This window comes from Lissotriton helveticus, chromosome 6, assembly GCF_964261635.1.
Source record: "Lissotriton helveticus chromosome 6, aLisHel1.1, whole genome shotgun sequence".
Classification (NCBI taxonomy): domain Eukaryota; kingdom Metazoa; phylum Chordata; class Amphibia; order Caudata; family Salamandridae; genus Lissotriton; species Lissotriton helveticus.
The window spans coordinates 1,061,584,528-1,061,872,885 of NC_136067.1; the positions used below are offsets into that span (position 1 = coordinate 1,061,584,528).

The 288,358-nt window shown below is 45.6% G+C and overlaps 1 protein-coding gene across 5 annotated transcripts; it reads right to left on the reverse strand.

Annotated features, from left to right (window-relative positions):
• Nucleotides 1-18,217: 18,217 nt before the first annotated feature.
• On the reverse strand, nt 18,218-151,795 carry LOC144763260 (uncharacterized). 5 transcript variants are annotated; one of them, XM_078648708.1, is made up of 5 exons: nt 151,645-151,791; nt 93,315-93,410; nt 93,050-93,144; nt 92,540-92,650; nt 18,218-19,291 (listed from the first exon to the last, which is right to left on the reverse strand). In XM_078648708.1, exon 5 carries the CDS (start codon nt 19,280-19,282, stop codon nt 18,305-18,307), a length of 978 nt encoding a protein of 325 aa, XP_078504834.1. In that variant the 5' UTR covers nt 19,283-19,291; nt 92,540-92,650; nt 93,050-93,144; nt 93,315-93,410; nt 151,645-151,791; the 3' UTR covers nt 18,218-18,304. The 5 variants fall into 5 exon arrangements, 4 of the variants coding, with proteins under 4 accessions (XP_078504834.1, XP_078504835.1, XP_078504836.1 ...); XR_013596200.1 differs by lacking the exon at nt 18,218-19,291 and adding an exon at nt 77,794-77,925 and having other exon boundaries at nt 151,645-151,795; XM_078648709.1 differs by lacking the exon at nt 93,050-93,144.
• Between the last annotated feature and the right edge of the window lie 136,563 nt (nt 151,796-288,358).

Sequence of the window (288,358 nt, forward strand, 5' to 3'; positions counted from 1 at the left end):
GGGCGAGGAGGCTGTCCCGGACTGGGTGGCCTGGCTGGAACTCGGTGCGCTCTTTCAATCGTGAAGAAGGGTGAAAGCCTCTCCGGTGCCACTACTGTTCTCAGCCAGTCGGTCAGATATTCCACGATGTCAGGGCCCTCTTTTTGTTCCGGAAGGCCCACTAGGCGCACGTTGTTGCGCCTGCTGCGGTTTTCAGCATCCTCCGCCTGCCGTTCCAGGGACTGTATGCGGTCCAGCGCCTCTGTCAGCCAACCCTCCATGGATTTGTGTGCAGGCACCAGGTCCTTCAGAGCGATTTCTGTTGTCTTGACCCTGTCCGATAATTTCCCATGATCTGCTCGTAGCAGACCCAGACCCGTTGCCACCTGTGCTATGTCCTGGTGTAGAGCGTCTTTTGTGGCAGCAATAGCCTCCAGGATACGGTTCTGCATCTGCTGTAGTTCCGTCGAGGGCTGCGATGCTTCGTCAGGTACCTCCGAGCTAGGGCCTCCCTTGCCCTTCGGACCTCTGGGCTTCCCCATCATGCGTCACTGCGTCTGGTCCGGGCCTTTCCTGGTGCCGTGATAACAGACCCGTGCCTCCTCACACGTACCAGCGCTTCTCAGGCTCGCGGTTAGTTAGGCCAGGTTGGTCGGCCCCACTGGGATCACGTTCAGCCGCCCACTGAAAGATTCGGCTCCCAGGGAATCCCACTCGCCCAGGTCAGCGCTGTTCAGCACTCGTCGTGGGGTTGTGTCCAGCTCCTCCTTCTGTTATGCTCCCTACGCCTGGCAGGGATGTCTTTCCCACATTCCCGCTACCAGCACGTCCGCAAGTCGGCACCGACCTGGTGTTTGCGACAGCAGTCCAGAGCACAGGAGATTATTTCCAGGCCCGAATCTCCTGTAACTGCGGCGACCGATCAGCAGCCGGGGTGAACACAGGCCAAAGCTCCCGTCACCCCGTCAGCTCCGCGGGTCCCAGCTACCTCCACAGGTCGGGACTCACTCGGCAACACCTGGGGGGGAGGGCTCCGTCTAGCGTCTTTGACGGCCCTCCTGCGCTGCGTGCTTCGCGTTATTGCGGGCAGCCAGGACTCCCAGGGCTTCCCCAGTCACTAGCGGCGGAGGAGTGCTCCTCCCCCCAGATGGAGCGGGCGGCAGTAGACTTCACAGGAGGCCGGCGGGTCCAACGGGCCTCTCACTTCTCCAGGCCCCAGCTCTTGGATGTCCCCCCAATGGCTAGCGGAGGTAAGATGGCCGCTTCCAGGGTCGTCGTCTCGCAGTGGAGTCAGCCCAAGGGGGCGCCGGAGTCGCCGGGCACCACAGACCCCGCCGCCGGAGGCCCGTCACAGCAGCCCCAGCTCGGCAGGATCGCCGGAAAGGTCCCCGGAGCGCCCTTCAGCACTCCCAGCCGCAGTAGGCCTCGGGAAGCCGGGGGTCGATTTCTTGCCTCCCGGGTAGGGAGGAGCCTCGCCGGGATTGTCGGAGCGCGGAGTGTGGCCCCGGTTTCGCCGACAGTAGGAGTCGGAGGCCTCACCAGCCGGTCCCGCTCTCCTCAGGCCCCCCGGGCATCAATCGGTCCGCTGCAGTCGGGCGTCAGGGCCAGCGTCACAGCTTCCCCTCCGTCGTCGGCTTCGCGGGTGCCGCCATCTTGAGCTCCGGGCTCTCGTGTTTTCTCTGCCGGACTGTGTTCCTCTCGGTGCAGCCACCGACGCGCCGCACAAACCGGAGCAGGCACTGATGTATTGTCTGGGATCACCCGGAGTTTCGCGGGGATCCCAGGCCAGGTAAAGGATTAATTTCCGGATTACCGGGCGGAGGGGTCAGGAGCCTCGTTAGGCTGCGACCATCTTCGCCGGCTGCTAGCCACGCCCCCTAGGGAATTAATATATCATGCAAGTATGAGGGCCCCTTCCTTTGTATAATCCAGTGACTAACAAACAGGGCCTTAAACTGTAGTCTCTCCCTAATTGGAAGCCAATGTAGGGAGGCCAGAGCACTTTTAGCAGAGGCTTTCTTTGGAAGCATGAGAACCAATCTTGCTGCTACATTCTGGATACACTGCAGTCTCTGCATACATTTAGCAGTTGCACCCAGATACAAAAGGTTGCCATAAATCAGGCGTGAGGTCACTAAAGCATGCACCATGGTCTTCTTCGATGCAGTGGGTAAAGCATCTAAAGGTTTCGGTAGACCCTGTAAACTTCCAAAACAGGCGCCTGCCATCCGCCTGGTATGGTAGTCAGAAGAAAGCTTGTTATCCACCCAGACCCCAAGGTTCTTACCTTGTTCACAAGGCGTGAGGGTTGGACCCAAAGTCTGGGGCCACCATGCCGACGACCACACTGATGGAGCCCTCCCTATTACAAGCACTTCGGTCTTGCTGCCATTCAATTCCAGGCAATTATTTGCCATCCACAAAGCCAGTTCTTGAAGGCAGGACACAAAATTGAAGGCAGCTCTATCCTGTGCCTGGGTAAGGGAGACCCCCAGCTGAGTGTCGTCAGCATAAGACAGAGCTTTAATCCCAAATGTATCCATGATTTTTGCCAAGGGGGCGACATAAAGATTAAACAATGTCGGGCTCCGGGTAGAGCCCTGAGGCACCCCCTGAGTCAGCTTGATGTCTCTAGAGTAGTGAGCTCCCTGCACTACTTGAAAGCTGCGCTCAGACAAAAAGGATTCCATCCACTTCCAGGCACTGCCTGCTACACCTCCTTTCCTGAGACCTTGCAACAGGATATAGTGGGCAACAGTGTCGAAGGCGGCACTTAAATCTAAAAGAATTAAGGCCGCCGTCTGTCCTTCGTCCACATATTTCCAAATAGTCTCAATCAAAGACAGTAGAGCGGATTCGGTGGAATAGAGGGCCCGGAAACCTGACTGAGTAGGATGGAGATGGTTGTTTTTACAAATATGTGCCATGAGTTGGATGTTAGCTACCTTCTCCGCAACCTTTGCAAAATAAGGGAGCAAGGAGATAGGTCGCAAATTGTCAAGTTGATCTATACTAATGTGAGGTTTCTTTTGGAGTGGGAGAACAACTGCCTCCTTCCATTTTTTTGGAACCACTCCTGAACTAAAAGAAAGCTCTAAAAGATGTCTCATAAATGGCTCGAGTATCTCAATGCTCCCTCTAAGCACCTTAGGGGTAGTAGGATCCCTTGGTGAGCCTGATTTAATACTGATGGCTATCTCTTTAATAGTGTCTGATGGAGGTACGAGGAATTCGTCAAGACACTGTATTTCCAAACCATCAAGAGATTCCACCTCAACCCTGTAGCGCTCACGAGCGGAGGAGTACATTTTCTCCACCTTCTCCGCAAAGAAATCAGCAACTCGATTGCAAGATTCCTCAGAGCCTGCAATGGGTGCTGCAATGGTCGCAAGGGAGGATATCTCTTTATAAACTTTAAACAGCTCTTTAGTTGAATTCTCAGTTGTTTCAATCCTTTCCTTGTAATAGGCTGCCCTGACCTTTCTAATAAGCGAGCGATAGTTCTTGAGGCTACTTTTGTATTCATTTTTCAAGTGGACTGAGAAATCTTTCCTCCATCGCCTTTCTAGTCGTTTGCATGCTGACTTAGCAGTTCTTAGCTCCTCACCAAACCAGGGAGCCGATTTGTGTCTTTTACGAGACATTTTTTGGGACCAGGGTGCTGTGCAATCTAGTGCATCCATAATGTGTGTCTCTAGGGCTTCACAAGCCAAGTTCGTGTCCGAGCCACAGGGTGAACCTGCCATTAGGCGGGCCTGATTCAACTTTACCTGAGAGAATGCAGCCCACTTCCTATATTTTATGCCATACTTAGCTTTCTCATGTGCCTTTGTCAAGGGCAACTTTGCCATAAAAGGAATCAGGAAATGATCCGACCAAAAAACTAGAAGTGGGGGCTCCACTTCCAAAGCACCCCAGTTGGCAAAAATAGGGTCAAGTAAATGACCCATCTTATGCGTGGGAAGTTCTGATTTTAAAATTTATTGTAGTGCTGCCAATTCCTGGCTGATCTCTTGAGCCCCAGAGTTGAGTGCATCATCAAAATGCAGATTTAAATTCGCCCAACACCAGTAGCTTTTCATACCGTAGGGCAGGTTGAATGAGGTACTCAATCAGACTTGGTGAGAACCTTATATAGGGTCCCAGAGGTCTGTAGACCAGCAGCCCTTTGATGACACAGTTGGTGGCTATCTTAATCGTAAAGAAGCCTGCCTCACTGTCTGCTATCTCAGCTGGCTTGAGAGAGCATTGAATATCATGTTTATAAATGATTGCAATGCCCCCCTCCTCTCCTTGACAGTCAATCCGCTCTCATAATCCCATAGCCACTAGGAAGTGCCTCCAGAAGTTTTGGTGCTGAGTCCACATCCAACCAGGTCTCTGTGAGAAATAAAACATCTACTTGACCCTCTATCAGATGGTCACAGATCTCAATCCTGTGTTTCCTCAGTGATCTGCAATTGATTAAGAGAGCCTAAGTGAGGGGCCTACCTCTTTATCCTCTGCTTGTATATTCGCACTAAACAAGCAGTGGCTACATTGCCAGCTCTTACCTTCTGTCCGTATGCTGTGTTTACACTGTTCATTCATCATAGGACAGAGCGCATGAAGCATCTGAGCGCTGTAGTGGCGTCTGATTTCAAATCCACCAGCGGTTCTGGCCTCTAGCCCCGGTTGGCGCCTGCGGCGTGTCCACTGCGCGGCCGCAGATTAATGCGGAATGTAAAGAAATGCTACTACGGCAACTAGAGCGCAAACCATCCCGGCCTGAAGTACCTGGCTCTGTCTTCCCCGCCCTCCGCACGACGGTAGTAATACCGCGTCGGACTAAGGCGGGAGTACCAGCAATAAAGCTCAGGTCTCCACATACAGGTGAGAAAAGAGATTAGCAGGCACCCTAATGCTCCCCTTCAGTTAAAACAAGATACCCCCAGCAAAGTTTTAAAAATTAGCCCTGTGTCACAAGTTTAAAAAAATCTGTAGCTGCTTGTCTTTCCGTACAATAAAGAGGATTGAGGGACACTGCCACTGTCCGTCTCTCCACTGCGCGGCCGTAGAGGCATGTCGAATTTAAAGAAACGCTCCTCCGGCAACTAGAGCGCTACCCGTCCCGGCGGGAAGTACCTGGCTCTGTTTTCCCCGCCCTCCGCACAACGGTAGTAATACCGCGTTGGACCGAGGCGGGAAGACCAGCAATCAAGCTCACGTCTCCACAAACCGATGAGAAAAGAGATTAGCAGGCACCCTAATGCTCCCCTCCAGTTAAAACAAGATACCCCCAGCAAAGTTTTATAAATTAGCCCAGTGTCAAAAGTTTAAAAAAAGCTGTAGCTGCTTTGTCTTTCCGTACCATAAAGCAGATTAAGGGACACTGCCACTGTCCGTCACTCAATGTCTACATTCATTCTTTAGAACCCCGCACTATTCTTCGGACCATCAACTTGGGTTGTCACTGTCCCTGTCGTGCCTGTCCCCAAGGCTGTCCTCTTCTGATTGCCGCCCCGCCTGTCCCCCACTCATTGCCCATCTCTGACCCCCGCGCTCCCCCACTGTCCATTATTTTATTAAACACCAGGTCAGCCATTAAACATCACCAGGATTTATTTATACTTTTAGATACGGACAACCCCGATCTCCTACTTTTAACGGAGACATGGTTCTCTGAGACTTCTCTTCCGTCTCTATTGGCTGCCCTCCCCTCGACCTACTACTCTATTCGTGCCGACCGTCCGGGTGGGAAAACGGGTGGAGGCGTTGCCCTCATCCCCCGTACTGACTTTCAGTTTCAGATTCTCCCCTCACCCCCCCTGGGAGGTATTGACCACCTTGTGGTCCGCTCCACCTCTTTCTCCCCTCACCTAGCCATTGTGCTGGTCTATCGTCCACCCCAATCCACTCCGTCTTTTCTTCCCGCTTTTCAAGATCTACTTGGCACCCTGGCCGTCAATTATGCCTCGGTGCTGGTCCTCGGGGACTTCAACTACTGGCCTACGGACCCTAAGGAATGCCCCTCATCCAAAGAATTTTCTGATATCCTCCTGTCACTCAATTTTACTTCTCTTGTCCATACCCCCACACATATTCTCGGTCACACTCTAGACCAAGTTTGGTCTCTCAACTGCCCTATGTCTTCACTTACTGTTACCCCATGCACTTGGTCTGATCACTTTTTAATTTCCTTTACCCTTAGCCTTTGCCCAACCATGACACTCACCCATTCCAAAAACGTATGGGCCCGCAACTGGGGTAAGGCCAACCTGTCGGACCTCACCTCTTCACTTTTGGCCTCCTCTCCCACTTTGTCGGGCTTGGCGGCTGCAGCTCAAGCCAAGGCCATCGACTCTTGGCTCACGAATGGAAGCGATTGCTTGGCCCCTCTCCGGCGCACCTCGGTTAGGCGCCCTAAAGATGCCAATCGGTGGTTCAGCAAAGAACTGAAAGAGCAGAAGCTCACGGCTCGACAGGCAGAACGGAGATGGAGACGGGACTACTGCCCCATCTCCAAGTCCCACTATGTCCTTCTCCTTGGGACCTACAAAAAAAACATCATTGAGACCAAGAAAGCCTATTTCTCGGCTAAAATCCTGGCGGCTGAGAATCAGCCCAAGGAGATTTTTGCCATCACCCACGACTTGGCCTTCTCTGATAGGACCTCTTTAAAGCCCCCTCCCTCTCAGAAACTCTGCGACTCGCTCAACTCCTACTTCGTAGAAAAAATCGCCACGATCAAATCTAATATTCCCCCCCCTTCTCCTCTCTTCATGGACCCCCACTTACCCCCTGCCCCAGCTTCTCTCAACTCCTTTCCCCCTCTTTCAGAGGAAATTTTCCTCTCTCTTCTCCCCAAAATCAAATCTGGCTCCCCTGCAGATGTCTGCCCGGCACACATCTTACAGCAGATTTACTCTGTTTGTACCCTGCCTCCTCTCATTTTTCTCAACGACTCGCTGGCCCAAGGGGTTGTGACTTAGTCATTAAAAGCCGCCTCCATTATCCCTATTTTAAAAAAACCAGGAGCCGATCCTTCGGTGTTGGCTAACTATCGCCCCATCTCCCTGCTCCCCTTTCTAGGTAAGGTGCTTGAGCGGCATGTCACCTCTGCGCTCAGCTCCTTTGTCGAGGAGAAAGGGACGTTGGCCCCTTGCCAGGCTGGGTTCCGACCTAAGCACTCGACAGAGTCTGTGGTGGTGTCAGTGCTCGACACCCTCAGAGAAGGTATGGATGTAGGTCAATCTCAGGCGCTGGTCCTCCTTGACTTGTCCGCCGCTTTTGACACGGTGGACCATTCCATCCTACTCTCCCGTGTCAGGGCGGCGGGCATAGGTGGATCAGCCCTCATCTGGCTCTCCTCCTTCCTGAGGGACCGGACCCAGGCGGTTCATCTCGGGGAGTTTTCAGCTATCCCCTGCCAGGTCCAGTGCGGAGTACCCCAGGGCTCCTCTCTGTCACCTTTATTGTTTAATCTCTATATTTCCCCTCTCATCTTTGCCCTCCAGCAGCTGGAGGTCACGGTATTTAATTATGCCGATGACCTCCAGCTCATCTTCAATCTGTCCTCTTCTTCTGACTCTATTTCTAATTTTCAATCTACTCTATCTTTCATCAGGGACTGGATGAACTTCAACCACCTGAAGCTCAATCCCGATAAGACGGAACTTGTGGTTACGGGTGGTTGCTCCAGTCCCTGGAGCTCTCTATTTTGGCCCCCTTCCTTTGGTTCTCCCCCTACCCCAGCCCCTTCTGTTAAGACTCTAGGCATCAAACTAAATGACAAACTCACTCTTCACTCCCAGATTGGTTCTGTGGTCTCTTCTTGCTTTCTCACCCTCCGCACTATCCGCTCTATCTCACGTTTTTTTTCTTTCTCGGCACTCAAACTGATCATGTCCGCACTGGTCCTGTCCCGCCTGGACTACGGGAATGTCCTGTTCAATGGCATCCCTCAGTACAGCCTGCGCAAGTTACAACTGGTGCAGAACCAGGCGGCCCGCCTCGCCTTCGGTCTCCCCAAATTTCATCATACCTCTCCCCTCTTGAAGACACTTCACTGGCTCCCCGTCCGGGAACGCGCCTTGTTCAAACTTGGCTGCATGGCTTTCCAGGCCAGGATTGGCCTGGCCCCTATCTTTATATCTTCAGCCATCAAACCTTACGTCCCCGGCAGAGACCTTCGTTCCTCAGCCCAACATCTCTTGGTTGTCCCTCGCTACAGGAAAAAAAAACAGGGCGGCTCTAAATTTTCTACCCTCGCCCCTCTTTTTTGGAATTCCCTCCCCTTTCATCTTAGGTCCCTCACCCAGTATTCTATCTTTCGCAAATCCCTGAAAACATTTTTATTCACTCAGGCCTTTTTTTCCTAAACCTTTTTTCCTTCCCTCAGCCTATGTCGCAGCGATTGACCCCGCCTATCAGGTTGTTTGCTATCTCAGCGCCAAGAAACCGCACAGGTGTATGTAGCGCTCTATAAATATTTTAAACTTAAACTTAAACTTAAACCCTGGGACAGGAAAAGCCTTGTAACCATTCTTGAAGAAATTGAAACCATATTATGTTCATTTCCAAACTCCACGGTTGTGTTACCAAGTGACTTTAACCATAACTTAATCCATAAAAGGCAAAACATACTCTAGGGGGATTACATAGACCAACAACTTTTAATCCCTGTTCAGGTCCTCAAAAATAGGATGTTCACCAGCTTGGGCAAATTGGTTAGCTCCTCTCTCATGGACATAGGGCTGCACCATCTAAATGGTAGTGATCGGACTTATCAACCAGCTAGCAACAGCAGGCAGGTGAAAACCATTTAAGGAAATAGTGCTCGGAAGCTGTAACTAAAGTCTACCGAGTAACAACACATGTAAGAGGGTCAGTCCTTATGGGATGTAACAAGCTGAAACAAGGCGGTGCTAAGGAGAGACTACCACGCCTTTTGACCAATGAAAAGCCACAGTTTCCAAAGGACAATGATACAAGCCAAAGAAAAATATGGGCGGAGCTTCAAGTCCATACCTCAATACAGCATGACTCACAGAGCAGCACATGCACTGACCAGGCTCAACCTGAAAAAGAGGGGGGCTCAAGGCCGAGACTGCTTGCTGTAATTGCTGGAAAGGGGCGCCTAACTGCTATCAGAAGATAAGAAGAATAAAGTGCAAAGCCTCAGTACTATCCACAGCCAATTCAAATAAAAAGCCTCATAAGCACATATCAAAACAATCACCAAACCAGACAAGAGCCGAGACAAAGAAGGGGTGCCCACTGAACAGAGAAAACCGACAAACATATGAGAACACAGGATCAAATGTTATAATTAATTTATTTTGACATTATTTTCTATTCAGTCTTAGTTTTCTAGCCTGCCTCTGTTGTTTTCTATTGGACTATTTTGCAGTACCAGTGGTTGACTATGTGTGGTGTTTAACTTTCTACAAGGTTGGGATGCAGTACTTTTTTTTCGTACATATTTGAATTGATTTTTCTTCATTGACCAAAAGCATTACATTTCATTTCTTCGCAATGCAGGCAATTAGCTTGTGTTTTCTTTTGATCCTTAGGTGTAGGAGTCTTATTTGGTCCATAAGCATTTTCCCACTTCCTCCCTCTCATCTATTCTTCCCCTTTTAACCAGATGTAAGCCCTCAATGGGGTTGTATGACGGAACCCTGCACGCATTTACCAACTGGAGTCTACGCAACAGTAAGAGAAGGTGTTGCACTTAAAAATCCAACACCAATTTAACAACATGGCCCCTAAAGCAAGTAGTTGTAACGACTTATATGATAAAGTAGCACATTATAACTGTGTTGTAAAGGCAGGTCGTTGTGACTGTGTGGTAAAGAATGTTTCCCCTCAATGGACCGCATATTTTTGGGAATTTTCTTAGTCGTCTTCTTCTTTCATATGTTTTTGAGCTATGATGCAGCTATCCATCCTCTTTCCCGTTGCTTCAGCCTTGGTATTTTGGGATGCTCCAGTATCTCATAAGGTCTCTTGAAGCTACCAATTACCAATGCATAAGCATTGGGTATTGTTTAGGTGCTCCAGTCTCTCATGAGGTCTCTTTTAGCTACAATGAACACCAAAAATCTGAATATTGTTTTATATCTTGTTGGACTATCTTCTCTGGATTGCCTTATGGTGTGGTTGCACTGAAGTATGGTTGGGCGTGAGTTGTATTTCTACCCCAACTGCGTCAGACATCTCCTTTTGTATACTTTCCCAGAAATGGTGTATTGGCCTGCACTCCCACAAAGCTTGCCAGAGCGTACACTCTTCTGTTTTGCATTTGAGATAATTAATCTTGGGAGACAGACCGTCATATAGATCCGGCTCCTGTGACAATATGCTCTAGTTAGCATTTTTAGCTGGATTATCTGAAACTAGATCTGATCACGCCTTGTCTCAGTGCCTAAGTGCATTACCCTGTTAAAATGTAAAATCTGATTCTCTAATTTTTTGATTAAACTAAGCCTTATCCATTTTTCACCCTTGCCCTGCTTCCAGCCCGGCTCTATCTTTGACACCGCATCTGTAAAAACATGAGTAAATAATCTAGATTGGGGCATTGTAGGCTTTGTACACATGCAGAGTCAGGGCAAAAGAACAGCTGGCGTCTGCTCTAGGGTTTTCAGTCAATGGTTAATCCTGAAGTAAAGTTTACTCAGATAGCATATCTTGTTGTTCAGCCTAAGGACATAGCAATTGCACAAGACACCGAGGCTGTCGATTCTTGCCGTTACCTCATTTGTGTGGTTTTCCCAAAGCTCTATTTACCTCTGGGCGTCCCTTGTTTGTGATCTCTTGCTATAAAAACCCATGTAACACATCGTTCAGGGTGATTCTCCCAGAGTATCTGTAAGGTGCTTGTGGGATGGGCCCCCATTCATGAATGCCCCATGGTACTTCACTCCAGTGTTGAGTCCTTCTTACTTGTTAAGAACCCGTTACTAAAGATACTCCCTTTCCTCTACCATGGACATCTGAACGTCAAGAAGCATATCAGCAGCTTCGTGCATCCCTTTGTTCTGCTCCAGTGTTAGGCACTCCAGACTATGCTAAGCCTTTTATATTATATGTACACGAGAGAGAAGGATGTGCATTGTCAGTTTTAACACAACCATATGGTAGTAAACATGTTCCATGTGCTTATTTTTCTGCTGTATTGGACATGGTGGCCAGAGGACTTCCAGGCTGTCTTGGTGCGTTTGCTGCCACAGCCATTTCTATACGACAATCTGAAGGGATAGTGTTGAGTAACAAACCTATGGTTATGGTACCACATTCCGTAGATTCAATCCTTAATTAGACTAAGACGTAACACCTGACTAGTGCTAGAATTACAGGATACAAACTTACGCTCTTGGCACCTCATATCACACTCAAGAAATGTTTGACATTGAACCCAGCTACATTGTTACCTTTGCCAGCTGAAGAAACTCATGATTTGCACAACTGTATTTTTCTGACAGAAGAATAAACTAAGGGAAGAATAGATCTTAAAGATACACCTTTGTTAGATCCTGAGGGGGAATTATGGGTTGATGGTTCCTGCTTGAAAGTACCTGATGGCAGCACCTCTGCATCCTATGCCATAACCACATTACAAACTGTGGTAGAAACAGCCCCTATTCCGCAAACATCTGCCCAAGCATTGTTATATAGATTTGGGTGATTATGGCCTTTCCTAGTACATCTCAGAGTACCCTTCTTTCTAGAGGGGGCATGTCTTGGATTTTCATCTAGTCTTTCTGCACCCTGTCAGGGACATGCTTGAGTTGTAGATATCTATAGTACTGTGAAGGGTGGAGTTTGTGTTGATACTGAAGTTGGGTAAACATTTTTATTACTTCTGCCATTAGTAAATCTTCCATTTGGATATGTCTGTGTTGTCCAAATTTCAAATCTTCCACCCACCGCCCCCTTGGAAAGGATATCTAGTTCTTAGAAATTGCTGCAAATTCATAAAAAGGAATCAGAGAATGATCCTAGGTATTTGCACCAAATTGTTTTCCTAAATTCTGAAGTGTTCATGATCATCTTCTCCCCTGGGTTGACTTCAGGTGTCTAATTCCATTGGAATATTCAGATTTAGAACTAACTTGTTAGACCAGATAACACTTCAGCAGTCTATTCCCTGTTGGATAAATGTTCTAGACTGCATTTCTAGATATCTCCACGCCTTTCATGTGGGTAGCCCCTCCACATTAAGAAAATAATTAATTGAAACAATGCTGTCTGTTAGTTGTCTCTGTTATGGCTACCCAAAGATGTTTGATTCTCTAACGAAACATCATAGTGTCCTTAGGAGAATACACAAATCTGACTTGCATTGTCTGATATGTGCCGACAATGCACCTATAATTGGCTTACCCGAATTGGATTGCAATATAGAATTGAGGCATAAAAGCAATATGTCCATGGTCATTTATTCAATAACTCAGATTTAAATCTCCCTAGGAAAATCTCTCACCACCTAGAACTCAATCCCAAGAACACTTCAATTCCATCACCTTATAGCTCCAAGGTAAGTCTATAGATAATAATAATGCAAGTTACCTAGAAGCGTGCACTCAAATGGAAAGTGATGCTGGTCTTATCACAATACATTACTTCTCTAGCATGAAATCATTAGGTAACAGCTAATTTCTATTTGTTAACAGGTTTCTTGTTAACAAATAGAAATTTAAGAATCAACCTATGACCTTTGGTATCGCTGTAAAATTCTTAAAGGATCAACCCGAGAATTGAGGTAGAGAAACCGGCTGCTTGACTGAACATAAATCCAGCATTATAACCAATTTTAAATTTACCCAGAGACCTAGGACTGAAAAAAATAGTATCCAGAATGTGGCACGAGCTACCAACTGATTTTTCATCAGTTTTATAATAGAGTAAAAATGTGTATATAATCCACTGTTTGATTAACAGAAGCTTCCATCAAAAACATCAGGGAAAGCTGATAGATTAGTTTTAAAAAAACGTTTTGTGCACTCACTGGGATTCTAATTGGAAGATCTTTTCCCACACAATCTTTAAAGTTATCAAAAACAACCAGAGAATCAAATTTAATATCAGGGAGAGTGTATATATTAATAATTAAACTAAACTTAACTTGTTAGCTCCTGAGGCTTTTCCATCCCCAATGATGAGCCCTTTTTGTTCATGTTTGGGAAATTTTACACTTAGGATTCCACCAAGTCATTTCACAAAAAGAATCAAGGGTAAATATTAATATATCTTGGGGAATTCTAAAGGTACCCTGTGTTTTTGGATTCCCACGAAGGGAACCAAGTAAATGGCAAAAGTAAATCAAAATATAGTTTTTTTCTTCTTTGAAATTGCCAAAATACATTCATGACAAACTTGCCTTGGTCAAAACTCAGGGTACACCCGCTGAGGTGTGTCTAGGGAAATAAAGAACTCCCTCTGAAAACCAGTTCTTCAACAGGTTCCCTCGCCAATGGGATTGGTGTCACTCTGGCTATTGGAACAATGGCAGTGGCAGGCCGAGGTGTGAGGTACATCTGCCTGTGATAGGGATACCCATTTGCAGCTTGTGCAGCTGGTGGGCCATCCTATCAGTAGGAAGTCAAACGTCCTCCCAGCCAAGGCCCTTTTGCTTTTATTTCCCTCCCAGAAGGCCATTCCCACCTCTTTGCAGGGGGGCAGCAGGCTGCCAGGTGACAGGTGTAGATGAACATCTGAAAATGTTAGTAGAGGCTTTAGGCAGGAAAAGGTTGACTTCTTGACAGTGTCATTTTCAAAATAGTAATTTAAAATCTGACTTGAACATTAGATTGGATTTTAAATTACTATTAATTTGAGCCATTGAATCATAATTCTAACTATTGCCTAAATTAAGTTATGCATTATAATGTGCAATAACACAACTCAGTTTTTTTCTACGGGAGAGCTAGCCTTGCCACAGCGAAAAAAACAACCTTGGAGATTTTTCACTGTCTGGACATGTAAAACTTAAATACCATTGTCCTTTTTTTTAATTACCATCCACCCTACCTAAGGGAAATTTAGGGCCTACCTTATGAGTGATTTATACGTATTAAAAAGGAAAGTTTAGGCCTTGTAATTGTTTATTTTGCCAGGTCGAACATCCTGTTTTTAAAACTGGCCATTCAGGCGGTAGGGGCAGTCCTTAAGGCATGCTTTGCCATGTCACTTTAGAGGAGTCACAATAGCTGCTGCCGTCCCTTGGAAAAATATACTTATCAGGCGTTTACACTAGGGACTTTTAATCAAGTTGACTAGTTTTTATAGGTCAGAGCACATGCACTGGGGCCTGGTTTTCAGGGTCCAGTGTATAGACTCTCATAACCAACAGCATAAGTTTAAAAGAAATGGGGATGATCATGCAAAGGAGTGTCATTTCCTTAAACAACATAACATGTTTTATATCCTTCTGTGATTCCATTGTCATATTTCTAACCAATGCTCTGTAATGATATAATGAGCCTCTATCAAGTGCTTTCATCCACCAGGGATCATTCATTATGCATTTCTAGGATGCTGGTGGAAACCAATGTATACAGGAAGAGAGTTTGACAGTGAAGGATGGGTTTTGTAAATGTAGGAGCTCTGGGTGACTGAAAGGTTGCCAAATACCATTGTCTTTCTTTCATTACTGAAGTAAAGTTGATTCAACACTAATGTCTAATATATATAGGGACCATATGTATCAAGCTACCCATTTACGATTCCGTAGTTTAGAATCGCAAATTGGTATGTATGTACAAATTCACATTTTTTGGGCGAATTCTTAGTATTCCTTAATTGCGATTAGCAAATTGCGAATCGCAATTAAGGAATACTTTCCCATTCATTTCTATGGGCCAGGAGGCCCATAGGAATGAACGGGAAGGTATTCTCAATTTTGGGATTCGCAATTTGAAAATCGCAAATTGAGAATAATTTCAAGGGAGCAGGGGTGTCCAAAGGACACCCTGTTGCACCCCTGAAATAAGCATGGGTTCACATGTGGTGCACATACATACCCTAGGGGCATGTATGTGCGTCACATGGCACTTTGAAAAATGCGAAAATGGGCATTTTTCAAGGATTTCGCAAATTACCACCAACTTGAAGTTGGTGGTAATTTGCGATTCCTTAGGAACAATTTGCAATTTTTTTTGCTTCATACATTGCATTTAAGGAATCGCAAATTTTGCGATTCCTTAAATGCAATTGCAAAATAAGGAATCGCAAATTTTGAGATTCCCTATTTTGCACCAGATTTTCCTTTATACATACCATTTTGCAAAATTGTATTCGCAAACGCTGAAATTCGCAGAATTTCAGCGTTTGCGAATGCGAATTTGCTTCATACATATGGCCCTTTCTCCAGTGTTAGACCCCTAGCACTGCAAAGGTTCTCTCATCTGATCTTTCTTCCTTGAAACTTGGGTGGATTTGACTTGGTGTAGCTGTGAAATGCACAATTGATATACCACACAATGGAGATCGTACCAGAATGGGCCATATGTTTGTTTGCTGTAGGATCTCTTCAAGACCTCCCTTCAAATCGACATGAGGTATTTATTACACATGGGAAACTCCATTAAATGCAATGATAGTACACATGGCTTGATAAATACTCTCTTGAATTAGACTGTAGTTTTTACAGTGATATTAGAGATTGCATTCCCCTGATTGAATGATAAGGATGTCTAGCTCACTATTATGTATGGAGTTGAACTATATATTATACCCGGTCTTTTATGCAAAACAAGTCATTTCGGTTTCTTGGGGTATTTAGTTCTCATAATATGTGCAGCACTCACCAATTTTTAAGACCAAAATATAGATTTTGTCATGGAAAGTTGACTGGCGTTGCCATTTGCACTACTTTGCATTTCAAAACATTACTTATCAGTACACAAGCACCTGTGCTAAATAAATCTTCCAAATGGACTACTGGCTCCCCCAAAAGCATACTAAGCCACCTTTAGACGGTATACAACCTTTACAACGCAACTTTTACCACGACCTACCATTACCACGCATTTTTTACAACGCAGGATCCATTACAACACATACCATTACCACGCATGTATTTACAACGCAGGTACTTTTACAACGCATACCATTACAACGTAAGTATTGGTAAGTATATTATTTTATTAAAAATATTATTTGTTTTTTTTTGTAAAGGGGTATTTTTTGGGTTCAGGGTCAGTTTTGGGTTTTTGGGTAAAGGGGTATTTTTAGGGTTCAGGGTCAGTTTTCAGTTTTTGGGTAAAGGGGTATTTTTAGGGTTTAGGGTCAGTTTTCAGTTTTTGGGTAAAGGGGTATTTTTAGGGTTTAGGGTCAGTTTTCAGTTTTTGGGTAAAGGGGTATTTTTAGGGTTTAGGGTCAGTTTTCAGTTTTTGGGTAAAGGGGTATTTTTAGGGTTCAGGGTCAGTTTTCAGTTTTTGGGTAAAGGGGTATTTTTAGGGTTCAGGGTCAGTTTTCAGTTTTTGGGTAAAGGGGTATTTTTAGGGTTCAGGGTCAGTTTTCAGTTTTTGGGTAAAGGGGTATTTTTAGGGTTCAGGGTCAGTTTTCAGTTTTTGGGTAAAGGGGTATTTTTAGGGTTCAGGGTCAGTTTTCAGTTTTTGGGTAAAGGGTTATTTTTAGGGTTCAGGGTCAGTTTTTAGTTTTTGGGTAAAGGGGTATTTTTAGGGTTCAGGGTCAGTTTTGGGTTTTTGGGTAAATGGGTATTTTTAGGGTTCAGGGTCAGTTTGGGGTTTTTGGGTAAAGGGGTATTTTTAGGGTTCAGGGTCAGTTTTGGGTTTTGGGGTAAAAGGGTATTTTTAGGGTTCAGGGTCAGTTTCGGGTTTTTGGGTAAAAGGGGTATTTTTTGGGTTCAGGGTCAGTTTGGGGTTTTTGGGTAAAGGGGTATTTTTAGGGTTCAGGGTCAGTTTTGAGTTTTTGGGTAAAAGGGGTATTTTTTGGGTTCAGGGTCAGTTTTGGGTTTTTGGGTAAAAGGGTACAGTGTAAAAATTAAATATAATTAAATTTAAATTACATTAAATTAAATTGATTAAATTAAATTAAATTAATTAAATTAAATTACATTAAATTAAATTAAATTCATTTAATTAAATTAAATTAAATTACATTATATTAATTTTAATTAAATATTAAAAAATAATATATACTTACCAATACTTACGTTGTAATTGTATGCGTTGTAAAGGTATATGCGTTGTAAATACATGCGTGGTAATGGTATGCGTTGTCATGGATCCTGCGTTGTAAAAAATGCGTGGTAATGGTAGGCGTGGTAAAAGTATGCGTTGTAACGTCATACATCCCCTTTAGACACCTGACACAACGTGCATTCTACTTCCAGTGCCAGTACAAGCTTTGAAATCTTCCCACCAAGGTGTCTTACTGCTTTTGCTTTGCTATTTACAATTTAAATGCAAATTATTTTTTTTATTTTTAAACATCTTCATGTATAATAAAAGAACAATTGATGACTAAATAGCAGAATTAGGGCCTGATTTAGAGGTTATCACGGAGGGTATTCCATCGCAAAGGCAACAGAGTACCCTTTCTGCCAAATTGAAGGTCAAACCCGCCTGATATACAGATGAGCAGGCCTTCAGTCTGTAGACGACTGGCACTATTCCATCTACGCTGCCTTTGGCCATTCGTCCGCCCACATGATTTAGAGCGGCCACAAGTAGCGGTATGTAAAAACTTTTTAATGACCACCACACCATGGGAGAAAACTCCCATGATGATGGGGTCAGTGTTTTTTTTATTTAAAAAAAAAGACTAAATACCCCTTTGGGATTTTGTTTTTCGAAATAAAAAAAAGGAAAATTAAAGTGTGCGATGTGGTGGCATCATGCTCACCGAGCCACATGGCACACTTTCAATGCATTTACAGGAACAGCCATGACAGAGGTTTCCGTAAATGCAAGAGATGTCTACTGAGCCGGCAGACCTCTCTAAATTAAGTGGGCAGAGAACCCTCACCATGGTGGGAGCAAAGTTCTCAACCACGGCAATGGTACTAACACCAGCCGTCAAACTCAAAATTAGGCCCTTTATTTTCAAATTGTGAGCTTGCTGGAAATAGCCAATGAATGTAATCATAATTAGTATGTTTTCTGAAAATAAAGAGATTTTTTTAAGTGTTCAGTAGTGTCTGGGGCTATACTTTTAGAACTGAATCTGGATAAAAATCAGTTGTCATTGTAGCTATTTCCCAAAATAAACAGTCAAGAGGATGTGATTATAAGTTTACAACTTTTAATATCATTGACTATTCCACTGAAATTACTACTCCTCAAAAGACTGTGGTGATTTATTCCCACTCTCCTCAGCATCCTACTAATTTGGATTCAGATTGGTTGCAATAGTTTGTTTGCCAAAAATTCATCATGGCCTTTGCTAAAGCCATGCAAAATTTGGGACGCTCATTGTTTTCCCTTATCCACCGTGGCAGCTCAATCTGGATACCGTCCACCAGCCCTGACTTCTTAGAACCAAACCTTTCGGTGATATAACCACCTGGAAAATAGTTTCCACCACTGGGACCAGGGTTTTTGGGAGAAGGAACACAAATGTATTTGTTAATACCATTCTGCTCTTCAATAAAGTTCCCTAGGCTTCTTTCTCCCCTAAGAAGTGTTTCAAAAGGGATTTCCCTGTGCTCCTGTGAGAGTTGGTAAATGGATGACTGAGCTGCAGTAAATCTACCAGAATCAAGGCTTGCTTTGGACAAGGTGTATCCCAGCTCTATCCATTGTTCAGGATGGACCTGGCCATGAATATCCACCAGAAGCCCCCTTCCCATCTGGGATTTTGACTTATTTATGAAATCCATAAACTCCTTCCATGCTATCTCTGCCTGGAGTACCCCAAAAGTAGCCTCCTCCTTTTCCCTGTTGGCATCCAGCTTGGATCTTCCCAGGTGATTTATCACAATGTGAGGGCAGTATCCACCAGTGAGAGCGCAGATTTCCTTAGCGAGATTTAATGCCACGTTTAAGGTATACTTGTCTTGCAATGTCGAAACTTTACACTTCTCTGAGTCTTTCTGCGATCCAGCAGGGCAATTGTGAGTAAACTGGCAGGTGGCAGAATCTGAGTTCCAGCATCCTGCATCTCGGTTTGGTATTTCAGTTGGTAGCTTATCTCCACCATGTGGTACAGTGATAATCATGTTCATGTTACCAACTCTGTATTCGGTGTAGTTTTTCAGACCAAAGAACACATCCTGGCTTCTGGTATATTGAGGTGCCGTGTACAGAAGGCACACGAAATTCAGCCACACCCTGAGAAGCAGTTGAGCCATCTTGCATTCCTGAGAAGAAATAAACATTATTAAAACCTCTGGACAAAAGTGAACGATCAGATTTAATTTTGAAGCACTTCACTTAAAAATAATGCAAATTTTTTCTGCCCTTCCTTAGAGCTAGGAGATGACAAAATAGAAGTACTTTAAAAGGTTTGCATTTATTGTTTCTTTTTGTTTAAAGGTTTTTTAGCACTACCAATAATCCCTTTCTATGTATTGCAGCACATGTAGGGGCCTTTTCACAAAGTTTGGTTTACATGTGGAAATTTCCACACGTGCAGATTACACTTACACCTAGGTAGATATCTTATGGATGAAATGCACCATTTTCTTGCAGAGATCTCCACTTAGATTTGGACTTCCATGTCTCCACCCCTCAAATTAGGGTATGAAAACTCTTAGGGACAACTTTACAACTACAAAGGTTCTATTTGTAACTTTCTGTTTGCGGTGGGGTTCTTCTAACAATGGGGCAAGAATCTCTGCATAGAAAGCAAGAGGGAAAATAACATTACATTAAAAATAAATATTGTGTACTTTAAAAAAAGTATATATTAAAACACATTTTGCTAATTCCTGACTAACACAGTACCAGGGGTCAATGTACCTGTGCTAAAAGACAACATAATATCACATTTTATTTTATTTTATTTAAAAATTCTCGCACCTCACCCTTACTAAAACCGATGCAAATACAAATTGTGTAAATAATCTTATAGAGGAGAGTATACATCACAATACTCTTACCACTTTCACAGAAATGGTGAATTTAGCATAATTTATTGGTTTGATTACGTGGAGTTGTTTAGTTGAAATATTCCCGACTGCCTTGTTCTTCTATATGGTTATGGAGCTCCTCTGTGACTTGCAATATTCTTACAATGTACTGCAGGGGATATTAGATCTCATATACAATAGGTGCCATGTGACACACCCAGTCACCTATATATTTTTTTTAATTTCAACAAGTTTTATTGTTTTTACATACACATAAAACATGAAACATACATTCTTCATGGAAATCTCGTTACAGTGTCTCCAGCTAAGGATCACTGGTTATTGAGGCGCTACTTTACAGATTGTTCGTACTAGACTGACCCCCTTGTCCAATTGCTCCCCTAGAGGGTAGAAAGAGGTGTGGAAAGGAAAGAAGGAAGAAATAAGAAAGGAGATGAAAAGATACAAGAAGTTTGCTATTCTTGCGACTGACTAGGTCCCGTGGGGGGGGGGGTATGAGGTCAGGCTGAGTGTCTTGTGTTGGTATAGTTCATGGCGGGTCATATGCGTCCAGGTATTTATCTAGGGCCTCCCACATGCCCCTGCGTTGTTGTTTCCACGGTGATTGTTGGAGGGCAATTGTGTCCGCCCCCCTCAGGTATGTCACCCAGTTGACCCAGACCTTGAAGGTTGCCTTGGAGGTGTCATTCCAGATGGTGAGGACTATTTTTATCGCTGCTGTCATAAGCTGGTCATATAGGTCTCTATCTTGTTGTGAGTCTAGCTCTGTAGTTAGGAATGCAGTTGTGAGGGAGGCAAATTCTGGCTTGAGTGTACATCCTAGTGAATTGTTTATGAAGTTGACGATTTTATTCCAGAATTTGCTGACCTTGGGACATTGGTATATTAGGTGTGCCAGGTCGCCCTTCGCTTTGTCGCAGTTCCAGCAAAGGTCGTTCTCTCTGAGTCCTAAAGTCGCCAGATGAGCTGGTGTCCAATAGATCTTGTGTAATGTCCAGGATTTTGTCTGTGCTAGTGCTGGGGAGATTTTTTTTGTGTGGGGGAAGACCATAGAAGTTGTAGTTCTTTATCGCTAAGTGTGGCCCCCAGTTCTTTCTCCCAGTATGGGGTTACTTTTTTGTTTAGCTTTGTGGATCCGGGTCGTAGTAGGCAGTACAGATGTAACACCTGGCGTATTGTTCTGTTAATGTTATTCATGTACTGGATGATGGAGGGTTTGCGCTTACTGAGTTTCGCTTTAGACAGGGCGGTTCTAATCTTAAGTAAGTTATAAAATTCTTATTAAGGGATGTTAAAGGTGGCTGGGGTATCTTCCACATCTAGCTGGCTCGGGTAGGAGATGCCCATTCTCTTCCATGACTCTATAGATAGTTGTTTTCCCCTGTACTTTATCTTCCTGCTCCCCTATAATGATTCCCATCTCGTGTTTTTTATGCTGATGTCCATTTTTTGGTCTACTTTGAGCAGGGCATTACGTGTGTTTTTGAGTATTGGGTTAGTGGGGTGTGTGCATTTATTGGCTGTGAGGAGGGTTATGGGCTTAAGGTTATCTAGTAGGCTCCTATCGATGTTGAGCCAGACTGGCGCATAGTCTTGTTCAGGGAGAACCCAGTATGCCCCTTGTTTTGCGAGGAAAGCAGTTTGGAACATTTTGAAGTCTGCCAGGTTCAGCCCTCCTAGATTCTTATGTAGCCTTAGCTTCTTCAGGCTCATCCTCGCTCTCTTAGCCCTCCACAAAAATGTGTCGATCAGCTTGTCTATTTTTGGGTGGAAATCGTCTGTTAGTGTTAGGGGAAGCATGTTGGCTAAGTAATTGACCATTGGTGTGATCATCATTTTGATTGTCTCCATCCTCCCCAACCATGTTATGTATCTAGGTGACCATGCTTCGAGGAGCCCCCTTATGTTTGCAACTAACTGGCTCTCATTCTGATCTAGTGTGCTCCTGAGGTCCCTGCAGAATTGTATTCCCAGGTAATTAATGAACCCGGTCTGCCAGGCAAGGCCTGAATCCCCCAGTGTTTCTTTGGTGGTGTGTATGTTAAGGGGTTTACACTCCAATTTGTCTTTGTTTATCTTAAATCCAGAGTGGATGGAATACTTTCCTATGGTCTCCATTAGGACATTGATAGAAGATTGAGGTATTCCCATTATTATATGAATGTCATCCGCATATGCGGCTAGTTTAACTGTCACCTCATTGATGGTAAAACCCCTCATCTTGTCATTGGCACAGATATCTCTGAACAGTGGCTCTAGGGCCAGCAGAAATAGCAAGGGCGACAGAGGACAGCCCTGTCTTGTCCCCCGCTGGAGGTTGAAGGGTTCTGAGACCGCTCCGTTGATTACTATCCTTGCACTAGGGTTTTTATATAGGGCTATTACTTTGTTTGTGAATGCCTCCCCCAGGTTGAAAATCCGCAAGCACTGCTCTAGGAAGTGCCAGTATACCCTGTCAAACGCTTTCTCGGCGTCTAATGTTATGGCCACCGCAGGCTCATTAGTCTCCGCAGATCGCTCTAGTATGTGACACAGGAGTCTTTTGTTGTCATGCGACATGCGCGTCTTTAGGAATCCTACTTGTGCATTGCTTATTAACTTTGGCAATACCCTGTTCAGTCTTGAAGCCAGTATTTTCGCATAGATTTTGCAATCTACATTGATTAGTGAGATAGGTCTATAATTTTGGGGTAGTTGTGTGTTCTTGCCTTCTTTTGGGATTACTACTATGTTTGCTTCAGACATTGACTGAGTCACTGCTCCTGCCTTATCCTGGTGGTTGAAGACTTTCTTCATGGTAGGGGTAAAGAGGCCCAGGAATGTTTTGTAAAATGTGGTCGTGTAGCCATCCGGACCTGGGGCCTTGTTGTCTCTAAGAGACTTCACTGCCCCCTCAATTTCTGCTTCGCTTATCTCCTGTCCTAGGGTGCGTGCTTCCTCGTCTGTTATCTTTGGTAGGTTTAGTCTTCCTAGGTACCCTGTGCTTCCTTTCACATCCAAGGACTGGTCTTCCTTGCATAGATCCTGGTAAAATTTGCTGGAGGTTCTTAGTATCTGCTTCTGGCTTGTGTGTGTGTTGTTTTTCGAGTCAGTGATCGATGATATGGAGTGTTGCTTTTCTTAATGCTTTAGATAAGAGGCTAGACTCTTCCCTGCCTTGTTAGCTTCACAGAGGTAGATTGCCTGATGCTTGTTCACCCACAGTCCTGACCTTTCGCTCAGGATTTTATTGTATTTGTATTTCCTCTTTGTGAGCATTACTAATGTGGAACTGTTCTTTGGCTCTGAGATATGTGCTGCTTCTAGTCCTTTTATTTCTTCTTCCAGTTGCTCTAGTTGAGCTTTTGCCCTCTTTTTCATTTTTCCTTTAGTCTCTATTATTGTGCCCCTGATTGTTGCCTTAAGTGAGTCCCATACGGACCTAGGGTCCATGTCCGGTGTGTCATTAAGTCTTGCATATTCTTTAATGCCTTCTTCTATTTTATTTTTGTTGTTCTGTTCTGCCAGGACATCGCTGTTGAACCTCCATCTACGTGGTAGGTCCTCGTTATGTCGTCCGCACAGCAATAGGCTGAGGCACGAGTGGTCTGAGATAGTCCTAGCCACTATGTCTGAGTGGTCTATTAAGTGTGTGTGTGTACCTGAGATTAAAATGTAATCTATCCTGCTGTAGGAATTGTGTGGGTTGGAGTAGAATGTGTAGTCTCTGGTGACTGGGTATTGCAGACGCCATGGGTACTTGAGATTGTATTTGATGCAGATGTTCCTTAAAGTGCCTTGAGATTTAGGCGGTAGTGAGAGGCAGTGTGATTGTCTGTCTAGTGTATGGTCTAGTGCAATATTAAAATCACCTGCCACTACTAGTAATTCCTTTTGGGGGATTCCATCCAGTCCCCTCGATACTCCCTCCCAAAAATCTGGGTCATCTTTGTTCGGCCCGTATATGTTAGCAAGATGAATGGTCTCTTCTCCTCTTTTTAACTGTGTGATGAGTATCCTCCCTGTCTCATCATTCTGTTGGTCCACTATCTTAATTTTGGAGTTCCTAGATACCAGCGTGATCACCCCCTGCTTCTTACCAGATGCTGGGGAGCAGGCCATCTTACCAATACACCTCGCACTTAGGGCCCTATTATGATGGCGCCCAGGAAGAGGGACCGTCCGCATGGGCAGCGGCGGTCCCTCCATGGCAATTAGGATGTGACCGCCACCCTGGCGGTCACATCCCCTACCTTTAACATTGCGGCGGATGCTGCTTCAAGCAGCACCCGCCGCAAGGTTAAAAAATGCATGTTGACCTTTGCATGCACGAAGCAGCAGGCACCGCGTGGTGCCTGCTGCTTCGTGCACGCAAAGGCAGGGGGGTACCATAGGTACCCCCCATGTGCAACCCCCACCCCCCCTTTACCCCTGGGGGCCCGCAACGGGCCCCCAAACAAAAGACCGCATGCCTTTCCACTGCAGAAATGCCGCCGTGGAAAGGCATAGGACCGCAGACATCCTAATATGCCTGGCTGATAGACACCGCCAGACATGTTAGAGTCGGAAGGCGACCGTGGAGGAAAAGCTGCGGACTAAAAAAATATCCATCCTAATCTGACGGGGGGTATTTCTTCAGTCCGCAGCGGATAATCCGCATCCTCCCACCCGACGGCGGCTTCCGCCGGCACGGAGGATGCGAATTATCCGCAATCATAATGGGCCCCTATGTCTTTGTGAGTCTTCTAGTGAGAGTCTGATTTCCTGCAGTAGGAGAACGTCTCCTTTGGTCTTAGCTAGATAGTCCTTTTTAAAGGGTGGTTGAGACCTTTAACATTTAGAGACACTATTTTTAGATTTGAAGCTAGTGAGCTACTGTTGGGGTGTGTCACTGGTGATTGTGGCCGTTTTTTCTCGTGCGTTCTGAGAGTGGTTAGATCGTTTTTAGCACTTAATTTCCGTGTGTGTTGTCTGTGTTTTCTTGTGTAGGGCCCGACCCCCCCAAGGGTCTGGTTCCCTGTTCCTTCTTGTAAGTGTAGGAAAAGTTGATATCAAAGTGATAGAGTAGAGGACAATGGATATCGTATGTGTATATAGACGAAACAGACAGTACAAACAGCCCTCCCCCCTCCCTAAACCCTCCTCCCCTCCCTCCCTCCACCCCCCCTAGCAAAACATCGTACACTGGACGTGCGACAGCAATATCCCTGCTCCGTCCCCCCCCCCGGGAGATCATACTCTTGGATTCAGTTGCCTTCTCCCCCCCTTCCTCGTTTCATAGGGGACCAACCCATTGTCGGTGTGCATTGTGTTTTTTTCGAGAAGTTCCTCAGGTATCTCAAATTATGTGTCCTCCTCCCACGCCATTTGGCTAACCCTAGAGTCCCCCGGTTAGTAGAAGAGGTTTTAATGTACACCACAGCTTGACTGCTTAAGAGTCGTTGGGCGGGCAGCCAACTTGTGTCACTGACATTTGGGGTGATCTGTTGTTAGTTCTCTCCTATGTGTTGGGCTTTCCCCCCACTTCCTCCCACCCCCCTCCTCCCTCCATTAGGTTCCCTTTAGCGCTATTTCTATAGAGGAAAAGGATATATTGTTTGCTAAAGTTCTTGTCCTTAGATTCCTCTGATTGGTCAACAGTCTCATATCTTTGGCATCACGGCATCACATATGTTCTCGGGTGTTCCGTTGTGGTTGTTTTCTTGTGTTGTGTTTGTCAGGCTGAGATAGTTGGTTCGTTCCCCTTTTTTTTTTTTTCTGTCCGTATGAGGTAGATGCGTTGTTTCTTTATGGTCCAAGGTAGTCGCTTGTTGATTTTCTGAGGTAGATGCGGTTATCTTTTGCGCCTTTCGAAGCTTGTTTCATCTCTGCCGTTACTCCACTCTTAGTTCTGGTGACGCTCTTCTTTTACTTGTTCCCGCTTGTGCTGTTTCCATTACTTGCTGTAATGGTCCTTTCAGGTATCTGTTCAGCTCACCCGGTTCCTCAAAGAAGATCGTCTTTCCTTTGCCAATGATTTTGAATTTCGCATGCCCTGCGAAAGCGAATGTTATGTTCTCTTTCCTCAGTTTGTCCCTCAGCGCTAAAAAGCCTTTTGTCGTGTCTACCGTTGTCTTGGATTGGCCCTGCATGAGGATTATTCTGTGCCCATTCCATTGCATATTCTGTGTCTTCCTTGCCACCCCGAAAATAGCTTCAGTGTGCATTGAGTGTAATGGTTTGCAAATGATTGGGCGCGGACCTGCCCGGTTTGCCGATTTGACAGCTGGGACTCTGTATACCTTGTCAAGCTCAAGTGGTTGCCTGAATTTGATTCCCGTTATTTTTGGGATCAGCACCTCAATTAGGGCCATGCATGACCCTGTTTTGTCCTCCTCCCCCTCCGGCACACCTAGAATTCTTATGTTGCCTTTCCTGTGTTTGTCCTCCAACTCTGCGGTCTGACTTTGTAGCATTAGCGTGGTTTTGAATAGTGCATAGAGGGTTTTACTTGTTTGTTGGTCTTCATTCTCAATATTGCTAACTCGCTGCTCGACTACCATCAGCCTGTTATTTGCAGCATGGATGTCTGCTCTGACAGCTGCCAGTTCCAGCTGGATAGCGTCTGTGGTTTGTTTCGTTGTTTTGGCTAGATCATGGACCTCAGCCAGGATCATGTCGAGTGTGGAATTGATATCTTGCTTTTGTTTGATGGGGGAGTCTGTTTGTATGTCTCCCTTCTTTTCTTGCTGCTGGAATTTCCCCTCTGTCCTGGCCATGGTTGTCAGGCCTCTTCTGGTTAATTGGAGCTTGTATCTCTTGTCCTCCTTTTTGAGCTGTGATTAGTTGTCTCTGCAGTGGCAGGGGTACGATCGTGCTAAGGTTGTCTGTGGAGTTTCCTTGGGTTAAGACTCTTGTCTCTTGACTTCTCTTCTGCTCCTGGGTCCTCCGCGCAGCTTTTGTAGTAGCCACCTCCACTGTTTCTCCCCTAACCCTTATGCCTGGGGTGTCCTATTTTTCTTCTTTTGGATGCGATTCGTTGAGCACAGTTTTTCTTTCTTGGCCTCTAAGATTGTTGACCAGACTCCTCTAGCAGGTCTCAGCTGTGCTCTTAGTGCATATATCTGTGGCCCCCCCTTGTGTCGGACCCAAATGCTAGGTACTGTCTTCTGTTGTCCTTTTGATATACTCCCACTGGTAGACTTTCTCAGCGGGTTTAGCCCTCCTCACAGATAGTTTGTGTTTTGGCTCTTTCTGAACTCCAGCGGAGTGATGCAGCGCTGCCGGTGTTGCCAGCCCCCCCACCCCCGTCCCCGTCCCGGTCTCCGCTTGCTTGTGTTGGTCTGAAACTCTGGGGCTGTTCTCCTGTAAGGGGGCCCAGCTTTCCTGCTAGATTAGCAACCTTGCACGTTGGGGCTCGCAGCCTCTTTTAGCCTCAGTTACTGCTTGTTGTTAAGTTTTTTGGGGGGAGAGTGCCGATGGGCTTTTTTGTCTCTCTTGCCTGTAGGCCAGCCTGGTCCCGAGATGACCCTGCTCGCGGTTGCCGGCTCTTCTGAGGTATCTCAGCGTTTTTTTGTTTTGGGCATTTACAGGTGTGGATTCAGTTTCCCGACTCAAGTGCTTCTACCCCTCCTCTGTTGGGATGGTTGGGGTCTGTCTTACTAGAGCAATACTCTTCCTCCTTGCATTGTTTTATTTTTTTATTAGTGCAAAATGGTGGCCCCCCTAATACTTGCAGTTTCGTTTCCTTAATGCTCTCGACGGGCATAACAGTCAACTTCTCACCTCCGCTTCTTGCCGTCAGCCCTAGCACAGCCAGGAACCGTTGCCCCCCCCAGTGACTCCTTTTGCGACTCCTTTTACTCTGCCTGGGCACTTCGTACTCCTATTGAGCATCCGCTGTTGTCCGGTGTCTGGCTCTTCTCACAACCCCCTCAAAATGGCGGCTGCCTCTGTTCCTTGCAGTTTCGTTTCTCTCCGTCGGGTCCCGGCCATGAATCCGCTCCCTGCTAGATATCGAGTTCTCTTTGGGTGCAATCTGTGTAATCCTCGGACGTGTGCCTCTACGACTCCCTTTGCCCTTCTTTGCACCCCATGCTATTTTTGGGTCTCTAGCTGCCTCTGGTTCCACCAGTGCCTTGTGGTTACGCTGGCTCGCTGCTCCTTCTTCAGAATGGCGGCCCCCTCATGCGGTTGCGGTTTCGTTACTGCCCTCCGGTCTATGTACGCTGGATTTCTCACATGTTCATCTATGTGCACCTACCGGGTGAGTGAGTGGGAGAACACTGCTTTGTTTGCCTCCTCGCCCTCGAACTTGTACTGCCTCTCGTCTTTCATCTTCAGGGGTTGGGGGTCTCCCGGGGCTGGCTCTTACCAGATGCACGCCATCTTTGGATCTTTCCTGCCCTCTTGTGCTTGAGCTTCTTCCAGAGATTTCTCTTCTATGTCGCACCTCCAGCGCTCCAAAATCTGCCTCTACCAGCCACGCTATTCAGACGTCCTCCGTGATGTTTACTTCTCGTTTCAGTTCGGCATTTCTGGCATATGTCCTTAGTTTGCTCCCAGGGTATGACGGAGCACAGATCTTGGGTGAGTTTCACCATTGCAATCCAAGCCACGCCCCCTGTCACCTATTATAAACAAAGGCGTCAGACCTCAACTGTAATAACTTATTACTGTTGAGTTCTGAAGTCACAGTGCCTGCTGCCAGAACCAGCAGCAGAGAGGAAAGGCAGGTTATGTCACAGGGCATAATTAAAGCAGCGATTTAAGGAAAAAAACAAAATGTTACTTTTCTTTCTTCTGCTCTGTTTTACTTGCTGTAAAGTGCCAAGCAGAAAGGAGATATTTATGGCAACATGTTAATGTTTTGCACTTCTTAGGTAATTATAGAAACATAAGTGTCTTTCTGCATGTTTCTACACATTTTGAGCTAAGGTGCCTTCTAAAAAAAAACTGACTTGTATTAAACTGATTATAATATCTTTCTGCAAAAAATATCTAACATCTTTTTTGATGTTTGAACTAGAGATTCTGTTCTTATTCCTCATGTTTGCAAATATCCTCTCTTTTTCATATGAAAGACCTACGCACCAAGGATGCAAATGGTTTGTGGGGAAAGGTGATAGTATGACCATGTATTATAATGAATAAAGTACCTCTTGCTGTACATAGGGATATTTCAAGTCACCTCAGAGTTCCATCCCCTTATAAAGGAGCTTGGTCTTCAGCGTTGTTCCTCTAAATGGACATAGAAGTCCTCAGTGACTTGCAATACCCTTATAATGTATGGTAGGGCGGTTTTTCATGCCATATATTTGAAACCTTTATTGAACAATTTTTGAGAAAAGTTTGAGAGACTTTTCTCAATTTTCTATTAAGGAGGGAGTTCATAGTTTGCCATCCCCAAAACCCGCAACAAGCCACACTTTGAGAACAATTACAGCCAAGCTGATGAACTATGCAAAAAGAACTATTGATGGGCAGAATGCAGAACAATGTCATACATTCACCCCAGTACAGAGATCCGGGCCTAAATCCATTGTTTTTTTGCTCACCATGCCATTACAGTTTTGACGCTGCCATATGTAAATCAGTCTTGATCCTGCGCCAAATGGGAACAGTCCAGCCCAAACGACCTGGCCAGGTCCTCCCTGGACTGGAAACAAGCATCCTAGGACCAGTTTCGGGTTTACAGCCATCATCAGCCAGGATAGCTTGACTCTAGTGGCATGGAGAGCACAGGACCCACGTCTGGGCATACCCCTCCCACTCGGGTTGACAAATGCAAAAAGAACTATTGATGGACAGAATACAGAGCAATGTCATACATTCACCCCAGTACAGAGACCTGGGCCTAAATCCATCGTTTTTTTGCTCACCATGCCATTCCAGTTTTGACCCAGCCATATGCAAATCAGTCTTGACCCTGCACGCAATGGGAACAGTCCAGCCTGAACTGCCAGGTCAGGTCCTCCCTGGACTGGAAACAAGCATCCTAGGACTGGTTTCAGAAGGGTGACATACCCTGAAACCGGTCCCAGGATGCTTGTTTCCGGTCCAGGGAGGACCTGGCCTGGGCATTTGGTGTGGGCTGATCCCAAAGGGCACAGGGTCAAGACTGATTTGCAAATGGCTGGGTTCAAACTGGGTGGCGTAGAGGGCAAAAGAACGATGAATTTAACCCAGATCTTTTGACTGGGGGAGAATGTTTGCATTGTCAGCATTCTGTCCATCATCGTTTGCTGTAACACAAGCTGATGAACTATACAGATTGCAATCTTACCCTCAGCAAGGAGAAAGAGAATGAGATCTTACATATAAATGATTAAGAGTGTCTATCTTCCCTAACTTTACACAGCAGTTCAAAATGCCTTGAAAGCCTTTAATAGTGTTAAGAAAATACTTCGGGAATATAATGTTCAGTAGTCAATATTGTTCCCAGCTAAACTGCAAGTGATGCTTGATGTCAAGATTAATTTCATTACTTCATAGAAATCAGCCATGGAGCTGCTGGAAGATCAAACAGGGAAAAGCGCAGTCGCTTAAATGACCGAGAATTGGAGCTAGAGTACTTGGATGGAGAGAGCACTGTAAAACTGAGGTCCAGGATTACAATGTATGACTTGGCTAATGACTCCTGGGTAAACATTTTTGTATGTTAAAAATTGGGAAGATTTATAATTGATTAATCCACAACAAGTGCTGGGCACCTAGTAGTCAACGTGGTATTCAACGGTAGGATAAAGATTATGTGGGTATGCCAGTTACCTGATTTAAATGCCACAAGGTAGGTTGGGTAATATGTTTTAAATTCACTGACAGATTTCTGTTGCCGGTGTGTGTGTGGGGAGGCGGTTTATATTAGTTGGTGGTGGTTACAGTACTTGTTGTGTGTCCAAAATCCATTAGTACAACTAAAAAGATCCTTAAATACCTGATAGGGGGAAATGTCAGCATTTTAATGAAGCAGCACACACATCTACTGATACATACCCATGCAGGATTCATAATGCAACAGTGACATCACAGATACCCCTCATATAATATAACACAAGCTAGAATGGTACTCACCATGACACACTCCCAGATACATTTTAATTTAGTAAAAGCACTAATAGACAGTATTGGGCACCATGTAATATTACCTGGTATCACAGAAAGGCTAACTCTGACATTGTTTAACATTTATCCCGCCATTTTAGACATCCCTGGTTTGGGAAACAGCCATTACAAAGCAGCTGTTTCCCCGCATGTCACTACATCGCAAGTGTTACAACGCATGTGATGTAGCAACGCCTAGCCATTACTATGCATTGTTTTACATCGCATGTGCTTTTATAACGCATGGGATGTAATGGCGATCCACCTCGTTGTGAGGAAACTGAGGCTCTTCCGTTTCCTCACAAAGATGTGCACAGTGCAGTGCCCCTCAGACGACATGAGAGGAGGAGTGAGGAACCACAAGAGGTAAGGGGGAATTGGGCCTGGGGTGGCGGTGAATTTTGTAGGGTTTATGGTAGTGTTGTGGTGTGTGTGTAGTGCAGAGTAGGGTAGTGTTTTAGGGTTTAGGGTACTGTTGTAATGTGTATGTAGTGCAGGGTAGTGTTTTTGGGTTTAGGGTAGTGTTGTGGTGTGTGTGTAGTGTAGGGTAGTGTTTTAGGGTATAGGGTAGGGTAGTGTTTCAGAGTTTAGGGTAGTGTTGTTGTGTGTGTGTAGTTAGGGTAGTGTTTTAGGGTTTAGGGCAGGGGTGTGGTGTGTGTGTGTGTGTAGTGCAGGTTGTGTCTTAGGGTTTAGGTTGGTGTTCAGGTGTGTGTAGTGTGGGGTAGTGTTTTGGGGTTTAGGGTAGTGTCGGGGATTGGGCAGGGTAGTGTTAATGGAGGGAGAGAACTTGGGGTCAGGGTAGAGTCATGCAGGGGTACTACATTAGGGATTAGGGTAGGGCATGGTAGTGTCACTTACATTTCATACTTTTACCACATATATACCTTTACCATGCATGTCTTTGCATTGTAATGGCATGTGTGGTAAAGGTATATGCGTGGTAAAAATATGCGATGTAAGGGCATGTTGTTGTAATTTACAACCCGTAGTAATACCTGTGTTGTAATGGCAAGCGTGGTATAAGTACGCGTTGTAATGAGTCATATTCCCCTGGTTTTAACAAAGACACAATTAGACTAGGTGAGGAATTCCTGGATTCCCTGTGGATATAAGCTGGGGGTTTAGTGCTCGCATACAGGTCTTCCTAGACTGATCTAACTCTAAAGCAGTTGGTACATTTAGGAGCTGTAATACTTATAAGCTTATGGGAGCAACATAAACTGTTTGCCTTGTGGAGGCTTTTCCATGATGACTTGGCACAGTATATACATTTTTCAAACAAGCACGTTATATTCTCAAGAGCAGACCTCATGCTGATGTCTGGGTCCCTGAATATTTAGTTAGACAGTGTAGAGATTGGCCCACAAACACTTTTTGATCACTGCCCAGCAGTGACAACTATACAAATCTCTGGCTTGCAGTGCCCTGGGAACACAGGCAGATTCAAAGGGGATGGCATTACCCAAGGACGAGTGGAGGGGGTGGCTGATTAAAAAACAGCACCTCGGTCTTATCAGTGTTTAGCCTCAAGCAGTTGTCAGTCATCCAGGATGATATGTCAATCAGACACTGTTTGAAGTAGGTAAATGCTGCCTCAGAGTGATCTCTGAAGGAGAACACAAGCTGAGTATCATCAGCATATGAGACAAAACTTACACCATGCTGCTCTACTAGTGAGGCAGGGGGAGCGAAGTAGATATTAAAAAGAGTCAGGCTCAAGGCCCTCGAAAAAGGAGCAGAACCAGGCAAAAGTTGTCCCCATCACTCCCAACTGCCTGAGCCTGTCTAAAAGGATCTTATGAGACACTGTACCAAACGTTGCATACAAGTCCAGCAGCACCAGCATTACACAGCTACCTTTATCCATGGTCTCCCGTATTGTCTCTGCTACTTCCAGCAGAGCTGTCTCCATGCTGTATCCTGACATGAAGCCAGACTTGGAGTCATGAAGTAGTTTGTAAAACTCTAGGAATTCATATAGCTGTTTCTGTACTTCCTTCTCAAAGATTTTGGCTGGTGCTGGTAGGAGGGAAATGGGCCTAAAGTTTTTTAGTTCTGCAGGATCTGCTTCCTCTTTCTTGAGGATTGGCTGAACAAGTGCCAACTTCCAAATCGAAGGATAGATGCCAGTTCTCAGGGATGAGTTCCAAAGCAGATTTAGAGAGGGATTAAGTAGTGTGTTTTCAGAGACGTTTTGACACTATAGGTCACAACACTGCTCCCTAACAGCTAGAGCGGAGTCAGTTATAAGCTCCTAATTGCGGCACTGGATAGCCAGCAGAACAGCAGGTGCTGGCAGTGGCTGCTTTTGTTATAATATGAAGCACTGTGTTGTGATTCTCCCAGGAGCAACAGTATGCGTGACTAACGCATTTGGGGCCAGATGTAGGAAGGCTAATACCGGTCGGTAATGGTCGAAATTACCGAATTTCGGCCGTTACCGACCAATATTTGGCATTTGAGATGTAGGGGCCTAATTTAAGGATTCGGTAATTTACCGAATCCTTAATTTAAGGAATCGGTAAATTACCGAATTCTTAAATACCGGTTCGGTAAAGTACCGAATCCTTAATGTAGGAAGCACTCAAGTGAGTGCTTTTCACTTGTAAGGATTCGTTATTTACCACCAACTACAAGTTGGTGGTAAATAACGAAAACCTTTAAAAAATCAATTTTGTGCTTTTTTAACAGTGCCATGTGGCAGACATACATGCCCTTAGGGCATGTATGTGTGCCACCTGTGCACCCATGCACTATTCAGGGGTGCAACAGCGTGTCAATGTGACACCCTGCCACCCTTGTAGGTCTTCCCCCTCTTACCGATTCGGTATTTACCGATTCGGTATTCCCTATTCATTCCTATGGGCCTCCAGACCCAAAGGAATGAATGGGGAATACCGAACCGGTATTTACCGAATTTTACTGATTCGGTAAAAATTACCGAATGAATACCTTCATACCATTTACCCCTTCTAAAATACCGAATCGGTAACATTCTGTATTTTAGAATCGGTAAATGGTATTTACCTACATCTGGCCCTTAGTGCGGTGATGCGGACATCAATACTAAAATGTATTAGTCCATCCCTTGATGCGTGGTACTTGGCCGGACTGTAATATTGCCCCTGAAAAAGACCTGTGCTATGCATATCAAAGAACAATATTTTATGTGCAAGCTCACAGGCTTACTGCTTTTGTCACAGAGATTCTGTTGTTTGTGCAGTTCAAAGTTACATTCATAATCTAGCACACTGAGCTATGAACTACCATCTAAGACTGCATGGTACAGGTTGGAAAATTATGATTTTTCCCCAGTCTTTCTATCCCGATTGTGCTAAGAAATGTTTGCTTGGGTAGAAACAAATTCTTATTAAAGCCGACCCTGACCACTGTGTTCTGAATCCTGAGTTTGTCCTTCTCCAGAGCAAGCACTTTTTTAAAAAGTGCCTACGAATATGGGTGACATGTGAATCTTACACCATTTGTTCTCCATTGCCTGATGTAACATTTTGTATACACTGAATCACAAATGTATGATTCATTGTCTCTTTATGTGTGTGTGATTGATTTTGAAAATGTGGAAAGTTTTGCTTTAGGAGCAGTGATTAATGGAGTCACTTTTAAATGCGGACTGTAACGTCTGCATTTGCAAAGAAAGCATTTATGCCATTGGGCATTCTGCCTGTTAGATAAAGATGTTTGTGGCTGTAAAGGTATGTTTCACACAAGATTCCCTGTTAGGCATACTATGTTATACCGCGTTTAATTCTGATCTGCTTTTGAGGCATCATGTTTGTTGAAGAGATGTAGCTTGGTGGGACAGCACATGCAAAGAAGGTGGTACTGTGTCTGATAAAGGGTAGGGTGTTGAAAATGGATGGAGACAGTTTAATATAATACATATTGAAAGAATGCCTGATGATGCATAAAGCGCAATAATGTATGAGATGCATGAAACTCTAGAGGGGTGATGCTCAATGGACTAACTATGGAATGGGTATGGGGTAGTAAGTGCTATATAAATACAATTAAATTATCCCTACTACCCATTTATTTACACTCACTGTGTTTCCCCTCTGCCCCCGGCATTCACTGCCTCCCCCCTATGTGCCACAGAGAAGTGTGACTGACCCCTGCTTCATGAGACCCTTTGCATAGACGGGCATCCTGTTCCACATGTATGCACAGCTCTCACACCTGTCTGCCCCCTCATGCCCCCAACACTTCGTGCATCCTGACACCAGCGTCCTATGGAGGGGTGTGATCGACACCTAGAATACCATACGTGCTTTGAGGGATCTCGTGCACACAGCCCTGTACAATACATATGCATCCACCCAGGCTGCTGGCGCCTTTTGTCCTCCAGTGCACGCATTTCCAGACTGTGCAGCATTAGGGATGCAACGGTGTCTGTATCATTCTGCATTCATGCCCTCTGCACAGTCACATGTTGTCTGAGCACACAACTCTGCCAACCACTGACTTCTCTCTGTTTATACTATGTGTTCCCTGGTGCTGTCTGCACAGGTGACTGAGAACTGAGGCAGCATTGTTCTTCGCCTGTGCCATATGAGACCTTATAAACATCTACGAAGCCCATGCAGTATGCATGCAATGCTGCCCCCCTGCTGACCCCTGTCTGTTTACAGCAGGTGCACCTGTCACATCATGGGCAGGTGGGACTAAAAATAAGTGCAGTCGTAAGGGATGTAATGCACAGCCAGGCACACGTGTCATGTCCCACTGACCATTGTCTATTTCCACTTGTGTCCTCCAGGACAAACACTGTCAGTCAGTGCAGCATAGAGGGGTGGTCTGAGCCCACATCACATTCCGTCTGTGTGCAGAGCACTGTGCACAAAAGCATGCATTTTGTATGCTGAGGGCTCGTCATTACTGACCCTGCCTGTTTACATTGTGTGACCTCTGGTACTGAGTGTGCAGCTGGCACCGGGAACTGAGGAATGCACTGATGTATACCTGTGCCACACAAGATTTGATGCAGAGATAGATCATGTGATGCGTATGCAGAGCTCTCCCCTCGACTGACACCTGTCTGGGAACACTGAGCTGTGCTTCCGCCCAGTGGGATTGCATGCACACGTAGGAGCCCTGTGCATACAAGTGCCCTCGCCACCATTGCTGATCCTATTCTACTGGCACCTTTCTCCTACACCAGACATGGTCACACTGGGTAGCAGTGAAGGATGTCTCTGAGCCTCGCCCACAGGATCTTCCATACATAATAGATGGTACTTCTCCTGTGAGAGAACTCATGCAGAGGCGTACACCGTATGCTGTGCACACACACACACACAATACTCCTCAATGATGTCCCATTCTGTTTCCATCTTTTTTGTCTCAGGGCAGTAATAGTTAGGAATGTCTCTAAGCAGTGCCAATTGCATTATCCCATACGTACTAGATGGCATCTCTACCTTGACACTCTTTTATACGGGCATGCACCCTCCGCTGTATATACGCACACCACTCTCCAGTGCTGCTCCCATTCTGTCTGAACCTTCTTTATCCAAGGTTAGCAGCAGGCAGGGGTGTCTCAGAGCTTACTTAGCCAGTAGCATTCTTCCATACACACTAAATGATGCCCTTGCTTTGAGAGATCTCATGTAGAACATGCACCATAATTAGTATGCACACACAGTACTCCCTAGTGCCGGACCCATTCTGTTTGCCCCATCTTTCTCCCAGTAGCAGGCGGGGGTGTCCCTGAGCTAAGCCTTTAGTATTCTTCCACATATACTAAATGGAGAGATCTGATGTAAAACATGCACCATAAGCAGTATGCAACTCTATACTTCCCAGAGTTGCCCCCATTCTGTTTGCCCCATCTTCCTCCCAGTGGCAGGTAGGGGAGTCTCTGAGCTTAGCCTGTAGTATTCTTCCATATATACTATAACATACATATATCAGAGCATCACTTCCAGTGTGGTCACTTCCTGTGCTGCCCTGCGGTATGTCACGCGTTGTGACGTCACGTGCTTTGATAGCACGCTTTATGATATCACTTGCATACTGCCTGACTTGGTCAGTCCCCTCACTTCTTTTTTATGTCTCGGCCTGGCGAAAGCAGCGCATGGCATGCGCTGCTCTGCCATGCAGAGGCTTTTTGGAATCCTTAGGATTGCAGAAGCCTTGTCCCAGCTCCACCTTCAGTTTTGATTTGTGCACGTCGTTTTGCGTCACGAATTATGCCAAAGGCAGTGCAATGATTGCACCGAAGGCACGTCACTCGCTGATTGTTGCCACCCTGTCTCCTTTTATCCACTCCCTGCGGGATCGGATCTCTTACCCGAGGCACTACACAGGCTGATTTTATTGCTTGTAAAAAGTGCGCCAAGACGCGACCGCGTGTGTCTTTTGCAAAAAACACAGTTGTTGGACATAATGCAGAACAATGTCATACATTCACCCCAGTACAAGGATCTGGGCCTAAATCCATCGTTTTTTTTGCACTCCACACCACCCTGGGTTAGACACTGGCTATATGCAAATCAGCTCTGACCCTGTGCCTCCTGGGAACAGTCCAGTCCGAACTACCAAGCCATGTCTATCCCAGACCGGAATCAAGCATCCAGGGACCGGTTTCTGGCTATCAGCCTTCATCAGCCTGGATAGCTTGACTCCAGTGGTGTGGAGAGCCTGGGACTCACGTCTGAGCATACCCAGCCCACTCGGGGTGAAAATTGCAAAAAACACAGTTGATGGACAGAATGTAAAACAATGTCATACATTCACCCCAGTACAAGGATCTGGGCCTAAATGCATCGTTGTTTTGCACTCCACACCACCCTGGGTTAGACGCTGGCTATATGCAAATCAGCTCTGACCCTGTGCCTCATGGGAACAGTCCAGTCCGAACTACCAAGCCATGTCTTTCCCAGACCGGAATCAAGCATCCACGGACCGGTTTCTGGCTATCAGCCTTCATCAGCCTGGATAGCTTGACGCCAGTGGTGTGGAGAGCCTGGGACTCACGTCTGAGCATACCCAGCCCCCTCGGGGTGAAAATTGCAAAAAACACAGTTGATGGACAGAATGTAGAACAATGTCATACATTCACCCCAGTACAAGGATCTGGGCCTAAATCCATTGTTTTTTTGCACTCCACACCACCCCAGGTAAGACACTGGCTAAATGCAAATCAGCTCTGACCCTGTGCCTCATGGGAACAGTCCAGTCCGAACTACCAAGCCATGTCTGTCCCAGACCTGAATCAAGCATCCAAGGACCGGTTTCTGGCTATCAGCCTTCGTCAGCCTGGATAGCTTGACTCCAGTGGTGTGGAGAGCCTGGGACTCATGTCTGAGCATACCCAGCCCACTCGGGGTGAAAATTGCAAAAAACACAGTTGATGGACAGAAATTAGAACAATGTCATACATTCACCCCAGTACATGGATCTGGGCCTAAATCCATCGTTTTTTTGCACTCCACACCACCCTGGGTTAGACACTGGCTATATGCAAACCAGCTCTGACCCTGTGCCTCATGGGAACAGTCCAGTCCGAACTACCAAGCCATGTCTTTCCCAGACCGGAATCAAGCATCCAAGGACCGGTTTCTGGCTATCAGCCTTCATCAGCCTGGATAGCTTGACTCCAGTGGTGTGGAGAGCCTGGGACTCACGTCTGAGCATACCCAGCCCACTCGGGGTGAAAATTGCAAAAAACACAGTTGATGGAAATAATGTAGAACAATGTCATACATTCACCCCAGTACAAGGATCTGGGCCTAAATCCACCGTTTTTTTGCACTCCACACCACCCTGGGTTAGACACTGGCTATATGCAAATCAGCTCTGACCCTGTGCCTCATGGGAACTGTCCAGTCCGAACTAAAATGTAAATGATCTTGTTCTGAAAAATCATCACAGGTACAAGGCTTTAAGGACCCTAGTTTAGAAAAGCCCTTTGGAAACGTGAGACACCAGTGGATGCAATTTAACCTGAATCCTATTTAAAAAAAGCAATGGTGTAGATTATTAACATAAGACCAAAAAGGTTGTTCTAGGGGCCCAGAGATCAATATAATGTATTGTCTTATTGTCGGTTTTGTAAGTTTTATATTTTCCCTTTCCAACACCCTCCTTACTAGGAATTGATTTATAATAGCTTTCAACTCGCCAGGATACATCTTTCTTGGATGTGTAAAGAGATCAGGACACCCTAAGTTAGCTAATTGCCTAGAAATGTAAGCTAACCAAGGCACCTCGTGCTGAAATGCCAGAAACCGGTCCTCGGAAGCTTGTTTCCGGTCCAGGGAAGGCATGGCTTGGCAGTTCGGGCTGGACTGTTCCCATGAGGCACAGGGTCAGACTGATTTGCATATAGCCATGTCTGAACTGGGGTGGCAGAGTGGGCTAAAGAACGGTGATGGATCAAACCCAGATCTTTTGACTGGGTGTGAGTGTTTGATTGGTTCTGATGCTCCGTCCATCACCACCCCCTTTTGCATCACCACCCCCTTTTGTACCGCTGCAACCGCGTGTGTCCCCATCCAGGCTGATTTTTATTGCTTTTAAAAAGTGCGCCAAGACGCGACTGCGTGTGTCCCCCCTCTCGTCCGGCAAACAATTGTGTCTGAATAACATTAAAATTTGTTGCAGCGTTAGTTTGGAAATGGTCCGTATGGGTCCAGTGGAGACAAGCGCAATTTCACATGTTTGAAGCGATGTGCATACAGAAGGTAAAAAAAGACAGGCGAACGTCCATTTCTTGTCAGTTTATTTAACTTGGTGTGGCGCCTACACGCTCCCTTCTGTCCACTTCAGGGCGCTGTTGAGAATATGAGACACTCTTTGCCGCGAGTATGTTTCTGTAGGACACGTCTATAAATTATGAAATACTCAACATTGTGTCCCAGGAAATGTTTAAATGAAACTAGTTCTTCTGAAGACGGGCAGTGGTCTTGTGGGGGGAGGAGCAAAATGCAGCTCCCGTCACCACCTCCAGGATAAAGTTGACCTCAGTGAGGTTGTCAGAACCACAAACCCAATCAATCTCTTCCCTCAATTATCCGTCCCCTGACCCCCTTCTCACCAGAGGAGTGGCTGAAGGATTTGGTTTGTTCTGGCATTTTTTTTTTGTGTGTCTTTCTGTTCAAGAAATGTGACATTACTTGTTTGTGCGACAACGCCTGGAAAGGAGTCGACAGCGCTGAAAGGCTCTCGGACCGGCTTCTGTAAGCACCCTGGTGGAAAGTCGTCAGACTTTTAACAGAAAGACCGTCTTAGCACACTGCACCCCCTCTCGCCACCGCTCCCCTCAGTCCCCCCCCCCCGCGAGCGTCACCATAGTGAGCTCCAACGTAAAGTTCCTCGGGTGCCTTGATGAAGGAGTCCTTCATCGAGACACCCGAGGAACTTTACGTTGCCTAGTTCCTTCCGGGCAATAATACACTCTCTCACTTAACAACCCAGTGTAGTCTGGGAGTTGTAGTACTGCCTCTCCTCAATTGAATCCATTGGAATTTCTTTTTTTTTTTGTAGAAACGGAACGTGGTGCCCCAGGTGACACAGAGTCTTGCTGTAAACTTTCCCTGGTGGAACTTATTAATGGGCCAAGTGTGCTAAGTTCATATTTTAGTCGCTCACAGTTTGTAGTAACTACCGTTCTGCATTCAGGTGCTAGTAAGCCTTCACTAGTAAAGCAAAGTTGAAACTACAAGCTCCAGAATAGAAAGTGCCTGTAGTTTAAAAATATTAATAACTGTTCTGGCTAAAGTAGGAGTGGGTTGGAAAGATGTCCCAGCAACTGTAGCCTCACCAAGAGCAGTCACAAGTTCCATTCTCAGCAGGGCCACTGCTTCCTTTCATCCTTCTAGATCGGTGTCCGGAGTACTGTTTAATCGGTTAACTTTTTAAGTGGCAGCCCCTAGTCTGCCCCTAGTCTGCCACTTTTAGAACTGAGCTGAGAGGGTTCACTTGGGTTTCTTTGCACACTCTTTCCCGTGGGGGGTGTTTGTTTGTACTGACCCCAGAGGTGACACCATGCTCCATTGAATCCAGTTTCTGTTTTTTGAGTCCTGGCTTTTATATGACAGCCTCGCACCCAGTTATTTTCTGCTTGTTTCCATGGCTCGAGACTCGAGTTCAGCTGATTGTGCACCTGACCGGCCTGTTTAGTGACAGATTGCAGACATGGTGTCCCGACACACGCAGTTAAGTATCAACACTGCGAAACTTACTAGAAATGCACCCCAGATCTCTGAGAGGCAGACACTTCATATGGCATGGGAAAAGTGGGCTCTGGCCCAGGGCCCCAGCATTGCGCCTCAGGAGTGTGCCTCGAAAGCACTTACAAAACGTTTAGAAGGCTTTCTCTGGCCTGCACTGTTAGGTAAATAGTGACAAACCTTAAGTAAACTGAGCAGGCGCTGGATGCGTGCGATGCCCTGTGAACTCAGTGGGAGGGAGGGGGCACAAGCGAATGAATACCTGCTGCTTCAGAGCATCTGACTGCTTCCCCCGTGAGCTGACTGAATGAGGCATCTCAACGGTGACGCTTATTTACCCAGCAGGCTTGGGCAGGGTGCCTTAGGAGAGCCTGGAGGGACAGGCACCCCACCTGTCCTCTCCGGTGTGACTACTCACTCCTGTCCTGCACTGCGAGGCGGCTCCGACACGGATCATTAGAAAGAGCTGTGGCCACCTCGTCCCCGGGGCGCTGGCCATGGAGGGCATGATAGAGGGCCTGGGGGCTTACTTTGAGAATGGCAATGGAACTCGTGGAGACGAGCTGGAGTGCTTCCGGCAGGGACCACCAGGCTGTCAGTATGCACAGACACAGCCCATCGCGGGGGAGTGCCTCTGGGGGCAGCGTGCTTCAGAGGGGGCAGTGAGCAGGGACGCTATAAACTGCCAGCTAGAGCAGAGCTCTCGGGCTCCCACTACACGGCCTCAGGCTATGCCTCTGACCCTGGCACGCAGCGTTTGCACGGCAAGCTGTACCCCTGGATGCGGAAATACCTATCTGACATGCAGCCGCCACTTACCTCACTGTCACACAGCCACCACTCAACTATCTGACACACAGCCGCCACTTACCTCACTGTCACACAGCCACCACCAGGGGCGGTGGGTGAGATTTTAAAGTGGTGGGACGCAAAGTGATTTGCATACAGCACCGTAGCGAGCAAGCGCAGCGAGCGAGCCCGAACCCCAAAAGGGGCGTTTGGGGGGATTCCCCCCCCAAGAAAATTTTGGGAAAAAAGAAGAAAAATCGTGCATTTTCAAGCAAATTTGAGAAAGCAGGAAGGTTATAAAGCAATTGTGAAAGTGCAGTTATTACATTAATAGATGGCATAACATAGGTAGCTGCTTATTCAGTATAACCACAGAGCTTCATACATTCCATCCTATTATGCTCAGGTGCTGAATTCAGACTATAAGACTTTCATGGAAATCTCAGCTCTAAGAGTAGAAGAAGGCTGCCTCACACACACCTCTCAGTGCAGCAGAGTGGACAGAGGGGTGACTTTTTAACTGTCTGAGGCTTATACGGTCGGTAACACCCTCCTCCCTACCTCTTAACATGCTCCCGCTCTCCACTCCCTGCCATACTTCTTCCATGGTATGCTTCCTATCACCCCATCGCCGCTCTCAACCCTTCTTCCTCACATGCCCCCCTCCCTATCACGTTGTCCCATTCCATCACTACAGTAGTATCGCTGACTTCACCCTCCCCAACCTCTCTATCCCTTCACCTCCCATGCTATCTCCCACCATACTCTCGCGACCAGGGTCTCGCTGCCTCGTGCGCTCCTATCGCTCTCCCCGAGTCGCGTTGAACCTGTCCAAGCGCCGCGTCAATGTCCTCATATTACTAATCTAAGGCCCTGGAGATCGAAATAAAGTAATTATAAGAATAAGAAACCACATAACCAAATCTGCAGCACAACGAATAATACATGTTTTTTGTCTCCTACACGGCTCTTAAATTGCTAGATTGTTGGCATAACAGGGTAAATATGTCTTTATTTAACGAATTTCCATCTCATGAGCATGTGCCTTCTTTGTGGAAAGTGTTTAATTTGTTCCTCAACTTCCAAGAGACAATCTCAGCATCTTGGTCGCCTTTATTTGGAAGCACTTAAATCACGACCACACTCTCTGCCTGTCTCACCCCCATTAATGACACACTCAGTGTGTCTCCAGCTGTAGCACAATTAACAAGACATTAGTGAGAACAGAGATAAACGCAGCTATTTCTCAATCATTTCAAGTGCAGAGGGAGCACAGAGGTGCCAAACGAGAAGTGTCAGACTTGCTAAAGAGTTTTAAGTAACACACACATCACACAAAAAACCCTAGATCATGAAGTTACAACCCAATGCCCTCACGAAGCTGACACTACAGCGCCGGCGATGAGGGAAGTTCTTTCAGTCGACATAATTGTTGAACGACTGGAAGATGAAAATATTAGTAGTGTAGCTGCTTGTGTACCTTGACAGGTTATTGTTGTGTTATTATTATTTTTACTACTATCATCATCATTTTCATAGTTATTATTAGTCTTAATATTAGGGTTGTTCATGTAAGGGAATAATGATTTCCTTGCAATTGAATTATAAATGACACATAATTGGTCAAGGAAAACAAATGTTGTTTGCTGAACCCGACATATCCTGCACCCTGCGAAAAACTGTGCCTCCAGCTTTAACGGGTTCAGAAGGGCAGAGTAAGAAAACCCATGTCACAGGTGCAGCTAGTCAGGTCTGTGTTTTCTACCCCGGGGAACATTGAAGCTCGTGATGGTCTAATGGCGCTACGTGGTGTTATTAAGAAAATCAAAGGAAGAAAGTGTTTTTTCATGATTCCTACCACATGCGAACCTGCATCTCATAGATCAGAGACCAGAGACACAATCAGGCAGGTTGAGGTGAAGCAGCCATTTGCATGCGCTTTTGGAGCACAATTGTCGATTTCCCTGCCTTTTATTTTACAGACCTTTGTCTCTGTGTTTTGTTCGTCATACTGTGAAAAGTGCATTGATTTTGCTCTTTTAATATAGTAAAACGACTGCACCCCAGTCTAACACAGTAATGCACTTACATTAATTTCACTCCAACCACATGTTCCCTATTAACGTAACCTGACATTAAGCATAAATTGGAGGATGCCGGAGCAACAGTTTAGCTTTCACGAAGTGTATGTTACTGAAACACTATGCCACGCATGGTAAAGCATTACCTCAAAGCTTTTTGTGAAGCTCTGTTTAGTCACTGATGGTGAGTCTGGTAAACAAAACAAACAATAACCATGTGCACTCAAGCTTAAAGTGCTGCCTAAAATATGCCAATTCAATCAATGTCATGCTTGCGTTATCTGCACGTTCACGTCCACCAGATTCTGCCGGGATCACTTTGACTGTGGTATTGACAACAAAGAAAGTATGTAGAGAGAGCATCTACAGCTCATCTGTGGATGTAGCCTTACGGCTAAAGCTTCCGACTTTAGCGCTGGGCAACAGGGTTCGAGCCTAGGTGTGGCCTCACCGTTCTGGAATTTTGGGCAAATCACTTAATCTCCAGCGCCTACCAAAATAATGAATTCAGAATGTGTCCTTGTCACTGTGTAAGGTCCCTGGTGCTCATGTAAAGTGCTCTGATATCTTATTCTTTGGGTCGATCTCGCACTATATAATAAAGCTGCAATAAAAACAAATAGAAAGAATTTGCTCTGTATAAAATGCCCCTATACCAACCAAAGCCTCCTTGTACAAGCGATCCCCTTCTGTCTGCAAACAGGGATTCATTCTGCATGCCTGTGCACTGAAAGGTAAGGTCAGGTGGTGCAGTACAGAAGGAAATATGTCCTTACATTGACATATACCAGGATCTCAACTCTTCACACTGGTGATGGATGGTGAACTAACAAGCATGCACATTGTGATTTTTTTCCCACCCTGGTGTGCAATATTTTATTTGCCGTGATGGTTCTCACCATGTTGTCTCACTCCGGAGCAAAATTGTTGGCAGTGTGTGTGTGTGGGAGGGAAGTAGAATTTGCCAGCGCGTGGCACAGAACAACATAAGTAACAAGTCATTCAACAACGCCGTTTTGATCAGAAACGGAAATGAGCCGGCCTAGGCCTCTCTGGCTGCAGCACACAAGGCCCAGCGTGGCAGCGCCGTCGTTCTAAATTGTAAATTATCGACTGGAGATTAAAACAATTAGTCTACATATCAGAATTATATACTCACTAAAAAAAGAGACTACTAGTGCTGGAGAATTACTGAAGTTGAAGTAGTGGTGGTCACTCAGTACTTCACACACGACGGGTCGACGGACTCGAGAGCACACAGGCTGGCTGATGCACACACGAGGCAGCGAGAGTCACCACCACCCACCCAGAGAGAGAGAGAGTAGAGAACAGGATCGTGACGTCAGCAGCTGGCCAATCACTGCATGACTGAAGTCAGACACAGTGATTGGCCATTAGGCAGTGGTGCGGCATCCAATAATGGATGGCCCTGCCCTGTGCGCAGCGACTGGCCAATCCTGGCGCTTGGGGGGCACACTGCGTGCTCGCCCTGTCGCCCTTTCTATCGCCGGGGGCTGTCGCCTGGTTAAACCCAGCACCCCCCTGGCCACTCGCTAGCAGGAGAACAACTAATGCGCATGCTTGGGCTAGTTTCAGCCCTGAGCTTCACTTGCGCACTCGAGCCTCGGGACACCTCTGCTGCTGCAGCTGAGTGACGTGGACTGTCACTCAACTCAAGCTGCACAGTAGTCCAGCCCCCCTGCCGCAGAGCACTCCCCCGACTCCCGGATACGCCAGGTGCTGCCCAGATTCCTGACGGCCTGGACATGAGGATTAACAAAATGAAATATTTATAACTTTCTTGCACAGCCGCGGGTCCATGGGCTAGTGGGGCTACGCCCCTACGCCCCAATGGACGCACCGCGGCTGCTGAATACTAGAAGGCTAAACCTTGTTATAGATCTGCGTAGAGCATTGTGTGCATGGTTGGGACAGCTGAAAGACCTTGCTGTTTCTTTCATTCTACTCTCGTGTTTGTTCATTGCTCGCCTTCAACAAGTTATATTTTCAGGCATGTTTGCTCATTATGAAGGCTTTGATGGTGTGTGTGTGTGTGTCCATCTTTTGTAAAGTTTGTAAAGGCGATCTGCTTGTTAATATGCTTTAGAACTTAAAAAGTCACGTTGGAGCTCATGCTGGCATTGGCTTGTGTGGGTCCTGGGGCTTCATCACAGCTACTTTGGAACTACAATTAAGGAACATATTGATATTTGTCATTGACGCCTTCTTTCGTGGTCATGTCAGATATTTTGCGAGGCTGAGTCAAACTCTGCTGGGGCCCTTGAGAGCTTGATTCAAATCTAAAATAAAATGTCTTGCAGAGAAAAACAAAATAAGCAGATCCAGCATCCGATGCTCTCATTAGCTAGTAATTAACAAGGCAGGTTGCTTTACATTTTAAATAAAAGGTGGATCACGAGCCTAAACTCGTTAAACGTATAGGGGCCTGGGCAATAATAATGTCCTCTCGTTCCGCGCTTTGGCAGCCGTGCAAATGCATACGCTCCCACCTCTGCAGTCACTTTTAGACTATCCCTGCGCTCGAGCTTCCAAACCTCCAGTTTATTGTGCTTTCTAGTATACGCCTCAGTTAGAAGTATGTGCTGTAAAGGAGACATCTGTCTCCCCTAGTGGGAGCCTCTTTTGAATGATCGAGGGGTGCCAATGAGGAAGGGGGCGTTCTGTACGGGGGCCAAGTCTTATAAATAGAGCGTGCAGCTGTACGCTCATTAATATAGCTATCCAAACATACTTACGTTGGAAAGATCTTAGTAAACAAGCAGACAGCTGATAAAGAACATCTTTGGACACTTTGAGGGAACATTTGATCTGACAGTGCTTAACCACGAGCAGCCCTCGTCTTGCCTCCAAGCTTGGCGTGCTCCTGAGGCACAGGGCACACGTCTGCCAGACATGCATGAACACACTCGCTGGACTCGGGCATGATCATGTATGTGCCAATCTTGTTGCTCATGGGAGACAGATTTTAAACAGGCATGTTTTGCTAGTACTGGATATTGCTTGTGCAAATGGCCCTTTATTCTGCCTTCAGCTGTGCATGGACACACTGCTGACGTCAACTGGCTCTCTGCGGCTTGCTCCATTGGTAGAAGCCTTGTTCAAGTGCGTCCGGCTGTTCAGTGAGAACTTCTCCACTCAAACATGAAGGGAATGTGAGACTGGGGTCATTTTGGGTTTTCCACTTGATATGTTCCCATGCACGGCATGAATACGTGGGAACGTGTGTGCAGAGCGTAGGTTCTGGCGCGGCCTCGGCACGGCCAGTAGAGCCTCTGTCCAGTGACGCACTTGTCCTCCAACCTTTAATCTCGAGCTCAGATTGCCGCAAGCCAGTGGCATGGGGACTGCAGCTGCTGCCCACTCCCAACCCTCTAATTGCATTGAAACACAATTCCAACGGCGGGATTACAAATCCACTTTTGGGTGCAATCACCAATCAATCTCCAATTTGTGCCCAAAACGAGATTACAGTACAGACCCTGCACAATTTGCACTCCACGCTGGTGTTGCACATTGTGATTTTTTTTCCCACCCTGGTGTGCAATATTTTATTTGCTGTGACGGTTCTCACCATGTTGTCTCACTCCGGAGCAAAATTGTTGGCAGTGTGTGTGTGTGTGGGAGGGAGGTACAATTTGCCAGCGTGTGGCACATAACAACATAAGTAACACGTCATTCAACAACGCCGTTTTGATCAGAAACGGAAATGAGCCGGCCTAAGCCTCTCTGGCTGCAGCACACAAGACCCAGTGTGGCTGGCAACGCCGTCGTTCTAAATTGTAAATTATCGACTGGAGATTAAAACAATTAGTCTAAATATCAGAATTATATAATCACTAAAAAAAGAGACTACTAGTGCTGGAGAACTACTGAAGTTGAAGTAGTGGTGGTCACTCAGTACTTCACACACGACGGTTCGACGGAGTCGAGAGCACACAGGCTGGCTGATGCACACACGAGGCAGCGAGAGTCACCACCACCCACCCAGAGAGAGAGAGTAGAGAACACGATTGTGACGTCAGCAGCTGGCCAATCACTGCATGTTGGACCCGGCCCTTTGGGCAGGTTCACCCCGAGACTTTTTTTAGCTTTTTCCTAGCCTGTTCCTGGAACCTGGGTTGGTGATTTTAGGCCTCTGCGCACTTTTTCACTGTGGCACAGTGTAAAGTGCGTGTGCTCTCTGTGTATGTGTGGTGAGTGACCTGCCCTCCCATAGGAATGAATGGGGAATATGTATGCCCATGGTAGTTCCTGATGTGTGGGGAGTGCAGGGTCGAGTTTGATATGTGCGAAATCGGGAGAATGAATGCTGCAGAATAGTGTAAGCGGCATGGTTGTGTCTAGTCTAGAAGTGCCACTTTTAGAAGTGGGCATATTTGTGCAGTGAGACTGCTGGCACGTGATTGGCTGGTGAGCCTGGCCCAGGAGTGCCTGGGCCTGCTTATGGATTGACTGTCTGGTTTGAGTGTGACAGGGGCTGCAGAGCCCCCAGATGGTTGTCTGAGTCAGCCCATGGATGAAAGGCAGCATCTGCTGCCAGGGAAGTGGGAGGAGATTAGCACCTGGTAGTGAAGGGCGGTGCCTGCCTGCCACAATGCTGGCTCCACCCCCCCGCTGGGCGACTGTCACCTCTGTCCCTGATACTGAAGGGACTTCCCTCTAAACCAGTCTAGCTGGTTCTCACACTGAGACTTCAAAGACTTCAAAGACTTTTCTGTGTATAAGAAGGGGCTGTGTCCCCTTCCAAAATGTTCTTGTTTTCAACTTGAATCTGCCAGGGGCGTGCTGCTGCTGGGGCTCAGGGGAATCCCTGAGCCCTGCCCAGCCCCTGGACTCCTGATGGACTTTCCTTCTCTGGGAGCTGCTGTGCTCCACCTTATGTCCTGGATTACTGAAGTCCTGGACCCCTGAAGGACTTTGCTGGATTTATGAGCCTTTTCTGTGGCTCTAGCGCTGGGGAAGCGCTTTATCCTGCTTATAGCGCTGGGGGCACTGTAGATTGATTCCTAGCACTTTGTTCTTGGTCCTGGGCTTGAGGGCGCGTGTTCTTGCCCCTTTGGCGCTCTGGAGCGCTTTGTCTTTTCCCCCGCGCTTAGTAGCGCTTTTATTTTCATATTGAATGGAGGCCGGTGCCCACCCGGCATTGCCCCGTGTGGTTCACTGCCGCTGCCTGGGGCCCGGAATATCCCTAAAAGTTGCCGAAAGCGGAGGCTGCAGCGCCGAAAATCGGAGCCGCCGCGCTCTCATTGGTTGAGAGAGCCGAGCCCCCTCACCAACGCCGTGACGGGATAGGCCCGTGCGGCGCAGCATCATGGCCCTTGTCGTGCTGTGATTGGATGAAGAGAGGAGGCTCGTCATCGGTGCCGCAACGGGATTGGCTGATCGAGGCCGGCCCGGGGAAAGAGGAAGAGTGATGGCGGCTGGTCTGCAGGGCTCCCGTGAGCGGAGGGAGCCCTGCAGCGAGAGGAGCGGCCTGCAGAGACGAGCAGAGGGGGCGCGAAGCACATTGCCGGTGCCTGCCCCCACCGCGAGGCTCCCCAACTGGAGGGAGAGCCCAGAGGAGGAGAACCGCCGATCGTCTGACCGACCGGTGAGTGTGTGGCAGCAGAGAAAGGGGAGGGGCGCCGGGAAACGTTGTCGGTGTCCGCCCCCCCCTCCCCCGGTAGCGCGAGCTCGCGCCCGTGGTCGGTGTGAAGCCAAGAGGGCTTCAAGGGCGGCCCCGGTTGGCAGTGGGTCACCCCAACGTGCATAGAGCCCTGAGAGGCTCCCGGCCCCAGTTTGTGTTCAGAGCCACGGAGGCTCTAGGGGGCAATTTTTAATTTACGAGCCCTGAGACGCCCGAGGGCCAGTTCGCTTGTTTTCAGAGCCAGAGAGGCTCTGAGGGGGCATGTCTTGAGAGCCCACGAGGGGCTCAGGGCCCAGATTGTATTTAGAGCCACGGAGCCTCTAGGGGGCAGTTGGAATTACGAACCCAGCGAGGCTCGAGGGGGCATTGGCTGCAGAGCCTGTGTGGCTCCACCATTGGTGGCGCAATTCACCAGAGGGGCTGCTGAAGGCCCTGCCACAGTTTTTCATGATTCTCCAGCTGCCCAGCACTTAGTGGGCAGCTGCACCGTTTAGGCGCAATTTCAGGAGAGAGTCCCTGTGTGGGACAGAGAGGGCACAGTGGTGCCAGGCCTTCACAGCTGCGCAGCACTTAGTGCCAGCTGCTACGTTTAGGCTTTCTTTTCTTGAGACTGGTGCTGCATGGCAGCGCGCCCTGACATTGAGACTCAGGGCGTTCTAGCCCCAACAAGGCCAGTTGGCCTAGGGACTGCCACAGGTGGTGGCTTATGTAGGTTTTGCGCAATTGTATGGTTATTGCACCTCTGAATGTGATTTCTTACATCATGTGTTATTCCTGCACCTCTGAATGTTTTTAGACATCATGTGACTTTTGCGCTACTGCATTGTTCTGGTACCTCTGAATGTATTTTTATTGCATCATGTGCTTTATTCTTAACACCGCTGAATGTGTAGGTTTATGCATCATGTGTTTCCCTTTACTACTCCTCTAAATGTATATTTGTGCATCATGGGTAATGTATTCTTTCCTAGACCCCTAAATGCTGTGTGTTACTTAGGTGGTTGTTCTTTTTAGTACAGGTGGTCCTAGTGAGGTCCTGGTCCCCTGCGTGACATTCTCCTAAGGTGTTTAGGGTTACGTAGGTGGTACTTACCTGTCCCCAGTAGTTACTGGATGTGATTTACAACTGTTATATTTTTTGCTATACTTATTCTAAGTTCTATAAGTGCTATTTCTATTTCTAAAAGTGCTGATTATGACAGTGGCCCATGTGGCCCTGTCCTGTGTACATAATCCCTTATGAATGTTGCCCGTGCCAGTTGGCACAATGTACATGTGTGATTTTTATCTGATGTGTTTTGACAATACAAAAGTTATTTTAATATAACCTTGTGTGGAGTTCCTTTTGTGGTGTGCCTAGGATGTTGTTGCTGTTGTGTGCTGGCGCAAATGCTTTACACATCGCCTCCGAGTTTAGCCTCACTGCTCGTGCCAAGCTACCAAGGGGGTGAGCAGGGGTTATCTTGGCGTGTGACTTCCTTGCCCTGACTAGAATGGTGGTTTCTGCCTGGCTTTGGCGTCAGCCTTAGCCTACCAGAAATAGCCAGTTCTAACACTGCATGACTGAAGTCAGACACAGTGATTGATTGGCCATTAGGCAGTGGTGCGGCATCCAATAATGGATTGCCCTGCCCTGCGCGCGGTGACTGGCCAATCCTGGCGCTGGGGGGGCACACTGTGTGCTCGCCCTGTCGCCCTTTCTATCGCCGGGGTCTGTCGCCTGGTTAAACCCAGCATCCCCATGGCCACTCGCTAGCAGGAGAACAACTAATGCGCATGCTTGGGCTAGTTTCAGCCCTGAGCTTCACTTGCGCACTCGAGCCTCGGGACACCTCTGCTGCTGCAGCTGAGTGACGTGGACTGTCACTCAACTCAAGCTGCACAGCAGTCCAGCCCCCCTGCCGCAGAGCACTCCCCCGAGCACTCCCCCGACTCCCGGATACGCCGGGTGCTGCCCAGATTTCTGACGGCCTGGACATGAGGATTAATAAAATGAAATATTTATAACTTCCTTGCACAGCCACGGGTCCATGGGCTAGTGGGGCTATGCCCCTACGCCCCAATGGACGCACCGCGGCTGGCCACCACTCACCTCACTGTCACACAGCCACCACTCACCTCACTGTCACACAGCCACCACTCCCCTCACTGTCACACACCCGCCACTCACCTATCTGACACACAGCTGCCACTCACCTATCTGACACACAGCCACCATTCACCTCACTGTCACACAGCCACCACTCCCCTCACTGTCACACACCCGCCACTCACCTATCTGACACACAGCCGCCACTCACCTATCTGACACACAGCCGCCACTCATCTTACTGTCACACATCCGCCACTCACCTCACTGTCACACAGCCACCACTCCCCTCACTGTCACACAGCCGCCACTCACCTCACTGTCACACAGCCACCACTCACCTCACTGACACACATCTACCACTCACCTCACTGTCACACAGTCGCCACTCACCTCACTGTAACACAGCCACCACTCACCTCACTGTCACACAGCCGCCACTCACCTATCTCACACACCCACGACTCACCTATCTGTCACACAGCCGCCACTCACCTATCTGACACACAGCCGCCACTCACCTCACTGTCACACAGCCACCACTCACCTATCTGACACACAGCCGCCACCCACCTCACTGTCACACAGCCACCATTAACCTCACTGTCACAAAGCCGCTACTTACCTATGTGACTCACAGCCGCCAATCACCTCACTGTCACACAGCCGCCACTCACCTATCTGACACACAGCTGCCACTCACCTCGCTGTCACACAGCTGCCACTTGGCTATCTGAAACACAGCCACCACTCACCTATCTGACACACAGCCGCCTCTCACCTCACTGTCACACAGCCGCCACTCACCTCACTGTCACATAGCCGCCAATCATCTATCTGACACACAGCTACCACTCACCTATCTGACACACAGCCACCACTCACCTATCTGACACACAGCCGCCACTCACCTCACTATCACATAGCCACTACTCACCTCACTGTCACACAGCCGCCACTCACCTATCTGACACACAGCTGCCACTCACCTGTCTGACACACAGCCGCCACTTACCTCACTGACACACAGCAACCACTCACCTTAATGTCACACAGCCCCCATTCACCTCACTGACACACAGCCGCCACTTACCTCACTGACACACAGCAACCACTCACCTTAATGTCACACAGCCCCCATTCACCTCACTGACACACAGCCGCCACTTACCTCACTGACACACAGCAACCACTCACCTTAATGTCACACAGCCCCCATTCACCTATCTGACACACAGCCACCACTCACCTATCTGACTTTGAGAATGGCTATGGATCTCGTGGAGATGAGCTGGAGTGCTTCCGGCAGAGACCCCCAGACTGTCAGTATAATCAGACACAGTCCATCGCGGGGGAGTGCCTCTGGGGTCAGTGTGCTTCAGAGGGGGCAGTGGGTAGGGACGCTATAAGCTGCCAGCTAGAGCAGAGCTTGCGGCCTCCCACTACACGGCCTCAGGCTATGCCTCTGACCCTGGCACGCAGCGTTTGCACGGCAAGCTGTACCCCTGGATGCGGAATACCTATCTGACACACAGCCGTCACTTACCTCACTGACACACAGCCACCACTCCCCTCACTGTCACGCAGCCGCCACTCACCTCACTGTCACACAGCCGCCACTCACCTCACTGACACACATCCACCACTCACCTCACTGTCACACAGCCGCCACTCACCTCACTGTCACACAGCCGCCACTCACCTCACTGTCACACAGCCACCACTCACCTCACTGTCACACAGCCACCACTCACCTCACTGTCACACAGCTGCCACTCACCTATCTGACACACAGCCGCCACTCACCTATCTGACACACAGCCGCCACTCACCTGTCTGACACACAGCCGCCACTCACCTATCTGACACACAGCCCCCACTCACCTATCTGACACACAGGCGCCACTCACTCCACTGTCACACAGCCGCCACTCACCTATCTGACACACAGCTGCCACTCACCAGACACACGGCTATCAATCACCTCGCTGCTACGCGGCCACCACTCACCTGACCGCCCCCGCAGCACTCACCTCAAAGCCACGCAACCACCACTCACCTCACTGAAACACAACTATCATTCACCTATCTGACACACAGCCACCACTCACCCCACTACTCCCGGCGGAGCATTCCCCTCACAGCCACGCAATCACCAATCACCTCACTGACACACAGTCCTTATTCTCCTCACTGCCATGAAGCCACCGGTTACCGTACACCTCCGCTCACCATACTGAGGGTGTGACTTAATGGCTAGAGCAGTCGACTATGACCCTCGGAAACCAGGGGCCTCATTTATGAGGCCGTGCGTCACTTTTACGCCGCCGGTGCGTCACTTTTTGTGACGCACCAGCAGCGTAAAAAATGTGCCTTGTTGCACCTCGGAAACCAGGAAACCAGGGGCCTCATTTATGAGGCCGTGCGTCACTTTTACGCCGCCGGTGCGTCACTTTTTGTGACGCACCAGCAGCGTAAAAAATGTGCCTTGTTGCACCATATTTTCAAAGTGACGCATCTAGGTAGATGCGTCACTTTGTAAACCCCTGCGATACATTATACCTACGCCAGGTATAATGTATGCAGGGGGGGCGTTCTGACGTAAGAAAAGGTCATAGAAGTGACGCAGTGAAATCTATAAGATTTCATTACGCCACTGCTAGGACACAAATGCGTCAATTTCTTTCGCCTGCCTCACAGCAGGCGTAAGACTGACGCAGGCCCATTCACATCGGGCTTGCCCCATGTGAAAGGACACATTGCTGGAGTTACATCACTTTTGTGAGACAGTCCAGGAATGCGTCACTTTTGCGCCATACAGATACGTCAGAAATACTGACGTATCTGTAACTCCTTGCGCCATGATTCGTCATACTGTAAATATGATGCATCATTGGTGTCGCAAGGAGGGTGCAGTGAAAAGTGACGCATCGCTGTTTTCACGCAGCGATGCGTCACTTTTCATAAATGAGGCCCCAGGTTCTAGTCTGGCGGAGGCTCAAGCATCCTGTGATTCTGGGCAAATCACGTAATCTCAACTCGCCTTAAAAACATGTATGTCTGTAATACAACTGCTGTTCATGTAAAGCGCTGCGATGTCGAGTTAGTGCTATATAAAACAGAAACAACAAAAATCTGTCCCACAGCTATCGAAGCTCACTCCTTCTGAGCCACTCCTGGCATCCCTGCCATGCAGCCCTCACTCACCTCACCGCCCCAGTCTACTCATTTTACCACCACAGAGCCTTCACTCACCTTACCTGCACACATCCATCACTCATTTCACTGCAAGGGCACATGGAGCGCTTCTCGTGGGGGCTCAAGTACTCCTGCAGTTTTTCTGTACTACTTACTTCAAACCTGCAGCTTCCAAATGCTTGGCCGTTTGGTATCGCTCCTAGTCCGCATCAGCATACTCTCTGTGATTTCTGTTTCTGCCTCCTGTTAGCACCTCCAGCTCGCAACCTAGCTGCTGACCTTTGTGCTCTACGCAGTTCGAGCCGGCTTGCTCTCCCTGCGCAACTACTCCTGTTTTATGTTTGCACTGCTAATAGAGGTTTTAAGGTAACAAAGCCTCTTCCAAACAAAAACCTTTGCTGTTTTGATTTTGCACTGCTAATAGTGGTTTTAAGGTAAGAAAGCCTTAGTCAAACAAGACCGATCGCCCTTGTGACATGATCTGAGTCAGCGTTACTGGCGAGTTACAATGAACTCAAAATCCGCGCTCCTCAGACATAGTCGATTTAACATAAACAAAGTGAAGGGTAACATATAGGAAAGTGGGATTTTAACGCTTCTGCAGCAGCGACGAGTAGTGCAGCACCAAGTTAGTAATTGCTTTATCTTATTTGTGTGCTTTTGAAGGGTTCAAACGAAAAATGGCAGTTCCGATTGGGTTGAAGAAATTTGCAGATACATGCTGCAGGTGGTGTTTTGGAAAAGTACAAAAAAAATCATAGTTGGGGCGCAAATAGTGTTGTCCCATCCCATGTAGAAGACTCTCGCTCAGATGTGCTGCCCTTTATGCAAAAAAAGTACTGCGTGGAAAATGCAGCTCCGCGAAGGACGGAAAATAGTGCTGTTCGCGATTTAGAATTTGTAGTCACTTAATGGTATTTCATGGTGCTCGTGCTAATATGGCCTGGTACTACCTATACCCCCTCCTCCCTTGTCAAGATCCAGACAATATCAATAACAAGAGTTTATTTTCTTTGGAAAAGGGGGTCGTAGATAACCCCTTGGCCGTATTTATTAACATAATTAAAAAACAAACGTAATATTTACAATATTTACAAAATACGCAGAAAACATATAATTACATTGATTACATTGATAAGTACAGATGTCAGATGGCTATCCTTAACATACCTCTAATACAAGTTATTCCTATCCGAATCTAAACATATCATCATCAATAATCATAATAGTAGTTACTTTTCTGCGTATCCTTATTTGAGCCTACAGAAAGGTCAATAACTGGTGTCAGATCATTATCAAATTAACCACGCCCTCCCACCGGAGTGCGCATGCGCAGAGGGCCCGTTCACCGTGAGGGTACTCCCACCCCCGGTTACCCCGTACGCTCTGTATACTATCTCCATAAGGGGCCCTTGCAGTTCTGCGCCCTTTACTGGCGCCATTGTGCACGTGTGTGGTGGCCAACCAGCCTAGGGAAAGCGTAACTCCTACTCCCCCGCACCCATCCAGCCACTGGCTGTAACTGCCCCAGGAGTTCTAGGAGAGACCACTTGTCCCTCCCCCTTGGGCGACCACATTCAAGAATGGTGCTGCCCTCTAAGGACCTTAAATTTACTGCTCACCAATCATGACCTTATCGCCTGACCAAGAAATAGTACTAAATACGACGATAGATGACCTGTAAAAGGAAAACACTTCCTGGACATAAAAGAAGGAAACAGAAAAAGCATATACAACAATATTTTTGCTTTAGGGGACGGTGGGTGGGGAAAAATAATTACAGCCTCCTAGTGAGGCTGGGTCACAAGTTGAAGGCTCGGGGAGCAAAGAGGACAATTCCTCCGCTCAACCGCCTTTTAAGGGTTACTGTGGCCAGGCTTTTTCTAACCGGCCTGACTGAGTCCACACGCATGACCTGGAAGTGATTCGAATCACTTCCGGGTCATGCCCTGTACCCCTGACCCAATCCTGGTTGAGGCGCGCCTGTCGCGTCATGACTGCGAGCGACAGGCCCACCTCTAGGGTCGTCGGGCCGGCACAACCGCCATACTTTTAGGTGTCCTATGCCGGCCCCGCCTTTTCTCACCTGTCTGTTCTGTGGGATGCTGAGCCTTACTGTATGGCTCAAAGGCAAACCAGCAGTGAAAACCTGGAATTTGCATTCAGAGTGTGAGCTTCAGCAAGTTCTGTAACACGGCGTCCCCACTGACTGCAGGTAGCTGCCCAAAGGAAATATTTGCAGTTCATTTGTACAATACAAATAATTTAACACAGACACATACTCACTCCGGTGGCGGCACTGCACCCCTCTGTCTCGCTGCAGCTTCACTTGTTACAACTATTCTGCTCTGCGAGCAGGTTGATGCCGGGAGTGACCGTCTGCGCCCGCCTCCCACATCCTCAGTCAGTGAGTCCTCAAGTCGCCCAGGCCTGCCGTGTCCAATCCAGGGACAGTCGGTCACTCACTCCTTCTCTGCAACTAAATCCGTTGCAGTGCCGTCAGGGGTTCAAATTTACTGCAGCTGCTCAGAGACAGAGACAGGCCACGCGGCGGCCAGGGCCACGGACAGCAGGCAGCGCTGCCGCGCCGTGGTGATTTTGGCAAAGTAGTGCCTCCCACAAGTTAACTCCGGCAGTACTGCAGCACCTGACCTCTACTCCCCCCGGGGCTTAAGTCAGTGCCACACAAACTGTCAGAATGGGAGCCATCACCATTGACGTCACCAGTTAACACTTTCATGCAGCGCTAACACAGCTTCAGTGATAGTCAAGGTGCTATGCCTATCATGCGTGACAATGCATTTCAGTGTGTGATGTGGAGCACCACACTTAAATGCATTAGTCTAACGCCTGATGCGTGGTACTTGGCAGGACTGCTGGGGTCTCTAAATCTTCATGGCCTACCATATACTAGTGTCTTACAGGTAGGTTATCTTAGCCACTTTATAATAACATCAATTACTATCTGCCGTTTAAGGATAGGTCACTGGCCCTGGGCCTGGTTCGGGGAGTCCAGGGCACTTGCTGAGTCTGTAAACACCAATATCTGTCAAAACATGGGGGTGATCAGGGAAAGAATAATGGCTTTCCTACAGATAACCACTGGCAAATGGTCATGCTACCATGGATAAGGTGTGAGGGCAGCTGCAATGGAGCGTGAGTTAGGTACCGTGCCAAGTTGGTCCCAGTCAGAGTTACCTTGGGACTTTTGAAATTTCAGAAAAGGTAGAGTCTTCAGCAGGACAGGATATCAGGCTGGATCCAAAGATGGGAACAACAACGTTGGGTTGCCACTGATTAAAGTCCCAGTAAAGCCATTGAGAAAGGCAGGAAAAACTCTAAGTGGGAAAAGTCAGAATTTCGAGACCAGGAAGATGTCAATGTTCATCTGCTACCTCTTGGCGTTATGCTTTCAACCTTCAGACTTAAAAGCTTCTGAAGAAGTCGGATTCCACAAGCAGGGCCAGGCTGCAGGCTTTAGCTGCTGAATGTTGATCAGCATAAGGCTCGTCAAAACAGATTTGCTCCTATGGAGAAGAATGTAGCAGAAGCTACAGCAATGTCAGGCTCACCAGTGATGCACCCTCGACAGATTGGCTTGGCACCTTGGTCCTGGTCTTCTTACCAGGTTTTAGGGTCAAACAGAAGTAGTACACGTTGAAGATAGTCAAGAGTTCCAGTGTTGTGTATCCTGGGGCTCTGGTTCAGGTCTACAAGGTTTGGATTCCCAACCCATGGATGCAGAGACTGAGTTCAGTACTCTATAGCTGAAACAGGGAAGTCTAGCTTGCTGTTGCCCCACAGAACCTTCTGAGCATTCCTGCTGGTGTATCGTTTGTGCTTTCTGAGATGGTAACAGTCCCTAAAAGGTTCAGGGATGCATTGGTAAGCCAAACGATCTTTCATTGTTGAGTTACACACTCAATGATCACTAGAAATAGGATAGGCATTTCAACATATTTATTTTAAAATAGTTATTTTAAACTTCTTAAATCTAGTCCACACAATATTGTTTGGTAACATCACAAAGGATAAAAAAATTAAAAGCAGTTAAGCTGTTCATTAACTGTGAAATAAACAGCAAAATGTTAACATCACTATCCGAATTTGTAGCCTTTAACAACCTCACTGTGCTATCTTGAGGTGCAGTGCTAGTTGTAGCAGACCAATAAATAATAGGCCTATTTCTCTAGTTTAAGAGGTACTGTGCGTACCTGGGACAACAAGGTCTGTTCTCTGTCTGGAATAGCTTGCCAGCTGTTTTGAAGACAAAGACATGGTGCTCCTTCAGGGACAAACATTGCACTGGCACCAGTCAGTGCAACCTGAACCTCAGAGGAGTCTTGCTGCTTCCTTCTTCAGTTAAGATGAAATCTGGTAGCATGCCATCTGCATCTGCGCCTGAGGTGAAGTTTCTCTCTACTCAGTGGTCAGTTCTTGGGGGCTTATATAGGAATGACTACTGATATTCAACTTTCATTACAGAATCAAATGAATTGTAGTGCCTTGACTTGTGGTGCCATATAGCATACCAGTTTAGGCTAGAGGCTATTAGGCATGAAAAGGACTTTCACAGGTTCTGCGAAATATGAAAAGAATGCTGTCTGTGAACTAAAGTGCAGACAAGCTTACCAAAATGAAAACTGAAGGCGGTGTCAATTTCCCTCATTTCTCCAATTATTACAAAGCCTTTTAGTTACGACAACTATCAAAATGGGTCACTAACCAATCTGAGGATAAACCTCTCTGGGTGGATCTTGAGACCTCATTTTTAGCTCCCTTCTCAGTTCAGCAATATCTCTTCTTTACTCCTAAACCACAAAAGCTCTCTACTCCCATAATTAAGCAATCTTGTAAACTATTATCCACTGCATCCCATTTAGAGGCACATCATTTAGACACTTTTTTCAGTTCTACAATTTGGCATAATAAATAAATCCTTCTTAACAGGAAACCTATATACTGGAAGCTTTGGAGAAACAAAGGTCTACTCTGGGTTCATCAACTTTTAGATCAGGGCTCATTCATTCAATTTACGCAACTACAAACTCTTTATCATGTGCCTTCATCCTTTAAACCTACATTTTTGTTCTTGCAGAACGCAATATTTGATAGGTACGTTAAACTCAAATCTTCACCTTCCCCACCCTCCCAGCCCCTTTTCTCATGACATAAACTTTTGTATATAAACCCCAAAGCTTCCACCATTTATTCCAATTTATTGGCACCTCCTGAGATCAGGGACAAAACAAAGTCGAACTCTCATGGGAATCTGATCTGGGAATGAATTGGCCTATTTAGTTTTGGAACAAAATTTGGATGAAGCTCAGGAAATCATCCAGAGCGGCCAGCACAACACAATCACTCTTCTTTATTTACAATTGATTATTTCTTACCCCCACATACCTACATAAAATAGACAACACAAATCTCAACACCTGTTGGACATGTTCCCAGGTTGACGCTGATCTTCATCATATGCTATTCACCTGTCCACATAGTTTTATATTCTGGAAACACATCTGGCACCAAATCAACACTATCTTCCACACCACAATTCCCCCTATCTCTCACAAACATTTTCCTAGGTAGTTTAGCATCGGATTAGAAAACGAGTCAATCCCGGGTTACCACTTATTGATTTGTTAATAGCTGTAGCTTTTCAGCAAATATCAAAAAACTGGAAAGATCCTTCAAAATTATCCTATCCTATTTAGCTTGGTGGAATGCTGTATGTCATAATCACCGCCTCGATACAGCACGTGTTCATCCTATCTCTCTTGCTACTAAACAACTTCCCCTCTGGGCCCACTCACACAATTTCTAGATGATACCGTGAAGAAAACGTCTTTACCTGTTCCCTCACAACAAGAAATTACCAAGCCTCCTTGACCTCCTATTGTTTTGTTTATAATTATGCTTAATTTATCATTTCCTATAACACTCTTTAAAAGTGTGTATTTTTGACATGTACTGTTATTTACGATTTTTTGTGAACCTTTGATTATATTCGGTCGATAACTTTATTTCGGTCACAACGGACCATAAAAGTGCATAGTTAAGTACATACATACAATAGCAATAAAATTAATAAATAACATAGAACAATACAAAGACAATCATATACTTACATTATTGACAAGGTTAAAACTATACATTTAACCATCCCATCATAAAACCAGATTCAAAATTCAATATAGTTATTGACAATAATCGTTAATTTTGTACAGATATTCCAGCTGTCCAGTTGTATCAATAACTGGATACTTTCCTTTTAGCCGGAAAAGAAAGGAAAGAAAATTCTTTCAGCACAAGGAATGATTATTTTAAAAAACTTCTATGTTTATGCCACATCCAGTTTAAAAAACGGGAGACAGCAAAGACAATAGTGGGATGGGTATCATACTTTAGGATTCTAAAAGCTTGAAAGCAATGTCTAAAACCTAGGTTTCTACAGATCGGTATCACTCAACGTTTGCGTGCTGCATGATATGCAGGGCAGATAAAAAAGACATGAATTTCATTTTCTAGGTTGTGTTTACATGCTGGGCATTCAGTGTTTTTTAGCTGTCCCATTTGTAAGTAAACGGCATAAGAGGGTGACTGCCCATCCTAAATTGCATATATAATCTCCTCGCCGATGCTGGGTAGATCAAGTCTAAAAACTCTTCTTTTTTGTAATCCTCTTTTACTCTAAGGAACTCAAGTGTCAATCTTCCGGCTGTAAAACTCACATGAAGAGATGATAAATTATAGTGCCTGTAATGTCGAACCAGATCTGCCCTAGTTATTGCTGGGCATGCTACATCCGGAGTTTCCCAAAGCTCCGGCTGTCCTAACCTACTGCTGATTGCCTTAATATGTGTAAGCCACGGTGTTTTCTTGCTACTCATGGTTGCCCAAACTTCCCTAAATTAATTTCTATAGTAAGCTAATTCAGGGACTGTCCATAATCTTCTCCAATACATGAGTGGCCTTAGTGCCACTTCCTCCTCAATGGGAAGTAGCCCTAGATCCATACAGAGGGGGACTAGCGGAGTACTAGATGGAAGTCCCACCATATTCCTCATGAATGTGTGCTCTACCTTCATGAGGTTGGTAGGCCTATGGAGCCCCCAAAGGTGAGCCCCATACAGGGTAGCGGTCCTGGCCTGTACTTTATAGATTTCAATAACAGGGCAGCTGGCTTAAACTCAGACACTCTGTGCATTTTCAATATCCCCCCGCCACTTGGGGTAACTTTAGAGCTGCCTTTGATAATTGGGTGTCCCATTCCAGATGTTCTGATAGGGTAATGCCCAGATACTCAAAATTCTTCAATCTCTCAAGGGGAGTGCCGTCTAAAAGTGGATTTGGGCGGGTCAACCTAGGTGGGTTGAAGATCATAGATGTAGTTTTAGTTAGGTTGATCTCCAGACCTCTCATTGCACAAAAATCGGCGAAGCCGTCCAGGGTGCGTTGGATACCCGTTGATGTCTTGGACAACAACAAAGTGTCGTCCGCGAACATGAACGCGGGCACCCTCCCTGTTACTAACCTCGGGGCATCACTATCCTTGACTTCAAGTAGATGGTCTATAAGCCCATTGATGTATAGACAGAATAAGGTGGGGGCCAGGACGCACCCCTGGTGCACCCCCTGTTTCACCGGGAAGCGTGCTGACAATTCTTCATGCTTCCTGCACCTAACTTGTGCATAGGTCTCCTTATGCAGCCTCATCAGCACATCCAAAAGATATGGTGGGATGCCAAGATCAAACAATACCCTCCACAATTTTTCCCTAGGGACCAGATCAAAGGCAGACCTCAGGTAACCGAAGATGAGGTAGAGGCTGCCACCCTCCACACTCACCGTTTTCCAATACAGGACCTGAAGTCTGAATATCTGGTCGATAGTAGATGTGCTCATCCTGAAGCCAGCCTGGAAGGGACTCAAGATCTCTTTTTCCTCAATCCAATCCTGGACTCTATCTAGAATAACCCTTCCCATCAATTTTTGGGTAATATCTATCAGGCTGATAGGCCTGTAATTGGACGATAAAAGAGGGCAACCTTTGTTATGGATCGGGACTATCTCGGCGCCCCGCATAGTATCCGGCGGGTCCATACCCTTTAAAATAGTATTTAACAAAACACACAAGAATGGTGCCCAAATTTTTGGTTCTGACCGGAATAAATCCCCAGGGAGCTTATCTGGACCGGGCGCCTTGTTTGGTAGTAATTTGTCGATGGCGGATTCTACTTCGCGGGGAGTAATCTCCCAAACCCCTTCCAATCGATGCTCATGGAAGAGGCTTGTTAGGGAAGTAGAGATACCGTCATCGCTCGAGTTTGCATACAAGGCTCCAAAATGAGCTTCCCAGACTACTGGGGCTATATCGGGTTCTGCCGCTAGTCTGCCCTCCCTCCCCCTAAACTGACTATTGCCCTGAATGTTTTCAGATCCTTACCCTTGAGGGCGTTCCTGAGATCGTCCCATTTATCAGCTTCCCAATTTTTCTTTTCTGCTTGGATAACCCGCTTGTACTTAATCCTGCATAGATTAATCCTTGGCCTATACTTAGCCTTTACAGCGCTTAACAGTTCTGTTTTAGCTTAACGGCAGTTAGCATTGTACCAGGGGTGGACTGGGGCAGGTTTCGCCCTTTGACTTCCTACTGGGTAAAACACATCAAACAATTTGGAAGTCAGCTGTTTATGTATTTTTAAAGGCCTATCACCCATCCCTGTTTGCATGTCCATTGCCCCGGCCTCTCCCATTTCTCTTAGATATGGCAGAGCCTGCTGGTAAATGTTTGCTAGTTTATTTGGAGAACCCTGAATATAGGACCACTTTACTCTCCGCCTGTTATTGGATAGAGACAATAGATGTTGTGATGGATTGGGCACTGGTGCAGGGTTTGACAGACCCAAACTCCCCGGTTTGAGTGTCATAACTAAAGCATTATGATCGCTATCTTTCCTCGGGTGGATCTGAAAGTCCAATACCCTATCCCATGTTCTGGATTCAACTAAAATGCAATCTAGAATCAAATTTTGCCCTTCTCTATTGAAGGTGGATAGGCCTGGTCTATCTGATTTTGTCCTCCCATTACATGCCCTCAGGGAAGATGACAGGGTAAACGACTTTATTTGAAGCACCAGCGACGTCCACGCTCTAACTGATGGAATCTAAGGTTCTGGTATATGCCAGTGCTGATCCTCATTGTCTGGGCAGTCTAAGCTTGAATTGGTTAGGAGCTCAAACTGACAGTTAAAATCGCCCCCTATTATTAGGACAACTGTTCGGTCAAGAGTCGAAATAAACTGTCTCAGATGTTCAATTACTCCAGACTCCTGCCCATTCTGCGCTGGCCTTGAATAGATGTTAAGTAGGGCGATTTGTGTATTTGCTGGCAGTGTTAAGAGGACACATTGTACATCCTCAGAATTTGTTAGTATCTGCTCTGCTTTAGCACCCAGGTGCGTGCCCACCCAGATGCTTAAGCCCACCGATGGTCTTCCCCTGCCCTTCATTGTGGCCAATATATTGAAAGTGGCAAAGCCTCTCCTCTGGTAGTCTTCCAGAGCCCATGTCTCCTGCATTAGACAGACATCACAGTTGTCTACAAATAAACCCCAGTCTGGGCATGATAATTTGTTTTTAATCCCGGCCAAATTCCAGGAAAGAATATTGATATTGCCGTTGGCCTCCAAAACTTGTGTTTTCTTCTGTACCATAGTGAGACTGTCATCCCCAACTAATGGGCCATCAGAATGCATCCGCACCCAGCTAGAGTTTGGCCCCTTCTCCCTCAATTCTCTATCGAAGACCCCTCCAGCTGCAGGAGGAGATACAGCTCTAAATACACCCTCATGTGTTGATGAAAATGGAGCGCCAAGCAGTACACCAACATGCTCGCTCCTGCTACCCCCCCTTATGTTTCCCCTATTGTCATCCAGGGCACTTTCAACCCCCTGAGAGCTGAGTGGGGCGGTAGTCCAGTCATTTGCCAATGGTCCCTCCCTAACTTCCGGTGGACCCTGTTCATCAACATAGGGGGCTAAAAACTGACTACTCCTCAGATGTCAATCTACTTGATCAAGAACGCTGAATCTATTACTCTCAGGAAACAAAGCCAATGCAGGGATGTAGTTATTATCTCCATTCTGATTGCCGTAACCTGACCTGACACTGGGTCCCCGTCTATCCCAATCACCTCAGGTCTGACCTCTTCTCTTAGGGTTGGAGATGAAATTATTAGGAGTAGGGGGATAGAAGTAGGTTAGGGGAAGGGACTGTATTTGCGTTACTAAATATCGAATTGCCAGCTGACTATTTTCCCTCCTGAGGCGGAAAGCCGGGAGGTCTCTTGTCTTTCCCTTGCACTTTGCACTTTCCGCTTTTAGCGCTAGCATTTTAATCAGTTTAATACGATCGCACTTTACACGCTTGACTCAAGAAGCGTGGAGAGACTCCCTCTCGCTCTCCTTTGCTCCCTGTACCTCCCCCCCTCCCTCGGCCCCCGGACAGCTCTCGGCTGAGTGTAGACGCCGAGGGCTGGTTAGTAGAACTGTGGTGGCCATATTGGGTGAGGGCTGTTGAGTGACGCGCTCTAGCAGTGCGCATAAAGGTTGCAGAGAGGCAGTGTTCTGGTCAATTGCCAGCTGACTATTTTCATTCCTGAGGCGGAAAGCCGGGAGGTCTCTTGTCTTTCCCTTGCATTTTGCACTTTCCGCTTTTAGCGCTAGCATTTTAATCATTTTAATACGATCGCACTTTACACGCTTGACTCAAGAAGCGTGGAGAGACTCCCTCTCGCTCTCCCTTGCTCCCTGTACCTCCCCCTCCTCCCTCGGCCCCCGGACAGCTCTCGGCTGAGTGTAGACGCCGAGGGCTGGTTAGTAGAACTGTTGTGGCCATATTGGGTGAGGGCTGTTGAGTGACGCGCTCTAGCAGCGCGCATAAAGGTTGCAGAGAGGCAGTGTTCCGGTCAATTGCCAGCTGACTATTTTCCCTCCTGAGGCGGAAAGCCGGAAGGTCTCTTGTCTTTCCCTTGCACTTAGCACTTTCCGCTTTTAGCGCTAGCATTTTAATCATTTTAATACGATCGCACTTTACACGCTTGACTCAAGAAGCGTGGAGAGACTCCCTCTCGCTCTCCCTTGCTCCCTGTACCTCCCCCCCCTCCCTCGGCCCCCGGACAGCTCTCGGCTGAGTGTAGACGCCGAGGGCTGGTTAGTAGAACTGTGGTGGCCATATTGGGTGAGGGCTGTTGAGTGACGCGCTCTAGCAGCGCGCATAAAGGTTGCAGAGAGGCAGTGTTCCGGTCAATTGCCAGCTGACTATTTTCCCTCCTGAGGCGGAAAGTTGGGAGGTCTCTTGTCTTTCCCTTGCACTTTGCACTTTCCGCTTTTAGCGCTAGCATTTTAATCATTTTAATACGATCGCACTTTACACGCTTGACTCAAGAAGCGTGGAGACACTCCCTCTCGCTCTCCCTTGCTCCCTGTACCTCCCCCCCCCCTCCATCGGCCCCCGGACAGCTCTCGGCTGAGTGTAGACGCCGAGGGCTGGTTAGTAGAACTGTGGTGGCCATATTGGGTGAGAGCTGTTGAGTGACGCGCTCTAGCAGCGCGCATAAAGGTTGCGGAGAGGCAGTGTTCCGGTCAATTGCCAGCTGACTATTTTCCCTCCTGAGGCGGAAAGCCGGGAGGTCTCTTGTCTTTCCCTTGCACTTTGCACTTTCCGCTTTTAGCGCTAGCATTTTAATCATTTTAATACGATCGCATTTTACACGCTTGACTCAAGAAGCGTGGAGAGACTCCCTCTCGCTCTCCCTTGCTCCCTGTACCTCCCCCCCCTCCCTCGGCCCCCGGACAGCTCTCGGCTGAGTGTAGACGCCGAGGGCTGGTTAGTAGAACTGTGGTGGCCATATTGGGTGAGGGCTGTTGAGTGACGCGCTCTAGCAGCGCGCATAAAGGTTGCAGAGAGGCAGTGTTCCGGTCAATTGCCAGCTGACTATTTTCCCTCCTGAGGCGGAAAGTTGGGAGGTCTCTTGTCTTTCCCTTGCACTTTGCACTTTCCGCTTTTAGCGCTAGCATTTTAATCATTTTAATACGATCGCACTTTACACGCTTGACTCAAGAAGCGTGGAGACACTCCCTCTCGCTCTCCCTTGCTCCCTGTACCTCCCCCCCCTCCATCGGCCCCCGGACAGCTCTCGGCTGAGTGTAGACGCCGAGGGCTGGTTAGTAGAACTGTGGTGGCCATATTGGGTGAGGGCTGTTGAGTGACGCGCTCTAGCAGCGCGCATAAAGGTTGCAGAGAGGCAGTGTTCCGGTCAATTGCCAGCGGACTATTTTCCCTCCTGAGGCGGAAAGCCGGGAGGTCTCTTGTCTTTCCCTTGCACTTTGCACTTTCCGCTTTTAGCGCTAGCATTTTAATCATTTTAATACGATCGCACTTTACACGCTTGACTCAAGAAGGGTGGAGAGACTCCCTCTCGCTCTCCCTTGCTCCCTGTACCTACCCCCCCTCCCTCGGCCCCCGGACAGCTCTCGGCTGAGTGTAGACGCCGAGGGCTGGTTAGTAGAACTGTGGGGGCCATATTGGGTGAGGGCTGTTGAGTGACGCGCTCTAGCAGCGCGCATAAAGGTTGCAGAGAGGCAGTGTTCCGGTCAATTGCCAGCTGACTATTTTCCCTCCTGAGGCGGAAAGCCGGGAGGTCTCTTGTCTTTCCCTTGCACTTTGCACTTTCCGCTTTTAGCGCTAGCATTTTAATCATTTTAATACGATCGCACTTTACACGCTTGACTCAAGAAGCGTGGAGAGACTCCCTCTCACTCTCCCTTGCTCCCTGTACCTCCCCCCCCTCCCTCGGCCCCCGGACAGCTCTCGGCTGAGTGTAGACGCCGAGGGCTGGTTAGTAGAACTGTGGTGGCCATATTGGGTGAGGGCTGTTGAGTGGCGCGCTCTAGCAGCGCGCATAAAGGTTGCAGAGAGGCAGTGTTCCGGTCAATTGCCAGCGGACTATTTTCCCTCTTGAGGCGGAAAGCCGGGAGGTCTCTTGTCTTTTCCTTGCACTTTGCACTTTCCGCTTTTAGCGCTAGCATTTTAATCATTTTAATACGATCGCACTTTACACGCTTGACTCAAGAAGCGTGGAGAGACTCCCTCTCGCTCTCCCTTGCTCCCTGTACCTCCCCCCCTCCCTCGGCCCCCGGACAGCTCTCGGCTGAGTGTAGACGCCGAGGGCTGGTTAGTAGAACTGTGGGGGCCATATTGGGTGAGGGCTGTTGAGTGACGCGCTCTAGCAGCGCGCATAAAGGTTGCAGAGAGGCAGTGTTCCGGTCAATTGCCAGCTGACTATTTTCCCTCCTGAGGCGGAAAGCCGGGAGGTCTCTTGTCTTTCCCTTGCACTTTGCACTTTCCGCTTTTAGCGCTAGCATTTTAATCATTTTAATACGATCGCACTTTACACGCTTGACTCAAGAAGCGTGGAGAGACTCCCTCTCACTCTCCCTTGCTCCCTGTACCTCCCCCCCCTCCCTCGGCCCCCGGACAGCTCTCGGCTGAGTGTAGACGCCGAGGGCTGGTTAGTAGAACTGTGGTGGCCATATTGGGTGAGGGCTGTTGAGTGGCGCGCTCTAGCACCGCGCATTAAGGTTGCAGAGAGGCAGTGTTCCGATCAATTGCCAGCTGACTATTTTCCCTCCTGAGGCGGAAAGCCGGGAGGTCTCTTGTCTTTCCCTTGCACTTTGCACTTTCCGCTTTTAGCGCTAGCATTTTAATCATTTTAATACGATCGCACTTTACACGCTTGACTCAAGAAGCGTGGAGAGACTCCCTCTCGCTCTCCCTTGCTCCCTGTACCTCCCCCCCCCTCCCTCGGCCCCCGGACAGCTCTCGGCTGAGTGTAGACGCCGAGGGCTGGTTAGTAGAACTGTGGTGGCCATATTGGGTGAGGGCTGTTGAGTGACGTGCTCTAGCAGCGCGCATAAAGTACGGTCATGGCTCCGCGCAGCGGACGCGCATTGCGGACGCGCTGGACCTGCGCCGGAGTCGTGCCAGAGTCATGCCCGTTTGCGCCCGTCCAAGCCCAGCCGAGCCTAGGGCTAGTCACTCTGCCGATTTTAGCAAGCACCTCACGCACTTATTCCCGAGCTGCATTACTTCGCGCTCGTTCCGTGCCACCGTCATATTGTACTCTGTTTCAAACGAATCTTTCACCTTTTACTCACTGTACACTATGCCACCCCCCCAACCAGGTAGCGGTAAAAAACACACTACGTCTGGGTCTTTTGAATTGTAGATCTCTCCCCAGGCACTCGCTTGAGGTTAACCTCCTTATTTTAGAACAGGAGTTGGACATTTTGTTTCTAACAGAAACATGGCTTACGCAAGGTTCAGAAGCAGATATGGTGAACGCCCTTCCCCCTGGCTTTTTAATCCTTACCCAGGATAGACTACTGGGTCGGGGAGGAGGCGTCGCCATTCTGTACAAGAACTCACTGACCTGCAGAACCCAGAAAGGGGAGGTGGAAGACTGTGAGAGCTGCAAGTTCTCCTTTCAAATCTCCCCCACTGTTGCAATGTCGGGGCTGTTAGTTTATCGCCCCCCAGGAAATATTGGAAACTTCGCCAGCTCACTTATGGAAACGGTAATGGTCTGCGCCGCCTCTGCTACTAATTTCATTACCCTGGGAGACCTCAATCTCCATTTCGACGACCAGGAAGATTGGTCAGCGACTGCCCTCCTACATGACCTTAAAACCTGTGGGGTTGACCTTATAAATTTGGAGCCCACCCACAACAAGGGACATTTGTTAGATTCCATCTTTGCAAATATTTCCACCATGAAAGCAGCCCCCCGATCCCCCTGCCATGGACGGATCACTTTATGATCCCTTTTACCTGGGAAATTAAACTTGAGAACATCTCTCCCTCTAGTGTTGGTGCACCAGAAAGACCTTGGGCCAGGCTATCAGTGGAAAATTTCTCACGAAGCCTGGAAGCCTCACGCCCACTACTTCCGCAGGACCCTGTCCTAGCAGAAGCAGACCTTTGTAGGTGGATGTCGAACACACTAGACGCCGTCCTTCCTATGAGATCGGCAGGAAGAAAGGAGAAAAGACTACATACCGCCCCGTGGTACACACCCGAGCTGAGGGTTATGCAGAGGGCATGCAAAAAACTAGAGCGTGCCTGGAGAAAAAACTGGCAAGTAGCTAGTAAGACGGAATACCGAACGGCGATAAGGAGCTATAAGCTCTCTATCCGGCTAGCTAAAACTCAGTTCTTTGAGGAGAAAATTAGTAATGCCTCCAACTCCTCAAGAGAAACTTTCTTGGTGGTTAAAGAACTCTTGAGGGTTCCCACACCTTCTGCCCCCACGGAGAACTTGGAAAACAAATGCAATAATTTGGCAGAGTACTTCCACACAAAAAATGGAAAAATTCTGAGTTCCCTACCCCAATCCAAGATAGGACTTGAGCCTCTGAAGGATGAGAGCTTGCCTCAGAGGATCTTGGAATCCTTTGGCCCAATCACTAATGATGAATCCCTTAAAGTCCTCCTTTCCATTAAGAGTGGCTCCCCCCAGGATGTCGACCCCATGAGAATTCTTAAACTGATTGCCCCTTCCATTGTGGAGCCCATTACCGAAGTTATCAATGCCTCACTAGGCGCGGGTATTGTTCCACCCAATTGGAAGAGTGCAATAGTAAAAGCTCTCCTAAAAAAAAAACAGCCTAGACCCCCTAGATATGGCTAACTACAGGCCCATCTCGCTCCTTCCGGGACTCAGTAAAATCACGGAAAAATTGGTTAACTCTCAGTTATCCAATTTCCTTGAGTCCAACGGTGTGCTAAGAAGCTCCCAAACAGGTTTTCGCCCAGGCCAAGGCACTGACACCGCCTTGCTGGCAGTCACGGAGGAGGCACGCTGCATTTTGGATTCAGGAGGATCAGTGGCAGTGATCCTCCTGGACCTTAGTGCAGCATTTGACACTGTCAACCATCGAGTGTTACTCCAGCGACTGTCAGACGCCGGAGTGAGGGGGACCGCGCTGAACTGGCTCAGGTCATTTCTCAGTGAAAGATCCTTCCAGGTCTGGGAAGGAGGCGCACATTCGGTATCCACCCACCTCCATTGTGGTGTGCCTCAGGGCTCATCCCTGAGTCCCACACTATTTAACATGTACATGGCCCCCTTGGAGGATGTGGTGGCTCCTTTTAACATCAAGATCGTGAGCTACGTCGACGACACCCAACTGGTGTTCGCCCTCTCCCAATCCACGGACAACTCTCAGACACTTCATGCTTGCCTCTCAAAAGTCCATTCTTGGATGGGGGACTCAGCACTAAAACTGAATGGGTCTAAAACGGAGATAATGCTGATGGGACTAAAAACTCCCTCTCTCCCCTGCTCGGCCTGGCCCAGTTGCCTAGGATCCCCTCCCGAACCCAAGGCTGAGATCAAGAGCCTGGGCATTTGGTTGGAACAAGACCTTTCCTTTAAGACCCAGGCCTCTAAACTAGCTGGTGTCTGTTTTGGCCTCCTCCGATCGGTACGCAAAATATTGCCCCTGATTCCTTCTCTATCTCGGAAACTCTTAATCCAGGGTCTGATCATGTCCAGGTTAGACTTCAGAAATGCGATCTACCTCGGGGCCCCTGAGATCACTCTGAACAAACTTCAACAAGTTCAGAATGCGGCTGCACGAATGCTATATAACATCCCCATGTCTCGTTCGGCCAAACCCGCTCTGAGGGCGCTACACTGGTTGCCCATACGGGAAAGGGTGAAATTTAAATCCCTCTGCCTGGCGCACAAAATCTTGCAAGGCAAAGGCCCCCCAATCCTTCAAAAGTTGGTGGTCCCGTATAAAGCCAGCAGAACTTTACGCTCGGACCAGCAACATCTGATCGTTGTCCCCAGGGTAAAAAAGGCCCGATCAGGAGGAAGGAGATTCTCCGTTAATGTCGCTGCCCTTTGGAATGCTCTCCCCTTACGTTTTCGCGCGGAACCATGTCTTTTGCGTTTTCGAAAACAGTTGAAAACTCTCCTTTTCTGCTAATCTTCTTTACTTTCGCTCTGTTTGTAGTAATACTCTGTTTGGCAAAGCTCTGGGATGCTCCAGGGTAACCGTGCGCTGTACAAAACCGATTTAATAATATTAATGTGCTGGATCCCAGTTGCATATATGCTCGACAGCCCATCTGTTCCTAAAATTAATTACAATACAGTCACCCTCGGTATCTTTCTTCCGAGGTCCCACCCAGTCTACTCTACGAGCAAAAAGAATTTCGCTAGATACCTGAATGGGAAGTGGCCTGTTATGATTCAGCCAATAGATGCATTTATTTTTAAGCTCAGTATAAGCCTTCAATTTTCCCTGACTCAGAACTGGAACCCCTACAAGCACCACAACATATGGTATTGACTCAGGGGGGAGATCTATGCATGGTAGAACTTTCTCTGATACGTCATAAGTCGTAACACTTTTTTCTGGAACATGTTGTCTAGACAGTCCCTCTAAGTCTTCCATCAAGCCACCCTCCTCACACAGCCTTGCTTAGTGCATTTTCTCAATACCTCTACCCCCAGCGTTCTCCACCCTTCTACTCATTGTTATAATATTAATCACAGCATTATCGCTAGTTAGGAGTAGGAGTACGTTAGGCGGTAGAGTGGGGGGGGTAATTCAGCTACATTGTTGGGGACAGGCAGGACAGACGGGTTACAAACTGCGTTTGTTAGCCTAGACAGCCTCTCTAGATTTCCAGTACCCCCTTCGATCCCGCATAGCATCCTTGGCCTGGTTGGAAACAAACAATAATTCAAGGTGCGAAAGTCTATCTTCTATAGAATTTAGTCTATCATAAAGAGGAAGACATGTCTTGGTAAATATAGTTTCCATTTTGGATCAAAAGTCTGCTCCAGACTGGGTAAGATACTCATCGCCAGAACTTAATGTAGATGTGGTCACTTGTGCAGATGGCTGGCTTAATTCGGGACTAGTTTATGTTCCGATTGTTGAACTATCCCCCACGTTACTACATTTCGGGATTTTCGCTTTTCTATTTTTCAATTGGGCACCTCCACGCTTCCTTTTAGATATTGGATCCGGTTCAGAGTGTTTAGCCACCACTGTCGAAGTAGAGCTACATGCAGACCGTGTTTGCAATCTCGGTATTGGTGGTCCAGAATACTCATGGTTTTGTGAAGAAACATGCAGAGCAGCTGGTGTGGCATCCATGCAGGTAAAAGTACTAGGCAGACCTCCAGTAACTTGGGGTTGCTGGCTACCATCACCTGTATTGCCTGGGGAAGCAATATCTAAAGTTAGTTGTTGCTTTGGCGAGGGCGCATCAGCCAGCCTGCCCATGGACGACCGTTTATCAAAGGCGGGATCCAAAGATAGCCTCCGTTCGGTCATTTGTATTTCATGGGCCAATACGGAAGATGCCCTAGTTAGGAACTGGTCCAATGTGCTCACAATCGACCTACCAGGTATGGACTTCCTGCCCTTCCCCGCTCTGGAGGTTGTCATTGCTTGAAGGGGATGCAAAGTAGCTACTCCACTGATAAATTACAAATAAATAAAAAGTAGCAAAAGACAGACTGGTGGTCCAGCATACGAGTACTAACCTTCGTATGTAGGTCGCATTGATGATGTTAGGGGGGGCCCCGTCCTGTCCTCATCCATGCTCAAATGGGCCTGCCCTTGGCCCGGGCTTCGCCCGGCGCCAGTCCACGCGCATTCCGCGAAGCGGATAGTGTAGTTACTTAAATAGCCACTTCCGATGGGAGGAGCATGATCAGGGCAGCAGGCGTGGTCCCTCTGGCTTGTGGGACCTTGAGTCCCGATCCAAAACAAGAACAGCAGTCCGCCCCGCTACTGGCACTCTGAGCGATGCGTCTCCTGCGAAGCGGGAGGTGCGAGCAGTTCTTCTAGCTCCCAGCACAGGTGAGGGTGGTCAGGGCAGCAGGCGTGGCCCCTCGGGCTTATGGGACCTTGCGTCCCGATCCAAAACAAGAACAGCAGTCCGCCTGCTACTGGCACTCTGAGCGATCCGTCTCCCACGAAGCGGGAGGCGCGAGCAGTTTTTCTAGCTCCCAGCACAGGTGAGGGTGGTCAGGGCAGCAGGCGTGGCCCCTTGGGCTTGTGGGACCTTGAGTCCCGATCCAAAACAAGAACAGCAGTCCGCCCGCTACTGGCACTCTGAGCGATGCGTCTCCCACGAAGCGGGAGGCGCGAGCAGTTCTTCTAGCTCCCAGCACATGTGAGGGTGGTCAGGGCAGCAGGCGTGGCCCCTCGGGCTTGTGGGACCTTGAGTCCCGATCCAAAACAAGAACATCTGTCCGCCCCGCTAATGACACTCTGAGCGATTCATATAATCTTTTATATCATCCTTTTACTATGTTAATGGATATAATATATAAATCATTATTATTCTTTATTACATCTTCATGTATTTATGTAGGATGTACGTTAGTACAACGCGATCTTTTAGATCGCGGTACTTTACAACGCTGCCATTACAGCGCAAGTCATTACAACGACTTGCGTTAGTGTGCGTGGATTGTGGAATATTATAATTTTATATTCGAACATCAGCCCACGTAACAGTAGGGAAGGTGTTGGAATATAAAAGTACAATATTCCTTATACAACAGCGCCATCCAGCGCAAGTCGTAGTAACGACTTGTGTTGTAATGGCATCGTTGTAAAGGCAACGCGGTGTAAACACCACGTTGTAAACGATGTTTCCCATTTATGTATTAACAAATAACTGTGTATATGAAGTATTGTTTTTATGATCATATTAATCTTTTCAATAAACCTTTTCTTGAACTTAAAAATGAAAACTGTTGCTAAAATGTAATGTACGCTGCATGTGTTTTAGAACTTCAAACTTTATACTAAAACTATGATAAGGAAGGCTAAACGCAAGTGAATAAAAAATAAATAAAGTGTTTATAACATCCCTGGAATAACTTCTAAACAAAACCATCAATTTGCATAATCTTTCTTATCATAACTTCATGACACATTTACAGAACAGACAAATATACCAGAGACTATCATTTAATGGAATCATAGTACATATTTTGTTGCATGTACAGTAACACATGTTTCTCAAAAGGGTCTTGGCATTGGAAGACACAAGATTATGACACCAGTACCTCAGTAACAGGACATGGAGGCCAGGACTGACTTCAAGTCTGTTGAAGGTGCCAGGCAGGTCCAGTTTAAACTAGGCAGCTGTCCTCTTCCAGGAAAGTAAGCTTCTTGCTCCTTTTGTGTTCCTGTAGCTTAACTGAAGGTTAGCCAACTGACCTTTGGATTCCATTTCTTAGTCCTTTGTACAAGTGGCAGCAGGTTCTGTCCTTAATGTTTTTTCTCACATGTCTCAACAGCAGGTGCAGTCCTTCTGTCTTCCACAGGTCCAGTAGTGATCTGAAGAGGGTGTCCAGGAGTGTCACATGTATACCTTGTACTAGACTATGAGTGCAATGTAACTGGGGGCTGTGGCTGATACTTACCCCACCAGGACCCGCGCCAGCACCCTACCGCTCTCCCCCGCCGCCGCAGCTGTCCAAACGCGGCCGCTGAGAAGGGGGAGCGAGCGGGCAGGCAAACGGACTACATTTCCCGGCGTCCCTAGCTGGGAGGACGAGACGCCCACAGCTGCGCCAGTTTCCCGTGCCTGGAGGCGCATTTAAACACGGCGCCTCTGCTGAGGAGCGGGGGACCACTGTAACTGGGGGCTGTGGCTGATACTTACCCCACCAGGACCCGCGCCAGCACCCTACCGCTCTCCCCCGCCGCCGCAGCTGTCCAAACGTGGCCGCTGAGAAGGGGGAGCGAGCAGGCAAACGGACTACATTTCCCGGCGTCCCTAGCTGGGAGGACGAGACGCCCACAGCTGCGCCAGTTTCCCGCGCCCGGAGGCGCATTTAGACACGGCGCCCCTCCCGCATCGCGGGACGCGCGCGGGCGGCGTCGGGCTGAGCCCGGGCAGAGGGCAGGCCGTCTGAGGCCGCCAGGGGCTGGAGGAGGCTGGGCTGGGCCACTCCCCTTGGCTGTAATTTGGAGTAAGTGCCCCCACCATATTATTTACGTATGTAGGACAACGATAAGTTATCTGAGCATTGTGTGGCTAATTACCTTTTCAAGCACTATTGTTTCCTGCACTTGGGCCCTAGATCCTTACATAGCTGGCAACTATGGCTAAACAAACCTCTCTAATGGATAACTATTTGGTCAAAGTTGTTAGTAAGATCAACAGTGACAGAAGAAAATCCTTAGGTCAAGGCAATTTACCTGACCCACCACCGGATTTATCACCGGTTCCCACCTCTGAGGATAACACTTCCCCCATTCCTCCCACTGTGACACTCGAGCATAAGGACACCAGTTGTAACATCAGAAATACCCCCGTTGAGGTGTTAGATGACTCTATCCCTGTGGAAGACCAAACTGATAACCTTGATGGTACTCCACAACCCTGCACAAGGGCTACACGTTCAATGAGAGCATGCAGGAAATTAACTACCAAGCGGGGAGGCCTTATGACCAGGAGGAAAAGGGAATCTACACCCAAGAAAAATGTATGTGATAAAGGGACTTTAACAAAAGACAATTGTGTTACTATCAATGCTGACCAATTTGATTCGCTGGTGGGTTGTATGGATGGTAAACTGAATTCGATTGTTGAACTGCTACTTGCCAAAATCGTTGCCCTTTCAGCGGAAGTAGCTAGATGTGTATACAGCCAAGATAGTTAACATTGGGCCGGCTAGTAAGGATGCCCCCAGCTTTCAACCTGTCCCAAAGCCAGCTAAGGGGGGACCTTGCCCAACGAGCAATGCCTCATCTGGTCCCAGCAAAGTCAGTTTGCAGGTTCCACCTGCCTTGCCAAGTACGAGTATGCTACCAACATGCCTCCCAGAGGGGGTAGGGCTGGCACCACCTGCGACGGCTGCGGCCGCAGCTGTGGGGTCTGTAGTGGGACCTACTCGCAAAAATACTTTACCAACACCTAAGACAGGTGGGGCAATGCAATTACCAGCAGCTGCTGACTCTGTAGGGGCTTCTGCTGGTAATAATCGCTCGGTAGATCTCCCACCCGAGTGTGTACCATATGTAGTGGTTTTAACTAATGTTCCCCCCATAGCACCTAGCCAGGCCAGGCCTTATCTCCCCAAGAACCGCGGGACTCGTTAAAGAATAAAACGGTCTCCTGGCTACATAGTCATTGTGGGTTTCCAGTTAATTTTTCGGATCAAATTCTATCTACTAGAAGGGTTAACTGGATCGGCAATACTAGAAAGAACTGTAGGGGAGATTGTGTGATTGTCAATTTTAAATACCCCCAGCATGTTGCGACCGTCCTATTAAGAGCTGCTGCTATCACACAGTATGAGACCGATGTAACTGCACGTCCTCTGGGCTATTTTTATAACCATCTCAACACGATTCTATCTGTTACTTGCAGAGATAGGGCATCCGTCCCTAACTCGGTATCTAATAGTGAGAGACGTTTTCAACTTACCCCCAATTTTGTACCCAATAGTGAGAGATTTTCTCAACCAACTCCTAATTTTGTACCTAATGGCGATAGATTTTCCATTCCTACCCCTAACTTTATACCCACTGGTGATATATTTTTTGCATCTTACCCGAACTTTGTACCCATTGGTGACAGATTATTTCAACCTACCCATGGGATGGCCTTCAAAGTCCCGGTCCAGAACAGGTATCAACCCCTAAGCTCCCTGGACCAGAATGATTGACTTCACAAGGGACCTGGGCTCTGGAGGGAGGTCACCGGGGATGTTAATCCGAATAATCCTAGGGAAGATAAAGTGGTCGCTGAGAGCCAACATACTAGCGATGTCTTGAGAAATACGAGTAGTGGGTCATCGGTGACCTGTGTGACTGAGATCTACGAGGACCAAGAGAAGAAAGTAGGTAGTCACATGGGGAGGTTTGAGAATGAGCATAGTAGTAAAGGTAACTACTGTAAGAATGCACTTGGCATTCAAAATAGTGACTGTACCATGGGGATTACCATTGTTAGTTGGAATATCGCCTGTTGGGCTTCTAAAGTACATAAATTGGAGTGGGAGGGCATTGTTAGGTCTTATGACATCCTTTGCCTACAGGAGACATGGTGTGTTGTTAAACCTAGTTTTGAAGGGTACACATGGTATAGTCTTGAAGCAACCGAATCAAGGCATGGCAGAGCAAAGGGAGGACTACTTTTTCTAATTTCAGTAGATTTAAAGCTGATAATTATTAAACATCTGCTAGTCGAACCCCACTCACAAATTCTTTGGGTACGTGCACAGGACGGAACTAATGTCCTTTTAATAAATTTTCAGAACAATATTTTTAACAATCTACGGCACAAAGTAATTGAGGAGTTACACTGTGCCCTCATGAAGTTGACATTTGAGGCAAAATGCACTTTTACTTATATTTGGTTAGGGGATTTTAACTTAACTGTTTGTAGTTTGTCCTCCTCTAGGGCATGTGGGATTCAAACCAATAGTGGGGAGAGCATGTTGCATTTCCCTCATCATGCCTATGGGGAGGCTATTAACAACATTATGGCTTCCTATGATCTAGAGCTAGTGAGTACTGACCAGGGGGGTAGTGAGAGTTCAATTCCAACCTTTACTGGGCGGAATAGCGGATCTACTATCGACCATATTATGGTTTCATCTAGCTTGGTACCTCACTGTCTGACCAAGATAAAGGATGCCTCCGCCCTGAGCGATCACAATTATATTACAATGCATATTACTACGTGGAAGTGTAGAGTAGAACTGCCTATAAGAATTCTGAATGACATTGAGCCACATAGGGCTAATAGGACTAGGCTCAGGTGGAAAGGGGAAAAAGCAGCCATTGTGGAACCAATAATTGTAAATAAATGCCTGGTGGACATTGATATTATCCTGACTCCAGGATGTCCGCCTGATTCTGTCATGACTCACTTTCTTAACATTAACAACGTTATTAATAACATCTTCACAGGGACTAAATCGGGCAGAAGCGGAAAGGGGATCGGATGGTTTGAGCATACCTACACGACCCTTCTCTCGCAACTTAAACACGCTTTAGCCCTTGCCCCAAGAGATATGAATAGAGTTAGACTTCTACAAATTGAATATAAAAAGGCGCTATTTAAAAGGAAGAAGGAACTGCAGCAGGAAGCCTGGGATAACATATCCAAGGCAGTCGAAACCGCTGATAGTCGCCTGTTTTGGTCCACCGTTAACTCCCCTTTCCTACAAGATGATAAAAACCCACAGCTCTCCTCTAACGTTGGCAGCGAGGATTGGGTGAAGCCCTTTTCTGCAATTTTCCAGGATAATACCCAGGCATCCGTAGAGCCAAGGTTTTGGCCTGTGGTGCCTTTAGATATCGCCCTGAAGGAAGTGGAAAGTAGTATTGAAAGCAGTAAGGGTGGTAAGGTCCTGGGGCCTGATGGAGTACCAATTGATGTGTTTAGGGCTCAACCAAAGCTTTGGGGGACAATACTTACTTTGGCACTCAACGCGGCAGCAACCACCTTGATCCCACCTTCTTGGGGTGATTCCATCATTGTCCCCATTTACAAAAAGGGGGATAAGGCATCAGCCTGTAATTACCGACCGATTAGTCTGCTCGACTCCTCGGTTAAAATCATGAGTCGAGTATTGCTGCATAGATTGGAAGAGTGGGCGGATGAGAATGGGATTCTTGCCAATTCTCAATACGGATTCAGGAAGGGACGAGGAACCTTAGACCAGTGCCTGAATCTAGAATTATTGATTGGCAAGTACACTAGAGCTAAGCCCGGTAATATTTATCTTTGCTTTGCTGATCTTAGCAGTGCTTTTGACCTAGTAAACCATTCTCTCCTGTGGTCAGTTTTGCTTGATATGGGTGCCCCTAAAGAAATTATCTTTTTCCTGGCTAGATTGTATAGTAAGATGCAAACATGTGTCCGCTATGGGGTTAGAGGGGAGTGCACCCCTAATTTTAATATCAAACGTGGAATTAGGCAGGGGTGTGTTCTTGCCCCCCTGTTGTTCACTCTTTTTATTAATGAGGTTGAATCTGCCTTGAAAACTGTTAAAGCTGATGCTCCACAGGTTGCTGGGAATTGTGTTCCAGTTCTGCTCTATGCAGATGACGCGGTGCTCCTGTCCCGAACACCTGTCGGCCTGCAGCGCTTGATGGACAGGTTTACCGATTTTATCGGGAGTAGGAGACTGCTGATTAATAAAAACAAAACCCACACTATGACATGCGGTACAAAAACGGGGAACAATCGCGCCTTTTTTATAGAAGGGGTAAAAGTGCAGCATGTCAATAGTTTTTGCTACCTGGGGGTTACCTTTTCCAGTGATGGCAGTTGGGGGCAAGAATTAACCAATGTTAGGAGCAAAATGAGTAAAAGCGCCTATGGCATTTTCAAATTTGCCTCCAAGCTGGGGGATAGGCGAATCAAAGATATGACGGAGATCTATAAGGCACGTAGTGTATCTATTGCCCTATATGGGGCGGGTCTCTGGGGCAACTGCAATATTGAGTGTTTGCAGAGGGAGGAAAATAATTTCCTAAAGAAATTACTGTGCCTCCCCAAATCTGCTGCAACCGAGTTGATTCACAAAGAGGTAGGGCTTGCCTATTTGGGCGACCTTGCTTTACTTAGGCCTCTTCTACTCTATCGAGCAGTTTGGCTCAAGGAAGAGACCGAGTTTAATCAACTTGTAATTAGGGACTGCCTTGGTTTAGACAACTGTATGATGATACCATGGCTTAAATATGTTGTGGATTGCTATCAGAATATCTTTGATATTAACCTGTTTCTAGATCATTGTCCTCCCAGAGGTCTTACCAAGCAGGTCATAAAAAATTATTTTAAGTCATATAGAGTTCAAAAACGCCCAGGTATGATCAATTCTCTCGCTACTGTCAATCTTTATAATAAGTCTATTGTTACTGAGGGTTTCCAGATCTACCTGAGCGTGATAACTAGGCCTGCGCACAGATTTGTATTGTCTAGATTAAGGGCTGGAATTGCTCATGCATTGGTGGCCTTCCCACATCAAAAAAAGCACCCGGTTGGTCCTTGTCCCTGTGACGGGCACTCTAAACAAAGCACCTTGCACTTTATGCTCATTTGTTCGTTGTTCCAGAATGTAAGGATCACTTATCTAAAACCAATATTTCTTAAGTATGGTATTCTTACTGTGGAGGATGCAATGTGTTTACTATATAATATGGACTGCCCCTATATATGTTTTTATACTGCCAGTTTTATTTGTAAATCTATGGCTTTTAGGAAAAGTATGACTTTTTAGATATTATGATTAATTAACTGTATTTTAACTTGATGCATTTTGCTATGTGCTTTTATGGTCATTTACTGTTATGAACCGAATAAAGCTTCATGAAATGAAAAAAATGAGTGCAATGACTCTTGCCCCCTACCTACCCGAGCCAATAGGGAAAAAATTCCTAGGAGTATTCCTACCCACTTTTACAAGAGTTGTTATGTGCCCTATTGCAAACAATCCCATAGTACCACTCTCTACATAAAACCAAGATGGCAGAACCTTTCCTCTCTTGTGAAGAGCTCCTGTGCCTACCCTAGAGGTGTGTCCAGGGAAATGAGCAAACCCTCCTCTGGGGTCACTCGGAATCAGTTCCTGGGGCAGTTCCTCTCCACTGGGATTGGTGCCAGGCAGCTTAACACGGCAAAAGAGAGGAGGAAGGCACAGATATTAGAAACATTTTCATGTGGTAGGGTAGGCTTCTTTGAAGATAATTAGGTTCCTGGGCACTGCCCAGGTGGTCATTCTGTCAGAGGACAGAACATCTCCCCACACCCAAGGACTTTGTTTCTGCTCTAGAAGCAAGTTCACACTTCTTCGAGGAGCTATTCAGCTCCTGGGAGACAGTTGGGAGCTCATGGATATTTGCTTCTTTAGACTTATGGTAGGCAAAACGTAACTTTTTATAGTACCCTTTGTTAAATATTTAGTACAAATCCGACTTTACCAATGAATTGGATTTGTGATAAATATTTGAAAAAGCCCAATATTTAACTTTTCAGCTGGTTCCTACTCAGAGATAGCATAGTTTAATTTTAATATTAATTCAACAGCGAAAATAACTCTTGCAGTATTGTCACTGTAAGGATTTTTTACATGGAACTTCAACACTTCCTCCTTTTACATTTCATGCACTTTACATTATTGGACATAAAGGCTTACTTAGTGGTGACTAGGTAATATTTATGAGGAGTGTTTAGGCCTTTCAAATGGGGGGGGGGCAAGTTGACTTTGCAGTGTAAACATACACAGCTAGCTTACTGGTGGCAGGCCTGCAGCCATGTTTTGCATTGTCACCTCACTGGTGTCACAATATGTGCTGCAGTCCACTAGTATATAGCAAGAAACAATGGTATATGTGGGCAAAACATGGAAAGCTTATTAGCAGTTAATAATCATGGGAAAAGGTGTGCCGAAAGAGAAGTATCATAGAGCCCAAAAAATACAATACAATACTGTTAATGTCAAAATGGATGCAAAATCAAGAAAAAAAGTGCTTGGTGTCCCAAGACAACTTAGAACCTACATATCACAGTGACAAGTTGTGATATACAATAAGGTTTCAAAATTAACAAAAACGACCATTTGGTAGATATACAATAATTGTTCACAGCTTTCTTAAACAATGGTGAAGGCTGGGTAAAATGGCTAGTTTTATTTGTGTGTCAAAGGCGTTTCGACCCCACAATCAATACGGGTTCTCAGCAGGACCTAAGAATGAGGGATACCTGAAACTATAACAATATACTGTCAGAGTGGTAAAGTTTACACCAATACAGGAAGTGACTCAAAAGGGGGTATTGGATGGGGTTCATTACTGAAATGGGGCCCAGCTGGGCACCCTGTAAGTAAGAAGGGGTCTGGCAGTCTTTCTGGTGCGTATGGGTTACACACTTCCATATTTAGTGATAAAAAATGATCCGAAAATCAATTTTGTCACGTTTTTTTTTCCAAGATGAAGGATGACTTGTGTCGTTTTCATCCAAGGAAATGGGCTGCTGTAGTCAGCCATGCAGCGTGCTGTTAAGCATGCCGCGTTGCAGAGGACCCCACCAGTCTTCCTCCATCTGTCCAATGACATCAAAGAACGCTGTCCACTAGTGACATTTAACTTAGAGGCACTGAGTACCTTTTGTGCCATATACTAGGTATTTATAGGGAAGTAAAAACTTCAAAGTAGGAGTATAGCGAACTATGACATGTTTTGTGGGCCAGAGCACATGCACTAGAGCCTGGCTGGCAGAGTCCCAGTGCAAAATAGCCCCATCAGTCCAAAACAATGGAGGTGATCATGCAAAAAGAGGCACTTTCCCACACTGTTGCAGAGGCTTCATGGTCACCAATTCTGTTCCAACATCCCTTTTAACAATAGGCCTGAATACAGCAGCAACAGGCATAGTTATTTAGCTTAGACTGTACTCCAGGGTATGTGCAACAGGAGGCACTTTGATGGTGCACATAAGTATTGTGCATGTGTGTCATAGTCCTTAAAAACAGTTAAAAAGGTATGTTTGTCTATTTTCTTTAGTTCATATTGTTGCTTTTGATGCCAAACACTGAGTTTAATGCACTGAACAATCTGTGGTCACTAATTCTTTGATTAGTAAAATCACAGGCACGTGACCACAAAAACACATGCTGTAATGTACCAAAGGCACATGGTAAGTTGGAATGTCTTTCCAAATTGCAATGTACACTTTATGACAGGCTGCAGCTGGGAAGGAGAAGGGTCATAAAAAGGGTATCTGCCCATCTGTACCAATCAGATTGACATGCATGTGTATTTTGTGGCAGCAACTGCTGTAGTGAACCATTGATTGGTTTAATTAAATACTTTGACCAGAAGTACAGCTTACAGAAATGGGTCTGAGGACTGTCTCAAAGTACAATTTATCTGAGCAATTTTTATACAGTTTTGGCTGCCATAAAACATCAGGTGATCCTTGTTTGGTAAAATAATGCGGGCCTTGTCTGTGGAGTCATAAATAAACAATCTCTGCTACCAAATGCAGGTGGGACTCGACCTTGCGTGGGTACAATGTGGGTCAGTGGGTAATGTGTCCAGATGTCCGGCATGAGGGGCGCGTGATCACTGCATGTATTGTGTCAAAATTGGCTGCAATTCCCTAACTACATGTGGCATCTGATTTTATGGTGTTTTCAGTAATGTGTCCACCCCTTTGGCCTTGTGTGCTTTATTGGGACCAATTTCCTTGGAGCATTGTGGTGTTGCTGCTCTTATCTGGGGGATGGACCTGAGTTTTCTGTGTGCGTGTATGTTTTCCAGCTACGTTCCAGCATACTTGTAACCTGTCAATCAGTTACCACGGGCCTAGGTTGCACAGCTTACCTGATCACATATTTCTGAGTCAGGGTTGATAGAGAGTTTATGACTGGCAAATTTAATAATAGTGATGCCATTTCATTCGTGTATGCGAGTGTCCCATTAAAGGCATTGGCATCCTTTTTTTATCAATATCAACATTCTCCCCTCTATTTGACTTTTCAACTACATTATCTAACCCATACTTCTTGACAGTCACATTATTGGGGACATCCCGTTCTTCAGTTTTGACTAATACTATTTTCCTAGTTACTTGCATTCTACCTAATTTGAGGACTGTGTGTTTACAGTAGGAAACCTCCAATTGTGGAAAACACACAAAAACAATACAAATATCAAAACTGGGCAAGAGCGGCTTGCACAGTTCCGTCAGACACCGAGGGAGCCAGGCAAACCAGTTTAAATACCATGCCTGTTCAAGAACTATGGACAGATAAGGGGAAGGGGGAGAGGAAACTTCAACCCACAAAAACAGTTCCAACATCGTCCCTACATGAATACAAGGAGCCAGAAGAAGTAGGATTAGATGACAAGGCCCCAATTACAAATCTCTCACGTAGAATTCTATCACAGGATGAGGTCAATGTTTTAGAAAAGGGTTAGGATACGCCATTGCCTCTCCTGTGGATAGGTACAATCTAGAGAGAGATTTACAAAGTTTCTTTAAAAAAAATTAGATGAAATGCCTTCTTTGAAGGGAAAGAAAGATTACCGACAGATAAACAATCAGGCTTAAAACCTAAATCAACATGGACACCCCAAATAAACATTGTTAGTAAAGATAGAGGTTTTTGAACATGTGGTGGAAAAAAGCATAGATGATTTACTCAATAAGAAAATATGTCTCAATGCCCGCGAACGTTAGGCCCTTAAGACCTTAGAACAATGTCATAATCTTACAATTGAACCAGCCGATAAAGGTGGTAGCATTATTTTGATGGAGACTGAAGATTACAATAGAAGAATGCACATGCTCTTGAATAACAACAAACATTACCAAAGATCGAGCAGAGAAGAGTGGAATTCTCTGACTCGGAACATTAACAATTTATTACGTTTTGCCAAAGAGGATGGCATATTTGCAATGATGAATTTTACTTTTTGTGCAATACCAATCCCATTTTTCCTGCATTGTATTGTCTCCCAAAAGTGCATAAAATCATAGAGGATCACCCCATGAGACCCATTGTCTCTAGCATTTACTCCCGGACTGAGAATCTAAGTAAGTACGTTGATATTTATTTACAGCCTCTGGTAGTACAACAAAAAGAGTACATAAAAGACACCACTGCTATAATCCAGAAGACTGAACATTTGGATTAGAATCCCGAGATACAGTGCCTCGTGACCTTAGACATTGAGGCACTGTACACTAATATCCCTCAGGACAATACCATACGTATGATTGAGAACCTCCTTAACATCAAGGATGAAGATCTGTCCCCACATGCAACCTATATTGTTGAATGTGTGACTATTATATTAAAAAGTAATATCTTCCTATTTGAAAAAGATTTTAATAGACAGATCAAGGGGACCGGTATGGGAGCAACTTGTGCTCCCAGCCTGGCCCGTCTGTACGTGGCTCAGTTTGAGGAGAGACACATCTTCAATGTATCAGGGCCATTTTTTGAGGACATTTCCCACTGGTGCCGATACACTGCCAATGTGTTTTTATATGGACAGGCACTGGATAATCTCTGGCAGAGTTTATACAATAGATAAATCTTGGAGATGTCAATCTCAAATTCACTTCTAATGTGAACAAAGATGATTGTGAATTATTGGACATCAAAATTAAACATGTGGATGGGCTATTAAATGTAGACCTTTTCACAAAACCCACTGACCGGAACACCATTCTCCACTATAATAGTAATCATCCCATTTGTCAAAAGGACAACATTTTGTTTGGGCAATTTCTGCGTTTAAAACGCACTTGTACAAACATTAAAGATTGTGACAAACTGAAAAACTGATGAAAAAGTTTTTGAATAGAGGTTAACCTAAGAAGTTAGTTAAGCATGCATATAAAAGAGCCAAATATTTTAACAGGCACTCTTTTTTCAAGAGTAAGCCCAAGACAATGACCCTGGAAAATCCACCTTTAATTTTTGTTACTAACCACAGCACCATTAGTAACAAAATTAAAAACATTGTAAATAGAAATTGGCATCTGATCACTAACCAAAAGCAAGAGATCTTACCTAAACCTATGTTCTCTGTTAGACGCAACCGCACCATCAGGAATTGCCTGATGCATACCTACAGAGACACTAATGAGAATAAACAACCCTGTATACCTAATGCTCCCCGACCAACGGGGACATTTGCATGCAGTGGGTGCAATAATTGCAACAACATTATGAAAGGACCATCAATGGTCCACAACAGTGTCACCCACAAATTCAACAACTTCATGAATTGTCGTACTAAAAATTTGATATACTTTATCATGTGCCCATGTCTCCTAGGGTATGTTGGTGAGACCTCAAGAGAAATCAGGATAAGGATTAACCGCATGCGTGCGGGCGGAATTCCGCCCGTACGCTGGGTTTTTCGTAATCGCACTTTACGTGACGAGCTGGGCTCGTCATGAGCGTGCGAGGAGGCTACGCCATGACGAGCCCAGCTCGTCATGAGCGTCGAAGGGGTTAACAAGCATAAGTCAGCAAAAAGAGCAAATAAAAAAACTGCCCCATTAGTAGAACACTGGCTTAAAGAACAGCATAAAATTGAAGATCTGAAATGGTGTGGAATAGAAACTATTCACATGAACATTAGGGAAGGGGATCCAACCTTGAAAAGAAAGAAGCATGAACAATTCTATATGTCCCGTTTTAACACCCTTAGAAAAGGACTAAACAGCAAAGAAGACTGGGAGAGGCTTATTTAATTACTGTCTCCCTGCCAGTATTATGAGTGTAGTCTTTGTAGGAATTATGTTGTTTGAGCTCCATATTTATGCCCATTGCATGTATCTCTTACGCATGAAATGTGGCATCCATTGACAAGAAAGCTGGTATGGTTACTAGGGATTGTTCTGAATGGACAGGATCCCTTCTAATGTAGCCAACTCATCTATTGTTATCTGCCTTGAATACTGCAAAAGGATGGCGTTCTTGTCCATGATATTATAAACATCATGTTTGAAGGACCCGGTTTGTAAAAATGTAAACTAACCGCTTTATTACGATTACCCTATGGGACATGACATTGTTTTGATACATATATTTATTCTTTCTGATTCATAAGCCCTTTGAAGGAAACATAAATGCTTCGTTTTTCCGAATATACTTTTTCAATATACTTGGGAACAGACAAGGGCAACTCATTTTAAGAGGGCATTATGTATCCCTTTCCAAAATGGCCGCCATATTTACGGTCCGCCTTTGTGGATACCTATAGAGTCTATTAAAACGCGTGTTTTTGAATTCTCTTGAATATTTGAATTTTTTTTCCAAATATCACAAACTTATTGTGGATATGAGTTATAAGTTTTAAGGAAGTTGAAACATTTTATCACAATACTGGCGTTTTATCGATGTAATACACGCCACGTGACTTTCGGAAATTACGTATAAAAAGGAGTTCCGGGTCAAACACATATGTATATCCTGACCCAGAAACTGATCGTTGATTGCAAGGAGGCCATATCGATTTTACCAGGTGAGCATAAGGCCATGGCAGTCATGTTGCGATTTAGATAAAAGATTACATAGGTAGTGGCATTAAGATAACAGCAAGGATTTCTGCCAGTTTGATCGCATAAGAGAATAGCGATATTGTAGCCTACCCCTATATGTGGCTAATACGAATATCTGCTGCTATGTATTTAAGGCATATTAGCAGCATTCTCTCTTTTTGGTTTTAATCCCTGTTTGGGTTTAAACAAAACGTGTAGCTTATAAAAATCAGCTGAAAGATTGAGACTATAAGTAACAATCAGGTGTGAGATACTGAGAGCCACATGATAAAATCTAAATATATACACACAAAAGACGGGGCACTTAAAGGAAATACGGAATATCTAGCACATATATGCACACAGTTCTCTTGATTATTAAGGGGATCGCACGTTCAGGGTGACGTATGCCTCTCTGTTCTGACATGGCAATAGGGTAGACTAAGCCATAATAATAACTATAAAATATAGACTGTATAGGTCTGGTAGACACCTTATAATAAGATGACGTTTTGCCTTATGGGTTTTACACCATCGGTTGCATAATTGCCACAGCAACTATAACAGGTAATAACTTTAATGATAATAATTTTCAAAGATACAGAATATTTTTTAATCCTAGTAATCTGAAGTGACTTTATCTCACCTTTTTACTGTCTCATCCTGATAATAGCCTACTCGACTTACATTTTCAAAATAACGGTGAAGACCCCGATTTTACGGTCTGTGCTTCCAATCACGGCTCATCAGCTGGTTATATTTATGTACCAGTATGTTTTTAATTCCTGGCAAGCCTACCTATGACGTTAATTACATTTGGTCATATTGTCTAATAATAAATATTTTTGGGTAATGCCCTCTGTTAATTTTCCATATAGAGTTTATGCATCATTAGTGAACAAGAATAGAATGGTGGCACCAACGAACAATACCAATATCATTGGGTTTTTAACATGAAGGTATGCTGAAATATGTTTAGTATATTTTACAAGATATATGGTTTGGAGCTACCGTTGAAAACACATTTTCTGTGTTCTTTTCCAAACCTAAGGTTTTTTAATGAGCGGAACATTCTCAATCCCTCATTCTTAAGCATTTTGCTTCGTCAAAAAAACTTAGAAACTCAACACTAGCAACGTCCTAATTTTTATGTATGTTTTTTAACAAAATGTTGCTTCTCATTGAAATTAAGAAAGATGATGGGTAGAGCTTAAATTGTTATGTGAAGTTAAGATTTAAAACATTTTTAATGAAGTGTTATGGTAGCTTGAGTGATGACAAAGTGAAAGTCAATTGTAAATAAAAGTTTGTAGTCATTTTAGTTTGTTATATATGATGTCAGTAACACAACATTGATAATAATATAATGTTTTTGTTGTTTATGAAACTGTCCTGAAGAAGATGTACAATTATCTACTTACCGAAATGCAGCATCTACTATTCTGTTTTCTTGTGATATTGTTATTGTATTTTAAATATGAAAAGTTTTTAACCTTGATTGTATATCTTTTAGAAATACATTTTATACGTTTCATTTTAGTTTGTTATTAGTTTTCTGTGTTGCACTGACTTATTAGTATTGAATATTATATGATTGTATGTATTTTTGATTTCACTTTTAGCACCAGCACTGTGTAGAACCTTAGAAGCAAATTAATGTTGAGTAGGGGCCCTTTGTGTTTCCTGTTCAGGGGCACCTCCCTCCTCATGCATGTCTCTTCTTAAACTGTGCAATGCTTGGCTGGCAAGAGTCAGAGTTCTGTGATCCAGGTCGTTACCTAGGATAAACGTGCAGCCGGACGCACATACCACTCATTTGCGGTCATTAAGTCCAACACATATTGATGTTGCATAACAATGAAGCGGATGTGTCTGAGTTCTTCCTTGATCTCATTAATCCCGAGTTCAGTGCTGTTCATTTTTTAGCATATCCCACCTGGTTATCATAAATCAGTGGGCATTCACTTTCATTTGCACTGTGAAGAAGGGTGTGTTCCCCACCCTGAGTTGATTTGTGTGTTAGACAACAGCCTGAATTCATCCGATATGTCCTTGCACTGAGCCCAACCAAACTATTCTGCAGTTTTTTTCTCTCTAGCGTGATGCAACAGAGTTGTGTTCTTCCTTAGCAGGAGCTGGTGCAACTCTGACAGATCTTCTCCAGAAATGACCAGGGTTGGGTTGTGCGGGTGGTGACGAGGGAGCAGAGGCCACGCCATCAGGGGATGAGCTGAGGGTAATCAAACTCGCCCCACTGCCAGTAGGTGTCCATCAGCATTGAGGTGCCCCATTGCATGTCTTCAATATGCAGCACTGTACCACAGTTCTCATTTGTTCCCATTGGGATGGTTCCTTTCCTCTGAAACAATCGGAATACAGTGTAAGTTTCCATACAATTAAGGATGGTCTTTTCCCTTCTAACCACGTATATTTATTCCCCTCAGTATCCCAGATTTCCTGACATGGGGAATCTATGCTATTTTTAGCCCTCCTCTACTAGACTTGTTTCCCTTTGTATAATTGAGATGGATGGCCCTACCCTGTAGCTCCATGTCTTGAGTACATTTATTATTAAAGAAGACAGCCCAGAAATGCTATGGGCCACCCTGGGACCACAGATGGAGGCAGGAGCAGATGTGTTTGTACACTGGTGTGGCAGTTTAGCTACCTCCAAGAACCTTCTTTCTGGAAAGTCTCAGGCCAAACAGTATCGTACCCTATGGTGTCACTCTTCGCTTCCTATTTAGCTCTGTTTAAATGTTGCTAGGCTCAGGAAAAGGTATAGTGCTGTAGGATTGGTCTTGTGTCAGGTCAGGTTCCCTACTACTCTATGTGATTCTACTCTGTTTTGTTGTATCTTGACCCTAATCCTACATAGATTTAGTTTGAGAAGGCTTTTTGCTTTTCCAGGGGCCACCTCTTGAGATACGTAAAGCCTGTCTGTGCCTAGTGCATGCAACTTGAGGGAACAAATGTAACCTGACCTGGCTGTTGTGTTAATGCCCACAGTGGTCGTTTGCTGATACCACGTGTTATGTAAGAGGGCGCTATGTATTGCGTGTGGAATGCTAGTTTTGGATTTGATGTAATTATAAATGATGAGGGAGAGGTCCATACGTGAGAGAGGTGATAGTGTCAAGGTAAACTCCATCAGACTAGGTAGTGCTTTGATGATGAATGGATACGGAAACGCCGATAGCAAACAAAGAGTACATAGAAGTGCAACAATACATAACATAGGGAACATTGCAGGTCTTGGGACATGATCCAGAGGAGGTGATGGTGATCATCCAGCAATTGGGAGTGTGTTTAGTCAAAACTTTTGAGGCAAAAGTTCACTGTACTGTTCAAAGTTCAAGATTTGCACGCTGTAGATCATGTTGGGTTGCTGATGAGGCAGCTGAAAAGGTGGTGTACTTAGACGTTCGATTGCAAACCTGTCGAATAAGAGCTATTATTGTTTTGTTGGTTCAAAAACAGTGCGTTATTGAATGCACCTTAATTTTCCTTCAGGGGTCCTGTGCTTTTTCTTTTGAGGGTTGTGCCTTTTTCCCATTTACTCGCACCATTTTTAGTGAGGCACCAAAAGGTGGCCCCATCGGGGTATCTAATTTTGCAAAGTGTGTTATTGTTCATGGGATGCATTCTTTCTTGGGGTTGTTGTTGGAGCAACGGCGGACAACTTGTTCCACACCTCACGCCAGTTCAAATAGGTAAGTTTGCCGTGCAACTAACCCCAACGCCAGCCATTGCGTTACATCACTTTGCTCCAGATCAACAAAAGGCTTTTTTATCAACTGGGGCAGCTCATAATGTCAAATAGACAGATATTGATGTAAAAATAACTTCTTTATTCCAAATTTGTAAAAATCATCAGACATAGATACTCCAGCCAACGCGTTTCATTCCCTCACTGGGAAGTTCATCAGGGCTGAAAAGAGTGACAAACAACATAAATATTACATTCAAATAATGTGACACAGAACTTGAACTGAAACACATATCAATAAAACACAAAACACAAATATACACATCAATAAATAGCACAGACATATATATACATTCCTGTTTGAGGACAAATCAAAATTCAGACAATAACAAAGGACTTAACATAAAACATATCTCTAAAATACAAATGTATATGACATTCAAAACATCCTAGAGATCCGATTGGACATTATTCTTGGTGCAGGCTTTTAAGACTTCAATTATTAATCACAGATTTCACAACCAACCCCATAGTTCCAACACTTATAACTTATAGCACTTAGAGCAATGCTGGATAGAACATCGAAAGGAGAGAGGTACCAGAGCATATCTTACCAATGAGATGTAACGGCTTGAATATGCCTTCACACTTTGGTCATTGTTCGCATTCCGTAATGTCAAGTTCGATAGACTCTTCCCAAAGTGAGCTTGTGTTCATATGTATGCCTAAAGGGTGAAATGTAAGATTTTAAAACAATAAGGGGCAAGTAAATACCCGTCACGATGTCTATGAGGGCTAGACAGCAATAAGGAAAAGGCAAAAGAAGAGAAAACGTATAGAGAACATAGCTGATCATGACATCACATAACCACTCAAAAATGGTGTATCAACAAGTTGCAAATTGGACCAAAGAGATGCTACATCCCTATGGCCCAACAGTCCATAAGTACTAAGCGGAAAGGATCTATACGAAAAGACCCATGCTAATAAAAGGGTATTAATAGATTAGTAAAGCCAGCAGTCAAATAGAGATATATATATATATATCATACAACATACCTATTAGGGTATAAATATATCAATTGACCTTGAAGTCAAGTTGAAAAATATTAGGTAAAACACACCTATTATGCCTTTTATATATGTGATAGTTCCGTAAGCGTCGGTTCCGTGTGATGTAATGTAGCCAAACGACGAAGAACAAGTGTGTAAATAATATCTGTAAGAAAAAGAATATAAAGAGAGGTTACATGCACTGATATACGAGCTGCCAAGTAGTCTCAAAAGTCATGTGATATCCCTTGAGTTCATCATGGAAGCATGTGCCCAGCCCCACCATCCTATAATTATTAGTCCGTAGTGGAAGAAAAGTATCACAATATATCGTACCTCTATACCCGATGTGTTCTACTGGCAGTTTCCTATTTCTCACAGTCCTGTGTATTGCACTGGGGCCAAGCACAATGGTGGCAAGTATGATAAATCCTGTCAAAACAAGAACTGTGGATGAATGAATGAATGAATGAATTGTGTCTTATACCGCGCTAACTTAGCCCAATGGGCGTCAAGGCGCCTACATCCAATAAAGGAACAATCGAGGTCAGACAGTGATATCTCATTGGTAGGCTCTGATGAAGTACCAAGTTTTAAGGGCCTTTTTAAACAGGTCGATGGAGGGAAGGGTTTTGATCTCCAACGGAAGGGAGTTCCATAGCTGGGGAGCGGCAACAGAAAAAGCTCTCGCTCCCCATCTGGTCAGCCTAGCGCGGGGCACTACCAATTGGTGTAGGCCGGCCGATCGTAGGCATCTCGTGGGTACATAGCGGGTAAGCAGGGTACCAAGTGCGTCTGCAGGGCCAGCCGCAAGTGCTCTATATGTGAGACATAGGAGCTTAAAGGAGATTCTAAACTGGACGGGGAGCCAGTGAAGATCTCTCCTAGCAGTGGTGGCAGATGATGCTATGGGAAGGGCCAGGACGAAGCGCGCTGCGGCGTTCTGTACAGTTTGCAGTCGATGGATAAGGCCCTTGTTAGACTCCACATAGAGAGAGTTACAATAATCAAGCCTGGAGCCAAGAAGAGCAATCGCAATCTGTTTGCGTGCCTGGAAGGAGAGATAGTGGAGAATTCTTTTTAAGATCTTGATGACACTCCAGCAAGTGGCCACTGTCCTATTCGCTTGGAGCATCATGGAGAGTGAAGTGTCAAAGATGACACCGAGGTTTCTGGCCGATTGGGAGGGAGTGGGGCAGGTGCCGAGAGATGAAGGCCACCACTCGCTCGACCACACGTGTTGGTCTTTACCGAAGACCAAGACCTCTGTCTTGTCGCCATTCAGGTTTAGGGAGTAAAGGATCATCCACTCCGCCACACGCTGCATGCATGACCTAAAGCTGAATGCGGATGTACTGACAGAGTGGGCCAGCGACACCATGATCTGGGTGTCGTCGGCGTAAGACACCACCTCCATCCCCTGCGATCTTACTAGTCTAGCAAGGGGGGCCACATAGATGTTAAATAGGGTCGGGCTAAGGGCCGACCCCTGTGGCACCCCACATTGCAATGACTTGGCAGGGGAGAGGAAATCTCCAAGCATGACTCTCTGTTCTCTGTCATGGAGAAAGGAGTTAAGAAGACTCAGGGCCGGTCCAGTAACCCCTGCCTCCCTAAGCCGAGATCTTAAAATGACGGGAGACAGGGTATCGAACGCAGCCGTGAGGTCTAATAGGACCAGCACTGTGGTTTGGCCAAGGTCAACTTTGCGGCGAATATTATCCACCACAACAGTGAGAGCGGATTCGGTGCTGTGATGTTTTCTGAATCCGTGCTGAGAGCCATCAAGATACTCACTAGACTCAAGGAAGGTGGAAAGATGTGTATTAAGGTGCGCTTCTAACATCTTTGCCGGGGCTGGGAGTAAAGAGATCGGCCTAAAATTTTTAAGGAGGCCAGGGTCTAGGGACGGTTTTTTAAGGAGAGGCTTCACTATAGCCTTCTTCCACACCGGCGGAAATACACCCTGGACAATAGCCCCGTTCATGATTTCCAGCAGAGGCGGAAGGATGCTGTTTCTGCACTCCTTTAGCTTTTTTAGCGGTACAGGATCCATTGGGGAAGAGGATTTGGTCCTGTCTAGCAGGAGATTAAGTCCTTCCAGTGAGAGTGCTGGAAATTGGGTGAGGGATTCGGAGGGGCCTTCAACTAAAGTATCAAGGTTGGCTATAGTGAGAGGAACATCATCGTCCAGGGAGTGGCGTTGAGCTTCTAAAGAAGTGTGGATATCCGCGATTTTACTATAAAAGAAATCCGAGATGTTATTACACAGATCTTGTGAGCTCACCACTGGATCTGGAAGTTGGAGAGAGCACAGCGAATCAGCAATTTTGAAGAGTTCTCTAGATGAGGTTAGAGAACTTGTAAGATTGGAGAAATACTCCTGCTTTTCCATGATCACTCTCTGTTTGTATTCCCGCAAAGCGGACTTGTGTTCCTCCCGGTCCTTCATATTCCAAGATTTCCTCCAGCTTCTCTCCTTACTCTTACAGCTCTGCCTCAGAAGTCTCAGAGAACCAGGGAGCAGTGGGCTTCTGTCTCGCCACATAGCGGAGAGAGGCGGGGGCAAGCTTCTCAACTGCAGTAATGATGGAGTCCTCGAGTTCTTGAGCTGCCTCACCAGCCTCTCTTGAGGTGGAGGGCTCTATGGCCCGAACGCAAGGCGCAAGAGCTTCGTCGGTGATGTTTCTATAATTTCCCCTGAGAGCATATGTGGTGGCGACCTGGTTAGCCGTGGCCGAGGCAGGAGAGCAAGTTCTAGCGGCACTGCCAGATGGTCTGACCAGACCAGCGACAAAGGGGGGCCAGTAGATAATCTTGAGTCACTGGAAAATACCCCGTCCAGAATATGGCCAGCCTTGTGTGTTGGGCTGTTCACCATCTGAACGAGGTCACAAGCTTCAAGTGACTCAATTAGTGTGGAGGTGTCCTTTGAACCAACTTCATCAAGGTGGAAATTGAAGTCGCCCAAAATAGAGAGACGAGATTTTCCAAAATAGGGTTCAAGGATTCTAAGTAGATCTACACAGAAACTAGCTCTAGGACCAGGCGGTCTGTATATAAGTATCCCGGTGAATGAGACAGATGGGGCACACAAAATGCAGAAGTATAATGCTTCAAAACGGTCTTGGGGCATCGATAGGGGTTTGATGGTACAAGAAAGGGAGGATTTATAGAGGATGGCAAGTCCTCCACCTCTACGGCGCAATCTGTCCTGCCTGTGGAGAGAATAGCCATCAGGAATGGCCAGAAGTAAGTCATGACCGGAGGAGTCCGAGGCCCAGGTTTCCGTCACAAAAACCCAATCTGGCTGTCTCTCTTCAACGAACTCGTGGAAGGCAACATTATTTTTAATGAGCGAGCGCGCATTTATTAGGAAACCTGTTCTGGAAAAGATGGTAGGACGTTTTCCAAGGCGCAAATAGGGTCTTGTAGGAGCGGGAGCGGGAAAGCGAAGGGGAGCTCTGCATGTAAGACAAAAATGGGAATGTAATATCCCCTCTGGAGTGAAGCAGTAATAGCATGAATGTGCTGACGGTTTAAGAGCCAACAGCTCAAAGATAGAATATTGCCTAAGTACCTCAAAAGATGGAGGAGGAGTGTAAGCCGAGTCCAGCCCATCCTGCAGCGCGTCCTCAAAGCGGACGGGCGCAGACGGGCTGAACTCAGGCGTAACTCCGGCGGATATCCGACGATCCCGCTGCGCGATACTGCTGCGCGTCGGCATGGCTATTTATGTAGGTCCAGCCTCCTAGTGTGAACTAGACCGCTGGAAGCCTCAACCCTCCCTCAAGATAGCCGCCAACGAAACGGGGCGAGGGACCCGCAAAGTGCGGTGTTCTTCCAATTATAGTGCAGGTGAGCGGGTCAGAGGTGCAGGTTAAGCGTGGCCGGCAATTTAAAACCAAGGGATAAGTGATACAGAGTAAAAGTAACCAAGAAGACAAAACGGGGAGATTTAAAATTCACAAGCCAGAAATGGATGAAAAAAAAGTTACACGTAACAGGAGTCAACTCGGCGACTGTTTTCGGCAACAGCTGTGATTCCAATGTATGGTGTTTTATATAGATTTCTGTAGAATGGATACTGAAATATAACTGGTTAACGTTCCTGAAGTGTCTCAAAATCGAGGGTTGCTGACTGGCGAAGCTCGTATGCTGCTGAAGCTAAAGCAAACCAAACCCCTGCTTAGCTTCCCTGTTGCCACGGGAGGCTGATAGAGGCAGCCACCAAGTGGCCGCTGAAAAGATGCGTGTACCTATCTGTAGCGGCGGGAGCCGTAGGAGCCCTTCAGCCGCGATAGGAGCCCCGGAAGCCGCAAGAGGTGGCTGGATACCGAAAGTGCCTCACAAACAGACATGTTGTGCACGTTCAAAAGACATCAGCCAAAGGATATCTGATTTGATAGCCACACAAACTCAATGTCATGGGTCTAAAAAAATGCCTTCATGCATGAAAAACCCTGTGCAAATCATCCCCGTATTGAGCAATAACATAAGTAATATAGCCTGGCAAAACCTTCAGAGTATAAACACCGAAAGATCCTGTAAGCGGTTGCACAACCCCGTCAAAGCGCTTTGAGACCTGGCGGTGATATTGCGCTATATAAAAACCCATCCATCCATCCATCCATCCATCCATCTATAAACTCACGACTGCCAGCACCCACCAGGCATACTGACAGCCGGCATGTCAGCTACGTTAATATTGATCGCAAGCCCCACTAATTGTAGAGAGTTAAAAGTCACTGCCCAAACGGTAGTCCAAAGAACCCCAAAATGCTACCTAGTCGTAATCCTCTTACCTGGACGCCGAGCCAGTGTTTCTCTCTCCTCGTGTGCAAACACCGCTATCCCAAATGCAACCATGCCGCAGTTGGGAAAATCTGTACATGGTACATCTGCCTTATTTGTTAAACCAGAGCACCTACAAAAGCAAGAACTGTCCCATTGGTGGGACGGGGTAACCCTCCAACAATACATTGACAACAAGAAAGCATCTAGAGGGTTACGTATTTTAATTTTTCCCACCTTTGAAGATCTTAGCGATGAGCTCCTTAAGGAATCGGAGGTGAATCTAGAGGGCGCCTTAATGATGTAAATATTAATAAGGCACGCGATAGAGAAAGGGGCTAAGTTCTTATCAGAGATAGAGGCAATAGAAAAAGAGATTTAGGCCTGTGATAATAAGGATTTAGTGGATAAGAACTACAATAGCCTAAAGAAAGTGATTATGGGGCACCAAAACTACATGAAGGAGAAGAAGCTGCACAAGATCAAGCGCGATGAGAGGGCCAACAGGGAGGGACACATTTATACATTTGCCAAAAGATTTAACACCATCATTGGCAATGAAAATAGGAAGAGGATGAGAGAGGAAAGCGAGGAAGTAAGAACAGCAAGCAGCACATCGTTATCCTCTGTAGGTAGTGCATCCTCTAGTAATATCACAGTTGAACACCCTTTAGGGGAGAGAACAACAGCGTTGGTCTTATGGGCACTTCCCTAGAACTTGGGGGATTTGGCTTTCCCATTTTATTAGGAGAGAATGGAGGTGATGGGAAAGCTGACCTGTGGCCTTTTTGTATTTATGATATTTCAGTGTCTGAGATTGGACTTACTGTCTCCTTCAGTTGGTGTGTCTAAGTCCTAGTGTGTTGTCTGACTGCTGGGCCTAATAATGGGGCGAGCATGTTCTCGAGCTCTAATCTCGTATAGAGCTGTGATTAATCTTTTGGGACTGTTTCCCTCCCCCTCAACACCCCTCTCTCCCTTGGACCATTCTTTTCCCGGGTAGTTGGACCTGCGGTCCCCAGCTGTGGCTAGGGACCCCTTAACTGGCAACACACTGATTTGTTATTCTGTAGGGGCATGACCCAGTGAGCAGGATTTTGAATGCTTATGAACATTTTGAGGGAGAAGGTAGGAGAAACCATTGCTGCATGGATAACTTTGATTCTAAGGTAAAAAAAACATCAAAATTCATCCAATGAAGGAGATGGACTGGGATGGTTGGCTGTTCAGGCAGGGTCCTCTCCCAAATGACTCAGCGCCACACGGTGCCTCGCAACTTGTCGGATCCTATGCGGTGGAGGTGATTGGGTCTTCACCATCCCGAACATATGGGAACCAACACTGGAAGACATTTTCGTTTTGGAGGTTAAAGGGGTCCTTTGTTGGCTGGAGGTGGGGGCAAGGTTGGACAGAGAATGGGGTCCTTTTGATTTAGGGATCCCGTTCTAATCGACTTATAGGTGCAGGGACCTGGGTGCCTGCTTTTAAAGACTTGATGGAACCAGGACAACCCCCCTCGTCAGACTACCCTCCCCCTGGGGTCTGGTCAGCCAGCCCTGTCCTTCAGGATCAGCAGTAGAGTAGGCCCTAGGCTCCAGTGGACACTGGGAATGGCGGACATAGAACCAAACAGAACTCGGAGTGAAGTGGTAACTTCCATGCACGGGGGCAAGATGGCCGCTGACAGACCGAAAAGGAGCAGTCGCTATCCTCCTAGGCTCCTGCTCAATGGTGATAGCAACGGGAAAATGCCGATGATCGCTGACTGCATAAAGATAGTATGCAGTACTCTGTAAAACTTGTAAAACGGCTGTTTTACTGGATAGTGAAAAGCGGATTGAATCTATCAAGTGTGCTTTGCTGGTTTGGATCATAGGGTAAACCTCCAATTGCTTCACGACAGGCCCTGATGCAAAGTATGGCCCCACGTGGGCCAAGACCGCAGAAAGATACTCAGAGAGAAAAAGAAAAGGACAACGCTGCTTTAAGTGATCCCGGCATAGTTCCAAGCTCTAATCTTCGGTCGATGACACAGACCCGAACCCGAAGAAATATGTTGAGAGACAATGTGGACATTACAGACTAAGCAATACAAAAGGGGATGATGGACGGAGCGTTTGAACAAATCAAACACTCACCCCCAGTCAACTGATCTGGGTTTAATCCATCACCATTCTTTAGCCCACTCAGCCACCCCATTTCAGACATGGCTATATGCAAATCAGTCTGACCCTGTGCCTCATGGGAACAGTCCAGCCCAAACTGCGAAGCCATGTCTTCCATGGACCGGAAACAAGCATCCTGGGACCGGTTTCGGATTCATAATCCTCATCAGCCAGGCTATCTTGAATCAAGTGGCCAAGTGAGCAAGGGACTCACGTCTGAGCATACCCTGCCACACTTAGGGCGAACAAAGCGATACAAAAGGGAATGATAGACGGAGCGTTTGAACAAATCAAACACTCACCGCCAGTCAACTGATCTGGGTTTAATCCATCACCATTCTTTAGCCCACTCAGCCACCCCATTTCAGACATGGCTATATGCAAATCAGTCTGACCCTGTGCCTCATGGGAACAGTCCAGCCCGAACTGCCAAGCCATGTCTTCCATGGACCGGAAACAAGCATCCTGGGACCGGTTTCGGATTCATAATCCTCATCAGCCAGGCTATCTTGAATCCAGTGGCCAAGTGAGCAAGGGACTCACGTCTGAGCATACCCTGCCACACTTAGGGCGAATAAAGCGATACAAAAGGGGATGATGGACGGAGCTTTTTAGCAAATCAAACACTCACCCCCAGTCAACTGATCTGGGATTAATCCATCACCATTCTTTAGCCCACTCAGCCACCCCATTTCAGACATGGCTATATGCAAATCAGTCTGACCCTGTGCCTCATGGGAACAGTCCAGACCGAACTGCCAAGCCATGTCTTCCATGGACTGGAAACAAGCATCCTGGGACCGGTTTTGGATTCATAATCCTCATCAGCCAGGCTATCTTGAATCCAGTGGCCAAGTGAGCAAGGGACTCACGTCTGAGCATACCCTGCCACACTTAGGGCGAACAAAGCGATACAAAAGGGGATGATGGACGGAGCGTTTGAACAAATCAAACACTCACCCCCAGTCAACTGATCTGGGTTTAATCCATCACCATTCTTTAGCCCACTCAGCCACCCCATTTCAGACATGGCTATATGCAAATCAGTCTGACCCTGTGCCTCATGGGAACAGTCAAGCCCGAACTGCCAAGCCATGTCTTCCATGGACCGGAAACAAGCATCCTGGGACCGGTTTCGGATTCATAATCCTCATCAGCCAGGCTATCTTGAATCCAGTGGCCAAGTGAGCAAGGGACTCACGTCTGAGCATACCCTGCCACACTTAGGGCGAATAAAGCGATACAAAAGGGGATGATGGACGGAGCTTTTGAACAAATCAAACACTCACCCCCAGTCAACTGATCTGGAATTAATCCATCACCATTCTTTAGCCCACTCAGCCACCCCATTTCAGACATGGCTATATGCAAATCAGTCTGACCCTGTGCCTCATGGGAACAGTCCAGCCCGAACTGCCAAGCCATGTCTTCCATGGACTGGAAACAAGCATCCTGGGACCGGTTTTGGATTCATAATCCTCATCAGCCAGGCTATCTTGAATCCAGTGGCCAAGTGAGCAAGGGACTCACGTCTGAGCATACCCTGCCACACTTAGGGCGAACAAAGCGATACCAAAGGGGATGATGGACGGAGCGTTTGAACAAATCAAACACTCACCCCCAGTCAACTGATCTGGGTTTAATCCATCACCATTCTTTAGCCCACTCAGCCACCCCATTTCAGACATGGCTATATGCAAATCAGTCTGACCCTGTGCCTCATGGGAACAGTCCAGCCCGAACTGCCAAGCCATGTCTTCCATGGACTGGAAACAAGCATCCTGGGACCGGGATCGGATTCATAATCCTCATCAGCCAGGCTATCTTGAATCCAGTGGCCAAGTGAGCAAGGGACTCACATCTGAGCATACCCTGCCACACTTAGGGCGAACAAAGCGATACAAAAGGGGAAGATGGACGGAGCGTTTGAACAAATCAAACACTCACCCCCAGTCAACTGATCTGGGTTTAATCCATCACCATTCTTTAGCCCACTCAGCCACCCCATTTCAGACATGGCTATATGCAAATCAGTCTGACCCTGTGCCTCATGGGAACAGTCCAGCCCAAACTGCGAAGCCATGTCTTCCATGGACCGGAAACAAGCATCCTGGGACCGGTTTCGGATTCATAATCCTCATCAGCCAGGCTATCTTGAATCAAGTGGCCAAGTGAGCAAGGGACTCACGTCTGAGCATACCCTGCCACACTTAGGGCGAACAAAGCGATACAAAAGGGAATGATAGACGGAGCGTTTGAACAAATCAAACACTCACCGCCAGTCAACTGATCTGGGTTTAATCCATCACCATTCTTTAGCCCACTCAGCCACCCCATTTCAGACATGGCTATATGCAAATCAGTCTGACCCTGTGCCTCATGGGAACAGTCCAGCCCGAACTGCCAAGCCATGTCTTCCATGGACCGGAAACAAGCATCCTGGGACCGGTTTCGGATTCATAATCCTCATCAGCCAGGCTATCTTGAATCCAGTGGCCAAGTGAGCAAGGGACTCACGTCTGAGCATACCCTGCCACACTTAGGGCGAATAAAGCGATACAAAAGGGGATGATGGACGGAGCTTTTTAGCAAATCAAACACTCACCCCCAGTCAACTGATCTGGGATTAATCCATCACCATTCTTTAGCCCACTCAGCCACCCCATTTCAGACATGGCTATATGCAAATCAGTCTGACCCTGTGCCTCATGGGAACAGTCCAGACCGAACTGCCAAGCCATGTCTTCCATGGACTGGAAACAAGCATCCTGGGACCGGTTTTGGATTCATAATCCTCATCAGCCAGGCTATCTTGAATCCAGTGGCCAAGTGAGCAAGGGACTCACGTCTGAGCATACCCTGCCACACTTAGGGCGAACAAAGCGATACAAAAGGGGATGATGGACGGAGCGTTTGAACAAATCAAACACTCACCCCCAGTCAACTGATCTGGGTTTAATCCATCACCATTCTTTAGCCCACTCAGCCACCCCATTTCAGACATGGCTATATGCAAATCAGTCTGACCCTGTGCCTCATGGGAACAGTCAAGCCCGAACTGCCAAGCCATGTCTTCCATGGACCGGAAACAAGCATCCTGGGACCGGTTTCGGATTCATAATCCTCATCAGCCAGGCTATCTTGAATCCAGTGGCCAAGTGAGCAAGGGACTCACGTCTGAGCATACCCTGCCACACTTAGGGCGAATAAAGCGATACAAAAGGGGATGATGGACGGAGCTTTTGAACAAATCAAACACTCACCCCCAGTCAACTGATCTGGAATTAATCCATCACCATTCTTTAGCCCACTCAGCCACCCCATTTCAGACATGGCTATATGCAAATCAGTCTGACCCTGTGCCTCATGGGAACAGTCCAGCCCGAACTGCCAAGCCATGTCTTCCATGGACTGGAAACAAGCATCCTGGGACCGGTTTTGGATTCATAATCCTCATCAGCCAGGCTATCTTGAATCCAGTGGCCAAGTGAGCAAGGGACTCACGTCTGAGCATACCCTGCCACACTTAGGGCGAACAAAGCGATACCAAAGGGGATGATGGACGGAGCGTTTGAACAAATCAAACACTCACCCCCAGTCAACTGATCTGGGTTTAATCCATCACCATTCTTTAGCCCACTCAGCCACCCCATTTCAGACATGGCTATATGCAAATCAGTCTGACCCTGTGCCTCATGGGAACAGTCCAGCCCGAACTGCCAAGCCATGTCTTCCATGGACTGGAAACAAGCATCCTGGGACCGGGATCGGATTCATAATCCTCATCAGCCAGGCTATCTTGAATCCAGTGGCCAAGTGAGCAAGGGACTCACATCTGAGCATACCCTGCCACACTTAGGGCGAACAAAGCGATACAAAAGGGGAAGATGGACGGAGCGTTTGAACAAATCAAACACTCACCACCAGTCAACTGATCTGGGTTTAATCCATCACCATTCTATAGCCCACTCAGCCACCCCATTTCAGACATGGCTATATGCCAGTGGCCAAGTGAGCAAGGGACCTGGATTCAAGATAGCCTGGCTGATGAGGATTATGAATCCGAAACCGGTCCCAGGATGCTTGTTTCCGGTCCAGGGAAGACATGGCTTGGCAGTTCAGGCTGGACTTTTCCCATGAGGCAAAGGGTCAGACTGATTTGCATATAGCCATGTCTGAAATGGGGTGGCTGAGTGGGCTAAAGAATGGTGATGGATTGAACCCAGATCAGTTGACTGGGGGTGAGTGTTTGATTTGCTCAAACGCTCCGTCCATCATCCCCTTTTGTATCGCTTTGTTCGTCCTAAGTGTGGCAGGGTATGCTCAGACGTGAGTCTCTTGCTCATTTGGCCACTGGATTCAAGATAGCCTGGCTGATGAGGATTATGAATCCGAAACCGGTCCCAGGATGCTTGTTTCCGGTCCATGCAAGACATGGCTTGGCAGTTCGGGCTGGACTTTTCCCATGAGGCAAAGGGTCCGACTGATTTGCATATAGCCATGTCTGAAATGGGGTGGCTGAGTGGGCTAAAGAATGGTGATGGATTAAACCCAGATCAGTTGACTGGGGGTGAGTGTTTGATTTGCTCAAACGCTCCGTCCATCATCCCCTTTGGTATCGCTTTGTTCGCCCTAAGTGTGGCAGGGTATGCTCAGACGTGAGTCCCTTGCTCACTTGGCCACTGAATTCAAGATAGCCTGGCTGATGAGGATTATGAATCCGAAACCGGTCCCAGGATGCTTGTTTCCGGTCCATGGAAGACATGGCTTGGCAGTTCGGGCTGGACTTTTCCCATGAGGCAAAGGGTCAGACTGATTTGCATATAGCCATGTCTGAAATGGGGTGGCTGAGTGGGCTAAAGAATGGTGATGGATTAAACCCAGATCAGTTGACTGGGGGTGAGTGTTTGATTTGCTCAAACGCTCCGTCCATCATCCCCTTTTGTATCGCTTTGTTCGCCCTAAGTGTGGCAGGGTATGCTCAGACGTGAGTCCCTTGCTCACTTGGCCACTGGATTCAAGATAGCCTGGCTGATGAGGATTATGAATCCGAAACCGGTCCCAGGATGCTTGTTTCCGGTCCATGGAAGACATGGCTTGGCAGTTCGGGCTGGACTTTTCCCATGAGGCAAAGGGTCAGACTGATTTGCATATAGCCATGTCTGAAATGGGGTGGCTGAGTGGGCTAAAGAATGGTGATGGATTAAACCCAGATCAGTTGACTGGGGGTGAGTGTTTGATTTGCTCAAACGCTCCGTCCATCATCCCCTTTTGTATCGCTTTGTTCGTCCTAAGTGTGGCAGGGTATGCTCAGACGTGAGTCCCTTGCTCATTTGGCCACTGGATTCAAGATAGCCTGGCTGATGAGGATTATGAATCCGAAACCGGTCCCAGGATGCTTGTTTCCGGTCCATGCAAGACATGGCTTGGCAGTTCGGGCTGGACTTTTCCCATGAGGCAAAGGGTCCGACTGATTTGCATATAGCCATGTCTGAAATGGGGTGGCTGAGTGGGCTAAAGAATGGTGATGGATTAAACCCAGATCAGTTGACTGGGGGTGAGTGTTTGATTTGCTCAAACGCTCCGTCCATCATCCCCTTTTGTATCGCTTTGTTCGCCCTAAGTGTGGCAGGGTATGCTCAGACGTGAGTCCCTTGCTCACTTGGCCACTGAATTCAAGATAGCCTGGCTGATGAGGATTATGAATCCGAAACCGGTCCCAGGATGCTTGTTTCCGGTCCATGGAAGACATGGCTTGGCAGTTCGGGCTGGACTTTTCCCATGAGGCAAAGGGTCAGACTGATTTGCATATAGCCATGTCTGAAATGGGGTGGCTGAGTGGGCTAAAGAATGGTGATGGATTAAACCCAGATCAGTTGACTGGGGGTGAGTGTTTGATTTGCTCAAACGCTCCGTCCATCATCCCCTTTTGTATCGCTTTGTTCGCCCTAAGTGTGGCAGGGTATGCTCAGACGTGAGTCCCTTGCTCACTTGGCCACTGGATTCAAGATAGCCTGGCTGATGAGGATTATGAATCCGAAACCGGTCCCAGGATGCTTGTTTCCGGTCCATGGAAGACATGGCTTGGCAGTTCGGGCTGGACTTTTCCCATGAGGCAAAGGGTCAGACTGATTTGCATATAGCCATGTCTGAAATGGGGTGGCTGAGTGGGCTAAAGAATGGTGATGGATTAAACCCAGATCAGTTGACTGGGGGTGAGTGTTTGATTTGCTCAAACGCTCCGTCCATCATCCCCTTTTGTATCGCTTTGTTCGTCCTAAGTGTGGCAGGGTATGCTCAGACGTGAGTCCCTTGCTCATTTGGCCACTGGATTCAAGATAGCCTGGCTGATGAGGATTATGAATCCGAAACCGGTCCCAGGATGCTTGTTTCCGGTCCATGCAAGACATGGCTTGGCAGTTCGGGCTGGACTTTTCCCATGAGGCAAAGGGTCCGACTGATTTGCATATAGCCATGTCTGAAATGGGGTGGCTGAGTGGGCTAAAGAATGGTGATGGATTAAACCCAGATCAGTTGACTGGGGGTGAGTGTTTGATTTGCTCAAACGCTCCGTCCATCATCCCCTTTTGTATCGCTTTGTTCGCCCTAAGTGTGGCAGGGTATGCTCAGACGTGAGTCCCTTGCTCACTTGGCCACTGGATTCAAGATAGCCTGGCTGATGAGGATTATGAATCCGAAACCGGTCCCAGGATGCTTGTTTCCGGTCCATGGAAGACATGGCTTGGCAGTTCGGGCTGGACTTTTCCCATGAGGCAAAGGGTCAGACTGATTTGCATATAGCCATGTCTGAAATGGGGTGGCTGAGTGGGCTAAAGAATGGTGATGGATTAAACCCAGATCAGTTGACTGGGGGTCAGTGTTTGATTTGCTCAAACGCTCCGTCCATCGTCCCCTTTTGTATCGACATTACAGACTACGCAGAGGAGGATGAGAATATAGAAAAAGTGCAAAAAAAGAATTAATCAAAATCAAAGGAGAAATCGAAGGAGAAAAAGGAGAAACCTCAACTAAATAGAAAAGGAATAAAGCGCCAGAACAACGAAGAGGGAAGTATGCGCCGACCTACCCTCGGCGAATCCTTTGCAGCGCCTGCTTTGATCCAATCTTCAGCTATAGCGGCCGCGGCAGGATCGGAAGTGGTAACCGCCTTACTACAGACAGACCCGAGGACTGGCGGAGCTGGCGGAGCAGTGCATGGTCTGGCAGAATCGAGCGCGGAGCCCCGAGAGGCTCGGATAGAGAGCGCAGGTGAAACTGATGCACGGTCAGCAGAGGGAGCCTCACGATCGACGAACACACAGCAGACTATCCTGGGGACTGGGAGGACGCCGCAGCGCGACCAACACGAGCAATGTGAACAGCCTCAGGATGGGAAAAGGCAGGTTCCCGCTGTGCCTGAAGATCGAAATCCCATAGAAGGCTTGGATAGGAAACAGCACCCTATGATTCAAGCTGTATTCGCTGGTAAGGAGGGCAGTGAGGGCGGCGAGGGTATTTACAATGTGACTACTAGCAGTGACAAAACACAGCCACAGCCGATAGAACTTGTGGATGGTGTAGAGAAAACTGAGTTCATACAAAATATAATTGATACAGTGGAATTAACCCCAGATAGGGTAAATGATGCACTGTCTGTTCCCCTTGCTACTGGTTCTAACAGATCCCTCTCTGACCACGTTGAAGAGCGTACTGGAGCCCTACTCACAGAGGAGGGGGGTATCGCTCAACAAGGAGACCAAAATGGTGGAGACCAGGGCTCGGGGGCAATCATGAAAGAAGGCAGACCGTTATTTACTATACAAGCCCCAGTTGGCTCCATTATGAACCCGGGATCCCCAGGCGACGAATGCTTTTATTCGGTCAATGACGAGGATGAAAGTGAGGACTCAATCTCTGAAAGTGATATGGGGGTTTCGGAGACAGAATCAGAGCTCGAATCTGAAGCTATAACCTCGGATAGTGGGGAAACTCACAAACTGACTACTAAAAGAGGGGGAAAAAGCTTGATAAACAGATATCGCACTAAGTCAAAAACCAATATGAGTCCCTCACATATAGAAGTCTCCAAAAGGTTAGACTGGGATTATTCAGCAACCTCACAGATTTATCAGGAGGGGGCTGCAGCTGTGCCTGACTCTCAACCCAACTCATCTGCACAAGTGACAACGATGGATATGCTGTATACAACATTAAAACAAATGCAGGGGGAGGCTAGAACTGAGTCCTGGAGGGCAAAGCACGCTAACCAAAAAATACGAGGATCTTTACGAAAAGTGAATAAATTATATTTAGATATGGCATCAAGGGTTACTGAAGTAGAAACAAGAACTGCGAAATTGGAGGAAGAAGTTGGGAACTGGAATGAATTTCGGAGGGAGCAGGAAAAGATGGCAACTGATGTGCATTGGAAACTCAAGGACTATGAGAACCGCCAACGGCGTAACAATATAAGATTATTGGGGGTGGCGGCAGGAAGGGAAGGGCAGGATGTGCGGGCATTTGTTATTGAGTTGCTTAAGGGGGCCTTTCCTGAATTAACGGGCTGGGCATGGGAAAGGGAGATACAAAGAGCGCACAGGTTCCCTATGGTTCAAAAAAGGGCCTCACCTACTGATAAACCAAGGGCTATTTTGATATTCGTAGGGAATTTCCTTCTAAGACAGGAGATCATGGACAAAGCTAAGCCTGAAGCTAGACGATCATATAATGGTACAACTTTATTTGCCCGTCCCGATTTCTGTCACGCCACAGTGGAAAGGAGGTGGCGGATGAGGCAAATGATAACCCCTTTCCAAAACATGGGCTGTGAAGCATACTTGATGTTTCCATCTCGTCTTAAGGTGATCGATAAGGGTCAGACCAAGATCTTTTTTTCTGAGATTAAAGCACAGGCGTACCTAGATGAAATCAAACAAAGAAAAGGGGGCACAAAAAATATGGTGGTTGCACTAATCCAGTCAAAACAAAAGGTTTAACAATAATGTGGATAACCTGAAAGGAAAGACCTAAAACGTGTGCCAAAACAAAATAGTATTGGCATTTTGGCATAAAGAAATAGAGGGTAACAAGAGCAGGGGAGGGAGGAGCGGCTGGCACTTGGGGTTACAGCTGTCAGGCATAGGTCAGGACTGACCTATTTGCCTGTAAGGGGGGGTGGGGGAGTGAGGAGGGGGGTTGGGGTACAGGGCACCTGGATGTTTTTTGTTTAAATATTTATGTACAGGGAAGATTTCATGAAATATGTAAAACTCAGAGGGTGGATAGATCACTTCAAGGAGGAGATGATAGTACATTGTTTGCTACTGATGTTAATTTGCTGTGACAGATAACTGATGTACATTAATGGGTACTCGCATAAGCACTGTAAATGTTTGCAGATTAAATGATCGAACCAAGAGACAGCGGGTGGCAATGTGGCTAAGATCGTTAAATGTGGACTTGGTGGGGGGGCGTGGCTAGCGGCCAACGATGGCGGCCGCAGCTTAGGGAGGCTCCCGGGACGAGGCGGCTTCCCACTGCAATCCGTAACATTTATCCTTTATTCATTGGTGGGCCGAGGGGCGGACCGGACCCGGAGTCCTTGTGGCATCCAGCGCAGCAACTTTGGAGGCGGCGGCGGCCTGCCTGCACTCCGAGAAGCCGAGCGGTGTCCGGGGAGAAAAGGGGCCTGTCGTATGCCTGGCAGCAGCGGAGTGGTGTGCAGACTGAGGCCGGCCGGAAGTAGCCTCATACCGGCGGTGAGCGGCAGGAAGTGCCGGCCCCCTGGACGTGACGCCCGAAAATCCACGGAGCGTCCTCCGGCCACCCAACAACACAAGCGGAGCCCCGAAAACTCCAGCGGATGCTGCCGCAGCCTTGGGATCCAGCCCAGGGGTGAGGAGAATGCCTCGGACCAACGACGCGTAGCCCCATCTTTCGCGCCTGACGCGCGTCTCACCCTGAGTCCCAGCGGCTGCCACCCTTACTGAGCGGAACCTCGCGCAGCCTCCAGGGTACGAGCGCAGAGGTCCGCCCTCACTGCGGATCCGCTTTTATGGTCATCGGCGGGCGGTCGCTTGGCAATCGCCTGCATTGGGGACGGTGAGTTGGACCCCCCCCCCTCCTAGCAAGATACTGGGAAGAGGTTCTGAGACACTGGCAGCAAGCCTACTGGGGGGCAATAAGGCTCAGTGGAACACACAGTCACAACCCACTGCTGGCAACAACCCCACTACACGTCAGCAGGCCTACTAATGACCACACTACAAACACATTGGCTCGACGAACCGACGGTGCTGCGGCATTAGTGAGAGGGGTGCCGCATTGACCTTCCCTGAAACGACTAACATCCTGCCCGGCCTCACGTTTGTGTAGGGGAGAAACTCGGCTGACGAAAGGCCTACGAGGGGACGAGGCTCTCCCTTACGATAGCTGTCACTGCATTGCCGTCCCAAGGACGACCACTGAGGACCGAGCCCTCCTTGACCCGAGTACCGACACCCAGCGGCAAGTTGCGACGCCGGTAGACACTACGCCATGTCTAACAGAGGCCCTAAACACGGCACTACCCAGGCCAGGCTAGAAAAATTCGCCTATGAGAAGCAGACTCCTCCCCAGGAACAGCGGAAAAACGCGGGGAAAACAACGGAGGCCGAGGGAGCGAAAAAGGCCACAATCGAGGATGTACTGGCAGCACTGGCTCAGGTGCAAGCGACGGTGGGTGCGACAGCCACGGAGGTCACATTGATACGGGCGGACCTCCAGAAAATTAATGAAAGGGTCAAACAGGTGGAGGTGATCACCAAATCCTTGGTCGAAGACGTGTCCGACCTACAAACGGCGGTGGAGCGTCTAAAAACGGACAATAAATTGCTCAGAGACAAACTGGATGATCAAGAAGGACGCTCCCGGCGTAACAACGTCCGAATTTTAGGTGTGCCAGAATCAGAAGACACGGGGGCGATGGACCTCTATGTATAAGACATGATCAAAAACAGACTCCAGCCTAAGGGACTCTCAACCTTCTTTTCAGTGGAAAGAGCCCACAGAGTACCGGGGGGGAAGCCTAAAACTGGGGGCCCGCCTCGGCCAATACTGGCAAGGCTGTTCAACTTCAGAGACCGCGACGCCATCCTACAAGCCACGAGAGTGGCGCCACCCATTCAGATCCAGAACTCGAAGATAGCCTTTTTCCCGGACTATACGGCTGAGGTATCCAGGAGGAGGAGGACGTTTCTGGAGGTTAAAAAAACGTTGAGGGAGAAGGAACTGCCATATTCAATGCTGTTTCCGGCCCGACTGCGAGTGGTAGCAGACAAGAAGGTGTGGTTCTATGATTCCCCGGACGCTGCCCGGGACTGGCTTGAGGGATGGCACACTGTTGACCGGCAGCGCGGATCCCACAGGTCAAATCACGATCGCAGAGGAGACCGCAGGAATGGCTCACAAACGTCGGGTCGAGAAGAAGGAGCGGAGGGCTCTCCCTCCCATGGATTCGCAGGAGCCGATGGAGAGGAATGACCCACACTCCAGGACTTGGATTAATGGCAACCGCTGACCATTGACACACAATTTCAGATGCTGCAGACGGACTCTGGCATGGACACTCCGGGACCACGCAGGGATGCCGCCTGCTCGGGGAGACGCTCTCCCCTCTACACGCAAGTACACTGGGTGTGGGAGGGGTTAAGCACTCTGCTCAGTTGGGGGAGCGGGCAGTTGAAGGTCCGTTAGGCAGGGGTGCAGGGAGGGGGGATTGGGGACAGGGATGTTCTTTTGCAGTTAGGAATACACATATATGGTCAACTACACAGCCTAGGCTTACACATGACTCAATCCCGAGAGGGGTGAGAGAGCGAGGATCGGCAGCCTCCATGCGGTCCCTCAGCAACTTCCTACATGACCACACAAGCAGCACTCATATCACACTTGGCCTCTGATATGCCATGGAACCCATTGCACAGGCTGAGTTGAGGACAATCGTCAGGTACGAGAGCGACTTACATATGCTTGGACATTCATGCAATGGTTCTTACTCCGCTGCGGGGACCCCAAGCACTATGTCCTATAACTTTACAGATAGCTGTGGGGCTAGGTACCTGGACGGTCGTGCTATCATTGTCATACCTATGAATGGCGGAAGACGTTTCACTCTCTGACCTGAGCCAGCGTGACCTATACCTAAAACTTCTGACGTGGAATGTGCGGGGGTTGGGCGATAAGGTCAAGAGGGGGCTGGTGCTCAACGAGCTAAAAAGACTGAAACCTGCAATAGCACTACTGCAGGAAACACACTTAACTGGGGGGCTTCCAAAGCACTGGATAGGAAAGGGTACAACATGGCAGTACACTCCGAATTCACGTCAGGATCCAGGGGAACGGGTATACTTATTCACAAGTCCTCCAAGTTCATTCCCTTGCAAACCAAGACAGATGATCTGGGGTGTTTCGCAGCATTGCAGGGACAATGGGAGGGTCGGCTCCTCAACTTGGTTTCTGTGTATATCCACCCTGCGCTCCACTCCGTACACCTGCCAAAACTAGCGGACTTTTTACTGACCCTTCCCGAGGGGGATGTTATTCTAGGGGGAGACTTTAATGCCACCATAGACACTCAATTAGATAGGTTCCCGGCTACACCTCCTGCAGGGGGGCCATCCCGCTTCCAGCGCTTTCTGACGGCTATTGGCCTGATCGATATATGGAGACACACCCACCCTCAGACTAAACAATACACCTTTCACTCTGCAGTGCACGGTAGCATGACCAGAATTGACTACCTCCTGGCGTTGGGAAATGGCATCCAACATGTAGATACCGTAGACATTCACCCACGGGGCATCTCAGACCACTCGCCAATCACGCTGACAATATCCACACGAGAAAAGGCACGTAAACGGGTCTACCCCATACACGCTTCCTACCTCAAAATTCCCCAAGTCCGTAAGGCGCTCAAACGCACGACGACACTATACTTCACTGAAAACACGGGCTCAGTGGGCTCCTCAGAAATTTTATGGGAGGCTTACAAGACAGTATTAAGGGGCCAAGCCGTGAACTCGATCACGGGCTACAAACGGGCCCAAACCCAAGAACTGACTACCTTGGAATTAAAACTACGTGACCTGACGACGGCACACAAATTGAACCCCTCTCCGACCTCGTTACACACACTACACCTCCAACAACAGCTCTACACAGACCACTTGCGGACCCAGGTCCAGGGACACATAACCGACACCCAGAATAGGATATACGAGGTTGGGGACAAGGCGGGCAAGCTACTGGCATGGCTCGATAAGAAAGGGGGCAGCTCTAGAGGGATCCAACAATTGAAGGAAAGCGGGGGAGTGCTACACACGAACCCGGAACGCATTGTTGAAGCGCTTGCGACCCATTATAAGGGAGTCTACACTCCTGAACGCGTGATAACTCCGGAGACTGCCAGAACAGCTTTAGAACGTATCGAGGTCCAGACCCTCTCCTCAGAGGCAGCTACAGACTTAGACACAGACATTACTGTGGATGAGATCCAAAGGGCTATACATGACTTGAATCCGGGCAAAGCGCTCGGACCGAACGGCTTACCCATCGAATGGTATCAATTGGCATCGGAGAGCTTAAGTACACATTTGCTAGCAATGTTCACGGAATGTTTGGTGAAAGGGGCACTTCCACCAGATCAGAGATTGGCCACGATCGTTGCTATCCCCAAACCAGGGAAACCCCCTGAGGAATGCTCCTCATATCGACCCATTTCGCTGCTTCATGCAGAAACCAAAATCCTTGCCAAGCTTTTAGCGAACAGGATCCTGCCTCATCTGCCGGACATCACACATCCGGATCAATCCGGCTTTATGCCACGCAGAAACACAGCGCTGAATCTGCGCAGACTACATGGGGCTCTAGCCAGGGCGGACATGTTATCAACGCAAGCGGTTATCTTGAGCCTAGACGCCAAGATGACCTTTGACCTCGTGGAGTGGAACTACTTATTCGAAGTTCTGTCTCGTTTGGGATTCGGCCCCAAATTCATCGCCTGGATTAAGCTGCTCTATGCTGACCCGGTAGCGCAGGTGGCGGCAAACGGCCATATCTCCAGCTCCTTCCCTCTAGGGAGAGGTCCTCGTCAGGGTTGCCCCCTCTCACCATTACTCTTTGCGATTTCCCTGGAACCCTTGGCCACCTTAATACGGACATCCCCGCTGCTGAGGGGGATACGTTGGGAGGAGGGCTGGGAAGACCGGCTCTCCCTATATGCTGATGACATGCTGGTCTACCTAACTAACCCCAAACAGGGTATACCAGCGCTCTTACAACCCTGTGATGAACACGGCGCAGTGTCGGGTTACACAGTAAATTGGAACAAGTCTGAGATGTGTGTCCTGAAGGGTCCGAGTCCAACGCTATCATTGAACTGCCCCCTAAAAACGGCTGGATCCTCCTTTAAATATTTAGGTATACATGTTACGAGGGACCCGGCAGAATTTATGGATACAAATTTGGGACCTCCTCTGTCGCGACTCAAACAAGATGTCCAATTCTGGGCGGGACTGCCCCTGACGATACTGGGAAGGGCCGCACTGTATAAAATGAAGTCCCTCCCCAGATTTCTATATATACTTGAAAATACCCCTTACCCGGTGACTCCGAGACTCTTTCAAAAGATCGCAGCATTGGTTTCGACCCTGCTATGGGGTAACCTTCCGGCGCGCATTGCACAGACCAAGCTCCATAGGGGCTGGTATGAGGGCGGAATTGCACTGCCTAATTTGAAATTGTATTATTGGGCGGCACAACTAAAACCCATCAACCAATGGCTACACACTCCACAAACTGAACCGGCGTACCGAGCAGACAGGGCGCAATTGGGCACGGTTAGTCTATTGGCTCCGTTATACGACAGGAATAAATTGCGCAAATTGATGGGACCCACTAAACTGTCAGCGACGCTATGGCATCTGGCAACGGCTGCGCTCGGATGGAAGGGGAAACTGACCAAACTGACCCCACTGTGGGACTCTCGGGCCCTAGGTAACATGAGAAACAGCAAGGGATTCTCCCACTGGGATACTATAGGAATTTCCACGGTTGGGGATCTCTGGGACAGGGGAGCAGTGATGCCTTTTGATAGATTAAGGGACCTATACGATATGGGAGAGAGAGAATTGTACAGGTACATACAGATACAGCATGCATTACTCGCAGTCCTACCCCCTGGCACCGAGCTGCCGGAATCCTCCCCGCTCGAGGACCGCCTTCTCACGGAATTTATGACAGACCGCGCGACTTCCCTCATATACCGTAAACTACTTAACAACCTACCAGACCCCCTGGCCCTATTAAAAGAGAAATGGGAGGGTGACACTTATGACATGGACGAACAGGAATGGAACGAAGCGCTGGCGTCGCCCAAGGAGGTGGGGATCTCCGCGCGGCTGAGGCTAGTGCAGCTGAAAGTGTTACATAGGACATACTACACTCGGACAATGTTACACCGTATTGCTAGAGCACAACACCCTTACTGCCTACGTGGGTGCGGGGAGGAGGGTACATTTTTCCACACTATATGGGACTGCACTCATATCCTAGAGTTTTGGAGGCAAATAATGCGCACGATGTCACAGGCGTTGGAGATCTCACTGCTGCCCGAACCACGTAGATGCCTATTGAACGTATGGGAGCCTACGGACTTATCCAGACATGATCGTCTTTGGGTCACGGTGGGCCTGATTGTAGCGAAGCGAGACATAGCGCAGAAGTGGGGCGCGGCAGACACACCTACGAAATCACAGTGGTGCCTTAACATGGACAGAGTCATGGTGACAGAAAGAGCGGTGTACTCTGGTAGAGCGTGTCCGGGGAAGTGGAACAAAATCTGGACTAAGTGGAACGAGTACAGGGGTGAAATTTGTGATCCCCTGCCGATAGACGACCAAGACTTATCGGATGCAGAAGGGGAAGAGGAGTAGAGCATTTCCTAGACACAGTGATGGGGGGCCATGGACATTAGATACGCCAAGGCCTAAGGAGAGATGTCTGGGGATTAGTGGATAAGGGACCTGTGAACAGCGTCCGAGCACACCCGATTAATCACACATAGACAGTTCAAGGGGGGGCTCATGAGACCAAGGGCGGAGACTAAGGGGAGGTGCCTATATACATGTAGTAGTTGCGACCTTTTACAAGATTTGCTTGACCATGATGTTATTCCTCGAATTGTTTCTGTTGTTTGCTGTTTTACCAATAGAAAACCAAAAACCGGACCTAACGGATGACTCATTAATGGTACTGTACCTTTTGATTGTGGCAATGGCATCTACTTTCTGAACCGACTAGCCGATTCCAGTCTGCTTTTACTGCATTTTGGTCACAGGTGATGTGATGGCGGCCGGCCCCATGGGTTGTAGGCCAACAGCTGTGTGAACTTGAAGGTGCAATAAAGGTTTTTGGAACAAAAAAAAAAACCAAAATAAAAATGTGGACTTGGTGTGCCTTCAGGAAACTCATATAGTGGGAGAGCAGGGTCATTTGTTAGATCAGTTGGGATATCAAGTACTAGCATATACTAAGCAGGGTGCTAAAAATAGAGGAGTGGCAATTATGTCAAAACAAAGGGATCTTACAATAAGGAGAAAACTTGAAGATCGATGGGGGAGATGGGTCCTTATAGAGTATAAAATGAATGAGGAATGGATTACTTTAGGGTGTGTATTGTGCTCAACGGAAGATGATCCTGATATCTTCGATTTTTTGGATTTGGAACTGCCCATATGGTCACCAACTATTATTCTAACCGGAGATTTTAATATTAATGGAGCAGGTGGGCTTGGACTGGTTTCTAATAGGGGGTATCAGGGTAGAAAAAAGGCGAGTTTGGGGTTCACTATGTAATCTTGCAAGGAATAATGCCCTGATGGATGTCTGGGGGACATTTTATCCCGATAAACAGGGGTTCACTTACTATTCAGCACCTCATAGGGTATGTGCTAGGTTAGACTACTTTTTTGTTTCAAACTCTCTTCAATCAAAAGTAAAAATTGAAAAGCTCCCACGTATAATCTCTGACCATAACCCTCTTATTTTAACAGTAAGCCTCAGCAGTAAAAGGCCAGACCGTATCTGGACATTCGAGAGGGGGCTGCTAAAGGATGAGGCATATATTACCCATATGAAAGAATGGGTTACTGGTTTTTTAAATATCAATAGAGGCAGTACGGAAGCTGGGAATGTCTGGGATACATTTAAGGCAGCTATTCGAGGGGAGACAATAAGCTACAGTGTAGCTGGTCGGAGGAGGGAAAGGCAAAAAGATGAAGACCTCATTAAAGTGGTGATAGAAGCAGAGGATGAATTAACTAACAACGTTATAAGGGGAGCATCTCTAGACCAAGTATTAATAAAAATAGCTAAGGCAAAGATGGAGGCGCAGGAGATCATAGCTAACAAGGCTGCTAAAACATATTTAGCAAACAGAGAGAGATGCTACGAGTTTAATGAATCTGTGAGTCGAACTCTTGCTATACGAACGAGGCAGAAATCTCTACCAGCCAAGTGTGCGGGGTCCAGGATGAAGCAGGAATAATAGTCTCAGATACAGAGGGAATAAGAAAAGTATTTAGAACATTTTATACCTCACTATATGACCAAGAGAATCCAACTGATGCCTCTAAGATAGATGATTACCTCCGAGATATTCCAGTAACAACGCTGTTGGAGGATGAGGCAAAGGAATTGGAAGATCCTTTTAGTTCTGATGAGATTTTGATTGCCCTGACTAGTCTACCCTCTGGGAAGGCTGCAGGACCTGATCAGATCCCAGTAGAATTTTTTTAAATGTTTTGGGACATAATTAAACAGGATCTGACAACTACAATGCAGCAGGCGCAGGGAGGGATATCGATCCCAAAAAGCTGGGCAGGGGCAGATATTGTTATAATTTTGAAAAAGGACAAACCCCCTAACCAACCTGGATCGTACAGACCCATCACGTTGATGAATGCGGATACAAAAATATATTTGAAGGCATTGGCGCTTAGAGTTGCCAAGGTAATCAATAGACTTGTGAGTACTAACCAACACAGGTTTATACCGGGGAGAGACACCACCCATCACATACGAAAAGTTATTACCCTTCTTGATGCTGCAGAGGTAGCAGGAGGCCCGATGGCGATCATGTTATTGGACGCAGAAAAACCTTTCGATCGGGTCTCCTGGGACTTTCTATGGTTTATATTGAGGAGGCTGGGCTTTGGAGGGGGATTGATGAGAGCTCTGCAGGTATTATATGAGGCCCCAACTGCACGTATTCGAGTAAATGCTGGATACACGCTCCCATTTAAGATCAAAAGGGGAACGCGACAGGGGTGCCCCTGCTCCCCACGCCTGTTCGCTCTTTATATGGACCCGTATATACGACGCATAGAATTAAATAATAATATCTGCCCAGTAGACACTTTAGGTGCTCAATGCAAAATCCTGGCCTACGCCGATGACGTAGCGATTGTGACTCCTAAACCCATGGAAGCCATGGCATTGGTTGAGATGGAAGCCCAGCAGTTTGGAGAAGTGTCTGGTTACGCTCTCAACACTACTAAAACACAGATTATTAAAAACAGTAAAACATACTGCTTAGATAATCGGGTGGTGGAAAGTGGAGTATATCTGGGGGTAGCAATCACAGCGGATTTAGACAAACTAGTGGAGGCGAACATAGCACCTATAATAAGTAAAGCCAAGAAGGATCTGGATAGGTTATATAATATCCATTTTTCAATAGTGGGACGAACTAATATAATTAAAATGATCTTTTGACCAAAATCTATTCAGGGCTATACCTTTATTATTTGAGGCGAAATGGTTCAAAACTTTGGAGCATATGATAAACCGGTTTGTCTGGTCGCATGGAAAGACGCGAAGGGCATTGAGATTTATGGCACTACCTAGGGAGCGTGGTGGATGGGCCCTGCCAGATTTAAAGCTATATTACTGCGCGGCATCCCTTCAATACATGGCAGGACTATTAGGAGGGAGAGAAAGCGAAGGACAAGATCAGTTAGGAACCCTAGCAATCTATACATTGGCCTTAGGAGATCACGCTGAGAATCTTTTCTTGAAAATTACTGACCATAGTTATTTTAAAAGGACCAAATTTAAAACAGTCAAGGCAGCACATAGGATTTGGATTTCATTTGCGAAAAAGTTTGGTCTTGGTAGATATAACGCTTACACCAGGTTAAAAAATAATCCTAATCTCCCTGATATATTCTCAGGGGTGGTTTTCAATGATTAGGTAAGACGTGGGATTACGAAGATGGGTGATATGATGGGAGTACAGGGGGTAATGCAGTTTAGTGCTTTGCAGGCAATATATGGTTTGGATTCAACTCATTTTTTTAAGTATTTGCAAATAAGGAGTTTTATGACGACCAAAACTGGAGGGTTGGCAGGATTTAACTCGAACCCCATCTTGGATATTATAGAGAAAGGCACGGAGGGTACAATAAAAAGATTTTACTCTGAATTGATAGAGCATCAAATAGATGATTTGGAAAGGTTTGAGAATAAATGGGCACAGAAATTAGGAGTTGAGAAGAAATGTTTTCATAAATCATTGGAATTAGGTCAAACTCCTGTGCTCAGCACCACTTCAGGCACAACATTATAAGACTCTCTATTTATTATATCACACACCAGCCAGGATAGCGCAATGGGGCGGTACAGCTGGAACTACGTGCCCAAGATGTGATAGTGATGAAGCTGATCTAGTCCATATGCTTGCGACGTGTACCCATTTAAAAACCACCTGTGATGAGATTGAATTATTTCTTAAAAACTCATTAAGGATAGAGTTCACACTTACTCCGGCAGTGGTGATGTTAGGAATAAAGCACAATGCTACCCAGGTATCTCATGAATATTTTGTATTTTTGGCTATGGCTGTTCTGAGACTATGTATTGCCACAGCCTGGCTGGATCGTATACCACCCACATTCCATCAATGGTTAATGAAGTTATTAGCCACGTATAATCTTGAAAAAGCAATCTGTGCTAGGAAAGGCGCAAATGGTAAGAAAATAGGAAAGGAAATTTGGGAACCCATTCAAAGGTGAAGAGACATAGATCCAGGGTAGGAGGTCTTAAAAGTAATGCTTCAAGGACTTAATTTATTTGTTTGATCTGTGATTCTATATGTTTTGATTATGAAGATATATTAGGAATGTAATGTGATTGTTTAAGCCTCCTTATGCTGCATTGCTCAAGATATACTGAAGGATTATATGATTTGGATTAACTTTTTATGTAGTATTACCTTATGTGTTAAGTTCTATTACCCTATATGTATATGTGTGCCCTGTACAAACATAAAATGGGGGGGGGGGAAATCTGAATATAAATAATTTTTAAAAAAGGGAATGGCGGACTCTAGGCGAGGATACCTGATCGACAAACCATATCCAGCAGACCTGGATTTCCCAACCGCAAGTGAAGGCTTTGATTCCTAGCATTGTCTCTTTGGTCCTTTTTTTGCATTTTGGTACATTGAATTGTGAGGTGCACATGCAATGAATGGTTCATTACTGGGGGTTTTGACTTACTGACTATTTGAGTTCTGTGTTTGTGCTAAGACATTGTATCCCCAGACATTACCCCTTCCTGCTGTGGTTGTGGCCTCAGCCCCTGCTGGGCTAGGTTCCCTCTTTGTTGTTGCTGTTGACATGCATTTGCCACAATACCTTATCCCTGTTGTGGTAGTTGGCTGACTTCCATGAGATTGTGTGTATGGTTGGTTCGGGTCCCACTGTGTTGGTTTTGTGGATGGGGGCTTTGGGATGACTGACCCATGTCTATTGACTTCTGTGTGTGATATGCTTTTAGTCGGCATCGAGCAGATGTGTGGCTCATCCTGTAGTAATACTGACATTCTCTGGGCCTTGGTTGTTGCTAGCCCCCCTTTTGACTGTTATAGTTATGTTGAAATCCCTTGGTGTTTTGTGGTGAAACCTTCCTAGTGGGTCGCTGAGTGGGTGGTGCGTGCGACTGCCAACCCATCTTGCGTTCAGCTTCCCTCCCTGTGTGGTAGGCAGGGACACCTCCTTGTTGTGGTTTTCTATTTGCCTTTTGTGCCGTATTTCCTATGGTGGCTACGTCTTTGGGTACCCTATCTGACAGTGGAAAGTGAGTTTCAGACACAAGGAGCGCACCACATAGTGCCAGGCAGCCAGTCTGTGCCAGGTCCCAGCACGCTGAGCTGGTGACAGATGCTGATTTTGGAGGTTCTAGAAGCACGCATGTTCCAGTGGTTGCCACTATTTCCCCTGTGGGCCTAGCCCTGCTTCCCACCTTGCCTTGGGGACCCAGTAGTCATGTGCGTGTTGCAGTTCTGACTTTCTTCCTCCTTTCGTATCCTATTGGCTATTGAGGCACTTGTCTTGGTATCTGCCTGGGCTAAGAGGTAGTGCATGTGGCATGCCTATTGCTGAGCATGTTTGCACAATCAAGAAAGATTATGTGTGTATTCTAGGACTGCCTCAGCTAGGAGGTCTGGTTGATGGCCATTGTCCTCACCTGTGCATGCATAGTGTGTGAGCGTTTTAAGAGAAGGGGACTCTAGGGAAGAGCAGGCCATAGTTTGGTCATCTGCTAACTGGACATTTTGAGCTTGGTCATTAGGTCTCACTTTAGTATCGTAGCTGAGTATGAGGTAAAGTATAATAATTGTTCTCTCACACTATTTCCCCCTAACTCTAATTTGCGAGGCTCTGTGAAGTAGATGCCTGTCACCGTGCCCAAGAACCCTTGAACAACTGCAGTATTTCTTCATAAGGAGGCTATCCCTTGTATCAGGCATGTCCTATTTACCCTATGTCTTTTAGGAAACTGTAAGGTGTGTTGTTCACAAGTACAGTGACTGCTGGATCCTCCTCTGATCAGTCTAGATTGGACGTAGGATGTGTCTGTTTTTGGATGCCGGTGCTACTTTGAGTATTATTTTCCAGGGGGCTGGGACCCTTCGCCTCGCTCTCTTCAGGAGGAGGGCGCGTTACTCTGCGTTCTGACTGAACTTTTATAGCACAGGCTTGCTCTCTCTCTTTCCTTAGTTCACACCTTTCCTTTAATTCCCACCTAAATTGCCTCCTTCATAAAGAGCTATGAGTGTTTTTTATTATTGGAACTTGCCTGGAATAGCCGTTGTTTCTGCAGCTAGTTAAGCAAGCCCTCTGGCTCCCACCTTGTCGTCAGATCCCAGAGGTCTTGGAAAGCGTTCCTCACCCCCACTAGTCATATGTTGTCCAGAACTGCTATGAATCTCCCTGTTACCCAAGTGTGTTCACTTGACCCAGTGGGAGTGCACATTCTTTTCCCCGTCTGGGGCTTGATGACCCAAACGTGATGGACGGAAGGTCGAGCTTCGGGGAGCCCTTGCACTGGACTGGGGTGGTGCCTGGGCCTGCCAGAATGCTAGGCTCTTGTGCCTAGACCTAACAGTCTATTGTTTGATAGGGGATCCTCTGGCATCGGGGAAAGCACCTACATCCCTGCGTATGGCGGAGAGGTGCAGGTGCTTTGTTTATTGTCTGTGGGAAAGGATTGTCGGCCTGGGCCTCCTCAAAGATGGCTCAAAGTTCTAATAGTGCATAGCTCCTGTCCTGCTTCCGTCTTGCATATTTAGTCTGTATGTGCGTCCTCATGTGTTTGATCATGTTAGTGTTGAAGGTTCCGTCTTCAGGCCAGGGAAATGCCTGTGCCATAGTGTGTGTGTGCCATTTGTGGCAATACTTGTTGAGCGTTTTTGCCTGTGTGGGGATCCTGGTTTGTATGTGTTTTAGTGGAGACTTCATTGTAGATGTGGGTACTTTTTAAGGGAACGACACTCCCTAGTTTGGGAATTTTTAAGTTCAACTCTGGTCGTGGGAAAAATATTATACATGGGAACTAGTAATCCTAAGTACTTATTATGAGCTCAACGCTATGTACAGATGCATCAATATGTACATTTCACAAACACAAAATAGCAATGCATATGAAGGGTCACAACCTGGACGAAATTGTGATTGTTAAAGAATAATGAAATTGGCAGCAAATAGCAGACTTTACTGTGATATGAAATAAAGATAGTGGAAATAGCAACACCTTCCTATAGCACATTGAGATATCAACAAAACAAAATATTCAGACAAAATACACATGCATTAAATTATCAGCACCACATTATCAAATCATTACAACACCAAACATCTTGCACCAACTTAAAAAGTACAATAAGAAAAAAACTGTGAAAAATACCTTAGCCCACTCCTAGTGCATGCTATCCTGTGACCAGGGGAAGCCCAGTGTTGTACATGGGACTAAGTGAACCCGATAGTCTGTCAATATCGGCTCTGGGACAAAATAACAGCAATTTTTTCACAGGGAAAAGGAATAACTTGAAAAACCACAGGCCCCTCTTGTCCAAACAGAAGCTACACAAGATCTCCCAGGAGCTTAGCATATCATCTGTGTAATGCCAAGAGGTCCAAACGAGCAACATCTCGCACTTCTTTCAGATACGATTGGGTTTAAGAGACTGGTAGTGCTGAGAAAAGCATTTTAGACAAAAAAATAAGATTGTGGTGTCTCCACTATATCACACCCAGGGCACACGTGTACCATATGTCACATGCCCAGTGGTCCAAGCAGTGAGGACTCAACCCTGTATCACACCCAGGGACAAGCGTACCATCTGTGTCACGCCCATTGGTCAAAGCAACAACCAATTCACCCTTCATAGTGTGCTGACTATCGAAAAATGGTGACCTCTGAGGCCGTCTTGTGAGAACTCAGTTCAGGCACATAAAATAGGTAACATGTCTGTGGCAGGGCACTTAAGTTGAATTTGTGTGCTTCCTTCTAGTTTGCCATACGCCAAATGCTGGGGACTAAGGATCAGATGTGGTCTCTTACCCTCAGACGGCAGCTTCAGTACAGACCTCGGCCTCACGGATTTAGCAAAACTTCCAATCAATTGCAGCGTTTGCTCACCTCCCTTGCTGCACAGATGTGAATCTGGCTGGGCTGGGTCCCTCTCCTTTGGCTGCAGTTGAGCTCAAGGTAGCAATCTCTCCTGGCTGGCACGCCAAAATATTGCTTGAATTTTAATTTACTTTAAAAAACAAAGGTCAAGAGGCATTTGGCAAATCGTGAACAGTTGGTTTAATTAAACACTTAGGTCAGGAGTACACATCACAGAAACAGGTCTGAGGATTGTTTCAAAGTACAAACAATCCGGGCAATTTTTATACAGTGTTGGGTGTCTTAAAAGTACGTCCGGCGATCCTTGGTTGGTAAAAGAATGCAGGCCTTGTCTATGGAGTTGTAAATAAAAGGTCCCTCATAACAAATCCAGGTGGACCTCGACCTTGCGTGGTCACAATTTGGGCCAGTGGGTAATGTGTCCAGATGTCCAGCATGAAGGGTGCGTGATCACTGTGTGCACTATGTGTGCTATGTCCTGATTAGCTTTGTGTTTCTAACTCCTTGTGGCATCTGACTTTATGGTGTTTTGGGGAATGAGTGGTTCCCTTCTGCCCACATGTGCTTTATAGGGGCCAATTTCCCTGGATGATTATGGTGTCGATGCGCTTATCTGTGGGATGGACCTGAATTTCCCGTTCACGCATTTGGCTGCAGGCTACGTGTCACACCATCTGTGACTTGTTACTTACAATGGGCCAAGGTTGCAGAGCCTGCTTGATCACGTATTTCTGAGTCGGTGTTGATGGAGTGTTCATTGCAGGTGAATTTGATAATAGTGATTTGATTATGTGTGTGTATGTGAGTGTACCATTATAAGCATTGGCATTGTTTTTATCAATATCAACACTTGGTATACGGCTAGTGCAGTGGAAGTTGTCAATCAGGGATAATGTTCACTTTGCGAATGTGAGATTTGGCACTCAGTGGAGCATAACCTATCCCAGAGGAGACCTCTGCATGCTCCCCCAATGTCTTCCAGGAATGTCTATTTTATTTCTATTCCAGCCCAGGTTCCTGTTAGTGATGGGAGCTACAATGTAAAAAGTAGGCATCATGCAACTGCAAATACTTGAATGGAGTTCTGCAGTCCCATGCAGGCAACCCTTCCAATGTTTGCAACAGGTCGCAAAGAGGCACAAGTGATTTTTTTCTAGTAATATTAGATTTACAAATGATTGTGCCCCATCCCTTTCTGGTAAGGTGTTCCAAGGATTATGTATGTCCAAGGGAAATGCTGTCACAGTACAATGGAGACATCACCATCATTGTTGGAGTTGCAGAGAGTGGGAGTGGCATGTGGTAAGCAGTTAGCTAATCCCACCAGGAGGTAAAGTTGTGCCAGCCTTACAGACTTGGCCCAGTGCCCCCCAAAGGACAAAGTGGACAACTTGACTATTCTTAGGGGGAGAGCAGTTAGGAAGATTGGCTGTGTTGTGGTGATTGACGCCACTGTGAAAGCTGCTGATACCGCTGATGCCACTGAGTGATGTAATCAAAAATAGGAGGACTTTGAAAAGTTCCCCCAAAACAAGTGAAGCTTTGTGGCATCAAGAGCAGTGAGAGAGGCATTGTAGGGTCTAAGTAGCTGTAGGAAGTGGAAAGAACGGAAGGAAGGTGATGAATGGCAAACAGACTTTGCTAGCAATCTAGCCACCATAACTGCTGTGGCTGTTTGCCAAGGTTGTTCAGTCTAGGTTACCACTGATCCCCCCCACCCGCCCTTTTAAATTTTGGTGTATTAAAAGAAGCATATAGTGTCATAGATGAGTATCTTGCCCACATTGTTACACTATATTTTTACATCGCTGCACTATTATAACTAGAAACGCAATCAGTCGCAAGGAGTTACAACTAGTCTCCGCTACAACCCGCTGGACCCTCCTGGATTCCTAATTCCACAAGCCTAATAGACGCTATAAATGTCATCTTCTGCCCATGCTTTATTTCGTGTCTTAAGCTTTGCACCCTGTTAAAAGACACATAGACGTATATGGAATAAACTCTGGCTTTGCTACTTTTGCCATTGCCATTTATCAGTAATACGAGACTAAATGGATGTGCCTTTATCACCCTTGTTCTAGAATCTATGACCAATAGAACAAATGGAGAAGAAGATTTGGAAAGTAATTCTTGCCAGTGTGGTCCCCATACGGTGGAAGCAGACAGTAGTGTTTGTGCCCTGCAACCTTAATATTTGTCATAGTGTCATACCACCCATATCCCCCGGACTACCCCTTGGTGATCAGCCCCAGTCTGTAATTAAGGTTCTTGGTGGGTGCTGTGTGGCTTAGCATGGTGGGACGTGGCAGAGAGGACAAGGGAGGCCTTGCTGCTAATGAAAAGGGTTGCATGAATGTGACTTGTGGATTAAAATAAGGGACAATAATAGACACATCAATAGAGCAGCTAATCCCCTTAGCATTAAACAGCCTTTTGATTTTTCCACCCCTTCTTAAGATACTTCTCTAAGGAGTATCTAAGGAATTTTTCAGCACTATCTGGAGCCTTAAGATCTGATCGTGTTAGGACGGAGTATGTGTTGCCCTCGATACCTCTTATGGAAAACGATGGCAAGGAAATTATGATTATGGGGAAAAAACAAAATTCCATTGTATGTGCAACAAATCCTTCAACTTGGGTGACCTAAAGGGTTCAACATCTATTCCGGCTTATTTCTTAAAAGTTGAGGAAAAGAGCTCAATAATTTCACCAGTAAATCCATCAGTATTGGTAGAAAAAGTATTAATATTAGGTTGCAAGGAGTCCAGTGAAATTAGTACTGTACAGAAAACTAAGGACAAAAACCTTATTTCATCATCAGCTGTAGTAGCTGTTATGATCAGTTCCCTAACATTCAGATTGCTTCTAATGTTTATTGTCCAATCCATCACACATTTCACCCTAAGAGTGTTAAAAAATAGCTGGGCATTTGTTCAATAGTACACCCAGCTTGAATCTGCATCAATTTTTGATCTGAATGCAAGACTGGGAAAGGAACTTCAGGTTTCAGGTACAGTGTAGGAGCAATAAAAACCGAGTAAGAAAAATTTAATTTGCTATATTGCTGGAGAATATTACTTCTCAATTAATAGAGTCAGGCAGTGACTCATCATTTTACTTCAACCATTTGAAAATCCAATCATGGGTAATGAGCATATTAATGTTGCAAGTCAACAGGATACCAATGAGTACCTTACAGATGATGGACTTACTCCTACAAATACTGAGGACACTATATTGAGGCCAGGCTGTGACCTTAACCCTTATGTAAAAACTTTTATCTTTGTTCTGTCCTTATTCCATCTGAGCCATTAAAACACCCTTCTTTATTCAGAGAAGAAAATAAGCAAAATTCCTTCTATATTACACTTTCTTATTCTCTTTGACAAAACACTGTCTTTTGAATAAAATTATCTGTCTGAAATTAATGCGCTAAAATGGTGAGAAGAATTGATGCTCGCAAGGTTTTCATGCCACAATTCTATCACTGTAAACAATGAAAAGTGACTTTTCACTCGAAAGTAATTTGTGGACGGCTTTCTTAGCAGAGATATTGATGTTCCTTTTTTTCTACTATGAAAGACACATGTTCACGTTTTGACTCATATAAAGATTTAGAAAATTGATTATAAAATGTTTCAAGCAGATCTTCTAAAAAGTGCAAAAGCCACAGTAGTCTTGTTAGTGGTGGGTGGAAAATCTGTTTCTATCTTAAAATAAAAGAAAGTGCCCTATATCTCACCTTAAAAGGAAGATATGTCACGATGGGGTTGGCTAGCTGGCACACTTAACCATAAGTCTGACCTGGGCCATATGTAACATCCACAAATGTAACCGTAAGTTGAAAGTCATGTCTTGGAGTATGACTGTCTGCTGGAAATTGGGTTATTAGTTGTGTTGACATCAAAAATAATAGGTCCACATTTAACTTCACTGAGAACCAAACACCCTATTGCAGCGTTTGACTTTCACAGGGTAGCGAAGCGGAGCAGTCTAAAGCAGTCCAAGGCCTACTCGACGGAGGTGGTGTGGGCTATTAATCACCAATCACGACCACGCAATAATAACACTCAATGAATGATTGTTCAGTCAGTACTTTTTCTTTAGACAAAGGAGATGGACAGTTATTACGCACACACTACTAAATACTATGCAATCATTTTTAAATGTATACATTGGCAGAAGGAACATACCATAGATGACATTGTGTAATTACTTTTGACCCCCTAGAGGGGTCACCCAAACATATGTGGTGAGTTTCAGCAGATGTGATGTAATAACTATATTACTTTGGCATGAATCATTGTCATAAATGCGATAAAGATGAATCAATAAAATATATGCACTCATCATGAACCCCCCAAAAATTCATTTATCAGCAATAAACTTTGTATTTTTGCATCCTTTCTATACTTGGCAGTAAACTGTAAAGGTCAGAACAAGCCCTAGAGAGCATCACAGTCAAACAGTATGGTGAAAAACCATTGCAGAGTAACCATACAATCAGCATCAAGAGAGTGCGCCCACGTGAAAAATGCATGACACTTTTCTAGGCCTTCCAGGCCCTCAGAAATGTTATTATAGAACAAGCTAATCCCGGCTGTAGGGCAAAAGTTCCAAAATGCAGGTGATCAGAAAAGAAAAAAACTTCGGGAGTACTTAAGGGGCAGAACCCAGTGCAACACTGTTTTTTCATGGATACTCAAAATGTTATCTTTTTTAGAAAGCTTAAAACAGATATTAGCTGCATTTAAGAAACATGGTCGACAAGAGATATTGAACTGGATAATCATCATGTGCTCAACTGCCCTACCAAAGTATACCGGCAGGGGCATGCAAGGGGGAAAACTGCAACTTTATTAAGTACAAATTAAATTTGATATTATCAATACTTACTCCATTCCTCAAACCTAGTAAAATGTATAAAAATATAAGGAGGATTCTAGTTAAGTCAGATAGCTGTTTAGTGCTCCTGAATAATGTTTATTTCCCATGTAAAGAACTATTCTCTGGTAAATTGATATTGTCATTTATATCACGTCATAGAGTCAGAGAAATTTTATTTAATAATAATCTTTGGACACTTCAGTGCCAAAGTTTCGGATCAAGCAATTGGGGTCTAATAGATTCATCAAAGTGCCATTCTGCGATTCTCAAATTGCGAAAAATAGCGAATCGCAATTTGAAAATCGCAGAATGGCATTCATGAAGAAAAGCGATAGAAAAATGCGAATTCCAATCGGCCGCAATTACCAATTGCGATTTTGCCACAATCGCGTAAAATTCGCAGAATCGCCCGTTTCCCATGTTGAAATTGCGTTCTCGCAATTAGCGAAATCGCAATTTGGGATCTCGCTAAGTGCGAGATCGCAAAAACGGGAAGTCGCATTTTGAGCCCATTGATGACATCACAACCAGGAAGTAGGCTTTTCCCTCCCACAAACAGATCACTGAGCCAGCCAGTGGAAGCAGCATTGTGAAGAGCTGAACTACAGTGATTTTGCAGCACCCCAGCAGGACACATACCACCAACATGTCCCAGGAAGCTGCAGGGAGCAGTGTCCAAGGCAGGAAGAGAAAAATTAAGTTCTCAGAACAAGAACTTGAGCACCTCATAGAGGGGGTCTGCAATGACCATGTACGCCTCTTCGGCAAGGACTCCCGGAGGGTGCTAGAGGCAGACAAGCGCCGGATCTGGCTGCGCATCCGCGCAAAACTGAATGCAGTCGGGGTGACTCAGCGGTCAATCGACGACTTAAAGAAGCGCTGGTATGACCTGAGAGGTCGGGCAAACGAGCGCATTGTGGAGAGGCTTGGGGAGCAAGTTGCCACCGGCGGAGGGGATCCAATTGCCACACCCAACACTCCATTGGAGGACCGTGTCGAGGACACCCTCACACCAGAAGCCTGCGTCGGTGTAACTCAGTTGGACATGTCCCGACCCAGCAAACAATCACAAGGTAAGTGCCATGCGACTGTGACCCCCTCCCCTAGCAATGGCCATGACTCCTGTGCTAGCAATATGACATCCCCGGTAATGCAGGCCATGCACACCTGAAATGCCCCAATGCATTGTGGTAGTTGTAGTGTAATCATAATTCCCCAGATATCCCAACACAGCCAGACCTGTCAAATCAAAGTCATTCCAAAAGCCAGTCAGGGAAAGCAAGCCTGCATGCATGTAGCAACATCTCATGTGCAAGATACATATCATTAATCATGCACCCTTTCACATCACAGGTGCTGCCGACCAACCCAGCACTGACAGCGAGGCCCTGCATATCGAGGAGTTACCGGAGGACACTGAGGGTGAGGGCCAATCTGACCAACAACCAGGTCCATCCCAGCCACCTGCAGGGATTCCACCACCACCACCACCCTGTGTGGACAGGGCCACCCTTGCAGCCACAGGTGTCCAGCCACCGCCCCAACAGACACCCACGGCAGTTGTACAGGCCACACCACCAACGGCTAGGAGGCAGACGAGGCGCACCGCCGGAGCAAGATCCCAGTCCAGCGGACTGAGGCGCCAGCAGCGTCAAGCCTCAACAGGCACGGGCAGGGCACTCCATCTACCTGATCCTGGCCTGGCCATTGAACGCCGCATGCTGGCGGTACACCAAACCCAGGCGCGTCACCTGGCAGCGATAAATCTTCAGCTGCAGAAGACTGCCAACAATGTCGGACAGATGACCGCAGCTGTCCGTGAAAATAGTCAGCTGCTGGTAGCCCAGCAGGACATGACCCGCCGCCGCCACCGTGAACTACTGACCCGCCTGTAGGCCTACACCAGGTCAAACCACATAGTAGGCAATGCTACCTCACAACTATCCCGCAGATCACTTGCCATGCAGGGGCAAATGGTACAGTGGTGCCTGGATGTGGCTAGGTCACTGTACCAGCTGACAGCAGCAGTGCTCAGCATGCAGCCCACTGCCCATGGTGAACCAGGGGGGGCTGACGATGTCAGCGAGGTTGCGTCCACAAACAGCAGCATGTCCTTGCCGGCGGTGGCCGAACGCCGCCGCAGCAGCAGGCCCACAGCAGGATCACGGGCCAACACCGTCCCTCAGTACCCTGAGAGACGACTCGGTGCGTCTGTACGTAGGCGCTAGTGACATTCTGAACACTGTGTGTAGGGCCATGCTGTACACCTAAGCAAGCCCTCCACCCCTGCATGGGGAGGTATGAAGCAATACTGTCCTCATGTGACAACAAGGAAATCAAAGGCCACATTATTGTGCATTAACAATAAAAATGTATGGTCTCACTTTACTCCAACTCATGTCATTATTACATTTGTCATGCATGAGTGCAGTGTTGTGTGAGGGGAATGGGTGCACTAGAAACAGTTAATAGTGATGTGGTTGCGGCGCCTGTGTCCTTCAGCAGGATTTTCCTGATCTGCATGACGCACATGTGGAGGTGGGCGGTTGTCCCCTTCCGACTCACTGCCAGATATCTCCACTGGTATCCTGCGCTTGGTAGCAATGTTGTGGAGTATTGCACACACGGCCACGATGCGGCAGCAGACCTCAGGCGTGTATTTGATGGCCCCACCAGTCTTGTGAAGTATGCGGAAACGGCTCTTCAAAAGGCCAAATGTCCTCTCAATGCAATTTCTTGTGCGTATGTGTGCAGCATTGTAACGCCGTTGCTGTGGTGTTGCAGGGTTGAGGTATGGGGTGAGGAGGTACTCACGGAGACCGTAGGCGCTGTCACCTGAAGGAAAGGAGCACAGGATGAGTGCCTGTTCTGCGCAGATACATGATCACAGTGTAGTATTTGGGGGCATGTGTACTTACCTAGTAGGTGTCCTTCGCCAAAATCTCCCCTGGCCAGTCGTGTGTGCATGCTGCTGTGCCGGAATATGAAGGAGTCATGTGTGCTCCCCGGATATTGTGCCACTATGTCCGTGATGATTGTCTTGGCATTGCACACCATCTGGATATTGAGGGAGTGGTATGACTTGCGGTTGCAGTTCATGTATTCCGTTTGTGCTGGTGGGCAGATGCGGATGTGGGTACAGTCAATGCATCCTATTACATGTGGGAATTGCGCGATGTTGTAGAACTGTAGCTTGGTGTCATTCAAGTCCTGTTGGGTGGTCGGGAATGAGATGTAGTGGTGTAGCCGGCTCAGCATTGCCTCCAGGAAACTCTTTAGGCAGCGGGACATGGTGGGCTGGGATATCCCCCCTGCAACAGCGACTACCCCCTGGAAGCTTCCGGAGGCCAGTAGGTGCAGGCTGCACAAGACCTGGACATGGGTGGGCACGGCATTCGTCCTCCTTGTTGTGTGCTGCATCAGGGGGTCTAGGTCCCGGATCAGCTTGATGATCATTGCCCCATTCAGGCGGTACTTAGAGTAAATTTGCTCATCAGTTTGGCCCAGAAGGGTGACCCGCTGGCGGAATATTCGCTCCTGGATCCTGCGTCTGTTTCCTGCTGCTCGCTGTAGCCTTCGCCGCCTGACCACCATGTAGAGTCCTGGCATTGTGAGAGTCCTCATGCTCCAGCTGGGTATCCTTAAGTGTGTTTGGTCAGGCCTGCACCTGTTGGTAATTTGTTAAAGTTTTTTTTTTTTTCTTTTTTTTCCTTAATGGTTACCACCTGGTTTGGGTTCTCCTTAAACTGCACGGCGATAATAGCGATTTTCGGGTTTTTCGCAATTTGCGATTTTTCTTGAATAGCGATAGCGATTATTTTGCGATTTCGCAAATCAATTCGCAGAATCCATGGTTTCTCGCTATTTCCAAATCGCTAATGGCCTTCTTCCTGGATTCTGTGAATTACTTTGCGAAATCGCAATTTTTATTTTGCGATATCGCAATTTGTGAGTTTTCACTGTCATGAATTTCTTTTCTTCAATTTGCGATCGCAAATGCTGATTTTCAGCGATTGCGATCGCAATTTGGCTTCATGAATCTGGCTGTATAAAGACATAAAAAGAGAGGAAACCCTAAATATTCCATCCCCCATATTCTCTCCTAGTGATAAAGCTGATAAATGTGGGTTGTTGATTTTAAAATGTTTGTGGGAACATGATTGATTGTCAATGGAAAATTAGAAAAGGATGTTCCAGCTATCAATACTCACATTTGAGCTAGGGGTCCTCCGTAACAGGTTACGTTCTTGGCTCATACTCTGGCTTCTGGTTGTTATCTGATATTAACATTGCAAATAATTGCCACTGCGATCATCAAATATTATGTTTTAGAATTTATTTTATATTGGAAGTACTAATACCCTGGAATATTAAAGGAAAGAAGGTCAACTTCATTCAATCTAATCGACGCATTCATTGGAATAAGAGAAGAGTAGTAAACTTCTGTGAAGTATTAAAAACAGCTATTTATGACAGTTGTGGGTCTGATCATAAGCGACTTGTTAAGTATGAATTTTATATACAATTGTTGTTGGGGAAAAGCTGTCAACACAACAAGCTTTTGGAAATAATATAGCTAAAATGGAGGATCCCATTGAACAAAATCCTACTAGGGAAATTAATAGGTGCATCCCAGATGGCAGGTTTTAACCTCCTAAAAAGGAGGACAGCTAGACAATGCATGATGACCAAATAGCTTTGTGCCAACTGAAACTGGGTGGAATTGCATGAGGCAGCAATTACGAAAAAAACAAAAAGATTCTGTAAGGTAAGGGTAATAAGGGTTATTGACTCAAATTCAAATAGTAGCGAGGAATGGATTAAATATTTGATACAACTATATACCTCTGATCCTTCCGATTTAAATATTATCTCTCTGTCTTAATGCAAGCCCTTTGAAGTTGTGACTGAATATTGTCTCCTCACTAAGAGCAGATTAAATCATTTATCATCAAAGCTGGATCCTCATGTGCTATTAGTCCAGATAAAATTCCAATTACAGAAATAAAAGTAGAGGCAACCTTATGGCCTATCTCTTCTTAGCTGCTTTTTAAATATATTTGTTATACATGAGGAGAGATAGATTATGCATTCTGGACTGGTAGCATCATTGTCCGGATTCTCTCGGTCTCCCAAACAGTTACAGACAAATAGCCCTATTAGACTAGCTAGAAATAGTTGTTGCAAGGAGTATTTTGGAGCATCTTCAAAGTTGGATAACTGACAATGCAATAATAACAATAGAACAAGTGGAGTTCAAGTCAAATTGTTCTTTTTTAGATAATTTTGCCATTCTCCAATCAGTAATTGAAAAATATGTGATCACTATAGGTCAGTGTGTCTACTCAGCATTTATAGGTTTTTATTGGTTTTAATTGAGTAGACAGGCCAACTCTCTACAAAAATAAACATTGAATAGGAGTCCCTGACAATCTACTCCCATTAATAATAGCTCTACATAATTTGACTTGGTGTTCTGTTTTATTGGGTGGAGATCAGGGTTTATCATCTACAATATAAACAAAAAATGGTTCCTGCGAATGCAATCACAGTTCCTGTACAATCACTCCACAGAAGTTCTGAATCCTAAGGAAAGCCACTCTAAACACACAGACACACAAACACACACACATATACACACACACACATTTCAACTCTTTGACATCACATTCCTCGCCCGAAACCTTACCTTCTCCCCAACTCAAGTCAGTTCCTATGGAATGATATGATGGGAACTTCAAGATTTCTTACCCGGTTTCTGCCCCTGCCCAACCCCAGCTACGCACCCTCTTGACACCTCATCATCCATGGTGATTACAGAATTCAATAAAATTACTTAAACAAATAAAGTGCATTACTTTTCTCCCCAAACTAGTTTCTGTTATGAACACAGCAAGCTCACAGGATATTGCATGGTGTCTGAATATTTCAGTTTGTATTTACATCTAATTTGAAAGGTGGCAAGAGACAGAATTGACCCAAAACTAGGGGCCGATTAGGATTGCGGTGTTTCCGCATCCTCCGGGCCGGCGGAAGTGTCCGCCGGCCCAGAGGATGCGGAAAAACTGCAGCGGAGCCTTCAAAGACCCCTCGCCAGATTAGGATGGCTGGGGGGTCAGGAAGACCGTCCGCCGTTTTTCCGCCGCGGTCACCTTCCGACCGCGGCAGAAAAGCTCTAACATGTCTGGCGGTGTCTATCAGACACCGCCAGGCATATTAGGATGTATGTACTTCTATGCTTTTCCGCGGCGGCTTTTCCGCCGTGGAAAAGCATACGGACCTTCACTTCGGGGGCCCTTTGCGGGCCCCCTGGGTGAAAGGGGGGTGAGGCGTGCACATGGGGGGTACCTATGGTACCCCCCTGCATTTGCGTGCACAAAGCAGCAGGCACTGCGCGGTGCCTGCCGCTTTGTGCACGCAAATGCAGGGGGGTACCTATGGTACCCCCCTGCATTTGCGTGCACAAAGCAGCAGGCACTGCGCGGTGCCTGCCGCTTTGTGCATGCAAATGCGATGCATGCATTTTTAACCTTGCGGCGGGTGCAGCTTGAAGCTGCACCCGCCGCAATGTTAAAGATAGAGGATGTGACCGCCACCCTGGCGGTCACATCCTAATCTGCTAGGAGGGAATGCCGCAGCCCCTGCGGACGTTCCCTCCTCCTCAGGGGTCGCGGACGGACTCAAGTCCGTCCGCGATCATAATCGGCCCCCTAGTTAGGCGAATTTTCTACCTTTACATGCTATGACAAATAACACAAATATAAAACTAAGCATAAGCTACCTTGTACACAATTTCTATTGAATTATTGCAAACAACCAATTTCGAAACGTGAGAGAAGTAAACATGTTCATGAAAGTTTTGGAACAGTTGTTTGTTGGAAACTTGGAATTAGCACTAATCACGTGGCATCAAGGATGGTAAAGAAAGTTGAAAGATTTTGTAAGCTGGGCGGAGATAACATATTCATTTTGAACCCAGAGAAATAAAGAAAAACAGAGTCCAGAAAGAATCTGAATAGGAGGAGAAAGAAAGAGAATTACCGCTATATGTATCAACAAACCATTTTGCATTTCCTAAATAGCGAATTTTAAGGAATCGCTATTTAGGAAATGCAAAACGGTATGTATGTACAAAATCGCTTTCCAATAGCGATTCCTTAGCATTCCTAATTTGAGATTAGCAAATTGTCATTCGCAAATTACCCCTTCATTTCCATGGGCCAGGAGGCCCATAGGAATGAAAGTGCAATTTGCAATTAGCAATTTGCTGATCGCAAATTAGGGATTTTTCCAAGGGTGCAGGGGTGTCTCAAGAACACCCTGCTGCACCCCTGAAAAAGACATTTGGGGGCATATGGCGCACATACATGCCCTAAGGGCATGTATGGGCGTCATATGGCACCTTTGGTTTTTTTCAAAAAAGCTTTTTGATAAGAATTCGCAAATTACCACCAACTAGAAGTTGGTGGTAATTTGCTAATCCTTAATGGCATTTTTTCCATAATATTTGTTTGATACATTGCATTTAAGGAATCGCAAAATTTGCAATTCCTTAAGTGCAATCGCAAAATAAGGATTAGCAAATTTTGCTAATCCTTATTTTGCATCAAACTTGTTTGATACATTCCATTTGTCTATTTAGCATTCGCAAAGGCCGAAATTCGCAGAATTTCGGCCTTTGCGAATGCTAAATAGCTTGATACATATAGCGGTAAATGTAGAAAACACAGGAACAACAGAATAACAGGAAATATGTATTGGAGAAGAGGTTGCACATCTTGATTTGAAACAAACAGCAGTTCATTTTACATAAAGGTGGTGCAGGGAATACACTATCTACATGAGAAAATTGACAGATGTGCGCAATAGTTTTGTATAGCCAATCCTAGCATTTAACTCAGAATTGATTCTTGGAAACTGTGCCATTAGTCAAAACGCTGTAACTTAAAACAGCAAACTCTCTCACATTCTTTTTCCATCTAAATATTATGTTTTTAAACTTGATTTCAGTTTTCACTACTGTAAAGTCTACGGATATAAATGTGTATCATTGGTGTGAATCTGGGTTGGGCTATGTAATTAATTGGTGTGAATCTGGGGTGGGGAATGTGTTTCATTGGTGTGAGTCAGGGGTGGGGAATGTAATTAATTGGTGGGGAATATGTTCATTTGTGTGAATCTGGGGTGGGGAATGAAATTAATTGGTGTGAATCTGGGGTGGGGAATATGTTCATTTGTGTGAATCTGGGGTGGGGAATGTAATTAAATGGTGTGCATCTGCAGTGAGGAATGTGTTTCATTGGTATGAATCTGGAGTGGGGAATGTAATTAATTAGTGTGAATCTGGAGTGGGGAATGTGTTTCATTGGTGTCATTGCCAGAAAAGCCTGGGGCGCCTACTGGGCTATATTGGTGAAAGCAAGGTGCCAATAAACACCTCCGAAAAGAGTATGTGTGCCTCTTTCAATGTAAAAGATGTTGTCAATTATTATAACACTGCTGTTGCAATGTGCATGCAGAAAGTGACTAATCTATTTCTTATCATTTCATTATGTATATGGATTTTATCTATGAAGAAAAGCATTGGCAGAGCATTTTTTTTAGCCCAGGCATCATAAGCCTATAGAGCCATAACCTTAATTGCCAAACTGTATCTCTCAGGTATCTTCAGTGGCCATTCTAGATTGGACTACAAAATATGCCACAGGGATTGCAAAGAATATAGGTTAGTCCATATCTCAGAAATCCAGACTGAATCCTGCCTTTTCCAGCTTCTGATGCTTTGCAGTTTGTCTTCCATTGAGACAGCCGAGGAAGAGTCTTTGGTGAAATATGTCAATGTTCAGGGGGTGGATAACGAATTGAAAAATTTGAGAGAGCATTTGAGCTTCCCACAGTTTGGAGACACTGTAAAGGAAAGCACAGGTTTCTTTCTTCTCTATCCACTTAAACCTCTGATTCCCTACTATTGACATCAGCAATTAAGTGGTTAATCATAAGGTAATTGTTGGAGATCAATAAGATGGTATTTCCACAGCTTATCGACAAACACTAGTGTTTGCATGGTTACCTGAAGGAATTTTCACTAGGATAGAAGTTAATCTAGCAGGCCCCGCTTCTACGTCAACAGAAGGGATGTTTCCTATTGATTTAGTGGGCAGATGGATTGATGCCCATCTAATGGTTGGTGGGCTACAGCTTTTTTCACACTAATGTTGAATAATGTTCAGCATATTGTGTGCAACCTCTGTAAAAGAACTTCACATAGCCAGTAGAGACTAGAATGGGAAGGTGCCCACCTCCTCCATAGAGCTGGATACAAAGTAGGTTTGTGTTATCTGTGTCTTATCACAATCAACGGCCCACATACCTGGGCTGAAGCAGAGGAGCTTCAATAGTAGCCATGTCATAGTAAAAGACCCTATCATATGTGGGTTTTTTTTGGATTAAGGTAGTTTGAAGAAATGCTAGATTACTTTTTGAAGAAGTCTCTTTACAGTTGGAGCTGTTCTTTCAATTTCATTTGAAGAATAAGCCCTTGAGTGTAAAGCATTGAGAGGACCAATCATCTTTCTGTATGGTTCTCATACATTCCTGTTGAGGGAGAGTCTAGGAATGGTGGCACAGCTGGTTCCTTCAAGCAACCCTGCTGGCTGCTCTCCCTTCCACAAAGATCTGACCATGTGAAAATTCAGCAATATGTCCAGTTTTCCAGCTGAGCAAATTTACCATTTCTCCATCTCAAATGTCTGCTCCTGCACCAGTTGTTTTCACATATCTCAGGTACTGTCAACCCTCCAGAAGACCTGGGTTTGTCTTCTACAGGGAACTATGCACTAAAACCTCATGTGCTCTTTGCCAATCTTGCATGTGTTAATTGCATCGTTGCCTCAGTCTGAATTAATTACACAACAAGATAGCGTTCACTGCCATCTAGTCCTAGTTTCCCTTCCAAATACGTTTGTTTTCTTAAGAATTTCCCGCCTTACTATAATTATCTTAACAGGCAGGCATCCAATCAAAATCGTAGAGGATTTATTTAAACAAATACTTCAACATCATTCAGTTCTAGCTGCCATCTGGTTAGCTAATGATGTAGCACCATTAGATAAAAAAAACCGTTATACTGATTATAATAACAGTGAGATTCGGCATGCTGTGACAAACTGAATCAAAATTTTTGCCTCTATAAAAATAGAAATTCTGTTGCGGTGTATTATGCAGCATAACACATTGGTGAAGCATAGCACACTGATCAACTTTTCGGAAAATTGATTCTGAACAGCAAAAATGAAAAAGTTTTTCTCGCTTTCTAAAAGCACAAATATTTTTTAGGTAAAGGATTGCGCTGTTCATTCTCATCAAACAAACAAAAGTCTACGCACATCTAAAATATAAAGAAACAGACATAAAAGCAGGAAAGTAGAGCTGACTACACTTCATCAGTTAAGGCATTAGGGCAAAAAAGCTATTAAAAACTGGAAGTAGAGGGATTTAAAAAAAAAACTTATTAATTACTGTTCCACTGACCTACACAGACTCAGGGTGGCATGGGGCGGGGACGTTGGGGAGCTGGAGGAGGAGGACTGGGCTGAGGCCCTGGCTAGCCCAAGGGGAGCGGCCATATCCACGCGCTTGCGACTGATTCAATTCGAATACTTGCACCGCACATACTTCACCCGGATGCGCCTCTGGAGGGCGGGCATGATTAGTTCTCCCGAGTGCCTCCGATGTGGGGTGGGGAAGGGCACGCTTCTCCATACAGTATGGGAGTGTTCGGCTCTGCAAAGATTCTGGAATGGAGTGTTCATTTGTTTGTCCGAGGTTCTGGCATGGGTGCTCCCGCGCACGCCGAAATTGGGCCTTTTGCACGTGATAGAGGGGATAGGGGGCAATAGATATAAGTGACACTTGTTGGTACTTGGCACAACGCTGGCGAAGAGAGACATTGCTAAGGCGGGGAAGGCACCCCAGGCCCCGCCGCTGTCTGCTTGGAAGAGTGGGATGGACTTCTGTATGGGACTTGAGCAGCCTGTATTTGTGGCCAGGGGATGCCCCCGTAAGCATTTTAAGATATGGAAGTGATGGGCGGACTATCGTGGTCTAGACCTGGACCCGCCGCCTGAGCGGACTGACCTACCAGATGTTTGACAAAGTGGCTCCTAGATGGAGAGCAGGGAATGTTTCGATAGGCTTGGCATGCAACGTACAGAATAAATGTAACTGGGTGGCAGCATTGGCATATATGGAGAGTGGGGGAGGGGGGGTGGTGTTGGTTGTTTTGATAAAAAAAATTCTAGGATTGTACTGTTGAGATATTGATGTGTGCAGACTCTCCGGGCTTCGCAGCCCTGCATTATATGTGACCCCTGACAAATAAAATCTGTTTTAAAAAAAAAAAACTTATGAATTGATTTCAATCAACCTGGTAGTGAAGCAGCCACCACTGTGAGGTATACCACTTCGAGTACAGGTGCATTAATGGCAGGACCACCGTTTAATACCTCATGGAGTTAACCATCAGACCTACGGATATTTGTGGCTAAACAACACCACCCGCATCTTATTAAAGCTCCCCGGTGCATCCCCCTCCCCTCCGAGGGCTTCCACTTATGCCACCCATTAAAAGTCAACCTTGTCAGCGCTCTTCCATGGACTCCATATTCTCTCGAATTTTCTTTCGAAGGCAACCCCTTGCCTGGTACACTATGCCGGTGAGCACCAAATTGACTATATTGGGGAATCTTGTCACCCATCTGTGTATGCCAATTCCCATCATTATTTTACACGTCTTATGTATATTATTTATAAAAGTCCTTTTTTGTCCTGCCTCAGATATCATATCATATTAATATGTCAGCTATACCCTTCCTTCCCATTCGAAAGATGTTTCTGATGAATCATGTGCACTCTCACTGCTCAGACCAGCCTGTGCTTTGGCTGCTGTGCCCTTTCCTGCTGAGCCTGGCCTCAGGCTGCTGAGGGACTTCTCACCAATGAAGTCTATTTGCAGCCATCGGCAAATAATGAACTATCTCATGCAGCTGATCACTTGTCAGTCATCTTCCTCCTGTCATGTCGAGCCCTACTGCATAGCCCATTGGTCAACATGCAAGTCCTTCCTCCTGGAGCAGCAGCAGGCCATGTAAGAGTAACGGGTCTGGGGCTGACTGATGATCTAGGGCCATGGTTTCCTGACAAATGCAAAGTTGTCAACCATTGGTTAGTGTGTTACCAGCAGATCCTACAATGTGTGCTCTGCAGTTCCAATGTCATGCTAGGCCTTGTACAGTGATGAGGAGGCGGATTGTTAATTAGATGCATTAATGGGATATTGGGTGCCAGCGGTAGAAAACACTTTAAGGAAACAAAGTGCCTCACGCTCTTTCACTCTGAAAAATTTACTTTTCGTGACTGTTATTCCACTTAAAATAGAAAACGTTGAAATGATCCCATATAAGGCAGCTTTTATTGAACTAAAGCTGTCATCTGGGCTTGACCTAGTTACATTTGCTGAACATGTTCTGGTCTAATTTACCAGCACTGGGACAAAGTCAAGGGCTCCTGTACTCTGTCTGCTTTGCGGTCAGAACAACAACCTGCAGAGGGTGATGGAGGTTTCTTATTTTCACCTCAAGCTGGGCCAAACAAAAATGGTTCTCTTAAAGGGCAATCAACCCTCATATTGTTCATCCAGGCTGGGGCCTAGCCTGAGCTATTATCTTGATGCCGATGTTACAATGCCATGAAAAGGAAGCAAAGACACATAGGGCCAGATGTAGGGAGGCTTTTACCGGTTGGTAACGGCCGAATTCGGCCATTACCAACCGGTAAAAGCCTTTTGAGATGTAGGAGGCATTTTATCGATTCGGTAATGACCGAATCGGTATTTACCGATTCTGTAATTACCGAATCATCATTTACCGATTCGGTATTTACCGAATCGGTAAATGATATGTAGGAAGCACTGTAAACAGTGCTTCAGGGCTTTAAGGATTCGTTATTTACCACCAACTATTAGTTGGTGGTAAATACCGAATTCCTATGTAAATGCATAAATGTGCATTTACACCTGTGCCATGTGACAGACATACATGCCCTTAGGGCATGTATGTATGCCACATGTGCACACATGCACTATTCAGGCGTGCAGCAGGGTGTCAAAGTTACACCCTGCCACCCTTGACTATTTTACAATTTTACCGAATCGGTATTTACCGATTCGGTAATTGACATTCATTCCTATGGGCCTCAAGGCCCAAAGGAATCAATGGCTAATACCGAATCGGTAATTACCGATTTGGTAAATACCGAATCTTACCGATTCGGTATTTTTTACCGAATTTTTTCCTACATACCATTTACCGATTCTGAAATACCGAATCGGAAAAATCGGTATTTAAGAATCGGTAAATGGAACTTACCTACATCTGGCCCTTAGCTTATTGTCACTTCACAAGTGTCTAAGAGACCAACTGTGATTTAAAGGCAAGTTTTTTACTTATCCAACCCCCTGTGAAAGACATATGTGTGCTATAAGAAAGTCAGATGTATCTGCCTGAGTTCTTACACTAATAACCATGAATAATTTACTGATTTACTTTACATTCTTTCATATTTTTTTTTTAGTGCTACTCATCCCTGTATATAGGTTCGGAGCAATTTACATCACTCAGATATCACAATGAAGTAATGATTCACAGAAGGGTAACTCAACATATAGAAATGTTACAGATGATAATGAGGGTTGCAAGGTATAGGAATCACATATCATCCATACCGATAGACATTACATGTTCAAAATGCCTGTCTAAAGAAAAACAAATTTAGGATATAAAACATGTGGGAATGGCAGAACACAAAAATCCCTAAAATGCACCAGTTACGGTGCGCAATGCACAATGCACACCATAACTAGTGCCCTCTGCCATGTTCAGTACACTGCTAAGCTGATGGTATATACGAAAGAAAAGGGCTCCATACACTTAAAGCTGTCATTAGGGAGATGAGGAAGAAAAATGTTTGCCTTCTAGAAGCTCAACTTAGAAAAAGTGAAGCAACAGTAGAAATACCAGCCATATACTATTAGGTGGATAATCCTCTCAAAAGAAAATCCAATAATTTTGTCAAATAATTGCCTCTATTTATCTGAGGCTGAGAATGTCATACAGGTGGAAGAGTTCTTCTTTCAAGAAATTAAACTCCTTAAATTGACACAAGAGGGAAGAGAAATGTTGGAGGATGAAATAACGGAAGGTGAAATAGCATCAGGCAAAGACGGCTTCCCTTGCAAATTCTATAGACGGCCAAAAGAAGGTAAGTTAGAAATACTATATGAAGTGAAGTGTACAAGGAAGCAAAAACTTAAAGTTCTTTGACAACTTTATGGAATAAGGCTCTAATAGTGTTGTTCACCCAAACCTGGTAAGGATCCGCTTCATAATAGTAGTTTTCACTTCACTTTACTGCTTAATGCTGTTATTATAATACTAGCTAAAATCATTGTAAATATCAAAAAAAAGAGATCCTGTCACTTATTCGCCACACTCAAGTGGGATTCTTACCAAGCAGATCCTCCATGCACCATAGGTGCACTCAGTCAGTCAAACAAAACTTTATTTGATTTGTTAAAACCTTAAAGTACATTCCACATTCCATGATAAGAAAAAGGACAGCAGCAAAACATGACAATATTCAACAAAGAGAAAGAGCAGCAGCATAACATGATAATATTAAAATCACAATTACACCAAAAGATACATGTAGTTTAACTTCTCTTGTTCCTTTTAAAACGGAGTATTATAACATTTATTTGTTAAAATCACTAAAATTTTGCCTATACATAACTTCTTCAGAATGCAGTTTTTACTACTGTTATCCCTTGGTATCTCTACCTTTATTCAAAGGTAGGTGCTACACTACACATATTCTTCTGCGCATTTGAGGACCAACTTAACTTTATTCATATATTTCCCCAACGCACAGGCTATATCTAAATTCTCCATTTCCACCAAAAGAGTAGCAGCTTGCATTCTGTGAATAATCTTATATTTTTTAAAAATTGGATGTAAAAACTCCTTTCGAAAGTCTAAAAATCTCGTACAATCTAATAAAATATGTAAAATATCGCAGGTGGTTCCTAAAGTGCAAGTGCATTTCCCATTACATCCTATCATTAGGTTTCGAACCCCGTTATTCGCATAACCTGGGTTTATGCCAATTCGCATTTTCAAGACTTCTCACCTCAGATTATGGCTGGGTAGCCGATCCACGTAGGGGAAGTGTTGACTGCTCTCCCAAGCCACTTTCATGTGTGCTACCGAGGTCTTTTGAGCAAGGTATTCCCGATCATAACTACGGGACATATTGACCCCTTGAATCTTTAATTCTTTTTTCCCAAATATTATGGGGTCTTGCGGCAAGCATACCTTCAAATCTAACACCCCATAAGCCTTGCTTATTGAGGCTCTCACCTCTTTTGCCCAGGGAAGCTCACTAATGGTAGTTTCCTCCTTAGCCCATTGGGAGATTTTAGCGATTTCCCCTACTCCCAACCGCTGCCAGAAGCGTACAAGGCTCATACAAGCTGTTATTGCCCAGGAGGTTATTCCCAGCTCCAGTTGTGCTGCCTGCACCATAGAGGATTTTGGCAGAGCGAATAAGCTTTTTAATATATTTCCCTCCTCTCTATCCCAGGAGGTCTTGCCACTGAGATAAATAACCTTGTGCACTCACATCTGTTATGACTCAAACAAATGCTCAAACCGAGACTTTAGAACTGTCACTCAACACCAAAAAGGCATTTGACTGGATAGAATGGGACTCAATGTTCAGCGCATTGCACAGAGCAAGATTAGGCACACACTTTATTGCCCCTACATCACAAGTAAATGAAGAAGGTTGTTCATCATATCCCTTTCACTTCCACCCTGGAATGCACCTGGGCTGTCTTCTGCCATTAATGTTGTTCTTGTTAGCTCTAGAACACTTGCAGCTGCCATACATCAAATGGACCTAATGAAAGGAGTTGCTACTCCTGCAGGAGTCTGTAAAATAATATTTTATGTGGGAAGATATTCTACTCACTCTTACTAATTTAGAAACATCCATGCCATTCCTCAATGGAATAATAGCAGATTTTCCCCACATCTCATTATAAAAAGTAAATTTGGGAAAAGGTGAAGCTCTATCGATATCTAAGATCATCACACAAGCCTGATAGAGAGATACACTTTTAATGGGCAACAAACAAACTGCAATTTACAAACTACACTTCTAAGGTTACTACAGCTCAAAGGTCACAAAGCAGTAGTAAATGTACTACAGTCCAGCTTTGGAGTAAGTCTAGCACCACACATGGCCACCCACAGATAATGCAACTCACTTAATATAACACCCCACAGGAAATTATATTATATAATATTTTATATTAAGGGCCAGATTTATCAAAAGATTTGCGTCGGCCTTGCACCATGCCAGGGGGTGCAGGGTAATGCAAAATCTAGAAGGAGATTTACCAAGCCACGCAAAGACACCTTGCTTTGCCCTGCGTGGCTTGGTAAGCCAGTGCCTTGAGGTACTCTACCCTAGGAAGGCGTTCCATGGATAGGTGCTCCCATGCATTCACCCATGGATTTTGGCGAATTCCCAGATTTATCATGGGTGGTAGACCTGGGAATGTGTCAAAATGCGACACCTTCCCAGGGGAGTTATAACCAATGTTCCTTCTAACTTTTTTCCTCTGTAAGCGGCAGTGAAAGGTCTATGTGTGCTGCCACCCAAGCTATGTGTGCCAGTAACAAGGCCCGCGTGTCGGTGCAGTGCCAAATATCACTCCAAACTTTTGCATAAAAAAGTGAAAAGATGGTGCATTTCCTCACATGCAGATCCACGTGAACGGTGTTAAAGGCAGGTTTGAAACCATCCCACATAGCAATTTCAAACCTTAGCAGCTATGTTGCTATTCTTAATAGAGCTGGGCTGCGGGGTACATGTCTGCATTTGTTCAAGTTTTCATGTACATTTCAGCTCATGATGGTCGCTGCGATTAACTCTAACTTTAACAAATGCTCTCTTTGAGGAGGAAAAATAAAATTATAATAACAGTATTAAAATTGTACTTTTCACAGTTTCAGGGCTAGGTTAGGCTTTCGACTAACACATTTTAATGCTAGTGTCCGCATCATCACATTAAAATGCATTAGTCACGTATTCTAGCGCCCCTCTGACAATACTGCAATTGAGGCACACTGCCAATGAGGCAGCACCAGCACGCTAATATTGTCTAACATATGAGAGCATGCAACTGTGCCTTCAAATTTAAAATGCTATGCGTCAGAGATATACAATTCATGAACAGCGCTGAGCAGGAAGGCCAGAAATTAACATATCAATTAGCCGTGCCCCAACCAGTCTTCCTGTGAGTCTACTCTGGGGTTAACAGCCATCACGAGGGTGATCCATGGAGCGGGTCTTGCCTGCTGTTTTTCCACAATCACACCATCCTTTTGGTGACCAGAAGCACACACATGCTTCGAAGATTGGACACACCGGCTGGTGGTAGCTTTGTTTTTCCTTTTCGCACCCCCCCAGCTGAGAAGTCACATTACCCGAGCCTCTTGCGCAGGATGTAATCGTTTTACAGCCTGCTGGGTCCATTCCTTCCTAAGACCCCGCATCAGCCTGGACAGAGATTGTTGACAAAACAGTCAACTTCTCAACCCCTGCCGTGCCCTCTGAACATGTGTACTTACCTGAACTGGAGGCACAGTGTTGGTCTTGTCACTTGATCCCTGAACTTGATTGTCGACTGGGTGGCACACAAGTATTTAAGTGTGACCGGCAGAGGTAGGAGGCATTTTTAAAAACAAGCTTATAATCCATATTTTCAGACATTCTGTTTGTATGACCTGGGTTTAAAGCAATAATCGTTTATATACTTCAAAACACTTTGTTTTGAAAATAATCTGCTTTGCCACACTTTTCGAATCATCGTCGTTTAACTAGTCTCACCATCAATGAACCTTGCTTTACCTCTCAAAAAGAAAAAACAAATTTGGAAAATGGACTTCGGGAGATTCAGGTCATTACCCAACCCTTACCTCAGCTACCACCTTCTCCACAAGAATGGAGAGCCACAGTCATACTGCTTTGTCACACGGTAACTGCTGCTGAGGGTACATCATTTCAGGGGTCAAAAATGTGGTTTTCAGGGAAAGGGAATGGGATTGGTAATTCCAAGTGCGCATGATTCAGGACCCCAAGAGATAAAAGTAGAGCTTTCATTAGAATACTCTGCATGCTGCATGGAGAAGGGAATTAAACATCTTTCAGCAATAGATTGAAAATGCAGCTCTGCCGGGGGTTTTCACTCCTCACTGCCAAACAAACTATGTCCATCAGATTCCCTTTCTTTTTTTGGACTCCAAGCTCAAACATTTTTTGTAGTGACTTTGTCCAATCATGTTGTTTCACTGCATGCATTCTAGCTCAGCCATTCTAGTAGCAAGACAATGATTAACCCTCAAAGTAGTCTGCTTGCTTCCTAAAGTCCTTATAAATATTCAAAATAATTCATATTCTATTACAAGCGCCCTGATAAATAATTTTTAGAGGAATTATACCTCTGGCGCCGTTAGGACTTCCTTTGATGTGTATCACTTTGAGTTAAGAGTGGATACCGTTAGAATTGTTTATGTTTTTTTAGGGTATATATGTTTTGTGTATGTAGTGTATATATTGTAGATGTGATGTATATATTGGAGATGTGATGTATATATTTTGTATATTGTATTGTATATAGAGATGAATGCTAGCTAGGTTGTTTACATGGTTGTACAGTCCTTAGTTTATATGTAGCAATTGTTTATATTATTTAATTTTTCCTGTGCGCCACCTTGTCATTTGACACGTATATGTTTTTATAACTTGTGAACATTAATGATTTAAAAAAAATTCGTGACCAACAGGATAATTAATTATATCTTGTTTGCAATTAAATGTTGGATTGATCCCTCTGTACCAATTTCTTTTTCATTTACATCATTTGATGTCCCTTGCTCAGGTATGGGATGGTGACTTGGTCATAACCCCTATTTTTCCTAGTGCTTCCTAAAAGCACCACACCTACTTCTTTAATTTGAGAGATTCCGATCCCTGCTTTTTTATTTTGAACATGTGTCCCAGGTTGGCAGAAATAGCCATGGTCCACAGATACGGCTCGGCGTTCGTGGCAGGGGACGTAGAGTAGGAAAAGGACTCTGTCTCTTCCTTCTTGTCCAGAGAAGACAAGGAGAGTGTCCACTTCTGCTCTGCCGCTGGCAAAAGCACTCTCTGTTATCTAAATAATTAATGTAAAAGCGTCAAGGTAACCATGTTGTTCCTGCTTACATTTCACATGCTTTACTTAAACTTTCATTTCCTATGAGTGTTTGCTTTTTCCATTATTTTGTTACTTTTTTTTTAGGCAGCATATTACTCTTGTTTAATGCGTAATTTGAATTGTGTCGCATCCAGGAGTTTATAGCAGGCCACAATTGGGTTGTAGCTGAAGGCAATGCAAGTTTCTATCAATGGGGCAGTATGGTGTTCAGTGGAGGAGAGGATGTGGCACTATGGTCAGAGCTGCCGAATTTGGAACTGGGGAACCAGGTTCAGCCTTCAAGACCAGTCCAACAGACCTTTGTCTTATGTAACATTTCCTATAAAGAGATTTACAAACATATGATTAATATTGTCTCTGTGTAATGAGTGTGATGTAAAGTGCTCTGACACCCTACGCTGGAATCAGTGGTGCTGTAAATCAAGTTAAATTCATCTGAGCAAGAGTATTGTTATGGAGACTTGAGGGGCACTGTTAAAGGGTGGTAATGAGGGAATCAGTGGCGGTAGGAGTCATTGGGGGGCACCAAGAAACATTGCCGCACAGGGCTCCACCAGAGCTAAAGCTGGCCCTTCCCTTGAGGCCAGTCCACCTCACCCATTGGAACCCCCATTGGCCTTGTTTCATCAGTAGTAGCTGTAACTCATCAGGGGTCAGCAATGCAGGACTAGCAAGCACACCAAACTTAGGGGCCGATTATGATAGCGGTGAATCCGCATCCTCTGGGCCGGCGGAAGCCACTGCCGGCCTGGAGGATGCGGATTCACCGCTGGAAAGACCCCCCGCCAGATTAGGATGGCTGGGGGGTCATCGGTGGACGGGGAGACTGTCCGCCGCTTTTCCGCTGTGGTCGCCTTCAGACCGCGGCAGAAAAGCTCTAATATGGTGGCGTTGTATTTTAGACACCGCCAGTCATATTAGGATTTGCCTTTTGACATGCCTTTCCACGGCGGCAATGCCGCCACGAAAAGGCATACGGTCTTTTCTTTGGAGGTCCAATGCGGGCTCCCCAGGGTGAAGGGGGGGGGGTGCACCCCTGCATTTGCATGCACAAAGCGGCAGGCACCGCGCGGTGCCTGCCGCTTTGTGCATGCAAATGCACTGCATGCAGTTTTAACATTGCGGCGGGTGCTGCTTGAAGCAGCACCCGCTGCAATGTTAAAAATACAGGATGTGACCGCCAGGGTGGCGGTCACATCCTAATTCGCACGGAGGGACCGCCACTGCCCCTGCGGACGGTCCCTCCACCTCTGGGGTGGCGGACGGACGCAGGTCCATCCGCCATCCTAATAGGCCCCTAAGTTCACAAACTTCACGGTCTCTCTGCTTCATGCACAAACACTTTTAACATGTGCTGTCTGCTTTGGGGCCACTGGAATTATGAAGCAATGGAGGAAAAAATTATACCAAACTAAATTATACTGCAAAAGGAAGGCTGCAGCGTAATGCAGTATATTTTCTGATACTTTATTATTTTTACAGATGGTAACAGTCTCTGGAAAAATGTTGCCTTATTAGTACCAGTGTAACATACAAATCCAGCAGTGACAAAGGTGATCAGACAACCTTTGCAAAGGGCCGTCCACTTCGCAGAAACACTAGTCAAATTTTTAGTAACATTTGATCCGTTTGCGCTACAAACTATTTTTGGGTAAAAATCATCAAATTATGCTGCATATGATGCATTATGCGGTAAAAATTGCAGAACCAGAATTATTTAGAAAACGTTTGCAAACTAGGATATTTTGCCATTCATGCTTGAACTGCTCTTGTTGAAAAAATGGAGAAGTGCTGATGACAGAAACTGCATGGCTCAGAGACAAATGGTTTGTGCTTCCACTTTTAAGCTTATGTCACCTGGACAGAGACATTTTAAGGCATGGGCAAAGTGGGCTCTGGCCCTCTGATAGAGCCAGCTCTGTTCTGCAAGGCTTGCCCTGACGACCTTGAATAATTCATCGACGACCTTGAATAATTCAGCGACAGATTGTTTTAAGTACTGTTTCTCTTTCATTTAGTTGTGATGTGAGTGGTGCATGAAAGTCTATTACAAAGATTTTGCAGCAAAATGTTGTGTTTACATAGTGAATGGCGAGCGCTTTATACTCTCCCTTTATTGGTTCAACAAGCATGTAGCAAGAGCTGGATTTCATATTAGAATGTGAGGAACACTTTTCCCTTTGGCATACCTAGCGTGCAGGGAGAGCTGCTGGTTTCCCCCAACAGACAGCCGGGGTCCAGTGCTACTGATCACATAAGTTCGGGAAAATCCTCAAGTAGCGTGTGGTGAGCGCTATGGCCTCACAAAGCTCGGTGGTTGCAGTTGCGCTGGGTCAGCAACAGTTTCCGTCCACCCTCATGTTGGGAGTCGGTTCTAACATCCAAATGTGAACTTACTAACAGTGTGCATTATTGATCTGTAAAAGATTCCATTGTCTGACACCTTATAAAGGCAAACCAAAGGGCGTAATCAGAAATCATGTTTTCACTAATTCCACCGTTTGATCGTTTCTATGTGCTATATAGTACAGGTGTTACTACTGCCCCTTTCTTGGGATCAGTTTATCGATCACAGACAGATAAAAGAGCAATGTGGCCCGGCCGTGGCAGGTTAGGAGGTTAAATCAACCGGAATCACACAGAAGTGATCAGAAAGCGTTTGAACCACTGTCAACCAATGTGAGGGACGTTCAGATAAATTGTGAAAACAGATCCAACATTTGCATCTGGAAAACACAAAGCGGACGCCATGTTCTATTATGAAGAGTTTTAAATACCGGTCAAATGGCCACTTAATTCTCCGCAAAGATGTCTGCAAGGAACTGAACCCAAGTATTGAAGAAAATGGTGAACCAAGTTATCAGCCAACTGTTCGAATTCAGCTGTAAATATATTCTGCGAGCAAATCAGCCACAAAAATACATTGTAACATACGTAGGAAGGTTTTTTAGGTCGTGTAGCCTCCTGCAAGACATTTTTGTTACAGATTGTTTAAAATAATCCTAGAGTGGGTGTCGGCTACACCCAGATGTCTCTTCCGTTTGACTCTGGTGAAGCATTCTCTTTCGAGGAGGTGCTTTCATTGAAATGTATGAGGGACAATTTGCCTCTGAGAAGTACAGTCATACATGAAACTATTTCCCGCATTCAATTATCTTCTAATAGCATCTCGGTAAAAATGTGCTACTGTTTCCCCACCATTGACAAAGCCAGTAGGGCAGGCTGTAACGTGACAAACAACACTTATGCGTGCAACGCACTTAAACATCATTTGTGAACGCCTGTGTTTACATATGTTGGAACATTAAAATCTCACCTACTGTCTCTGCCAATCCTGGTTTCTCGTGCTTGCTCTTTCATTTCCCTAAACTGCATCACAAAGAAGTAAGCTACCTGCACTATTAAACAATACTTTCACACCTACCTTAATAACAAGTACGTCGAGGTCCTAGATGGGGGCTTGGTGTTTGCAGTTTGCTGTACTTATATCAGGTGTGAGGCCAGGTGCTGGTTTCTCACCATGTTGTGCAAGGCTCTGCAGTGCCCATGAGTGAATAATCCTTGACTTTGAACTCTGTTGTCCTACTGAGATAATAGTTAACCATTGCTAACTAATGGGATAATAGTGTACTAGCAGTACCCGAACATATTGATCGCTTCCATCCATATGGTAATACCAGTGGCGTAGCTATGGGGTGAGACTGTTTTTGGGGTCGGCGGACGTGCAAGTCGTGTCTGTCGACTACCACCATCCCCCCGCCCCGAGAACAAGTCGTCTGTCTGCCCCTCCCCCAAAAGCAAGTTGTCTGGCGGTGCCACCCCCACTCTTTCCTGTACCGGACGGCAAACTTAGGGTCCGCCCCCGGTAAGCAGTAGGTCTAGCTACGCCACTGGGTAATACGTGGCAGTTTTGTAGTAACCTGAATGACATCACATTATATGGAATTTTTATAGTAATGAGTGACTAGTCCAGGATCCTAGGCTGCATAGGGTCCCCCCTGACCCTTTCCCAAGGAGTGGACACCCACAATCATCCTTCCAAATTCTAATCACTTTCATGATTTTCTCTTCCATACACTTCTGGCTGTAGTCTTCTGCTTACTTTGCTAGTCCCGTTATCCTTTCACTGCCCCAGAAACTATCCTTCTTTAATCTTTCTTCTTCATAGATAGAAAGACGTTGGTATTCATCACAAAATAAACAGGTATATTATAGATCACCCGTGTATATAGTATTACAGTTTTTTGACTGCTGATTTTAATTAATATTCGTTGCCTTAAAGCGTTGACGAAATCCTGCCATATAAGGGACGAAAAGTAAGTTGTTTATCTAATTTTATTTGAAACCATAGGAAAGATTAAATAAAGAAATCGCTACAACATATGTACAGTGAATTGTGTTCATTATTTTGCACTAAATGCGTGCTCTGCCGTGGGTACCACCGATTCCGAATTAATCATTTTTGTTTTTTAGTTGCCTGTGAATCTGACTTGTTGCTTTTCTAGTGCCCTGTGTCCTCTTGGGCCATCATTCAATGGGGACATCTGTTGAATGATTTCACTATATTTCTCAAAACCCAATATGACATAATCAAAGGAAGATTCTGGAAAACCTGTTGTTAGTAATTGTTAGTGACGCACGATCGGATAAAGAGCACTGTCTTTTGTTCTTCACAGTGGATGCTCACTTTAAGCCAGCATCAAAGACAGCCGCCAGAACACACAGAGTCAAATATTATTTGCCAAAATGAGGCTGGGATTCCCCAAACAATTTACATATTTTCTCAAAAAATGGGGCACACATATTGGAAAACCAGGCATATAAGTACCCGTTTTGTGGCAGATGTTACAGTTGACTTTACCAAGTAGTAACTAGGGGTGGACAATCCTCTCAAGTCTAGGGCTCACTGACGTTGCTTCACCAAAACCCCTGCAGTTGCCGAAGTGACATCACATGCAATGTGACCCCGCCTGACGTCACTGGAAGTGATATCACACAAACTTCGACCTGGTGACATCACAGGAAGTGACATCACCTACCTTTTGCCCCACACCGATGATATCACACCAACTGCGACTCCTAAATGACCTACGTGGCTGGCACAGTGAGTGACTGCTTATGACTGCAGGGGGGACTTCTGGGACATCCTTGGGATCTAATTTTCCTTTCCTGAGGGATACCAGTCGGGTGCGTGGGCGCACAGACCTTCCACTTCTTTGTGGCACATGTACAGTGCACCTCCTGACCACCTCTTTTCCTCTACACCGACATCTATGATATGTTGTGTTCACATAGGAAAGCGACAACTACATATTCATATGTTCACATCCCCTTGAGATTTTGCCAGCACACAATATTGCATGTGCGATCTGAATTATTGAAGGGGCTACACAAGTGTCTGTGGTCACTTTCCGTCAGTAATGCCACAGTACACAGGGGCACATCAAGTAAGAGTACACTGTCCCTGGGGCTCTTTCTATAAAAAAAAAACAAGGATTCAAAATGCACAAATATGCCGGTTTCTCCCACCTTTAATTCAAGGTTTCATGCAGTACATGATAGTCACCATCTACATACTACCAAGGCCTCAACTAAACATATATTTCAGCTGTTTACTGATAGCAAACATAGCATTTGTACTGCCACATTGTGGGACTCAAAATGCCTCATATGCAAATGTTGCTGCCACATAGGAACGCGAGGGTTTGCCTTTCTCATTGTACCATTGCAGCAAGTCTGTTGGCTTTCAGATTAAATCTTATTTTTCCTTTTTGGATCATGTCACTAAGAATGCTACATCAGGCTAATGTCAGTATGGTCAGGGACTACCGACCATCCCCCTCCCCGTCTTGTGCACCTCCAAAATTATATAGAAATTGGACATGAGAGGAGTTTCTTTGGAAGGCGGAGGGTCTCACGTCCCCACGGCTGTATTTATTAAAACGTGCAAACAAATTAAAAATTTGAAATAAACAATATTTACACAATCATTTATGCAGAAAAACTACTGACATTAGATTACAATCCATGTAGACAGGTATCAAAAGGGCTAACCTTAACAAATTTATAATACAGAATGTTTCCTAACCGAATCTAATATTTTGGATCATAATCACACATTATTGATATTTTTCTGTATATCCTATTTTTGGGCCTACGGCAAGGTCGCTAACCGGTGTCAGGTCCTTATCAGCCAGCTACGCCCTCACGTATGAGTGCTCATGCGCAGAGGGCCCATTTACCGAGAGGGTACTTCCCCCCCCCTCCCGGTTACCCCCGTAGGCTCCATGAACTCCATTAACCAAAGGGGGCCCTTGCACTCTGCGCCGTTTAATGACGTCATAGTGCACCTCCCCCTCACCCATCCAACCAAGCGGATGTACATTCCCTGGAGTTCTAGGAGAGACAACTTGTCCCTCCCCCTGGGAGACCCCATTCAAGAATGGCGTCGCCCCCTAAGGACCTTAAATTGACTGCTCACCGATCATGACCTTACCGCCTGACCAAGGAATATCAATAAATACGACAATTGTGCGACCTGTAAACGGGGAAAAAAGGCCTAAAGAAAAAATTCACGCCAAAACACAGTTACTGTGAAAAAACGAGCATAATATTGATACAACAACCTTATCATACAAGCACCAGGATCTGATTCAGGGGATGGTGGGTGGGGAAAATTGTTTGGAGCCTCGCGGAGGCTGAGTGCAAGGGGCAAGCCTGGGGAACAAGAGGACGCCTCCCGTGCTCCCCCGGCCTTTGAACCCCTCCGGGGCAGACCAGTCGCAACTAGTCCGCCCCCTTGGCTCCCCCCCTTTGACCCGGAGGCAATTCTATTGCCTCCGGGTCAAGTGGGGAGCCAGCACCAATCAGAGGTGGGGCGCGCCCGCCGCTTCATCAAGACACGGCGGGGGCACGCCCCACCACCGATCGAGGTCAGGGGAAGGAGGGGGCCGGCGCCCCGCCATACGTGAAGGGGGCCGAGTGGCCCCCCTTTCCTTATGGTTAGGGACTACCGACGATCTCCCTCCCCGTCTTGTGCACACCACAAATATATAGAAATTGGACATGAGAGGAGTTTCTTTGGAAGGTGGGGGGTCTCACGGCCCCCCGGCCGTATTTATTAAAACATGAAAACAAATTAAAAATTTGAAATAAACAATATTTACACAATCATTTATGCAGAAAAACTACTGACATTAGATTACAATCCATGTAGACAGGTATCAAAAGGGCTAACCTTAACAAATTACTAATCCAGAATGTTTCCTAACCGAATCTAATATTTTGGATTATAATCACACATTATTCATATTTTTCTGCATATCCTATTTTTGGGCCTACGGCAAGGTCGCTAACCGGTGTCAGATCCTTATCAGCCAGCTAACCCCTCACATATGAGTGCGCATGTGCAGAGGGCCCGTTTACCAAGAGGGTACTTATCCCCCTCCTGGTTACCCCCGTACGCTCCATGAACGCCATTAACCAAAGGGGGCCCTTGCACTCTGCACCGTTTAATGACGTCATAGTGTACGCGCGGGTTGGCTAACAGCCCAAAGAAAGCGTGACTCCCCCCCCCGCACCCATCCAACCAAGCGGATGTACCGCCCCTGGAGTTCTAGAAGAGACCACTTCTCCCTCCCCCTGGGCGACCCCATTCAAGAATGATGCCGCCCCCTAAGGACCTTAGATTGACTGCTCACCGATCATGACCTTACCGCCACAGGCCAGCATAGTTGCCCGACTATCTGCCCCCCCTATCCTCCTCCTCTGAATGGTCATGCCTACCTAAAAACCACTAGCCATGCCAAGATGTTCTCCAGAAATAGTTTGTTGCCTGTCCTAGTCAGGTGGACCCCATCTTGTAAGAAGAACTGTTCCCCCCTGAAACACCCATGTGGTATGTTCTGCAATTGAGGTGACAGAAATAATTTCTCTATCTTGTTGTTGATCCTCTTTACCAAGTGATGCAGCGCCTTGACAGAGTTCCCCCCCTCCATCTGAGTCTAGGAATCATCTGGGACCAAACTATGGTGCAGCCTTGGCGTGTTTTAGGTAACCGGCTTACCTCTGAGATTATCTCTTCCATCAGGACCCTCCTGCCCAATTTTACCAGGTCGTTTCTGCCCAAATGTAAGACTGTGGGCGGCGGGTTGTGTCTGTCGAGCAACTCCGTAAAGAACCCCCTAAACTGACTGAGGCAGAGACCCCCCCTACCATGAAAGAAAACCCTGAAACCTCCCTGTTCCGCCCTCTGTCTATAGTTACCTGCAAAGAAAACAGATTTAACACGTTTCACAAAAGAGTCACCAACAACCCATACAACTTGTGTCTCCTGTATCCGCGCCTGGGTCCGCCGCAATGAAGATACTTGCTGTTGATGATCCGACAGCAGTTTCCGCCCTGTGTGACAGGCTCGAGAAACTGAAATACAAGCAAACAAACAAGACAGGCATCCGCGCAAATTATCCTGCCACCCTCACAACATGTGCAGCCGCACATAACGCTTGTAACAGTTGGAAGACCATCTCCCAATTTTTTTTTACACTGCTAGTGTGTAACCCTCTAGCAGTTGCTTCAGTGGCAGCCCCTATTTGGATTTAAACCAGCCCTGTCCATTGTCATAGACAATACCCTTTGGACTTGAAACTTGGTAAGTGGGGTACCATCTGCATGTATTAACAATGCTCCACCCACTGCGCCTGCTCTCTGTTTGATGAAGGGCTTTACGTGGAACACTGGGCAGCAAGGATTAGTCCGTGCCCGATAGAGTACCAGCCCATCCCCACGGGCTTCCTGATCAGTTTTTGATTTAGGTATGGTGATCAACAGCATATCACCTAGCATCCTTGTGTGTTCCAGCCGGAGTCCACCTAGCATGTCCTGCTTATTGCTAGCCACCAGTTCCCCTACCCGGAATGCCCCATAAAAGGCTAATGTAAAGGCGGCTCTGAACAGCGGTACCTCCCCTGATGAACTGCAGATGCCAGAAAAGGCATTCAATAATGATTCCAGCCGCTATAAACCTATTGGTTGTCTTGTGTCCGTGATGGTTGCTTGGAGGCACCGCCACCCCTTTAGTGCCTTCCTCACGATGAAACTATTTGTGGGATCTTTGGCCCCCCTGATCTGAGCAAAGAAAGAAACAGCTGCCACGTGCTGGCTAGCTGTCGCTGCGGAGCACCCTTCCTTATGTAATGCGTCTAGGTACTGAGTGAAATTCCCTGCCTGATCCCATCTTTCCACCCAATCCTGTCCCAAAAAAGAGCAATAAGACAAAAACTCCCCTTCGTAAGCGGTTCTGGTCCTAGGCGCTAGGCTAGCTGCTATGAGGTTCTATAGCTGGGGGCACCAATTTGCCAGAGTGTTGCTGGGAAGTGTGTAGGCGTCGCCTCTGCGGATGGTAGATGTTCCCTGAATACCTGCATTTTAAAGCAAGAGAGTGCGTCAACTGCATTATTTAACACCCCTGGAACATGTTTGGCCCTAAACTCTATGTTGAGTTTCATGCAAACCAGCACAATTTCTTTCAGTAGGCGAAGTATAAATTTACACCGTGCCGCCTGCTGGTTGATACATTCAACTACCGTCATGTTATCCGACCAGAAGATTACAGATTGATTACAGAACTGATCAGGCCAAACTGTTAATGCAACCAAGATTGGTAATAGCTCCAGGAAACCGATATTAGTTGTCGGGCCGCTCTCCTCCCACCAAATCGGCCACCATTGTGCCACCCACTTGTTTCCAAGTATGGCGCCAAATCCCACACTGCCCGTAGCGTCAGTCCATAAACCTAACTCTGCAGACATAGTGGGGGGTCCGGACCACACTACTCTGCAGTTGAAGCCCTCCAGAAATGCGATCCAAATCCGCATGTCCTGGCGGACCTCAGCCGGCAGTCTCGTGTGATGGTGTTTCTCCCGCAGACCCTTCATGCTCTGTGAGATTGAGCGGGAGAAAGGGCGTGCCATGGGTATCACACTCAGTGCGAAATTCAACTGGCCCACAGTCTGCTGTAGCTGCTGTAGTGTCACTTTGTCTTTTGTCAGATATTGCTGGAGAGCTGCTCTAAATTAAATAATTTTTTCTTTTGGTAACCTGAGACAACCCTCGACTGAGTCCAATTCTATGCCTAAGAATTCCAATGTGGTTGCTGGACCCACAGTTTTCCCAGGCGCCAGCGGGACCCCAAAGGCATGAGCATGCAAAATTCCTGCAATGCCCATGCACACTCCTGCGAGTCCGCCGACCCGAGAAAGAGAAAGTCATCCAGGTAATGCATGACATGGTGGTGTCCTGTCGTTTGCCTAAAACCCATTCCAAAAAGGAACTGAATTTCTCAAAGTAGGCGCAGGAAACAGAACCACCCATGGGCATACACTTATCCATATAGAATTTGCCTTGAAAAGAGAAGCCTAGCAGATGCTGATCTAGGGGATGAACCAGCAGTACCCGAAAAGCAGATTGAATGTCTGACTTTGCCAACAAGGCTCCAGGTCCCAGAGTCCCCAACATATCCACCGCCTGGTCTAAGGACTCATACCTAACGCTACAAATGTCTTCATTGATGGCGTTATTTAATGATGCGCCCCTAGGTGCTGACAGGTTATGAATGAGCCTGAACTCGCTCTCCTCCTTCTTTGGCACCACGCCGAGAAGTGAGCAAACAAAATTAGGCACAGGGATGTGATTAAAAGGACCTGCTATCCTGCCTAGGCGCAGCTCTTTAGCAATTTTTGTCGCTGCCACATCTGGGTTGTCCCTAACAGATACTTGCTTCCTACACTCTGCTGTTCCGGTGTATCCCACCGCTGGGATCCTAAAGCCCTGCAAAAAAACTTCTTGCAACATCCTCGCAGAGGCATGGTCTGGGTACCTGTTCAGCCAAGGAGTCATAGCCAGAAAGTCAGGGGGGAATGCGACACCAGCCGTCCTCCCTCCCTAGTCCTGTTTCTTTCTTTCTCTGTTTCCAGAGGCGTTACCTTTATTGCGGCAAGTTGTTTCTGGGTGGGAAGGTTGGTTACAAATGGAACATGCATGCCTGAACTTGCAAGTGCCTTGTGCCCTGGTGCATGAACGCTTATTAAAATCCCAGCACATCCCTTTTCTCCCCCCACTGCTCCCTGTCTTAGGGGCCGTGCCACCACCCTGTGCCGGCCGAAAGGGCTGTTGGGGATTATAGGGGTAGCTTCTGTTCCAACTTGGCCCCGCACTACCAGGTTGCCCTGCTGTAAACGGGCCATACCATGAAATGGAATCAACCCGATCCCAGGAAAGTGAGGGGTTAAACTCTTTAGCTTTCCTAAAACTTGTGTCATAGTCCTTCCACCCTTCCCCTCCATATTTATCACTGAAAGTTGTGATCCTACTCTGGTATCACGCCATCTCTGCCTGCAAATTACGGAAACGCTTGGCTGTAATCACCATAAACACAGAAAAGGCTCTAATCCAGTTGATCAATATCTCCTCCACCCTGAATCTTGCCATTTTTCCCCACCATTCACTAGGCAACATCCAATCTTTCTGCTTCCTAGCATACTCAATTTCCCTGTTATCCACAAGCAAAGAAAACATATTGACATACTTGCCCGCCCAAATTAAATTCTTCACTTCTTGTGTTACATGTTGAGCCAAATTTTCCCTCCTGGAGGGTATTGTACCTTCCCCTAGCACTGGTAATGCCACACCCTTACCACTTTCCCCGACTCGCGTTGATTCTACAATCTTGTCCTTTCCGGAGTCGCTGCCTGGACAGGTTGCTTGTGGAGTAATAGGCGCACTTGGCCCACCCCCGCTACCAGGGGCAGTCATGATCCTTGCCACCATTTTATGCGCCTCCGCCAAAGGATCCTCCCCCACCTCCTTTGCGCCTACCAAAGAAGGTAACATCCCCTCTATCCCTAGCCAAGGGAGTACTGCTGCTATCTGTGCTGCTAGCTCCGGAGGGACCTGACCAACCCCTGGAGGTGCTGAAACTGGGATGGGGATTCCGTGCTGGGCACCGGGATAGGTGCTGGGTTAAACGTGGGTACCACCGGGACTACCGCTGGGACCACCAGAGGCACTGTGCTTGGTGTTGGCACCGGTGCGGCAGGTGGCGGTGTTACAGGTACAGTTGCCGGTATTAGGGGAATAGGTATAGGGACCACCGGTGGTATAAGCCCCCCTTCAGGGACCCCCCCAGAAGGACCCCCCTCCCCCTGTTGCTTGGGGACCCGACCATTACCCTTCTTGGCCCTGGCCAGCTTGGGCAGAGGATCCAATTCCCCTCTGGGCTGCAGGGGCACTATTGTGCTCTTGGGCCTTCCAGATAGCCCTGTCTGATCATCAAACCTCCGCCTGAGCTCAGCCACGCTTTTTCCTATCTGGTCCACTTTCCCCACCTCCTGTCCATTGCTGACATACTACGCATCATACCCTGCAGCATATGTTCCATGCGGGAACGCTTAGCGCCACGTCTACTAGCCATACTCTTTTGCCTTGCAACAGGTAAACCACCTTTACTTGTGCCAACCCTACGAGCACAATGTATTCCTGCACCCACCAGGACCTAACCTGGCTTTTACCTGTATCCAGTTAGGGGTACACAGACTGGGTGTAAGCACCACGCAACTGTGACCGTGACACACCAGCTAGCCTGAGTGTTGGGCGAGCGCACTCTAGCCCGGCGACCCACCAGAAGCAGTGAAGTGCAGGCCTGCCTGTGTCCCCTGATTGCGTTGTCCACCGTGTCGCTCCCCCCAGTCCTGGTAAGCGTGCCGCCCTCACTGAAGTCCTACGATGAAAAGACGATTAGCAACAAAGCAAGTATGTCTTTGAAAACACTCGCTTACCCACAACCGTGTTTATTAAAACAATGTCCTTTGGTTGCCACACTCACTCTAAAATTGTCCCCCACGGAGCAAAATACGCAAAGCTGCCCTGTGTATCCTCGTCAAGTATGTAAAAAATTTCAAAGGCTGCTGATATTTCACATGTGGTCTCCTATCCAAGTACTAGCCAGGCCTGATCCTGCTTCGCTTTACTAATTAAGCGTTTCACATGTGGTCTCCCATCCAAGTACTAACCATGGCCGACCCTGCTTCACTTCCTAGATATCGCGTTTCACTTGCACAAATCACCACCCACTCGGGATTAACACAGCCGCCCCAATGCCTGCTGCACGCACACTCAAACACCCCGTGTCCTTTAAATAATCGCGTGCCCCCCACCACTCGGGATCAACACGAGGCCTGTCCCCCCCGATTCCAACGCCCCTTTGTGCGCTTTAAAGAAATGCCCTTTCACAGATGGAGCGCACTGTTCTTTTCGATGCGCGTTGCTATGGCAAGCCCCAAGTTCACACGCAGTGGCAGTTCAGGCTGAGCCTGGATCTGAACCCCCGCTGCGAACCTCAGCCCGTAAACACTGCCTGACAGAAATCCCAGTACCTTGCTAGTGATCAAACCCCTCGCAAACGCTGATCGCCGGTCTGCTCCCGCTCCTGACGTCTGCCGCGCCTGCAGAGTGATACAAAGAACAAAGGGGGAGCGGGGAATGATGACACCGTCAGTCTGTACAGATAGCCCCGCTGTACTTCCGCCGATGCCGGAGCTCCGCTTTTCTCGAGCAGCCGAAGAAGGTCTCCTGTTCACGCAGTCCACCTGGACCAAAAAATACAAAAGAATAAAATTGTTTGGAGCCTCGCGGAGGCTGAGGGCAAGGGGCAAGCCTGGGGAGTGTGAGAACTAGAGGACGCCTCCCGCGCTCCCCCGGCCTTTTAACTCCTCCAGGGCAGACCAGTCGCAACTGGTCCGCCCCTTGGCTCCCCCGTTTGACCCGGAAGCAGTTCTATTGCCTCCGGGTCAACTGGGGAGCCAGCACCAATCAGCGGTGGGGCGCGCCTGCCACGTCATCAAGACGCGGCGGGGGCACGCGCCACCACCGATCGAGGTCAGGGGAAGGAGGGGGCCGGCGCCCCGTCATACGTGCGGGGGGCAAGCGGCCCCCCTTTTCCTTTGTCGTCCTTGGGAAGGTAACACTTTTCCTCCAATAACTATCAATAGTGAAAGCCCTGATGTGTTGAGAATCAAAACCCCCTTATAATCTTTGAAAATGGTGGATGGTTCGGACAGTAACAGCAGAAGCACCCAGAGGATTTTTCACACATAGTCAGATATACTAAAATAGTATCAGACGGTATTGTGTAGATTCCTAACACCATATAAAACAAGGCTAAAACGAAATATTGCAACATAGTCCTGCAAGTAGCTTGAAAGGGCTACAAAATTATATATTCTATGTGGCTTAAACTTGGACAGTTATCTTTTCTTTGAAATTTGTCCTAGAGAGTGTACCTCGAGTACAAATCCTATGCATGGCATAGCTGGCTAATCTTTGCGCTGTAGCAAATCCTTCTGCATTGCATTAAATGCTTTTTTTGCTCTGTGGCAAATGAGAACATCATGGCTGTGCACAAATCCCCATTTGTGAAAATCATTGATGCCAATTTTCATATGAATATTATTTGATCTGAGCTACAGGCTACAGGCTGGATTCGACTGAAAGGAGGAGATGATTTTGATCAAATGGTAAATGTTGGACTTTGCCCTTTTGGCAGGTTCACCCCGAAACTTTTTGCATTTTCCTAGCCTGTTTCTGTAACCTGGTTTTGGTGATTCTAGGCCTCTGCGCACTTTTTGACTGTGGTCCAGTGTAAAGTGCGTGCGCTCTCTGTGTATGTGTGGTAAGAGTGGCCTGCCCTCCCATAGGAATGTATGGGGATATGTGTGTCCATGGTAGTTCCTGATGTGTGGGGAGTGCAGGGGCGGGTTTGGTATATGCGAACTCATGAGATTAAATGCTGCGCGACGGTGTGCGCAGATTTAATGTGTCTAGTGTAGAAGTGCCACTTTTAGAAGTTGGCATTTCTGTGTGCAATGAATGTGAATTGACTCTCTGACTTGTGAGTGACAGGGGCTGGCTGGTGTGCTTGGCTCCAGGAGCCAGGATGGGTCTGGTCGGTGGTGAAGAGGGAGAACTGCATGTAAATGGGAGGGAGGAGTTGCACCTGGGACCTGAATAGGGCTGTGCCTTCCCTCCACAATGCTGGCTCCACCCCCTGTGGTGCATCTGATGTCCCTAGCCTGGCCCGTGAAAGGGAGAGAGGGGCTGAGCAAAACAAAGTGCTCAGGAGTTCACCTGAACCAGTTGTAGCTGGTTCTACCATTGCCTGCACCCTGTTAAACAAAGGAAAAGTGTGTATAAAAAGGGGCTGTGACCCCATGAAAAAGGTTCTTGTTCTGATACTTCAATCTACCAGGGGCGTGTTGCTGCTGGGGCCCAGGGGAAGGCTTGCCTCCCTGGGCCCTGCCCAGCCCCTGGATGCCTTGGAGACCTTGTTTCTTTGGGACCCTGCTGCCCTCTTCATCTGGGAGGACCTGGAGGATGGGACCCTATTTTCTCTCACTTGCCCTTCCTGGGGGCTTTGTGGTTTCTGTGCCCCCAGCACCTCGTGAGCACTTTATTCTGTGCCTGGGGGCTGAGCAGTGCGACGCTGCAGCCCTTGCCGGGAGAATCCCCCCTCGTAGGGATTTCCCCCCCTCCTTGTGGGCTTATTGCGGGTGCCACCTCGCTTCTTTAATTATTTATATTAAGGGTGCCCACCCCGTTTTGCGGGCCAGTGGTAAAGCGGTGCCACCCCGCTGCGCATTTTTGAATTATAGAGGGAACCTTCCCCTCTTTGTGCCCCGAGATTCACCGCCGTAGCCGCGGGCAAACAGGAAGTCAGGCACCGTAGTGCCTGACGGCGGGCAGGACTTCCGGTTTGGAAGGGAAGTCCCGTGCCCGCCGCCGCGCTGGGATTGGTCGAAGCCCCGCGCGTGTGCAGAACCAAGGGGAAACCGGCCGAGTGATGGCCTCCCGTGGCCCGGGGTTCCCGTGAGCACTGGAGAGCCCCGGCCGCCAGCAGAAAGTGGCACGAGTGTTGCGGGGCTCCCATGCGCTGGAGGGAGCCCCGGAAGAGGAGGCAGCCTGGAGCCTCGCTGGCTCCGTACTGAAGCCCCGGTTGAAGAATGGCACCGAAGTGAGGCGGGGCTCCCGTAGGGAGGGAGAGCCCCGCAGCTTCCAGCAGTAGAGGAGAGACCGCCACCTACGATCAAGCCCGACCCGGTGAGTGTCATGGGAGCTCTGTGTGTGTACTGGGTGGCCCCGCCTGGCAGAGGGCCGCCCCAGCGAGGTTAAGGTGTGGAGGTTCCTTGTGGGGCCAGTGACGGCCCGTGGCAGTCAAGAGCAGCCCCGTATAACAGCGGGCCGCTCCAATATTTTGGCATCAGTAGTCAGAACCAGATGGCTCCAACGAATAGGTCATATCTTGTTGAAGGGACCCAGTGGGGGGTCTCAATGGCCAGTGGTGCCCATACTTCCCTAAAGAAGTGCCAGTGACTTGTGGGGGGCATGTTTTGTTTCTGAGCCCGCGGGCTTCAACAATGGGCACAGTGATTTCCCCTGATTTCCGAGGGGCCATGGTTTCCCCCGTGGTGGGGCACAGTGGTGCCCAGGTTTCGACAGTGATGAAGAGAGTCCCTGAGAGGGACCGAAGCGGCACAGTGGTGCCCTGTCTCATTTGGTTATTTACAGCTGCCCAGGAAGTAGTGGGCAGCTGCACCGTTTAGGCGCAATTCTTCAGAGAGTTCCTGAGAGGAACAGAAGTGGCACAGAGGTGCCAGGCCTTCCCCAGCTATGCAGCACTTAGTGGTAGCTGCAGTGTTTAGGCCCCATGTGATGATTCTCAGCTGCCCAGCAAGTAGTGGGCAGCTGCAATGTTTAGGTTTGCGCAGATGGCACACCAGTGACTGGCGCTGCCTAGGCAGCACGCCCTGACACTCTGGACATGGTGCATTTGAGCCCCTTTGGAGATGGCCAGTTGGCCAGGGGGACTGGTAGATGTATAGGGCGCAGAGCCCTAATGTGATTGATGTGCTCATGCAATGTGGTGCTAGGAAATGTAATGCATTTAGTATGTTTTATGCACCCTGTTTTGATGCCTCTACATATGGTTTATGATTATAAGGTTATTTTGCATTTCATGTGGTTATGCTAGTGAGATTATGTTTCACTGTGTGAGGTACGCCCCTAATGTGAGTTATACTTAGGAGGTAGGGTCTAATGTGTTTAGACTATTGAAGAGATTGCATAATTTGTTTATGCTGGTGAGGTTAGCGCAGAATGTAATTCACACCTGATGTGACTGTGCATAATGTAGTTTATGTTACAGGTTGAGGTGGAGTACAGTGATTACCCGTGGTTACTGGTTGTATGTTTATGATCTATTTTACTTTTATCAATTTCTGCTAAGTGCTGATTCTGACAGTGGCCCACGTGGCCCTGTCATGTGTACATAATCACTTGTGAATATTGCCCGTGCCAGTGTATATTGTGTGATTACTATCTGATGTGTTTTGAGAATACAAAGCCTATTTTTATATAACCTTGTGTGGAGTTCCTTTTGTAGTGTGCCTGGGATGTTGTTGCTGTTGTGTACGTGCGCAAATGCTTTACACATTGCCTCTGGAATAAGCCTGGCTGCTCATGCCAAGCTACCAAGGGGGTGAGCAGGGGTTATCTTTGGCATGTAACTCCCTTGACCTGACTAGAGTGGTGGTTTCTGCCTGGCTTTGGCGCAAGCCTTAGCCAACCAGAAATCCCATTTCTAACACTAAAGAAATATAAATGAGGTATAATGCGGCTTCTCAGTGTAGTAGACTTCTTTGATGAGTAAAAGCATTTGTATAACCCTGAGAAGGCTTTCCAACACACTAAAATATTTGGAACAAACACTGCGCGTCCTTTATTTTGTATATTTTCTTGTAAGCATATGTTACAATGTATTTAGAGTAAAAATTGATGAAGTTTGGAATGCTGGTGAGGTGGGTCCACTGCTTTGGCTCCACACAGAGTTTAGTAGCAGTAGTTTGTAATACCTCTTTGGTCTTTAAACAAACTGCTTTCAACCCCCGAAGTTGTGAATACTTTTTCAAGCAGTTTCGCTAGATGGTGATATTGAGGGGGGGGTGTTCACAATGTGAAAAACACAACACAGCAGAAGCTCAAAGTCTAAACCGCATTTAACGCATAAATATTAATCAGACAGCAAAAAATCAAGAGGCAATTGTCATTTCAACAGATCAGAGCTCTCAACCAAAAAGGTCAGTTGGAGCATGTAATGCTAAAATTAATGCATTTTTGAAAGATTTTAGATACATTTTTCTCTCAATATAAGTCTATAGAGCATAAACATGTGAGAGAAACTTGTTACTTCAGCAAAACGTATCTAATGAGCAGGTGGTAGGAAGTTCTCAAAAAGAAAATACGAGGCTTCCTTGAAACTAAGATATAAATGCATGAACACACTGTTAAATTCATTAATGTTCTAAAATCACGCTTCTGGCTGCTGACATTGAAAGCAAGGCTATGCTTTACTTTAGCATGCAGAAATAGTGCAATAACTACATGCCGCATCGTCATATTAAGTACAAAAGGCCATTTATTAGGATGGGGTTGCAGCATTCAATGTAACTTTTATTTACATTGACAATACCTCAAACTTATAAATATGACAATAAACATGGCAGTACTATTCCTCCCGCACCATTTGCAACTCACCTACTTTCAAATCCAAGCCCATGTCCTTTGTTACATTCTTCTACTTTCACTCACTGACTGTGTTCCATATACCCAGCCACATCTTCCATTGAAGATCTTTCCCCTGCTCATCGCATCCTGCTCACCGCCTTCAGTCACCTGTGCTCCCTTCCTCCCCCCCTCGAGGGGTGGATATGCCCACATGTGAATCACCATCCCCCAACATACCGCCAACCAGGAAAACACCGTAGGGCAGTTTTCTGCCTCACCCCCTATGTTGTGCACATTTCGCACATCAGTGATGTCTTCCTGCACCAAATTGGCTCATTCCACAAAGTGCTTAACACATCACACACCTCCATCATGTATTATGCATTTCTCAGGTGCAAAAGGTGCACCCAATCCTCCCTGAACAGACTCTGCTCCTCTTCCTCAATGCCCCCATGAGCAATCAGCTTAATGTAATTTGCCATGCAGAAAGTCCCCATTGCCCTGTTAAGCTTCCTCCAGGCCTTTTCGATCGCTGCTTGTTTCAATGCTCCCTTTCAGACCCTGCAAGGCATAAACTCAGTCCAGACCAAACAGGTCCCTGAAAAGCTCCTCTTGATTGCCTCCAAGTCCAACTGCATATGTTGAAGCAGTGTCAGATCCGACAACTTGACCAAGTTATTCTCACCCAGATGGATCAGGAGCATGACCAGACAGCCCCTCTGTGGGACCAGCTTGATCAACAATGGTAACAGATTACCCCACTGCATCCCTTCTTCACCCCACCATAGCACCTCATGTCAGCTGCTCTGTAGGCCCAGATTCTGTTCATACAACTGCTGGTCCGCATACTTCACCGCCCAGTGCATAAAAGATTGTCCAAAAAATCCAGGTCATCATCTTATTCCCTGGACCGCTCATGCACCCTGCAGCAGAAAAAGGCAATTAGCGCTCATAACTATTCCCATCCCCAACATAGCCTATAACTTCCAAACATAACGCTCGCAGTACCCTGACCTCCATCTGCCAATCTGACAAATCTGTCCCTATGTCACTCCCAACGTGCCTCTGCTGTCGCTGTGATAGAGCGCGCGAGGCCACCCGACCAACAATTTTCGCCGTTTCCGGTTTCAGGGCCCATATACTTTTCAAACCACAATATACATCGATCAGGTGACTTCACGAGCTCTATCAAGTTGGTGTGTGTGTGTTCCCTGCTACCAAATTTCGGTGCACCCGACTTACCATCCACCGATGCGGGTGCCTAATGACCACAATGAATCAGGGAGCTAGCTGTAAAGGAAAGGCAGCAAAATACCAACCCAACCAATAACATTCAAAATACTGTTTAAATGACCACGGACAACTGGAAGTTTTAAAATGTTTATCTAAATTCAATATTTTCTTGCATGAGGTACAGTAAAATAAGGCAATCAATAACCAAGATAACGTAAATCACATAGGCAGAAAGAAATAATGACAGAGTAATCATCAAGGTACTAAATAAAATGTAACGAGAAAATACTATATAAGTCAGTATTATCTAGACAGGGATAGACTAAGTGTGTGTGACTATAGAAGAGCTTATAATGAATAACACGCTTCACTTAAGGTGAAGGGGCCTTTGAACAATCTAGGCAACGAAGTTCTAGACCATATCAGAAAATGACACACTGCTATGCAAAATATAATTTCTAACAATTGAGAAGGCATAGGAATAACTTTGCAAAATTATAAATGACTGTTCAATAGTTGCGGAAAGGCATGGAAATATAACATATGCAATGTTGAACTTTATTTAAGCAAAAGTTAGAAATTCAGAAGGTGCAAGAATTTCAAGAGGTTCAGAGTAATATTTACCTAGAAAAGGTGTGGAAACCAAACCCTGGCCACGGGTCAGTTAAGGACAGGAAACCCTCAAGGAAGGATACCCTTCAAAGGACAGCAGGTGCAGAATGGACACCCAGGATAGGACAGGATACCCTCGGAATAGGAATCAGGACAGGACCCTCAGGACAGGACAGCAAACCCTCAGGACAGGACAGCAAACCCTCAGGACAGGACCCTCTTCAGGACAGGACCAGAACCCACAGTTCGGAAGCAACGCCTGCGCTCCACCCGCTCTGCAGCTATCGATCAAGACCCCGATTGGGTCAGCGAACTCCCAGCTAAGTGCCTTGCCAGCACTTTAAGGTTCAGTAGAACCTTAGTCTATGGTCAAATTCGGACAGAGTGCTCCGCAGCGCTCTGTATCTTCAGTCACCTATTGAGTGCGTTGGGTCAGTGACAGGTCAGCTAAACCAGACAAGTCGGACGGTTCACTAGGTGAACCCAGGGTAGATATACAGTTTGGGGACAGTGTACCACCCCCCAATGTTGCAAAGTGTCAGAATCCCTCAATTTCAATTGGTCCTAAGGTAGGGTTTGGGTAACACACCAATCACAATACGCGAATTGAAGCCTTCATTAACATATTTGGGTACCGCCTAGCAGATTTGGGGTTCCCATGAGCTAACAGTAGCGCAATATAACAATGTATCACATAAGGAGCCACATTCGCTGTTCTCGCAGGGCAGAGGTGACTTTCTCAGGAGCATCCCGCCCATCACTGCCAGCTGGCTATGTTCCATCAGCCAAGGTCCCTCGTGCTGCCGAATGTCGCACAGGCGCAGAAGGGACCTCCAATATGGCTCTCCTCTCACTCAGACCCCCATTTCCCGCGGTACATGAAAAGTAAGCGAAAACAAATTAATACATAATAATGTCATTAGGAAAACACATCACAGGGTTTGTACTTTTAACTCATCATCAAGAAATAAACTTAATTGCATTAAATGTTAGCTACATTGACACGGACACAAGAGCAGTGGCACGAGCAGTACCACATGATAAGCACAGCTATGAATTACGCATGCGCACAACTTTCCCTCCACTTCTGCAGACGCGTCAGGACACGTGAGTGTGGCTGACGCATGCGCAGTAACTAAAATACAAGCGACGGCCATTTAAAGGACACGGATTAATTTCATTAGAAATACACATAGGCAAGCGTCTTAAACTTTACTCAAACTTAATATAAATGTTAGTAAGACGTACATTTTTTACCTTGTTATACATAAACGAGGTTCTTGATTTCGGCAAGCCGCAAAATATGCGAAGCTTTGCTTCATCAATCCCCTCTTTGATGATATTTACTATCATCACAAATTATAATGGAACCAGATGCCAACTTTCTTTCACACTTTATAAAGTTCTATTTCTTCCAGCAACCGCTCTAACTTTTCTCTTTCAGTTTTAGCAGGGTGAGAAGTTTTCACCTTTTTGTATATCTGATCATTCACTTCCTCTAATTCAATCTCATCCACACTTCGTTTCACTCCTCTTGCATTTACTTCGTGCTTTTTGGTGCGCTTGCGGTATTTACAGCATAAGAAAATGGAAAGTATAATAAGACCTATAATACCAATTGGCATCAGAATTTTGAATAATAAGCTTTTACCTATGCTAGCAAGCCAATGACCTACATTTGAGAGACCATCTACCAGTCTCTTCCAGGCACTATCAACCTCGAGTGGTTTGAGTTCCTTTGCCAAATTAGTAATGTTTTTCACATATCTTTTGATCTGTACACTTTTATCCGGAATATAAGTGCAACAATGTTGCGCCTTCAACATCCGGCAGACTCCGCCCTCTTTCGCTAATAAGGTGTCAAGAGCAAGTCGATTTTGTAAAACCATTGATCTGATCGCAACCATTTCGGTATTGACCAGCAGAAATCCATGAGCTGTTTCAGTAGACAGCACATCTACTATAGTAGACAATTTGCAAATTCTGTGAGTGTTCAGAACCACTCCCACTCCAGGTATCAGTGCACTGAAAATACTACCCATAATTTCACCTATACTTTCTCTTTTACTACGCACTAAGCCATTAGTATCTTCATTGCTTCCAGCTTTTCCATTCACATGGTATATTTTTGGGAAAACAATGCCAAAGTAGCAGCTTCCATACCAGTGATCCGGCAATTTGAAATAAGCCTTGTCCCCACAAATATAATAAATTCCAGGAAACACAGGCTCTGACCCATTTTTGAAACCCCAACCTCCAATTACCTTGTAATTATGTTCGCATTCACTGGAACCAATGAAAACATTATTATAATAGCTAGTCTTCTCGCGGTGAAGACATAGCTTGCCTTTCTTTTCAAAATCCAGCAACAGAGCAGGACCCGCTCCACCAGATGAGGTGCCTTCCATGTTTTCTGCCCACTTTGGCCTTTTCTGACTTTCGTCATTAGCCTTCTTCTGAATTTTAATTCTCCTTTTCTCTGCCATGTTCAGGAACATCTTTTCCTGCTCACGCAAAGAACAAGTCAAGTTATCTCTGTGTGCGTCTGCTATGTCAATGTTCCCTATAGTCAGAAAGTAGTCTCCCATATATCTTATGGTGTCAGTTTTGGTATGTACAGGATTCAAGTTCCCACGTATAGGAAGTTCAGAAAAGATCACGTCATTGTTAGAGTAATAATACTGTAACGGTCCCCTTTTGTAAAATAAACTAGCTAAAATGCTACAGGAAATTCCATATGTTAATGGCAGATGATGGTATGTCACGCCTTCAGCCACCGAAGTAGGTAGCTTCATGCAGACATAGCAATCTTCAATTTCCATAGTCTCTACATAATGTATTAACAAGTTTGTGAAAACATTCAAATGTGTCCTGTTTTTCATTCCATGATAATGTAGTCCTTTCTCATCTGATGCTTCTAAGTCTCGTTTAGTTTGTCTCAATGCTCTCTCATGTCTTTCTACACTCTGTGTTGTCAGCTCCTCATTGTCAGTATTTACAACTTCAGTAGGGACAATGTTAGTATCTTTACTTACAGCAAAGGGAATGAAAATTGTTAATCCTATCCAAATAACTATCAGCACTACTACACTACATATACACACCTTGCAACACGTCTTAAAACGGCTGCAACTAGGCCTACCATTCATTGTTGAATCAGACATTTTAGCTCAGTAGGAGTGTTCTCACCCCTTTTTTTTTACTTTTTACACAACTAGCTTACTTTGTGCAAATTCACGGTGGCTCGTCTTCCTCTTCAGCTGAGTACTCTGGGACAGGTTCTCCGTCGCTCACGTCAGTTATATCAAGATCTTCAAGTTCCTCCAAAACCAGTGTCCATTCAGGAGATTTGTACTTTTTGTTTTGTCTTTTTATTCGCTCACTCCTTCTTTTGGAAGAATCTTCTTCTTGCTCTGCTATTCGAGCACTTCTTCTTGCTTCTGCACGTTTTTCTTCCACTGTCTTTATCCTTAGTCTCAGTCTTTTTACAAACCTAGGCTCAAGGTTGTTTCTTTCCTTTAGTCTCTTAGTCGGTACTTTGACTTCACTTTCTTTTCTTATTTTCTTATTCTCTTTATCTTGTGGTAATTCTTCTCCACTTTCTTCTCCTACTTCCCTTATCTGACTAGTTCCAGGGCTAGCATCAAATTCTTCTGCCTGGTTGCTAATCTGGCCTTGTTCAGGAATATTTTGTTTTTGGCTTTCGATTGTCTCTGTTTCTGTTTCTGTTTCCTGAACCCGTTCCTTTAACCCTATCTGATCCTGTTCAAGCACTTCGATCTCTTGATTTTCTTCTGCTCGAACTATTACTCTATGTCTAGTCTGTCCCTTATCCACATCAGGAGTTAATGGAGGAGTATCAAACACTTGTTCTGTATCTTGCACGTGTTCAGTATCGGGCACTTGTTCAGTCTTATTCACTTGTTCTGTATCAATCACGTGCTCTGTCCCTGTCTGACCTTCTCCTTCCTCAGTTTTGATGTGAATCTCAAGATTCTGAGGTTCTTCGCCTGTGCCTTGCTTTTCCTGACTAGTCCACTCTCTACCTTCACTAAGTCGTTCTCTTGTTCTGATAGGATCTTCGGTCAGATCAATCATCGGTATCCATTCTTCTGGCCATATGCTTGGCAGCTCGTCTTCAGCTACTCCTGGCTCAGTTTCCTGGACCTCTTCAGCAGGCTGGATTCTTGGCAGTTCGTAGTCAACTACTCCTGGGCCAACGTCTGCTGTTCCTGCAACCTGACTGGTGCTGGGCTGCTCGTTGTCAGTTGCTACTGGTCTGGCTCCTTCAGGGTCCTCTGCTGGTTGCCCTGGTTCTTCAAATCCTTTGTCTGGCAATACCTTCTGGGTGTGTCCAGCGTGGATCCACTGGGGAACACCTGCGACTTTTACTGCAGTGGTTGTCACCAGGATTACTTGGCGTTTCTTTCCCCACCTTGGTGCCAGACAGCTTGATCGAGTGTGCTTCTTTATTTTGACCCAGTCTCCTGGAACCAAGTTGTGGAGAGGAGTCGTTGGATTAAGGATGCCGTCGTCTCCAATCTGGCGAGAGATAGAACGCACTTGGTCACCCAATCTTCTGCAGTATTCAAGCACCAAATCATCAGTAATACTCAACAGTTTGCTTCCTGGCACCCATGCTTGTCTCATCACTCTTCCCATAATGATTTCATGGGGACTTAGGCCTGTCTTGCGGTCTGGAACACTTCTCAGTCCCATCAGGACCAGGGGCAGGGCCTTCACCCAGGTCATGCCAGTAGCATCTGTCAGCTTTGCTAGTCTGTTTTTGATAGTTCCATTTACTTGTTCCACTATTCCAGAAGCCTCTGGGTGGTATGCACAATGGAGTTTCTGCCTTATTCCAAAGGCCTTACAAAGTTCAGCCAGTATGTCATTCTGGAAATGTCCACCCTTATCTGATTCAATAATGCATGGTATTCCGAACCTAGGTATCAGTTCTTTTAGTAAACACTTCGCTACTGTCAGTGCGTCATTTTGAGGAGTGGGGTAAGCTTCTACCCATTTTGAAAATACGCAAACAATGACAAGGACATATCGTTTCCCTTCACAACGGGGCATGGTGATGAAATCAACCTGTATCTTTATAAAGGGACCCCCTGACCTCCCAATCTTGCTCAGTTCAACCATTGTCCTCTTGCCTGGGTTCATCTGTTGACATGACAGGCACCTCTGGCAGAGGGACTCTGCTACCTTCCTGAACTTTTTACTGTACCAAGTCTGTTGAAATACCAGAATCATGGCATCCCTACCAATGTGTGATCCTTCATGTATTAATCTTGCCATTGTGCCAAGCAAGTGTCGGGGTAACACAGGCATACCAGTTGGGCCCAAAATCACACCATCCACACGCCTCGGTCTACAGCCATCCTCCTTCCATTTCTCTCTTTCTTGCCAAGGAGCCGACTCCTGCCACTCTCTCACCTCATCCCATGTAGGCACTTCCTCAAACACCTGAAGCTGGCAGCTGGTTCCTGGCCCCCCTCGTTTTGGATTTACAATATACCGATCTTTGGCACACCATTGAGCCACTCGATCAGCATAATCGTTTCCCAGAGATACTCTGTCCATGCTCCTTTGATGAGCAGTACATTTTACCACTGCCAGTTCTTTGGGTAACTGGATGGCCTCTAAAAGGTCATGAACAACTTTTGCATTCCGAATGGGAGTACCTGAGGAAGTCATGAATTCCCTTTGTAGCCATAATTGGCCAAAGTCATGCACAACGCCATAACAGTACTGACTGTCAGTATACACTGTTATGCGTAAGTCCTTCCCAATTTTGCAAGCCATTATCATGGCTATCAATTCGGCTACTTGTGCAGACTTGATGTTATATAGGTAACCTGCTTGTTCAATTTTTGTGAAAGACACTACTGCATAAGCAGCACTCAAGCCTCCTAATTCATGTCTTAGGCAGGAACCATCCACAAATAGTTCTTTATCATGCTCAGGCAATGGTACTTCTTTTATGTCTGGGCGTGGCTTGGTACTGAACTCTGTCAGATCAATACAATCATGTTCATCATCATCCCCACCTTCCATTTCCAAGGGGTCGGGGAGTAAGGTGGCAGGGTTCAGAATACCGCACCTAACAATGCTCACATTTGCTGCACCCACAAGAATCCTCTCGTATTTAGTCAGCCGACTAGGGGTGAGATACTGTGTTTTAGTTCTGGTCAATAGAATTACCACTCCATGTGAAACATACACGGTCACAGGATGTCCCATGACAATGGACTCACTCTGCTCCAAACTTGCACAGGTAGCAGCTACTGCTTTCAGACAGCCTGGTAACCCAGCGGCTACTGGGTCCAGTGTGGCAGAGAAATAGGCCACAGGCCTCCTGGTCGTGCCATGTTCTTGAGTCAGGACTGACAATGCGCAATTATCGCGAGTGTCACAGAATAGGGCAAACTCTTTGGAATAATCTGGCATTCCCAACGCAGGGGCTGTACACAGACAGTTTTTCAATCTTGTGAAAGCCATTAGACTTTCATCGTCCCACTGTACAACATCTGGCATTCCTCTCGTGGTCATTTTTATCAAGGGCCTGGCTAAGGCTGCAAATCCCAGAATCCACTGCCTGCAGTACCCTAATACACCCAGGAACATTCTGACATCTTTTTGAGTACGGGGCAACTGCATTTTTTGAATTATTCTCACTCTTTCTGAAGTGACTTTTCTGACACCCTTTTCTATCTGGTGTCCTAGATATTTCACTGATTTTGCACAGAACTGTAGTTTGTCAGGGGCCACTTTATGCCCTTTCTCACACAGGTGATTTAGGAGGGCAATGGTGTCAACTACACAGTCCCTGTGACTTTTAGACGCCAGTAGAAGGTCGTCTATGTACTGCACTAACACAGAGTTCCCAGGTAAGATCAAAGTCTCTAGACATTTCTTCAAGATCTGATTAAAGATAGAGGGGCTCTCTGTATACCCCTGAGGGACCCGGTTCCAACAATACACGTGACCCTCGAAAGCAAATGAGAAAAGAAATTTGCTGTCGGGGTGCAGGGGTATCGAAAAGAATGCATGACACAAATCAATCACAGTGAACCACTCAGCATCCCAAGGAATCTGGTACAGAATTACTGCAGGGTTCGGGACAATAGGGCAGCAAGGAACTACAATTTTGTTAACCTTTCTCAGGTCCTGCACTACCCTATACTTGCCACTAGGCTTTTTGATGCCCATAATCGGTGAGTTGCATGGGCTGCTCATCACTTCCTGTATGATGTTTCCTTCCAATAATTTTTGTATTTCCAGAGTGACACCTGCTTTCACTTCAGCATTCATTCGGTAGGGCCTAGTGTTAGGATATACTGCATTGTCCTTGATGGCTATTTGTATGGGGTCCACATCTTTCATCAACCCCACATCCTTTCCAGTGAAATCCCACACCTCTGGCTTTACGGCTTCCTGTAGTTCTTGGGGCAAGTCCTGCAGGGTCAATCTTTTAATTTCTGAGTCAGGTCTAAGCAACAATAATTTATAAATGCCGTCTTCATCTGGGGTCTGTATTTCAACACCTTTTGGTGTGCAAAAGATAGTACAGTTCATTTTGCACAGCAAATCACGTCCCAGTAGATTCACTGGACTGGTGTCACAGACGACAAATCTATGCATCTGTTTAAAATTTCCAATTGAAATCTCCATTGGTTCGGTAACAGGAGTACTAATCAATTGATTAGATACACCTACTACTTGGATATTTTCTCCCGAGAGGGGTAGGTTTGGAACGTCCACTGTTCTTACAGTAGAACGGGTAGCGCCAGTGTCCAACAGAAAGGTGACATCATTTCCGTCAACTTTTCCTTCAATATATGGTCCAGACTGGTCTACCGGCAAGGAAGCGCCAAGTACGCACTCCTCGTCCTCCCCTCTCAGGCCCCGTCAGTCCTGATCATTACAAAGGAAGGTATCATTCAGCAGATACTGCGAAGTTGCTGTATTTCTGTTCTCCCCGCTTTCCCAAACCTCTATCTCTTCATTTTCTGCCTGTCTTCCCCTGTATACCTGCTTGGGTGCTCGAGGCACCTGAACGGTTTTTACCTGGGGTTGAGTCTTTCTTGGTCTTTCTTTCTGCGTCTGTGGAATTAAATCAGGAGTTTTCTCATTAACATCGACTAATTGGGGACACTCGTTTCGCCAGTGTCCAATTTCGCCGCACTGATGGCAGGGAAATTTTTTCATAGCCTCTTCCCTGCTAAATTTGGGCCGGGGCTTTCCTCCACCCCCTCCCCCAGGACTTTTGTTCTCAGCATTTTTAACCATGTTACTCAATTGTTTTTCCTGTTGTTCTGCGAGCTTCACCTGAGCCCACATAACCTTCTCCTTAAGGGCCTTTTTCTTTTCTGCCATCTCGTCCTCGCAGTACTTAGCGTACCGCAGGACCTCATCCATTTTCTTAGTATGCCAACAGATTTTATTGTCTTTTATCCACTGACAAATTTCAGGTCTTAAACCATTTACAAACCTGTAAATAAAGTGCGTCATATCCTTCAGGTCGATGTTGTCAATACCACTGTATGTTTTAAATACCTGCAATAACCTCTCATAGAAGGAGTGCACTGTCTCATCCCTTTCCTGTGTTGTTCTATCTATTTTTGTCCAATCAGTTTCCTTTGCGGGCACCTTTTCTTTCAAGTGCTGAATTACCTGCTCATATTTTCGCATGACATCCTTTGATGGCTCCCCTGTTTCCTTGTTTCTGGGATACTCTTCACTGGGCCAATCTATGGCTATTTTACACTGGGTCCATAAATCTACTGGAACCACAATGTCGAAAAACCCATCCAGGTCTTTCCACAGACATTTCTGTACCTTCACGAACCTCTCCACTTGCCGGTACCAGTCAACTGGTTTCTCTCGTAATTTTGGAAAATCGTTCGTGAAGGACACAATATCCTGCCTAGACCAGGGGACATGCACATATTTCCCTCCTGGAACTTCGCGCATGGGGCATAACTGCTCAGGTTTTTCTACCTCTCTTAAAGCAAACTCGGGAGTCACTTGTCGGGAGCGAACCTCTTCCCTCTTTTTCGCCCACCTGCTTCTCCATTTTTCCACATCTCCCCATTTCTGCAGTACCCCCATTAATTCTTTAATCTGCAACTTCTTCCCTGCCACATTCAGGTGTTCTATATCTTTGTCTGAGAAGTCTGCTCTGTACGGTTTCTGTAAGGGCTTGGATTTTGAGATATCTACCCCCATACTAACTGCTGTTTCGGTCAGTTTTTCATGGAGCACTCTGGTATTCCTTGTAAAGCTTTTACATATGAACGACAATTCTTCCTCAGAGTAGGTATTTAATCGATCCAACCCCACATTTCCTGCCATTAATTCTTCTATTTCGACCCTCAGCTTGTAGAGGTCTAAAGGTTTTGTTTGCGGAGTCTGTTTCTCTAATTCACGACTCCAACTCTCAATTTCATCCGGAGTTACCAGAGAGACATTCCTAGTACCGGTTGCTGTCTCTAATTTAATTTCTTTTGTATTAAAAGGGTTATACCTCTGCTGTGTTCCCTTTACAGTCTGTTTGTTTGGCAATTCCAAAAACGCAACTTCAGACTCGCATTCACTGGACTGATCATCTATGATGATTGGTTCCTGTCTCGGGGTTGCCATGACTGGGGTCATAACTGGAGTAATCGGATTTCCCTGACCATTTCCGTATAACGGAACCACCGGTCCAATAGTTACTGGAATAGTCAATGCCTCAGGACTGGTATTTATCTGAGAAATTTTCTGAATTATTTCTGTCCTTTGTCTAGCTAGAGCCTCTTGCTCCTTTTCCACTAGTACCCTTCTTAAAGTTGTGTCATGTAATATCTGTGGGGTCAATGGAGGAGTAAAACTCGGGGCAGTAGGATGCGTTTCACTTGGTCCTCCCCCATAATTTGGTTTCGGGAATAAAGTTCCAGTATTAAAGGACCTGCGCTCTTCCCCATATGGAGGTTGAACAAAAGGCAATCCCGAATTCGAGGGTTTCTCATCGCTTTCATACAAGGGTCTGGGGAAGAAAGTTTTCGTACGTGGATATTTTTCTTCCTGACTTGCGGGCACTTTGGGATATATCTCCCTTGTTTCCGCCAGTTCGGGTTTCTCAGGATAGGGTAATACTTGACCACCCCCTCCCAGTCCCAGGGACCTGTCTTCTTCCTTTAGGAAGTGGCGTCGGGGAACATCTCCTACACTGGAAGGTCGGGTTCCCTCATTGTAAGGTGGCGGACTTCTGGTACAGATGTCATCTATTAGTTCATCATCTGAATCCCCCAGGGCCCCCCAATGCTTACATTTTTCAGTGCTTTTCTCACCCGCTCCAATGTTATGACATGCCGGCATCATGGGAAACAGACCCTCAACAATCATGCTCTGCCTCCACTGTTTCATCCTTTTATCCCTGGATTCCTGTTTCTGCCTGGGGTACCACTTGGTCAAACCCTTGTCCATTCGGGGTCTTTCTCTTTCAAAAGCCTCAATCTCCCATTCCTCTAATGCCTCATACTGCGTTAGTCTCGGTCTGGGATGCAGTTCATTCATTCGGGTTCTTAAATTAAATAAGATCCTACCATTGAAAGTACCATCTAACGGAAAAGCCAATACTCCGTCATCCTTTGTATACTTCACCCAATTCTCCAGCCACACACAGGTATTGTACCCTCGGTCAAACATCATGAATGAGGCAGGAGTATTGGGTGCTGGGACAAGAACACCTTCCCTAGATTTAATCGGTTTGTCCGTTTTAAAATAATTTTTCACCTTATTTACAAGGGACATTTTTCTCTTGGTTCCGTACATAATATCGTATCTGTTAGCTTTCCACTGATCCCTTTCAAACCCTAGATGCCTTGGATCAGGTCGCGTCTCTGTAGTCCGCGAGTGCCACATACGACTTCTGCGCTAACTTTGTTTACAAACTACCTCCAATCAGAACACGTTTCAGAAAATTCGTGCAACCAATGGGTGCGCGACACAAAATAAGCTCCGCCAATGGGTGCGCGGCCCCTTCGTGAGACAGTTCCCACGCTCCGGCGCTCACCCCTCCTTTACAATTTCAGCTCCGCTACCCGCCCGCTGCTTCTACCAATCCCAGCGCGGCACAGAGTGACGTCAGAGGCGCTTCGCGACTGACTCCCTCCTTTCACAAGGTAACGGAAACTTTCTTACTTTTAAAGTGCTCAGTGCTTGGTTATTTTACAACAAATACACATTCGCCACAGTGCTCAAGTGTCTAGACAGAGAAAGAATTCTTTTACAGCAAGTAAACTACTTCCATTTACTTTTCACTCGCTGCGGGCAGATCTCTTCCGCCTACCCTTCACTCTAGCATCGGTGAACCTGTTATTCCCCTAAACTCATCCACTTCTTTCCGGGATATATTCCGAGTTTAAGGTTTCTCAGCGGACCCCTCTGCTTTCACGCTAGCTCCGAGGAACCTGCTACTCTTCCGATGTGACCCTTACTAGGTTACGCCACTATGGGAATTTTGCCAATGAACCCCGTTACTGTCATTTATTCACACATGTATTCAGAAAACCCTAGTTAGTGCTTCCCGGTTATCCTAACCTGCACCTAACTTTCCTCGAACCTGTGACCTCAGGACAATGGATTCTATTCACCACTTGCCCTTTCAATTCCCCGGGGAGTTCGGACAACACTTAACTAAACGATTGACAATTGCATGGATTAGTACATATAACAATATAAGAACAAGAATAATGGCAATACAGTAATTCATGAATTTCAGCAGCGTATTCACAAGAGATTGATCAGGTCTCTTAGAACAGCCACTCTTATAGCAGCATTAATATAATAGCAGCTTCCGACTTAACTAGTCCAACTAATCCTGCCTAACCTTTAGCTAGTCCCTAACCATCCTCTAGCTACCAGAAAACTGATAGAGCGCGCGAGGCCACCCGACCAACAATTTTCGCCGTTTCCGGTTTCAGGGCCCATATACTTTTCAAACCACAATATACATCGATCAGGTGACTTCACGAGCTCTATCAAGTTGGTGTGTGTGTGTTCCCTGCTACCAAATTTCGGTGCACCCGACTTACCATCCACCGATGCGGGTGCCTAATGACCACAATGAATCAGGGAGCTAGCTGTAAAGGAAAGGCAGCAAAATACCAACCCAACCAATAACATTCAAAATACTGTTTAAATGACCACGGACAACTGGAAGTTTTAAAATGTTTATCTAAATTCAATATTTTCTTGCATGAGGTACAGTAAAATAAGGCAATCAATAACCAAGATAACGTAAATCACATAGGCAGAAAGAAATAATGACAGAGTAATCATCAAGGTACTAAATAAAATGTAACGAGAAAATACTATATAAGTCAGTATTATCTAGACAGGGATAGACTAAGTGTGTGTGACTATAGAAGAGCTTATAATGAATAACACGCTTCACTTAAGGTGAAGGGGCCTTTGAACAATCTAGGCAACGAAGTTCTAGACCATATCAGAAAATGACACACTGCTATGCAAAATATAATTTCTAACAATTGAGAAGGCATAGGAATAACTTTGCAAAATTATAAATGACTGTTCAATAGTTGCGGAAAGGCATGGAAATATAACATATGCAATGTTGAACTTTATTTAAGCAAAAGTTAGAAATTCAGAAGGTGCAAGAATTTCAAGAGGTTCAGAGTAATATTTACCTAGAAAAGGTGTGGAAACCAAACCCTGGCCACGGGTCAGTTAAGGACAGGAAACCCTCAAGGAAGGATACCCTTCAAAGGACAGCAGGTGCAGAATGGACACCCAGGATAGGACAGGATACCCTCGGAATAGGAATCAGGACAGGACCCTCAGGACAGGACAGCAAACCCTCAGGACAGGACAGCAAACCCTCAGGACAGGACCCTCTTCAGGACAGGACCAGAACCCACAGTTCGGAAGCAACGCCTGCGCTCCACCCGCTCTGCAGCTATCGATCAAGACCCCGATTGGGTCAGCGAACTCCCAGCTAAGTGCCTTGCCAGCACTTTAAGGTTCAGTAGAACCTTAGTCTATGGTCAAATTCGGACAGAGTGCTCCGCAGCGCTCTGTATCTTCAGTCACCTATTGAGTGCGTTGGGTCAGTGACAGGTCAGCTAAACCAGACAAGTCGGACGGTTCACTAGGTGAACCCAGGGTAGATATACAGTTTGGGGACAGTGTACCACCCCCCAATGTTGCAAAGTGTCAGAATCCCTCAATTTCAATTGGTCCTAAGGTAGGGTTTGGGTAACACACCAATCACAATACGCGAATTGAAGCCTTCATTAACATATTTGGGTACCGCCTAGCAGATTTGGGGTTCCCATGAGCTAACAGTAGCGCAATATAACAATGTATCACATAAGGAGCCACATTCGCTGTTCTCGCAGGGCAGAGGTGACTTTCTCAGGAGCATCCCGCCCATCACTGCCAGCTGGCTATGTTCCATCAGCCAAGGTCCCTCGTGCTGCCGAATGTCGCACAGGCGCAGAAGGGACCTCCAATATGGCTCTCCTCTCACTCAGACCCCCATTTCCCGCGGTACATGAAAAGTAAGCGAAAACAAATTAATACATAATAATGTCATTAGGAAAACACATCACAGGGTTTGTACTTTTAACTCATCATCAAGAAATAAACTTAATTGCATTAAATGTTAGCTACATTGACACGGACACAAGAGCAGTGGCACGAGCAGTACCACATGATAAGCACAGCTATGAATTACGCATGCGCACAACTTTCCCTCCACTTCTGCAGACGCGTCAGGACACGTGAGTGTGGCTGACGCATGCGCAGTAACTAAAATACAAGCGACGGCCATTTAAAGGACACGGATTAATTTCATTAGAAATACACATAGGCAAGCGTCTTAAACTTTACTCAAACTTAATATAAATGTTAGTAAGACGTACATTTTTTACCTTGTTATACATAAACGAGGTTCTTGATTTCGGCAAGCCGCAAAATATGCGAAGCTTTGCTTCATCAGCTGTACCAATCTGGAAGGAATGCATGCCAAAACTGTTCAGGTCTATACTTAGTCTACGCAATGACAGAGCCAACTCCTCGCTGGTTGACACAATATGTATATATACATCTTGGAACCGGGGAGGCAGCTAGTAGCTGCGTTATGTATGGACCACATGTAATACTGCACCATTCCAGCACATGGCAATCACCAAAACTACCCCTTCACACAGCCATACCCATTTACCAATGCGAGTCTGGTCCGTCTTGGATTAACACAGCCAGTTGTCCATCTGTTCCTGCTCCAAGCGCACTTCCTCATGCAACACCCTGTGGCTCAAGCTGACCCCAAGTGCTCCGATACTTGAAAGATTCTAGAAAGCATCCAGATTATACATATGGGCTGAGTACAATGTTGTTAGGAAACTGTCCCGCACTAATCGGTTCTGGACTCGTTTCCAAATAAATCAGGTCCTATGAGCACATACTACCGATTACGATGCTTCCCAACATCATTCAGACAAACTCACATTGACTCTAATGGGAGCCTGTGTTCTGAACGCGAACACAGGCTCCCAGTGGTTGGGGAAAACCGTGCACCCTGTGGCAGGCACCCCATGGTGCCTGCCACATTGTGCATGGTTGGAAAGAAGGGTCCATTCGTTACCCCCACAGGCTACATTTGGATGCCTTCGGGTGAAGGGAGGTGCACTCTGGGCTCCCAAAGACTGATTTCGACAGCTGTTTTGTCTCAGGCAAATCGAATCGGAACGGCTGTCCGAATCGCTCATCGTATTCACTCATCCGGAAACCGTGCCCATAGAGTTGTACGATTCGGCTCCTGAAAGACTCGGACTGACCGAATGCCTTTCAGAACCGATTTGGACTGCCCGTATGGTTTCCAGACATCGTAATCAATCATTGGTAAATCTGTATGATATGGTCGGAAACAAGGGTAAGGAATCGGATTCTGAAATACCGAATCCCGTCCGAAGCCTTTCCTAACATCGCAATCGGCCCCAAAGTCAAAACATCAGAACTTCAAAATGATAATACCAACAAAGACGTAGAACACCCAACAAATCCTGTAAAAGATCAAATACAATTGCTTCCCACAATGCTGTACTCCCAGCACCTCTTTCTCTACTCCACTCTTTCAACATGCCGGCCCAGAGTCTCATCTTTGGCAGGGTCAAAACTCCAATACAGCTTGCCATTGAGTGATATTCAGGTAAACTTGCCCACAATCGTTGTGGGCGATAAACCTCTGCCAATACAGGACAAAACAAAAAACGCAACACTCCGTTTTCAGTTACCTTGTGATCGTGCATCATATCTTTTGATGAACGAACCGTAAACTCCCCAAACTCTCTCCATGCTAGCCAGTAGCTCCTCCTGGTGGGCTCAGCCAGCAAACTCTAGAACAGAACCACTACTGTCACTCCCCCAGGCCGAGATGTCACGAACAAAAGTGTCTTGGCCTCCTACACTCCTGGTGTCAACCGGCAAAAGGATGCCACTGCAAATGAGATAAAGAATCAGCTATGTCATTGTTGGCACCCGGAACATGTTTAGCCCTGAACACCACATTCAGCCGCAAGCACACCAGAATAAATCTTCTCAGCCACTGTTATACCCTCAGATACTTCGCTCTCTGTTGCTCACCAGGTCCACCACTGTCATGTTCTCCATATTAAACAATTCCATCCTGTTCATCAATTCGCTACCCCACACCACTAATGCCACCAACAACAGATAAAAACTCAAGGAAAGCGATTCTACGTCCCTGACTCAACTAGTTCACCAGCCTTTGCTCTGCACACCACTTCCCATTCCTGAAAATACCAACATCCAGTGAGTGTCCTTGCCCCATCAGAAAATATCTGGACCTGCCACACAGTATTTTATTGCAGAAAACCCAAAGAAGCACCATTGAAATTGTCCACGAATGTTTGCCAAATACAAAGGTCAACCCTGACTGCCAAAGAAATCTGCACCCTGTGGTGCGTCAGCACTGCCCCTAACATTACTATGCCGAGAAGTCTTCAAAACATCAGACCTGCTCTCAACACCCTGCACGCAAAATTCAGGAAACCAAGCAATTTCTACACTGCCCTAAACTCACTCTTCTGCTTCCCAATCACTTCCACCATAAAACTTTGTGCCTCCAAGACTTTTGCCTGTGGCAACCACGCAACCCATTGCGCCAAGTCCAACTCAATGCCCAGTAATGTCAAGACCTCACTAGGACCCTCCCTCGTCTCAGGAGCCAGAGGTACCCCAAAAAACTGCACCGAGGACTTCAAATCACCTGAGTGCCCTAAGGCAGTTCCCTGAAGTTTTCTCACCCACAAATAAGAAATCATCAAAAAGTAATATACTTCCCAGTGGCCATTCATTTTGGTGAAGACCATTGCAAAAAGATGCTTAACATCTAAACAAATGCACAGGAAATGGCACACCCTATAGGCAAAACCTTGTTCACATAAATGGTGCCCCAAATTGCATGCCTAGCAACGAAAAGTCAGCAGGGTGTATGGGCACAGGGAGCAACCTAAAAGCAGACATTATGTCGCACATTGCTAGTTCAGCCCCCTACCAAACTTCTGCACCAGGCGAATAGCATTGTCCACAGAGGCGTACAGCACCCTGGTATCTTCGACATGCCCTCGGCCAAGATAAGTGGTGGATCATCCTGAATTCCTCCATCCTTTTTCCTTCAGACCTACCCCCAGTGGAGAAATGATCAGATCAGCTAAGGGCCACTGAATGAAAGGGCCCGTCACTTTATCTTCAGCTACCTCTGTTTCAATTTTGCCGCTGGCACCTGAGGGAGTTCGCTGGCTGATTTCAAGATTTCTGCCCACATGCAACCCCTAGGTCCCTAGTATCCCACCTAAAACCCTTCCATAAAATTCTTTCCCAACGCAGTGCTGCCTCTCTGTCTGGATACACAGAGAGCCAAAGGACTGTGGCCTTTACCTTAATTGATGTAGGGGCCCTTAGATGAAGACTGACCTATTTGCATCGTTCTCTAGAGGCCTTAATTGTTCCGCAGGTTGGCCAGTATGAAACACTGTGTGAGTGGGTACCTTCCCCTGTACTTGAAGCATTCATGCTTGAATTTGCATGCGTTTCCGGAACAGGCCCTCTTATTGAAATTTCAACATGCACTAGTGCCGGGGATCGGGTTGGCTTCTAAGTATAACCTGCTCCCTGTGGAACAGGGTGGCACTGAAAAGTCCGCAAAGTAGCGGGTGGGCCACTCGCGGTATGCGTAAAGGCCGTGGATTGAGTGGACGGCATCCACAGTTCCGAATCAACCTCCCCCAAGTAATATGATGATTAAGTCTCAGCCTGGCCATGAATTCTTCATTGTAGCTAAGTCAGGCATAGCACCTTAAGTGCATTTGTGCCTTACGAATTATTAAAATTGAGTAATGCAATTGCGTGTCAGTGTGGGACTCACAGTAGATGCCTACATAAATCAAAAATGCAGATGTCCAATTTTCCATGTTTATAAGGACTCTGTGCCTCCTAGTCAATTCCCACTCCTCCTCTTCGGACCCTTCCTTGGCCTGAATTTCCTTTCGCAGTAGCTTGAAAACATCCATGTACTCGTGTTTCCAAACACTATTGTTAGTCTTGTCACACAGATGTAACATCAGGGGCATTGCCAAACCATATATGGTTATCTTGTCTTGTGTTTATCTTCCTTTGTCCCATCTGCCCCACCGACCGCACCTTGCCCACCAGTGCCATCCATCTGGACCCCTTTACCTTCAGCGTTCTTGCTGCCACCTGCCCATTTGGGTGTTGCTGGTATGATCAAAGCATCTTTCATAGAAATCCTTGCATCATCCACAATGCCACCCCCCCCATGCCCACCGACCAGCAAGTCTTACCCCCAGTTCTATAGTCCTCAGTATTGCACCATGCCCACTAATCAACTTTTCCTGTTGGCAAGGCACTGTCCTCCTTCTCTTTTTGATGTCCACTGCTGTTCTAAGCCTCTTTGTTCGTGGCACTCCCCTTGTCCGCACTTGACATCTGCGAAACACCAAACTCGCCTGGTGCCTGCTCCTTCCTTGTGGGCCTCCCCACTGGCATTCCCACATCGTCGTCATCACGCTGCTAACCCTCTTCCCACTCATCAGTGGCTTCATCTTAGTCAAAAATCAGCTCATCCTCACCTGCAGCAACCACACAGTCATCCCCATGCACCACTCCCTGTCATGACTGCACTGTTGTGGCACACTCATACATAGGTGATTCTGGCTGTTTTATGTGTGCGAAAGCCCTTGTCAGACACCAGGCCACTGTGGACACCCCTGCTGATTCTGGCCAGTTTCCAGGGGCTGTCTTGTGCCCCGCTAGCATCCCTGTCTATTGGCCTCAGTTGCTGGTCTTGAGGTCCTGTCCCCCACCAGATTGCACCAACCTGGTGGGTCCCTCGCAACACCGGACGGCCGAACCACACTGGCCGACCTACATCTAGCTCCTGGTTCTCTGGCACCCACAACCACCTCCCTCCCAGCCCAGGACCCACAGCCCCTTGGGCCTGGCCGCACTCACTCTCCAACTGTGGCCCCCGTGTCTGCAGGGCCAAAGCCAAAAGTATTGCCCCAGGCCTGACACATCTGTGCCCAGCGCTGCTCGGTCTCCTTGATAAGCAGGTGCTGTTCTCGCATGCATGCCTTAATTTCCACCCACAGCCATTTACTGGTCAGGGTGTCCCCATGCCCCAGGGGCCCTTAGCCCCCGAAATGCCCAGAATGGAGGCCGCAGCAACCATGGAGTGCCCCCTCCCCTATTGCCACCTCGTGTGTTGGCCCTGCCCCAACAAACTTGCAAATTTTTTAAAGGCTGAGCCCTCTGGCCCAGCCAACGTCGATTGAACACTCAAAGGGAGGGGCCTAGCAGACAGGTCCAAAGGCCAGGCCGTCCCTGAGAGCTCATGGCCTGTAGAAAGGCTTGACCTCTTCCTCTGACATGACAAGATCTCCCCTGCTGCTGAGGAAAGATGAGCCAGTAGGCTGCAACGCCTTCCCCTGTGCTTGCAGCTAGCAGGCGAGCGCTTCACGCTCCTGCCATGGCCCGCCGCACATTTTCCTGGCATCCTGCTCTGACAGGCAGATGGCCACCACAGCGGCAACCCCATCTGACACAAAGCCTTTCCAAAACCCATATGCTGACACAGGCCTAGTCAAGCACACCAGGCCTGAGGAGGTCAGCCCTACCTACTGCTCCTAAAGTGTGGAGTGCCGCCACCACATCGTGGTTGTCCATCAACCGCCATGGTGTTATTCCCAGGCCATCAAAAACGGCCAGATGATCACCAGGCCACGCCCCAGGTATCCTCCTCCTGTCCTGTCTTAACTTGTCCCTCCCGGTGGTGCTCGTTGTCAGGAAGAGGCCGGACACTCCCTTCCTGACACCTATATAGTCTTTAATTAACCCATCCCTTGACCCTGACTAACCTATCCCACCCTGTCCTGTGCCTGTCAGCACAAAGCACCCTGGGAGAAGGCTTAGACTGCGACAGTCACTCCCCCGGAGACCAACAATGTGCAAATGTACGACTGGCATTAAAATAACTTTTTGGCATTCTAGACTCATGAAACGTAGCCTGCATACTGAGATTAAAGGGCATTTCAGGTTAATACAAAAGCAACATCTACATTAGATACAATAGTTTGACGTATGGTTTATATCACACTTTCCTTTTGTCCACTGTATATATTCCTGTCTGCTCTACAGTAACTCCCTTAACCTTTTCCTTTCCTAGCATTCAAATTTCATATTTCTAATGCCACAGCCCTCACATGTTCCTGTTAAAATGACAATCCCTTCATTCATGTGACCATCACAATTCTAACTTACAAGGATTAACATAGGTCAGGACTACTAGTTCATAAATGGTGGTTCAGTATCATAGATAAGCACTTAGTGAGTCATTTATACTCATGTGGTTGGTACATCAGTAAAAGGGTGCCGCATGCAAGCCACGCTTTTCCTGGCCCGGGGCAAATCACCCAACATAGCTGAGTACTCTCCCACTCTGGTGGAGAGTTTTTACTGAAGGCTTTCCTCCTAACACTGCAGGAACACTTCTGGTGAAAATCCACTGCAGGGAAGGTGCTTTTTTCTTTACATAAACAAACCCCCAAAGTGGAAGTATGCTTCTGTAAAAAAGAATTAGAAATGTTGAAGACGTGATAGAAGTTTCCTTCCAACAATCAGGGGCATTTCTTAATTTGTTATATATCTGACCGCCATGCTTTACAAATCAGTCACAATCATTGAAAATATGTATTGGAAGCCTTTCCCCAAGCAGGATATCCTCCAATCTAGTGTTGCCAACAGCCCTGTGTGCATGGACTGGCGATTAAAGGGTTCCAACAGCAGAGCCTGCTGAAGTTCCACCATCGGAAACCAAGCCATCCTCCCACATCTAAATGAGGTGGTTAACCCTTAGGTGGCCCTAAAAGGTGGAAGAAGTCAAAACTATTTTTGGCAGACGTCCGCATCTACCAGTTCCTAAATACCCCCTTAGTTTTTATTTAAAACATTTATTTAATGCCCCAGTGTGTATGAGACAATTCTTCTTGCACATCACTGTGCTATTTTTTAAATGACCTGGAGGAAATGTTAATTCATCCCAGCTGTCATATTTTCTGCCACTGTGAATGGCCTTTCAGAAGCTGGATGAAACTACATTGACTTAAATCATATAAACGCACAATATTATTGCATGCCCCATATCATAATGGTAAATAATGATTCTTATTCTTATCTCAAACAGTAATTAGGTTGCCAAATACTAGATAAAGCGAGTTAGTGGGGGCAGACCCTATCAGCACAAAAGTACACATATAAAGAAAGTTAGAACACCTCTTTCATTCATTACATAACACATTAAATCCTCTCTTGTGGTAGTGAACAACCGAAGACATTTTGGAAGTTATAATTTGCATCGAAATTCAAAAATATGGTATCTATTTTGTGGCACAGTGTTTTTAAATGTTTTTTGCAGAGTTCTTCAAACTGTGGGGTCCGTCCCCCCTGGGGTGCTGTGGCTGCATTCCCAGGGGGGGGGGTGCAAATGGCTCTTGAAGCATTTGCAAGTGAGGAAGGCCTGGAAACGCACCTTTATTCATTTGGCGTGTCTGCAGGCAATCTTGTTTTACATACAGAAGCTGAAGGGCTTTAACACATAGGGGTCGATTGCGATGTTGTTCTGAAAGCATTCCGACTGAATCGTTTTTTTAATGCTTTCCAACAGACCCTGGTTCTGCGAGTCCGACCAACCGATTACGATGCTTCAAAGCATCATTCACTCTGACTTGCATTGACTTCAATGGGAGCCTCTGTTCCGACCGACTACACAGGCTCCTATTGAAAAAAGGGATGGATGTGGATAATCATGCACCTTGCTGAAGGCACCCAGTGGTGCCTGCAGACTGTGCATGGTGGGAAGGAGGGGTCCCATGGCTACCCCACGGGCCCCATTCGGAGGACCCCAGTTGAAGTGGGGCTGCTACGGGCTCCCGAAGTCAGATTCTGACAGTCGTTCCGTGACGGAACAACTAATTCGGAAAGGCTGTAAGAATTCTACATCTAATCAGTTGTTCAGAAACGCGGTACGTGGACCGCTACAATTCAGCTCCGAACGACTTGGTTACTCTGAATGCCGTTCAGAACACAGTTGGACAGCCCGAACGGTTTCAAAACATAAAAATCGGTCATTCGGAAATGTTTCAAACTCTGTCGAAAACAGGGCTTCCGAATCAGATTCAAACTAATCGAATCCCGTTTGGAGCCTTTCCGCATGACTTTGTAATTGACCCCATAGTATGAACTGTGATCCTGGATGCCCTGAGGTGGGGGGAGTCAGTGAGTGGGGTGGCAGGGTCAAGGATGTGGCTAAAAAGAGCAATATATACTGTAATTGGTTTGCTATTTTCCTAACCTTCAGATAACTGCGTACAAAAAAATGTGCGCATGTTAAATGGGAAATAATTGCAAGTTAAACAAATCAATTTTACTATAAAACCTCAGTTGCCTAATGCAATCAAGGCAGGTGTCTGTTTTTGGTCAGAAAGCAGCACCACTATAATTTTGAAGCAGGAAAGGACCCAAGTTATATATAATAATACTTTATTTAATTTGTAAAAATCATAAAAGGGTGGATCTTACCACCATGAGACCAAAGTTAAGCAGCAGGGTTATATAAATTGCATTGCAAAAAAATGCAAATAATACGCCTTATTGTGGCACATTTTATGATAGTATTTCATTATGTTTCCAATTGGACACATGTAAATGCTGTCTGGGCAAAGATTTATTTTGATTAGTACCAGTTTACTATTGAAATACACCAATCAGCAACTGAAAGGTGACTGATTCCCTTTTGTGAAGGGCTGTCCACTGTGTGCCAACACGTTGCTACATTTTTAATACATTTTAATCCATTTGAGTTAGAAACTTTTTTTGTTAAAATGTGCAGATTATGCAGCAGATGAATGATTAAGTGGCAAATCCATAATTATGTGGAAAATTCCACATAATTGCATAATTTCAGTGTTCCTGCCAGAAAATCACAAAACAGAATTTTAGTTGGCGCAGTGGTGCATAGTGGCATGTGTGTATATATAGTGCCACAGAGTCCGAGCCTGTGACAGAAAACAGGGTGAATATGTAAGTCATCATTTTTATCTATATATTTTACTAATAAGTGATCAGACTACACCTAGAAACATTTTGATGAGTGTTTATTGAGAAGAAGCACTCAGGAATTCAGCTGGTGACACCCTCAACTAACCTCTCAATAATGAAAAACTTTGTGGAGCTGCAAGTGGCTCCATTAGTTCAAGCCTTTACTAGCTCCTGATGTTGACTCAACGTCCCATAGGCAAATCACCATATCCATGTGCCTAAAACCAAAAACCAAAATTTTGACCCTGTGTAATGTAACTGGTGCTCATGTAAAGGAGCGCTCCAATGCCCTTGGGCCGAGTTTAGGCTGAATAGAACTCCCAAAAAGCAACAGATACAGAGCCTGTTTCAAGACTGTAGTGATTATCAGGCATTGGTGGGAGATGGGTAAAGGAGACAGAGAAGATATCCTTCTACTCAGGGCGCTGCTATCTATCACTAGTGCAACAGGCGTAATTGCATTGGCGCCAGGTGTGAAAGATGAACACAACACACCGATTATGGGGAGCAAAATTAGTTGGCCAATTTCTGTTTTTGTTTGATGAATTTGCTTTTTTTAGGTTTGAGATTTATTGAGGATTATGAGCGGCTGATAAAGTATCCATTAAATGATTTTATAATCCCAGACCCCCTGCGCTCAGCCCTGTCCCTCCGCTCCCCAGTCCTTGCATAGAGTTTTGAATAGGGGGCCCAACGTTAAAATATTTTGCTTACGGGCCCTCAGAGAAAAAAAGTTTAAACACCTTTGCTTTATTGTATAACAGGTTATAAACTGTTTTAATCCCCAAAACAGCATCATCAGCCGTGGCTTTGATAAATGTGCTGAATAGAGGTGACCATTGATTTATAAACTTGCTTTGGAAGGAGAACAGAAAATTGCAGAGACAGCAATTGGCCCTTTTGTCCCAGCTGTGGAGGGGAGAATTGAGAGACATCCTTGAAGAGTATTACCTCTGCTTCAGAAAGTAAAGTCTATAGACCCCACCTGCCAACCTCAACAACTACCTCAAGCAGTATGCTGTAATGTTGAAAGGTACATTTTGACTGCTACAAACGTAAAATAGTTATGACTATTGTTAGAAGGCCAAAATGAAGGGTGCCTGCATCCATTCTTGTTGAGGCAACTTTCCTGGCCTGGTACAACTCCATTCCCTAGCCACAGTTTTTCAACTCATATGTATTCGCTGCAAACAACCACAGCGCTGTCTCCAAAGAGACATGCTGAGCCCGTCCTTGCTGGCCGTATAGAGTGAGGAGACAGAATGTCTGCAAAAGCGAGAAGCTGTCACTGAAAACGACAAGCCACTATCAAGCATTGGCCGCTGGTAGACACTTTGTTAAATGATGACTTTTCAAAGAAGGATATCTTCTCCCTCACAGGGACCCGGCCGGCACGTGCAGCTGCTTAGATTCCTGATTGAGAGAAGCCATGTGAACAACGTGACTGGTGAAACGTTGGCTCCATAAAAGAGAATACGTTCAAAAGAAATATATTTCACTGGGAGATACCTACCATTTCTACCTGACCTTATCCCATTCAGCTCTGCCAAGCGTCACTAGTGGCGCAATTAATGATTGTCTTCATATTATTGCATTGTTGCCATGCAATTTTAAGCCACATATTCACTCATAGTGTGCCAGCATATGTGAAACCATTGTCGCATGAGCACGAGAAGACAGTCAGCATTTATCTGCTGCTAGTCAGCTCTGCTCCCAGGGTTGGATAGGTGGTTGCAGAGGGAAATGGATGGGCGGGGCTGACAGTGTGTGGTCATTTGGTTACCTAGTCCCACAGCCTTTCCCCTGCAGCATGATTAGGCTGGTGGATGCAGACTCATGATCAGTGGCTTTTAGTATGTTTTGTGACTCACTACCAGAGTCTAAGAGAACACTTGACACCAGTAGAGGCTGCTACCAAAACCACTTTTTTTGTAACTACATGCTGACCCAGGTCGGTGAACAAAGGGTTTACCCCGTTATCACCTACCACCAAAACCAAGTGGTGGGGAAACTCGGGTGAGGGGATGGGGGGATAATCTATAAAAAAAGGACTTACCTGGCCCTGCCATCGCCGGAGTCCAGCTTCTTACTCGTGCACCCTGCACAAAGCTCTGAGACTCCCACCCAATCTGGTGCTGCTCTCATGCTATATGTAGCATGAAAGCGGTGCCAGGATTGGTCTGAGCAGCCTGGTTTGCTGCTCAGACAGTGCCCGAGACCCTGTGGCATTTCTCCAACCCGGCTGTGCAATACAACTGGATCGGAGACACCCAAGACGGCTGGCCAAACCAACATGCGCACTGACATTGTGCAACTCTCCTCCTTCCTGCTCAGCCTTCTAATGTCAAAGACGATAGCCCGCCCCGCCCTAGACTCGACCCACTTGACAGTGCCAGAAAAAAATAAAATGATAATAGATAGTTTTATTATAATTTGTTTTTTTAATCCCCTGGCACTGACCAGTGGGGCGACGCGCTTCTTCTATAATGGAGATGCCACCCCTGCAGGACCTCCGGGCCAACAAGTCCTTGTCCAAGAACCAACTGTGACAGGCAGCACATGATCCTCCATGCCAAGTTAACCTTCTCCTGCGACGGCTGAGCTCCCTGCTTCATGCCTTTGTAGATCAGAACACACTAGGGGTCAGTGACCGTACGTCACAGTGAAGTTACTAAACAGTGCAGGGAGGAGGTTGAGGCTACTGTGTGGAGTGGATGAGGTGGTGATGGAAGTTGTCATACTATTGTGGTCCAGCTAAGGTAGGTGTTCTCTGTTTGGTTTCTCCGTCTGGGTGACTTGGACTCTGTTGTGCTGGGCAAGGCGAGCTGTGCTGGCTTGAGATTGGCTGCCCTCTGCTAGACTATTCATTTCCAAATATTACCTACAAAGATGAAAATACTCAGACCAGTAAGAAAGGGAATCAAGTGAAAGTGTAAAGAGAGTGGGGTGGCTGGGAAAAAGAGAAAGACAAAATGTAAACAAAGCAAGAAGAATGCTAATGTAAAACTGTTTACATTTGCTGTGTACATTTTGTGTGAGAAGTGCTTTGCATATCTGATACTCTTTGCAGCTCTCTTACTTCAGAGCCGGAATCAAATACGATACTTCCAAACAATTGAGGGAGAAGTCGTGTTTTAGCCAGGCTATTTAATGTTTTTTTTAATAACGTACAATCAATGTGGGTACTTGTTCCTATGTGAAAAGACCTAGAAAGTTAAGAAGAAGTAAATGGTTGGAATATATGGTTCTGCGTGACACTCGCTGAGCAGTGGTGCTTCCTAACTCAGCGCACACTACCCTAACTTAGTTTTTAATCTTCCCAAAGGAACTTTGAATAAAGTTTAATTTTAATTCTTTGAGTTAATTTTAGATCACAATCTCCCCTCCTAACATTGAGCACCAGCATACACCACCACGGCTGATACAAACAAGCATTTGCAATGCAATAGGTCTCGCACTTGTGAGAGTTTGAGCTATTGACATTGTAATTGGCAATGTCTTTTATTTACGTGTTGGTTTTTAAAACATAAATAAAAGGCATTGTCATTTACAATGCCAATAGCTTAAACTCTCGCAAATGCGAGACCTATTACATTGCAAATGCCAGGGCATTCCAAGCAACAGTCCGTCCCCCTGCAAATTACTAATTATAAGCAGACAATTGCTGGTGACTTTACTAAATACTGTATTTAATGCATTGTGTACAAAGAGCAGCGAAGCTTAATTTGATCCACCGGTTTCCGGTGCCCGGCACTGGCATATAATTGTAAGCACCGGCTCTAGAGACAGCCCAGCACATGGTGAGGCTGTCTTTTTTTTAATTCTGAGGTGAGCACATCATCTGTGTTTATTATGTGAACATACCCTGGACATGAATAATACCAGCCTCTCATGCCGTTATTATAGCTTTGGGAAGCTGACATCTCTGAATTGTTAAACTTGCAGGATGTTGCTGCTGAGGTGTTATGTTGGTTCTGTCAGTAGCAGTGCTGGCAGGCATGGGTGGTGCAGGCTGCAGTAGCCTTCTAAGAAGATCTCTGGCAGTTGTGTTTTTTTACAAATCAAGAGAATAGAATTTTTCTGATATTAAGTATTAAGGGGCACTGTGCTTGATTTCCCAGGTGGCACAATCCATCGCTGGGGAATGAAGCCAGACAGGAGCTGGATCTGAAATGGAGAAGCCTGGAGTGTCCGTGTTATTGAACCCTCTCATTAACCTTCTCCGGGTCGGACATATCCGCATGTATGAATGCTGCTGCTTCCGAACTGTGATTTGTAGGCCCCTGGCACATTTTGGTTGCAACCTACTTCGAAATAAGTACATTTTTGCCTGCTTACACCAAATAGCCTCTGGCTGTTATGCTCGCATGCCCCTGCATGAACACTGCGGGGTTTCTTAGCATGCGATACTTTGGGGGCAGATCTCAGAGAATCTTTTCCTGCTAAAAGCCTCAGTACAAACTCCACATTCGACGTAGGACGATCTCTCTACCTGATCCACGTAAAACAAGCCGAAAATATGCTCTTAACATAAAAGTAATGGCATGTCGAAAAGCTTTTTATTTTACAGAAGACACATGCAACTGTTAACTTTCACGGAACAAGCAACAAGAGCAGGGCATTAGCGGAGGGGGGCGTTAATGAGCAGCAACACAAAGGAGACAGGGTGGGAGTTGAAACCAGAGACATGAAAGGAGGAAGGGGGGACTGGTGGTGACTCAAGTAAATAAATAACCAGCGGAGGGGGGAGGTGGTGCTAGATCGGAGGGCCTGGGGAAAATGCGATTGTATATATAGTACATTGCCCATACCACCGCACACCTCAAGCAGACGCATGCACGCGCACACAACCAAAGCTTTCAGCCAGGATTTAACAGCAGCGCAGGAACTTCTGTGAAGTGCTCCTGTAAATAATAAGTGAGCATTGAAGTTCACGTGCTCCCAAAGCAGAGGCAGTTTCATTCCTTACAGGAAGTTTACTCTGACAGCAGTGCGCTTTAACTCCTTGCGTGATGGTGACAGAACCACTCCGTCACCAGTCACAGATGCGCTGTACTGGTGACGGAGTGGTTCCGTCATGGCCCGGCCGCCGCGCCTGCGCAGCATCAATTTTGCGCCTGCGCGGCGCGTTCTATTGAGCGGGTGGGGCAGTGACGGAACCACTCAGTCACAAGCACAGCCCGCCCGTGGCTAGTGACGGAGTGGTTCCGTCACGAGCATGGCGGTGCCGCGCGGCCCCCCTCCCCCCCAGCGCCGCGGCAGAATTACCGTCGCGGCCATGGGGTTAAAGACCCAGAAGCAATTCAAGGAAAGAGGCCACTCCAAAACTGCTGGTAAGACTTGGCCTCGATTTTTAATGCACACTAAATGTAAGGAGATAAGGCATGATTTAAAGGTGTCCTAGACACGACCTAAAAAAAACAAACAGGAAGCGTCAGTCCCGGGTAGAGAGCGGTGGAGCAAGGCATCGGGTGAGGGCAGAAAGCTGGCAGTTGTGCCAGCTGCAGCAGTGTGCAAACTTCCTCTGGGAATGCAAGCAGCAAAGAAAACAAGTAGTCCCTAAATGATTAGATAACAGCCAGCAGAGTAACTTAACTGTAGTTGGTCGGTGCTGCTTCCCCCAAAAACGGAAGTGACGTATGGGATCACCAGCCAACAGAAAGCGATATAAGAACAGCAATGCCAGAGTTAACCAATGGCAAGCGGCAGGAAAAATTACCCTCAATATTGTGTTTACTATAGGTCTTGCTGGACCTAAAAAGACCTCCAACAAAGAGCCCTCTTCTGGGGCCCATGGGGCATTGCAGCTCCAGACCCACAAGAAGCAAAAGGCCCGATGATGAAGCATTACACCCACAAGGAATATTCCTCCCAGAACCTCTTGGGAGAGTCTTGGAAATAGATCTGCTGTCTGAGCTCTCTCTCCAAGCCTCTAACTTAGGTAAGTATGCCTAATAAAAAATTGAGCAAACTATGGCCAAAACCACATTTATCATTGGTCCTCCAAATGAATTTTCTGCACACAGCTATCATATGCACACACAAGACCCATGCTCTACATGGTTGGGCAAAGGACACAGTTGAGGGGACCTTGTAAAAAATTAGATAAATGCAGGAGAGACTGGCAGATGACAAACAGATGCACTGAAAAAGAGCACCAAAGTGCCTGAAGTTTCTAAAAAAAAAGTGGAAGATGGAGTTGGCAGTCGCTGTAATCTCTAAGGTGATGTGAAAATCAATATGCTTTGGCATTGAGATAGCCAGGGAGATATTTTGCCCGTACCGAAAAATTATTGAGAAACTCCTGCTAGAACTATTTCACCAGGTTTGCCAAAATACAGGAGCAAGTGCCTCCCAGATGGTTGATGTACCTGGCCACAGTTAAGTTGTCCATCCTGAGAAGGACAGAGTACCATACGTGGTCATTTGTGAAACACTGGATGGCAAAGGAGCCTGCAAGTAGCTCTAAATAGCTGATATGCATTGAGGACTTCCCTGACCATGTGTCTCCAGTCAAGAACATATTCTGAAATAAAAGGGTCAAACCCAGTAATTCGGGGAACTGGGTACAACAATTTCTAACTACAAAGGTGGTCCCTAACGGGGAAAGTGTAGCCCTTGACTTCCACGGCAGTAGTCACACAAAACGCTCCCTACATGTAGGGTTTTATAATGCAATTTATACATTTTGTTTTTATTCAGACAAAGAAGGCTGCTTCAAAAACAATTCAAGATTCAAAGAACCTCTTAGCTTCAATTTTATGTCTTAGGTGCTCCTATTTACTGACGGTGCAGTGCAAATGAATAAAGTAAGCATAAAGGGCACGTGTTATTTACAAGGCAGTATGTACATATGACTGATAGGGATCATGTGCTTTTATAAACAAGACTTATAGTACAAGTGTCAGAAATCCACAATCAACTTAAAAACACAGTCCACATTCAGTTTTGTCGACTTTTCGGCCCATATTTCAAAATTAATTAGAAACGGGTCATCATCAGGACAGGATGTTTTATAGGAGGCACCTAGGAGGAAAGAATGATATAACAGTTCCTAAAAGTATATTGCATCATTGTAAAAATTGTAAAGAGGTTAGGATTGCAGGTCCTAGGACACAATAACAGCAAGATTCTCAACGTATGTGGGTTCTGACACTGTTTACATCAGTTAAAGACTTTTACTTAAATACACAGTGTCCCAAACGAAAACATTTGAATAATGTCAAGACGGTAAAGGCTTACCGAAATGATTTGGAGAAAAGCACTTAAAGGAAGAACTAGAATGCCTCAAAGGTTTCTTCTAGTTAATGTGAACTGCAACAGAAGGTAAACTGCTATACTTCTCGTCTCCTGATTTCTTGTGTATAACACTTTGATATTAAAAAGCCTAATATTTATGCTAAATATACTATGATCAACTGTTTATTTATGCTGGAGGCTGAGGAGTACCTAGTTATTGTTACCGTAATGTTGCAGGAGACTGGTAACATTACTTATTCCAGGCACTGGATGGAGGCATGGTAAGGAGGTAGAGCAGGGTGATTGGGGTTCAGAAGGGGTGGCGGGCCAATATAGTTCAAGTTCAAGTTCAAGTTCATGTTTATTTGTTTGATTAATTAAAATCTTACAAAAAGGCAGATAAAACTTCACCAATTTTTAAAATTATAAAACAATCGGATTTTCAATCAATTTTCAAGGAGTTAAATATATATCATACACATTAAATAGAATAGTAGGCTGTTCATTATTGTTTTTTACGAGATGCTGTATTGTATAAAGTCCGTATTCACATAGTCTGTTGTTTGGTCAAACAAAAACCTCCAATTTCTTCTGTACAGCACAAAGGAATTTAACAAGTGCAGAACTCATTGGCAAATCTTCTGGATTTAGACTTGCGATCTGGGCCTGTCTACATGTCCTTACACAACGCATGTTAAACATTCTTTTAAGCGTATTTTTTCTTTCAATTGCCAGATACGGGCAAAGACACAATAAGTGTAAGATATTTTCTTCTCCTAGCTCACAAAGCCTACATAAGTTATTTCCTTGTGATCTTTTCCATGGTGCTAAGTGACATGTGCATGAAAAGAAGCTAAATCTAGCATTAATAAAAATGTGTTTATTTTTCTTAGACCATGGTGTTTCCATTTAGGTTTGAACCTTTTTTTTCTTAAATCCAGAGACAATTGACCATGCGTGGCTTCGTTTGACCAGAGTATCTTTGTCCATAATCATGGAGAGGTAGTTAGTTAGTTTGTTTATTGTTTTTTTGAAGCTCTCCAACGTAATTGTGGTTTCCCAGATTGGTGTTATACCAAATTCTGCAATAGCGCTATTTAAGCAGGAGCTGACATTTGTGTTTGTTTTATTGTTCACTTCCTGCCACAATAAACGGGACATTTCGTTATCCTTGTCGTTTTTTATTCTGTTCCATACTTTTAGTATGTGCCCTTTCCTTGCGTAGAATTGATTGTTTAGCCCAAACTCAAGTCTCACCTGTGCTTGTGAGGCATTCTTCGGGAGAGAGAATAAGGATCTATACGTTTTAGCTACGGCTATATTAATAATCTCAGCATCTTTACCATTGAGTGCCTCACTACCATAGGTTAGGGCAGGCAATAATTTTGCGGCAATTATTTTTAATAAAGGGTGATAAGACAAATCTCCTGTTGATTTCTGAATGATTTTAAATGCCCCTACAAGGGAGTTTGCTTTCCTTGTAATATCCGTTTTTTGTGTCTGAAAGTTGCCTTTGTCATTAAAAGTACCTCCCAAGTATTTATAATCAGCTACTTGCTCCAATTTTTTTCCGTTCAAAGACCATTTATGTTTGGATTTGAGATGCACATTTTTTGAGATGACCATAACTTTGGTCTTAGCTTCATTTATTTTCATACCATTTTCCTGTGAATACCTAAAAACCCCATTGATTAATCGTTGCATGCCAACTTTGGTTTGGCTTAAAAGTACAACGTCGTCTGCATATAATAGGTTAGATATCAGTTTGTTTGCTAACCTTGGAGGATGTGCATTAATTTCATTTAGGTCTGTAGAAAGGTCAGCTAAAAATAAATTAAAAAGTAAGGGGGCCAGAACGCACCCTTGTTTCAAACCACTCGATGTAGGGATTTTATTGGTTAGTGTTTTTCCCTCACCTAACCTTACCCTTACCCAAGTTTCTGTGTGCAGGAGCCGGATCATTTTTAAGAGTTTATGCGGAATTCCTTGATTGTTAAGTTTTTCCCAAAGGAGTTCTCTGTCAACACAGTCAAAAGCAGACTTAAAGTCTACGAAACACAGGTATAGCGGTTCTTTAGATGTAATTGCTTTGTCTATTAATATTGATAGTATTAAAATATTCTTGGATGTACCAAGTCCCTTGATAAAGCCTGTTTGGTTCGAGGGCAGTACCTGTTTCTCCTTTGCCCATTCCGTTAAGTTCTTCAGTAGGATTCCAGCAAACAACTTTGCGTCGGTATCCTGCAATGTAATTAGGCGATAGTTTCCCAGTAGTTGCCAATTTCCTTTCTTTAGGATCGGTGTTATTAGCGATCCTTTCCATGATTTAGGGATTTGGCCGCTCTCGACTACTTCTCTAAAAACATCTGTAAGATAAATAGACCAGAAATCAGGTGCTTCCTTATATAGTGCAAATGGGATACCGTTGGGACCGGGGGCCTCAATCTTCTGTCTTTTAATTAGCCCGGCCACTTGAGTTTTGGTTATTAAGATATCACAGTCGCCTTCTTGGTCAGCTTTTATATGCATTGGATTGTTTGCAGGTTGTTTGTGTGCTGTGGATTCCGAATCTAGATGTTTTTAAGGAACGTCACCCATTCTTCTTCAGACAAACTAGATCCTATAGCAACTTTATTTGGTCTGGCTAGGCCGTTAATTAGTCTCCAGAATTCCCGCGAGTTTGTTAAAGTACTTGCATAAAAAAATTAACGGGCCAATATAACTTACAACCATGAGAGTCTGGTTGAGCCCGCATAGCAAGCGACTTCTAGTGACTTCTCAGTGGCAGGGGAGGGTGATGGCTTGTGCACCCAAACTTATAGAGGTTTTTTCGTGGTGGTGACGTATTCCATGTTTGAGCTTATGTGGGCCTAACGAGTCTCCTTAACGACGCCAAACATCCTGTGATTCTGGGCAAATCACTTAATCTCACCGTGCCTAACAAAAATGAATGTGTGTCCTCATTGTAGTGTAGTTCCTATAGTCCCAATAGGCTCTGCGCATTGGAATAATATCTTCAGTAGTGTAGACGTAGGACTGAGGTTAACTAGGTCTCTACTGACTATATTAGACTTACGTTTTTTGCCAGCTAGCTCAGAGTTCACTAGAAACTTTCTCGAATAAGCGAGGAGGAGTTTAACCTCCCTGGATAGACAAGAAGGGATTTAGTTTCTGACAACCATAAAACATGACAACTTTGCTCTCCCTGAATAAGAGTATATCTCTAGAGTCGTGTGAAAACAAAAGACAGTTATTTCACTCAGTCAAAGGTGCGTACTTAGTTTCACCAGATTGCAGAGAAAAAGAGAGACGGGCGTTTTCAATAAAAGGTGTTATTTATTGAGCAGTCTCTTTCCTCATACAAGAGAAATGAATTGCTACAATTGCAATACTTATAGTTAAGTAAAGTGCATACAGTAAAAGCAGGATTATAAAATAATACTGTAAAAGCATTGATATGGTTTCTTAGCGATATGATACTTTAAAATGGATAAAATAGATACATACATATATACATTGACTAATCGTACTCAACTGGTGCTTCTAACTACGCCTACCCCGGTGTACCTGACCTAAGCCTAATACATGGGAAGGAGTAAGTAAGTAGCAGTTTAAGTTAAGTTTGTTTTGCCAAGAATCTGGCTCAAGAATTCTCTGTAAGGCTTTAGTCAGTTCAGTACCTGGGTATTAGAAGGCAGGAGGGCTGGTATCTCTCTCTCAGGACTCGGTATCCCAGTCACCCGCAAGGGTAAGCTGGAAACGCCGGAGGCTGGATTTCTCGGCAGGAGAAAAGACAGCGTCTTTCTCAGCGCGTCAGAGGGGAGGGGCAGCGTCCGTGGGCTCTCGCATCAGCTGGGCTCTTCGGAAGTAGATAGCTGCTCTGCTCCAGGATTACCACCGTGTGTTTGCTTAAGGCAACGTTGGTATATTTATACCTGAAAGGTGCCGGGTTTGACGTAAGGCTGGACATAAGACGTCAATAAAGATGTCACTAAGAACTGGTCGTTCTTACAGTGCTTTACAGGAGTTCTCGGACGAAATCAAAACAAAGCAGCGGGGATTTCCCAGGTTGCTTGAGGCTTGGATTTGTTTAAGAACTCGGTGTGCTTTCTAGGGGGCTGGAGGAATAGGCTTGCTTAATGTGACAGCATGCGCTATGACTGAATTATGAAAAGGGTTTCTATGCCGTTGTAGGGATATTTATTGATTTATAACCGGACAAGGGCAAAGGATAGGAATATCGATTCAGGTACCTAGATAAACACACTACACCCACTCCACGAATTCATGTCCATAATTACTAAACTAAGCAATAGTAAACATATCTAACGGAGCATGTGTATACCAATCCCCCCCAAAATACATTATTTTGCATCTGAAATGGCATATGCGAAATACACGAAAAATGAGTATAGGTACTGTACACTTTCAAGCAGTGTAATCATTCATTAAAAAGGATGCATATGTATATCAGCATGAATGATTTGCGAAAATTACACATGAAATGGCTCTTAATACAGAAAAGAAAAGTGCGAGACCATTTCATCACATATAAATACAATTATTTGTAAATATGCTAGAGGCTGAGGTAATATAATGTCTCTAGAGTTCCTAAAAATAGAAGCTCTGTTCTCTAAGAATAGTTCTACTTTAAGCAGAGGATGTGTGCCAAAAAAAAAGTAAATATTTTGGAATCGGGAAAAAAAATAATTTCGCTTTCAGGGGAGAGAAAAAAAAAATATTGTTCCAAATATGTTCAGAAGCTTTTGTTTTTCAAAGCTGAAGGCCAAATTCAGAGTTCAGGGAACGCTGAGTGCTCGTTTGCTTAAAGGTTTATTCTTTTTGTTCAGGGGAAAACATCATTTCAGACAGACTTTCAAAAAAACAGTCTACCGCTTCAGGTGAAAGTTCGACCAAGTTGGAAAATGCCGCAACTGTGCATTCGTGAGAATGATTGCTATCATCGATGACAGGATCAGCAGTGCTCACAGAAGGTCATACCTGGTTGATGCTGCTCTCATCTTGCACTTCACTACCCTTTAATCGCAGTGGTGAAGTCTCAACGAATGCCGTCATCAGGATGGGTAACCGCTGGGGACAACACGATGCATGAGCCTTTACTGGACTTAGCAAAGTATCTGTATCCAAAGGTACTTCTGATTGTAGTGTGAGACAGACGTCTAACACGCATTCTTCTCCGCACAGCATACATCTTAACACAGGTAAGATACAGTTCTGCCATATGGGTCTGAATGAAAGAAACCAGGTCATATTCAGATCTCTTAGCCGGGCTAATCCAAGGTCTTTAGTTATGCGGTCCCGATATCGTATAGCTAGTATCGTTTCTTCCATTGTTGCTGGAGTCTTGTCTGTGACATGGCTTGCCATAACGAAGCAGGAGTATCAAAAATAAAATGCCTGCTACGAGTCCCAACAGGAGTGGAAGGCCGCCAAAGATTGAATGGACAAAATTAGGAAAGATGCCCAGGACTGCTTTGAAAGGTGTCAACAGTCCCGAAAAATTGTCTTAAATACACTCGCGATACCATTCGTATCAGATATGTTTAAGATTTAAGATAAGTGTAAGGGGCAATTTGTTGATAAAAGGTTATGTATCTCTGCCGTTGTCCTTGCAACTTGGAGATCATACGTGTCTTTTGATGACGTCAAGGGCACAGGCGTCTGTAGAAGAACAGACTTCATTCTGCTTAAAGTATCAATTCAAATAGAAGAGATTTTCAAACTGGGCCAAATTTTTCCCTCCCTGTCTGGAGTGTCGTTCGGATACAATACTTGCATACAGCAAGTGACCATGGAAGAAACGCTTACTAGATAAGCTTTTCCTGGCACCAAGCCACAACATCTGTGGTCCACTATTAGAATGTAGCTCCCGTTCGAAAGCTGTCTAAAGAATGGCTCTATTCGAGTTGCAGGTGTGCCAAATTGGTGACATGAAAGGTTATTTGAAGTCCCCTCACAGGCCCAATGTAGATTTATACCCTGACACAGAAGTATACCACTTAGTGATTTTTCACAATTATTACCACTAAGAAATACATTCTGTCCTTTTTCACTATAACATGTGTGTGTGTAAGGTAATTTCCATGATGACTTAATGTATCCTTTACCCAACCTTTCATACTGGCCTGCCTGTATATACTTTTGGCAGTATCGAATTTGGAAAGTTGTTATCGGAATAGTTATTATTCCGTGTATTATCCATTCAATGACAGGTCGTTCTGACATTGTCAATGGTAATCTCTCAAGTTTTTCAATGCTCAGAATTGTATATTCTGCTCCTTTTTGTGCCAAGCTGATTTGTATATCAGTAAGGTTAAAGATAGAGAATAGTGACGTTGTGTTGATTAAAACGCCAAGGCACGTAGCCTGAACGCAGATTTTGTAACGTCCAGCCAAGCTGTACAATAGAACGCAATTGGGACTGACCATGTTGTAACATTAGTAAGTCCTGCTCTATTATATCGATTGCAGATGATACAATACTGTTCAGTGAATATATTCTGGAAGACAGAGTCATTAACCCATTGTCCACAACAGAAAGCGATTTTTCCAAATTAATACGGTCAATTTCCCGTATTTTCTCTCCTGTTTCAATTTGAGTTTCTTTCCAAGCTTCGTTATAAGCTGCATATATAGAGGCCGCTATGAAAAGTTTTTGACGCTGTTTGTGTGGTCCCATAATGAAATCACGCAAGTCAGCACCTTCTTTAAGTAAAGTTAAGTGTTGCTTAATGTCTGCCAGTGTGGATGTATGTAGCCATTCAAGGCAGAGTTTTCCTACACTGTATGTTGTTACTATCCCTGGATGTTGTCGCTGGGAGTATCTAGGGTCTGGCCTGGTCAATTTGAACCCCTGTATTTTGTTCAGGAATCTATCTTGACAGTTATTTGTGTCTGTGGGCCAGATCAACCATTTCTTCCAATCAGGATGTGTTCTGTTTTGGTTTAAAATATGGGATACGTCTATCTCAACATCTGTAGTGCTATTACTGTCAGGTGTTGGCTTTGGAATAGACGGTTTGTTTAAGTCTTTAATTTTGGCTAGGCCAAGACAGGTTGTTTGTTGAATTGTGTCATTCAAAAATATAATTTGTTCTGGGATCATGCAGGCTCTGAATAATGATTCTATACCTTGGACTTGCCAATCTCTGGTACCCCAGATCGTTTTTGTTTCAATGTTATTTTTCCAAAAATCAAAACCAAATGTATTCATTTTTTCAAAAAATGATTCTGAGTAGATTAATTTTGTATTTGTCAGCATGGTTTTCATTCCTGTCTTATTTAACAGTTTAAAATAAAACGTTTCTGCTTCACTTGTGTTAAACCCTGAGAAGTATGGGAATTTCTCATAAAATGTTTTTAAACTAACTTTTGGTGGAGTTGCACAATGTTCCCATTGATTATAATTTAAAACATTTCTAGGTTGAGCAGATTTATGCAAATAATGGTTAGCATAATGGTTGTAGCAGTACATCTGTTCATAATTTGATGAACCCTGTAAATAATCATGTTCTGTAAATTTTGCTGACATAACTAAGCCTGACATCATATCATTAATACTTTCAAAGTCCCAATCATCAGAGAATGTGCTCGGTTTTACAAAGTCACTTAATGAAACCTTAAATTGATGAGGATACTTCAAGAGCTCGACCGGGCCATATATATCGTAATCTGTTTTGTCCCATGCTACCCCACCGGGTATCGGATTGGGTGTGAAGTTTACTGAAGAAAGTTCTCTTTTCTCGATGTGTGAAGACTTGTGTGGCTTTAGGACCAGGTTGATTTTCTGGCTTGCTGTGTCCATTGTAACATATTTTCCCTCAATGAAGTGTCCCAAGCATAGCACCATGATGAGCCAAAGCAGGAGGAAAAGTACACCTAGCACCACCCAAAATTCAATCCATGGGGAAATCAGATAGGTTTCTTGTAGTTGATGAAAGAGTTCTCTAGTTTTGTCTTTAAAAGTTTTTGTTGTTGTTGGCTGTTCTTCAGGTTCGCTCGGATCCTCAGAAAAGTCATCGAAATTGATGAAGTAGCCTGATGCAGTTCTGTCAATTATTGGAATTGCTTCCGGATTTTTCTTTGTTTCATTAGCATAGTCTGTGGCTACATCGTTGTAGACAGGTGTTTCTTAACGAATTGTTGTAATTTGGGTTTCAAGAGGCATAAGTTCCATGGCTTTGTTGCATAGTCCTTGTTGATTCACTGTAGGTTTAACAAATGTGATTAGTCTCTCAGTTTGAACCTCTTGATTTGTAGCAAACGTTGGTGTTCTGCTATTTCTTGGGAGTCCACTTGGCCTACTACTTATTATTGGCCACATGATTGTGGTTTAACCAGGTCGATGGATACAACTCGGTTCTCCTTTTTACCAGCAAGGGGCGGTAGTACAACTGATCTTGTTCCGTTGACAGCTAAGACAGGTACTGCTTTTCTGTAAGAAGGCCCAAATTCCTTCTTCACCGCAATTTTCTCTCTGACCAGATCCCCAATCTTTGGAATCCAGACAGGCCTTGCTGGGACAGGTGGTTTCTCTTCAGTGGCTGTTGGCTGTTGTTTCGACTTTATGTTGCTCAGGCCTTTTCTTGTTTCATTTAAGTCCTGTAAAATAGCCAAACGATCTTTGATATCAAAGCATTTTCCTTCTACCACTGAAGTCTGACTATCGAGGTCCTGGATATGCATTCTAGTCCCGAACAATAGTTTGTACGGACTGAAACCTTTTAGAGAATTTCTTGGCAGATTGTTAAGACTACGTTGGACACTTATTAAATGTTTGACCCACCCAACCCCCGAACCTAATACCTTTGCCGTTATAGATTGCTTTATGTCTCGGTTTTTTCTTTCCACCATCCTATTTACCTCAGGAAGGAAGTGATAAGATTCCCGCAATGTAATGCCCATGCTGGTCATGGCCTTCTTATAAGCTTGAGAGCTAAAAGCAGGACCCTGGTCAGAATGTAGCATGCCAATTGCGTCTTTGCCGCTATAGACTCACAAATCTTTTATAACAGTTCAGACGTCAGCCGAGAGCTGGGGTCCACATTTTAAGTGGAACTAGTCTCTTTAATATTATTAATGGGACGCATTTTTTTCTGTTTTTTTTGTCTTGATAATCTTGTGATATCTAAAAGAAGGGCATTGGTAGTACTCCGGGCAGTTCGCCACTGCGGTCTCTGTTGCAGTTTTGACAGTAAAATGCAAATTTGTAGTTTTGCAGGCTCATTCCCGGCCACCAGTATATTGATTGTAATTCTTTCAGAGATTCCTTAATCTTAAGGTGTCTTAGCCCCTCACCCATATGTGCGTCTGCTATTAATAAGTTTCTCCTGTTCGTGTTTGGAATTACTCTATCCCCCACTCCAGGGATTTGAGCAAAAGGAACAGAGTTTGCATTGATTATGTATGTACAATTGAGTGGATAGTTGACGGGTAGTGCTGCACAGTCGCTTTTTGATGACGTTTTTACCGCCAGCATCGTTTCCCCGTCTACGTATTTTCCTGAACGCTTTTTTGTAGCTACGGAAGCCGGCTTAGTTGCTTCCGCTGTGGCTGTCTCAGCCAATGAATTCCCTGAAACGTGAACGCCATCACGTTCATGACTCAATGAATGTATCACGTGAGTCTTTGGTAGTTCCTTCTGTAAATGAACTACTTGTTCCCAAAGCGATTTTTGCTTTATTGTGGCACCTGTGTCATCTTTGTAACCGTTTTGAACCCATTTCTGCAAGTCGTTATTGTATGATTTGACGCAGTAATATGAATCGCACACTATTAGTGTCGGGAATTCGCAATCGGCAAAATCTAGCGCCATTTTTAACGCCATTACTTCAGTTTGTTTATCTTGAATTGTTTTTTACAGAGTGTGATTTTGTTACCAGAGGTCTCAATTTACCTCCGCGCCACACATATTTAACAATCTCGCATGTGGCGTTATAGGCTTGTTTTCCCCAAACTGAGGGTTGTGCATATCCGTCTGTATATATTACACAGGCGTACTGTTGTATGGGCAGAATGTCGATTGGCAGAGGATATTCTCTTTCATATTCTAGATTTTTTAATTTTTTCATGTTTGGGCCAAAATAGTATTTCACTTTGTCTGTAGCAAGAGAATTTTCCCATTGTATCCATTTTGGATTTAATGCCATGGTAGGTAAATTACATGGGCTTGTTAAGGCCTCAAAGGCTGATTCTGCTGTTATAACAGTAATCTGTCTGCCATCAGCTTGGTCTCTTTCTTTTGCTACAGCTGTTTGAACCGCATGAACAATGTTTTCCTTAATACTGAATGTTTTTTCAGCTTCTGTGTACAAATGTGATTTGTATGCTATTGGTACCGTTTCTCCCTCATTAGAGGTTAGGTATGTGAATCCGCATCTCCCTGGGATGACCCGGATCACAAGGTTGCGTGTGTTATCGCGTGTTTGCAATTTTGTTTTAGCTAACATGTCTGTTTGCAATGATCTCAAAATTTCTGTGTGTTTGTGAGTCCAATTTATTGTTTTAAAATCTGGTTTTATTAATTCATAGAGAGGTTTAACCCTCTGCATAATTTAGAATGTAAGTTCTTCCGAAATTTAGGAAACCTAGAATTGATTGTAAGTTTTTCAGCGTTCTTGGTGCTTGGATTACAGCACATTTCTCTAAGAAATTGTCTGCTAGGCTTTTGCCTTCACTTGATAATTCATATCCTAAAAACAGGACAGTTAGATGGGCAATTCGTGACTTTTTAAAGTTGAATTTGTAACCCTCTGCTGCGAACCCAAGTATTATGGTGTTCACTCTTTTCAAGTGAGTATCCAAGTCATCATCTGTTAGATAGATGTCATCGACATAAGATAATGCCTCATCATCATACATTTGTAGTAACTCTGTTACTCTTGCTGAGAATAATCCTGGGCTGTTCTTGAACCCCTGTGGGAGTCGACAGAATTTTTTCTGCGAGCCCATTATTGAGAAAGCGGTCAAATACCTGCTTTCAGGTGCTATATTTTGACAAAAGAATCCATTAGAGATGTCTAATGTTGTTTTGTATTTTTTGCGCACGATGTTATTCATTAGTGCTGCACTGTGTGAGTTTTGTACTGCAAAGGTTTTGCAACATGAGTTAAGGTGTCTGTAGTCCAAAACTAGACGATATGAATCGTCTGGCTTGGAGACAGGAAACAAAGGATTGTTCATTTGTGAGGTGCAAGTTTCAATCACCCCCTGGTATTCAAGTTGATCTAAGATCTCCCTGACCCGTTTTTTAGCTTCTTGCTTAATTGGGTACTGCCTCTGTGCAGTTGGTTGACATTTTAACTGGATTTTGTGAGGAGGAGAGTCCTCATCCCATCCAACATGGTTTTTATACAATGCAGGTGCTTGGGCTACTGCCCACTTTCTTGCAAGTGTATATTTTTTATGAATTGGAATATGATTTGAGAAGGCAGGCATAATCATTTCTTCGCCATGAGGGCACTCCCTGACAAACTCTGGTGGCCAGTCTTTTTCAGCTAAAAGGATGTCATAGCCTTTGGAGAGGTTATCCCAAAATAGACCCTTTATTTTCCTAGTCCTATCTCCCTCTATACGTAATGTTATTTTGTATATTTTATGAAGTTTGCTAACCCTGGTGTCTGCAGTTTCCACCTGAATGTATTCATTCATGTCCACTGTCTCCAGATGATTCATCAGGATCTTGCGAGCTATGCTCACTTCTGCTGCGCTGTCTAGCATTGTCTGAGCCCACTCTCCGTTTTTCAGCTGTGTGCTCAGGATCCTCGGCATGTTTGATTATTTTAATACTGGCTACCTTCTTTTTTGGAAATTGTAATTTTTTACTTTGATGAGCAGGTTCCTTGTCTTTGGACTTGACGTGCTCTTCCCTGTGTTCTGACCGTCCTCTTCTTTCCGATTTCTGCGAGGAAGTCTGAAAAGATCGAGAGGGACGTGTATCAATATCTTGATATCTATCAGGTTTCTTCAAATTATCCCTATTTCTAAGGTTGTATCTTTTCTCAGAGGGTTCCCTCTGGGGAGACTTGTGTACTTGGTCCGGAGATCTTTCTCTCCGCCGAGGAGACTTTCCTCTGGACTGGAATCTTTTTTCTTTGGGAGTGGATTGTTTATTTCCATCCCAGCTCTTTTTTGGAGAGTTTAGATTATTTTTAATAAATATCTTTTCAGGATTTTCAGTTAGTTGGGGTTTTACTGGGTTCCCACCCAAACTATCTCTTCCTAGCTCTTCATAGGATTTTTCTATGATTCTGGCCAGTTCAAATGGTTGTTCTGCTATATCTGTTCCTTTCAATTTCTGGCGGATCGCCACAGATGCTGCTTCTCCTTTTATGTTAGATAATAATAAAGCTGAGACCTGCTTGAAGTCTTTCAGTAATTTCATACCCAGAGTTAAAGCAGGTTCTGGACCGTATTCATTTTGAATCTGTCTTAGCACATCCGGTATTACCGCCATGGACGGAACACCATGTGTTTTTGTGTAAATGGAAGCAAAGACTGTGCCCCAAGTGTCACAGTCCTCCACATGTGGTGCGATCCCCATTGGAAGGCAGATAGTCAGAATTCTGTGTTTCTCAGTAGGGGTAGTATCCGGAAATACTGCCTCTATTTGAGTGATTTTTTGTGCTAACCAGAATGGAATTTGTTCCCGTTTTGCGGGTACTTTACCCAGACATGATTGTATGTTCTGTGGTGTAATTTTGTTTGTGTTCCCCTGATGAGGGGTCAGCTGTGGAATGTTAATAGCTGGTTGGACTGTTGAAGTCCGCATTACATATTGGACTAATTGTCTATGTATTTTAATCAGTTGTTTTAACTATGCTAAAAGTTCTGGTACTGATATTTTTTCGATGTCGGGATGTGGTGTGTAGCTGGCTAGAACCGGCCACGTTGCTCCTGGTCTACCTAGTGGACCGAGCCTGGTGATGTGATTATTATGTTTTAGGGCGCCTTTAAACCAGAGCAGGTGCTCTTGGTATTTTAATGGGATTTCCACCTCCTCGAAAGGAGTGTAATCATCCGGTGGTTCCTCTATTTTGTAATAGTGGAACTCATGTGTGACAGCGTTTGCTGCTGGAAAGTTTATCCATGAATAGAATACCTCTGTCTGCCGATATTCATGTGCCTCAATTACGAATATGACTGTACCACCTCTCGATGTTAGTCCATTTTCTATAAGTTTAATAGTTATAGTTTTTCTTATGTTGACCGGGATGAGTATTGCATCCGGGTCAGTCTGCAGGAGACTTGTGTCATCCTCTAGGAGACGAGCTGCTATTCTAGCTGCCTCCCTTTCTTCTTCAGTTTCTGACATTTTTACTGACAGAAAGGTTTTTGTTGCAGATCAGGTTTTCAAGGAAACAAAGATTAGGTGCACAATATTTTGGAACACTGTATCCTTCAACGTTGAATAAACCAAAAACTATACATAGAAATCTCTTCCTACTAAGTTCCGGCGGATTTTTAACCATTGACCCACTCCAGACGTCTTTGGAGTATTTACGGGAGAAAGGGTCTGTGTGAAAAAGCACAACTGAGTTACTCTAACGTCTTGCATTAGATTTATCGCCTTACCAAACGTTGGGCGCCATGTAGTGTAGTTCCTATAGTCCCAATAGGCTCTGCGCATTGGAATAATATCTTCAGTAGTGTATACGTAGGACTGAGGTTAACTAGGTCTTTACTGACTATATTAGTTTTTTGCCAGCTAGCTCAGAGTTCACTAGAAACTTTCTCGAATAAGCGAGGAGGAGTTTAACCTCCCTGGATAGACAAGAAGGGATTTAGTTTCTGACAACCATAAAACATGACAACTTTGCTCTCCCTGAATAAGAGTATATCTCTAGAGTCGTGTGAAAACAAAAGACAGCTAGTTCACTCAGTCAAAGGTGCGTACTTAGTTTCACCAGATTGCAGAGAAAAAGAGAGACGGGCGTTTTCAATAAAAGGTGTTATTTATTGAGCAGTCTCTTTCCTCATACAAGAGAAATGAATTGCTACAATTGCAATACTTATAGTTAAGTAAAGTGCATACAGTAAAAGCAGGATTATAAAATAATACTGTAAAAGCATTGATATGGTTTCCTAGCCATATGATACTTTAAAATGGATAAAATAGATACATACATATATACATTGACTAATCATACTCAACTGGTGCTTCTAACTACGCCTACCCCGGTGTACCTGACCTAAGCCTAATACGTGGGAAGGAGTAAGTAAGTAGCAGTTTAAGTTAAGTTTGTTTTGCCAAGAATCTGACTCAAGAATTCTCTGTAAGGGTTTAGTCAGTTCAGTACCTGGGTATTAGAAGGCAGGAGGGCTGGTATCTCTCTCTCAGGACTCGGTATCCCAGTCACCCGCAAGGGTAAGCTGGAAATGCCGGAGGCTGGATTTCTCGGCAGGAGAAAAGACAGCGTCTTTCTCAGCGCGTCAGAGGGGAGGGGCAGCGTCCGTGGACTCTCGCATCAGCTGGGCTCTTCAGAAGTAGATAGCTGCTCTGCTCCAGGATTTCCACCGTGTGTTTGCTTAAGGCAACGTTGGTATATTTATACCTGAAAGGTGCCGGGTTTGACATAAGGCTGGACATAAGACGTCAATAAAGATGTCACTAAGAACTGGTCGTTCTTACAGTGCTTTACAGGAGTTCTCGGACTAAATCAAAACAAAGCAGCAGGGATTTCCCAGGTTGCTGGAGGCTTGGATTTGTTTAAGAACTCGGTGTGCTTTCTAGGGGGCTGGAGGAATAGGCTTGCTTAATGTGACAGCATGCGCTATGACTGAATTATGAAAAGGGTTTCTATGCCGTTGTAGGGATATTATTGATTTATAACCGGACAAGGGCAAAGGATAGGAATATCGATTCAGGTACCTAGATAAACACACTACATCATGTAGCGTAACTGGTGCTATTTAAAGCGCTCTGATACCTGATTCAGTTCGGGTCAAGTTCGCCCTATATAAACTCTGCAACAAAAAAAAAAGGTCGAGGGTGACTTGTGCTGTAGTCTAAAATTCCAGAAAGCTGGCTATATTGGTGTTCCAAAATCTAATAGCTTAGCCTAGGTCGGGGTGCCTGCAGATGAAGTTCGGGACAGGGAATGATGAATAAAAGCGACTATGACCATGACCTACTGGCCTGGCTAATCTAGCAGTGTGCCAGTGAAGTATTAATGCTAGCAAGGAATGTGTGAGTTTGCACATGAATGTCAGGAATACGCTCCACAGGATACAGATGTAGCTCAAAGGGGTCCGCCTCCTAATGTTACCAACTCCCCGATAGTATTTACAGGGAATTCGAACCATTAGGCGAGGGAAAAAACAGGGAAGGGGAAGGGACTGCTGGGATGTTAGGCTCTGAAAGACATAAACATATATAAACAACATTAATCACAACAGTACACATATATCTCTACTCTCATCAATTCTCGCTATAAGAAGGTTGTAAAAGGGCAGAACAAAACACACCTCCTGATGGGAACCAAGTTCCGAAATCTCAGCAGAGCAGAACACAGAATAAGGAACAAACCCAAATGATAAAACATCAGCAGATAAGAACACAACTAGTGCCCAAGGAGAGGGTTAGGATACTTCTCCTTTATGCACAACCTGGAGTAGTTTGTTGCTAGGAGCCTTTGTCTGGCCTTTGTCTGGCCGTTTATGACACAATATATTAAGGATACATATATTGTGATGAATGCCAGTACCACTTCGTGACCCGGATAGAGTTTAGGGGAAAATTCCAGAACAAAAAGCAGAGAGGTCTACTCCGACCTAACAAATGTGAGACGAAAATGTACCACCAGTAACGGTAACGCGTGGCGGACTACACACAGCGTTCCGATTGTCATCACTGTCCAATAGCTATTAATCAATTCACTTGTAGCAGCCACTACAAGGCACCATGACCGAATCCTGCCGATCGTAGAAACTAAATCGGTAACGCGTGGTCGGCCGACGCACAACGTTCCGCTTAGTGCTTCTCAAGCGCAGCCGCGCTTCAGAAAACAAAGAATGAAAGTGGAAGCCAGCCGGTCTCCACTATCTCCACGGTAGCGCGTGGCGGAATACCCACTGCGCTCCGCTTCCAGCATTGGGGGCAGCCGCCCTCCCAAATGCACCAGACCTCAGAAACAGTACCTTAGAGGAGAGGACGCGGGAACTCCAAGCAACACCAGAATCTTGCCGGACGTCCAATCGCTGAGCAGACAGCCGACGAGTGGAAACAACACAGAATAACGCGCATGCTCCACAGCGCGAGCAGACAGGAAATACCCAGTTGTCTCAAGGGCTCATGGGGGTTGTAGTTCAAACTCTAGGTAGGCGCGCAAAGGGATTCCTGACAATAAAGGCTTATGAAGCAGAAACCTTATTCTAATGGATACAATGCATAGCATCTTAGAGCCCGACAGGGGTTAGCGGTAAGATTTTGTTTCTTGACTTTGCATCCACTTTGGTCAGGAATTTAACCAACCCGGAGATTGCTTGGGGATGGGAGTCATTTAGAAGAAAGTCAACATCTGCCTGTATTGTATGGGTCCCTTGTTTGATCAAAATGTGGCAAAGACGTTTCTGCAAACATCAATTAGCACTAGGCAGAAACAGAGAAAATGAGGTAAGGACTCCTGGAGTTCACCGCAAAGGTAAAACTTACTGGTGGCAGGATCAGGGCAGGACTGGCTACCAGGCGTTTAGGTGTGCTGCAGAGCTGGGGGCTGATTTCATTGACGGGGACCTGCGTGTGCTGAACAATATTTGTTTTGCTTTGTTTATTTGAAACACACACAGGTCCCCATCAACGAAATCCGCCCCCAACGCAGCGAAATTAGCCCCCAGCTCGGCAGCACACCAAAACACCCGGTAGCCAGTTTCTTATCCTGATGAAGCAGAACTTGATTTTGTGGTGCACAGAGAAAGTGTCAATTATATTTTTGCACTCCTCTTCTGTTATAACTTCTCAGTACGAGGTGTGCGAGCTTTCTCCACATGAAGACCTGGTGATCCTGTTCACAGAATTCTTTATGGAGAGCTTTACTTAGAGCTATTTTGAGATGTTCATTGTGGAGGTTTTAATTCCAAAGGACTGCAGCAGTTTTGAGTTCCAAAGCTTTCAGGAAGGCATGCTTCCAGGGATTTTGAGAACTTGGAGGCATATTATCAAGAACGGCGTTAAAATTATCGCCGCTAAAATTATCGCCGCTTTAGTGGCAGGAAACTGCTGCTAAAGCGGCAATAATGGTCTTGATAATATGCCCTTGAAAATTCCAATATAAGCCCATGTTCACACCAGAACATGGGCTTCTATGGGAATTCACAAGGGCATATTATCAAGCCCATTATCACCGCTTTAGAGTCAGTTTCCTGCTGCTAAAGCTGCGATAATTTTAGCGCCGTTTCTTGATAACATGCCCCATGGATTGTTAGCATAAGATGCTTCCAGCCAGATTACGTTCTTGAGCGTTCCTGCATTTGCGGCACATGTTGGTTGTAGGTATTAAAGGGTGCAGGCTTTCTGTGCCAGAATTTGATTGCACAACACAAATTCAGATCGGATCTGGGCTGTGGAGGAGTGTTGGTGAAGCTTGATCAGTGAACAGAAGACAGAGCTCTTTGATTTGTTCAAGAAAATGCCCAGCTTCCCAGGGAAACCTACGAGCTGTGACCCAGTGTGGGGATGAGTTTAGCTTTTACTGTATTCAGCAGATGCTCTATAGTGGGCTACTTTGTTCAATTGAAGATAGTTTGAAAAGTGAATTGTAGTGAAGCAGCTTTGGGTTTTAAAGAATTTAAATGGGTTAAATGCCCTCCCTTATCGTCTAACCAGCAACCGAGGTACTTGTATCTGGTGTAGCTTGTCAAGCGGCTTTTGTTAAGATGCCATGTTCAGGTTTGTTCCTAGTCTGCCCAAAGATCATGATGTTAGACTTTTCAAAATTCACAGTCATTCTGTTTGTACTACTGTGCTGGTGTAAGACGTTGATCAGTCTTTGTAGTCCCTCCGCTGTTTGGCTTAAGAGGACAACGTCATCAGTGTAAAGCAAGGAAGTGATAGTACAATTACCCAGTTTAGGCGCGTCGCTGAATACCACATCAAGTGCAGGAACCAGGTCACTCATTAGTAGACTGAAAAGGACTGCAGCCAAGACACATCCTTGCTTTAGCTTTATCTTTTCGAAAGTTTGAGTTGTTATCTACTTTTACTCTGGCCCCTGTTTCTGAGTAAAGTAGTTGAATGCCTCTATGCAATGGCTCGGGAATGTCCAAGGCTTTGAGTTTTGACCACAGTAGCTGACAATGGAAATGGTCAAAGGCCTTGCTTTAGTCTAAAAAACAGCGGTAAAGAAGCTGTTTTTTCCTTATCTGCTTTGTCAGAAGCTCCCTAATTGCCAATAGTTTGTCGGTGGTGCTCAGCATGGGCCTGGAGCCAGTTTAGTGAAGGGAGCTTAGATTTTTTGAATTTTCTCATGCATTCAGGTCTTCCAGTAGTAAAAAAGCAAAATATTTGGCTTCGACATTTAAGAGGGCCATGAGATTGTAGCTCACAGGATTTTCCACTGGGCCTTTTTTGTAGGTAGGGTGCAAAATTTACCCTTGCCTAGAACAAAGGGCTGACTTCTGTGGTGAGGTAAGCTATAAACAGCTTTTCCGTCAATCGTGACCAAAACGCAATGTCCTGTTTATAGACTGAAGAAGGGAGGCCATTTGGGCCTGGGGCGTCGTAGGCTCTGCTTTTTTTTTTTAGAGCGGGTGATTCCTTTAGCTGTGATGGTTTACGCATCTTATTGGCTTTGTGCTTTGGTAGCCTAGAGGCTTCTTAAGGGTTGGCTGGGTTAGATATTTGAAACTGAGATGTTAGAGCAGTTGAGTTTGGTTTGGTAGAGGGGGCTTATGTTTAAGGACCAATGATGCATTTCAGGAGGATGTATGACATTACAACGCATGCTTTTACATCGCATGCCTTTACAATGCTGTTTTTACAACGCATGCCTTTACAATGCATAGTGCTTTGGGGCGCTGAATAGTGAATAGTTTAATTTACTATTCCAACTCCAGTCCCCATGGATAGTAGAGAAGGTGTTGGATAGTAAATTAAACCTATTCCCTATCCCAGAGCGCCCCCAGCGCCAGGAGTTGTAATGGTTTGCGTTGTAAAAGTTGCGTCGTAAAGGCACTGCGTGGTAAAAGTTGCGTTGTAAAGGATGTTTACCGTTTCAGGATTTTAAGATCTTGTGTGAACCACGGTCAAGACAAGGTGGGTCCAGAAGGTCTTGGGCCAAGGCCAGATTGCCGGGTTATGGTAAGGGCTGAAAGAAGCTGTTACACAAAGGCTTCCCAGTCTTATGTTGTGTACCACCGCTGGATATTCTGATTGTTTGGATTAGATTTCCACTGCAATTATTTTTTTGCAACTTCCACAGCCCATTTTATGTGCTTCTAGTTTTGGTGCATGCCCCTTAAACCAGCAGTCCATAGCATGTTATGGGCAATGTTTTAATGCTCCAAGGTCACCTTCCGCGGCATATGGTCACTTTCGTAGCATGTTAAGATTGCACCGTTAATCAAGGGGTGTGAGCAAAACATGTAATCTAAGACCACAGATCTATGCAAGGAGAAGTGTGTGTGATGAGATGGCTGGTCTTCAGGGTAGCGACCTTTCAGGGCATGCAGACATACCCTTTAGAGCGGCTAGCAGCCCACAGAATCAGTTATCTGTGATTATGTTATCTGCGACAGGATCAGCCACCGGTTGTCCGCTGTTGCAGAGGAGAGGTTTCAAAAGGGGTTGTGAAATACGTTTAGGTTAAAATCGCCGGTTAGAAGTAGATGGTCATTTGGATGGGTGGACCTTATATCAGTGATGAGGAGCGCCAAGTCCTTGACTGTTTGCTTCTTTTCCTGGGCTGCTGGGTGAATGTACACATTTAGCATTAGGGCATTTTGACTCCAGTTTTTGATTTCAACACACAGAAAGTTGTGGTGAACAGTGGTGTGAATGTGAGCATCGAAGTCAAAGTGCAGCAAAAGAAAAATAGATAGACCACCCATTGCGTGTCCCTTGGTGGATAGTCTTGTGGCAGAGATAGAGAATTCTCAATAGCATTCTAGTGGTGTATCCTCTTCAGAACATCACGCGGTGTTAAAAAAGACTTCGCATCCGGATCTGTTAGGATATTTTTGAGGCCAGCTACGTTCCAGGATAGCTAACTCATGAGGTTGCGCTCGTTCTTTGGGCCAGGGGTTGAGCCAAAATGCCCTTTAGGTATAAGGCAGTTTAATGGGGGACCAGCCAGTGTGGCAGCCTGCTGCCACAGTCCTCTTGCTGGTGCTCCTGTGATGGTATAGTTGGAAATGGTTAATGCTTGCCTATATATTTATTTTTTTCTCAAAGTTTTATTTAGCACGAACTTGACCCGACATCAGGTATTAGAGCGCTTTATATGAGCACCAGTCTTGTTACATGAGGATACATTCATTTTTGTTAGTTAGAGGGAGATTAAATGATTTTCCCAGAATCACGGGATATTGAGCGTCATTGACAAGACTCGAACGCGGATCTCCAGGTTTAAAGTCGACCACCCTAACCGGTAGGCTACATCCTCTCCAATTGTTGACAGCACTTGAGTAGAGGGACCCTTTCTCATTTCTGATTAAAGATGAAGTTCTTGGCTGGCTAACTTACTACAGCCAGCCAGACTCAGCCAGACTCCTGGAGCCGCCCCGAGCCCCTGTCACTCATAAACAAGACAGTCAATACACAACCAGGCAGAGGCACACAGAAAGGTTGAGCAGGAAAATAGCCACTTTCTAAAAGTGCTATTTCCAAACTTAAAATTTAAAAACCATCTTTACTAAAGGATGTGTTATTAAATTCTGAGTTCAGGGATTCCATATTCCATATGTCTATCTTGCCATTATGCGAAGATATGCAGGAAAACATGTCACACAGCATTCCCCATGTTATCCTATGGGCAAGATAGCCTTTCAATAGTGAAAAACGAAATTGGCAGTATTTCACTATCAAGACATGTTACCCACATTAGTTACACCAAACAAAAACCGGGGCATCTGCTCACCCTACCTTTGACCTTTGAGCCACGAAAATAGAGCCCCCTAGAGCCCCCTTTCGAGGCCCCTCAAAAAGAACTGGGGGGCTCAGCCCCCCACAGCCCCCCTGCACTTAAAGCCCTGGCTTTTGGTTTTACTCTGATCTGGTGGGGATCTATAAGAAGTGAGAAGTAGTTGTCAGGGCGGACTGGCTGTAGCGGGCACCGGGCGGGGGCCGGTTTTGCCCCCCTGTGGGACGTTTTTGTTACAGGGCCGTTTTTGCAGCATAGCTGCAAAATCACCTCAGTAACAAAATTGGCAGAAAACCGGCCCTGGCAAAGAGCTTGGCGGCACCCCAACCCCCCGGGTGGGGGGCGAGCTCTTTGCAAGGGCCGGTTTTGGTTCCCAGTCCGGCCCTGGTAGTTGTGACTATAGCATCAGTCTCTAGCATGGCCGGAAGGTGCGTCTTGATAGATTTGGCAGGAAGCTCAATAGCTGTTGCAATGTCCCTGCCCTGAACATTCATAGATGTGTCTGATTCATCACTGTGCTTTTTCCTTAACCCCTTCGACGCTGATGACGAGCTGGGCTCGTCATGAGGTAGCCTCCTGCTACGCTGATGACGAGCCCAGCTCGTCACGTAACATGCGCTTTCGCATATCCCAGCGTGCGAGCGGAATTCCGCCCGCACGCATGTGGTTAAAGGGAGGAAGAAGCCCTTTATTTTGGAAGCATGGTCTGCCTCTTTCAGAATCGTATCCTGCTTTTTTTTGTTTTCTAAGATGCTTTTTCTTGCACTTCATTAGTTGAGAGGTGGTGAGCCAGGGGTACTGGTTGTGGCATTTTCAGCAGTTTGTGGTGACTTGAGTGCTGCATTGGATTGCTTGCTTACATCTATATTTACGTGGGGTTTCAGCGTGTAATCGTTGTCTGATGTTTCGAAATGCGGGGGGGTCGGGTAGGCTTCCACTATGAGTTCTACTGCCTTATCCAAGCCAGCGTTGTTTCAAGTGGTGCCATAGTTGCCAGCATTTGTGTTGGTGCTACTGGGCGTGAGTGGTCTGTTAGTGCCGCAGCCAGTTGGGAGCAAGGTGGGGAGTCTCGGCTTTGCTGATCGGTTTGGCTTCCTGAAGTAGATCACAGACTATTGCTGATATGGTGAGTAACTTATCTAAGAGGATTGTGCAGACACATTCGTGTGAGCTGATCTTGGTGGAGGTGGACGGAAATGGATCAGTGGAATTGTGGGCGTTTGATACCAAGCTACTGACTGTGGCATTCAGATGCTCAAAGCTTGAATCAATGGAGGAAGTAAACTGGGCTAGAGCCTCAAGCAAGGAGTTTGAATATCGAACTTGTTTGATTGGTACTCCAGTGCCTTAATGGTAGCGTCAAGCATGTTAATGAGTTGTTGGCAAGTCGTTGTGTCTAAGGGTGAGTTCAGACTACAGTTTTGGATTGGAGATTCAACGTGAAAGTTGCTGATAATGCTTATTCGTGTAAAGAGGAAGCAGAGACAATGTCCTTTGCGGGAAAGAAGAATGGCTAATTTGTGGTCTGCTTGCAGTTGAAAAAAATCCCAGGAATGCTTGTAAGCGTTCCTTTTTGAGTCACAGGGAAAGACATTGGGATGGACGATGGAGGAACGACCTCAAATGCATCATATTTAATACTGTGCTTTAACCCCTCTGAAGCTTTATATGTCATCAGGTCGAGGCTTCATTGTGAAATTGATTGGTCTGCTGGGATAGCTTGTTGGGAAATTTTTGCTTGAGTTGGAGAGGCAAGTGATATTCTAAACAGTTGTTGCTCTGACAATGTGTTTGAGTTGGGAGGAGAGAGGTAGGACGAAGGCTGCTGGTCTGTTAAGTTATCGGTATGTTTTGTGTATGTGCCACGGATTTAGTATCCTAAATTGAATTGGGGACACAATATATATGTGACATCTTTTCCCTACGCCCACTGACCTGCTGGATAAAACTGTGGTTGAATCCTGACATCCCACTGACACACCTGATTGTGAGGGACTGTTTGTCTCAGGACAAGGGACTGGCTATCCTATGGATAAAATACTTGAAATCCAGTTTCTCTTGACTGGGGCGCCCCGAATTGTTTGAAAATCCCAGTCATATTGTCAAGGGGGACCTGGAGGTAATTAAACGGGCCTTCCTCATGGATAGGAAGACCCAGAGGGAAGGCGTGGAGCTCCAGAAGCCGAGTGTCTGAAAATATGTTATGCTGAAAACGTGTGTAACTACCGAGCCATATTTATTAGGCTCCCTAACCTCTCACGAAAAGTTTTTATTAACCAGGTTCAGGTTGAATCTTTTTCACCATCTGCTTGTCAGGCCAAAAACTGCTAATTTTAATAAGATTGCAGCTCCCTGCGGCTGCGACGGAAAGTCTCCGCAGGATATGCTGCATTTTATATTTATATGTAGGTTTTATGAATACCCCCGCAAGCGCTATCTGGTGACTCTTTTAAGAAAGCTTCATTTTACCCAGATCAGACCGGCCCTGATGTATTTACAACTTTTGCACAATGATAGTATTCTCCAAGTTATTGAATTTTTAAAATTAACTGTTAAATATAGAAAATGTATGGATTTGTAGTGGCCCTTATGTAATGAATTTTTCTAATCACCTGGTCTTTATGTAATGAAGAAACTATATTCTTGCACCTTTTGCACTTTCTTAAGATATGTGTTTTTAACAAAAGTATTATGAATTGTGAGTATTATTGTATATGTTTTGAACAAAAACCGAAATAAAGTTTTATTGTATTGTAGTATCCTTGTTTAATATACCCAGTTGAGGGGTCAGAGCGGGCTGTAGCATGGGAAAAACCTCTCTAACCTCCTCCCGAGATGAGTAAAGAAGGCACTCTAGTCTTTGATAAAGGTGAATTTTGATTTTATTTTATTAGTAAAGAATGTTAACAGTTTTGCATCAATAACAGGAGTAAGCAGGACTTTGTTGCTAATGACAGGTCTAGCGCACTCAGACTTCAGTTTATTGCGTATAATTTTATTAAAAGGCTGTCTTATTCTGGATGTAATACATTCTTTCAAGTGAGGAATGGTTGACCAGTCTCTGGAAAGCGGATGAAAAAGCAATGAAGGGTTAAATAAAAGTCACCATGCAAAATCCCGCCTTTCAGAACACGAGGTGTCATCTCTCCTATTTAATGACGTTTTGCAGATTCTCTTCAGGTTATGTTTAGAAGAAGGGAGCCGATTTGAATCTGACTGGACTTGATTATCAGAATCTGTATCTGAGTGTACAAAATGACATTCGAGTAATCACCATCATAGTACTGGTCATCATTATCATTTTATGTTTTCTTTTTCTTTTTGTCTCACAATTTTCGTCGTGAATCGAGTGTGTCTCTTCCATTTTCTGGGGATAAACCATCCATCTGTGCACTGAAAGCGATAGAATTCCTTTTTGCTGCCTTGAGGCGAACCCTAAAGATATTGAAATAGAGCCCGCCCCAAGGTAAAGCTTTCTTGACAGGTTTAGTTGGGAAATTAACCTTGTAGGAATCAGGGCTTTTATTTGATAAATGAGACATATGACTGCTGCTACCAGCAGTAAGGGTCTGGGGGCCTTATTTATGAAAAGTGACGCATCGCTGCGTGAATACAGCGATGCGTCACTTTTCACTGCGCTCTCCCTGCGACATGATTGATGCGTCATATTTATAACTGGTTCCTGTCCTGCTTTTCTGAAATCCCTCATCAGGACCTACAGTCCCTCGCGGAACCTGAGATCCTCTCATCTGCACCTCTTACTCATTCCCCCTGTCAAACTCTGCAGATCCGGAGGCCGGAGATTTGCATTTCTGGCCCCCAAACTTTGGAATTCCTTCCCCCTCTCTCTCAAAACCTCCAACTCCCTCACCCTTTTCCGTAAATCCCTAAAAACTTGGCTTTTTCCTCAAACCGGTTAAAACCCTCCTAGCCCCTCAGTAGTTTGCCAGCGCCAGGAAACCCACGGTGTCAGCGCGCTTTACAAGTTCCCCTTACAATACAATACAATACAAGGAGTTACAGATACGTCAGTATATCTGACGTATCTGTAAGCTCAAAAGTCACGCATTGCTGGGGTGTGTCACAAAAGTGACGCAACTCCAGCAATGCGTCCTTTCACATGGGGAAAGCCCCATGTGAAAGGGCTTGCGTCAGTCTTACGCCTGCTGTGAGGCAGGCGCAAGATTTTGACGCAACAGCGTCCTAAAAGTGTCGCAGCGAAATCTCATAGATTTCACTGCGTCACTATTACGAGGCTTTTTGCGAGTGAACGCCCCCTTTGCATACATTATACCTGACGCAGGTATAATGTAGCGCAGGGGTTTACAAAGTGACGCATCTGCTTAGATGCGTCACTTTGTAAATAGTGCGCATCAGGAGGCAAGTTTTACGCTGCCGATGCATCACAAAAAGTGACGCATCGGAAGCGCAAAACTCACGCACGGCCTCATAAATGAGGCCCTGGGTCATTATAGCCTCAAACACACTCTTAGAAATATCCTAGCCAATAGCTTGCAGATGAGAATGTACAGCTGTCGAAGCTGAAGAGTTTATACATTCAAAGGGATTTGGAGCACCCTGCTGACACGTCACAGATGAATTAGTTTGTTTTAAATATTTCCTCTATTGTGTCCATTTCCTCTTCTACCTGAGACCTGCGTGATAACAGTTGCATGTCATTATATAATTTCGCCAGTAGGTGGTGGTCTCGTACCAGAAACACAAGTACCTTTAGAGTTGATGCATGAAACAGCTGTTCTATAAGGAAATGCATCTAAGAAGTAAAATGCGGACGGACTGAGCGCTACGCGCTCCAGCTGGAAAAACCCCATGAGCGAATTAAAACTCTTTCAAACAGGTCAGAAGCGCTCGAACAGGTACCGAGGGAGCTTTGAGAACCCACTTATCGCCACTGAATTATATGACAGCAAGCCTCTCGTGTACAAGCCTGTTTTAATTAAATCTCAATGTGGGGAAAACCAGTGTCGGCTTTAACACTGGTGGCGCACCGTGCACCAGAATATTTGGAGTCCCCCTCCTCCCTACTCCGCCCACATAATCACCTTCTCCATAAAATCCCTCACTATCTCACGACCAGTCTCCATCAGTGCCCCTCATCTCGCAATAGCTCCTCTCTGACATACATTGTTTTAAAGCGCTACTCATAGTTAACTCACACTCAGTTTTATGATCTGCATGGTAGACATTCTTTACAGCAGGCACATTAGCCCTCTCCACTAATTTATGATGGTTCAGAACTGCCACAACACAAAATTCCGATCTCTCACCAGCAGTAACATTGATCGTCACAGTTATCTTGACACTTTTATTGTTGCCTGAAAAATGCTGGAGTCACAAGGAAGTTCTCATACTTTTAAAAGCTATACATTATTTTCAAACACATCACCCCCCACCAAAGTCAGCACCTGGTGCGGTTACACTTTCGCACCGCCCTAAACCCGACCCGACATAGCAGAAAACAGAACATATTCCAATAAAAGTAGCATTAATGCTAACTGTACGAAATTAAACCAACATTATTCCATACAACCATGCACAAAAGATGCAAATCAGACATGCATTTAGTTGACTGACTGCTTGCAGTAAGAAAGAGGAAGGTCAGGGAGCCTACTTGTTAAGACATTAATAGGACACCTGTCTGAACAGCATTTGTAGTTCAGCCATAGGGATGCTGGGATATGCAGTTTTTCTTCGTTGTGGATTACTTTTTCTGTTAACTTGCTGCTATTAAATTAAATGCAGGAAATATAGTATAACATGAGCCTCCGGTCTTGAAATAAAATTTGATGCTGTCTTTTGTGCAGCATTGTTTTGCATGTGTGATCACACAGAACTTTAGTAAATATGAATTTACACGTTATTCATATGAACTTTGTACCCCCGAGTAAGAGGCCTGTCCGACTAGGCGTTGTGCCAAATTGTTGTTTTAGCTTGGCAAGTTATTTTTCAATGTCATAGGTTGTTGAGATAAGTTTTAGCGCCTTGCAATGACTGTGTTCATCCGCTGCCGTACTTGCTTTGTTTTCTATGTTCCTTTATCTGTTTGTCAGAAGCTTTGTCAATCAATCGTTTTTTTTAATCCAGAAAAACCTAAATAAGAGCACATGCAGGCTTAACAGGTACAATCTTCAATGTTTGAGCTCCATCTAGTGGAAAAGCTGTCGTGAAGCACGTTTTGTTAGCAGTTCAGGTTTTACATATGCCGGAAGGCAGCAGACAGTAAGGGGGAGATTTTCCAAAATGTTACGCAATGCAGCGCAGCCCCCCGCGAGGCTGTGCTGCGTTGTGCGACAGGGAGGGAGCAGGAGAGCGCAATATCTTCAAAGAGATGGCTCTCTCCTCCCCTTTCCCTTGTGCAAGCGCTGATTACAGCTGCCATGTTCCACGCACACACCTTAGCGTCATAGAGCTAGGGTGAGTGTGTGAGTCTAGCATAGGTTTTGTACAGGAAGGGTACACTTCTGACTTTGAAAGAGTAACCTGAATGTCACTTTTTGTTTGTATATAAATATGTATTTTTTTCATCAAAGTAAGTATTTGTCTGAACAATCATTTATTACTGTTATTGAATGTATTCTGAATAAGGGTAGGCAGAATATTCTGTTCTGCCCTCGGAATTGGTGGAATTTTGGCCTCTCCACCTTACTCTTAAACGCCAAGTTCTGACCAAATTTAGCCAATCGCCGTGTGCCTGAATTTTTTCCAGAATATGCAAGAGAGATTTGGCATCCTCTAGGGTGATCTTCTAATGCGGGCAGTCAAATGCATTCGCGAACAGACGTAGTTAAAGGGCTGCTGTTCGAGTAGATTTGTTGCCCTTCAAGCACATTTTCTTCTCGAGCTGCAGCAAAATTAACTCAAATGGTCACACGCTCTTGGGCAACGCATGGTGCAGTTCACATTTTAGCGCTGCTTATACTATCAGCACTAAATTGCACTGCAAGCCACGCGAGCGGCCTATTTTCTGCTTGTTGGTGGAATTCTGTGGAATCTCGCTGAGTTTTTCTGAAATTCCATGAGTTCTGCTCACTCCTAATTTGAAGTTGTCAGTCTGTGTTCTACCCCACAACTACCCCCCTTTCTGCCCAAGCCTTGGACTGCTCGACCCACGCTGCTACTGTCAGGATTTGGATCCCCTCGCGCCTACCTAATGCCGAAAACTACAACTCCCATGAGCCTTCACTGAGGGAGGTACTTAATGTCCTCACGCGCTGTAGCGAACGCGCGTAATTCTGCTTGTTTCTTGCTTCTGGGGGAGGCGGTCAGCGCTTCCTGCTCTCTCGTCTCTCAATGGCTTCCTGAAGGTGAATCCTTTCTCGTCTTGGTCCTTCATCGTTCACGTTGGTTGGTGAGTTCCTCTGAGTGGCAGCGCCCTCCTTCTAACTACCGGAACGCGGTGTGTCGGCTGACCACACGTTACCGGTTACGCTGTGCATATCTTGCTGCCACAGTACTTGCCGAGGTCTTCAGCGCGGCTGCGCTTTGGGAATTACCGGAACGCGGTGTGTCGGCTGACAACGCGTTACCGGTTACGCTGTGCATATCTTGCTGCCACAGTACTTGCCGAAGTCTTCAGCGCGGCTGCGCTTTGGTAATTACCGGAACGCGGTGTGTCGGTTGACTACACGTTACCGGTTGATACGCGGTCTTCTGGATTCTTCCGTTGTGGAACATTGTGGTGCTCTATATGTTGCCGTGAAGATCGGCTGTTTCTTTCCTGATTGCGGAACGCAGTGAGTGTTTGCCACGCGTTACCGTGTATGATTAAAAATCAGTGCAAGTCCTGTTACTCTACTTTAGTACAACGGAGAATTGTGGTGGCCACTACGTTCTGCCGTGTGTACGAAGTACTTCATTGGATTAAAACTACTTATCTTTATTCTAGTCGGAATATGGCAATACAATATTCCAGGAACAAGGAACCTTGTTGCTATCCCAAAGATTTCTGGATGCCTTTGATCTAGCTGAACTCCTTTAGGGTATTGCATGTCAGAAGATCTCACCTTTTGTTGAATACAGTAGTTATTATTCACAAGAAGAGAACTGAGATACTCCATATATTTTATTTCCTTTCTTGTTCTGCTGTTGGCTGGTTGTCTCTTTGGTTAAGGTGTGTTTATTGGTCATCTGACAGTTGCTTCGTAGCGAGAATTTATGAGAGTAGCTGTTTGCTTACATGCCTTGTATAATCTTGTATTCTGTTCTTGTGTCATTACAGAGCCTTTGTCCCAGCAGATCCTTCCCCTTCCTTTTTTATTATTTTTTCCCTCGCCTAATGGTTCGAACTCCCTGTATGCTAAAATCAGGGTGTTGGTAACATTTGGAGGTGGACCCCTATTGGCAACAACCAGATCCTGTGGAGCGTAATCTGACAGAATTACGCGCCCATGAATTGTGCTCCACCCGATCCAGTGGTTTTGGGGACCATGGTCACTATGGATGATGTGCTACAGGCCTTGGTATTAGTTCAACAGGAACTGATTTCTTCAAAAACGGAGACAGCGGCCTTGCGTGACAAAGTAGATAGACTAACTAGAAACCCCTTTGACGCCACGGCTGATGCTCCTCAAATTCAGGTTACAGTACCTCCTCCCATACCCTTGGCTAATCCAGAGAGGTATTCTGGTGACCCTACAAAGACACAGGTGTTCTTAACTCAAGTAATGATGCATTTCTCTTGCAAGCCTTCTTCTTTCCCTTCTAACCATTCCAGGGTCGCTTTTGCGATATCCTACTTGAGCGGTGATGCAGCTAATTGGGCAGTGCCTTTAGTATGGAATGATGATGCCATTTTATCTAATTGGACCGCATTCCGTGCTGAATTTGAAAAGGTATTCGATAGAAGGACCTCCACTTTTAGCGCAGATAGAGAACTATTGGAGTTAAGACAGGGGAGACAGGATTTGGTTACATATCTTACAACCTTTAATAGGTTGGTCGCAGAAACGGCATGGCCTGAGGAGAAGAGGATGTCATTGTATTACCAAGGATTAAGAGAGGGCTTGAAGGATGTTATAGCCCAGATTGATCCTCAACCCCTCACCTGTTCTGATATGATTAACCTTTCTCTGAGACTAGATGGGAGGCTTACAGAAAGAGGGGGTGAAAGACGCAAGGCAGAGAGAGGGTACTACAGACCTGATAATTCTCCTTGTAAGTCCAGCAACCTTGTTGAGGCAGGCAGTGAGGCCATGGAAATAGGAGCTGTTAGGGCACCTTTGTCGAGGGCAGAAAGAGAAAGTCGTAGAGTCTTAGGCTTGTGTATGTATTGCGGGAGGAAAGGTCATTATGTCAAGGACTGTCCCACGAAACCTAAGCCTTCAGGGACTTGGACCAGAAATAAGAAAACAGCAGTGTCCTCTATTACTACTGATGAATCAGCACAGCCTACAGCAGAGAAACCAACCTGGAAACTCCCTTCGCTCGCAGCCTTTGTTATACAGGAACATGAATCCCACATAGTGCTTCCCATGACCCTAGAAAGTCAGGCTCATATCCATCAAGTAATGGTGATGGTTGATTCCGGAGCCACCGGGAACTTCGTAGATAGTGGATTAGTCTCCTCATTGGCTCTGCATAGGGTACGTAGAGACAGTCAGGAGGAGGTATGGGCTGTGGATGGCCAGCCATTAAAATCAGGTCTCATAACGGAACGTACGAAAAATATAGTTTTGTCCGTGAAAGTAACAGGGGGGGCTCATCGAGAGGAGATGAGCTTGAACATTATAGAAGCACCCCAATATGAAATAATTCTGGGTATGCCGTGGCTGAGCCATCACAATCCCTCCGTCGATTGGAGGAATAGGACCTTGCGGTTTGAAGATCCTAGTTGTAGGGAACATATCCTAATCGAGCAAAACCCACAAGTGGCTGCGTTATTGAACTCACACTGTATAGCAACTGCAGCCGAAAAAGTGGTGGTCCTGCCTCAAAGCTATCGAGAGTACCAGGATGTATTTAGCGAAGTTATGGCAGAGCAGTTACCTCCACACAGGGAATACGATTGTCGTATCGACCTGGTGGATGGAGCCATAATCCCTTCTTGTAGAGTCTACGCTTTGTCTGTCTCGGAAACAAGACACCTAAAGGATTACTTAGAACACTATGTGAGAATAGGCTTTATCAGACCTTCCCGTTCGCCCTCAGCCTCTTCTTTGTTTTTTATTTCAAAGGCTAATAGCGAACTGAGGGCCTGCGTGGATTACCGCGAGCTCAACAAGATCACTATTAGGAATAGATATCCTCTACCCCTCATTACTGTGTTGCTAGATCAGGTTCGTAATGCAAAGATATACACGAGACTAGACCTCCGAGGGGCATACCATTTGATTTGCATCAGGGCAGGGGACGAGTGGAAGACAGCATTTAAGACCCATTATGGCTTGTATGAATATCTTGTCATGCCTTTTGGGCTGTGTAACGCCCCTGCCGCATTTCAGTTCTTCCTGAATGATGTGTTGAGAGAGTACATAGACGTTTGCACAGTGGTGTATATTGACGACATCCTGATATACTCAGAGGAGGTTGATATACACACAGCTCAAGGCGTCATGGTGCTCCAGAAGTTGAGAGAACATCAATTGTACTGCAAGTTGAGCAAGTGCGAGTTTGAAGTAGAGTCCGTTGAATTTCTGGGGGTTGTGCTACACCCGGAGGGTTTGCTTATGTCTGATCGTAAGGTTATAGTAGTCCAAGAATGGCCTACTCCTAAGACAGTAAAAGAAGTGCAGAGCTTCTTAGGATTTGGTAATTACTACAGACGCTTTATAGTGCACTTTTCTCAGATGGCAGTACCCTTAACACGTTTGCTCCGGAAGGGGGCGGTTTTTTGTTGGTCACGAGAGGCTGATCATGCTTTTGTGTGTTTGAAGGAAGCATTTACCTCCACTCCAGTGTTGGCCCATCCTAAGCCCGAGTTGCCTTTCATCGTTGAAGCGGACGCTTCCGATGAAGCACTTGGGGCCATTCTATCCCAAAGAGATCCGGAGACTGGACAACTACATCCGGTGGCCTACCTATCCAGGATATTGAACCCGGCTGAGAAGAACTATACAATCTCTGAAAAAGAACTCTTAGCGGTGAAAAGAGCTTTCCAGGAATGGAGACAATACCTTTGGGGGGCTTAACACCCTGTGACGGTGTATTCAGATCACCGTAATCTACAGTATATGCAAACAGCCAGACATCTGTCTCAACGCCAGATGAGATGGATGTTATTCTTTGCGGAATACAATTTTGTGATCACTTTCAGACCTGGTTGTGAGAACCGGAAGGCTGATGCGCTGTCCAGACAAGAGGAGGGTAATCCCTCATCTGCTCCCGTTATGGAATCCATAATAGAACCCACGAAGGTGATTTGTGTTTTGAGCGCGGACAATTTTCTGGATAGGATAAGGAACGCTAAAACCCTACCTCTTTGGGATTCCTGGGCTGCCAGGAACAATATAAGGTCCATAAAACAGGGACTGCCTTTCGTTAACGCTCAGTTGTTTTTGCCCTCTGTCGCCTTACAGAAGGAGGTGTTCCAGTGGTGTCATGTGGCTCCGCTGGCCGGTCATCAGGGAGCGCTTAAGTCAATACACCTGGTTCAGAGACACTTTTGGTGGTCAACACTGCAAAAGGATGTTACGTTGTGGGTAGCACAATGTGATATTTGTGCAAGATCCAAAAACGATAGCGGAAGGAAGAGAGGGAAACTGATCACCATGCCAACGCCTAGGAAACCCTGGCAAACACTCAGTTTAGACTTTGTTACGGGTTTGCCACCCGATCGGGGCAAGTCAGCCATCTTGGTGGTGATTGACAGCCTAACCAAGCTTGGGCACTTCATACCCTGTATCAATCTTCCTACGGCTGGTCAAACGGCACAACTGCTCCTCACGGAAGTGATTCATTTGCAAGGAGTACCTGAGGTAATCGTGTCTGACAGAGGCCCACAGTTCGTTGCCAGATTCTGGAAACATTGGTGCTCAGCCTTGCAGATTAAGTCCTCGTTGTCCACGAGCTTTCATCCTCAAACAGATGGGCAAACGGAGAGGCTGAATCAGACTCTGAAGAAATATCTTCGTTGTTATGCAACTTCCGCGCAGGACTCCTGGGTATCGTTGTTGTGGATGGCTGAGCTAGCTTACAACAACGCATGGCACTGTTCTGCAGGGGTGTCTCCTTTTTATGCAACCTATGGAGTTGACGATAACATCACTCCTGTAAATATCCCTGAGAGTGTGTCTGATCAGCCCTCTGTATATGGCAGAATGAGGAAACTACACTCAGCACAGAAGCAGCTTACTAAACATCTGATCAAGGCAAAGGTGGAGTATAAACGATGGGCTGATGTGCATCGTAGGGATAGTCCCGATTACCAGGTTGGGGACAAGGTCCGGCTCTCCACTAAGAACATCCGGTTTAAGCTGCGCTGTGTGTTTCATCCACGGTTCATTGGACCATACGTCATCATAAAGAAAGTGAACCCCGTGGCTTTCAAGCTGAAGCTACCTGCTAGACTTCGTATACACCCTGTTTTCCACAGTAGCCTTCTGAAACCTGCTTTATCCTGTGTTCGGAGAGCCGCTCCTCCTATTCTAGTTGATGGAGGGGAAGAGTACGAAGTGAGATGTATACGAGATTCTAGGTGGAAGCGTGGGGTGTTGTGGTACTTGATCGCTTGGAAAGGGTATTCTGCTGAGGATGACACTTGGGAGCCCTGTCATAATGTCCATGCTCCTGCTGCTGTGCGTCGCTTTCATGCGAGGTTCCCGGCTAAGCCTGGTCCTAGGAGGCGCTGAGGAGGAGGATATACTGTCAGGAATTGGATCCCCTCGCGCCTACCTAATGCCGAAAACGACAACTCCCATGACCCTTCACTGAGGAAGGTACTTAATGTCCTCACGCGCTGAAGCGAATGTGCGTAATTCTGTTTGTTTCTTGCTTCTGGGGGAGGCGGTCAGCGCTTCCTGCTCTCTCATCTCTCAATGGCTTCCTAAAGGTGAATCCTTTCTCGTCTTGGTCCTTCATCGTTCACGTTGGTTGGTGAGTTCCTCTGAGCGGCAGCGCCCTCCTTCTAACTACCAGAATGCGGTGTGTCGGCTGACCACGCGTTACCGGTTACGCTGTGCATATCTTGCTGCCACAGTACTTGCCGAAGTCTTCAGCGCGGCTGCGCTTTGGGAATTACCGGAATGCGGTGTGTCGGCTGACCAAGCGTTACCGGTTACGCTGTGCATATCTTGCTGCCACAGTACTTGCCGAAGTCTTCAGCGCGGCTGCGTTTTGGGAATTACCGGAACGCGGTGTGTCGGCTGACCACGCGTTACCGGTTACGCTGTGCATATCTTGCTGCCACAGTACTTGCCATTACCGGTTGATACACGGTCTTCTGGATTCTCCCGTTGTGGAACATTGTGGTGCTCTATATTTATTTTTTTTTAAAGTCAAATCAGCTTTATTCGATTAGTAAATATCATAAAAGCAATCACATAAGATTATTCATGGGGTAAAAAAAGACAATTCATATGTTAAAAGAAATAAGTCAATTCATCTTCATAAATGTGCAGTTAAATATGATTAAAATGATAAAAAGACACCACATACAAATGGATAAAAAAGTTTGTTAGGATAAAATTACACCTCAAGAATGTCCGCCAGCCGACCTTTTGTCTTAATACGCATAGCGGCAACCAGAAACCTTGGTGCTCTATATGTTGCCGTGAAGATCAGCTGTTTCTTTCCTGATTGCGGAACGCAGTGAGTGTTTGCCACGCGTTACCGTGTATGATTAAAAATCAGTGCAAGTCCTGTTACTCTACTTTAGTACAGCGGAGGATTGTGGTGGCCACTACGATCTGCCGTGTGTACGAAGAACTTCATTGGATTAAAACTACTTATCTTTATTCTAGTCGGAATATGGCAATACAATATTCCAGGAACTAGGAACCTTGTTGCTATCCCAAAGATTTCTGGATGCCTCTGATCTAGCTGAACTCCTTTAGGGTATGATCAAACAAAATGGAATCCACTCAAAAAAGGGTGGCGGTGGTCCCTAAAGTGATGGGGAGCACACAGTGTTGTTTTAAATGCCCCTCACACACCAACAGGCCCCTTGGTGTCATGCTTCATCATCGGGGCCTTCGCACCCCTCTACGGGATGCGGCGTGCTACGACTCACGAATATGCAGGAGCACTTGATAGTGAACTATGTGAGGGAGTGTGTTGACTAAGGGAAAATGTGAGTGAAGTGAGGTGAAAGTGAGTTACTTAAAAAATACCTGGCACGTAGGAAAAAAATGTTTATTATGTCCTCGGCTGGTATTATTAAAAGGGTGCAAAAGTGGGTTGTTTAAATACGAATTAGGGTATTTACAACCAGAGTGTCAACATGTTTCGGAGCGCAGGGGCTCCTTCTTCAGGACAAGGATATGCACTATATCCTCACCTTACTCACATGAAAGTGTAAAAGTGTATAAAAACCTTTTTTAATAAAAAGAAATGTGTAATGTACCTAACAATGTTAAATGTTAAGGTGAGTTCAGTTGCGCCCAATTGGCGTTGCAGAGAACCTGTGAAAAGAAGACACAATAAACAAAATAGTCTACTGTACAAAAACTCAGGAAAAAATGGTTCCTATGAGTAAAAGGGTAAGTAGTAGAACCCAAATGAGGTTCAAAAAAACCCTGTAAAACATAAAAATGACAAAAAACACATACACAAAAACACATACAACTGTAATTGTTCTCCCTGTTAAGGTGGTAAGGAGGGAGAGGAAAAATAGTTCAAGGCTTACTTAATGTTCTCAGTCTGATCACCTCATGAGCCTATGCGTAGTATTGGGGGGATCCTTCCTGCTCAGTAAAGCAACCTAGGGAATATTCAATAATGGGCTTAAGTTGTAGAAAGGACAAAGTGCCAAGAGTACCAACGTGGTCCCAGTTACCAACTTTACTCACGGTCACTGCATAGCGAATCGCCTGCCTTCCCCTCAACGCTGCTCCGAATAAGTGAGGCTGGGATGTGGCGGTTTTCTATTTATACTCCTCGTAGCAGACCAATTAGTGTGGACAATTGGATGATTAAAAATGGAAAGGTATGCCCAAATACGGAGTAATTCCGCCTTTCTATTCCGGTACTGCGCGCCCGGGTGGGTGTAGTGCCGGTAGGAGACGCGCATGCGCGACCTGCGATACAGGCGCGCATGCGCAGAAAACTGACACTGCTCGCGAGTCCACTGCAGAGCGCTGAATGGGATAAGCGCATAATAAAGGCTAGAGTTGCTTTGTCAAACAAATTAATGCGCAGATTTTATACTAGAACTGTGCTATGAGCTCAAACATTGAGTTTAAATATTACTGAAGGGGTTTGTTAGAAGATTGCTGCACGAGTCCACTACAGAGCACTAAATGGAATAGGCATATAATAAAGGCTAGAGGTGTTTGTCAATCAGATTACTGCGCAGACTTTTTGAGCAGGTATATGAGGTTCAATCATTGAGTTAATATTACTGAAGAGGTTATTAATAGATTGCTGCAATTGTTGTAGGATGTGGACACATGACTAATGTTAGGTCCAAGGCTTTGCCCTCAAATTGAAGACTGTAAACGCTGGATGTTATATGAACAGGTACTCATCGCAAAAGGTTCCAGGGAATGGAATCGTTGAGGCCGATGGTATCGGTCCCCAAACGGAACACCCACCGTTGCTCTTTTTCCAAGAGTCCAACCTCTGAAGGTAACTGTTCGATCACTGTCCATTGCAGTTCGTTAACACAGTGTTGGTGATCCACAAAATGGGTTGACATTTTGGTAGTAGCCTTTTTACAGCGGATATTGCTTTTGTGTTTGTTAATCCTTATTCTTACCGACCTCGTGGTCATTCCCACATATTCCTTACTACACGGGCATGTGATCAAGTACACAACATTCTTGCTATTGCAATTAGTGAATGTACGCTGTTCCCAGCTAGTGCCATTGGAAAAAGTCACGGTTTGGCTTTTTTTGGTAAGATGACAGTTGTTGCAATTACCACAAGGGTGATGGCCCTGTATTCCTTGTAGCCTAGTCTGTTTCTCTCTGATGGGCGTGGGTCTAGTATGGACAAGCATGTCTCTCAGATTCCTGCCTCGTCTATGTGCAAACAAAGGTTTGTCCAGTGATAGAGTGCCACTTGAAAGAATGCGCCAATGTTTGTTAACCAATTTGGTAACCTGGTTGGTTACAGGGCTGTATGTGGTAACACAGACTGTTCTGTTTACCTGATCGTCTTTACGTGGGTTGTCTTCCAAAAGGGCCTGTCGGTGATTATTCCTGGCTCTCTTCATAGCTTTCTGGATCACTGGGTCAGGGTATTTTCTTTGTCTCAGTTTTTGACTCAGGTCCTTCGCCTGACTTTTGTATTTTACTATATCACTGCAGTTCCGACGTAGGCGGAGGAACTGCCCATATGCTTGTCCATACTAGACCCACGCCCATCAGAGAGAAACAGACTAGGCTACAAGGAATACAGGGCCATCACCCTTGTGGTAATTGCAACAACTGTCATCTTACCAAAAAAAGCCAAACCTTGACTTTTTCCAATGGCACTAGCTGGGAACAGCGTACATTCACTAATTGCAATAGCAAGAATGTTGTGTACTTGATCACATGCCCGTGTAGTAAGGAATATGTGGGAATGACCACGAGGTCGGTAAGAATAAGGATTAACGAACACAAAAGCAATATCCGCTGTAAAAAGGCTACTACCAAAATGTCAACCCATTTTGTGGATCACCAACACTGTGTTAACGAACTGCAATGGACAGTGATCGAACAGTTACCTTCAGAGGTTGGACTCTTGGAAAAAGAGCAACGGTGGGTGTTCCGTTTGGGGACCGATACCATCGGCCTCAACGATTCCATTCCCTGGAACCTTTTGCGATGAGTACCTGTTCATATAACATCCAGCGTTTACAGTCTTCAATTTGAGGGCAAAGCCTTGGACCTAACATTAGTCATGTGTCCACATCCTACAACAATTGCAGCAATCTATTAATAACCTCTTCAGTAATATTAACTCAATGATTGAACCTCATATACCTGCTCAAAAAGTCTGCGCAGTAATCTGATTGACAAAAACCTCTAGCCTTTATTATATGCCTATTCCATTTAGTGCTCTGTAGTGGACTCGTGCAGCAATCTTCTAACAAACCCCTTCAGTAATATTTAAACTCAATGTTTGAGCTCATAGCACAGTTCTAGTATAAAATCTGCGCATTAATTTGTTTGACAAAGCAACTCTAGCCTTTATTATGCGCTTATCCCATTCAGCGCTCTGCAGTGGACTCGCGAGCAGTGTCAGTTTTCTGCGCATGCGCGCCTGTATCGCAGGTCGCGCATGCGCAGTCACCGCAATTGAATACACGCATGCGCGTCTCCTACCGGCACTACACCCGCCCGGGCGCGCAGTACCGGAATAGAAAGGCGGATTTACTCCGTATTTGGGCATACCTTTCCGTTTTTAATCATCCAATTGTCCACACTAATTGGTCTGCTACGAGGAGTATAAATAGAAAACCGCCACATCCCAGCCTCACTTCTTCGGAGCAGCGTTGAGGGGAAGGCAGGCAATTTGCTATGCAGTGACCGTGAGTAAAGTTGGTAACTGGGACCACGTTGGTACTCTTGGCACTTTGTCCTTTCTACAACTTAAGCCCATTATTGAATATTCCCTAGGTTGCTTTACTGAGCAGGAAGGATCCCCCCAATACTACGCATAGGCTCATGAGGTGATCAGACTGAGAACATTAAGTAAGCCTTGAACTATTTTTCCTCTCCCTCCTTACCACCTTAACAGGGAGAACAATTACAGTTGTATGTGTTTTTGTGTATGTGTTTTTTGTCATTTTTATGTTTTACAGGGTTTTTTTGAACCTCATTTGGGTTCTACTACTTAAACTTTTACTCATAGGAACCATTTTTTCCTGAGTTTTTGTACAGTAGACTATTTTGTTTTTGTGTCTTCTTTTCACAGGTTCTCTGCAACGCCAATTGGGCGCAACTGAACTCACCTTAACATTTAACATTGTTAGGTACATTACACATTTCTTTTTATTAAAAAAGGTTTTTATACACTTTTACACTTTCATGTGAGTAAGGTGAGGATATAGTGCATATCCTTGTCCTGAAGAAGGAGCCCCTGCGCTCCGAAACATGTTGACACTCTGGTTGTAAATACCCTAATTCGTATTTAAACAACCCACTTTTGCACCCTTTTAATAATACCAGCCGAGGACATAATAAATAATTTTTTCCTACGTGCCAGGTATTTTTTAAGTAACTCACTTTCACCTCACTTCACTCACATTTTCCCTTAGTCAACACACTCCCTCACATAGTTCACTATCAAGTGCTCCTGCGTATTCGTGAGTCGTAGCACGCCGCATCCCGTAGAGGGGTGCGAAGGCCCCGATGATGAAGCATGACACCAAGGGGCCTGTTGGTGTGTGAGGGGCATTTAAAACAACACTGTGTGCTCCCCATCACTTTAGGGACCACCGCCACCCTTTTTTGAGTGGATTCCATTTTGTTTGATCATATTAATTAGGGAGATCGAATCCACTGACTCTCTCTCTCCCCCTCCTGGTTATATACTACTCCTTTAGGGTATTGCATGCCAGAAGATCTCACCTTTTGTTGAATACAGTAGTTATTATTCACAAGAAGAGAACTGAGATACTCCATATATTTTATTTCCTTTCTTGTTCTGCTGTTGGCTGGTTGTCTCTTTGGTTAAGGTGTGTTTATGGGTCATCCGACAGTTGCTTCGTATCGAGAATTTATGAGAGTAGCTGTTTGCTTACATGCCTTGTATAATCTTGTATTCTGTTCTTGTGTCATTACAGAGCCTTTGTCCCAGCAGACCCTTCCCCTCCCTTTTTTTATTATTTTTTCCCTCGCCTAATGGTTCGAACTCCCTGTATGCTAAAATCAGGGTGTTGGTAACATTTGGAGGTGGACCCCTATTGGCAACAACCGGATCCTGTGGAGCGTAATCTGACAGCTACTGAGAGGGTATTTGGCATAGTTCATCTGTAAGACGTTCTGACAGCTGCATTTTGTACAAAATGTGTCCCAAATTATGCTGCAGTGAGAGCCCTTTATTAAGGATGCATTGCATCTCATTAATTCATTATGTTTATTAATCCATGTTCCATCATCAAAAAAATTCTTCCAAGGGCAGGTAATTAATGCCAGTACAGATAAACATAAGCCGTAAAAATGGACTATACTCTTTAAGCCCAATGCATTCAGTTATAAGAAGTAAAAAGGCAAATGTTAACACACATTTTGAATGATCAAATAAAATTCCAAAAAGATTTGATGTATGGGCGTAACATCCCAATGCATCATTCCCGCACCACTAGTATAGTAGTCTGTCTTTCATTACAATACTAGTTCACAAAACCAGTAAAGTATTGATTTAATGTAAATAAAGTCTGAAAACCAATTCATAACCTGTACAGTGGGTATTCACTAAAAGTATTTGAAATAATCTGCTGTTTATAAAAACAAACATTTTGTCCATGTTCAGTTTCAAGGCATTTCCTGAACCTGCTAAGCCATATGTTATGTCAAAAACAGTATATAAATCTATATCAGCACAAACGTTTTACTAATCATATGAACAAACATATAAAAACATTCATAAATAATGACCTGTACTCAACTGCAAATTATTAAATCAGCTTCTTTCCAGATGAAAATACTTTGTCTAAAGAACATGTGAGCATATGAATTAAAACGAAACACTTTAAATGTAAAATTTGTGTTCATTCTATCCTAATTTAGCTGGTCTTTTGGTCATTCTCACATACTATGGGGCATATTTATGAATAGTGTGGCACAGGGCAGTGCAGAATGCAGTACACACAGAAAGAGGAGAAAACAAGAAGAAATAAAGAAATTTCTCCTCTTTACGCCTCTTCTGTGGAGGAGTATCTTTTTGGCACATTCCTAGGTTTACCTGATCTAGTAAAACTGGTAATTTGTTCAAATCCATAGGTATTGTGTGGGAACACCCATGCAACACTCATGGATACTCCTCCCTGGCTCAGACTAATGCAACGCAGAGATTTGCACTGTGTTACATTACTTGAGATTTATGAAGCCACACATGGCCACGCAAGGTGGCCTTGCGTGGCTTTATTAATCTCATTTTACATTTGTGTCACCCTTGCACTACGTTGCGTGGTGCAAAAGCGATGCAAAGGGGCTCATAAATATGCCCGTATGTTTTTACAAGGGCAAGATATTGCATAAATACAGTTAATTATACACACCAAAAGTATAGCAAATTAATTTTCTTACTAATATAGGGATAAGTTCTATCAGCTCCTTTCAAAATGTATGTGCAGTTAGTGCATGTAGGAAATGTCTCCGTTATATTTTGTTTTATACACTTTTGTCATTTTAGTGTCCATGGTGACCGAAATTACTTTTACTATAGTCATGCTCTATTTCTACTGTCTGATATAAGAATAATGGTTTTATTGTATGACACTTAATATACCAGGTATTTCTTTATTCATTAATAGTTTTTATAAAGCGCAATCTAAACCTACATGGAGCCAGAGTGGTGTAGAAATAGTTGTTGACATGTTGCATAATGATTACAGTATAAAATAAAATGATGGAATATTACAGATTTACAACCGGAGGAGCAGGCAGATGAGCATTATCATTAACAACTTCCACTAATTAAAGTAATAGAGATTAAGATAATAGTGATAAAGGATGATAGATTTTATATATGACCTCTCCCGAGAGAATTTTCTATGATGTAAGTCAATCTGTTATCCAGTCAGTAACACATAATACCTTTGAAAAATGTTCTTTTAACATGATGAATCTATAAACTCTCGTTCTGAAATGTCTCTCAATTTCTAGTAATTCCCTTTGAAACGCCTGCTCCTTCGAAATAATATTCTTAGTGTAATAGTTTGGGTGAAGGGTTAGTACTCTTTCAAATATGAAGGATGAAACTTGAATAATGTATGTAATTATTACCTGTAAGCTTTTGTAAGCATTATTATTCCATTGATAGGAAGATTTAAAAATGGCAACATCCAAAAGTGCTTATTTGTGTCATTGATTTCAGCTGTAAATCGAAATCACCCTGAGGTCATGTAGCTCTGCAATGCTAGCCCCAGTTCCATTTTGGTACCAGATCACAACTAAAAAATGCTGATAAAAGTAATATACAACAAATCTTGTATGTCTTTCCCATACGAGGTTCTAAAGAATATTTGTTTGTTCGCATATGTCCATTTATGCACAAGCAAATTAAGGAGCTACATTCCAGGCTATAGAGGTCACCGTTCATTATAGGTAGACATTGTTGTTTCATTCAAAGTATTCGTCTGTCCAAAATTAATAATGTAAAAGTGGTAAATTTTTCCCATGCTCCTCTGTTTGTGTTTAGCAGGAATAACTAAACTGTTTCTAAAACCAGTTTGAAAATTCCTATGAAATCTATGGTATCTTGGATGAATGGCACTCCACACTTCTGCAGTTTGTAAAAATGACAGATTTTGAAAACGTTAATCTATCACTGATGCTGTTGGCATCAAAAGAGAAATCTTTTCCCGGAGGAATTTTGACAACGTATGTACAAAATGATGGTTAGGATATTTTTGTACCACAAATTATTGATGTCGTTGTTGAGCCACTATTAGAAATTGGGTTTCTGGTTGGCAGAGGTATGCACCCTGTCCAAGCAGGAATCACAATCTTAGTCAGAGTAAGTCAGATGCGCACCATAAATTAACCTGTGCCAACTCTCTGGTAGCTTGGCACGTGGCAGGCAGGTTTAACTTAAGAGGCAATGTTTACAGTATTTGTGCAACACTTCAAACAGTAACACAATGAAAACACCACAAAAAGACTCAACTCCAGTTAAGAAAAATAGCTAATTTTATGAACGAAACAAGATAAAAATGACAAAAATTCAATAAGTATAAGCAGAGGTGTGTATGTTGAAAGATGAAATGAAATAATAGTGCTTAAAAACTTACGAGTAATAAATATAGAGAGAATCCATTCTATATTCTGAAGGACATGTCCAGCCGGACAGAGGTCTATAATTTTTACTGAGTACACGCCAGGCAGATCCTGAACTCCGACTCATCCGGCAGTATCCTGGCGCCGTTGAAATTGGTTATCAACCACGACTCGCATAGCAACTCAATCCGGGCTGCGGTACTCCTATCCAGGTACCTCCTCTTGCCGGCATAACACTATTGCCCTGGTAATTAGAGGATAACAAAGTTAAGGCATTATTCCAATGTCCTGATGATGGTCCCCATAACTAACGGGGGGACCGAAACGCCGTCGACCTCTGTGACACCATATACAAAACGTGATTGCTATGTAATGTAATGGTGTTCCTCTGATTTTTCTGTATAACTGCATTTACTACACAGAAAACGTTTGTTTGCCTTAAAAGCCTTCCTTTGTTTGTAAACCTACCTTCTGTATTAAGACCTGTTAGTGTTGGGCACAGGCTTGTGTACCACACAGGTGATCAGTAGAAGGTATTTTTGTAGGATTTCAAGTGTGTACTCAGTAAAAATTATAGACCTCTGTCCGGCTGGACATGTCCTTCAGGATATAGAATGGATTCTCTCTATATTTATTACTCGTTCTTTTATCTCTGAATGCATGGGACCACTGTTGTTTGTAAGATTCAAGCTCCCCGAGGTCCCCTGTTGACTTAATTGGGGCCCCTTGTTGTTATGAATATAAAAACTTACAGCACCAACCAGGGCTATCTGGTCACGCCAGACCTGGGTAAATCCAAAAGTTAAGGCTGACTGTGAAGGAGCGTGGGTGGGATGCAGGGATTAGCCTTATCCGCTGAAAAGTACCTTAGAAGCATGGTCTCAGTGGAGCCGAAATGCAGGAATCTAAGAGGAGATGTGTCGTCGTCAAACTGCAGGATTGAAGGTGATGTGTCAGCTCTGACCCACACATAGTCGGGGATGTGTCAGGACTAGAGTTGAGAGGCAGGAAGCAGGGAACCGATGTGTTGTTGAACCACTGATTTATTTGACGATGAGTTAGCCCTGAGCAGCTCAAAGTCGGAAATGCATCGGAAACTGGAGACAATGCATCGCGTAGTTTGCAATACAATGTCTGTGCAGCAGTAGCAATGCATCAGCTTCAAGGGAGATACACATATTCCAATCGGCGCACCGCCGTTGGTGCATGAATTCTAGCAGTTGCAGCACTCTATACCCAGTTCCAAGAACCGAAGACTGGATTGGAACCATCTGGCAGGGCAAGACTTCCAGCAAGCAAAGTCCAGGTGCTGTTGCAGGTTGATAAAAATTCTTTGAAGTCCCTGAGACTTAGAACCGGGTGCAAGCCTGCATGCCCTGTGGGTCACTCTGAGTTCAACTGAGATTGGTCCAGTCCTTTCTCAGCTGGGCAGAGGGTAGCAGGCAGCACAGCAGAAAAGCAGTTCTTCCAGAGCAGCTGTCCAGCAGACTAGCAGTCCTTGTAGCAGCACGACAGTCCTTCCACTTGACAGAGTCTTTACAGGTCCAGAAGTGTACTGAAGTGGTGGTGTCAGAGGTCCAGTACTTATACCCAGTTGTGCCTGTGAAGTGGGGGAGACTTCAAAGAGATGTCTTTGAAGTGCACAGAGTCCCTGCCTTTCCTGCTCTTGCTCCAGACTCACTACAGGGGGTATTCAGCCCTTTGTGTAGGGACATGAAACAGCCTATGCAGGTGTGTCAGCTCCTCCATCTTATCCTGCTCAGGATGGCCCATAAGGATGTGGATGGCCCATCAGTCACACCTAAGCTCCCTTTGTGTGTGGCTGTCTACAGTGAAGGGACAAAGTCCAGCTGTCACCCACCCCAGACATATATTCAGAGACAGGCAGAAAGCACCAAATGGCTAAAGTAAGAAAATGCCAACTTTCTAAAAGTGCCAGTTTCAGAATTACAATTTAAAATCTGACTTCACCATAAGTTGTGATTTTAAATTGTGATTGCAGAGACAACAGATTTGGAGGTTTTTACGCTAATAAAATGTAATACAGTAATACTATGTTACCCTATGGCAGAAATAGGCCTTGAAGCAGTGAAAAATGAATTTAAGAGTTTTTCATTGCCAGGACATTTACAACTTAAAAATACAGTTCCTACCTTTTAAATACTTTGCACCTTGCTCCTGGGCTACACCCCATACACTGCACCCTGCACCCCGTCCACCGCCTACGTTAGGGGTGACATCTATGTATTAAAATGGAAGGTTTAAGCCTGGCAAGAGGTCTAACTTACCAGGTCAACATGTCAGTTTAAAACTGCACACATAGGCTCTGCAGTTGGAGGCTTGAGAGATTGGTTAAGGGGCTACTTTAGTGGGTGGCACAATCAGTGCTGCAGGACCACTAGCAGCATTGAATTTACAGGCTCTGGGTACATGTATGCCACTTTACTAGGGACTTATATGTAAATAAAATATGCTAATTGGGTATAAACCAACATTACCAAGTTTAGAGGAGACAGCACATGCACTTTAGCATTGGTTTGCAGTGGTAAAGTGCTCTGAGTCCTAACGTCAACAAAAACGAGGTCAGAAAAAGAGGATGAGGAAGCCAAAACATTTGAGATGACCCTTCCGAGAGGGCAATTTTCCAACAGCCACTGATTCTCCTCTGCTATTTGAACATCATATTTAATCAATGTCAAATATTCATAAGTCACATCAGTCTCCAATTTCATGTAGGTGTTAAAATCTGATACATTTTTCTTGAATTTCCTGTCATAATAATCCTTGTACATTAATACAACAGAACCGCTTTTTTGGTTTTTGGCTTCCCTCACTGATAATTTCTCACTTGCTCCCAGTTTTCCAGGTCTTGAATTTTCAGTGAACTGGTCATCATTTTAGTTGATTTTTTTAATTTAATAACTTTAAATCCTTTTTATAAATACATTTTCAAAAAATAATAAATAGTCCTGTATTTCTCCATTGGTTAAAATAATGGTTTTGGTTTGAAGTTTTCCAACTCATTAGGATTTTCACCAGAATATATTAATTGTAAAGAACAATTTAATTTCATCTTTCTGATATTTGTAAAGGATTTGCCTTTAGAACCAAAACAAGATGATGAACGTATCTGTACAAAATTCAAATATTCTAGTAAAGCTCCCTTTTCCCTGCTGTTTAGGGATAGAATGATTAGTGAACAACCTCAAAGTTAATTTTTCTCCTCCCCTACCATGTTGTTTTTGCAAGTCTGCCCCTAATCTTTCTCTATCTGTACTACCACTTTTAATGCCACATAAACTGGTTGTTCCATGCCTAATTCGAATGAAGACACAAAATATTTTCCAGATGTCCTATTCTGATCGTAAGTTTCCATTTTGTATCTGATTTTTCCCTACCGATATCCTTCGGCACAGGAACATATTTGATTTTTCAATTTAGTATCACATATATGTATGCGTATTTTTGTTTTTTCGTAGTCTGATTTTGATTTTATCCAATCTGATAATGATATAATTGATAATGTTATAGAGATATTAGGAAATTAATGTTACGCCCTCTTTTTATCGCTAACAGACTTTATTCGTATAAGAGCCCTTTTTATCAGATCTGTAATTTAGAAAATGTCTCGATATGTAATGCGGTTATTGTTTTTATTCAGTTGGCCATTAACCGTAGAAAGGAACTTTTACATCTAGAAATTTTAAAATATGAAATTGAGTAATTGTATGCATATAATTTCATTGTCTATGTGATGACATCCAAGTTTGATTAACACACTGTAATTTTTAAACATGTGAAAAACGTGTCTTTAAATTGACCCAATTAGAATGAATTGTTTTCATGCGAGATCTAGTTTTGAGCATTTTAATTGTATGATTATTGAAATCCGGTGATTAATCTATTGCTGCTCTTTTTTCTTTTCCTTTTTGTAGAACACTTTTACGGATATATTGTTATATTCCGAATAAAGCTTGTTTTGATTTGATTTGATATTGTTATCCCATTTTGAAGCATCAAACTCTTTTGTCAAGATTTCTTTAAGCACTTTTATTTTATCTATTAATTCAAGCAAAGTTTTGGAAAGTTTTTTAATTTTTTTATTTTATTTATGAATTTCACAATGCATCGCAATACATATCGACAATAATGCACTATAAGGATTGTGCGGTCAAAAATTAGTAACATCAACATACTAAAAACAAAAAAAGGGGCAGGAGGCTGTATTAAATACGCATAGCAGGATAGATTCCGTTTGGTGCAACATAGCTACCATGATAGTACATCCTAGTCATAGAGAATATCAGTAGTTATAAAGATTCCGTATCTGAGGCATCGTGTGTAACAATGGAGCGTAAATAAATTAACAGCGGTTCCCAGATATCATTTGGTTGGGAGGCTACAGGAAGCACCTCTGCATATAACACCAGATTCTCCCTGCAGTATGCCAGGTCTTTAAGCCATTGCGACTCCGTGGGGGTGCGTTTACTGTCCCATACCATCGCCACTCGTCTCTTAGCAATGAGCAATGCTACTCTGGCTAGTTTTCCCACAGCGCCTTTTAAAAAGGGAAGCAGACCCAACAGGCACACCTGAGGTGAACAACACAAGGTACTACCAATGATTTTTGACAGTGTGGCGGTCACCGCGATCCAGTACGTCCGTACCTTGCCACAGGACCAAGCTAGATGCCAGAAATCCATCCTGGAAGTACCGCAACGGGTACACCTATCTGGTTCACGGAGACCGTAACTAAAAAGCCGATGTGGCGTGTGATAAATTTGGTGGAGAAATTTAAAATGGATGATGTGAAGATTCCCATTAGATGTGAGGGCCCCAGTTAAATTACAGCAATATTCCCAATCTTCACTAGAGAGTGGCGGGTTTATGTTCTCATTCCATTTATTCAAACTCTTATTTTCAGGAAATATCCCATCCGCCCTGGCGGCCTGATATAGTTTAGTGACAAGCCTGCGCCTAGTGGGGCTAATTAGCAATGTATGCAAAGTCATTAATGAGGGAGGCTCCGTAGGAAAGGTAGGGAAGGGGACCCGTAATGCTCCTCTCAACCTATGTAATGTAAAAGTAAACAACAGGGTTTGATGTTGGATACATTCTGCATCTGCAGAAGTCAGGAAGGAGCCATTAGGGAATAGATCCTGCATCTTTTCAATGCCTGCCTGAGCCAAAAAACGCATGAGACCTTCCTCATGTGTCACCGAGAGGTCCGCATGATAAGCGACCAAGAGCAGTGGGGAGTATAAGGGCACTACACCAGCCATACGACCTAGTGTTTGCCATGCCGCAATTGTCGAGTTGACAGTATTTATTTCGGCCCGGGGGTGAGGTGACGGCTATGAGAAAGGATAGAGTGTAGCAGAATGGGATGCGCATCCCAGTGTTCCACCTTCACATGAGGAATGAATTTGTGATGCGTAAACCAAAAGTGCACATAGTGTGTCTGAGCACATAAATATTATAAATAGAAATCAGGTACATTAAAGCCCCCATGTTTGTAATCAAGAAGAAGAATCCGCCAGCTCACTCGCGCCTGCTTCCCACCCCAGTAAAGCGAAGTAACAATGATTGTAGTATCTTAAAAAAATGTTGAGTAAGGGGGATAGGTATATTATTAAATAAATACAAAAATGTTGACAGCACCACCATTTTTATGAGTGCAAGGCGGTCCGCGAGAGAGAGTGGAAGGTGAATCCACTTGTCTATCTGGCATTCCAGCCACGCAATGGCCGTACCATAATTCTCCCAAAAACTATATCTGGATCACGGTGTACCCAGATTCCCAGATATTTGACCGTCTCCGACGCCCATACTAGGGGGAAATCTAATTCATGTGGCTCTGTGCAGACAGTCAAAGGTAGTTTCACCGATTTTGCCCAGTTTATAGACAGCCCGGAGAAACGTGCAAATCGAATATATTCGCGCAGTACCGGCGCAAGTTGATTTTGCGGCTCACGGATGCAAAGAAGCATGTGTCCACATAAAGCGAAATGATAAGAGGCTGATGATGGAGATTTAAAGACGCTTGTTTGTGGCATTGTCGAATATGACAGGCCAGAGGCTCTAACATCAAAGCAAATAGTAGCGGCGACAGTGGGCACCCCTGCCGAGTGCCCCTAGTGATGGTAATCAGGCTCGAAGTGTGGCCACCCACCTTAACCCGCACAGTCGGTCGCCTATACAGCTGTTTAACCCTATTGATAAAGAAAGGGGAGAAGCCCATGCGTTGCATGATAAAAAATAAATAGCCCCATTCAATTGAATCAAACGCCTTGGCGGCGTCTAACATAACAGCCACAGCTGTCAAGTCAGGAGAGAGAGTGTGGAACAGTGCAAATAAAGTACGGAGGCTGTAAGATGTAGAATGCGTAGGTATAAATCCTGATTCATCGGGGAGGACCAGATTTTGCATCAGCAGTTGAAGGAGTGTGTCCAGAATTTTTGCTAGGATTTTTTCATCAGTGTTAATTAAGGAGAATGGCCTATAAGAGTCGCAGTGCTCAGGAGATTTGTCTTTTTTCAAGAGCGTGATAATTAAGGCTTCGCGCAGCGACGGAGGGAGAATACCTGACTCATAAGCCTCCGCATATATTTCCAATAGAAAAAGGGGCGAGCTCTTCAGCGTAAGCTTTGTAAAATTCAGAGGTAAAGCCGTCCTGTCCTGGGGCCTTCTTGTTGGGAAGATAAGCAATGGCTTCACGGATATCTTCCACCGCGATAGGGGGGCCCAAAAACACCCGCTGCCCTTCCGACAGCCAAGCAATAGCCACCTGTGACAAATATGCATCTAATTCCAACCGGTCAGTCTCGCCTTGAGATGTGTACAGTGTCTCGTAGGTCTGCCTAAACTGCTCCGCAATGTCTGGAATGCTATAATGATCTTGCCCCGACTCATCTGTTATCTTAGTGATCATGCCATGGTTGAGGCGGCGTTTAATCTTTTGGGCTAAGTGATGGCCAGGGCGCCCCCCCTCTCCGTAAGAGCGAGCTACATAGCACTTGGAGATATATCTCACTTCTTCCTCTGTCAACTTCGCGTGTTCAAGAGTGGATTCTTTAAGAGATGCCAGAGTTGATGCGGTGGGAGCACATTCATAATCGCGTACAAGTCTAGTGAGCGTAGTTTCTACTTTGGCAATCTTACCTCGAATATCTTTCAATATGCCAGCCGTTGTACTGATGCACGTGCCCCGAATGGTGGCTTTAAAACCTTCCCATAATATTCCAGCACTATCAACCGTCCCCGAGTTCTCAGCAAAGTAGTGTGTGATGGCCTCGCGAATGGTTTCAAGTAAAACAAGGACCCCCTGAATCCATATAATGTTCCTAGGACAGGGCTAATACAACTCAGGTATAAATTTCCTAGGCAACAAATATCCTGAAGATACTCAGGTAAACAGTTCAGTTGTGAATATATTTAAACCTCAATGTACTGACTCAACCACATATTTATTAAAAAAATATTTATATATTTATTCAAAATTCTGTCATACACAAAATACACGAATCAATTGTTAAAATAGGCGGCTACAAAGGTGACAAAGTAGCCGCTTAGATATTCAATTAAAAAAACATAATATATGAAATGTATAACTGAGCTCGCGAATGGTTTCTAAATAACGAGGATCTAGCAGGGACTCTGAGCGGAAGCGCCATGTGAAGGGCCGCGTGATCATCGTAGGGATGCATAAAGTGAGTTGGACAGGGCAGTGATCAGAGAGCGTGCGCGGCAGATTCTCTACCTCCATCACCCAGCCTGCCACCCCGTCCCCCACCAGCCAGTAGTCGAGGCGCGACCAGCTGCCATCCATAGAAGAAATATGTGTGCCAGCAAGTGTATCCACATGCCTATGCCTCCAGATTTCTAAAAGGCTGAACTCTTCTAGTCCGGCATTTAACACCTGTGCTGCTCGCGGTGCGTGCCCATCCCTACCACTAGACTTATCCTTCTTGGGGTCTAAGTGTACGTTGAGGTCCCCCCCATATGATCGCTTGATCAGGCCAGCTACGCAGTAGTGCTAGAAGGGTCTCATATAGCCCAGGGTCATCTATATTTGGACCAATGCAATTAATTATGGTGACCAGTTTCCCCGCCAATGTAGCATGTACAAGAGCATATCGCACTTCAGAGTCAGTATGTGTGCGATGGATTGTAAAAGAAAGACCCTTCTGTATCAGTGTAAGAACCCCTTGACTGTAAGAGGAATAAGAGGAGGCAAGACGAAAGCCAGCCCAGCGGGCCCCAATTTGCTGATCTGTGTGTCTCGTCAAATGAGTTTCTTGAAGGAGGGCAATGCTGACATCATGCCGGCCTAAGTGAGCCAGCACTTGACGGATCTTTTTTGGTGAGTTTAACTCTCTCACATTCCATGTTAGACAACGAACAGTCAAACCGTTACCATGCATAGTAAAAATGAAGCATATAGTGTACAGAATCAACTACTTGACCTGAAAGCATATAGAAAAAGACAAGCAACCATTGATAGAACAAGTAGTCTTCCGGCCACCTGAACAGCCCGTGATCCCTTCCCTCCCCCGGACACCCCCCTCCCACTTCAGCAACCCCAACACGCCAAAGCCATCCCGAACACCCACAAAGAGATCCTCAGCAGAGTGCCAAGGAGGTAACCATTGGCGGGGAACACCCATACAGGGGGGTGCCGAGCACCAACTCCCTCCCGATGTGAGCAGGAGGTGGCCGAGCTATCGCATGTAGCTGGCCGTAGATGCATCAAGTATATAACCACCTGGTACATGTAGAAGTACCATCCCAACTTCATAAAACTAACGGGTCACTGTCCATCAAAGAGGTTCGCTGTTACCAATTCCAGAGCCACCACCCCCTCCATTGGCCCAGAAACCCCACACACAATGCAACAACAAAGAGAAAAAATCAGAAACAATGTACTCTTGCAAGTCAGACAAGTCAGCGTCCGCCTCGTGCTGCAGCCACATCTTCAGGATCCCCAGTATCTGCAGCACCTGTGGCCCTAGGGGATCGATTACGACGGGTCACAGTCTTTGCAAAGTCCAGAGCTGATTTTGGGCAGGTGAAAATCGTGTATTTCCCGCTATCTTCCACGCGTAACCTGGCAGGGTAAAGCATAGCGTATGGAATCTGTGCAGCCAGGAGTAATTTCTTTGCAGGCTGGTACTCTTGACGTTCCTCCTGTACTGCCACTGTAAAATCAGGATAAAGCGCCAGGGTGTTTCCATCATGCGTGATGGTACCCCTCTCCATGGCAAGGCGAAGAATCACATCTTGATCTATAGTTTAATAGGCGGGCAATAAGGGGGCGAGGCGGGGCACCAGGTGGAGGCCTTGCAGCCAGTGAGCGATGGGCCGCTCCACAATGAAGGCCTGCAATAGTTGCTCCCACCCAAAAAGATCACTGACGAGCTTCTCTATGTAAGTCTCTAAGCGCCCTGTATTTGTGGATTCTGGCAGGCTCGTAATTCGCACGTTATTGCGGCACGATCTGGCTTCCAAATCCTCATTAGGGGCCTGGATGACAGGAAGGACCTTCTCCATAAAAGTGATATTCTGAGTGACCTGTCGCAGACCATCTTCTGCGTCTGAGATGCGCGTCTCAGCCTCCCCCAGACGCTGCGCATGTTTGTCCAGCTTGGACAACATGTGATCCATACGAAGGTTAAGGTGGTCAATTTTGCAGTCGATGGATTATAGGCTGGCCTGTACCGCGATGAGGGTCTTGTCTATGTTGGTCAAATGATCCGTGGGAGCGTCCACTTCTGAGTCGGAGGACGCATGCTGGGCTGCTCTCCCGGTCTTCTGGGGCTCAAATGTGATGCGCGGCTGACTCTTCCCCATGTCGCACCCCCTGAGTAGCACACCCCGCAGCTGGAGGGGTTTTGCCGTGATGGCCGCTACAGTGCCCAAAACAGACTGATGTTGCAGGACGCAGCTGTGTGATAGTAATCGCACTGTCAATGCACTGCAAGAGACTCGAGATGTCTCGTAGAGTGTACTGTGAATAAATTGTCCGTTCCTTTCCAATGCAAGACCCTGTAATCGGATCACTGAAACAATATCGATGACACAAATATAGAACTACCTAAATATCGAGTAAAAAATATAGCACAAAAATATCGACTTCCTATCTCCAAACAGGTAAGTACAAAAATATCGAATCAAAAATATCGTTGTAAAAAATATAGATAGTCAAAATATCGATTTTTTTTAATGCTTTAAAGTAATTAAAAATGTATGAAATCATAAATATAATTAACTTAAACATACTTAAAATACTTAAATAACCTTAAAATTAATAAATAATTAATGTAAGTTTAAAAAAAATACCAATTGATTTATTAATACATATATATATATATAGAAACCACAGCAATGGAGCGCACACCGCTAGCCCCTCCTCCGGATCGCCCCTCGGGATTCTGGTACTTGTAGTTCAATCGTGGATCACCCAGGTGGGTGCAAGTCGGTACTTGTTGGACTGATGAATCTCTAGACCCGATACATGTCCCGGGTTTTTGGGTATCGCCCGAGACATGGCTCGGGTTTCGGGATAACTTCCCTCATCAGTAGAGAAATGGTTAGGGGTGGAGGAGAAGGCCGCCAAACAACCGTCAATGGCCTCGATGCCCGAACCGGCACGCAGGGCAGCATCCAGGAGCCCGTCGGCTCAAAGCTCAAGGGAGCCAATTAATAGAAACCACAGCAATGGAGCGCACACCGCTAGCCCCTCCTCCGGATCGCCCCTCGGGATTCTGGTACTTGTAGTTCAATAGTGGATCACCCAGGTGGGTGCAAGTCGGTACTTGTTGGACTGATGAATCTCTAGACCCGATACATGTCCCGGGTTTTTGGGTATCGCCCGAGACATGGCTCGGGTTTTGGGATAACTTCCCTCATCAGTAGAGAAATGGTATGGGGTGGAGGAGAAGGCCGCCAAACAACCGTCAATGGCCTCGATGCCCGAACCGGCACGCAGGGCAGCATCCAGGAGCCCGTCGGCTCAAAGCTCAAGGGAGCCAATTAATAGAAACCACAGCAATGGAGCGCACACCGCTAGCCCCTCCTCCGGATCGCCCCTCGGGATTCTGGTACTTGTAGTTCAATAGTGGATCACCCAGGTGGGTGCAAGTCGGTACTTGTTGGACTGATGAATCTCTAGACCCGATACATGTCCCGGGTTTTTGGGTATCGCCCGAGACATGGCTCGGGTTTCGGGATAACTTCCCTCATCAGTAGAGAAATGGTTAGGGGTGGAGGAGAAGGCCGCCAAACAACCGTCAATGGCCTCGATGCCCGAACCGGCACGCAGGGCAGCATCCAGGAGCCCGTCGGCTCAAAGCTCAAGGGAGCCAATTAATAGAAACCACAGCAATGGAGCGCACACCGCTAGCCCCTCCTCCGGATCGCCCCTCGGGATACTGGTACTTGTAGTTCAATAGTGGATCACCCAGGTGGGTGCAAGTCGGTACTTGTTGTACTGATGAATCTCTAGACCCGATACATGTCCCGGGTTTTTGGGTATCGCCCGAGACATGGCTCGGGTTTCGGGATAACTTCCCTCATCAGTAGAGAAATGGTTAGGGGTGGAGGAGAAGGCCGCCAAACAACCGTCAATGGCCTCGATGCCCGAACGGGCACGCAGGGCAGCATCCAGGAGCCCGTCGGCTCAAAGCTCAAGGGACTTGTACTGAAACCCGAGCCATGTCTCGGGCGATACCCAAAAACCCGGGACATGTATCGGGTCTAGAGATTCATCAGTCCAACAAGTACCGACTTGCACCCACCTGGGTGATCCACTATTGAACTACAAGTACCAGAATCCCGAGGGGCGATCCGGAGGAGGGGCTAGCGGTGTGCGCTCCATTGCTGTGGTTTCTATTAATTGGCTCCCTTGAGCTTTGAGCCGACGGGCTCCTGGATGCTGCCCTGCGTGCCGGTTCGGGCATCGAGGCCATTGACGGTTGTTTGGCGGCCTTCTCCTCCACCCCTAACCATTTCTCTACTGATGAGGGAAGTTATCCCGAAACCCGAGCCATGTCTCGGGCGATACCCAAAAACCCGGGACATGTATCGGGTCTAGAGATTCATCAGTCCAACAAGTACCGACTTGCACCCACCTGGGTGATCCACTATTGAACTACAAGTACCAGAATCCCGAGTGGTGATCCGGAGGAGGGGCTAGCGGTGTGCGCTCCATTGCTGTGGTTTCTATTAATTGGCTCCCTTGAGCTTTGAGCCGACGGGCTCCTGGATGCTGCCCTGCGTGCCGGTTCGGGCATCGAGGCCATTGACGGTTGTTTGGCGGCCTTCTCCTCCACCCCTAACCATTTCTCTACTGATGAGGGATGTTATCCCGAAACCCGAGCCATGTCGCGGGCGATACCCAAAAACCCGGGACATGTATCGGGTCTAGAGATTCATCAGTCCAACAAGTACCGACTTGCACCCACCTGAGTGATCCACTATTGAACTACAAGTACCAGAATCCCGAGGGGCGATCCGGAGGAGGGGTTAGCGGTGTGCGCTCCATTGCTGTGGTTTCTATTAATTGGCTCCCTTGAGCTTTGAGCCGACGGGCTCCTGGATGCTGCCCTGCGTGCCAGTTCGGGCATCGAGGCCATTGACGGTTGTTTGGCGGCCTTCTCCTCCACCCCTAACCATTTCTCTACTGATGAGGGAAGTTATCCCGAAACCCGAGCCATGTCTCGGGCGATACCCAAAAACCCGGGACATGTATCGGGTCTAGAGATTCATCAGTCCAACAAGTACCTACTTGCACCCACCTGGGTGATCCACTATTGAACTACAAGTACCAGAATCCCGAGGGGCGATCCGGAGGAGGGGCTAGCGGTGTGCGCTCCATTGCTGTGGTTTCTATTAATTGGCTCCCTTGAGCTTTGAGCCGACGGGCTCCTGGATGCTGCCCTGCGTGCCGGTTCGGGCATCGAGGCCATTGACGGTTGTTTGGCGGCCTTCCCCTCCACCCCTAACCATTTCTCTACTGATGAGGGAAGTTATCCCGAAACCCGAGCCATGTCTCGGGCGATACCCAAAAACCCGGGACATGTATCGGGTCTAGAGATTCATCAGTCCAACAAGTACCGACTTGCACCCACCTGGGTGATCCACTATTGAACTACAAGTACCAGAATCCCGAGGGGCGATCCGGAGGAGGGGCTAGCGGTGTGCGCTCCATTGCTGTGGTTTCTATTAATTGGCTCCCTTGAGCTTTGAGCTGACGGGCTCCTGGATGCTGCCCTGCGTGCCGGTTCGGGCATCGAGGCCATTGACGGTTGTTTGGCGGCCTTCTCCTCCACCCCTAACCATTTCTCTACTGATGAGGGAAGTTATCCCGAAACCCGAGCCATGTCTCGGGCGATACCCAAAAACCCGGGACATGTATCGGGTCTAGAGATTCATCAGTCCAACAAGTACCGACTTGCACCCACCTGGGTGATCCACTATTGAACTACAAGTACCAGAATCCCGAGGGGCGATCCGGAGGAGGGGCTAGCGGTGTGCGCTCCATTGCTGTGGTTTCTATTAATTGGCTCCCTTGAGCTTTGAGCCGACGGGCTCCTGGATGCTGCCCTGCGTGCCGGTTCGGGCATCGAGGCCATTGACGGTTGTTTGGCGGCCTTCTCCTCCACCCCTAACCATTTCTCTACTGATGAGGGAAGTTATCCCGAAACCCGAGCCATGTCTCGGGCGATACCCAAAAACCCGGGACATGTATCGGGTCTAGAGATTCATCAGTCCAACAAGTACCGACTTGCACCCACCTGGGTGATCCACTATTGAACTACAAGTACCAGAATCCCGAGGGGCGATCCGGATGGAGGGGCTAGCGGTGTGCGCTCCATTGCTGTGGTTTCTATTAATTGGCTCCCTTGAGCTTTGAGCCGACGGGCTCCTGGATGCTGCCCTTCGTGCCGGTTCGGGCATCGAGGCCATTGACGGTTGTTTGGCGGCCTTCTCCTCCACCCCTAACCATTTCTCTACTGATGAGGGAAGTTATCCCGAAACCCGAGCCATGTCTCGGGCGATACCCAAAAACCCGGGACATGTATCGGGTCTAGAGATTCATCAGTCCAACAAGTACCGACTTGCACCCACCTGGGTGATCCACTATTGAACTACAAGTACCAGAATCCCGAGGGGCGATCCGCAGGAGGGGCTAGCGGTGTGCGCTCCATTGCTGTGGTTTCTATTAATTGGCTCCCTTGAGCTTTGAGCCGACGGGCTCCTGGATGCTGCCCTGCGTGCCGGTTCGGGCATCGAGGCCATTGACGGTTGTTTGGCGGCCTTCTCCTCCACCCCTAACCATTTCTCTACTGATGAGGGAAGTTATCCCGAAACCCGAGCCATGTCTCGGGCGATACCCAAAAACCCGGGACATGTATCGGGTCTAGAGATTCATCAGTCCAACAAGTACCGACTTGCACCCACCTGGGTGATCCACTATTGAACTACAAGTACCAGAATCCTGAGGGGCGATCCGGAGGAGGGGCTAGGGGTGTGCGCTCCATTGCTGTGGTTTCTATTAATTGGCTCCCTTGAGCTTTGAGCCGACGGGCTCCTGGATGCTGCCCTGCGTGCCGGTTCGGGCATCGAGGCCATTGACGGTTGTTTGGCGGCCTTCTCCTCCACCCCTAACCATTTCTCTACTGATGAGGGAAGTTATCCCGAAACCCGAGCCATGTCTCGGGCGATACCCAAAAACCCGGGACATGTATCGGGTCTAGAGATTCATCAGTCCAACAAGTACCGACTTGCACCCACCTGGGTGATCCACTATTGAACTACAAGTACCAGAATCCCGAGGGGCGATCCGGAGGAGGGGCTAGCGGTGTGCGCTCCATTGCTGTGGTTTCTATTAATTGGCTCCCTTGAGCTTTGAGCCGACGGGCTCCTGGATGCTGCCCTGCGTGCCGGTTCGGGCATCGAGGCCATTGACGGTTGTTTGGCGGCCTTCTCCTCCACGCCTAACCATTTCTCTACTGATGAGGGAAGTTATCCCAAAACCCGAGCCTTGTCTCGGGCGATACCCAAAAACCCGGGACATGTATCGGGTCTAGAGATTCATCAGTCCAACAAGTACCGACTTGCACCCACCTGGGTGATCCACTATTGAACTACAAGTACCAGAATCCCGAGGGGCGATCCGGAGGAGGGGCTAGCGGTGTGCGCTCCATTGCTGTGGTTTCTATTAATTGGCTCCCTTGAGCTTTGAGCCGACGGGCTCCTGGATGCTGCCCTGCGTGCCGGTTCGGGCATCGAGGCCATTGACGGTTGTTTGGCGGCCTTCTCCTCCACCCCTAACCATTTCTCTACTGATGAGGGAAGTTATCCCGAAACCCGAGCCATGTCTCGGGCGATACCCAAAAACCCGGGACATGTATCGGGTCTAGAGATTCATCAGTCCAACAAGTACCGACTTGCACCCACCTGGGTGATCCACTATTGAACTACAAGTACCAGAATCCCGAGGGGCGATTCGGAGGAGGGGCTAGCGGTGTGCGCTCCATTGCTGTGGTTTCTACATATATATATATATATATATATATATAGTAAAATTTACTATTATCACTCCAGTGAGTGCAACAGTAGAGAAAGCGTTGGATAGTGTAGGGGTAAAAATTACTATTTCCACTCCAGCGAGTGCAACAGTAGGGAAAGCGTTGGATAGCGGGAGGGTAAAAAGTTACTATTCCCACTCCAGTGAGTGCAACAGTAGGGAAAGCGTTGGATAGCGTAGGGGTAAAAATTACTTTTCACACTCCAGTGAGTGCAACAGTAGGGAAAGCGTTGGATAGCGTAGGGGTAAAAATTACTATTCCCACTCCGAAGAGTGCAACAGTAGGGAAAGCGTTGGATAGCGTAGGGGTCAAAATGACTATTCCCACTCCAGAGAGTGCAACAGTAGGGAAAGCGTTGGATAGCGTAGGGGTAAAAATTACTATTCCAACTCCAGAGAGTGCAACAGTAGGGAAAGCGTTGGATAGCGTAGAGGAGAAAATTACTATTCCCACTCCAGAGAGTGCAACAGTAGAGAAAGCGTAGGATAGCGTAGGGGTAAAAATTACTATTCCCACTCCAGTGAGTGCAACAGTAGGGAAAGTAAATACTTCATATATTAATAAAAATATATATATATTATTACCAATTAAAAAGTATTTAAAAAGAATTACAAATTTAATATAATATAATAATTAATCAAATCAAAATACAAATTATTCATTAATAATCATTACCTATTAATACAAATTGATTACCAATTTACAAATAATTAATTAGCAAATGAGAAATAATTAACAAGTAATTAAAAATAAATACCAATAAATAAATTTAAAAATGTAATTAATAACAATTAAATTACTTCCCACCCTATTCCCCTATAAACCCACAACCCGCTACAGTAAATAAATTAATACAATTAACATAATTATCAATTAATCAATTAATAAAAATTAATTACCAATTATAATTTAATTAATTATCAATTAAAAATTAATTAACAATTAATTCAAGATAAATACCAATCAATAAATTAAAACATTTAATTAATTATAATTAAATTACTTCGCACCCTATTCCTCTATAAACCCACAACCCGCTACAGAAAAAAATAAAAATTAACATAATTATCAATTAATCAATTAATAAAAATTAATTACCAATTATAATGTAATTAATTACCAATTAAAAAATATTTAACAATTAATTCTAGATAAATACCAATAAATAAATGAAAACATTTAATCAATTATAATTAAATTACTTCCCACCATATTCACCTATAAACCCACAACCTGCTACAGAATTAAATTACGCAAAAATTAAATACCATAAAATTCATTACTTAAAATAAAATATAAAATAAATATACACTTTTCACAAATATACTAACATAAAAAACACTTTAAAAAATTTATATTATTAAAAAATCGATATATTTTACATCTATATTAAATACTTCGATATTTTGACTTCCTATATTTATGTAAATCGATATTAACTGACTTACCTCAAATTCGATATTTTTGTTGTCTATATTCTGTCCATTCGATATTTTGTCCATTACATTCGATATTTTTATTTTCTATATTCTGTCCATTCGATATTCTGTCCATTCTATATTTTTAACTCGCTATTAATGTAATTCCATATTTTTTACTCGATATTTTGACTGTATACCCCTGTAATCCACAACCAGTCTCAGAGGCTCAGCCAGTAGAGCAGCCACAGCGCAGCGGAACTCGGCGTAAAAAATGCGCACTAATGGTGACAATAACAATGGAGCAAACAGCCAGTCCCACAGATTTGCGCTATGGCCGCAATAGACAACCACATCGGTCTGAGTCACTGAGTTGAAGTGTTGGCATGGAAGGTAGGCCCCGACGTGGAGAGGTGGATTCTCGCCGATATAGCGCAGTGTGGACAGCGCCGATGAGGCAGACACAGTAGGGTGCACTCTGCAGGCAGGTATCCAGGATCATGCAGCTCTGTAGTAATCACCCTGGGCCCACCGCAACTGGAGCCGATGCAATGTGGCCACCCCCACACAACAGTACAATATCCTCCTCAGCTGCAAAATGCTCAGGGTCAATGGCAGCAGGGAGGGATAGCAGCAAACCACAGGACAGTGCGCAGGTTGAGCTCGCTCGCTAAGCGGCAGCAGCACAGAGCGCAGCCAGGCTCAGGAGAAGCTCGCAGTAGGCCCGCACTCCCAGCCCCTCCACCAGCAGGCCACGCAGGCAAGGCCTACGAGGGAGCATGGTACCCCAGTGCACAATAGGCGCCTTGATACCTCCGGGTTATTGTTCTGCGCATTAAACATTTTTTTATCAATCAATCAATATCCAGGCAGCTGAGCGTCGCCGGCCCTCCCCGAAGCTGCCACACAGCACACCAGTGCCAGGCCAGTTATCCGCACTCAGCCCCGATAACCCCCCGGCCCCCACAGCGCCAGCCGCGGCCTACCTTAAGCGCCCAGACCGAGCGCACCCGGAGACACCAAGCTGTCCGCGCAGAGTCAGTTGCCTCACGCTCCAGTAGTTTGGGAAAGATGCTGCAGTTCTTCTTCAAACACAGCTACTGCGATTAATACAGCGATTTGCGGTGACTAGCAGGGTGGTGGCAGCTCTCTGTGTGGTTTGTTAGAGCTCGTGCAGATTGCGAGGGGATCCTCCTCTGCACGCTACTAATGCCCATTGTGAAACGCTTACTAACTGAAATCTTTTTTTAACTTTTAAAGCGCACTTCTCATTTGATGCAATTGATTAACTAATTGTATGTTTTTAAAGTCCGCTTTTAACTTACCACTATTGTTGTAATATTATCACCCTTAGCCCCGTTCCATCGCGGCTCTGTGCCGTTTGTGTGGAGGGCAGGGTCAGCTCCATTGTGCCTCAGCGCTGGCTCACCAATCTGAATAGAGGTAGTGTTTCAGCTGGGGGTGGGGCTCAGGACATAAGTAGGAGCGCGATTGGGCAGCTCGACTGACTAGCAGGGTGGTGGCAGCTCTCTGTGTGGTTTGTTAGAGCTCGTGCAGATTGCGAGGGGATCCTCCTCTGCACGCTACTAATGCCCATTGTGAAACGCTTACTAACTGAAATCTTTTTTTAACTTTTAAAGCGCACTTCTCATTTGATGCAATTGATTAACTAATTGTATGTTTTTAAAGTCCGCTTTTAACTTACCACTATTGTTGTAATATTATCACCCTTAGCCCCGTTCCATCGCGGCTCTGTGCCGTTTGTGTGGAGGGCAGGGTCAGCTCCATTGTGCCTCAGCGCTGGCTCACCAATCTGAATAGAGGTAGTGTTCCAGCTGGGGGTGGGGCTCAGGACATAAGTAGGAGCGCGATTGGGCAGCTCGACTGACTAGCAGGGTGGTGGCAGCTCTCTGTGTGGTTTGTTAGAGCTCGTGCAGATTGCGAGGGGATCCTCCTCTGCACGCTACTAATGCCCATTGTGAAACGCTTACTAACTGAAATCTTTTTTTAACTTTTAAAGCGCACTTCTCATTTGATGCAATTGATTAACTAATTGTATGTTTTTAAAGTCCGCTTTTAACTTACCACTATTGTTGTAATATTATCACCCTTAGCCCCGTTCCATCGCGGCTCTGTGCCGTTTGTGTGGAGGGCAGGGTCAGCTCCATTGTGCCTCAGCGCTGGCTCACCAATCTGAATAGAGGTAGTGTTTCAGCTGGGGGCGGGGCTCAGGACATAAAATGGCCACCCGGAAGCGCAGCGGTAGAGCGCAGCGGGAGCGCCGTCTCCGCGCCGAAGCCGTGCCAAAGGGGTGCCAGTCTGCGCCAGTCCGCGCTGGGACTGTGCTGTGTGCCAGTCCCCCTGTTCACAACATTCCCCAACAAACACTAAAGGTAATTACCTACTCTAGATCACAGCTTCTGAGTATTGGAAACAGATTTTATGACAGGAAGTGTACCCACTTTGATTTTGGGTCACTGTATAATCTCTCTTACAACGCCTGTGCTAACTGCGCTTTTACGACCACATCACCCCTCTTCCAACACTCTTCTGTCTTACCTCCTGGAGACGATAGCACTAAACACATAAGTTGCGTACTTATAAACACACGCTCCCTCATAAAACACAGGAACGACATCGCGGAATTAATAACTAGCCAAAATATTGACGTCACGTTTATTACCGAGACCTGGGCAGATCTCGCATCTGGCCCGGATTTTAACATCGCTACTCCAGATGGCTATCAAGTTACAAGACTAGACAGATCATCAGGGAAAAGAGGGGGGGGGGGCTAGCTATTATACATCGAGCCAAGCTAGCCATAAAAACTGAACCGCTCGATTACAATTGCGCGGAAGCCCTTGCCTTTACGATCTTTCTCTCTCCTACACAAACTTTTAAAGGAACTCTCCTCTATCGACCACCTACTTCACGCACGCTCTTTTTGAAATCACTTAATCATTTATTAGAACCAGTAGCCGCCAATCAGGACTACACCATACTGGGAGATTTTAACTTCCATTTGGAGAATGATAACGATAAAGACTCGCATATGCTGATTTCTGACTTTCTGGCCGCTGGCCTAGAACAGCAGGTTAATACAGCTACCCATCAAGCAGGACACACTTTAGATGGTCTATTCACTAACAACGCCCACATTACTATTTCTACAGTGCTCCCACTCACTTGGACGGATCACTTAGCTGTCAAATTTTCAATTTCAGTTAAGTATCATAAGAACCCCTCTGCCAGCACTTGCCCTCCGATCCTTTGTCGCGACTGGAAAAATATTGATGTCACTGCTCTACATGACATCCTGGAATCCACGACACCTGAAGATACACTCGACTCTCACGAAGCATCCCAGAACTATCAACGCTGGCTACTTAAGGCATTAGACCACTTAGTACCAAATAAAAAAACGCAGCCAAATCGCACCAAACCTTCTGCGGCTTGGTTTTCGGAGTCACTAAGGCTCGAGAGACAACGCTGCAGAAACTTGGAGCGGCGCTGGCGCAGGAATTATGATAACATCGATAGAGAGACTTATAAGAATGCCTTGCTTAGCTACAGAAAGTTGATCACAGCTGAAAAATGCGCCTTCTATAGCACACAAATAGAACGTGCTCTCAATTCAAATAAACAACTGTATCAGGTGGTAAAAGACCTAGCTAATCCTCCTGCCCCCCCCCCCCCAATCGAACCGTCCCAAATATTCTGCAACAAGGTAGCGGACTTTTTCCAGGCCAAGGTTAGGGATATCTTCGACAACTTTACTAAAATAACGACCATCGATTCAGCCACCCCGGAGACTCCCCCTCGGTTACCAAAACCAAACTTTGAGGTTTTTCTGCCACCTCTGTCCATGGTGGAGCTTATAAATATTGTTAAATCAGGATCATCACTGGATCCATGCCCTCCACGCATCATCAAATCAGTATCCGACCTAATAGCCCCAGTACTCAGCAATATCTGTCATGCCATATTTCAGACAGGTGTGTATCCCCCTATCTGGAAAAAGGCAATTGTAACACCTCTTCTAAAAAAAAACGCACTAAACCCTTTAGAGCCTAAAAACTACCGTCCAATTGCCTCTCTCCCTTACCCTTCAAAAATAATTGAAAAGGTAATGAACCAACAGCTGTCGACCTTTATTGATCAGAATGATCTACTCGACAACACGCAGTTTGGGTTCAGGAAGGGCCATGGGACGGAGACTGCTCTGATAAAAGCGGCAGAGGAGGTCAGGATAATCATGGACAGGGGCGGTGCAGCTATCTTGATACTCTTGGATCTATCCGCGGCCTTCGACACGGTCGATCACTCCATCTTGATCGACCGTGTCGCCGCCTTTGGCATTCAGGGCAGGGCCAGAGCAACGCTGGCATCCTTTCTGGCCAACAGAGTACAATCCGTGAAGATGGGGAGTTTTTGCTCTCCTGACTTCACTCTCCCTTGTGGTGTCCCCCAGGGCTCCTCGCTAAGTCCGACACTTTTTAACATCTACGTGTCGGACTTGGCGAGGGTAATTAAGTCATTCGGTATGGGGTTAACATCATATGCCGATGACACACAGCTGGTCCTGGAGATACACAAAAATGGAGAAGCAGTGGCAGCGAATTTTCAGGAAGGCATGAAGGCCATCAGCACATGGATGAACCGGAATTGCTTAAAGTTAAATTCCGACAAGACGGAGGTAATGGTTTTTGGCGAACTAACTCCGTCTTGGTCTCCGGTCTGGTGGCCTTCGGAACTGGGAACTCCTCCACTGCCAGTAGCCAAGGTGAAAAACTTGGGCGTGCTTTTTGATAATAAGCTCACGTTCCTCAGCCATGCCAATGCTGTGGTCTCGGCCTCTTTTTTTACTCTAAGAATGGTGAAGAAACTGCTCCCTTTTCTTCCCCCAACTGCAGGTAAAACCCTAATGTCCTCCTTGGTGTTATCCAAGGTGGACTATTGCAATGGCCTACTACTTAACGCACAGGAGCAAGTTGTGAGCAAATTACAGCTTGTCCAAAATGCTGCTGCAAGGATTCTTATGGGGATACCGAAGCACGCTTCTATTTCTCCCACAATTCGTGAGCTCCACTGGCTACCTATAAGAAGCCGGATAAAGTTCAAAGCCATGTGCATTACTCACAAGGCCTTGAACAACAATGGACCTGAGTTCTTTAAAAGAGCATTCAAAATGTATAAACCCAGTCGAACACTACGGTCATCTTCGGCCCAACAGCTCCAAATTCCATGCACAAAAAAGGTAACATGGGGAGATAGACGTTTTGTAGTGGCTGCATCAAAATTATGGAACCAGATTCCTTCCAAGATTAAAGACCATTCTTCGCTACTTTCATTTCGAAAACATCTTAAGACATGGCTCTTTAATCAGTAAGATGTCACCGGAACCCTCGTAATCTGCAAACTCTAGCGCAGAGACACCGTAAGGTATTTGTGCGCTCTAGAAATTTTAAAAATAAATAAATAAATAAAAATAAATAAAGGACTTCAAAGGATAATTGCCGGACCTGGAGCTCAGCTGGCGGAACAGCTATAACGAGTGACCATTTCGCGATGCGCCCTCTAGCGCCCCCAATGTTTTCGAAAGTTCCTCTCTGGATAGTAACACCCAGTCTAAGGAGCATTTATATGATTTTATACTATATATTCACAAAATAGTTTTGATCTTTACAGGAGATAGGCTTCAAATTATTGGCCATAACTATCAAAGAACTACATTGGCTTGCACTATGCAAAGTAACACAAGAGTGACGCAAAACCTAGATGACATTTACCAAGTCACGCAAGGTCACTTTGCATGGCCCTGCGTTGCTTGGTAAATCAGGAGTATTTCAAGGCAGCTCAAGTCACTTCCCTACATTACTCTGCCCCAGGGAGGTGTTCCATGGATTCTGAAGCATTCCCAGATTTACCTATACTGCTAGACCTGGGAAAGCATCATAATGTTACGCATTTCCTTGGAAGGCATAATGAGAAGAAATATCTTTTGTTCTCATTGTTTTTTCCTCTTTCAAATTTGTGGCTGCATTCTGCATGACACATAAAAAAAAGAAAAACGCCTCAAAGAATTGTACCTTCCTTCACAAAAACAATCCTGCCTGTAACGTAGGCACCCTTGCACTATTGTGCAAGGGTGCCTGCATAGGCACTAGCCAGCAGTTTGTGCGCCAACGCAGGCAGAGAGCAGGAATGAGCCATATCTTGATAGATATGGCAAATTCCTGCCCTCTCTCTTTCACGCACCACAAAGCAGCAAGATATTGATCCAAAAAATTCAAGGTGGGGAGTCATGCTCTGGCAAAGGTTCCAGCCTTTCCCTACATGGGGGCGGGCTATTTGATGCTAATATGAGTAGGAAACCCTTATTTCAGGGTCAGATCTATGATTTTTTTGCACAACAACTGTGCTCATGGCCACGAGACACCTTAGTTAAGCTTTTCAGTCCCAGTGCATATATATATATATATATATATATATATATATATATATATATATATATATATATATATATATATATATATATATATATATATATATATATATATATATATATATATATATATATATATATATATATGTTATACATTTTTAACAAGTATTTTGCCAGTCCCACAAAGTACCCCTGCCTTCTCAGTTTAGGGGGAACTTGGCATTAGATACATTGGCGACCTTGTTGCTCTGAGGCCCTTGCTGTGATGGATCATGGTATGGACTGGAGAGGGATCCCAACTTACCATACTGATTTTCTCCGATTGTCTGTCCCTTTGCCCCATGCATAAAAACCCCTGGATTGCCATGTGAATGCAGCTTTTACCAGCATGGGCAGGGCTGGCATATACCACAACTATCACTCTTTGTGCCCTCTGGAGGTCAAAAGGGTGTGGGGCTTGTTTCTCAAGAATGCTTTTCTACACCCTGAACACAAAGAGCTTGTGAGACCCATGGTACAGACCATTTGTTATTAAGAATTGTTCAGGGTATTGAGCCATTTCTTTCCTTCTTATTAAATGATGGATTTGGGATGATAAGATTCAGGTTCAACCTGTTACACCATTTTCTGGCCACCCCTAGAGGTAGGTCTCGGCCTAGCACCTTAGGGCCCTATCACTGCGACAATATGTCTCCACAGGATACATTTCACTTTGTGTTGTTCTGTAAATATTTTATCATGCCCAGGACGCGGTTCCTTTTCCTGTTGATGAAAGTTTCGAATTTTTCACAAGCTCGCCCGGCACTTATGTATTTGCAGCTTCTGCCGAACAAGCACGTCCTTTTTTGCCGTTTCATGCTTTTTGCGTGCTGCTTTGAGATCCAGACGTGCCAGACTTGATTAATCGTGAAGTGGTACATGAGATCATCTAATGCATTGTACTGTTGATTCAATCACGCCCCTTTTTAACGTTTAAGCTGTTACAAGATCGAATGCTTACTTGTTTTTATAGTTTTATAAGCACGTTTTTATGATTTAATGCTCTTTTATGGTTGCATTTATATTTGAATAAACATGTATATGATGATGAGCTATTGCACAAAGCAGAAAGATTTTAACTTAAGAAAATGCATTAGCATTTATTATTACCAAGGACATCTGGGTCCCCCTCACGGCCTATCTGTTAATGGCAGGTGTGGCTGTCTCTCCTGCTGTTAGCATGTAGTCCCTGATCAATATAGCACAGTTGTCTGTAATTATGATTCTGCATAACTATACTATAATGTGTACTGAATTCACCAAATGTCTTGGGTTGTACATGCTTGGGGTTTGTTTTATTGTTGATATGTGAAACATTGCTGTATTCGCAAGAGTAAATTAAAAACAATAATATTATTACCAAAACTGTTAAAGAAATCGAAAAAAGAACACACTAAAACTCCCACTCCAAGTTATAAAAATAGAGTATAATTTACTAAAGAAAATGATGAAATTCCAATAAAGGGATCTGTAGATATGAGCTTTTAAAGTTTTAGGAATACAAATTGCATCAAAAAGCATTAAGCACCAACTGCAGTCATCTGGTTGCTCTTGACCTGGACCTAGGGGCAATTTAAGGCCCACTATGATGGATCGCAGTCAGATACAGCAACTGCACACAGCCCTTGCAAGACCACACTTCCCAGCAGCCTCCGCTACTGGGAGGAGTCTTTCTGCCTGTTTTCCTGCAGCCGGCACTATATAGCTGGGCGCCATCTCCTGCATTGCGGGACTGCACCGGACCTTTACAAGACCGCACATCCCAGCAGCCTCAGCTACTGGGGGGAGACGGGGGTTTCCCACTGCCAGAGCCATATAGCTAGACACCACCGCCCGCATCGCACAACTGCACCCAACCTTTGCAAGACAACAGCTCCCAGCTGCCTCCACTAAAGGGAGAAGCCTTGCTGCCTGTTTTCCTGCCATATGACTAGGTGCCACATTCCACATCGCGCAACTACACCAGACTCTTGCAGAACCACACCTACCAGCTGCCACCATTACTGGGAGGAGACTTGCTGCCTGTTTTCCTGCCTCCAGCACCATATAGCTGGGCTACACCTCCCACATTGCGGGACTGGACCGCACCCTTGCAAGACCACACCTCCCAGCAGCCTTTGCTACTGGGAGGAGTCTTGCTCCCTGTTTTCCCTCCACTAGCGACATATAGTTGGGTGCCACCTCCCGCATCGTGGGACCCAGGCGGGCAGTGCCCCAATGAAGCCCAGACCAAGGGCATGTTTGTATCCTCCCAGAGGAGGCTGGGATGGGCCACCCATCTTTCGTCGCCATTTCAGCTACTGTCGCCCTGCCTCCATCGCTGCCAATCTCTCCCATTTTCTGTGCTTGCGCTCAGCATCTGTTCTGTTTCACTCCAGCTAGCTGCCCTGCAGCGCTTTCTCCCCTGGCCCCTGGCAGGCCGGTCCTGCTATGTGTGCCCTTCACTGTCTGCCTGTCCTGTTCTCTGTACCGGCCTAAACTGCTTTTGCCCCACTGACCTAGCGCTTGTCCCGCGGCACCACCAGTGCCCCCCCACTGTTATCCTATGGGCCATCTGTCCCCCACACTTTCACCTCTTGCTCCCCTCTCTGCCGTGTCTGGTACCTCCCCCTGCGGAGGCCACCTCCACTACTCTCCCTCCCCCTTCCTCCAGCTCCCTGCTTTCCTCAGGCATAGAGACCAGAGTGTGACCATGCAGCGAAAGCACGCAGAGGGCACACCATGTGCACGCCTGGACTGTGCGGAGCACCAGGACCTCAACCGCAACGGACTGCCACTGCTTCATCTCAGACAAACCTCGAGCCCTGGACCCCGGTATGCAGGACAACAAAAACTGCATCCATACCTCCCCCAGGACCACCAAATGGCTTTTTTCCTACTGGAACCACCACTTTGCCTGCATCACCGGGGATACCATCTATTTCACTCCCATCAGCAACATCATGTCACACACACCCACCAACAAAGCATACACCAACACCTCCAAAGAGATCAACTGCTTGCTGTTTAACGGATGCTCACTCGGAAAACGCATCTCGGAAATCTGCGACACCATCACAACTCATGCCCCGGATGCCATATTCATCTCAGAGACTTAGCTGAACCCTGCATCTGCACTGGACGTTTCCACATTCACCAGCGACAGATACAAGATCGCGCACCAGAACCGGTCCATTCAAAACGTCAGCAGCATTGTCATAATCTACAAATAGACCCTTGAATGCTGAACCACCACTGACAACACCATCCACTTCATGAAGCACCTCAACTTCCAACTCTAAAAAACAGCAAAACTACCTTCTGAGGCACCTCCACCTACAGACCTCTGGGACCGAACTCTGCCTTCTGCAAAGCCATCCCTAACTTCATCACCCCTATTGCCATCAACTCGAATCTGTACATCTTCTTAGGAGACCTCAATTGTCACCTTGAGAACACTGACTATGCCAACACGGCCAACCTCCTAGAAAGTGTGGCCAACCTCGGACTCAAGCAACTGGTCACTGATCCCACCCACACCGCAGGACACATGCTTGCCACATCTTCTCAGCTAGCAACATAGTAAAAAAACACCTATACCGAGGAGCTCACTTGGACCAACAACAAATGCGACCGCTCCGTCATCCTGGAACCCCCCCAACACTTCTACCTCCACTCCCAGTGAGACACGGTACCGCTGGTCAAAAGTATCAGACCAATGATGGACCAATGCCCTCAACTCCTGCACACCCACCACCACCAAAGACACTGAACAAGCGGCAGACCATTTCGCGAACTGGATTATGACAGGGGGTGACGAAGTCGCTCTGAGGAAAACTACCAACCCCCCGAAACGAACATGACACACCAACTAGTTCATGGCAGAACTGAACACCCAGAAACGCAACTGACAGAAGGAAAGAAGACAGAACATCAGTAAGACTCTTGAGGACACCGTCAACTAAACAATCACCTCCGAAAAACACCAAGAGGCCTGCCCTAGCCACCTACATCAATGACAGCTCCAAAAACAGACAAGAACTTGTCAACATAGTCAAGGAGTTCACCAACCCCGCAGCAACCGAAAAGAACATCACACCCTCACAAGCTCTCTATGACACCCTCACAGGCTTTTTCCACAACAAAACCTTTGTACACCAACCCCCCGCCCAGGACAGCATCAACCTCCTCATGCTGACCGATGCCCACCCACACCAGTTCACCTCAGAGAACACCTACACTGAGAAGAAAATGGCATCCATCATGAGATCCAGCCATTCTGGTGCACCACCAGACCCATGCCCCTACCACACATTCAAACTCAGCAATCACCCCATCAGCAAAGCACTCACCAAGTTCCTCAACTCCTCATTTACAGTGACCCACTTCACCCGGAAATGGAACATGCCAACGTGAAGCTGTGTCAGAAGAAGGAATCCGCGGACCCAGGAGAACCTAAGAACAACCAACCAATCTCCCTGCTCCCCATCCCAGCCAAGGTCATTGAGAAAGCTATCAACATCCACCTCACTAGACATCTGGAGAATCACAATCTTTTGGCTCCCTCTCAATCCGGCTTCAGAGCAAATTACAGCACTGAAGCAGCTCTAGTTGCAGCCAGGGATGACATCAGAATGCTGCTAGACCATGGAGAAACAGCCGCCCTCTCTCTCGAATCCCCGCGGGGTAGGGCCATTGTGGCGAGCCTACGCTTAATACAATTTAAATACCTCCACAGGCTCTACTTTACACGTTACAGACTCCCCCATGTGCCTGCGCTGTGGGCAGGCGGAAGGTACGTTCCTTCACACTATATGGGACTGCACCACCCTATCGCGGTTCTGACGCAGGGTATTCCGCGGTGTCCGCGCCCAACCATGCTCCAGATTACCAATGGGATCTGAGGTAATAGGTACAAAAGACATCAGCTGTTTCTCGGGCTTACCTTAGGGCTTGGAAGGTGACTCTCCCACCGTCTGTCAGGGCATGGAAGAGAGGCCTTGATTTCTCCATGGGGCTGGAACTTCCTATTTTTAAAGCGCGGGTATGTCCCCAGAAACATCCCAAAATATGGAAGCGATGGGCCGACTATTAAGGTATATATCTTTACCCTCTCCATCCAGCCCCTTGTGCCGAAGATTTGCCCTAATGATCAGCATCTGGGTACGCGCTTTTTGGCGTACGCTGTGACACTGTTGTACATGGTTTAGGATGTTTTCTTTTGTTTGACACTTGTATTTTGTATTCTTCACCAAACTTATTGTAAAATGTTGACATTTTTATTAATGCTTTTCCATGTATATGATGTATGGCCCTGGCCCTTCCTGGGCTCATTTTGCCTGTCAACAATATCATTTTGTAGTGAAAAAAATGCAAACATCCTCCTTGACCTCTCTGCAGCTTTCGGCACTGTATCCCATCACACACTGATCAACAGACTCCACCAGATCAGAATCCAAGGAGCAGCCCTCAAGTGGATCACATCCTACCTCACAGGAAGAACGCAGAAGATCATCTCCAGTCCCTACTCCTTGCTCCCTAAGAACATCACCCGTAGTGTACCTCAAGGCTCAGCCGACTCTCTTCAACATATCCCTGGCCAACATTTTCAATGTCATAGACTTAACATCATCTCTTATGCGCTGACTCCCAACTCATCCTCTCCCATAGTAACAACCCAAAATCCATCAAAGACAAATTTCAAAGATGCTTGAAAGATGTAGATGCCTGGATGAACAACAACTGTCTCAAACTCAACACTGACAAGACAGAAGTACTCATCTTCTGGAAAGGTAAGGACACCCCCTGGAGCAACTAAGGGTGGCCCCCAGTCCTAGGCCCAGGTCAAATTTCATGAACACACCCACAACCTCGCATAAACCTCAAGCACCAGCTATCCATGAAGAAGCAGGCCAGCTCCGTCTCCTATGATTGCTTCCTCCCCTTCTGAATGCCCAGGAAGGTTTTTAGATGGCTCCCACCCTTCACCAGGCTAACAGTCACACAACCTCTCATCACCAGCAGACTTGACTACAGCAACTCCCTCTACGTAGGAATAACTGCCCAACTCATGAGGAAAGTCCAGACTATCCCGAACAGAGCAGCAAAATTCATCCTTAACCTCACAGGACAGACACATATCACTCTTCTCAGGAAACTCCACTGGTTACCAGTCACACAGAGATGCCAGTTCAAGCTGCTCATTCACACATATAAAGCACTACACTATGAAGGACCGGCGTTCCTCAACAAACGTGTGAATTTCCACCAACATACCAGGAAACTCCGATCCAGATCCCTCTCCCTAGCAGCCACCTGTCACATCTGCCTGACAAACAGTGGAGACCACACCTGCTCCTGCATGGTGGCTAAGGCCTGGAACAAAGTCCCCCTGCACCCCAGAGCTTCACCATCACTCCAGCAGTTCAGGAAGGACCTCAAGACCTAGATGTTCAATCAAAAGGAGAACAGGCAGCATGATCCCACAGCGCCTCGAGACCCTCACGGGTGAAGCAGCCACGCTCTCCAAATCTTGATTGATTGATTGAACCAGGTTTGTCCCAGTTTTAACTTCTTTCTTAGGGTTCAATACCGTTCTCGGTTAAAGAGCTCCGAATCGGATTTGGAATTACCTAATCCGATCCGGAGCCCTTGTTTAAGACCAAATTGTTCACAGTTCTGAACGAACAAGTACGATGCCTGGAAAGCCTTAGCACTGACCAAATCAGTTCTGGAAGGCATTCGGAGAGATAGAGCCTTCTGGAGCTGATTTGTACAGCTGTATGGACTAGGTTTTCTGAGCGAGCAAGTATGTTGACTAATTCGGACAGCCTTTCTGATTTGGTTTGCCCAGATCGAAAAGGCTTCCTGAATCGCTCTCTAGGGGCCTGTAGCTGCCCCCCCTTCAGCCGGGTCGCTCTGGATCAGGCCCGTGGGGGTACCCATGGGTCCCCTCTTCCAAACCATGCACAGTGTGGCAGGCATCAAGGTGTGCCCGACACATGGTGCACAATTATCCCCAACCACCACTTTTGCTAATACGAGCCTCTGTAGGTGTTTGGTACAAAGGCTCTCATTGAAGTCAATGGGAGTTTGACCGAATCGTACCCATTTGCATTCAAAGGCATCGTACTCGTCTAGTCGGACTCACCTGAAACCGAGTCATACGGGTAGCATTCCGTACCCGAGTCGATTGGTATGCTTTCCGAACGAGATTGGAATCGGGCCCTTAGTCTCCGAATGAAAATCAAAAATACTCAGCAGGCAAGGCAGCAGGTTGTGACTGAGAAGGGGTCCATAGGCTAGATAGCTTTTGGATGACTGCCCAATGAAGCTGTTGACTTTTTGTGGGCAAGCTCAGAGACGGGTCTAAGGAAGGTTCGTCATCGACCATGTCTTTTTGTGCTTTCGCCCAGTTACGTTTTCTATGTTCGGGCTTAGTCACTTTTTTGGAGCTCAGATTGTTTAAGCGGGGCAAGGCTGTAAGTTGTAGCCAAACAGGTTTCCACAAGCTCAATAACCTCTCCATGGGTTCGCACCAAAACAGAGTAGCTGCTGGGGAAAAACTCTGAGCGGGGGCAATGTGAATCTTTGGCCCAGCCACCACGCACCTTTATCAGACTTTGCAGTTTTGTACCTCTGTGTTAGAAATTGGGTTTCTAGTTGGCAGAGGTATGCACCCTGTCCAAGTAGGGACTACAATTCTAGTCGGGGTCAGCTAGATACACACTAAAAGATAATCTGTGCTTACCCTCTGGTAGCTTGGCACAGAGCAATCAGGCTTACATAAAGAGGCAATATGAAAAGTATTTGTGTAACATACACAGTAGCACAAGGAAAACACCACAAAAGTACTCCACACAGGTTTCGAACTATAGAGAATAATTATATGAACAAGACGAAAATGACAAAAATCCAATAAGTAGAACCAGCGGTAGAACCAGAGTTATGAATTTTTAAAGAATAAATGAAAAAGTAGTGCCTAGGAGTCAATAGTGCCAAGGAGTTACTTTAGGCCGCACTAGACTGGGGAAAATCCAAAGTTCAGGCCAATCGCGATGGAAGGCAGGCCAGCTATAGGACTCGCGCTGGTCCCGCTGAGAAAGTACCTTGGATGGAGCAAGCGCCAGCGTCGAAGACTCGATGCATCGGCTTCCTGTGGTAAATAAAATATTACCCTGTCATAATTTCCTTAAATAAACAAAGTGTCATGCATTAAATGAGAGGCAGAGTCCGTGGTATCTGAGTCAAAGGGCTTTATTCCAATAACTCGAGTTAAGGGAGAATCTGTTCCATCACCTCTAAGGTTCAGGAAGGGTCTTCTAAACATTATTTTCTGATTACATATTTATACGTGCAATCTTGTACATAGGAGAGAAAAGAAGATAAGAGCATGTGGACGTGCATGAGGGTGTACACTTGATGAGTCATAGGTGAGTCATAGGTGGGTGGATACATGGAGGGGGGGTTGCATGGCAGGCTGGAACTTTGCCCTACTTGTGCGTGCAACTTGATCATGACGTGCAACTGACGTGTGACTGGGGGGAAAGCTGACATTCAGTCTAGTAGAGAGGCCTTTAGTGTCAGGGCAGACCAGCACGTCTGGTATTATCTGATATCTTGAGTCCGGGGATGTTTTATCTGAAGCAAAGGTCGCTCATCACTAAGAGCCAGAGAGGGCATATATTTCTTTGTGCATTGCATGGGGGCCGTGGGCTTTCTACGGATGCAAGCTCTGTAATTTACTTAAACGGAGACAGAAAGGCTAGGCCCTATCTCTGAAGACGGGTTCTGTTTACCTTCTTCACTGGGCAGGAATGTAATTCTGTACAACAAGCAGATAACTATTTTGCAAAACACTGTCTTGGCACCCCGTGCTGGGCCTCGGCTGAGCCAGAGGTATGCAAGGTCAGGGATACGTAACTGCAGCTCTCAGAGTGTCTGGAGACCTGGATCCCTAATTCAGAAACAGGCTCAGGCTGAGCCACCAAACGGGTTCATCGTGACTTATTTAAAAGTGCACAATGCAAATACATGGGCCTTAAATGCTAACTTAATATTTCTTACATGGGAGACTTGAAGACTGGCATCCTAATGCAGGACGTAAATGCAGAGGCCTTGTGATTCAGGCCACTTAAGGGAAAATGCATGTATGACATGCACATACATTAAACATAGGGTACACGCAGGGGACATATTGGTCATGTAAAATTTCATCTTCCTCATTCCCTCCTTGTCCCCTACTTTACCCTTCAGGACACATCTATATTCATGAGACCGTATAGTTGATCATACAGCATCATTTGTTCATCTTTGATCCTTTGTACACGTGGATGTGGTACACAGGCAGTCGCACACAGGCCGCAAATGGCCGGGCCACACTGCAGACAGAGACAGCAGCCGAATATCATAAGCAGTATCATTCCTAGGAACGACAACACTTTCCATCCCCAAGCCGCTATTACACCCCAGAGCCAATTGGACCAAGGTATGGTGTGATGTTTTGAAAGAAGACTGTCCTTTATCGTTAAACTCTACTACAACTCTACACTCGCTGTGTCCCATATGTACTGAACCTTTCTTTCTAACACATAAATCACCTTTTACCGGTAGGACTGAAATAAATGGTGGACCTATATTTTGCATGGGCTGAGCGTTCAGCATTATAAAACTAACAGATGCATTTCCTTGCTCGTACTCTTCATTTTCTAGATCTGTTCCCTTCCTTTGGGGAAATCCGTCTTTGTCTGGAAAACATGCTTCATTCATTACTTTATTCAGGTTTCCATATATCCATTCATCTTGGTAAACTATGGACTTTTTGTCTAGTGAGGTCATTAAGGCAAACCATGCTCCGCACGAACCATTGTGGGAGAAGGTAAAGGGAAGAAGGGCAGAACTCCCTTCGTCTCTTGATAAGGTGGCAGTTGGCCACATACCCAGCAATCAGTCGCATTGCTGATCTGATGAGAACGGTGTAACATTCGAATGAAAGTATTGTTACGCAGGGCAAGTCGATATGACAGTTCATGGGGTGGCAGTTCACTGAATGTATGCTCTACGGTGTTGTTAAGGGAAGAGTGCATATGTGAGGCAAAAGGAGGAAAGAAAACATGTAGTATTAAACTAACACAGATTATGACGACACACAAAAAAAATAGAATAATCAAAGAAACTATACATCTACTATGTAATAGCTTACAGTATTTCTCTTTCATTTTGCTCTTTTTACTATTGTCGTATGCGATCTTATACATGTCAGAAATCTAGGCTAACCGATTCACCACCTAGTGGACTTAAACAATTAAACCTCGTCTGACTTACTAGATTGTAACTTAGACCTATACTCTTGCTGTGTAGTCTTTTCTAGCAAAGGCGGCGCAAGCGGCGCAACGTCTTTAATGTCTTTAATGTCTTTAATGTCTTTATTCTTTTCAAAAGTACCAGATTGTCCAAAGTATCTCTTGCAGTGATGAGCGTGAAGCCATCCCTTTCTTCCCTCGACCTTAATCGCAGTCCTCGTGGTCAGTAACACCAACTTCGGCGTCTTCCAACGTGGCTCAAGGGGGCTTGATCGATCAAAATTCCGGACAAACACGAAATCCCCAGGGACTATGGCATGCTCCTTGACCTGGGTGTTGTCAGGGAAGGCGGCAGCAACCTGTGAACGACAAGAGAGTAGTGCAGACATCAAGGAAGCCAGGTAATCTGTCAGCATGTTACTGTCAACATCAGTTATTTTCTTAGGCATAGGCGTACCCCACATATTTGGCGGTCTACCGAAAACTACTTCATACGGGGATAGGCCTGTTCTGGAATGAGCTACCATACGCATGTAAAAGAGGGCAACCGGCAAGGCTACCATCCAATCCACGCCCTTGTCGGCACAGATCTTTGCTAGTTTTGTCTAAATTGTCTGATTATGTCTTTCTACAAGGCCTGCTGCTTCAGGGTGTCGTACACAATGGAACTTCCAATTATATCCTAACAGAAGAGACACTTGTTTCATTAATTCAGAGGAAAATGGCTGGCCATTGTCTGAGTAGATGACACGGGGCAATCCATATCTGGGGAAGAACTCACGCACCAATTGCCTGGCGGTTGTCACAGCCGTATAATCTGGAACTGGATACGCTTCTGTCCATCTAGATAGTGCACACACAACTACCAAGACATACTTGTAACCTCTACATCTGTCCATTTGGATGTAATCCATCTGGAGGACCTCAAAAGGGTGGTCAGGAGGATGAAATCCGCCTTGTTCCACCGGGATGCCTTTACCTGGATTGAACTGGCAACAGATCATACATGTTCGTACTTTCTGTTTCGCTGCTGCACGCAGGTGCTTGTTAAACCAGATATTCTGTAAACTGTCTATCATTGCCTTTTCTCCCAAGTGTGCTGGACTATGTGTTGTGTTTATGATTACTTGTACCATGGAATCTGGAAGAAACCATGTGCCTTTTCCCTTAGTCATCCAACCTTGGTCAGTCTGGATCCCTCCTTGTTCAGTCCATTTCTTTATTTCATCTGTAGTGGCATGTGTCTGTATGTCGAGTACATCTTGAGAAGGATCTCTGACTGTCATACTTTTTGTCAGTAATGGTACTTCTGTCCTTGTCGTGTCTGTTGGTGTCTGGGCTGTAAGTTTAGCAGTTCGGTCTGCCAGGTCATTACCCTGGGAAATGGTGTCTGTAACTTTGGTGTGAGCTTTGCATTTCAGGATAGCTATGGCTGTAGGTAAATGTATTGCTTCCAACAGGGCTTGAATAAGCGGGCCGTGCTGAATCTTGGCCCCATGAGAGGTCAAGAAACCTCTCTCCCTCCATAGTACCCCGAAATCATGAACTACGCCAAAAGCATATTGTGAATCTGTATAAATGTTCACTCTTAAGTGCTTAGCTCTTATGCAGGCTTGTGTCAGAGCGATGAGCTCTGCTGCTTGTGCTGACAGTGTGTCTATTCTTTGTGTCTCTATGACTTCAGTAGCAGTGGTCACGGCATATGCTGCTACTAACTCTCCTGCACTCGTTCTCATGCATGATCCGTCTACATAGAGTGTTCGGTCAGGGTCTGGAAGTGCAATATCTGTCAGGTCTTGTCTTGGTTTCGTCACTATATTCATTATTTCCACACAGTCATGTGGTGGTGCATTTACTGTACTCGAGGGCAAAAGTGTAGCAGGGTTTAGAATATTACATCGTCTGATCTCTATGTGTGGTTGAAACAATGTCAGTTCATATCCTGTCAGTCTCGCTATAGTCAAATGTTGTGTCTGTGTCCTGTTTAGGAGAACTTCCACTGCATGTGGTACCTGTACTGTCAGGGGGTGTCCCAGCACTATCGAGTCACTTTGTCTTATGGCTAGGGCTGTTGCCGCAACCGATTTCAGGCACGCAGGCAGAGCCTGGGCCACTGGGTCTAGTGTACTAGAAAAATAAGCACAAGGCTTGTGTTTTCCTGCTTGATCTTGTGTGAGGACAGATAACGCTGTTCCATCCCGTTCAGTTACGAAAAGCATAAAAGGTTTACTGTAACAAGGAGTCGCTAGAACTGGTGCTTGACATAATGCTCTTTTTAATTCCTCAAATGCCAAGGTATGTTCTTGTGTCCAAGGGAGGACAGTCGAAGACGCTGCCTCCTGTGTTGTCAATTGTATGAGTGGTTTGGCTAGATAGGCATACTGGGGAATCCATTGCCTACAGTATGAAGTGAGGCCAATGAAGGCCCGTACTTCCTTTTGTGTCTTAGGCTGTGAAAGGTTAGAAATGAGCTGTATACGTTCTGGTGTTAGCTGTCTACCATCCTTGGACAGCAAGTGTCCAAGGTACACCACTTGCTGTTCACAGAATTGTAGCTTTGAAGGGGACACTTTGTGCCCCTTGTCTGCCAGAAAGTGTAAAACTGTCAGTGATGCATTTTCGCAGTCTGGTTCTGATCGTGCTGTGATTAGGAGGTCGTCTACGTATTGGAGTAGAGCTGTGTTTGGAGGCATGCTAATACTGTCCAGCTGTCTTTTCAATGCCTGACTGTAAATGCTATGGCTTTCTGTAAAACCTTGTGGAGCTCTTGTAAATACAAAGCTACGCCCTTTTAAACTAAATCCAAAAAGGTATTGGCTATCTGGATGAATGGGAACACTAAAGAAAGCATTTTTCAAGTCTATGACAGTGAAGAACGTGGCCTCAGAATCAATAGCAGTCAGTAATGAAGAAATGTCTGGAACCACTGGATATTGTGGTACTACACATTTATTCAATTCTCGTAGGTCAACAACTAATCGGTACACTGGTAGTACACTAGGGTCAGATCGCTTAAGGACAGGAATGACAGGTGAGTTACATACATTCGAGTCAGTCTCTACCACTACTCATCGTGAAATGAGCTCGTCAACTATTTTCAATAAGGCTATTTCGGCATCAGGTGGTAACTTGTATTGTCTAATACGTGGTAATACTACTCCTGCTTTGAGAGTGACATAGTGTGGTGTTATGTCCATGTAACCTACGTCAGTCGGTCCTTGTGCCCATAGGAGCTGTGGCACATTCTGGAGTCTGTGGTCAAAATCAGTCAGCACATTGTTAAAGATCAATTCAAAATGGTCAGGCGATTTCAGTAGATGTTTCCTAAGTTAAATTTGCCCGGCGTAAAACGCCTCTAATACCATACGAAGTTATTCAATAAAGAGGCAGGCGCTGGAGACAGGAAGACAGGAAACAAGTTTATTCCGTCGGAGTGGAACACATCAGATCAGACAACAAGGTATCGTCTCGAGGTGCTCCCCAACCTCTTTGAGACCTGGTCTTTTATACACTGGTTTAAGGCATGTGAACGTCCTTTATTACAACAGGGACATTGTGAAGTATGAGAACGACATCACCGGCACCCCCCCCAGTTCCGGCCCATTCCAACACATGACAACAGTAGAGGCCCTTTCCCCTCATATGATTGGGAGGGGCCATCACGCAGCTGAGTGTTCTGCCGATTCCTTTGGAATGTGTGCGCCTGATCGAATCTCAGGGGATGGGGAGGTCGTGATCAATAGTGGCTCCTTTCAGGAGAGGCGAGTGAATACAGTAATGGGCAATAAACTGTATCCTCGGGCTAAGGGATGACCAGCGGTTCGTACAGGCAGTCGGGCTCAGAGGAAGGGGTCATCAAAGGAGGGGTATTCATGGACGGAAAGGAGGTGTTGGTCAGGCGCGGGGTGTGATTCCTTGAGACAGAGTCATGGGAGGGGAGGGTTCATGACTTGTGCATGTGAGTGCGGGGGCAGCCAGGGTGCGCGGGGAAGACTTGCAAGGTTCAGGGAAGTGTGCTGACGGGCGATCGTGAACAGGGAGACCGTGGTACCTAAAATGGCTGTCGTGTGTGTTCGTACGTGAGTCTGCAAGATGGCGTAGATAATGTTCAGTACACGAACTAAAATTCCACAGTCCTCCCTTTAACATGTCTCGCCAGCTTGTCAGTTCGGATCGATTCCCATGAGACCACGCACCTCTATCTCGTATAGGGGACTCATGTGCTCAGTTTTAAAGTTCAAAGTCTTTGGGCACATACAGTTGGAAATGAGTGCACATAAAGATGGTAAACATTGAATACCTAAACAACACCCACACAGTATCATGATTGGTATCAATAAAAACGTGAACAATCTCCACCCCCAGTTCTTCAAAGTGTCCCAGAACCAGCCTCCAAGCGACCATCCTTCCTGCTCCTGGTGAACCTCCGAGGACAGTCTGTGGAGGTGTTCGATTGCTTTGTAGACTGAAGGTGAGTTATCTGGCACGTAGGTGCAACAGCTGGAGCCGATGATGCGGCATGCACCTCCGCGGTCGGCCAGAACCACATCTAGAACAAGACGGTTTTGAAGAGCCACCAGGCGGACGGCCTGAAGCTCAGCCGTGTTGTTAGCAAGGATGCCAGCGGTGATGTTAATGGTTGTTTCTAATGCCTGAGTCAGGTGTCGGATAGCGCGGCTATTTGCCATTGGTCCCCACAGAGGAACAAGTCCCTTTGCTGCATCCAGGAACTGTGCTCCGGTGGAGTCGGCTTGTTCAACATCTCCGGCACGCTTTTGCCGGTGGTGGTTGGCTGAAGCCACATACGTGGGAGGAAGAATGAAGGCGATGTAGCACGTACCCCTCCAGCCTTTTGGGAGCCAAGTGTAAGCTTTGGTGCCACAAACAAAGTACATATTCGGGGAAGCAACAAAGGTGGGGGGGTCAGCTGAGACCAATGTTTTGGTGATGCGACAAGAACTGTCGTGTATTTCTATAGGTTCTGATTCGATCCCCCTATTCCTGACCCTATTCTGGTTAAACTTACTAGCTAGTTAACTAACAGTCAGCCCATGAGGCAAGAAATTCCCCATGATGCAGATACCGTTATCTGACGCAGTCACACTACGGCACAGGAACGTGTTATCTGATTAGGTCATAACGCTTGAGATCTAATTAGACAAGCGATATTCCTCCAGCCCCTGATAAGGCATACGACGTTCTCATAACAAATCAAACCTATGACAACCTGGATAATCCGTGCGGCCATTGTTTTGATTTCACAGAGAACTTTAGTAAAGAATGTGCTAACGAGCAAGTCGTATGACATCTTTATTGACGTACCTATGTCCATCCTTACGTCAATCCCGGCACCTTTAAGGTATAAATATTGCCGACCTTGCCCTATGCAAACACACGCGTGGTGACAAGACGGAGCAGCCATACTTGCCGAAGCCGAGAGCAGAAGCAGACCCCGCAGCCAGCAGCCCCGCCTTCCTGACGCGCTGAGAGACGCGCTGCTATCTCAAGCCGAGAGACCCAGCACCGGCGCTTCTGGGCAGCCCTCGCAGGCAGCCTGGAATATCGAGAGCAGAGAAAGAGATACCATTCCTCATTCATCCTAAATTCCAGGTACAGAACTGAATAACCCCTCCTAGAGAATTCTTTAGTTATTCACTTGGCAAAAACAAACTTAAACTAAACTGTAACTTTCTATTCCCGCCCACGCATTAGACTTAGGTCAGGTACACGGGGTAGGCGTATTTAGAAACACCAGTTGAGTACGTTTAGTCAAATGTATATGTGTATGTAAATATATTTTATTCATTTTAAACATCATATGGCTCAGAAACCATATCAATGTTTTTACCGTATTATTTTATACTATTGCTTCTAATGTATGCACTTTACTTAACTATAAGTATTGCAATAATATCGATCCATTTCTCTTGTACGAGAAAAGAGACTGATCAATAAATAACATCTTTTATTGAACACGCCCGTCTCTTCCTTTTCTCTACATTCTGATGAGACTAAGAATGCACGTACTGACTGAGTAAAATAATTGCCTTGTGCTCACACGACTCTCGAGATTGACTCTTGATTAGGGGAGAGCAAAGTTGTCATGTTCTATGGTTGTCAGAAACTAAATCCCTTCTTGTCTAATCAGGGGAGTTAATCCTTCCTTGAACATTCGAGAAAGTTTCTAGCGAACTCTGAGCTTAGCTGGCAAACCCAAAAATTAAGTCTAGTATCGACAGTAGTAGACCTAGTTAACGTCTGGCCTAGGCCTTTACTGCTGTAGGCACTATTCCAATGCGCAGAGCCTATTGGGAAAATAGGAGCTACACTACATGGCGCCCAACGTGTTTGGAAAGGGCGATAAAACTAACGTAAGACATTTAGAGTAACTCAGTCGTGCTTTCTCACTCAGACCCCTTTTCCTAAATACTCCAAAGACGTCTGGAGTGGGTGAAAGGTTATAATATCCTCCAAAACCTCGCAGGAGGGAACTCCTATGTATGGTTCTTGGTCTAGTCAACGTTGAAGGATAAAACAGTTCCAAAATATTGTGCACCTAATCTTTGTTCCATAAAGAAACCTGATCTGCAAACAAAAGACATAAGCCTCCTGTCGGTAAAATGACAGAGAGTGATGAAGAAAGAGAGGCAATTAGATTAGCTACTGAAATAGCAGCAGCTGATACTACAGCACTCGATGCAGACCCAGATATAATACTCATCCAGGTCGCCAAAAGGAGAGCTATAACTCTAAAACTTATAGAAAATGGACTGACACCTAGAGGTGGCACAGTCATATTCGTAATCGAGGCACACGAATATCGGCAGACAGAGGTATACTATACATGGATACATTTTCCAGCAGCAAATGCTGTAACAAAGTACTTCCACTATTACAAAGTAGAGGAACCTCCTAATGAGTACACTCCTTTCGAGGAGGTGGAAGTACCACTCAAATTCCAAGAGCATTTGCTCTTATTTGATGGCGCCCTAATACATAACAATCACATTACAAGGCTCGGTCCTTTAGGAAGACCAGGAGCAACGTGGCCGGTCCTAGCCGGATACACACCACATCCAGACATCGAAAGAATGCCTGCAGCAGAGCTGTTAATACAGCTAAAACAACTACTAAAAATTCACAGACAATTAGTTCAGTATGTAATGCGGACTTCAACAATTCAGCCAGCGATTAAACTTCCACAGCTGACCCCTCACCAGGGGAACACAAATAAAATTACACCACAGAACATCCAATCCTGCCTAGGTAAAGTTCCAGCTAAACGGGAACAGATACCATTCTGGTTGGCACAGAAAATTACCCAAATAGAGGCGGTGTTTCCTGACACCACCCCATTAGAAAAACACAGGATTCTGACTATATGTCTCCCAATGGGAATCGCACCACACATTGAGGACTGTGACACTTGGGGTACAGTCTTTGCTTCCATCTATACAAAAACGCACGGTGTCCCATCCATTTCGGTGATACCAGATGTGCTAAAACAAATTCAAGATGAATACGGTCCAGAACCAGCTTTAACTCTTGGTATGAAATTACTAAAAGGTTTCAAGCAGGTCTCGGCTATATTACTAGCCAACATAAAAGGTGAAGCAGCAAACGTGGCGATCCGCCAGAGGTTAAAAGAGACAGATATAGCAGACCAACCAGCTGAAATTGCCAGAATCATAGAAAAATCCTATGAAGAACTAGGCAGAGATAGTCTAGGTGGAATACCAGTAAAACCGCAACTGATTACAAGTCCAGAAAAAATATTTTTTAATAATAATTCACCAAAAAAGAACTGGGATGGAAATAAACAATCCAATCCTAAAGAAAAGAAATTCCAGTCCAGAGGAAGGTCTCCTAGGCGAAGAGAGAAATCTCCAAACCCGAGACAAAGGTCACCTCAGAGTGAACCCTCTGGGAATAGATATAACCTTAGAAATAGGGATAATATTAAAAAACCTGATAGATATCAAGACATTGATACACGTCCCTCTCAATCTTTTCAGAATTCCTCGCAGAAATCGGAAAGAAGAGGACGATCAGAAGAGCACGCCAAGTCCAAAGACAAGGAACCTGCTCAACTGAAAAAGAAATCACAATTTCCAAAAAAGAAGGTAGCCAGTATCAAGGTAGTTAACAATGCCGAGAATACTGAGGACACAACTGAAAAACGGAGAATGGGCTCAGACAATGCTAGACAGCGCAGCAGAGGTGAGCATAGCTCGCAAAGTCCTTATGAATCATCTGGAGACAGTGGACACGAATGAATACCTTCAAGTGGAAACTGCAGATACCAGAGTTAGCAAGCCCCACAAAATATACGAGATAACATTACGTATAGAGGGAGATAAGACTAGGAAAATAAGGGGACTATTTTGGGATAACCTATCCAAGGGCTATGACATCCTTCTAGCTGAAAAAGACTGGCCACCAGAGTTTGTCAGGGAGTGCCCTCATGGCGAAGAAGTAATTATGCCTGCCTTCTCGAATCAAATACCGATTCATAAAAAATATACACTTGCTAGAAAGTGGGCAGTGGCCTTAGCACCTGCTTTATATAAAAATCATGTAGGATGGGATGAGGATTCTCCTCCTCACAAAGTCCAGTTAAAATCACAACCTACTGCACAAAGGCAGTACCCAATTAAGCAAGAAGCTAAAAAACAAGTAAATGAAATACTAGATCAGCTAGAATACCAAGGGGTGATTGAAACTTGCACCTCACAAATGAACAATCCTTTATTTCCGGTCTCCAAACCAGACAATTCGTACCGTCTAGTTTTGGATTACCGACACCTTAACACATGTTGCAAAACTTTTGCAGTGCAAAACTCACACAGTGCTGCACTAATGAATAACATAGTGCGCAAAAAATACAAAACAACCTTGGACATCTCCAACGGTTTCTTTTGTCAAAAGATAGCACCAGAGAGCAGATATTTAACTGCATTCTCAGTAAATGGCACTCAAAAACAATTCTGTCGGTTAGCCCAGGGGTACAAGAACAGCCCGGGGGTATTCTCAGCGAGAGTAACAGAATTACTACAACTATATGATGATGAAGCATTATCTTATGTCGATGACATTTACTTAACAGATGATGACTTGGAAACTCACTTGGAAAGAGTGAACACCATAATACTTGGTTTCGCTGCAGAGGGTTACAAATTCAACTTCAAAAAGTCCAGAATTGCCCATCTGACGGTCCTATTCTTAGGATATGAGTTATCAAGTGAAGGCAAGAGCCTGGCAGACAATTTCCTAGAGAAATGTGCCGTAATCCAAGCTCCTAAAACACTAAAAAACCTACAGTCAATTCTAGGCTTCCTAAATTTCGGAAGAACTTACATTGCAAATTACGCAGAAAGGGTCAAACCCCTTTACGATCTAATTAAACCAGACTTTAAAAGATCCAGTTGGACTCAAGCACACACAGAAGTTTTGAGATCCTTACAAACAGACATGCTAATTAAAACAAAATTAGAAACCCGTGATAATACACGCAACCTTGTGATCCGAGTCATCCCAGGGAGATGCGGATTCACATACCTAACCTCTAATGAGGGAGATAAGGTACCAATTGCATTCAAATCACACTTGTACACTAAGGCTGAAATGAAATTTAGCCCAACGGAAAAAATTCTTACAGCAACACAGACAGCTATAGCGAAAGAACGAGCCCTGGCACAAGGTAAACGAATAATAATCGTGACACCAATACCAGCCTTAGAGGCGGTAACAAAGGCAAGCATTCCAAATGCTAAAGCACTCCATCCAAGATGGATACAATGGGCTAACTCTCTTGCTGCAACAGACGTGATGTACGAATTTGATCCTTATTTAAAAACACAAGAATTTCTCCAATATGAATTTGAATGTCCTCCGCCAACCGAAATTCTGCCTCTAGATGACTACGGCTGTATAATATATACAGACGGATCAGCACAACCCGCAGTAGGGGGTAAACAAGCTTACAGTGCTGCGTGCGCGATTGTTAAAGGTCGTTGGCACGAAGGGAAATTTAAACCAACCCTCACTAAAACACAATCTCTAGGAGATTGTACAGCTCAGCGAGCTGAATTACTAGCATTCAAGATGGCGCTTGAAAATACCGATCGAGAATTCCCCACGCTCATAGTGTGCGATTCGTATTATTGCGTTCAATCTTATAATGAATACTTGCAGATCTGGCTTCAGAACGGTTTCAAGGATGCGAAAGGTGGCACAATCAAGCATAAAATGCTCTGGGAACAGGTAGCTCTTTTACAAAAAGAACTACCAAAGACTCACGTGATACATACACTGAGTCATCAACGTGATGGCGTTCACGTTGCAGGGAATTCATTGGCTGATGAGGCCGCGAAGGCAGCTGTGCAAACGGCTTCCGTAGCTGCCGTCACCCGGTCAAAAACAAAAATAGACAGCGAAATATTACAAGCTGTCAGCGCTTCAGAAAAGGATTCGATAGAACCACTCCCTAAAGGCTTTCCAGTAAAATACTCATACATAACTGATACAAACAATGTTCCTTTTGCTCGAATCCCTGGAGTGGGGGATAGGGCAATTCCAAACATGGAACATAGGTTAGGACTGATAATAGCGGCACACGAAGGGCTTGCTTCTACCCATGCTGGCGTCTCAGCCACTGTATCATTATTAAAACAGAGATACTGGTGGCCACAAATGAGAAGACAAACAAGGAACTATGTTCTAGCATGTGAAATATGTCAAAAAATGAAAGTATCAACTGTGAGACGTCCAGCACAGACGCCCCTTCTAATCTCGGATAAACCATTAGCCTGTGTTTATCTAGACCACTGCGGTCCCTTACAAAGGGATGGTAACTATAAATATATCTTGGTCGCAGTGGACTCATGCACGAGATTCATATGGATGTGGCCCCAGCGAACGGCTGACGCCAGAACTGTTATAAAAGATTTGCGAGTCTTTATCGGCACATACGCAATTGGCATTCTGCATTCGGACAATGGTCCTGCTTTTAGCTCTCGGGCTTATAAGGAGGCCATGGTCAGCATGGGCGTGCAATTGCGGTACTCTTGTCCATTTCACCCTGAGGGGAACGGAATTGTTGAAAGAAAAAACCGTGACATAAAGCAATCTATAACGGCAAAGGTATTAGGTTCGGGAGCTGGGTGGGTCAAACATCTAATAAGTGTCCAACGTAGTCTTAATAACTTGCCAAGAAATTCTCTGAAGGGATTCAGTCCGTACGAATTATTATTCGGAACTAGGATGTTGATCTCTGACCTTGATAGTCAGACTTCAGTGGTAACAGAAAAAAGCTTTGATGTCAAAGACCGTTTGGCTATTTTGCAGGACTTAAACAAAACAAGAAAAGACCTGAGCAACATACAGTTGAAACAACAGCCAACGACCACTGAAGAATCACCACCTGTCCCAGCAAGACCTGTCTGGATTCCAAAAGTCGGGGATCTAGTCAGGGAGAAGATCGCGGTAAAGAAGGAATTTGGGCCTTCTTACAGAAAAGCAGTTCCTGTATTGTCTGTCAACGGGACAAGATCAGTTGTACTACCGCCACTTGCTGGAAAAAAGGAGAACCGAGTTGTATCCATCGACCTGGTAAAACCACAACATGTGGCCGATAACAAACAGTAGGCCAAGTGGACTCCCAATAAGTAGCAGAACACCAAGGTTTGCTACCAGTACAGAGGTCCTATCAAAGAGGCTCATCACATTCGAAACGCCTACGGAAGAACAACAAGGACTATGCAACAATGCAATAGAACTTAGACCTCTGAAAACCCAAATAAAGACATTTAGCAGAGACACACCAATCTATACAGAAGTACCAAGTGAAAATGCAAGAAACAAAAATCCTGAACCAATTGGAACAATTGACAGAACTGCATCCGGTTACTTCATCAACTTCGATGATTCCTCTGAAGGCTTCAGCGAACAAAAGACACAGCCATCATCAAAATCCTTTAAAGACAAAGCGAAGGAACTTTTAAAACAACTGAAAGAAACATATCTAGTTTCTCCATGGATTGAATTTTGGGTGGGTTTTGGTGCATTTATCCTCATACTTTGGCTCATCATGGTATTTACTTTGGGACGCTTCATTGAGGGAAAATATGCTAAAATGGACACAGCAAGTCAGAACATCAACTTGGTCCTCAAACCACACACATCTTCACACGTCAAGAAACGAGAACTTTCTTCAGAACTTTCTTCAGCCAACTTCACAGCAATTCCAATACCTGGTGGGGTAGCCTGGGACAACACTGACTATGAAATTTATGGTCCGGTCGAGATCCTGAAATATCCACACCAAATCAAGATCTCCTTGAGTGATTTTGCAAAACCAAACTCTTTTGCTGATGATTGGGACTTTGAAAGTATAAACAATATGATGTCTGACTTAGTAATGTCTGCTAAATTTACAAAACATGATTATTTGCAGGGTTCTACAAATTATGACAGCATGTACTGCTATAACCATTATGGTAACCATTACTTGCATAAATCTGCACAACCTAGAAATGTTTTAAATTTTAATCAATGGGAACATTGTGCTACACCTCCAAAAGGGAGCTCTAGAACCGTATATGGCAAATATTCATATTTTTCAGGTTTTAACATAACTAATGCTGAAACATTTTATTACAAATTGTCAAACAAGACAGGGATGAAAACCATGATAACCAACACAAAATTGATATATTCAGATTCTTTCTTTGAAAAAATGAATACTTTTGGATTTGATTATTGGGACAAACATGTTGATTTGAAAAGTGTTTGGGGTACAAAAGAATGGCAAGTACAGG

Coding starts and splice junctions, on each gene's coding strand:
- LOC144763260 (XM_078648709.1), bottom strand. CDS start 19,282: ATGGCTCAACTGCTTCTCAGGGTGTGGCTGAATTTCGTGTGCCTTCTG.